Source organism: Vidua macroura, chromosome 5 (assembly GCF_024509145.1).
Source record: "Vidua macroura isolate BioBank_ID:100142 chromosome 5, ASM2450914v1, whole genome shotgun sequence".
Taxonomy (NCBI): Eukaryota; Metazoa; Chordata; class Aves; order Passeriformes; family Viduidae; genus Vidua; species Vidua macroura.
In genome coordinates, this window is record NC_071575.1 from 13,807,384 (window position 1) to 14,095,741 (window position 288,358).

A 288,358-nucleotide genomic window follows, 5' to 3' on the forward strand; every position below is an offset into this window, starting at 1 on the left:
TTGTTTTGCTCAAGTCAGTTCTCAAGGGATGCTCTTCCACCCATTTCACCCCACGTGTAGACGCTTGAGACCATGAGCCAGTGCCTGGGGACAGGGACACAACACTCACTCTGTCCAAGATTGGCTTAACTCATGTATGTGTTCATGGAGTTACAGTGCAGACCCTAAAGCTGTCCTCTTTAGCTGTACACAGGAAGTCACTTGTTTGCTGTAAGTGTATACACAATAAGAATATTATTGAAGTAGCAAGTCACAAATAAATAAACTGCCTCTCATGTTTGCTCTAGTTACTTCTACTTCGGGTGATTTCTTAATGCAATTGCCCAGTCTGACAATAGATACCTGTGAAACCTTATTGTTCAGAGTCACTTGTAATCAACATGATTCCTGTCAGCAGAGACAATCAGAAAATTCCAGCTCAGTACAGTTTTTAAAACATCCATGAATGGACACAGTTTGCATGAAGCTAGAGATGATCCACCATTCTTGCCTATTACTTAATGCTCTAATCTTTCTCTATAAGAACTGCTAAATGCAAAAGCAAGGAAAAAGTTTCCTAATATGCTGATAGAGAAGACAATTTGAGACCTCTTCAATCAATATGGCATGTCACAGTACATGAGAATTAGAAAGGGCAAAGAGAATGCATTGCTGGAAAACAACAAAATTCTTCAAGGCTGACAGAGAAGTCAATCCAAAAGCAAAGAGAAGAAAGACAGTAAAGGCATTCACTCATCTAGCCTAGGTAATGGGAATTTGAAAAATATGAGGGAGATAAGTTCCCATGATCTTATGAAAGAAACAATTCACTTGTTAGGTAAATGGGACAAACAGCACAGGCAGTGCAAGGCGGAAACTGGTCAAAACACATAGTACTGGCAAAGATCCTGCTGTCTGACCTAAGTCTGGTCCTGAGCATGAAGTCTCACACTCAGCTACTGTGACAAGCTATGCACTGTGTCCTCCAAAGGTGGCACCAGCTCCTCCCTCCATGCCTACTCCTGCCTTCCTGTCACCTGTAGCACTCATCCAGCCAGGGGCTAACTCAGAACCACTGGATGACCCACATGAAAACTCATCAATGTATTGCAGGCAGGACCATTATTTTGAGCTGCAGTGTGGTCTTAAGCTTGCTGGGAAACCATACCTGAATCTATGGCAGACGTCTGAACACTGAAAATAGCCTACAATATATATACAGAATTGCAACTTTTCCACTGCATGGAAATTATTTGGGATTATAAGAAAGGCTGACTGCTTCTTTCTATAAATATATCTAATAAGGGAAGGCTCCCCCTGTACTAAATCCTGTAGATCTGAAATGCTGGCATAATGCTGGATATCTACCAAATGACTAAGCAGTCAGAAGCCCTACTGGGTTAAATACATGGGCAACATGATGGTGATTGCAGATTTCAGAGTGCAGATACTTTGGAAATGGATGCTGGGTTGAAAAACAAAAATTGCTCAAGTTCTCTCAGGACATTCAGAATATCCTTTTAAAAATACATGATTTTCAAAAGAAAAACTCAACCCCAAAAAAAAAAAAAGCAAACAAAAAAAAAAAAACCACCAAAAAAAAAAAAAAAACACCCCAACCCTACTAACTTTGAGAATACTATTGTAACTAATTGGCTGCTAAGTCTGGGACTCCTCAGGGTTCATAAGGAGGAATAGTAGTAAACAGAGCGCCAGAGTGTAAGTCCTACAGTGTTCTGTAATTCACCTACTATCTCAGCATTTTTAACCAGAATAAAAAAATGTTAGATCACTGAATGAAGGCCAGCAGACTAAAGCAGAGACATATGCCTCTGCCTCCTGGAACATGAGGAAAAGAAAGTATCAGAGGGTAGCTCCCAACAGGAAGATTTTCCTCACCCTGCTCTTGGCAAGGGTTATCAGTCCCCCTCTGCTGCCTCATTCTTTATTTTAGGAATAAAGATGATTACTGATCAGCTGTGCAAAATTTCAGCAGTTTTGCAATCTCTCCAACAGAAAGCCATCAAATGTGTTCTAGAACAAGCTGGGAACTTGCACCTGAAGAGACAGCTTACGGGTACAGCTACAGTACCTTCCTACATTAACACACCCTCCAATTGTTCCACTAGCTCAGGGACTGACACTCTACAAATAACTTCATAGCACCACTAGAAATAATATAAACCTATGGTGACCTAGCTAGACTGTGTTCAAAAGCCAGGAAGAATGATACAAGCAAAGGCTCATCCCTCTCCCTCTTTGAAGTGACTTTCAATATATTTGAAGACTATCACATTTCCCCTCAGTCTTTTCTTCTCCAAGCTAAATAAACCTTCTCTCATCATCTTTCATCATAGGTTGTGCTTTAAAGACTTCTGATAGTTTTTGTTGCATTCAAGTTAACTGTAGTTCTAAAAATTAGTCTTACTCCAAGGAAATGTTGCAACTGATATATCACTGCTGCACCAATACAGCAACAGCCTTAAGCAACCTCTAATTTTACTGTCAAACAATCTTTGCAGAAATCAAAACTATTCTGTGAAACAGATCTTGCTGGATTTTGTAAGAGCAACCCTATGATCCTACACTGCTGTAGTATCAAATCAAGGCCTTCTGGCAAAGGATTTTCAGTGGAAGAGAAAGAGACACAAGGAACTAAATGCTCTAAAAGTACAGCAAATGAAAATGTTCAAAATATCTTTTAACTTATGAAAAGTAAAGTCACAAAGAGATAACTCTGAATCTATCAGCATAACACTGTAGAGGTGTTAAAAAAGAAAATAAATAAAAGGAAATAAGGAGGCAGAGTATTTGTGCTGAGGTAGGAACTGAAACAGCTTGTCATCATGAAGGGACTTTATTTTACAATGGACAGTTTTCCACAATGACATTTACTGCTGCCACTAAGCTAAAAAAGAGATCAACATATTCACTCAAGGAGAGAAACAGTAGATACTTCTCCTATTGCTGAGGAAAATGTGTTGACACTGACATTTCATGGCTTAATCTGTACCGCAGGTTATATTGAATTCAATTAACAGGTTTTGTATTGAAGTTAGTTATTCCTCACATAGCTACCTGACAGCAGACATACTATCTACTACTTCTACAAACTGAAAACAAACAAACAAACAAACAAACAAAAAAAAAAACCCACAAAGCAGGAAAAATAAAATTCTGTCAGCTGTTATGAACTATATCTTTATTTAAAATCTTCCAAGATGCCTCTGAAGGGAATTTATGGTTACTCTTTTCTTGTTACATCCTGTAATCCAGACACACTCATTAAAGCTCTAACTTCCTTTCAGTTTCTTAGGAATCAACCAGTATTCTTTTCTTAGAAACCTTGAAGTTCGAAGTATCTAACTGCAGGAGAGATCTGGATTTTAAAGCACCACCAGCCTTGAAGGCAGGCTAGGTCACACAGAAGAATTTTATTTACCCAATTATTCAACTGGGATCCTATTTTTTTTTCATAAAACAAAAATATATCTTTCTTTGAAGAAGCCCTTATATTTTGTTCATTCTAGCAAAACCTGCTTCTGTCAACACTTCTATTTTCAATCGATAGCCTGCCAAACTGAAAAACATGCCCATAGGAAATATTTCTTTGTTAAGATGGTTAGAAGGTAAAAGTGTCTGTGGCTGTAGGAGATACCTTGGAAGATGATGCAGTCATTGCTTTAATAAGGCTTTTTGATACTGTCTCACACAACATGTTCATAATTAAACATGTGACTATTGTCAAGGTACAGATATTGTATGCTGACCACAAAGCAAGTAGGAAAACTATTCAAAGAGTAACTTTCACTAGGTTCCTCTAAGTAATTTCATACACCAAGAGTACTTACCTAGAGTTCCTGTTAGGCGCATGGATCTTATTCTGTTTCCTTTACTCTCTTGGCTGCTAACATGGCAAAAACACCTTTCAAATGAAAACAAGATGAGCAGTGTTGCAAGCACTACACTGGCAATAAACAGACTTCAAAATGGCCTTAGAAAAACACAAGATGCAATTCAGAAATGGCAAGTTCAACGTACTATACTCAGGGAGAGCTGATTGCACAAATACACAGTGTGCAAAAATTCTGAAAAACAAAAGCTGGGATTATAGGAAACCACAAATTGAACATGAAGAAATCCATTGCCATGATATAGAGAAAGCCAGAACTGCTTCAAATTCATTCTCAACAGTGTGGATAACTTTAGGCAGCCACTATTTTTCTTAAAACTGCATGTTTACTCATGCTTCTCAATAGACCCATAATAGTTCTGGTAATTTAAAAGAATTAAAAGAAAAACTCATTCCCTAAAAAGTTAAATCACAAACATAAGGTGTCGTTTCATGGTTAGTATGAGCAAAATTGCATCTGCCAGCTTGTGCATAAAACACTTTTCTCCCTTTTCAGTTTGTCTGAAAAGCTAGTGCATTATATTGAGAAATTCAGAGCATGGGATCCTCACAGTGCAAATGCCAAACCCTTCCAAGAATATGAGACCCACATTTGTGCAATAGTAGTATGAACAGATGTAGTAGATGCAACTGCAAAGGTATCTAGTGTTAAGTACATGTCCTTGTGAAGTCACTAAAGATCAGCTGTTTAAAAATTACATATGAATGCCTCATTTAACGGACTACAAATAAGCGTACAGCCAGGTTACCTGCACAGATATTTTTTCTTAGTCAGTCACAGAAGTGTCTAAAAACATTTTTTTATGTCAAGTACAATATATGAAAAATAATGGTCCTCTGGTACCATGTAATCATTAAGGTTGAAAAAGACATCTGAGATCACCAAGTCCAACCATGACTCATATCTTACACCTGGAAGAAACTGTACTTCAAGGATGATAATTTTATTTGTCATATCTTAAGTCTACATTTTCCAGAGATTAGGCTGACATAGGAAAAGAAATTCGCACATAAAATTTGTGCAGTTGGATATATTAGTCTCAGAAATGTTCACTTAAAAAAGGAAAAATGTTACTTAAATCAACTCAAACACTCCTACCTTATCTGATGAGCAATGAATGGAATCAAATTTGAGACAGTCATCCATCTTCTTATTCCATTTATTGTAAGCAACTAAAATGCATTGCCTATTCTTTTCCCTTTCTGTAATTTCAAACTCTAACCACATCTTTAAACTCTTATTCAAATGTAATTCTGATGTTGGAAAATTCCCTTTATCTGCCTTGTTCTTCAGTTCCAATTATGATTATGGAACCAAGAGAAAGCAAGCCTACAGATTTAAATGTCCTTCAGTGTCAAAAGTCTATTAGGCCTTCAGTTCTGCCTAATGTGAAAAAAAAAGAAAAAAAGCAGGACAAGAGAAACCAATGGAGAATATGGCCATTTAGCATGATGTCACTTGCCACAAAATTCAGAAACTGCATCTGAGCAGATTCATCAATATCATCCCACAGCTCCTCTGCTGTTTCATTACGTGCAGCTGGATTCCACCGCTAAAAGCAAATGCAGGAAGCTTGAATTTCTTGGATGTCACTTCATTGTTCATTTAAGGGGACTGTGAAAAAGGCCCCAGGGTTCTTCAGGTGAACAAGTGAAACATAATTCTTAAATGCATAAACCAGGATTCTGTCACAGCATATATCACAGTTGAGACATCCATGATACACAGAGTATCACCATACAATTTCAGATGGCATCAACCCATACAGAGTCACACCACACCAGAAGGCTGCAAGTATCTACTCTTTCTTGTTCTTCAACTCAACCTTTTATACCCTCATCATACACGCATTGCACCTGTGTGCCTTCTGCTCCCTTTCATGATTGGTCAGTGCACCTTGGCACTCCAGGTCTCATTGCTTTCAATACTGCTCACCTGCTTTTCACAGCTGTAGCCCATTAGGGATGAAGCTCAGCCACAGCCCCACTCCCAATTACCACAAACTGTGTATCTACAGGATTCTTTTCCCTTTAGTCAACATCGAGCAAGACTGAATGCTCTGAGTAAAGGACAGCAAGATCTGTCTTTGGTCCATCAGGTGCAGAGTGTATAAAACAAGCAGTGCAGGGCAGAGCAGTAACATGAGTTTCCTGTCTGGCAACAGCAGTGTTTCACACAGTGTGAACTTCTCCATCTTAGATCCCTCTCTGTTCTGCCAGCCAGGATATTTGAGCAACCAAGCAATGAACTTGACCAGAGAGCTGATCTCTCTATACAGCAGCTCAGCAAAACAAATGGTCCTTTTCAGGTGGATCCATTCTGAGTCTTGTTAAGTGTGCAAGTGCCCAAACAGATCTGACAGCACAGTGGAAGAAGCCCTGAATGGACATGAATGGGAAGCCAGGAGCACTGGATTAAGTTGACAGAAAGTTGACACTTAAGAAATACAGAGAATGACACTTAAAATACCACAAGGATAAGAAACCCTGACATAACCACACAAGTACAGGTACTCCAACACTGATCCCAATCATACAACATCTCAGATCCAACATGAAGCCAACCCAGGAAGTCCCTGTTCCTTCAGCAGCTGTTTGCCTGTTCATCCAGCATGCTGATCAAACCCTTTCTATGTTGAACTGAATATTGGTTCAACAAAAACAACTGGAGTGAAAACAGTGCCTGAAAGAAAAGGAAGACAAAAAGGTATGCAAAATTCAAGGAAATCTCAATGTAAGACTGATTCCTATAAACCTTATATCAAAACAACTAAAGTAGTTTCAACTGTGTGGTGCAATCTGTGCACTGGGACATGTTCTAAATGAAAAGTTCCCAGATATGATGAGGCTCAAGTTCTTTCTTATTATTCTGCATCCACATAAGAGAAACTAAGGAGCACAGCCAAGAAAAATAAAGCAGCTACAATGTACCATTTCATCATGCCCAGGGAAAGAAAAACAAGCATTAGTACATACATCTCCCAACACCCAGACATCAAAACAAGTATTTTTCTTTTTCAATTCTATTTATTTGGACAGGCTTAGGAGGCTGCCCGTTTCATAAAACAGGAAAGCAACTTTAGAGGAATTATCCCCAGTTACCCCAGTATACTGTATATGGTTTAGAGCAGATGACATGCACCATTCCATTAACAAGTCACCACCCTTCAGGACCAGCCCATGTGAGAACAATTGTTCTGACTAAAACCAGAAAGAGATCATATGAGCAAGGGGGAAGAAAGCAAAAGTACATGAACTCCACACCCAGGTTTGTAAAAAAGCACAAAGGGAAGTTATGTTCACAACGTTTTTCTGAAAGTCAATGAGATTTCGACATCTGAATTTTCCATTATATAAAATCATTCTTTTGTAGAATCTAAATTACAACATGAGTTGATACTCACGCTGACTTTCTGAAGGACACTATGGTGGTCTCATAGCTCAGATATCACATTACCACTGTATACCTGGAGAACTGAAAACTGATTGAGTGCTCATGAGACAGCACTGAGAATTGTACATGAGAATTATGTAGTTACAATAATGAGAAAACTGAATTTTCAGAAAAAATTAATCCACAAGAAGCTTCTGCTAAATACATGATATTACCAAGCACTTGAATTCTGTCCTAACATACTAGAAAATTTTATTGTATAAACCTCTTTTGTGAGAAATGACTAACTCTTTTTTCTTACATCTAATTTCTGTGAACTAGAAGAGAGCTTCTTTAATACCTACCAGATAATATTCTCAGTGCATTAAGGAAGCTTTTCTTAGATGCTATTTCTTAGTATTCACACAGGGTGTATACATAGCACAAAATGCCTCATAAAGAAATAAACATACATTCCAAAAAACTGCGTATAACACCCTATTGACTGTGATGTCTAACCAGTATTTTAGAGTGTTTAAATATGTGCCTAAACACTGTACTGAAGCTTCAGCAAAATCAAGTACATGACACTTACATGCAGACTTACTAATTCCCAGATAATGTAATCTGAGATTGATAGATATTATCAAGATTGATATTACAATTGCAGCACTTGATTGCAAACAGTAGCACAGACACTATATGAAAGTTCCATTCCAGAAATGAAAATTTAGATTAAACTTTCTGAAATTAAGAAGAAATAGTGCACAAGAAACTTCAGCACAATGATTATATTTTTCAACATTTCAGCTGACTGAAATACATATTCTATGTAGGGATACATAGAATAGCATGTAAATGCATTTCCAGTCGGTTTGATTTACATGATAAATTATTTGAAATATTATTCTCCAAGTCTTATTTCTCCTAGATTCCAATATAATTGTTTTGGATAGTGTCTCTTTTCTGAAGAAAAGATTTCTGGTATTACACTTAGCTGCAGAAGACCTTTTTATTCAAGAGGCTCACCATATATTGAAAAAAAAGCTGTAGCCTGCAAGTGACTAAAAAGCATCCTGTAAAATCCTGTGCACAAGGACATAATTCCTATAAGATTTGCAACCACGCTAATCTTATATCAACCTTTGCAGGTTGTGTGAGTAGTCCAAGTAACTCAGTTTTGGTAAATACGACAGGTTGAGGCAATGACAGAAAACACATACACCTTAGATTTAAACAGCCCAAACCACTTCACTGGAGTTACCAGCACTGGAAAACAGCTGTACAAGCTAAAAGGCAGGCAGAAAACCTGAAATGAGAAATTAATGTTTAATTTTAGTTTTGGTACACAATTCACTGCTTAACCTTTAGAACTGAGCCTCTCTGTGCCTCAGCTTTCCTACACAGAAAAACAGGGATTTGCACAATTTTTCATGGTGTATCAAATTTGATCTGCTCCCAAGCTTCTGCTAATAATAGCTCTGTGTGAAATGGAAAGTAGCCAGTTTTAAGAGCTGAGTGCAAGTAAAGAGCATCTGTCAGCTACATAAAAAGAAATTCAAAACATTTTAGGCAAGGAAAGCATGACCTAGTACTCTGCTCAACAGTAACTGTCTTCCTGTCTGTATGTGAAGCTGCAACATCACTTCTGATCCATACTCAAATTTCAGAGGAAGATTTCATTCTTACTGGCTGAAAACTTGAAAAGGAAACAAGAAAACAGAGGCTACATCCACTGACCAAATTTTGGTTTTTTTCATCCTCTTTCATGTTAGCATGAACTTCCAGGGTTCTTCAAGAAAGTCATTAATACCCCCTATCCCTCTCACCCTGTCTGGCTACCTCAGCTTTGCAAGTCTTGCCCATCCTTGATGAGATAACTTACACTGCAGCTTAGGAGAAGAGAAAGGGGAGAATACTTAGGGATGTGACAGTGGGAGAGATGCACAGCATCACTGGTGGAGAAGCCAAAGGGGCTGGAGGAGCACCCAGAGCCACTGGCTGTAGGAGAGGGACTGCAGGACACTGACAGCAGTGGGGGAAAAGGTGGCCTGTGGCATGGGAGACTGGCAAATGGGATGGGGTGCGTGGAAAATAAGAAACACACAGAAGCCCTGACTTGGAGATGCATATCCAAGGACTTTTCCCCTGCAACTCCAACATAGCAAATACAGCCCACAAGCAGATAATGCTCCATTTGGCAACCTGCACTGATTCATGGAGCAGGAGGAACCTGGCAGCATTGGCTGAAATGGAGATACCAGATGCAACAGCAAAGGGGTGTGAGGAGGGAGGGTTCTGAAGGAGTCCCTGTCAGCACGTGAGCTTGTTGGGTTCTATACAGCCTGTCCTGTCCTGCCCAGCTTGCCCAGGGCTTGTATTCTGGTTTCTTACACATTAACATTACTCTCTGTCTAGTGTTGATTTGCCCTTGTTAGCCTCCTTCTCCACCCCTTCAGCTTCTGCCAGCACTTAATAAAGAAGATCTGATGCTCTGTATCCAACTGGCACCGCACTGCCAGGGACACAGCGCTGCCAGGGCCAACCCCATGCCCACCTGAGAGGTATCTCCAAGCACCCACCATCACTGGTGGGTTGCACAACTGCTGTGCTACATTCACCTTATGCATATTAGTGGTACAAGTGTACTGCAGATTTGGGCATGCAAATTTGTTTTGCTCAGACTTCAGGATGCTCCGCTATCACTACTCTTTGTATGTTTTTGACATGGTTTGCAGCAGGTTTGCTCTTGATTTTCTTACTGATAGTCACAGCTGAAAGGTCTTATTTGGAGTGATAAAGCTGAGGGTTTTTTCTGTTAATTTTTAAACTTCCCTCTATTCCCCCTTGCACTCCTCTCATATCAATAAACATCTGCCTTCCTTCCTGAAGGCCAGCCATACTAGTGTATTCCAGCATGATCCTGTTCCAGGTCACAGCACACAGCCCAAGCTATGCACTTGCTTCACCTCTACTCAAGGGATTTAAAGAATTAAACCTTCAGACAATCTGGAAAATCTAAGTTGAACATTTACTGCTATTAACCCACAAAAGATTACACTTGGTTGATATGCATAAGTAGTTACAGCATTTGGAAGCAAAGACTTCATCAAATGCATATGCCACCCAAGCAAGGTATTTCCTACAGTTCAAAGTCAGCACCCACCACTTAAACTGTTGTCCTTCCCCCTCATTATCGCTCTTCCCTCACACATATATTACTTGGCTTTGTCTTTCTCCCAAGAGAAATGAATGGGTTTGATTCTCACCACTATCAGTAACCCTTAGCTCACTGCATTCACAGTGCCCAGACAGTGCAAGGACAAACCTGCAGGAACTTTCTGAAACTGTTTTGAAAACCAATCAAATAATAATTTTTTTAAAAGGCTAGAAACAGAAATCAAGGCAAATCCAGTAATTACTGCAGAAGACCCAGTTCAGTAGCATCGGTGAGCAACATGCTGAGGAAGACTGGAACATCCTAAAAAGATCATCACCTTTTCATCAGTAAAAATCTAGTGCAGATCAAGGAAGATCTTAGCTGTTAAGCACTCTTCTTCATCATGCACACAAGCCCTATTAATACAGAGAAGATATGAGATTACCAGAAGTTGAAAAGAAGTCACAATATCAATACCTCATTCCCTGCTGACTGTCAGCCAGAACAACAATGACCCAGAAAAATATCTGGATATCAGGACTCACTTTGACAGCCACTGCCTTGCAAGAGCACTCATAATTTTTCTGTCCTTCATCTCTTTCTCCTCCGTGGTGGGTGGATCCTTCTACCATCAGCTTAACTGACACTTGCTGCTCCATCCTTCTTGAGATTATTTTGATGTAGAAGTCACTGCTGTTTCAGTTCATCTCCCCCCTCAACCTCTCCCTGACCCCACAGCCTCAGCAGCAGTGTCCTACACTGTTATTTGCATTCAAGAACTATGCAAAGACAGAGGATGAACAAGGGCCCAGTTGGTATACAGAATGGAAAAGAAGTTTTGACCCCCCAAAAGCAACTGAACTGCCTATTCTGAACATGACTTGGGGCATTGTGGATAATGGCACAGCTCCTCCACTGCTCTCCTGGACAACTCCAATAAAGGAAGTCATGCAGACTTCTGTATATGTAACAGTCAAGCCAAAAGAGGTAAGTGAGGTGCAGACAGTGGCCACATCTTCCTTGCCTGTTTACCTGTTCCCTGACACCTTTTTCTCCCTGACACTACCTAAGCATAGAGGCTGTTTTCACTGTCAGCAATTCCATTGCAATTAGCAGTGCCTCCTATATCAGATTGCTGTGTTCCTCTTTCTCTTTGAGCTCTCGGAGTTACAGTTCTTGTTCCACTTCCTGGGGGACATCTTTTCTAAGTCTCATCTGCATGTCCCATCCTGCTGTTATGCTCCTACTTCTCTACTTTTCTGATTTTATTGACAAACAGTAATTCTTGAGCTAATGCTTTGTAGTCATTGCAAGATCGTAGTATTTCAGAGCAGAGTTAGAGGTGGAAAGGAGTGTAAAAGGGAGCCATTTCTACTATTTGTAAAGAAGGGAAGATGGGATGACTGAAGATAAAAGCCAATGAGAGGAAAGGTGCAGGAACAGCCTAGTCTGCTCAGCGAGTACCAACCAGTTCCATCTGGTAACTGGAACAAATTACTTAATGCATTGCATTGCTTTACTCTCCTGTCAACACAATCAAGCAAACTTAGCCACCTGGCGAGGTGAAGCCAGTGTGTTTTCAAACTATCTGCTTCTACAAATGCTTGGCATTCTTGATAAAGTTGTATCCTCTTTCAGTTACTGGAGAGATGTTGTTAATGTCTATAGCATTTGGGAAAGGCTTATGTGCATCAACTGTACATAGCAGTGTAACACTGGGCGTGCAAAGAACTTGAAAAATGTTTTGATTCCTCTTCCTAAGATGCTAAAAAATGAAGGATTTCCTCCTAACATAATAGTAGATCCATCTGTTTCTAATCTCATTGTTCTGGGTATTTCTTCCTGGCCCAAAGACACAGAGTGAATGTCAGTGATATTTTCCAGAGGGTGGAAATTAATTTGTCAGTGTTACAGCCAGTTCCACTCTTTCCTCTAAATGACTCCACAGCTCAGGACTTGTCAACTCAGTCCTCATTGTAGTCATTAGCTGTAGGGTATCCCACTTCTACAGACAAAGTTGAAGAATTATCTGTGCTAGAGAAGAGGTTATTATTGATAAAGTTCAACTAGCTACCTCTTTGTCATACTTGCACACTACTTTAAATGAGCAAAAATACAAATAGATCACTTATTATCCCATCTTCTGTGAAAGTTCAGACAAATTATCAGGTTTCTCTGCCACTTAATGTCAGTGTTATCACTGATAGCCATCACACTGTAGAGTTAGGGAGAAGCATCCTTACAAGACACAGCCTTCCTGTCAGGACACACTGCAGCAGACTGCTCTATTTCTACAGAATTTCTTGTAGTTGTTTCTCAACAAGGGAGATTTGAGCACCTGCCCTGTAGGGTCAGCCCTCCACCCCCAGATTCAGCTGATACAAGGATTCCTTGCCTTTTACAATGGCAGTTTCTTGAAGCCATACCTATCAAGCCCTTAAAATGGACCTTTTAGCAAAGAAGAACATGATGTTTAATCTTTAATGCTAGTGCTTCCACTGAACAGATATCCACAAGCAATCTTCTACATCAACTCTGTGACATTATGGAACACAACTGATTTTCTGCTGTGCCAGAAATAAGCTTTTTATTTATGGCTTTTAAATAAAAGTCATTATAAAAATCAAAATCCTCCCACTAATGTTTTCAAAAGGTATTTCACCTGAAGTAATTTTCTCTGTGAGTTAAACTCAGAGGAGTGTTTAAGGTGAAGTAATTTCCAGCTCCTGGGAATATTACATCACCTTTCTTTGTCTACAAAAGTTTGGGCTCAGAACAAAGTTAACGCTCCTGTTAAAAGGTTCCTACCCTCAACTCTCTATTTCCCATCTGAGGATCCCATTCCTTCCTGCCTGCTTAGATGTACATGTTCTGTGTTCACTTTTGTCTAAATAATCCTGTTTAATTCATAGCCCCTTTTGCATCCATACAGTACTCTAAGGATTTGTGCTAACCTAGACAGTCCTCACAGAAAGAGAGGTCTAAAGGAAAAGTCACATGTCCAGTTAGGCATGTGGCTGTTTTCAGAAGAATCAATGAAAAACACCTTCTCCACATCAATATACAGATCATACTTACAGGGCAATTCCCAAGACAAGAAAAACTGAGTACATCTAACATCTTACAGCAACCAGATGAGGGGCACCTCAAATGTCTCATACAATTTTCAGTCATCTAGTCTTTTTTCTTGCCTTGTTGTGCTTTTCAATGAACTAATTTGTCTTACTGGAGAGGCAGAAAACTAATCTAAAGAATATAATAGAGAATCAGATTTTTTTCTGCTGCTTCAGTGAGCTGAATCAGCATACAGGCAGCTAAGTCACATAAGGGAAGAAGCAGAGTCATACAGCCAGGAGCAGGAGACTGAAAATCAGCATGCCAGCAGATCCCCACTCCAAGGCTTTTCATTCCAGTAACTAATAATGGACAGCCTAAGAAAACACTTGGCCTTTTGGCCTTTCCACCCAAGCAGAATTTGAAGTCCAGAGAGGCATGCTTTGCAATAAAATAAAAAGGGAATTTTGTATACAAAGTTTCTTGATATTTTTATTTCATGTTAACCCATCCAGTCATTCCTAGGGCTAATCACATTTAAGCAGGCAGTTCTATGATTTCAAGTACTTTATCCTTATTATAGTTACTGTTACAATAGACAGGGTCCCAGAGCTCAGCCATCCTCAGCCTCAGAATGGATCCCCAGTCTGGGGGAAGGGATATCAGTCTGAAGCTTTGCCAGAACTTCTAATCAATCAAGCACTCTGCTAGTTCCTAGCCAATGCCTGATTCCGGGTGTTACTCAGTTTCCCAGGTGAATCTGTCCACTGATAGGGTTTCATGCTGAAGGGTACTAAATAAGTATATCTTTTCCAGTTTCTGATACATTATTTTCCAACATGATTCAGATCAAATCAGGAGAGTCCAGCACCTACACATCAATACAAACTCTATATGCTTTTAAGGTTTGATATACTTGTAGCATTTTTGCATAAGAACAAAGTGACATTTGGGATTTAGATCAGTAAAAAGCAGGCTTCTTATGTAGCCAAGTGGAATCCAGGGTAAAAGAAGGAGATAAGGGGACTAGGAAAGTAATAGATATAGTTTGGTTTTCCTGCTCATGGTTGGTCCACCTTTCAGGAAAATCTGAACATATCCATTGCTGGCCTGCCTTCCTTCCTCAGAAGACACAAGGCAAAAACAGACAGGCATTCCCTTTCCAGTTTCTTGTTTACAAAACAAATTGAATGTGTTACTCCTTTGAAACATCTGTTTGCACTCCTAACATGAGAAAAATGTTGAGACTACATGTTTGATAACAAGTCATGACCTTTGCTTTGGCATTTGGAGTTCATTTAAACCCAGCTTGTTAAGTTTTCAAAACATAGTCACTTTTGAATCTTCAATTAAATAAAGTCCACTTATACTAAAATGAAATTATTTCTATATTTCTGGTTTAGAGATATCCACAGAGGTTATTAAAGAAGTCTCATTACGTTGCTTTATTTCTTCTTGCTTTTTAATTACACTAATGGATGAAATTCTAGCTAGTGAGTCAGAGTGGTTTTAGTGCAGGGGTGAGCTCATGAGCTGAATACAGCACACCAAGCAGTTCATCCAGGCCACGGCTGTCTTAACACCATCTCACACAGTGTCCCTGAAGCAGAGAGGCAGCAAGTTACAAATCAGGTGATCACTTGGGCAGCCTGAACAAACCATTTCTTCTAAAGGTGTCACAGACTTTCCATTGTGTGCCTTCACCTCATCTGCAGCCTAAAGAAGAACCACACCACAAGAAAAGTGCACGGTGGGACTGTGGAGGCACATCCTCCAAGACAGCTGTGCAACCTCTGGCCATAGGACACGCTGTGCAGTGGTCACAGGACGGAGCAAACCTGCGTGGCCACATAACAGGACACACACGCAGCCTTCAGCCATGACTCAGTCCACATGTGGCAGCTAGGTGACAGGGCTGGTAGATTTTGAGAATGTGACATATATACACAGTCAATTTCTGACAGGGGAAGGGACACACCTTTCTTTATCACACAGTTATCAGAAGCCATATCTGCTCAGACTGCTCAGGCTGAAAGCACAGGCACAGGTGCCTCACAGCAATTCTAGTTATGGCAAATACACTGCCGCTCCTACAAACACAAAATTTTTTCTTTCTCTTCTTTGCAGATATTGTCTATTACAGGGGAGGGTGGTCTGTAACTCCAAGATAACAAGACAGTCCATCTTATTAAATATTAATGAGTATCAATACAAGGTTTCCTTTTATTTTCAATCATTTGACTGACAGTGAATATTCTTCACATAGGCAGAATGCTCATGAGACACCCTAAGTCTCTGTTCATTCCTACAAGCTGTTTATAAAATTACAATAGAATAAAACTGCCAGTGAAGAAGAAAATACCAAAATAATAGCTAAAGAAATAAGTATCATTGTCCTTCACTGAGTACTTGTTTATTTACTTATCTGCTTTTCTGAAGTGTAATCATTATTCATGGTCTTTCTTAAGGGAAAGGTCTTTCTTAAACCATGGAAAGACACAGGAACAGAAGGATCACAGCAATGGCAGGAAGAGCAGGGAAGCAGCAACCAGACTTGTTAAGGATTTAGGTGTTTGTCTTTTAAAAATGTAAACTGACATCTGGCATAAAAATACATCAATAGGGTGAATTCCCACCCAAAAGTTCAATGATTGGGAAACAATTACAGAGTAAGCACCTTCTTGGCAAAAGATCAAATTTCTTCCAGCACAGAGACTTCACTGGAAGACAACAGAGGTAATTCTACATTTAGTATTGCGTTATTAAAGCACTTCTGGCTATAAGCTTGCTATCACATTGCTATGATGAAAAGCCTTGGGAATATGCTTTAATCTATATGCTTCATGCATGCTGTATCCAAACACGGTTCTAAAATATAGTACCTGCAATCAGGTGAGGTAAAAGTGAAGGTCAGTGTCTTTTCTTTAGGACCATATATTGATACCTGGATTAGGTTTCTCCACACAAAAGCAATGTGCTGCTATTAACATTAAACACTTATCCTCTTGATGCGAACCAGTAATTTTCAACATGAGGGTTACAAATTCTAAGAGGTTTATCAACCATTGCTGGAGAGTCTGAGGAAGGTAGCTCAGAAACACCAACCAGAAAAACCACTCAGGAAAAAAAGACAGTGTCCATAAATCCATTCTCCCCTTGTTCTCCCTGTTGAGGTTTCTATACTCCACCTTCACTCCTACTCCTCTCCTGGGACCTCTTGATCCTGTGGTTCAGTTCCCCATTTTTGATCTGCTCCTTTAAAATAATTCCCTTTTACATTTGAATCCCTCCCCTCTCCTTTAAAAATACAAAACTTTTACCAATTAACTACTGAAAATAAATTTTCTGTACGCTCCTACCCTGAGCAAAGTTGTCCATTCTAATACAACAATTCAGTACCTCTTTGCTTTAAATGTGTTCTACATTTAAAAACAATGCCTGACATTCATCTACATAACTGTAATTTCGTAATGACTTTCCTTCAGGTGTTCCTCTCCTAAAGTACAATTATAGGTACTGAAGTGACTCTATGCATGCAGTGACTCAGGCTGATTACTCTACTTGTCTGCTTCCAGAGTGTTCAGGGGTTATTTCATATCTTGATTGACATTCATAGAATGTAGCATTCAGTGGAATGGCAGAGATGAATCAGCTGGAGGGGAGAAAATTTATTTCTAGTCTTCTGTCTACACTAACAGGCCAACTGCCACCACTCTGAGCACAGGACTCACAGTTCCTGACAGCGGCCAGGCTGTACCTGACCTCCACAAGAACAGGCTAGGAAAGATGGCAAATCCTCTGACTGCCTCAATTTACAAAGCCAACAACAGCTGTCTTGCCGCAGGCAGGAGCATCGTGCCCATTGAGTGAGACTTTGGAATGTGCTAAGGAAAAGTAGGCTTTCTTCAGGTTCTGAGAGAACTGTCATCCCTATTGATGCACCAACCAGCCACATGGGCCACATCAGGCCAAAAGAGTCACAGATAACAACAGCATGTGGACAATCCAGATTCCCAGAGGAATGTGGGAGAAAATACATAAACATGCCTACTGTATCAGCACTTGTCCACTCTTATAAAAACCAGCTTGGAAATGGTCCTATAATAATATTGTTTAATTTTGTATGGTGCAGGTTGAATTTGCTGGATAGGAAGCAGAGGCAGTAGTAATTAGGCTAGGTAAATTGAATACATTTAACATAAGAATAACAGTTGGAAATATAGAAAACTCTGGTCTCAGGAAAAGACATTTCTCTGAGTATGTTTACATTTTAAAATGCACTTGCAAAATAAAAGCAGAGACTTGTGTAATTATTTTTTATTCCAATCCTTCTGTAGAAGTAGCAGCAAAGGACACGCTATAGGGCATGGCCTGGTGTTCACAAAGATCTGAAGCCAAACTTTAAGCCTGTTTTTCTAAGTATCTGCCAATCTGCAAAAGCACCGGGGTTTATGACATGATGTTGAGTTTAGGATTATCTGTACACTGAGTTAAGTTCTTAAAATACATTATTACATAACATTTTTTGGGGCCCTTGCCTTACTCAGTTTACTACATGACTTTCCTCTGGGACAAAATCCAGACGAAGTAGTGATGAAGACTATGCTTTCTGGACACTTTTTTCCCCCCATATAATTTGTTGCAAAAATTGGCAAGTGATAAAAGGCAAACTTTAAGAAAATAGAAGGTGTCACAATGAAAGTAAATGAATGTGGCTTTTTGCCGTGGAGTTCTTCTGCAGTGCCATTTAAATCACATTTTTCACTATTTTTTAGCAACTGCAGGTTCCTCATCTTCCCATATGTGGCTTGAGATTGTGGGTTGTAATTTGAAGCGGAGCTAAAGAGTCAGCTTGTAGTTGATTTATGTGGATGCTTTACTTTAAGTATCAGCAGTACCAAACACTGAGTACTTTGAAATATCATCTCCTGGGCACAACAGTCATAAATTAGTGCAGATAACAAAGAGAGGATACAAAAGCCCCATCATGCCATGAGAGTTTTATGGAATAAATTCAGTATGGAGGCACAAGAAAAGAAAGTGCATTAGGAAATCATTCTCTCTGGTTTTAGAGCAGACTTTTGCCTAAGTAACTTTGAGACATTTGATTTTACAGTCTTTGTGTATAATTTTCTAGACTCTTCTCAAATCAAAGCCTGAACAGAACAGAACTAAATCACTACAACTCCTGCCTGCCTGTCACAAGTATCTACCACCATCCACAAGCCAAGGCTCCTGGACCCAAAAGCAAAGGCCTGCGAGCCAGATCAGCTGCTTTCCTGCCAGTAAACCAGCAGAAGAGGTTACAAGACATTTGCTTTTTTGGGTGACATTTACTACCATTAGTGGCTGATAGAAAAGGTCATTCAAGGATAGCAGAAAGAAGAATGTGTTCTGACAGGTAAAACTCCCACCCACTCTTTTTGGATTTTGTTGACCATGCCCAGCACTTCCTATCTGTCCTATGCATGCATAAGGCTTTCTATAATAGCAGCTCCTTTTTCTTCAGCAAGCTTCTTATATCAGTCCCACTGTCCTTTCTAAGCCACTCTCAGCTCTCTGCCTTCCCTCCAAAGTCACTGGTCTCCCAACAACTCCCAGGTGGAATATCCTCCCAATTTCTTGCTCATATGTGTACAAGTTACTTCATTCCTGCTCTGTCTTCAATGACCCTGCCCAATCTCCCTTTCTCTCACGGTTTCTCTCAAGCAGCTTCCATCCTTGACTTCGACATGTGAACTCTCTTCTAGATCCCTGTGGCCACCTGTCCTCCTTTTTGCTTACTGAAGTCACAGCTTATAATCATCTCAGTCATTTTTCTCTCCAGAATCAGCTTCCCTCTCTCCCTCTTCTTGCACCATCTCCATGACTCCCTCCTCTCTGTCATCAAGCTGCCTCCCATTCCTTCTCTCATTTTCCCCAGTTTCTAGGCCACACTACAACACAACAGAGACAACTTTCAAGAATATTTTTTAAGGAATAAAGCAACATATTCTTCCCCTAGCTTTCCCTTCAGAAATGACTCAATCACTTGGCTGCTATTTGTCAAAGTTTTCCACCTCAAGTTTTCCATCAGCAATGGAAAAGTGCAGCCAAAATTGTTAAAGCTTCTCAAAGTTATGAGCAACTGATACACAAAGCCATACTAGGATATGCTGTGGAGACTTAATAACATACAGTGTTATCTGCCTCTGATGGAATTTACTTATATATAGGTTTAGTGCATTCATTTAGATTATTGGATGGAATAAATTAGCTCCATTAGCTTTAACTTTGCTTCAGTAAAATATACTGACTCTGCTTAAATAGGAAGGGTGGTCAGCTCCAACTTTAACAGACACTGCTAAAAATGCTTGCTAAAAATTCTATGCTTATGCACATGGTAGCTCCAAACAAGTTTAAAAAGTCCTAGTTTAAAAGTACACATTTAGTCATTTGTCTCTAGCATGTCTAAAAGTTACGTGATCTGACATTTCCAAAATGTGTCTTGTGTTTGCATTTTATCTATATGTAATTTCTTTTTATCTTATCAATGAACCTTAGAATAATTGTTAGTAGCTTTAGGCACCCTGAGCTATGCAAGAAAAGTGTGTCTACAGACATGAAATTCCCAAGCTTTCATTAAACAAAGTCCATACATGAAATGCAAAGATCTTTATAGAATGCATAATGATAATGTTTTAAGTATTTCTTTCCAAAATCTTTGCTGAAAACTAAACAAACACATACACTCCCACACAGTGTCCTTAAAATCATGAACATTCTGCTTGTATCCTATGTTCTTTCTTGAAAAAAATATACGTTACAGACAAATTAAAAGTTTTCTTATATTTCTTACTAGTTTTGGTAGGCAAAATCTTTAAATTAAAAGAAAAAAAAAGCAACATAGACAAAATCAAACAGTTGTGACTGTTTTAGTTTACTACTGAAGACTAAAAGACTAAAATAAACTTTGTGCGTAGCTCACTACATCAGCTAAGAGCAAAAAAACTCTCATCTTTCACTTAGTTTTTACTTGCTTGTCTTCATGAAAGCTTAGAAGTTACTGGTGCTGCTTTCTTTCATTTCAGATTTCCACAGACAAGACAGAAACAGTGCAAGTGAAATGTCAGGGACAGTGAACTCATTTTATAAATAAAAGTGTGAGCATGTACAATATATAAAATGCATGAGTTCAGATTTGGTCAGATAATATTCTTACACCTGTTCATTCAGGCTTTGGACCAAAGCACTTGCAGAGCCAGTGAATGATATTTGAACAGAGCTGGGTAAAAATAGATTTGTTCTTGTAACATTATCAAAAGGATCTGACCTAAGAGATGACGACATCTGATGGGGTAAATCATCTGAATTGGATGTTTCCTCATGTTTTAGGATTGGTTAGTATTATTCAGTATGCATAAAATAGCTGACCTCTACTACCGGACATACTGTATTCATGGTCCATAGCTTACTTCTTCAGTTCTATATCAAGTTCATTCCATAGTCCTATTTGTATTATACACCAAAACATCCATTGCAATAGTTTCATTTGCAAAGTAATCCATAAGTACAAAATAAGTTACTTCACAAAATTAGTGCAGAACTTTGGCAGACAACAGCCTATAAGCTGTTTCCTCTTTTCTGAATGTCTTATATATCTTATGCATGCAGCCATATGTGTAGTTAGGAATAGTACTCTTTCCATTATAGCAGCTCTTGCTTCCTTTGATAAAAAAGAATTGATACCGTATTCACTGCATTTTAGCTCTTTACATCTCCTCTGTGACCAAGGCTGCTGTCTGTGAGCCCACTTAGCTTTGCCTGCACCGCTGAGGACTGTGCCCTCTCTGCAGAAACATCCACCAGTGAGTGACTCTGCCCAGCACCTTGTTGACATGGTCGTTCAGTCCAACAGTAGATCAAACCCACTCTCTGCAGAGTCACCAAGGAAGATCAGCATTGGAAGCAATTTAAAACTGTGCCACAGAGGATAAAAGCTGTGCATGTCTGTACCAAGCAGGGAGGCAGGCGAGGAGCCTGTGTGCACTTAAGCCCAAATGACAGTGAAAGCATAGGTTGCCCTGCTGAGCCACTTTTAATTCATGTTTGAGCAACTTTTGTAGGCACTGGTGACTACAAATACTATTGTATACAAATACTATACAATACTATTATCTATCTATACAAATACTACTACAATACTATTGTATTGACACACAGTAATAAGGCATTTGTGGCAACATGCCTCCTTTGCTCAAAACCCATAACATTTTTTGTTGACTCAGAGTTTACATTTTGTTTCAGCTCACTGCATGTGAGATATGGAAACCTTGGCTGAAACCTTCAGTTTTGTCTATACACAGAGCACAGTATCAGTTTAAACTGAACAGTTTGCCAAGCCAGTAAAAGATTTGGTGGGCCATGGATGACTCAAGAATGACTTCTTTGCATTTGAATCGCTCTAGATTTCAATCTAGAAAAAAAGCACAGTCTTTGCCAATCCCAGGGCTTCAGTTCTGGGCAGTGAGATAGGGCATATTGCAGAATAAAGCTTTTGTAATTACAAATCAGTGTTTGGGGGGTTCTTCTCCAGTTTCATGACACATTTTCTAATGTCATCATTTTTGTAGTCTGTACTGTCAGTGTTTTCCATTTGTTTCTGCAGGAAAGATGGGTTTCTGCTAAATTCTAAAACTTTGGCTATTTGTAAGTTGGGCAATGAAATAAGGTATTGTTACAATGCTAAATGTTAACAGCTCTTCTAATTCATTTCCCTGCAGCTGGGACTAAAATTAAGCAGTTAATGACTGTACCCATAGCTTATAAATACCTCTACAGAAATACATGCTCCCTCCTGAACACCTATCACAACACCCTAATTAACTAGCTAGTATAGTAGCCAACACTCCAGCCTATGACATTGCAGCACAATATGGAGTTGCTAGTAGTCAAAAGAAGTAGAAAAATATTAATCTCTCTTCAGAGAAAGCATTAGAAATTCCCTTGAAAAACCCAAGGAGGAAAAAGTTATCTAAGAAGCAAAAAAATAGCAGGTTTGCCAGAGTCATGTAGTTAAAATACAGTGTCTCTTCCAACATGGTGAGGATCACTTCTGTCAACTTCTTACTAAAAATATTGATGTTAAATGAAATTTTACCTTTTTGTGTGTACTGTCAGACAGGAGTGCTGCAAATATATACCCAGGAGAACACATCTGACAGAAGTAACTCAGCTCTGTATCCAGCGCAGATACACCTCCAGGCCTTTTCAAAATCCTTGTCCATTTTCACGTCTGTAAAATGAAGATATTTCTGTCTTCTTTGTCTTAGATGGCTACAGAGATTAAGCAGATGTCAGAGTACTTCACCTTCTACCAGTGTAACACAGCAAACAGGCTCTTTTGCTGGGGGTAGAAAAACTCTTAGAAGGGCCTGGGGCAAAACAAGGTGGAGCACTTACAAAAACCTTTCACCCTGCACGTATCACTGGAAGCTTACCCAGCAAGGGAAGGAAGGTAATTACATATTCTCAGGTGCCTCTACTGTGGAGTTAAAGTGTCATGTGCTGTCCTACCCCTACAATGAAAAGTAGGGGTAAAATTAATTTTCCTTCTGTAAGATTAATAACCCCTGCCAGAGAGCAGAGAGATCCCAAAGGTTTGCTTGATATAGATTAAGCATAGATAGATAGATAGATAGATAGATAGATAGATAGATAGATATAGATATATATATGAAAAATATATTATTCAAAAAATATTAGGATAATGAAAACTCCTATCCTATGCAGTCAAGAAACAGGAGAGGAAAAATCTCTTGCATTGCTTTTGTATTTGCCAGGCTGGTGATGACAGTCATCTTTTAGCTGTTCAGCTCATAGCAAGAGAGCAAGCACTCTGTACAGAAGCAGATTCTCCTTGCAGATGCCTCACAATAGTTTGCAAAAGCAGGTAAATGCTAAATATAATAGCAACTTTGCAAATACAGCAACAGAGGAATGGAGTAGTTAAGGAACTCAATTCCTTTTTTTTTTTCTGTAAGTTACTGGCAGACAGGCACAAAACTAAGTTTCCCCAAATTCACTTCCAGCCTAAGGTTAAACCAGCCAGCTGCAGACATTTTCCATGGTATGCATGAGTATGCATGTAAGTTTGTGGAAGTTAGATGATTTGCATACAGCCACTGAGCTACCTAGTAGCAGGACTTAAAAAAGGACATATTTGCAATTCCATACCCTAACAGGCCAGGACTGTCAACAGATCAAGTGTCTACCACGTAGGAGTCTGCTTCTCTTTTCATAGAAATGTTTCAGAAAGGTTTAGCAGAAACAGTCAGGTATTTGTCCTTTGGCAAGTAAAAAATAAAGAAATGTCTTTCTTTTCCTTCATATAAACTGAGGCTTGAAGCTTTTTTTTATTTGTATTGCAATCACAATAAGTTACATACACAAACCAAATGGATGAGACTTCATGGATGGAGTCCAATCCAATGGATGGATTCCATCCAATGGATGGATTTTAGATTTCAGTCAAATGGTGTGATTCTACGTGGCAATGGGACCTTTGCTTACCTTGTAGCTCTGTGTGCACAGCAGCATTATCCTTTCCACATATTAACAGGTGCAACCTTTCACATAAAGAGCATCTCCTAAGTTCAATTTGAACTTTCACTACTCTTTTTAATGATAGAGCATTTAGGAGATGAGTGACTTGCTCTTTAGGAACTCAAGTGATCTTCTGGTTTCTGTGAATAACTTTAGAAGAAATGCCACTCTGTTAGAGGCAATCCGAACGTGTGTGACACTTACTGTACACGAAACTGTTTGTTGTACAACTGGAGGGGCACCACGCCAGCCAAACTCATCCATCAGGCTGTCAACACCTTACTCTTTTTCTGCAGTGACCTATGTGGAAAATTCTCTTACAAACAGCTGTTCAGATAATAGGCAGACAACAGGTTGTCTTAAACCCCCTTTCAATTGTGCATAAATGTTTGTGAATTTCTAGTTCCATCTGCAAGATAAACATGAACACAACGTTCTTTTGATTTACATTTATGATTTGTTTTACATTTTCTATTTGCAGAAACTCTTCTGGACCTCCTACCTCCACTGCCAAAAAAAGACTTTTAGTTCACTGACCTTTTCTATCTGATGTTTTTGTTAGGATGTGAATCCTGCAGATGGAATTCAATTGTCTTTTCTACTTGTGCTTTTTTTTTTCTAAAGGGTTCATCAGCAGATGTGAAAAGAGTTCAGAGCATGTGACAAAAGTTCAGCAATGGGTACTGTGAATGTGATGAAGACTTCTATTTCACAAAACTGAATTACTATTCTGTTATGTAAAGCAGTGTCTTTTCCAAAAGCACTGAAAATAAACATACTGGAAGTGCCAGAGTGACTTAGGACCCTACTCTTTTGGACCTTCAAGAAGACTTGGACCTTAGACTCCAGGCCAAATTAGTTATAGTTCCCTAATTCCTTGGCAGAAAAATTACTTCTGAACAAATCTAGGCCTTGGAAGCTGCCAAAGGAAATAACTGATTGACAGCTGTAGGTAGAATTTCCTGAATAAATCCCTAGATGGTCATGTGTAATCATGCTGGATTAGATGTGTGAAGAAAAGTCCTGAGCTGGTCAGCAAAGACACTATTGGCCTATTTTTGATGTCACCTTCAGGATGAAATGCATATCTAGTTCACTGTGCATACTCTAAAATGTTACCACTTCTCTTCCCTGAATTCAGAGGTAGCTCATTTCCAGATATCAACACTGGATGAGATAAATCCCCCTTTAAACTCAGTTTGGGAGTAGGATTTAAGCCTAAAACGTTTTCTCAATCTTTTTGAGAATTCATCTGGTCATTCTTTTGCAGTCTAGCATAGACTCTTAACCCCATGTATAGCTAACCTGTTATATAGGCAATTTTAATAACAGCAACACCTGTCATTCAGCAGTGTGTTCTTAGTTCTCCAAAAGCTTCACCAGAAGCACCATTTCTTCTTTATAAAGGTGAAAGCAGAGATGCAGACATATTCTTCATACTTACTACCTGGCAGAAATATTCAGCTATCTGGCTGCTAAATAATAACTCCTCTGGGAGCAATTTACAGCAGTTCTTTAAGTTAGCCATATTTAATCCCATTTCAGAAGAAGATATTGTGTGTGGAATTAATTGTGTACACAGGAAACCTTGAGAGACTACATTTGAGCTCACAGAGCTCTAGCAGTCCTCAGATTGGATTAGATTGTATCACATACTATTGTTTGATTGCTGATCTGTATTAACTTTTTCCTCCTAATGGGACATTTGCTTTTCTGCCAAGAGACATCCTCTTCATTCTTTTATTCATGCACAAAGTTTATACAACATTCAGTAATTCATACTGCTTACTCTTCCTTACCATTTCAAGTGAGTCCCATGACTGTAGTTCAGTGCACAGAACATTCCTTTACAAAACGAGGGGGCTGGTTTTATTTGTTTATCCTTTCCTTTACACATTTCCAGAATGTCAATCCTGACATTCTGTATTTTTTAGTTCTTTGTGGTCTCAAAATTATGGATTGCAAGCTTAGTCAGAGCTATTATTGAGGGTGAAGTTAATCAAATACAAATGTTTATAAACCAGAGTTTTAAATGCTACAAGCAAAAACATTTTTCCATTTTTCTTCAGACCTCATTCTGTTCCATATAAACACATTTCTATGGCTGATTCTTGTGCCATCACAAACTTTTCTGACTCTTTTTGGTGCAAAAGTGTAGCAAATGCTAGTGGGAAGAAGGTTCAGTTCTGGGTTACTTCAAAAAAGTCAAAATCTGCCTAGGTTTCAATTCTCTCAGTGACATGAGAGGTATAATAATAATCTCCACGGAGTCCCTTTCATTGTTGTCCATAATGATTGTACAGAAAACCCCTATCAAAAGGATTCATCTCAATAGACACAATTTTGTGAATTCAATTAGAAAAGGTACTGTTACAGCGTGAACTGATGTTCATATCATTAAAAAAAAAACACAGTCCCATGAAGGGGATGAAGGCAATGCAACCAGAAAGGTCAAACCAGCTACTCATCTTACATGGGAGCCATAGAAATGAAACTAGGGGAATATTGAAGAAATTAAATAGATATACCAGAATAATTGACACTGCTTGAATCAATTAATAACCATCCTCAGTTTTGTCACTGTCCTGTTCAAAAAGTCCTACAGGGTATAAATTCCCCAACGTCCTAATCAAAGGAACACAAAGAACACATATATCTCTACCATAAACACATATTGTTTAGATCACAAGTTAACTTTTCAATTCCTGTTCAAACAAAATAAGACCAATTTCTGGCTGCTTCTGCAACTGTTTTACTGCTCAAAATGGCTGTGAGTGTAATACATGAGTTGGTGTATGCATATAATACATATATATACATATATATATACACACAAAAATGAATTTAAAATTTCAGGCACCCATGAGCAGCTTCATATTTGTATACTTTGTGTTCATAGAATTGGCCAACATGTGGATATTCCTTTCTAGTTCACCCAGAACATTTTACTCATGCTAAAAAACAGTATTTTGTTTCATGTCTAGAAAATACACTTTCTGTTACAATCATAAAAAGAAGGAAATTTCCAAACCACAATGCCTTTTCAAAACCCAATTTTTAAATTTTCTAAGTTACAAAATTAAATACACTAAATGTCTATTATTTTGCTTTTTAAATGGGAACATCTTTGAGCATAGGACCTAAAAATTATTACCTTCATACCTCCTAAAACTGCCTTTTTGGGCAGTTTTGCTATTTGTAAAAATGACCACTGTCTATAAGTTAGCATCCCACACACAGGATTGCCACAGTCTACTTTAGCACCCAGAAATAGGAGAACAGTCACGAAACTTTTAAATCGGAAATAATAATATCTGATATAATAGGAAAAAAATTAGCATGTTTGCATTATTTCTTCACACCTATCCCAAAAGAAGGGCTTGTAAAGAATGAATATACTATTAGGAAATGTTGCATTATGCTTTTAATAAAACTGGTAATAAGTTAAGAGATTGTGCAGTGAAATCTTTGGCAAAGATTCTAAACAGGATTTACATAGTTTTAGTAAAATAAAAATATAATACAAGCATAGCAATCAAATTATAGCAAGGAATAGTGTAGGAGAACCCATAAACTTGAAATTATTTTTGTTTTTTGTGAGAAAGACATTTATGAGAATATCCTTCAGCTTTGTTGTCAAGGAGTTTGGATTGCTTTGCAACACAATGTGTACGATACTGGGGGTTTTGATGCACTGCTGATATCCCTTATGAAAATGCAACCCCAGTGCTCAAGTTATGGGAAAGTAGTGCCAGCATTACTTAAGACTGACTCTTGTTCCTTGCTAAAATTAACCCAATATATTATCATTTAGGAGTTATCTTCAGTGCCTAATAAACAAGGGCGAGTTTTAAAAAAAAACCCATAGCTTTCAATTTGAGGAGGAACTTTTACCTGCTTTGTGAGAAAGTATTTATCTAGGCTATTTCTTCAGCTGCACTACAGATTTGTATTTATATAATTATAAGAAATACAAGGCTGGAGTAATTATTAAACAGAAAATATGGAGGCTACACCCATCTGTACTTACCAGACAGAGGTTCTAAATCCTCTCAAAAAAATGCTGTGCTTTGTTCCTCTCACACTACAGAAGTTCAGTAATTGGCATGTTGTTGGTACCAACTGTCATGTTAACTAGAAATTTTAAAATGAGACTAGATAGGAAAATAAAACTGACATAAAGAAGATACCTTGAAATTACAAGGAGATATGGACTCCGTACCCAATGTTAATGATTGAAGAGACATAATTTTTAAAATAAGAGCACTGCAAAGGATTTGAATGTTCTAGTGCTGAAAGACATGTCACAGACACTGAATACAACCATGACTATTTTAATTCTTCTGACCTCAGTGACCCATCCAAGTATCACTGAGGAGGACATCTCTGAGGCTGTCCTCAGCTTCATCATGTGCCCAGTCTCTCACAGAACTCACTGGCATGATTTCCTTCCTACAGCAATGTCCAGTTTGTTTTTCCAAGCTGCTTCTTCTCAGATTGCAGTAACTGACAAACCTTGCCCTGGGTAATTTTGTTTGCTGGATATGCTCTCTCCAGGACAGTTTTCTCTAGGAACCTTTCCAAGGATGTGTCACCCTGAGTTTGCCTTGGATGTAGATGTTAGGTAACTATTTAAATCACACCACCACAGCTGCTTATTCCTGTATCAGATTAATGAACACTGTGCACCCTATCAGAGCCCTATCAGTTCAAAATAAAAGAGAACTTGATCAACAGGATAATTATAAAGCAGATTTTTTTTCAGTGTGATAAAAGGGCAATTAGGAGAAAAAATATCAATGCTTTGAACTAAGCAAGTAGAAAAGAATTTGAACAATCTGTATGATTAGAGCACCAGTTTCAAACCCACATAGGCAAACTGGTACAAACCTCTCCATGAATATCAGTGAGCAATTGAAACCTGCCTCACAGGCAAAGACAGAAAATGCAAGATTACCCTTACTACAAAACCATACTCTTTTAGTAAACTAAGTTAATTTTAAACTGCACCTTACACTTAAAGGGTAGCTCTATTCACATTTTTACCCACAAGCAAACAATCCAGATTCCTTATCCTTGGCCAACTGTTTTTTCTTCTTATTTGTGCAGTACAACTACCTGTATACACCTATTGTTTAATACCATATCATCTGAACAGAAAGAATTCAAATATGGAATGGGAATGGATTTTAAACCTGAATTATTTCACAGATCAATTTATGGTTAGCCTCACGTGGATTACCACAGTACAGCTGAAAGGAAAGAGTGAACAGCAGCATAAGTACAGGAACAACTGGTTCACCACTTAGATGAGAGCTGAAGGTGGATAAAGATGTTTCTAGTGCTCTGGCTGTAGGGTAATGACAAAAGACCTTCACTGAAACAACACAGTTGTTCCCTTCCGCCCCTCTTTCTGTCATGCCAATGAAAAGTATTTGTGGGGTTACACTGAGCAGCAGACCAAAGAGCTGATCTGCATCAGGAGTAGCCTCTTCACTCTGACAGGGTTTTTAGCACCACCAGGAAGGCAGAGCACTCCCATAACATCCGTATTTCCATGAACATCCCTATTTCATCAAATCATGCCCTCATTTCTGTGCATCAATAGACTTTCATGCAATGGTACATTTCACCAATTTTCTTTAATGTGCATCGTAAATAAATTGGAATTGATATTATGTAAAAATAGCTAACTGAGGAATGACATCCTATATCCACAGAACAAGTCTAATGTCTCCTGCAGAGAGATGTCCAGTCTTTATTTCCCTTGTGAAATCAACAACACAAATACCGTTCATAAAAGGGCTCTGGTAACTTCATAAGTGGTAGTGATCTTATTTAGTCTCTACACTTAAGAAGCAGTTTAAAGCTACATGTTCACTTTGAGCAGCATTGAGCAGACAAAGGCTAGGCACTGCATTTTACTTATTAATTTAACTGGTGTTAGTTAACCTCAAGTTTAATGCTTTCATTTTACTGACAATCGGCTGAGTCTCCAGGAGTGAAAAAATCCTAGTTACATCCACACACTCCTAATTCAGTTCAGCATACCATGGTTAGTTTGCTTGTAATGGGAAAGAAATTACATTTGCTGAAGTACTATGAACTTACTACAGCTGGTCCATTGGTGATGGTCCCAAGGTGATGGTCCCAAGGGGGCAAAGGGAGATCATCAAAGCTAGAAGGACAAGATCAACATGCAGAATGTGTGTAATTCACCAAGGGCTGTCTGTCCACCAGCCTGTGTTATTAACTGGACATTGGAATTGAAATAAGAAATTAACTATTTTCTACGTGATGATAAGATAGAGAATCATTCTATAAGCAAATCTAAATTTAATCTTTCCACTAATTATCTTTGGTTTTAAAGGGGAAAAATCCCCCATTTGCTTAACAATCTCCAGATGTCATTTCACACTCAACTCTACATTTCTTTCAAAGTCCTACAGCTAGTTAAAAATACAGCACTTCACGATCTCAGTACTAAGACTTCTCCAAACCTCTAAATCTCTTGATTTTTCATGCTGATACAGAAAGACAAGGACTGTCCTTCTGTCTCATGCTGACACCTCAGTTTCATTAATCAGCTTTTGGCTGTGCAGTTCCTTTCTGCCCTCTCTGTCAGTCATTTGTTTTGCTTAGCACTGGTGTTCTTTCTTACCCCACATGCAATGACACAATTATTTGCACAGGGTTTCCAGAGGTACACTGAGCTAAACTAATAGGTCCCTGAAACTATGAGCAGGAGGTCATGCTTCTGCTGTTTATCTCCTACTAGCTCTGGTACTCAGCAGACCCTCCTTAGAGATAATTTAGTGTGCTAAAATGGCAGAGTGAAAAACAAGGTTGGATAGTTTTCTGCTGCTCTATGTAGTGAGCTACATCTGCTCAGGAAGGCTTTGACAAATATAGAGACTGTTGTCCAAGTTGGGGAGAGAGGCAGTGCAAAGCACAGCTCAGCTCAGGGAAGAAGTCCAAAACCTTTCCCCTTCCACAGAATATGGTACCTTCTCCAGATACCTTTTCGTTTGCATTATTTTTAACCTCATCTGGTTGCCTCATCCAGTTCACAGTCCCCCAAACAGTTGTGTCAACAACTGAGTGAGTGACAGCCTGAGTGTAGAATTTCTTCCATCAGTTTCTCTCCAAAGGCCACATGATGTCTGAGCAGTACTTTGCTTCAGACACATTTATTAGGTTTGTTTAAATCAGACCATGCATGGAGGTGTTACCAGACATGAAAGATGAGAATCTGGTGCATTCAGCTTTTGTAAAGCTTCTTCTAGTCCACTCTGCTCTACCACAACAGGAAAATTAATATCAAGTATGGTGGGCAGCTGTGGTATACTCCACAAACATCTTTGTTCTCGTGTTCGTTTTCTTACTTACCAGGGTTAGTCTCTACAGAAACTAGAGATAAGCTTGCACCCCTCATTATCCCTAATAATGCTTCATAACTGCTCACTAAGATATAAAGGATTTGCACTGAAGCTGCTAAGAAAATTCAGAGTTCATCTCATTAATTTTTTAGAATAAGGTAAATCTGATCAGCAAGAGATAAATTACCAATAAGCTCACTCCTATACTTGCTTAAGAGCTACTTAGCTCCAGGAATGCATTTCAGAAAAGCACTTCTAGCTAACAGAAAATCATATACCATGATAGGCTGCATTTCACAGTAGCAAGGTAAGTTTGATACTGTACTTTGGTTGATCATCAAAGCTGCAGAATAACAGGGGTAAATTTACCTAACTAGGATCATCTGTGACTACAGAAGAGGATGCTTCAGAAAAAGTGCAGCTGAGTTTGGGTGGCAACTCAACTGACATTTAGGAAAATGCCTCAAAGACCAGGCATCAGGACCCCAGTTTTACATTCTGCAAAACTTTCTCTCAATTAGATTTATCAGCTTTGTGTGGTGGCTAGACAAAGAGGTTCATAACTTCACACTGACATGTAGCTAACTATTAGAGTGCTGTCACATTTGTTTATTTGTTTCCAAATACAGCAAAGGGTTTCTTTGGTGCCTTTTACCTCACTGATGCACCTTGCTCAGTGTTGGGAGAAATTTCAGGTTAGTCTGGAAAACACTAGGCATTTCCATTCCCATGAGGCGAAACCCTGGACCATGGATCATGGACTCATGTATTCAGCAGAATCAAATCTCTATTCAGCACTTCTAAACTACCTAATCTCCCATCAAACTGCAATATGCTGCCAGTGGCAGCAGGAGGGTAAGAAAATGAAATAAAAGGTGGACTTCCTTACAGATACAATTACAGTGTTTTGTTTCATCTCCAACCTGTGAAAGCAGAGCAAAACTGTAAATATACAGAAGAAGCTATCTTCTCTCAAAAATCTCAATGCACTAAAAGATCAGTAGATCTTCTTAATGTAAAGCCTGTAATTTAATTTCTTCAAGGTATTCCCACTTAAATATTTATTGCCACAAGTGTATAGATCTCTGTGAGATTAATGTGAATATAGTTTTTGAAAAGAAGAACTAATGGCCTGCACCTGAGATTGTCAAGCAGAGAGTCACAGTTTAGTCTAAGCTCTATTGCTACATTTTTCCCATTTCACTGTCTCTGACCTATAAAACCTAAGAATACCTGGATCTACAGTCAGTCAAAATCACCCAAAAATTCAGGCTGAGTACCCAAATACACTATACAAAGTGATCCTTTCTAAAGCAAGGTAGGGATTGGTAATATTGAGTAATTTGGCTACATACAAATTCTCAAGCAAGTCTCATGGCTACAAAAGTTTTAGAAAAAGGTTAGTGAAACATTTGAAAAGTAAACTGGGAAAAAAAAAAAAAAAGGTAGAGCCTTACACTGAGACTGAGTCCTCCGGATCTCTGACCGCCCAGCTGAGAGGGCACAGCAACAGCTGAGGTGCAGCTGTCACTCAACAAAGTGATCAAAATGCAGATTGATAGCAGACCCTATGTGACCCTTACACTTTATCCTTTCAGGGTTTCACAGATTTTGATGCTCATGTGTGTGGGATTTCTGAGAAGCTGAGATTATCAGATATTTATTCCAACTGGAATCTATACTATATAGATATAGCTATTGATATGGCTATTTTGCTTCCAGGTCTGCTTTATCTTTCAAGTGGAAGTGCTGATCCTCCCCTTTCCTGTCCTTAACACACCCCTGCTTTAGCTCCTTTTAAGCAATAAAGCCAGTCCAATAAGCTTCCTTACTGCTTAGTGCCTCTGTGAACATTTTAGTTAGACTTGCAAATGTTGCTAAACGTGATCCACGACTCTCACAAGACTTTTCCTCACTAAATTACTGACATTCACCCAGCTGACATGGTCATCAGCAGCATTACAACACAGCCATAGTAGCCAATGATCCTGAGGAAACAGTAGCAAATCATTCCTCTAGGCAGTGTAAAATTTGCAGTCACAGCCACCCAAACAAAAAGAAAAACCAGCATGACCATAACGGTATAGTTAACAAGCAGCCCAGCATCCACCTAATAACTGTAAGGAATGGTATCCAGAAAAAGCACAACTTAGGTCAGACACCTATATGCCTAAGAGATAAGGGAGCAAGAAAGCATTTTATATTATTTAGCCCAGACTAGAAAAGGACATTCCTAAGAGTGCACTTGCTATTTTCCACTCTTTGATCCTATGAACAGCATCCAGTGAGACGATGGAGTTTAAAAAGTATGGCTGTTGTTCTCCTCTATCTCAGCTCACAATACTCTGGCACTGGCGAGCACTATGTGCAGAAGGAGGAGCAGAGGCTGGATACCAAAAAAAACTTCCAGAGTTTACAGTTTTTCCCTTCCTGTGATTTAAAAAGCAACTCATGAAAGTGCACTTTTATTTGTTGTTGCCTATTAACAAACCCTATTTTTTCATCATACAATACAATATTTCTGTGGTAACTCCAGAGAAAATTCATAGTTGTTCTCAGTAAAAATACATTTGGGTTTTTTTGGTCTATGTAGTCACTGAAATTAACCAGGTATGTTCTGGACCTTTTCATCTAATTGCCACTGAAGAATTAGCAATCACGCATGGAGAAATTGTTAAAATATTTTAGCACAGGCTTCAGTTTTGTTTTGTCAGAGATTTGCAAAACTCTTGTCAAAATCATGTTACTCTTGCTTTGACTGGATATAATGATGTTTTCATGAGGGCAAAGTTTAGATAGACAAAGAGATAAAAATATAAGGTCACTTAAGTGAGGCAATCTGAGCTGGAATGTACATTTTGAATGAACAAATCCGTAGACTTTTTACAAGGCTTTCCCATCAGCCCTGCACAGCTCTTCAAACAGAGAGTATCGGCTGGTGACTGAAGCACAGACCAGAGTCAGCTTTTATTTTTGGCTTGGATACAGATTTGTTGTGTGACCTTGATCAAGCAGTTTAACCTCTGCATTTCCTTATTTGTAAACAAGAATAATCACCATCCCTGACCTCATAGGCTTAATTCATGAATACTTGTAAAGAGCCTTGAGATCCTTGCCTGTATGTTGCTATAGGAACAAGAAGCAAACCTACAATACAATTCTGTATAATGCTTTCATGATCCCAGTCACAGCAGTACTCAAGCACTTCAGCCTTTTCTTTTAATTTGCAGTAATACCATTATTGGGAGTGAAATAGCAGCAGCGTTCTATTTCATCCAGTTTTGGATCTGGAGAAATGAAATACAGACAATACATTGACCCCAAAATTGTGTTTCGGTTTAACTTTCTAATTCAGTCATATACATGAAGTACATATAGGGAAGACTGAGGAAAGGAGACTCTGCTGCATTTCCCTTAACATGGGCCCAAGTGTACACATGTACAGATCATATAGGCAGGATGGCCATGCTGCACTTAGCTGGACATCAAAATTTTCTGCCCTTCTTGCAAGATAGCTGCTAAGCACTTCTTAATAGACTTAAGACATACATTGCAAAAGCAATGACAGCAGTTTTAGACGGCCTAGGAGACCCACACACACTGATCAAAAGGTAACAACATGGCTTCATGGAAATTGGTGAGTGATCAGTCAGTAGTCTAGTTCACTTGGGCATAGCATAGGCACAAACATGGGAGACTTCCCACTCTGCGTCAGTCAGTGCATAATTCACACTGACAGCAGGCAGTGAAGGTTCAGTGACTAAATAACCAACTCAGAATCAAAGAAGGAAAACTGCAGCAGGTCTTATATATCATATTAATCCTCTGCCCAAGCAGTCTATTCCATGAGTGTCACTGCGAGCTGTGAATCAACACATGCATTTTTATGTTACATTTTCTTTTATATGTTGACATTTGTGATAAGATTTCTGCAATAAAGTTTGTTTACTGACAGGCTTCCTTTGTTGCTTCTTCCTGAGTCACCAACATTGCAGGCAGTTTAACAACACAACACTGCAGGTTGGGAAGTGCTGAAATATCTGTGCTCTAAGCCTGCTTTAGAATCTACTAACAGGGCATGTGGCTAAATCACCATATGATTTAATCTATTGACATAAAACCAATATGGAATTTATATGCTGAAAGAATGCTTAAATATAAAAGTATTTATACAGCAAATAATTTCAACTGATACAGATTTAGCCACTCACTCACTGTCAAGATGCACAAGACTGCAACTGCTGCTACAGGAGTCAACTCTGAAGAGATAGTCTATGTCATTACGTTGTACCACAGTCAGCAAGTGTTTCCTATGGCTGAAAAACAGTTTCTGAATCAAGATCATCATAAAGTACAAGATTCTGAAGTTAAACCTAGATATTATCTTACCACTGTAGGACATGGGATAATAGAGAGGAAGAAGTTATATATCTTAAAAATATATGTTATTGTATGCTTATAATGTTTTCTTACAATGTTTATAGAAAAGTTTTGAACTATCTTCCATTTAATTTTTTTTTTAAAGAAACTGTGGATTAAACCTCCTTCATAAAGCCTTCATAAATATTTTTTCTACAGTGCTGTAACACAAGTGTTTGACCTAATGCTCCTTTTTTCTTAGATTAGGCAAACAAAACCTTGGCAGCACTTTCTGGACACCAGTATAAACAGATGGGTTCCCTGTGAACCCAAAGATACACTTTAGAAAAAAGTCTATTGAAGACAGTTTTCTTTAAGGCTCTTATCAAAATGCTCATCCTGAATATCCCACTGGTGACACAGAACCCATGCACATTAGATGCACCTTATAAAAAGGTGTTTCTGGAAGCCAAACTAAATTTGACAAACCAGCTCTTAGTAGTATTTTGAGTGTCTGCCAACGCTAAGATTTGCACAAAATTATGATCTTCAGTACCTTTGCTAAGGAACAGTGCAAGCAACACATTTGCAGCCAAACCCTGTTTATTAGCATGAGAATTCAGTAGGTTTAGCTGGCAAACTGCTGCAAATTTAGTTAACACAGCTGTGGTACTGTATAAAATCTCTGTGCTGTAGAGCAGCATTGTATGAATCAGCAAACACAGAGAAATAATCACATTAGTATGACATGTATAGGAGTCATTGTTGGTCATTTTATATCAGGCACTATATCTTTGCTGTCTTTTGTGGCTTGAGTTAAGAGTAATCCACAAGCCCAGATTAAAACAGATAACAAAGCACTGTTCCTTTAGTTAGGTAGTGTTGACTACTTTCCTCTCATCAAGGGAAAAGCAGGGCAGAATCAGAGATCAGATCTTCTTCATTTGATCCTACATAAGAAAGGAGGAAAAGCATAAGTGAAAAGAGGCTATAAGGTCTCCTGTTGGGATTTTGCCAGGTATTTATTTCTCCCATATGAACAATTAATGGAAAGACCAATGCCTTGAAATTTCATAGCCTGGCTTCCACTACTTCCGCTCCTGCTTATAAAACCTTTCTATTACCACCACAGGTTGTCTGTGACTGACCCTATGCTTTTAGCATGGAAGGGGACTTCCTTTTTTTCATCTTTCTTTTTCAGGTTGTTTCTGGCAAACTCTGAGTATTTGGTCTCTTTGACACTGGTAATTATCCCATCAATCCTGATTACAATATGTCAGCTGGAGGCTAGAATAAAAGCAATAACTAATTATAGAAAAGCCCTATATAAAAATGTTATACGCTACTGGTCTCAGATTATCTCCACTTTTACATGTTCTGGAAGGTGGAAGTCTTCATCTCTGCCATGCCCTACTGCCCTTTTTTCACTCTTTAGGCTTTCTAAAGCCTAGACTCATGTTCACATTTTTAAAGATTTCATGCAAGTTGCTTGTGAAAGCTGCCATATTATCACCTACTTCCCTGGCAAAGCTGCAAAAGCCAGCAAAGCTGTTATTATTATCACTTCTCACATAGTTAAGATGCAATAGCAGTGCAAATAGCAAAGCAAAAGAATATTTTAAGGAAAAATATTGTCCATTAAAATTTGACTTACGGTAAGCCAGGCTTTCTATTATTAGAGAAAGAACTGCTGAGAACTGGAGTGCCTCCATGTTCACCAGCTACACACTGTGTCCATGGGGTGGGTGAGGAAGGAACAGGAAAGGATGGTGGAGATAAGGCAGCACAGAGCAGCCCTCAGGGAGTTGGGGAAGCTGAATGGCACTCTAGTCCTCACTGTGTGCAAACACCCTTTCTCCTTTGGAAATCCAGACAGAACATCAGCTATTCCTGCTTCCTGCTCCAGAACTTCTGCTCCTTAGCTGAATGGCACAGCTCTTGCTTTTCGCACTGGCAAGAGGTCAGTCATCACATAAACACTGCCAAGTGTTATAATTACTGTGTTCACGTGGTCACTGTGTCTTATTGCCCAGTTATTTCATAACTGAGTGCTAAGTGCTGCACCAGCTCCAAGCACACAGCTCTCACTGACTTCTAGGGCTCCCTTTACGCATAGGTTCTGCTGGAATCAACGTTTTTCATGACTTTATTTACTTGACCGGTCAGTATTTTGGAGAACATAATGGTGCTTTGGAACGATTGCGTATTTGCCTTGTCTACGCATTGAAGCTGTACTTACACATGTATCTCTTGCAGAATTCATTCATGAGGAAAACCATACAAGTTTACAAGTTAATAATCTCCCTGAATGTCAAAATCCAGGGTAGATCAGGATGTGCAATCTGTTGGCAGTGCTGCAAACTGGGCTGTTTTAGTATTAACAGTAAATTTCCTAGCCTCAGAAAGACTTTTAATAGGTTTTGCAGCAGGTTAACAACTAGCCATGGATATTTGCCATAGGTAATGCAAAGCACAGGAAAAAAGGCACAATTATTAACAAAACAGTAGCTTGAGTTTTCAATTCAATAGAAAGACTCCAGTGCTTTCTTTTAGATTTATGCTTCTAAGTAAAACAGATATCCCACCCTTGTTAGAAAAAACAGCGACTTCCAGAACCTACTGATCAGCACATTTTAGATCCCAAATATTCCAAACCAACACCAACTAAGATTTTGTTATAGCTGCTAGCTGTAGAATGTGACTGAGTAGTTCACACTACATGGGTTCAAGCTTCAGCTACATAATCAATGAGGCAATATTTAGATGCATAGAGCAGTGTGGCAAAGTATCTTCAGCTGCTCCACCTCACCATCTGGTACATTAAAAAAACCAGCCTTGAACCAGACTGTCTACTGGGATGACTGACACGCAGAAACACAATCTGCCATCCTGGTTTTGGGGATACCGATTTCTGGAAAGAGGAACATGAACACCTGAGAAAGAATTTTTTCTCAGAATGTGGACTATTTTCTTCATCCATTTTAGGAAGATAAAAAGCAGTGAGATCCTTATGGTGATTCTTGAGATATCCACCCCCACATCAGTCAGTGGTGATAGCCAAGAGGAAGGAACCACTCTTCTGGGCTTATGTTTCATCAGACACTAGTATTCTTTGATCATCTCCTTTCCCTCATTTTCTTCTGCTTATAAATTATGAGATATAAAGCATGTGTAAGCTATGTAACATTCTGCCTCTCTTGTCTGTCCCTCTAACTGCCCCTTCTGCCATCCCCAAATTTTCTTCTTGTGGGTGTTTACAGAGTGCAAGTAGAAAGTAGGTCAGACAAATGGAGACTGTCAGATGACTAGTTTCAATTTATGGACATGTTGTTGTCTCTGTAGAACCATAGCGTTGTTGTTACAAATCCCTAAAAGTTTGTTTTAGCCTGAAAGGCTATTAGACTTACTTCACCAGCAAAGGAGAAGGCTTTCTGCAGGAATTTCATCTGATTAAGTCAACAGAACTCTGCCTGCAGAGCACAGCTTCCAAACATTTGGCTTCATTTTTGTGTAATTTATTCTTTACCTTTTCCTGCTCATAATGGAAACACTATGAAAAGCCTAAACAATTTAACAGCTGGGGTTTATTTTGCTTTTTGCCCCTCACTTTGCCCACACACTCCAGCACCAAAATCTCAATTAGTCATGATAGTTTAGAATCATAACCAGTATTGGAAACATTTGTTTAATGTACTAATATGCTTCATACAGCCACGTAATAGTGTCCCACCGTGCAATGAGGAGTGCACACCACACTGGCTGCTGCTAATGGCAGGGAAGGGGAGTACAATTTACAGCTCTTTTAACTCCTCCAGCAAAGACACCACCAGTCAGTTACTGTGGCAAATAAAATACTCTGACAGAAGTATGATTGAAGTTGACAATAGTCCCACAAATGTCAGCAGAGTTTCCAATAGTGTTGACAGTTTTAGTGAATTCATGGCATAGCAAGCAGTAACTGCTCCATTAGTCCTATGGTCTGGTAAGGCCAGAATGACAGTTTTAATGTTTTGTTGTCAAGTCACCTGTCAGAATAACTGACTGTTGCCTCTAGACTCCTGTTCCCCGTGTGAAACATGGTACAGTAAATAACTGTAGGCTGGTACTTTCTCAGACTGTTTTAATACATATTACAGCAGCAACCTCAAGCAGTGCTTCAACTCTAGTCTCAACAAAACCCTAGCCAGATTTATTGGCTTAAACAAAAGAGTAAGCACTTCCTCTTATTCTCAAAAAAACCTGACAACACAGCAGAGCAGAAGTGCAGAGAAAAGAAAGTTCAGAGAGGCCAATAAACATACCAGTGGTAAAATCTTAATACTACTAAAATCCATGGTAGTTTTGCTATGAATTCAGAGAGACCAAAACTTAACTTCATATGTTTGCTTTTGTATTACTCAGTGAAACAAACAGAAGATATGGTGGTCATCGTTTCTCCCATTCATATGGAAGCCCTTCACTGGTGGGGCTATATGGGAGTATACCATTAGATTGGGACCAGAAGTGGGTAGAAGTCAAAGTATAATTTTTTCTAATGATCTGGCCCATTCCCTTTGGAAAGGTCCCTCTGGAAATGTTTTAACTGACAGAATACAGAGCAGCCTTTAAACTGGATGAAAATCGGAGGGAATGGAAAACTGGACCTCTCCCCATCTATATTGCCCACATTACACCTACTGTAAAGGCTTACATTTCCCACTATTTATTTTCTGTAGATATATTCCTATATTTGAATGCATTGTAGAAGCTTGCCCTAAGAAATAAGATCTCTTCTTTTTTTTTTCAAGAGGATACTGAAATGTTGACAGTGGTTACTACTTACAATTTCTTACTGCAAAAATGTACAACTTTAACTACCATGGGTAGGATTCCTCTGTCCTTGTGAATCTGTCTCACCAGGTGGAAGCTGGGTGTCCATACTCACCAGCTGCACAGGGACTCAGTAACAGGGGAAGAAGTTCTGTGATTTAAATGGGGTAATTCCTCCTACCATAAAATAAACTTCTAAAAGGAATGAGATCTCTTGAGGGAAGCTCAGCCTTTCTTTTAAAAAATATTTTTAAAGCAAATGTTGCTGTGATTAATCTCATTAACTCTTGGATTCAAGTAATTCATGGACCAAATAAGAAATGAAAATGAGTGCATTATTACCACATCTGAAAAATAAAAAAAAAAAGTTCTGAAACTGATAAGCTGCAACTACTTTCCTTTGCAACAGAAACTTATAAGGGTTTCAGCTCATAAACTCATGGTACTTGATAGCTTTTCCATCTTATGTTTTACCATGACACCTAGGTATTTCTAGTTTATTGTATCTATGTGTTTAGCATGAAAGAGCTAGGAGTCTCATCAAGGGACTTTCCAAATTCATAAGCCTTCCTAGTCAGCTAGTTAGATGTACTAAGTCATGTACTTTCTGAAGCTATTAAAATTTCAGTTGTTAGATTTTCAATACTGTCCATTAAGTGCTTCCTTCCTGAACACAAATATTTTTACTATTCCAAGGCAAAAAATCCAGATCTCTTTAGAAAGTACATTGCTAATTGCAAGAAATTCAGTGAGTGCCACGGACTTAGAGTTAATAGCTTACTTATTTTTCAGCAGCCACCAGTTTGAGACACATAACCTCAAAACTTCATTCCCGCTTGTTCTTTCTAATCATTATTTTTTTCCAACAGGTTGTTTCTCGTCACTAACGTTAGTGATATGACGTTGCTGATATATTATTTCAATCTTCATCTAGTTTTATGCCATTGGAACTTGGACATCCCTCCATAAAATTTTGGAGACAAAAAAATCGCAAAATGTGCCAGCTATATTAGGTATCTCAAGGTTATAGTAAAAGACTGTGGCCACAAGAGAAGCCCATTCTGCTTGGTGCTATCCAGACTAACAGGGCATGCTTACACCTCCAGCAAGGCATGACTATATTGTATCAAGGTATACTTTACATGGGTGGCCTGCAGGTAGTGCAGCAGTGAAGCTACAGAACTTGGCACAGACTGCAAAGCCTGCCTGGAAAGCAAATTCAGAACGTTAATCTGTGCTGAATTCTTTGCTGCTGAATCTATACTGATAAGGGTATTTGACTGCTGTTAATTAATTTAAAGCTAATTTAAGTATTTCTATGTAAGATGGAGACGTAATGTGATTGCTATATAAATATCTCTGTAGTAAGCCGTGGTACTTTCTTGCAATTCTTAATTCTTGCCAGAATTAAAGAAGGGTAATGTCATGAGAAAACAGGGACACAGTGAAGACAGGTGGCTTCCTTAATTTCCTGCTGAAAATAGTATCCATCTACAGATACAAACCGCCTGGCATGAACTACAGTGAATGGCTACAGAAACAGATAATTTCCAAATTTAGTCTCTACATATTTCAGAAGAAACATCTGTGTTTAAAAGAGCCCAACATACCTTATTTTCCTTTATCAGCACAGTGTCAGCTTCCTGTCAACTTCTTGTCAACTTCACTTCCCAAATTCACCCTCCCATTTCCTCAGTCTGAAAAACAAAAATAACAGCAACTCAAAAGTTAGCAAAAGCAACGGTATAAATAGTGCTAATGATGGATATTTATTGTCTTTTCAACTCACTTTAAAGGCTATGAAAGACACATAGAAGAGTTATTTCTCTAAAAGATTGACTTACTAATATTTTCTGTCCACTGCCAATTACAGCTCTCCTAACATACCTGCACTGCTGACTGCATAAGTCACTTGGAACATGACATCAGACCTTCAGCATCAGGAAGTGATGGCATTAAGCAGCCACTGACCAATAGGTTGAAATACACACAGGAGGTCTGCTACACTGATGCTGTTACACAGTCCTCTGAATTTCTTTGTGTTTCCAAACAATCTTCTGATACATTTAACATCAGTATACTGTGGTCAGTTTTTTAGCTAAAACTGGGAACTGAAAAAGAAAACAAAGGTGACAAAATTGTAAATACACAATCAATTTTAAAATGTAACTTCTGAGGCTCCTTTGCTTCTTGTTTTTTTTGTCACATCTTAGCTGACTTAAAAAATGATAACCAACTCTACAACTGGAATAGTAACACCTCAAACTTGAAAACCAAACCATTGAAAAGTAAAACTGAAATCAATTTTAAAGGACAGACTGAAAGGAACTTTTTCAACAGCAAGCTCACAAGCAGCTTGGAAGGAAAAGCAAGTAAAAGAGGACAGAAAAATGTCCAAAATTCACGTAATACAGTGTTCTGATTTAACAGTAGGTTGACTACTTGTGCTGGTTACTTGGTTCTCAAAGGTAGGACAAACTCTCGGACAAGTCCTATACAGTGAAAACATGGTAATTAATGTCTAAATATACAGTTCTAATGTTTAAGTCTAGGAACTAGATGCTAACTGACCATACACAGGAATTCAAATCTGGGAGCTTATACTCAGATACACACAGCAAAGTTCTTCATGGTCTGTTATGCAATCTGCTGTAGACTCCTCTGTACTGCCACAGTAATTCAGTAAGGTGTCAGGGAAGAAACTGCCTTATTCAGCCATTAAGTTTTCAAACTTGCTCCTACTGCCACAGCCCTAAATCCCACTGACTTTTGCTTGGAACTGGATTCAAAGACCCTAAAAATCAGCTGCAATAAGGCTCAGTCACAAATTAAGCTGATGTGTTTAATTCCCTCTCTGAATTGCTGAAGTTAACACCAGATGATCCAGTCACATAATTTCAAAATAAATATAGGGTGCTTTTAAGTTATTTTATCATTTGAAGACCTCATTGGTAGTAGAAAGGAATAGAAGCAGGACAGAAGGTAATGATACTCTAAGAAAAACATTCCAAAACAATTAATTTACCCCCAAATCCCAAAACTGCTCTCAATCTATGCTCCACCCATCTCAAATAGTGCTTAAGATTATCATGACCCAGGTGTAGGACCTTGCCCTTGCTGAACTCTATAAGATTCACATGGACCCACTTCTCAGGCCTGTCCAGATCCCTCTGGATGGCATCCCTTCCCTCAAGCATTTCAGCTGCACCACAAAGCTCAGTGTGATCAGCAAACTTGCACTTGATCCCACTGTCCATATCCCTGGAAAGGTGTTAAACAGCACCAGTCCAAATAATGATCCCTGAGGAACATCACTGGTCTCACTTGGACATTGAGCAGTTGACCACAACTCTTTGAATGAGACCACTGAAAGGAAATACAAAAAACCACAAAAGATGTCTTCAAGAAGTGAAATTCAGTGCTTCAGAAACTAACCAGAGCACAGTGTGGCTGTTCAAATCCTGGAAACCGAGATGATCAGCCAGTTGCATCTTCTCCAAAAATATCCACTGTATCTAACTGTGTGAAGACTACTTTCCTAAGAAGCCCAAAAAACTTAATGCAGGAAGACAGGTTGAAACACTGAAAACTTTAAGCATGGATGAGTTTGACACTTTATTCTAGAACAATCATTAGACAACAAAGAACTCTTAACCAGGAAAAAATAACAGCCAGCAGAAATCTGTGTGCATTCCTGCTCTGCTTCCAACTCCCCTGAGAACAAGGGAAAAAGCTGGGGAAGTTAAAACCATTCCCCCAAGCAATCTAAGCTCTCTTTTGACATGCTGTTATTACAATAAAAGCAAACCTATTACAACCAGCTTTAGTCAGCTATGGCATGGATTTTTAGAGCCGAAAGAGTCAGCTCAGGCTCCCTTTAAAATCTATGAAAAAACCAGGTATTTAACAAGTCATTTATCTGTTTTATTTTAGGCAGTGGCAAAGGGATGAGAAAAATTGTGCTGCAAAATGAAAACAACAAGCCCTACAAATGTCTATTTCCCTCTACACACATTCCCTCTAAATGAAGTCCAGAGGAGGAATTATCTGTGTTTAGTAAAATGAATCCCACCCACAAAGCCTGTGGCATACAGAAACTCCTCCCAGAGGCCTTTTGTTATAGCTGTTACAGTTTCCATAATTTCCAGACTATCAGACAACAACGGTGCCTTCATGAGGATCTCTAGATGTGCAATGGAATCATAGACATTCAAAGCTCTTCCAGGATTTCTAAGCCATCAGATTCTACTGTATGGATTGTATGGATCTGAGGGGTACACCTTACCATGTAAATACTCTACATGATAAACAGGAAAGAAATAGATCAGAGAAACTCTTTTTTCCTACATTGACTAAATAAACTCCCTCCCATTGCAGAGACTTAGGACAAAACCTGAAAAACTGAAAACTGCAAGAAGATATGCTAAATCTTTATTTTTTTAATTATAATAAGCTGCATTCTTGATCAGAAAAGCATAATAGTATCAACCCAGAATCTACGACACAGCATGAAAAATAATATTTTGTTGAAGACCTACATCATCTTCCTAATTCCATTTTTATAGCAGTATTGAACATTGATGGAGGAGATTTGCAATTAATCCTCCTACTTGGAAGCAGCTATAGATGCCAAGGTGAGTATGGCTCATATTGTAACCTAAGCTTGATAACAGTCTAATATCTGAAAATCCAGCTTTATTTTTTTATTTGATTTTTTTAAATCTGCACGTATTATAAAAAAGTCACTGTTTGGATAGGGCATGCCATCACAATGCTCTTTTATACTTCCTCAAACAACTGGTACCCAGAGCAGATAGAACTGGCATATCTCTGACTCCAAAAATTACTACAAACACCTTCTTTTTACACTTGAATAGAACCACAAAGGGCATAATAGTTGCAGAAATTATGTAGTATACAAATTGCTTTCACCATCAGAACCATTTCACCTGCAGAAAACCAAACCTCTTATTAGATATTGTTATAGAAAAAAGTCTTGTCCATTCTACAGTATACAAAACCACTGCAATTATCAGTACAGCTTCACTATTTTATAGAAGGCTTTTGAATACCATGTTCACTTTGCAGCTCCTCATCACAAGAAAGACACTGATGTGCTGGAGTGAATTCAAGGGAAGGCTACCAAGACAACTGGGAGATGAAGCACATGGTGCTTCATGATGGAAGATGAAATGATGAAATGATGAAATGATGAAATGATGAAATGATGAAATGATGCACACAGATGGAAGAATTGTGTTTGTCCAGTCTTTATAAGAGAAGAGTTAGAGGAGACCTAATTGAGTAGGGACCTGAGCAACCTCATCCTTTGAACCAGCTCTGTGCAAGCAATTGTACTAGGTGACCTTTCAGAGGCCCCTTCCAACATACATAATCATATGGTTCTATTAAATGAATGAGAAAGTGGTGAGAAGACTACATATAGCCTTGAGGAAGCAGTTTCTATGCACACTTCCATCAGTTCTTGAAGGGTGCTCAGTCAATATTCAATACTCAGAAGTAGTCTCACCTAGTTGCCTGCCAAATAATGACATGCTAATATAGTTGGGTCTACACACAGACACTCAGACTGCCCACAAATCTCATCCCCTTCACAGCAAGCAATGATACAGTTGTCCTAAGGACAAGGAACTATCTTATCTGCACAGACAACTGAATTAGCTGGGCACACAGCCTATCCACAAAGAAGTGAGGCTGCTCTTGAATGACCTTTAAAATTTCAGCACCAACCAATGTTTTCCCTGCAAGGGAATCAGCTGTTTTCATGTGCCCCCAGATTCAAGAATAACAACGCCCTAACAAGTGCAGAATGAATAGTTAACACATTTGGCTTCAAGATGAATGCTGCACGGCATTACAGACACAGTTACCAAGATCCTCTTACATGCTGTGTATATTTTGCCAATACAATCTGAAGCCATGAAGAAATATATTGCCAACAGAAGCAACCAAATGTAAATGCATTCTGCCAAAAGAACTTGCTAGTTGCACTATGCCAACAGACTGTTTGCCAGCTAGATCTCCTTATGCAGAAAAGGCTATGGATTGCCACTGTCTTTCAGACTCTCTGTCAGATTCCAGTATTAAATGGATGGATTAACATTTTGCAACCAACAAGGTGACACTAGTTATCTTCATGACTGTTTTTAGTCACTAGTAAATACTAGTCTACACTAGTCAACATGTCAATTTACACCATCATCTGTACTGAACCTTGCAAATACAAGGCTGCAAATATCTGGAGCTGCCTAAGTAAATACACCATAGATGTGGAATCACTTAGGAACACTGTGAGGTTTCATATGCTGCCACATATAGAACAGGCTTACTACTCCATCTTGTACACTCAGACACAGCAGACAAGATCCTGAAGTACCTTTGCATGCTGTGCACTAGTACAAATCAAAAGGACAGATGTCTCATACTAACAAAAATGGTAAGTTGTTGTTTATGGTTCACATTAGGATTTGAACTTTGTGGTCCCAACAATAAAACTACCTTGCCAGATAACAAGGTGATGATGCAGGGTATTTGAAAGTTCTCTGAAAAAGAGGTTTTTATTCCTGTTTACTAATCCAATGAATAAGGAACTTTGTGGGGACATACTTAGACTGATTCAACTTCTTACTAGGGTTTGAAACTCTATCCAAAGAAAATGAAATAGAATAATCTAAGCATAATCTGGTGATGAATCATAAAAAAGATTCAGACAAGACATCTCATTTACCATTTTCCCAAAACATTTAATGTTCAACATTTAACCTATCAGAAATATCTTGAGCTTCTTTTATCTTCAGGAGAATATAAAAACAATTGAAAGTAGTTTAAATTTTTTTGTTGATTAAGAGGGACTTCATTAATGAGAAGGTCTGGGAGAGAAGACATAAATGCTGTCAAACTGACAAGTTAGCAAAAGGAAGCTACAGTTACCCTTAGAATCCTTCCTGTAGAAATTATAGTACATTGAAGAACAACGTGTAATAATTTTGGCCACATCTTTTCTAACATTTTCATAGTGAGACATCTACTGAAAAACAAACTAACAAAGCAAACTTTCAGTCAAAGGCAACACACTAACAGATCATCTCCATTCCCTCAGCAAAGCATGAGAAAGATCCAGTACAGATGAAGGACTGATGAGTAAACAGATGACCCAAAATCATCAATAACAACATTCAAATACTGTGATGGTATATATAGACTAAAATATGGGATCTGTTGAAATAACGGAACAGCCAATGCCTAATGTAGCAATGGAACTAGTACACAGGAAAAAATAAGCAGCTACACAATTATAGATCCCATTTCTTATGCCTATACTAGAATGCAAGCAAAAATGTAAAAAAAATTATGTCCACCAGAGATATTGTAACAATGTCATAGAAAAGCTGACCTTGCAAATCCCATGAGCAAAATTAATCAGATGGTATCTGTCATGAACACTATACAGCATTTACAATTAGCATTAATACAGATTAATAAGAATTACTAGTATCCTATAAAATTAATACCAGGCAAACATATTCAATAGAAAAATTATTCCATCCAAATGAGTTACAGTGAATGACTCCCACTGCAATAAACTTCACTAAAATTTCGGTCAGGATCCTAAACCCACGAAGGTTCTCACCTTCCCAAATTTGCTGTGATTTAGATCCCAACAGTAACTAAATCAAGCTGATCAAGACCACTAAGTGGAAAAAAGATATGTGAAAACAACTGCTGACTTAGAAAAACTGCAGTCTGACACCTCTAAGACAGCAAGATGTCTCAGGAATCCATATTCATAATGTGGCAAAAGAAATTCTGCTCATTTTAGGAGAAAATCTAACTGATTATATTTCCACACTGCATAGGCTACGGCTAAAAATTAGATGGATTTCTTAGGGCAGAAATCTTGTCAAAAGCAGGCTGAACCTCATGATTGCCTTCAAGACAGTCAGTGTTTGGTGAGGAAACATGAGATGCCCATCACCAAACTGCCCAGAGAGACCATTTACACACATTAAATTTCTGAAGGTAACAATATACTCTCTATAGTCATAACTCCTGGAAAATCTATTCTCTATTTCAAAAGGATAATTCAAACTTCATAAGGAACTGTACCAAAAACCAATTGCCTTCTGCAGGTCTTAGATCTTTGAAAGGATTCAGCAGAAGAAAACAGACATTTAGTTTCTCTCCAAGTTTCAAGCTGTAACAAACTAGGATTTTAAAGTAAGTTTTATATTCCTGTGATTCAATATCTGTTTGTTCAAACTATTAGGCAAACACTTGCAAAGGTCCAAAGCAATTAGCAGCTATGTTTATGCAAATATTATACTTAAAATGTAAATTGAATCATGCTTATTATCTAAAGCCTTTCAGCAACCCTCTTTAACCACCTCATTTTACAAGTTAGAGAGAATTTTGCTTTTGAATCCCACAGTTATAGGATTGGCCAATCCTGACATGAGTTGAGACATCCATCTATTAAAGATCTGTTAGAGAAGCACACACAGTAACGCTTGCATCTCCACTGAAATAATTTTCCTTTAAAAAGCAGTTACCACATAGTCATGTGAAGCAGATAAAAATACCACCAAAGTAATTACAATGTAGACCAGCTCTGGCTCTTCAAATCTTTGAACTCTGGTGTAGTTCTGGCTGGAAAAATGTCACTATTCAAGTTCTGTCTTGTTTAGATCGCTAGAGATGGATATTCATCCACCTACGTATCCTTCTCACTTTAATACTGTGAAGTCAGGAAGTATTTCTGACATCCACCTATGCCAGAAAGAATCTGGTCTACAGCCTTTTTAAACCCCAGTACTCTGAAAGACATATTCAGATAACTGTAATAGACAGATCATTTTGTAATACCTGCTCTTTATAGTTCTACCTATGCCCCCCCAACAGGTCAGTTCTGAAAATCACCACCCTAGGCACTATTTCTAGGGCAGGTGCTCAGCTTTCAGAATAAGTGCTAAGGTCATGCATCAGCCACGTCTAGCTAGAGGCTAGCTGGGTAACACATGAATTCAGCTACAAATCCAGCTATTTTCACTTATAGAATTTTTTTTTGTTGTTGTTTATTGAGCTTATTGCTTTAAAACTGGTGGTATAGTAACCTATAACTTTTATTTTGGCTACAGGAAGCAGTTTTCCCATTATGGCCTTAATAAAGTCCAAATAGGAAATACAGGCTGGGTGGAAGAAGCATATTTTGGAGAATTCTTGGGATTAATGTTATTTTAAAGCTCCACTTCCTGTGAAATACTAGAGCCCAAATCAAGTAGGTGCAAGTTAAGATGAGATTAAATGGTATTCTTTCAGCAACTAATGTAATATTTCTTCAACACGTTTTCTGGCCTGAGGGTGAGAGCATTGTGGTCGCTTGGGAAAATCTTGGTGGCTGTTTCCTTGTTGAATTGTACATTCAGAATCTCTAAGTCCTGAGCATTGTCTTGAGTAGACAGCTTTTTCTATGGATGTTCATAATCACAACTAAGCTTATCTTTTGGGTAATTACCTCTTTTAATGCTTTTATTCTTAATTAGAAGCATTTAGAAGGATAGCATTGACATTATCACTTCGCACTTAGGCTTCTGGTGACTGAGTCAGGCTAAGGGTTAATGCTGGCTTAATTAATGTTTTGTGTGCTATTGTGTGTGTGTAGACTTCAAGCTTGCTTAGTCTCCACAGATTTACCCTCCTATTTTAAGTTTTTCAGGGAACAGAATGCCATAATATGTATCTGAACTGCTGTCAACTAAAGGCCTATTTAGGCCTCAAGACATCAAACTCAGGATGACATAATTTGACCATCTGAACAGCCTGACTGGATTTGTGAGAATTGCATTTTTTTCAGAAGGAGTGTCTGAGACTGCCTTTTCTTCCAGCATGAAGTATTTCAGCTGGAAGAACCTGTTTCTACTAAAGCATAATTTCTATGTCTGAGAACTACTACAGTTTTTTCTAGTGTTAAAATGACTGTGTAAAGTTCACTGAAATGGCATATGTTAAATAAAAAAACTATAAAGACATTTGAGAAGCTGATCTTCTCAAAATATAAGTAAGCTTGAAATATTATTCAAATCATACAGAAAGCCTTTTTTAAATTACATTCTGAACACAGCAGTGCTTCTTCATTTTGCTATGGAAAGATGAACAGTATTGTTAACACCTGTTCATGCCTTGTAGCATGGCATTTGAGACTGGCAGCACTCGGCTCTCTAAAAAGCCAAGGTCTATTTTGCTTTTTGAATAAAACACTTTGGTAAAACTTTAAAAGTTTGGATCATCTACTAACTGTGATCCACATAAGTTTTCACAGTAAAGGATGAAATATTCTTATTGTAGTATAATTACATTCTCTTTAATTAAGGTGTGACTTTGCTTGGTGTTATCTTAGATTATTATCACTATTGCTTTTTCATACAGGCATAAATATATGCTTAAACACTACAACTTTGAAATCTGATTTTACTGTCATTGGTAGATCACAATTAATGTACAGGAGGACAGGACACTCAGAACCTAAGGCTCTTTTAGAACTGCCTACAGAATCAAACATAACTCTGCAATATCAGTCCAGTTCCTTTGACTTCACTGTGATCATTCCCTCTCATCATGTGGTTCCTCTTCCTGTAATTTAAATACCCAGGAATCCTGTTTCCAAAAGTCAGCTTTATCCACTAGGCACACAGAGCATTCTTTTGTGGTGGCAGCTTTGACAGCATACAAAGAATATCTGGGAAAAGGACACTGATTTTTTTATTTTTCACTACACTGAACTGTCAGAAACAGCCTAATACCAACCAGTAACAGTGGTGTGCACTAAAAGTAATTTCTTGTAACTATAAAACATCATTTTATTCATTAATTCTATTCTGTACCTTTCTATATCAAAAACTTAAAAGGCAACAGCTGCTGGTATACAAGCTGTTGTACAAAGTATACTAGATAATTGGTAGAAGAAGTTCTTGCTCTGAAAAACATAAGCATCTTTACTTCCATCCTCAACAGAGTTTTATTCTGGTTGCCACATCTCTCCTACCCTCAACAATTTCCATATGTTATTCTACTTTGTCTCAGTGCTATTAACAGCCATTTTCTGACAACTTCTTGAAACTCCTAGCAATTTTAATTTTAAAGGCCCTTGACACTGTCTCCGTTTAATATCCTCACAAACAACCTGACAGTGGATCATGAGGTGGATTGAAAACAAGAATGGCCAAGCTGGGAGGGTGGCATGAACTCCAGCTGCAGGCAAGACACTGGTGGTGCAACCCAGAGATCAGTACTGAGGCCAGTACTTTCTAATACTCTCATTAATGACTTGTGTGAAGGGACAAGAGTGCATCCTCAGCAAGTTCACAAAAAACACAAAACTGGATAGAGTGGCTAATACACCACATAGGCACACTGCTTTCCAGAGAAACCTTGACAGGAAGGAGAAATGAGAAAAACCCCATGAGGTTCAACAAAGGGAAGTGCAAATTCCTGCACCTGGACTTTAATAATCCCAGGCTCCATCCAGGCTGACTGACTGGAAAGCAGCTCTGCAGAGGAGGACCTTGTGTGTTCAGCCCAGAGAAAAAGAGGCTCAGGTGGATCCTGTCCAAGTGTATAAATACTGCATAGGAGTAAACAAAAAAGAGGGAACCAGACTCTGCTAGTGCCCAGCATTGGGGTAAGAGGCAATGGCCACACATTAAAACACATAAAATTCCATGTGGACACAAACCCATTCTTTTTACTGTGTGAGTGAGTGTGAGTGATCAAACCATGGACCTGGTTGCCAAGAGATGGTCTGAAGACTGAATCCTTTGACATATTCAAAAATAGCTGGATGCAGCCCTAAGCAACCTGCCCTAGCTGACCCTGCTTGAGCAAGGATTGAACCAGATGATCCCCAGAAGTTCCTTCCAACCTCAACTATTCTGTGAATTCTAAAACAGAGATATTGCTAACATTTTTGCTACCATATTTTCTTATAAAAGCCACATGGAAACAGGACTGAAAAGGATCAATTAAACCTCCAGGTTGTTATCATCTCAATGTCAAAATGTTGTTTTCTTACACCCACCAGTCCTAAGGGACGACTTCCACTCTCACGGCCCATAATTGAAGGTTGAGTGACTATAAAAACCTTACCGTAAATTATTTTACCCACATGTTCTTATGCCCACATTGTTTTTCAGTCTAACTATATTTTCTCCTCCCACAGGTTTATAGAGGTGCAGGCTTATTTAGCTTTTATGGACTCTTACAAGATGCTGTGCATTCCTGTGATCAATCTCAGAGCCTTTCCTGGCACATGCTCCAGTGTTAATTCATGCTTTATGAACACAGAACAGTAGGATAATACACATTATTCCTCAAAAATTATACTAATGCCTTCCTCTCTGTTCTGTTGTAAACAATTTCCTCACTCTTTGTGCATAACTGCACATAATATATCCTTCATTTAATCTCACCAAACTAAATTGGAGAAATTAATGCAATAGAAGACTCAGTTGCTTACTTGTGCTGTGCTTACAGTCCGTTCTACAGATGGGAGGCTCCTTTCTGCATCCTCATCACAATCATAGACCTAGGTCATACTCGCTGCAGCCATTTCATTAACATCTTCCTTCCAGGCATTAGTAAATTTCAGTCTGTTTATTACAGTTGTATTTCCACCCATGCACATTGTCTGAGGCAGCAGATTGCTTTTCTCAGAAAATCTTCAGCAGCCCCTGTAAGATGACCTGAGAAGCAAAATTATGTCAGCCCTGAGAGGATCTAATTCAAGTTAGGCCAGCATATACCAAACCACCAGCCAGTTGGTAAGTTTGGCTTCTTTTAAACAAAGAGGAAACCTGCATTCTAAATCATGCCTATGAAAAAATGTTTGAAACTTGTTCTCTGTGTCTCATTCTCTCTCTCTCTAAAAAAAAAAAAATTAAACGAAAAAAAAGAAAGGTGTGGGTTAAACTTTTCAAGAGTAGCAGAATTACAGGGTCATCAGTCATTTATGAAAATGGGAATTCAGGGCTTTGAAATTTACATTCAAGTAAGTTTCTAAATTAGAGAAGACACTGAAGCAGTAGAGCTGGCCATTTGATAGTACAAAAATAGCCATTAGCAAAGCAAATATAACTCCAAAGAGATGTAATCTATTTAGAAGTACTTTGGAAGGTAGAAGGTGATGGAAAAGAGGAAAATCTAATGTAGAGACCACTTATAACTTATGATGTAAATGAAATATGATCCTATGGCATCTCAAAGCTTGGGTTATATTTGTCCATGAGATACCAGCTCCTGGTCTTCTGTACAAAGTTAGGACAGCATTGCAATACTGCTTTATTTTCCCATACTCCCTAAAATTTTGAAGGGAAGTGAGGTAAGAGTTATAACACAAAGTGTGAGAAATTACCCTTTTATACTGAGCAATCTGCTGTTTGGTGCTCTTTAGTCCTCTTTGCAATTATATTGTTTTCAAGAAGACATTGTTTCTGTCCTGACATTTATCATGTCACTATAGTCATTAATATGCAAAAGCCTTTTTTCAAATCCCGTTTCAACTACCATTCCTCCTATCTTCTATTTCTTGGAGCAAATATATGACGTGAAGAATGGTGGAAGGTGATATTTTTTCTTTGAATATAATGAAGTCTAAAGAACTAAAATAGGCTGGAAAAAAAATTTCCCATTTTCTGTCTTTTGTAAGCACAATTCTACCTTCTACTTAGAGTAATTGTGCATGTTCATAGAAAGGAACCAAATGGAAATCCAATATTAGGTAAACTTACTGTAGCTAAAATTACAGAGTAAATATCAGTTCACTGAGAATTTACCCTCAATTCATTAGCAAATGTTATCCTCAGTATCTCGATATATATACACTGCTACATGTTCTTCTAATTCTCAGCACAATGGATTTGCCTCCTTTCTCATTATGATTCTATGATTGTATTCCATCTGAATACAGTAACTCTAAAGAAAGAGATGCTTACCCTTTAGTTGAGGTTATATTTTTAGAGTGTCAGTTATAAAGATATACTAAAGCTGTAGCTCCCTTTTACTGGATAATAAACATAGCCCAACAGCTGAAAAGATATATTTACAATCTTCCCCCAGAATCCTCCCATCCCCTTACTGCTAAGAAAAACAAGTGGGCCACTGCAGCATGTCCCAGAACTATTTTGGTATTGGGGAAAGTGCAAGTTCCAAAGCAGTGTGGAAAAATGCCCTGCCAGCTGCTCCCCTCTCATTCCAATGCAGGCTTAACAGTCTTCCCTGGTCAACTGCTAGATAAAAGCACTTTCAGATAACTTGCTTCTACATCATTAGTGTCACATCCACAGAGATTTTTAGGTGTCTAAAGGCTTAAAGGTTCAAATGAATTGCTGGACGCTAATCAAGTATCATACCTCAGCTGACCTAGAGTAATTGGCTGTGTAATTCAACAATAAAAATGCAATGCAACTCCCAGCAGCTCCGCTCCCTTCACTAGGGAACACGCTCACTCCCGTTACTTTGTCTGCCACAGACTAAGAGGAGAGAGCACAGAGAACGTGCTACCTCAGCTGGCTCTGCCCTGAGCAACATTTGTATTTACAAATATAAATCTAAATCTGCTTTTAAAGCTCTGGCACTCGAAAATCATTGATGCTTTAGCTCCCAGCAGTGATGTTAGCCACGTGCCAGGCGTTCCAGCCCACTGCACGCCGAGAGCTTGGCTTAGCTGAGCCTTTCCCATCTCAGGCCCGCTGACCGCAAGCCACGGCCTGGGCCTTTGCTGTCCGGAGCACGGCACACTAAGGGAGGAAGCAAGCAGGGGATTCAAACACAGATTCTTACCTTGTTCTTGGAAACATGAGGGCATTGGCATTTTTTAAAAGGGATTTATAATGAAGCTCATGTTTCTAAAGAAAAAGTTTAAAAATGTGAACCTCCAGTGAGTCAAAACCTTTGAGAAGCAAACAAACGTCACATGCACGTGAATTTTTTCTAGATCACATGAGCTCCTGGATTCATATATATGGCATTAATGACAGTAATAAGTGCCATAATGACAATAATCTGATGTGGCAAAGCATGCTGAAACTGATTCGGTCTGGAGAAGAAAAACACAAAGTAGTTGGATGGTCTATATGAACTGCACATAAACACAGTTTCTGAGTTGAGCTGGGCCCAAAAGCCAGACAGATGTGGGCGGCTGCTAATGCTGCAACATTAGTGCTTCCCTGTCAAGAAGGCAGGTGTGAGTTCAAACAAGTAGTCGTAATATGTAGCATCACCTCTTTCATTTTGGCTGTTGTGTTTCTTCAAATTAAAGCTTTTCATTAGTGTTAGAATTCTTCTTTCTTCAGAATGAGTTTCAGGCTGCTGGTAAGTTGCAGTCAAAGGTAGAACTGAAGCCAACTTACACCAGAACTCAATAGCTAAAACCAAAGTAGCACTGCAAAGGCTTCAGCTACCACACAATACCAGCATATGGTGCAGATTTGTACAGCTGGTACCAAATCCAACACTTTTGTATTTTCAGTGTTGTTGTCTAGGTTAGCTAGATCAATATGTGAGCATTGCTATCCCACCTGTAACTGCAATGTAGATACAGGGAGTTATCATTAGAGCCCTGAACTCAAATAGACAACAAAATTGGCAATTTGACTTCAGAACTATTTGAGACACTAATTTTTTCTTAGTAGGCTAGGTTTTATTAGAAGCTATGGATCACAACTGGAAGGACATTGCAATACAGTAAGGTGCCATGAAAAAGCTGAGAAGCATCCCAGGAATTACATCTCAGTGCAAACTGTGCCAAACTTCCAAAACATCCTGTAGTCTGCTATTTCAAAATGAAGCTAGATATTCACTATACCACATTTTGATTGCCTAACTTAATGCTCTTATGAACTCAGATTATACTAAAATTTAAGGGGAGGAAGTTAAGCTGTGAGAAACTCCGACTAGTCTGCCAAGACTAATAATTTTCCCTTTATACTTTTTTCAAAAGCAATATAGTACAGTATAGCAACATGAAACTCTACTTTGCAGTATAGGTATATATTAAAGGTCAACTATTTTTCACAGGCTTGCAGACCCACTGAGAAACTGTTTTGAAAAAAATACTCTGGTGATCCAAACATCCAGGAAAGAATCAAGCTTTACAAAATGCTAAAATTTAAAAATGCCTCAGAATTTCTGGGATTTTTATTCTCTACTAATGCTTTTATAAGCAATAATCAAGAGGCCATGTTGCAGATAGAGAGGGATGAAGCTATGAAATAGCACAGCCACCTGCCTATCACTTAACCCTGAGCACCATTGGAAATGTTACTGCCTCCATATCACCTTTCATATATTCACAGCGGGTATAATACGAATTTGTTTTAAATATATTCAGATTATTCTTGAGGGCTTTGATTTATGTCTGCCAGTAAGTAAATTCTATCTTCAGTTTCCAGCTCAGGATTCAATGCTGGGAGCTTCTGCTACAACTTCCATCTGCAGAACCTCTTGTGTGGGCAGCTCCACAAGAAACTCTTCAAGGCAGACTGCAGCTCAGAAGACATTGATGGCTGCGTTTGCATAATGTAGTGACAGTAGATATAAACACTGAGCATGTTTTACATTTCATTTCAGAGGATATGCACTATAGGCATCCAGAAGATGGGACAGAAATTCCATAGAGGAAAATCCAGAGTCACTGCTGTTACTTCACCTTTATAACAATGGTAGCTATGAAACATGCCACCACACAAATTCTGGATTAAAAAAACTTTTTTTTTTTTTAAGAGAGGGGGACATTTAGATTCAATTGCACACAAACATAAAATGAACCAAGAAAGAAGCAGCTTTCTAAAATACAATTGCAAAATGCATGCTGCTGGTTGCAGAAAGGACTATCTTCTAAAGTTAAAAAGTGAGAAACAATATGTATCATGCACTAACACATCTGTGGCTGACACAGAATTAAAAAAAAAAAAGATAGATGACACACAAAAACTAAGGAGTCTTTTCTGTGGGTTACTGTCAATGGAAAGCTCTACTTGACTGTCACAAAGAAGCTGTCAGCAAACTCATCACTGCTCATGGCCAGAGGGCTGACTAGCACGGTTCAAACAATGGGTGGGACCAACATGAGAAAGGAAATGGAACCCAAAACGTGCTGTTTGATCCTATCCCATCCGTGGTTCCTCCCAGTAACATTGTTCTGCAGCCTAGCCAGAAGCCATATCCACATATGCAGTGCCTTTAATCCCCCAATTCCTATTGATTTCAATGGGAATCAGGCTCCTAAATGCCTTTGTCAGTCTCAGCTTTACTGGTGTTGCCCTCCAACAGCAGTGAGAAGCTTTTACACTACCCTGTTGCTGCTTCAATACCTTTCAGGGGAAAGGAGGAAAAATACATGCATGTCTTAGGCATGATTCATGTCTGTTTTGCAAGGAGATAACCACACAGCCAGCACAAAAAGATACATCAGGAAGCATATCATTATGTATGGCTTTTAACAGTAAGTGACAGCAGTGGCTGGCTACCACTATATTAGCATACCTCTCTCAGAAACTCTTAAGAGCATAGTCTAATATTAAGGAAATTCTTAATCACCTCTCACTCTCACACATCTCTGAAAATTAGATTTAAGACTATGCAATTCTGTTATATTTAACAGCTAATTTACATGTAAAATGTATTTGGGCATAGTTATCCTGGCTGTCAAGCAGTTTCATTGCACCAGTTTATAATATCACAAGGAAATGTGTATTTAAAGGGTGACTCTCTTTAGAGTTATGTTCTGTTAGTGCTCTATCCCCCTTATGAGAGATGATTGAAGAAAAAAAGAAAAATAACATATGGCAGCTATTGCCAAAATAAACACATCTTGTTCTGAAAACCTGCATGTTCCTCAGTTACTTTAAGAGTAAAAAGAGCTTTTAAAAAATCAATTCCATTTATTGCCTCCTGGGTTTTGATTTTTTGGTTGTTTTGTTTTGTTTGTTTGTTTGGGTTTTTTTGTGTTTTTTTCTTGTTTGTTTGTTTTTTTGGTTTGTTTTTTTTTTTTTTTTTTTTGGTTGGTTGGTTGGTTTCAGTTTTTGTTTTTTTTTTTTTATTCTGGCAATGGGACATTGTTGTTGGAATTACAAAGATCTAACATTCATTAAAAAAAAAAGCAGCTGTGCTGGAAATCATGAATGTCAAAGAAAACTGAGAATGCTAGCACATGCTGAATCTTGTTCTCCAGCATATTAACAGAAATGCATTCCAAAAACAGGTTTTATCCTAAGAACCCCTGATCAGGGTTATAAATTCTTCTTGCTATGGAAGAAGAGATAAATGGGCAAAATGATAGCCATTATTTATATTACTTTTAATGCTTAAAGTCTTAAATGGTTCATGGGCACACCACCACAGACATCACTTATTTTTGCATGCCACGTGTCATCACAGGCTGTCATCAGACAGCTGACTGACAGTTTATCTCCTTTTGCATAAATGAGACATTGCTACTGGTCAGACTATCCTACTCCCAATGGAAAAACAATGTTTCTTTCTGGAACAAGGACTTGAAAAAGTAGGACTTAAAATGTTATCTGGTCCACTGCTCTACTCCAAGGCAGGACTGCTAGGGTTTAAATGGTATTCTGACATTTTTTGGTCCCTATATCTAGAATCGCCTGTATCTGATTACAAAAAGATACAAGTGAAATCAAACCTCCCCCATCCCAGAAGAGGCTTCTACAAACTAGTTATGGAAAAAAATATGAAGACTGATAATCTAGGAGTTGCACTTTAATTACATGTTCTGATCTCTGGCAGGCTGTTATAAGCTGAGTGTTGTGCCTTGAAAGTGATGCTTTAAGTTTGAAAATTCCTGAAGGAATGCCTAGGTCAGTAGTCCTTGCCATTGGCTTACAACAATTTGGTACACTGTTAGCACATCAGAACAGTGACCAACAATTTTCTGAAAAAACAATACAGAGAAATACTAGATTCATTTCCTTCATGCATAAGAAATTTTGTAGCAACATACTGATATCATTAGACATGTAAACTGATATGACTGGCTTGCAGGTGAGCAAGTAGTCCTTTCTAACCAGTGAATAATAAGAATTAATGTTGTTTAATCTATCAGGTGATAGAAGTGTCATCTAAGTAACTGAATGTTTTGTGTTCCTCCTGAAGACAATGTGATTTTAAGCCTGTTTTCATAAGATGCCTTGAATAAACTTATTTCTCTTCGGGAGATATTTATATGTCCTAACTGCAATCTTACCAATTACTTCTATGTAAAAAAAGTCCCAGACAGTAAAAACATTAAAGCTAAGCACATTTTCAGAGTTGTTCTTCTGTTTAGTCATCACATTTTGGGAACAAAATGTTGCCTCTTGGCTAATGAGGAAATATCAGAAATACCGTATGCAATGAGATTCCCAAAATGGTAGCTGGCAGCAGCAGCAAAGTGCTGCTGTTATATTTTTATTATTATTATTTTTGCCATTCATATCTGCCTTACCCTTTTTTCATATCTGCCTTTCCCTTTCAGTTCCATTCTTTTTTTTGATGCTCATTCTTGTTGTTTTAGTTTTCAGAAATTCTTTCTATTGTTCCACTTTACTTTCAGATCAGTCCAAAACTCACTGATTATATGTTCTCAAACAACAACCATTTTGTTCTTGAAAAGAGTCGAGGAGCAAAAGCAAAAAAAAAAAAAAAAAAAAAAAACCAAAAAAAAAAAAAAAAAAAAAAAACACAAAAAAAAAAAACAAAAAAAAAAAAAAAAACAAAACAAAAAAAAAAAAAAAAAAAAAAACAAAACAAAAAAAAAAACAAACCCCACAAGCTAATTTGCAACTATTTCAGTTTCAGAAAGAGGGCAATTTGAGATGTTTACACTGCTGGAAGAGGGAGACTTATTAAAAGAAAGTTTAAAACTTTTGTATACTATATCAAAACAAAGTAAGAATTACTACCTTTACTTTATCCTTTCAAAATAATTCTCTAGTATTTACAGAGACCAGTCTGGCCTGGATTACTGTTTGAAAATATTCCTTGTTCATAAAATCAGCATCGCAGCTAATATGAGTCTAGTTAAGTGACTCTTGATGAGTCATTCAAGTTACTACTAAAATTATCTAAAGTCATTTTGATGCTCATTTCTGCACAAGATTACCATTAAAGTCATAGAAATAATGCTACTAGATAAGCCAGTGGTCCCGTTGTTTCCAGAAGCACTTGTAAAAAAGAAACTCCTTCAAAGGATGTTACAAGAAGCCTTAATGTGACAAGTTCTAGAACTGTCTGCCCATGTGGGATTTTTTTTTTAATTACAGGAAATCCATTATTTGTACATCAAATGCCCACACTTGATTTCAGTTGTCCCAAGTTTCTACTTCTATATCCATATAGTAAAACATAGCATCAGAGATAGATGTGAGAATGCTGAGAACATAAAATTTAATTTTGCTTGAACTTTTATAAGACATCCACATTTAACTTACTAACTAAAATTTTTTCAGAAATACAGATCTAGATATAATTTGAGTAGTATGGTTTTCAATTATGACAATGAAAAATACAGAAAAATACAGGACTGATTTATTTCTTAGTAGGAAGTGAGGAGGGGAAAAGAATTACCAAATATTGAAGGCTTTTATGTGTGACAAGACACAAAATAAACAGTATTTCTACCTACATCCATTTAATCTCTCTTAGGAGTCTTCTACTCCCTTAAAAAATGCGTGCTGAAAATACTACTCCACATACTAGCACAAATATAATCAGCATACACTATCAAATAAATATTTTATCCAGCACCAATAAAGAGTAAGTACAGCATTGTTACCAAATTTTAAGAAGTCACCAAGACTATACAATAGGAGATGAGGCCAGAGACTGCACACACAATCAATAATCAGCTTGGCTAAAATTCTTAGTGGGGAGAATTAACATAACCGACTTATACTAAGGTATACAGCTGACCAAAATGAGGCACAGGAGAAAGAGAATAACCATTTGATCACTTCTGCCATTTTCTGTCCAGAATTCAGCCTCCCATGCTCTGCAATATCTTTACAGCATCCACTAAACTTCTTGGAAGATCTCCTAGAGGGCAATGGAGACCATTAACTCTGACCATCCATCCCAGTAAAGGTGTTTTCATAGACAATCCTATACCATCCTGTATGTTTTTCTATAGTGGAATAACTGATACACAATATTATATTTCAAGAGAGTCCCTGAATATGTTTCAAGACTTAGAACCTGTATGAAGGAAAAAAACTTGTACATCTTTTACAAGGTCATTCAAGTTATTCAGTGAAGCTGTTTGAAACTGAAGAGCGATGGAAGCATCAAAACAAGTGAAATGTAAACAAAATCCAAATGAAATACTAGAAATATAAATCAATTAGCAGCTTCCTGGCTTTTGGTTTGGGTCCTTTGTTTTTGTGGTTTTGTTGTTGTTATTACTGCTGTCTGTTGGATTACAGTCAAATACAATAAAAGGTGAAGCAATCTTTGAGCAGACCAGCCCTTCCACATAACAGAACAGTCATAACTGCCCTTCTACTAGCAATGGTTATGGCTCACACAGCTTCCTTGCTGCCAAGGTAACCTTATGACTGTAGAAATAGGCAGGCATAAAGGGAAGAAAGGAAGAGCAGAAAGGGAACTGGGAAACACAGAATTCTTTAAAAGCAAGCATTCAGCTATGTCTCTCTCTGCCCTTAATAAAAATTCATTGCCCCTTCAGCATACCCAGGAAGAGTCACCCATTCCCTGGCACGACCCTCTATACCTACCCTCACGTTGGCTCCACACATTGCCTTACATGTTTCTGAGCACATTCTCTTCCACACTCTCACTCAATCACACCCTCTTTTTCCTCTAGTACTCTTCCACTTTTACAGCACAAATATATTACTCACAAAGCTGCAGTTTCAAGTTATGTTAGATGTGGATGTTACTAAGTAAGAATGATGAATGTCAGTGTGTTAAGAAGTTTTTCTTGTGGCTGCAGAAAGAAAATATGAAGTGGAGTGTGCATTAGTTAGCAGCCAATGAAGTAGAGCTGTCCAATGGTTCACATGAGAGGTCAAGCATGAAAGAACGTCTTGTCTGAGCTTTTATTATACCACATTGAACAGGTGCTCCAGAGTTCTTATGATGAAATAACATTATTTAAGTAGCTGGATTCATAAAGTATTACTCAAAAGGAAAATATATTAAAGTATAGTTTCTTTATATTATTTTACATTTAATATTGGGTTTAGTATTTAAAGTCTATTCACTAAGAAAGGCAATGAGGTAATACACTGTACATCAAGCTGAAGCTCATAATGTGGCAAATGCTTGATAGCTATAGACATGAAAGATCTCTTCAAATATCTCCCAAGACAGAAAAGTTATGGTTGCATCTGTAGAAGTTTACAATCCTTAACATAAGCACAAATTTTACAGTATCTTTAGAAATTAATGTACTGAAGCAGTTTCTCTGAATGAATCAAAATCATTGTAACAGGAAAAACAGTGAAAGAACCAATCTTACCTTAAATTAAACTAACATTTCTGTATAATGCACACACAGAGTATTTTAAAACCGTTGAGAATGGGTAGTGCCAGCATCAATTTTAAATTTGTATAGTAAAGTACTTGTACTACATGTTCATTCTTTGTTATTTAGACTATTATATAAGAGGCCTGTACATTGAGTTCAGCTGGGGACAAAGTGATTGGCAGACATTACTTCGTAGTTAAAAGGGACTGCTCCAGTGTTACTGAATGAGGAAAGCATGCCACTGGAGTCAACACAAAACAATTCATATGTAATTATTACTAATTTTCCAAGGTCTAGAATGAAATGGTTTTATGATCTCTAATACTAGGGCAACACCACGTCAAACTAACAACACTCTTACCCAGCATAATACCAGTTCCGTAACTGGATCTATTCAGGTCCCTTTCACATACATGAAAGGCCCAAAAGACTTTACAGATCTTTGACAAAGTCCATCTGGCAGCAGTCTAGATATAAATACTACATAAAACTGATACAGAGAGGATAACAATTCCCAAGGTAAAAGAAAAGATAAAAGGAAAAATCTTTGAGGTAATCAGAGAAAATCAGAAAAGGAAAGAGATAAAAGGTCACCATTTATATTACAGAATTTTAATTCATGTGTTCAGTTTTTATTTATTTTAGTGGACTTTGGTGCCACTTACAATGCATCTCTAGAAATTATCTGCACTTTTGGTCCTACTATCAGGGGAAAACCAGTACCCATTTGTGTTGAAGGACCCATTGGTGGAAGGATGGAATTTGTTGAGGTAGTTATTTAATGTAATAGGACAACAAATGAAGCAATTCAGCAAAGGTAGAATATTTTTAAAAAGCAGACTTCTGACAAGGCTATAACCTGAAGAGGCATTGTCTATCAATACTAGCAACAGGCAGACTAGAGAAATCCTAAAATGATAACAAAACTTTTCTCTTCTTCCTGAGAAACACTTATTACCAGAATAGAAAACATTTTTATTCTATGAAGGAATCCAAAACAGCTGGATTTCATCCCAAATCCAGGAAATAGGGAACTTTAATAAAACAATGGACAGATCAACTCTTACTGTAGTTCAGCTTTACAAGCAGTAACAATAGAAAAGGTATTAATTTACAGCATACTTACAGTAAATACCACTGCCATCAATATTTTAACATTTGTTACCTAGACAATAGTAAAATCTGAACCTCATTACACTGAAAGACGTGAAGCTGTTAACACACAGCTCAATGACAAGTTGAATTACAGAATCAAATACCCCCAGTCTTTGATTTGAAATTGTCCACATTTATTGTTTCTCAGGACAAAGTTCAGTAACCATTTACTCAGCTTCTACTGGAAACAAACAGTAGTTATAAAGTAGTAACTAAAGCCTGATATACTAACTTTGGGGAAACTGCAGGAGGGAAACTTGATTTTATTCTGTGTAACCATATTTTTTGTATAAGTGCATTTTTTTTCTTATATCTTCCTCAAATTTGGGAGATTGAAATTACTATTAAGAAAAACTATATCATTGGTGAATGCTTCTCAAGACCACCTACACACAAATAGTGGACTACTCTCATACTAGTTGTATGAGAGGAAAAATATTTACAAAAAGGAACAAGTTTCAATACAGAGTTATCAAAATACACAATGTAAATAATTTAAATACATTTAAATATTTAAATAATTCATGTGGATTGTCCAATAAAGAAAAGCACTCAGAGCACTTGTCAGAGTAACACCTAGAAGTCCTCTGCTTGGTTTTTCCTAATTTGGAGCTTACTGGGTCTCAATGCTCCAACCATCCAACCATTCTGATGATCTATCTCACAGGTCCTGGAAAGTTTTCTGGATACAATCTGTCAAGACAAATACAATTCTTCAGTAATTTTTTTTTTCAGGGGGAATTTGAAGCTGGCTAGCTCTAATAACATACTCATGTTTGAATCCATCCCCCATACCAATACCATTTTATTGTGGCCATTGACAGAAAACATGTTTCACCTGCTCAGAACTTGAGCAACAGAACCCAAAGCATATGGAAATCACTAGGCTAAAATCCAGAGCCATCATAGTGATTTCCTACTGCTACCAACACGTACATATATATGCAAATCTTCCATTTGCCCACAGACTCTCCTTGCACGATTTTCTGTGTGCAAAAACAAACCATGCACACATCTGTGCCTTTGACCTCAGCAGAGCCCTCAGGCACAGCTTAAATGCTACCTTCTGCTGGCCTCTTAACACCAGGAGGTTCAACTCTTAAATTGCAAACAGCTCTGCTGCATATATTTAGTAACAGTAGCCAAACCACAGTCTGAAACAAAAGCACTGAAATATAAGTGATAATACCAGGCCCCACTGTAATTTGGCTCCAAAGCCAGTAACGCATTCAGTCATCAAATATTCCCGTAGAAACAGAGCAATGATCAGCTTGCATGTCTGGATGCTTTCAAGTAGCCCATAATCAATCTTAAGAGTCTTGTAATGGGTCATAAAGATGATAATGACTAACTATGATTAAAATTTTGTGTGTTGCCTATTATAAATCTGCCCCACCCATACTGTTTTATATATCTAACAGTATTTTGGAGTATTTTTCAACCTAAATGATTCTATAATTTTATCATATACGCTTTTTTAAATGTAGCTTCCAACAAGAAATGTTAAGCCTGACTAAATGTATAAGGGTCAAGAACCAGCATTTTGGAATTGAGTCTTGAGATGGAAACAGTGGATAGGAGCACAAAGGGTTTTTTATTGCCTTCTCTGCCACCACACCTTTGCAGTAATCACTTTTTCCATTTACCTTTGAAATTCAACCAGATAAAAGAGCAAAATTTAGTAAGTGTTTACTGTTAATGTGGAATTACCTTTAGTAATTATCTAAAGTATTTCTTCAGCTCACAGGTACACAAAATAACTTCCACTGCTACTTAGCACATTCCCTCATAAAACATAGCTTGGTCAAGCCCTCAGTGTTTCTGCCACAAATTACGTTTTTCTACAGTCAAAAAAGATGTGCATTGTCATTCAAACTCTTCTGCTAGATTTATGTAGAGCCATAGCAGAAATAGACAGGGTCAAATAGTCAGTAATAAATAAATAACCTGTTCTATGAGACTTGAGTGCCAAGTCTAGCCAAGAAGACTTTTGTTAGATTAGGAAAGAAGATTGCATAAATTACATTCTATTCTTCCAGTTTTGATGCACCTGATAATAATACAGCTACCCTTTTATTATTAACCTGGCTTCCAACAAGTAGGTTCTGCCAGAAAGAGCTGCATGGTTTTGGTGTAAGGCCACTATAAACTCTTTCCCTCAGCCCATTGCTGGAAAACATACTGCACAGATTTAGCCAAACAGAACATGTGTCCATCTCTTGGCAACTCAGTTCATGGTCCAATTTCCTCTGTACATTAAACTAGGACACCGGAGCAGCTGGTATTTATTACAGGCTTGCTGCTGCTCTGAGAGTGATAACATCTTAACCACAGGTAGACCTCCAAAACTATTTGGGAATTTTCACAGCTTTGAATAAGTGAAGTCCTATCTTTGCAAAAAGCCAAACTCCTCAAAAGCTAAACATATTTTACCCCTTTTTATTCAGGAAATTGAATGAGGATCAACAAAGAACCCCATACTATTACAATCTTCATGGAGCCACACTTCTAATTTTCTTTGCACATAGATCAGGATTTCATAGCAATCACTGGAAGGCATAACTTTATCACTGAACAAGCCTAGTAAGCCATATAGTCTCTCCAAACTACATCTACTTGCACTATAAGTAGTCTACCACCAGAATTAAATCAAAACTTGAATTTAAAAAGTGTTATGGCAACGAATTTATAACTAAGGAGGATAAAATACTAAGGACTCAATTGTGAAATGGACCCTTCATGGGAGGAATATTTATGACTTTAAAACGAAACAACAGGAGATACAATTAACAAAGCTTTATGGCCTTAGGAGCTTAACCCCAAATTTAAAATCACATAGTCTCACAGAAAATCTGAAATACCTAACAATGATCTTAATTACTACTTACTTATTCCACGGAATTTGGACAAATCCTTCAGATTTTAGATTGTCTCTATGATAAAGATAAAAGAATTTTGTATTAGTTTAAAAATATCTTCTTCAGATACTTTGAATGAAGTTGAATATTGTCAATATAACTTTATCACAGAAGCCCAATAATATACGCTAAACAGTTATGTAAAGTAGTACCTTTTTTATTTTGATAAAAGTTCAATTTTAAGCAAATCCAAACCAACCACAATTCACTTAACACAAAAAAACCCACAAAATAGAACCCACAGTTCTCTAAATACATAAAAAATAAACATGTTCAGATGTCTACATTCAAATGAATATAAGTCCATTTAATAGATTCCCCCTTCCAATTAAATGGAGACTATTATTCATCCCCATTCACAAGCATTTGATACTAATCCCTATCTTTACTGGCAGGGTCACTTTTACCAGACATCAAAGCACTGCTAACTATACTTTTTGATAAAAATCAAGATTATAAAGCTGGACTGGCAGACAGTAATAGCGTAATTGCATACACTTCATACCTCTTTTTCAACAACAATAAACCAAAGGAAAAAGAAATTGTTGGCAGCTGTAGAAGTGGTCTAGATTCACCTGAAAATTAGGGAGCCCTGTGGATGGTGAATGCAACTCCTATTATAGCGAGCATGTATGTGTATTCTATTCAATGTGCAGCTGACAACAGTCAGGTGACAATCTGGCTCTAAGGGAAAAGATAATGCAGGACTTATTTCATAAAAGCTTCTTTATGTAGCAGCATGATTTAGAAAGATGTGTTACATTTTTCAAAGTTCTTCCTGTTCAGTGTTTACCAGAAGAGAGTGCATGTATGAATTGGCAAGCCTTTTGCATATTTTTTGGCACTTAAAATATTTTAAGACTAATGCTGGCATTTTCATAACAGCTAAATCATTAAAAAGATAATATTTTAAGTCTGCAGGGAAGCTAGCTTGGCACAGTTCTCGCTTGCTTACCTAAAGTAATTTTTTTCCTGCCAAATATATAAAATCTCAGAAGAATCACTACTCCCTCCTATTGTATCTTGGTGGAGTAAATCAACTTAAATAAGAACCCAATGAATACTTATATTTTCTGTAAACCAGATGTTCGTATATTCAAATATGCTCAAGATTTTTTTTTCTATGTTTGGGAAAGCTGCTAACCAGTCTGGCTGTCAGGCTAACCTTTCCAACCTCAACACAGTTACTGCAGCTTCTGCTGAAATTATGACTAGGCTGCAGCTACAGGCAGCCTTTCACCTGGCCACAGAGCAGCTGAATGAGGACCTACTGTTCCAAAAGCCCATGCTATGCAGCACTAGAGGGATGCATTCTTAAGACGCTGATCACTCCTGAACTTCAGGATTTTTTGTGCTGATTTAGCTGTTGAATAACAAAAAAACCAAAAAAGTTATAAATGTGGCAGAGCAAATGATCACCTAGAATAATAATTAAAGACACTGGTTTCCCTAATATAAAGTCATTAATTGGTTGTGCTATTTGAAGAGGTGACAAAAAATCTTAGGTATCCATTCCTCTCCAGAGCAAATATTAAGAAGAGGATTAAAAGTACCTCCAAAGCAAATATTTCTTTTTTATTAACCATAATAAACTAAGAGTGGCAAAGAAAGTCACATAAAACTTGCCAGAACGTAGTTATTGAACACTGCAGTTTCTAATCTCAGCAATAAATGTAGGTCAAGGGAACTGGAAAATCTAATTACTCTGTAAATTTTTAAACCTGTTTCTTTCTTCTCAAGGAAAAGAAAATTGTTCCTTTGCATTTAAGCAGACTTCCCTTCAAAGTGCAACTACAGCTAGGTTAGAAATATTTTTTGCCTGAATGTAGAGGTTTTTGAACGTCCTTCTTTGCACCCTGGGTTGTATACTCAGCTCTGGTTCACACTTGTACTCAAGGTATCACCACTTACTCCACAATTATTAGAGCTAAAACACAAAATCCAGACACTCATCAGAAAAAAAGCAGACAAAAAAACCCCATAATTGAATAAAACAGATCTTTGGTACCACACTGCAGCAGCTCCTTTCAGCAATATATCCCATTTGATACCCACTATTCATACACTGCATTAAGAAATTATAAAGCAATGCATCGTTACAAAACTATTATGAATATAAGTATCTGATAGCATTGTAAATATCGATTATTCCCTGATTATATGACTTTTTCGCATAGTTGATGTTGATTTCAGTGTATACACAGACCATATTACTTAGATTTACAAGAAAAAAGAAACAATTGAAACAAATAGAAAATCTTTGAAGATTCAAGCCTCCTGATGACTCTAAAAACCAAGGATTGTTTAAGGATCACATTTCCAAACAAAAGAAAATAGTAATTTCAGCCACTTAAGATGAATTCACAGCACAATAAATCTCAGTTTCCCTCTCTCAAAACAAAAATCAAAAACAAACAAACAAAAAGATTAGAAGCTGTAACTACAGCCAGCCACTGACTGGCCCGTCTCACAGAGCTCTGTCTTCCAGCCCGTACCTCTGCAATATGTGACAAGAATCTAGCTGAGTTTCACAACAGATAGATTTGTGTGTTGCGTTCTGATTTGACAGTCAAATGTTTTGTTTGTTTTTGGGGGGTGGGAGGGGTGAGCTGTACAGAAGTGGAAAACCTGGCCTAAGGTCATCTGATCTTTGGACAGTGCTCTCATTAAGTATAAATCCTATTTTTGAACTTCCTCCAATTCCACGAGAGGTGAAGCCTCCCAAACAAATAAAACAAAAAACAACAACAAAAAGTTAATTCAGACAGATCCATGTGGAAGACTAAAAATGGGTTTGTACTGAAAGCTAAACCCTGAAACAGTAGCTCAAGGAACCACCCAAACTAAAATGAGTTCTACCTCAGTCTGTTTTAAAAAGCAAAAGAACGACAAGATGTTTTTTGCTTTATGCATTTGATGAATGGCATCTACCCAGTTTATAGACATGTAACATGTGTCTTTTAAACTACATGAGAATTCAGCAGACTACACCACACTCCCTGCTCTGTATCATGGACGAATTTATGAATACAAGCATCAAAAGCATTCCGCAGCATTCTCAAAGCCTTCCAGTATTAACTTGGTAACCTTTGAACTACAAATTTCAACCACTAATTAGGTATTGGTCCTTCCCTCATATTTAAAAAAAAAAAAAAAAAACCCTCATAAGAATTTATTCTGACTGGAGATCCATTAAATTGCTAAAATCATATGTAGCATAAGGCCTGACTGGTAATAAGCAGCAATAAATGAGACCCGGATCTGTACTGAATGAGGAGAAAAGGAAGAAATCTTATCTGACAGTCCATTTGCTAAGCAGCAAAAGTGGCAAATTGGCAGAAGCCTTCTTAAACACATATGTTTATACAAGTAACTAATGTGGAAAAGCAAATTAAATATGGAGTTTCTTAATCTCTGGGTGTTTGACTTTACAGCTTTGGCAAAATAATATAACTCATTACAATTGTGTTTTCCTTCCTTCAGCTTTCATGGTTCTGAAGCGTGGCGTTGCACTCATTCATTGCACTTAGTTCATATTCTGAAGAAGGTACAAATTTCACTAAGGACCAGAGCAACCAGTGATGACAATCCAATCTTTCAATGCATGCCATAAAGAGCATATAAAAAGCCTGACTTGTTACAGATCAACAAAACTGTTGAAAAATAATATTAGGATGAAAAAATAGGTGTTATGGAACAGCAATAAACAAGTAGAATAGAATTTTAAACCACATTGGTCCACCCTAGAAGCGCGAGAGAGCCCACTAAACAGCAAAAAGGTTCAGATGAAGGAAAAAGTATATGGAACAGCTGAGATGGGAAATTTTTACAGTCACACCACTGCAACAAGGACACACTACCTTCTGTCTGCCAGCACGGCTAAGCAATCTTCATGCACAAGCACTGAATGCATTGAGGACTGCTTGCAGATGACAGCAATCCGGGGGCATTGAAAGGAGTAGCATTTTCTTGTTTTGCTTTTGGATGGGTTTTTGAGTTGTTTGGGGTATTTTTATGACAACAGCCCAATGATAATAAAAGTATGGAGCTAGTAGACTTCTTCCTAGCCTACTGGCAGCACTGGGGAGGCCTTTTGTCTATCCTGAGCTCGCAAATAATGTAATACAAACGAAACAAGACCAGCCTGAGCTGCCCGCACCCCAGCATGCATAGAGCATGTTTTCCAAACACAAGTTACTTCCAAAAGGGGCTAACTTACACTGCCAAAGCTACACTCTTGTTACGGCACTCGAGCCATGTGCATACCCCATGGACCGCGCAGGGAAAGCCGCCGGGCTCGGTGCCACGGCGGCTGCCGGCGCAGACCGCAGCCCCTCTGCGCCCCGCAGCCGCCCCGGGCACCGGCCCAGCGGCCCCCGAGCGGCGCCTGCGCCGGCTCCGCGGGACCCGCCCGCTGCCCCGGGCCCGCACCGCGCCCACCCGGCGGTGCCGGGACCGGCGCTTCGCCTCCCGCCCCCCGCGGCCCCGCCCCGCCCGGCGCCTGCGCGGAGCGGCGCGGCGGGCGCAGGAATGCGCGTTACGGTTAAATAGTGGGGGCGCAGGGGCGGCCGCCGCGGGCGGGCGGCGGCGGCTCGGGGCGCCGGGAGAGCCTCCATGGCGCGGCGCAGCTCCCGGGGCGGCGGCAGCGGCAGAGGCGGCGCGACGCTGTTGTGACAGCGGCTGGGACTGGCCTTCCTCCAGCCCCGCTCCTGAGCGGGGGCCCCGCGCCGGTGTCCCAGGGGCGCGGCGGCGGCGCTCACAGAGAGGAGCCGTGGCGGCGGCGGCGGCGGCCGGGGGCAGCCCGCGTGTCACCGCCTCTATGATGAAATTCAAGCCGAACCAGACGCGGACGTACGACCGGGAGGGCTACAAAAAGCGGGCGGCGTGCCTGTGCTTCCGCAGCGAGCGGGAGGACGAGGTGAGCCCGCCAAGCACGTGGGGCGGGGGGCGCCGTGCCGGCCTGGCCGAGGTTCCCGTTCCGCCGGCCCCGCCGCTGCCGCATCCCTTTGTCTGGCCGCGGGGCGCGGGCGCCTCCCGGGGGACGCCCCCAGCGCGCGCGGTCGTGCCGGGCCTCCCGCCACCCCGAGAGCCGGCGGGGGCGGCACGGCGGGGCTGCGCGGGTTCCGGCCGGCCGGAGCCGGGTGGCGGGCGGCCCCCGGGCTGTGCCGCTCCGAGCGGTGCCGGGGGCGGGGCGGGCGCGCCTCTCGCCCACCATCTTGGGGCGGCGGGGTGCGCGCCCACGTGCGCGGCGCCGCCTTTGTGCGCGGCCCCGGCGCCCCTCGGCCGGGAGAGGGAGAAGGAGGGAGGGGGGACACTGAGCTCTCCGGGCGGGGCGGGATGGGCCAGGACACCGGCTGGAGCTCCAGGGTTATCTTCTGTGCCCGTGACACGCGGAAAACCGGTTAATGTATAATGGCGCGTGGAGGGCAGGGCTGGTGTGTCATCCTGAAGGCGAACCTCCTGCCCCGCTTGGGTGCGATAAAAAAAGCCTGTGCTTGGAACACCTGGTTTTCCCACGGAGAGAGTAAAATGGAGCTTAGAAATATTTTTGCGAACGAGCTCGGTAGCGGGAGAGTTGTTGCTGCGGCTCTGGTTGTAGTGGGTAGCGCTCCCCGGAATTTTATGTTGCAGCAGAGTCGGGAGGTGGCAACAAAGTTGTCCCGGGTTCCGAGCCAAGGTCAATGGCACTGCCCGTTATCTGGAAACTCGGCTGATGGTTTCATTGCACAATGCGTTTTTAGATGGTCTCAAGCTGGAAGCATACCCTTTTGCCATTTCTGTTTTGATTTTCTTGTTTAGTAGCCGTGAAATAACTATAAAGGTTAGGGTTTGGGATTTTTTTCCTGCCTTTATCTATATGCTGGAAGATGCTGGTGCCCTTCTCAAGCTGTCATCGAATGCCTTCCTTAAACATCTACTAAGTAAATATAATGCAGTGGGAAGAGGCCTGATCTCAAAACACAGGCACTTGGGTTTAAGCAGAAAAAAAATTATTTCCTTTGTGGTATAACCTTGGGACCACGCTGATGAGTTTTTACTAGTATGAGGGAGAAAGGTACCCAGCAGGAATCTTTCCAGGTCTTGTTATGGGTTACAGCTTTTCTCTGGTCTCTGACACTCCAGCATACTTCACCATTTATGTGACTTTAATACTAATTTTTGGATGCTACTTCAGCTCAGACTTATTTGGAGTTTGAACACCTGAGCCACTGTTACAGCTTTTTGCACCAATTATGGTTGGAAATTCATGGTTAGGGTCACCTTTGTCAGTGATTTCTGCTCATTCTTCATTTCCTGATACACTTTCTTGTCATTCTCTTTCAGTCTTGCATCTAGTGAGATCACTGGCTGCTTCAGAATATTGTTTGTGTATAATAACATCCTTTGAGGCTAAGGATGATAGTAGCAGCTTTGCTGGGCTGTGTAGGAAGAGTGGGTACCGACCATTATTGCACTGCAGTTCCTTGTGCAGCTCTGGATGGGGAACTGTTCCGTATTGCTGGCATCATGCAGGTAGACACTTGAGGATGAATTGAATGGCAGAACATCAGATCAGCTTTAGGACATAGATTATGTGTGTGGAAACAGTTAAAATTGCTTTCTGACAAGTCATTTCCAGGAAAGCAGTGCTAACAGCTTGAACTTGCTTAGGAGCTGTTTTTCCCAAGTGCCAGCTTCCTCTGTATCAGTACAGAGTCTATTCCCGCGTTTGAGATTAACTTCAGTCACCAGCCATGTTCCCCAGATTGGGTGTTTGAGGCTTGCTTCTGTCATCTTGAACACTGTTGTCCAGGTAGTTTCTATGTTGGTCTAATCTGTGTAAATGTCTTCAGTGTTTCTTTTCTAAGTCTCTAGAGATTGCACCATCAATTTTTAGCAAAGTTACATCTCCAGGGTGTTTAAGTGTAGGGTAACATCTGCAGGAAAAGAATACAAGGGTGGAACCTCAGTGGCTGGAGAAGAAGGGAACAGGAGACTCCTGTAGAAGTTATTGGGAGGTGGGGTGGAGGGGAACTACAGGATAGAATAGTTCTCATAGTTGTTTTGACTTACAGGATAAGCAAAGAGTTGCTTGACATTGGAGTTGAGAAAATAGAATCAACAACTGAAAACAATTTTTAGGAATACATTTCTTATTAGGAGTCTTAAAAGCAAGAAATCCAAATCTCAACTTTTTTTTTCTGGAGATACTGCCTGCAAGACTAAATTTGTTCTATTTTTCACCTGGTTAGGTTCCATCTGGAGGAATGAGTATCTATAGCAATCTTGTGATACAAATCTTAGAATTAACCTTTCTTTCTACTTCCATTCTGACTGTCCAACAGGCTTGTCCCATGCCAATTATAGCTGAGCTTAAGCTTTTTTTTTTCTCCTTTCTTGCACTTAGTTTTCTGACTTATTTGTAGAGAGCAGTCATTCCTTTCTTAGCATTTTTTATGAACTTTAAGTCTTAAATCATCTTCTCTTAAAAACAACTTTCTCTTTTGGTCATCATGGTAGCTCTTACATCTCTTTCCGTTTGGCAAATGTATTTTTTAATGTGGGTGACACTTGCTTTAGATGGGGATCATGGTGTGCTGTGTAAAAGGTTACTAACACTTCTCTAGCTATACCAGAAAAAATGTTGTAATAGGACACATTTCTACCATGATTGTAAAGCTGTTGTGTAGTCATCTTGTGTTTTCTGGTGATATCTAAGTCTCTTACTTGCTGCCACGTCATGAGCTCTAAACTTGTACCAGAAATCCACAGCAGTGTTCTTACCTGAAGATGATCCTTCTTATGCAACTTCATGTGATGTCCACTGTTGATATCGTGACTTCTGGATGCTGCCTCTTGACTAAAGACTTAGGCATGTTCAGTAACAGCTTTCTGTGCCCATTGACAAAAATTGGGCAAGTCGCTAAAACATTTATTGTCTCTATTGTTCATCTAGCAAAATCTGCTTGTTATAGCTTCCTGGTTGATTTCTTATCCATACCACACTTCTTTCACTGCCTTTGCAGCCATGTTGATGTTACAGCTGAGTTTTATGTACAGTGAAGTAACATGTCAATGGAAAAAGACTGGTCAAACCCATCCCTCACACTTCATTGTACATCTGTTTATTTTATTATTACACAACTGTTTACACTGAGTTTCAGTTTGCTTCTTTATTTCTCAATTTGAAACATAGGTGTGCTGTAGAATACTGCTGAGGCAAAATTCAGCCTGGAGGTTCCTGTATGCAGTTTGAAATACAGACACCAAACTCCTACTTCCCAGCTCCAGCACCCTGTCCAATTAGACTTACTGCTGGACTTGCCACTCCTTGCTGCCAGGCTTAAAATTGTGGAGTCGGTTCTCTTGAGTGTTACAGGCTGCAAACTGGGCTTCCCTGCGGTCCTGCAACTGTCAAAAGCTTCTGCTTTGAGCTGATATTGCGCCTGAAAACCTGTACCCGGGATCACTGATGGTGGGTCAGCTGCACCACTGTGCAAATCCGTGGTTCTTCATCTTCAAGTGCCTCCACACAGAACAATTTAGTGCTATACAGCCCATTTTGATTTAGATCTTGTTTTCTTTGTGCTGTCATAGTGTATGATTTAAAAAGAAAAATCCTTTAAAAAGGAGGAAACCCAAATAGCCAAGTAAAGTGCCCAGTAGCTTTGGGGGTTTTGGGATGTTAAAGGAGGTGGTCTCTTAGACTACTGCCATTAAAGTGTTGTCTGTTTTGGTCTTGCTGCTGTCATTTGGGCTGAAGAGAGAGCAAGATGGCTGGTTATGAGCTGAAGTGCTGGTTCCTTTTGTTCTGTAAGGAAATAAACCAGTAATTGCAGGGACTGTCTGCCCTTTGAAAGAAAAATCATCCTGGAAATGAAGCAGGAGAAATCCCATTAAAAAAAAGGCAACAAGGCTACGTGGGCATGCAGTGCGTGGGGGGTTCAGCCTTTTTGCTTTGAACAAACAGGAAGCTGGCAGGTGTGTGCAAAAAGCTGATGGCATTCAGCAGGCAGGGATGGGCTGGCAGATTTGTCTGGGAGGAAATGCAAGTTTCTCTTGAGCAACTGGGAGTGGATGGCAGCTTTAGAACAAGCCTGCAGGAGAGCCCTCTTGACGGCTTCCACAGGCTGGAATTGTTTATGCAGTCAGTGTTCTGCAAACAGTAGTTTTACATAACAACTCTCCTGTCTTAGGGTCTGCACAGAGGGTATGCAAGATGATTCTTACTTTTCAATGCAGAGAACAAGGCACACCTTTAAAGCAGCAGGAGCAAATAGTAATAAACATAAATTTTGTAGCAATTTGAGTAACTGAAATAATTTTAAAATCTAATTTAATTTTTTTTCCATCAACTACATCTTATACAAATAAATGAGTAGTTATTTTTAAGTATCTTGAATATAAACTTTGAGTGCATTCTAATTACTTTGGTATCTGTAACAGTGCTTTATGTAATCAAATATGGTACTGAAAGCCCTACTTTAGTGTTCAGTCAGCAGTTGCTAGTGGCAGCCCTAAAATAGTTTCATATGCAAAAAGAGTCTTCAAGCTTTTCAATTTTTAATTTTGCATTTGTTGTTCAGCCTTGTACATGAGATGAAAACAGATGGGAAGGGGTTTTTTTAAATGTTGAGACAGTAGTGAGGAAAAATGTATTGTTACACACCTACAGGAAATGTAGATTCTTTTTTTTCCACCCCTCTGTAGCAGGGCACACACTTGCATGTCAACTATTTATCTTGTTCTTGAGTTAAAAATTACAAGCTCCTTGTGTTACAGCTCCTTTTTGGTCTGATTTAATAACTTTATGAATGTCAAGATAGATTAAGCATGGGTTTCTTATACCTTGGTGGTCATAGTTTAATCATTTTTTTAAATAGTGTTCCTTAGTTTTGTACAGATGTTGCTTTACATTAGCAGTGGCTTTATTAAAGAAAAAAGCAAAATGTTATTTTTATGTGCATTGGTCTAAATGGTCTGAAAGCCAGAAGGACCTTTTGTTAGGCAACTTGATCCATAAAACCAGGGTCCAGAAGTATCCCCTGGCTACCCTGGCAAAATGGAGTGTTCTAGGAATTATTGTAAATAAACTTGCAGAGTCATGAAAGATATTCCATACTTGACATGGAATTTTTCACTTGGTTTCTTTATCCCTCAGTGTAGAGCTCTCAGGTGTAAACACACAAATAACGTGTGCTTTCAAATAACTTGGGGTATGACCGTGGCACCTTATGTAAGGCTGGCATGGTGTCCATAGTGGTGTGGGTTACCTACCTTGCATTATGATGGTCTGAGAGAACACAGGTGTGTTTTAAATGCCAGAGAATACACATTTCACTATGGACTTCAAGCATACTGCGGATTTTATTTTCTCTGTTTCATGTCCCTGCCCTGCTAATGGACAGGAAGAGTAATTAACATAGGATGATTGCTGCCTTAGCTTTACCTCAGCATTTTCTTGACACTTAGACATTATCAGCCGGGTTGGATGAACAATCTGGTCTAGTGGAAGGTGTTCCTGCCTGTGTCAGGGGGCCTGGTTAAAGGTCCCTTTCACCCCAAACCATTCTATGAATCTATGATCTGCATGCTGTAGAAAAGGGTATACCTTGAAAAATCAAGACCTATAAACAGCTTCCAAAATGGCTCTTTATGATGTGTCTACAGAGGCAGTGTTTGCTTGTAGTGTGTCCCTGCAGGCTCATATGGGGTTAAAGCTTGTGTTAAGAAAAATTGAACGTTAGGTTGCTGTGGTAAGATTTATGTCAGGTAACCAACTCTGAATACAAGACACTGGTGTTTATTATGTCCACAGAAAAGCAGCTTTCTGCAGGCATGGCATATGCACCTTGTTTTCTGCTGGAATATTTTTTAACAAAATCCAACTGCTTGCCAGCAGTGGAAGCCTGCAGATTTAGTGAGACTGTGGGAATTCAACTGGCTACCATGGCAGAAATCTTCAGTCTTCATTCATAAGCCTTCAGATACTGACACTGGTCATCCATAAGATGTTTTTTTTTTTATTTTGAAACCTCAATTATATTTTCCCATACCTATGGTATTACTTGTCTATGCCATATGGATATGTTTAATGGGGTTGATAGTTGCTCAAAGAGGGCTGGCCTGAAGGGAGAAGGAAATATGTCTGTACTTGTATCTGTACTGTACTGTAACATCAGGCTAAGATGTCCTGTAATAAAGCACTTTTTGCCCTGTTTTGAAGATGCTGTCTTTTTGAGCTAGTTATATTTATGTTAAGATACTTGAAAAAAATATCCTTTTAGCTTACTTGCACCATCCTAAGTTTGCTTAGGATTTAAACTGGTGGCAAAGTTTCTATTTGAATTGCTCCAGTTAACTGAGTGGGGCTCAAAACTTCAAGTTACTGTGAAATAGCATATTGTCAGACTTTTTCAGAAATACATTAATATCATAGCTAGATATATATATATACACACGCATATATGCATTCTTATCTCTAGCTAGAGTTTGTAGACATGTTTTTTTAATATCTTTTGTAGATATGTGAGTTCACAGACGATAGGTTGATGTGTATTTTTTCCAGTCTTATTTGTAGAAGTCTTGAAAAGCTTACTTTAATTTGGTGGCTTTTTGACTTTGTGCTTAAGCACTTCGGTGAAACCAGTGCTACAAATGTAAATACTTCAAAACAAATTTTTGCCTTCAAAGATGTATCTCAAAGATAGAAAAGGCTAAAAGGTAACTGGTACTTGTCAAGAAATAACCTTGTCAAATCTTTACCTGCAGCTGAACAGTTCTCAAAGACTTGGAGTTCTTTTTTCTGACAAGTGCTTGGAAGCTGATCCCTTAGTCAAACAGATTATGTTGCTGAGTAACCAGTAAAGCCCAGTTCTCCTGTTATGTATGGTGGACTGGGGAACCGGCTCAGCGTGAGAAGTAAAACTTCTTTTATAGGCATTTGTGGGAAGTTTCTTGTTTGTCTGCAGGTTTGTTTTTTTTTTCAGGATCTCCTTTTGTTATATGTCTGGGTGTAAGATCTGCACCCTTCATCACACTGTGAGACCTGTCACATCTGTTTTTCCAAAGCATGCTAAAGCTTAGGGGGAGATTGAATGCTACAGGTGACTTCCTCACTTTATGTGAGGAAATGTGTTCTGACTGGCATGCCATAGTAGTACAGTGCTGTTCTTTTCCTAATATGAACACTTTAGCCAAAGAACAAAGTGAAGTATGTTAAATAGCCAGAGGGAGACACTAAAATTCTGTGTCACTATAACATGTTAGCCAAATATTTGAATTTAATATGAAATAAAATTTATAAAATATTACAGCTGAAAGTGCAAGTCAAAAGCAAAACTTCTGAAAAAAGCTGACATGTCTCTCCTTATTGCCATATAGCCTTAAAGTTAGAAGGTCACAAAGGAAAAACCAGATCTAATTCTGGAGTATTGTATTATATCTAATTCTGGAGTATTATATTATACCCATATTTCTTTACCATTCATCTTCAGAATGGGGATAAAGTAGCACTGACTGATATCCAGTGTTGCTGCTTTGAAAAGTGATCTTAAAGTAAAGTTGGGAGGATATTTGAGGCTTCAATATATTGTGTAGACAGAACCCAGTTTTCTGAGATGCATTCAAGATCTGTGCTCAAATTAATGAGCATTAGGATTAATGTACTGCTAGTTAGCCATTCCTCTGCTGTTGTGCTAGCTCCTGTTCAGTGAGGCTAAATCATCTTTTATAACCTCTGCTGTAGGTGGGGACTGCTTTTCAGTCTGTGATCTTTAAGGTACTTTGCTAGAGGCTCTTGGATTGGTACAGGCTCATTTGAAATCGGGGGTTTGCAGTGGTGCCTTTCTGCCCCAGTTTGTGCAGCACTGCCCCTTCAATAGCTGTGTCCTGATGGCTGGTGTGTGTGCAGGCTGGACAAAGCTTTCGTGGGGAATCTACTTTTCATCCAAATCAGCTTCCTAAACTCAACCCAGTGTTAGGGGGAAAGTAAAGGTGTTGCAGTCTTGACTTTAATTAGCTCTTAAAATGCTGTCCAGTCTGATCCTACAGTTTTGTTATTACTTTACAATAACTTTGTGCATGTTATTTCTCCATGTTTTAAAAAATTAAGTAATTTTGAAAATTATTGCAGTAACAAATGAAGACTATAAGCAGTCACTCTCCTGAGAATCTTTTCAGGAAGGCAAATGTTCCTTACTAAATGCTGCCTGTGTAACATTGCTATGGCAAGGTTTAAAGCTGTATTTTCCAAACTCATTGCCAAAAGCAAATGGCATTCTAGGACACGGATACCACATTAACCTATAGGGGAACTGCAAAACTGTTTCAGAACTACTGAAATGAGGCAGTGATTCTTAAAATAGAAAAAAAAAGTGTTAGATAAAGGAAATCTCTTAAGTACAGTAGCAGTTGACATATGCTCTCTGAGATGCGTGCTTTTGCCTAAAAATTTATACAGTTAATTCTGCAAATATAATCCAGTGTTTGTAAGAGATGCTTTTCCTTGCTTCTCAATAGTGTTCCTGTGTTGCAGCGTTCAAAGTTGTTCCCTAGTGCTTTTAAGGAAGCTCCTGAGGTGAAAACAATTGGAAGTTGAAAATGTTAGGGAATAATAAAGCACTTACTGTTTGTATTCTTCCCTGAGCATCTGCTTATGGCTGGTTTTAAACAAATCGTAGGGCTTGACTGACCCTTTTGGCTGTATTGGAATTAAACCATCTTTCTGACTATTTCAGGTGCTTGTAACTTTAGCAGACCAACTGTGTAGGCTGAGTTTCCATATTGAGTGTGTTAAATTGTATTATGTTAACCTCCATCAGAGTGGGTCCTGTCTTTTTTCTCAAAGTCAGTTTGGATGTTTTATCCTCTTAATGTTTCTGATGCCTATGAAAATATGCAGTACATCTAACAGCATTTGACACTGTTTTGTACCTGAGAGGTACCTTTTAATGCCTTAATGATCTTTTCTGTACTCTGACCAGTTTAAATCTTCTGAAATTATTTGTGTGTACTCACCTTTGTAGAGTTTGGGAGCTGAATCCTTTGTCTTCCATGCACCTGTCTTCTGAGCAGTACACCTGAGCAGTGTGATGTTCTTTGCAGCTGAGTCAATGCTCAGCAGTCTTTTGAGAGTGAGGGGTTGATTTCTTTTCTTTTGGACATTGCTCCCTTTAACTGCCAGCTTTGCTATAAAGAAGGGCAGACTTGGCTATCTCCATCAGGTAGTTCAAACATCAAGTTGCATAGCTACGGGAGTAGTGACAGCGATGAAAATGGGGTGTGCAGTGGGAAAGACAGGAATAGATGGGATTAGACTGGGAATAGAAAACTTAAAGAAATCTGACAAATAATTGTCATCAATTATTGACAAAAATTAATTACTGTGAAATTGGAATGGTGTATTTTCAAGTTAGGGATCACTTTGTTTTGAAGTCTAAAGTATCCAGCTGAGGGGATTTGCTCTAGCTAATTTATACTTTATCCTTGCTTTTTTAATGTAAATTGGTTTTTAATACTATTATTTTGCTAGGGTATAATGTCCTTAAGTTAAGAAAAATAGAAAGCAATGATACAAACTTAAGCATTTTCTACCTCTCTAGTGCTTAATATGAAAAAAAAAAATCAAGATTAATAGCTTGCAGTTATAATATGTATTACTCTGAGCTGTTGCAATTTTGGTCTTCTGGAATACAGGGCTACTAACTGTTTCATGAGTGGTTTTGACTTAAGAACACTGAAGAAGGCAAAACTTCAGCATCTTTAGAAATTTTTAGTTGTTTGTCTGCAAGCTTAGCATTTATAGTGACCAAGTCCCATGATGCCACCTGCCCTGTAATAACCTTTTTGGTTAACCATGTTATGGTTATGTGTATTGATAGGTGCTTATTACAAGCAGGCTGGCTAGCAGTTTCTCCTCCTCACTGCACTCAAAGGTCATTTCTATTCCTGGCCTTGGAAGTGAGGTGAAACTTGGCTGGTAATGCTTAATGGAAGAATTTTTCCTTTGTTTCCTCTTAGCTGAACTTCACAGCTTTACTTCTTCAATTGGCAGCATTACAGTATCTTTACCTTAGTCTTTGGAGTTAGATAAACTCAGCTGTATAACTAGACAAGCAGATTTCACTGCAATACTCTGTACCTTTTTTGAACAAGTGTTATCAACAGTAAGTCTTAGTCAGAGACATGGGAAAGGCAGTGACCACTAGTAAGTAATGCAACTCAAATCTTAGTCCTTTTTTTGCATCTGGGGATACAGAACACAGACTTCTTTGCAGAGGAAGTACTTTTGCTTTATTCTTGTGAGCCTAATTGGGTTTTGGTGTAAAATTTAGTGTGCGTAAACCAGAAAAAATGCAGGTGTGTGAGATTCTGCAGTCTTTTCTTTTTTAGTAGACTATTGTAATCTGCTTGACCATGAGCCTGCTCAGAAAAGACTGGATTGCCAGGCAACCTAGATCATATTTCTCCTAGTTTGATTATCTTCTATTAAGAGAAGGTGAATTGCTGCATTTTTGCTGCTGTCTTTTGCAGCTCTCTTGGCATGTGAGTGCAGTGTCAACCAACCACAGCTTTTTGGTGTCTTCATAGTTAAATCGCATTTATTTTTACAGCCTCGTCATTTAGTACTGGAGGATGTATCTTCTGGCCACTTTCAGATGGAAATACTTCAAAACTACATGGAATGAAGAACAACGTACAAAAAAAAAAATCAAAAACATGGAAGACTGCTTGATGCAATACTGAAAAAGTTTGTGGAATGCTTTTCAGCCTTACCACACAATCCTGCAAGTGCTAGCCATTAGGTTTTGTTGTTTGTTGAATCTGATTAACGCCAAGTACATTTTTGATAGCATTACCCCAGGATGGATGCCTCATGCCCTAGTGGCTTCATGTATTAATGGATAAAAAAAAAAAAGTGCATCTGAAGATCTCAGGGATATATCTTAGTGTGATCCCTTGGATTCAGACTGTAAAAGCAGTGAAATCGCACAAGAATAAAGCATAGAGGGAAAGATGTTTGAGAAAATGCTTCAGTTCCAGGTTTGGTGGAGGTTTGGATAGTTGCTAAAATGAATTCTCAGGCTGTAACACTTGGGAGTTTATTGTATACATAGCTTGTAATGCCTATCTACAAGAGTTGATGTCTTTTAATGTTGATTACTTGCTAGATGTATTTGTTTCTGCTTTTTAAAAGGGTAATTTAAAGCTAATATATGTACAAGCTCTGCTTAATAGTCTATTGATTAGATTAGCAGTAGTCAACTACTATATATAAAGGCATAAAAAAAAATCCTGGCTTTACACTACACTGCCAGAATGAGCAACCTGATTTATCCCATAGTAGTAATTAAGAGTTTTATGTTTAGCCTTAACTAAGCAATGAATGCTGATTTTAAATTGTTCTACCAAGCTGGGAATGATTTAATGATAATCTTCCTCTTTTGTTTATTATTTTTGCTAGCTTTCATATGACTGGATTGAGTGCTAGTTTCATCAGCAGAAAATGATGTTTAATGCTTATATCTGGAACTCAGAAGTGAATTCATAACTTGATTTTTACAATTGCTCTTTAAGCTCTGACTAAAGTGGTTCTTTGTAGTGATACAGTGCTCCACCTAAGTGTTCAAAAACATTTTCTAAAATTATTTTCAGTAGAGCTGTGTACGCTCTGTGAATCTTTTGTTTATGTCGAAGGATCCTAGGAAACCAAAACCTTTGGCTCTAAAGATCAAGTTGAGATGCATTTGTGTCTAACCTTATTGCTTTTGCTGAATATTCTTAGGTTTTTAGATAGCTGAGTAAAATACTTGAGTTGACTGAAAACATGAACATTTAGATCAGATGCTAAGAGTGCTTCTGTACTAAATGATGTCTCTGCTGTATTCCTTACTTAGCACAGGAAAAAACTTTGGGGAAATTAGTCCTACCCTAAAGGATTCTCCACTGTACTAATCTTGACTGTACATAAGACAAACATTGCAAGACAGTATCTGTCAGATAAGGCTCTTCCAGGTGCGCCTCACTATGCACACATATCACACGCAGTCACCTGAATTATACTCCTAGTTCCTGTAGGTGAACTTACAGCCTATTTCCATGAGTGCCAAAGGGACAAAGTATAAGTGGTAATCATCTCCTTGTTACTGTCATCAGAGGGTCATTTTCCTATTTAAGCCAACAGGGGGTAAGTTTGAAGTCCATGAAGGTGAGGGCTGGGACGGTCACTTCAGTTGTCTGGCACCAGTTAAAACTGTAACCTTTAGACTTGAGGTTCTTGTTCTAGTCTTTTAATTGCTTTTCAAGATTCGAGCACTGACCCTGCCTTTTTACTCCCCACAGTTGTTCTTTGACTTCAGGGTAGGGTTTATGTAAGTAATGCCTAGAATAGGAAGCCTTTTACTACGCAGATGACTGAGTATGTCTTGGTAACTTGGACGTGTCTCAAATATAAGTTAAACTGCTTATATCAAAGTGGTCCTGAATCAAGGTCTTATCTTCATAAACTTCTACTGCAAAATTACTCCAAATACAAGGTATCATAGTTTGTTGGACAGGTAGCTAACATCTTCTCTGCTCTGAATATTATGAAGAGCAGGTCCTATAGACTGGGGGTTTTAAATTGGTGTGTATCAATGACAGAACCAGGTTAGAGTCAAATTAAGTGAAATTAAAACATTCTGGGGAAAAAAATGTTAAATTTAGAAATCAAATTCAATGTGTTGTGCTTTTTCCTCTTACATAAATGTTTAAAAGAAACCAAACTGGACAAGGGCCAATGAAGTACTCTCACTGTATTTTAGTTATGCAATAGTTTAAGCATGTCATGTTAACATAACACTTCAGTAACTGAAAAGAAGCTTGTTTCTGACTAAAAATTAGAAATATTTTCAAAGGTCTGTTTTTAGCCAGAAGATGCCATTCCAGAAGAATTAGTTAACTTCTATGTTGATGAAAATGTCTTAATTTTCACACTTTGCCATCTACATTATTTGAAGACTTAGTTCTGGAAAATATTGTTATTAGATTTTTGTTGTATGCCTTCACTCCTGTGCACATTATTCTGTATTTTCCACATTGTGTCTAACATCCAAGGAAAGCATTTGTACAAAGAAATTGCAATGACGTTGTCTTGACTTAGTTTTATAAAACAGATTGGATTGTAACTGTTTTCCTCTTTTTCCAACTCCTGCTTGCCTGTTATGTTTTGTTTCTGAAGTCTGTAATCCATCTGGCTAGGTGAATAAGTGCATTGCTGAAAAAGCAGATAGTAGTGAGATTCCTGACTTGTGAGCTGTATTTAACAGTCACTTGTAATTATTTATAGGTGCTCTTGGTAAGCAGTAGCCGATATCCAGATCAGTGGATTGTACCAGGTGGAGGAATGGAACCAGAAGAAGAGCCGGGGGGAGCAGCCGTGAGAGAGGTGTATGAAGAGGTAACAAAAACAAAACAAAGCAACAAATCCAGCTGACCTTTGCTGCTGTTGTCTTCAGATGGAAACCAAGAAGCAAGAGGGAACTGCCTCCTTTATCCAGTACTTGACTGAGACCTTTGTGGTTATAAAATTCAAAGAACTGCACTTCTGTGTGTTAGAATTGGGGTATAGTGTGGTGAGGTGAACCAATCAACTTAGCTTCTTCTTTCATTTCATAGCTAAATTTCTATCTGCCTTTATAAACAAGTCCTGGAAGTAGAAGTGTGACTTTATGCCAAATGACATATTATAGTAGTGTAACATTTCTGTGTTCGTGAAGAAAATGTTTGACTTGCAGCTCTTTTAGAACAGAGTGAAGGTAAACTAACCATTAACATGTAGCTGCATAAGAACAAGAAATCAACAGACTTTTGAGTACATTTCAAACTAAATAGATTAAAAACTGATCTATCTGAGCAGTTGAGAATTCATACATTTATGGCTGCTTATCGATAAAGAAAGCACTATGGTTATAGTCTGCCTTTCTATCTCTGCCCCCATGACTGGGCAAAACAGAACTTTAAGCCATGATGAATTCATGCAATTTTCCTATACTACAACACTTAAATTTCAAATTCAGAATTCTGGGGTTTCATTTGCTGTTTATTTTTCCTAGGAAAATTGTGAAAAATATTAAGTGTTTCTTTAATGTCTAACAACTATGTCTAAACCAATAGGTTCGTTTTTACTAAACCAAGTAAAACTGCAAGAAAAATCAAAATATCAGACTTTTAAATAGAAGGTATAAGATTTTTCATAAATTGGATGCATTCTGGTAAGTGAGTGAACTACAGGATTTCTACTAGACTTAACCAGTTTTCTCATCCCATTTTCCTATTCCCAAAACACACTAATATTGTTGCTGATTGGTATTTGTAAAGATTTTTTTTCCATTAGCTATGTTATTTGGTGGTTTATCTTGCTTACCCTCAAGACTGGTTCTGTTGTGATGTTGAGGCTTAGGAACTTGATGTAGACATGACTTGCACCAAACACTGCCTGCTATTCAGTGTCAAAATGAGATCTGTGGGCTGTGATTGAGTGACCCTTCTCCCATTTTCCTTGGGGAACAGACTGGTTCACTATTTTTTGCTCTCAGCAGCCTTCCTGAAGCAAGGTTCAAGCATGAATAAACCTCGCTGAATCAAAAGTGTTTATCCCAGACTGCGCTCAGTTTTGCTGGAGGAGCTCATTTTGATCTACACAAGACATACTCAGCCACAGGGTACAGTCCATTTGAAAGGAGCAAAGAGTTTGGATTCTAGCAGTGACTCAGCAAAGATTTAGGCTTCCAAGCAGTAGTAACACCTCTAGAGAAAGTCTTGTCTTCCCACTGTCACAAGTTCATGGGTAGGATTAAAAAGCCCAGTCCTCTGCCCAGTGTTCTTAGGAATGCTTGTAATTTTAATTGCTGATCTGACTTAGGGTATAGTCCAAGGTGAAGGACCATAAAGTCTCATCTCCATGTTAAATTAGAGCTGACTAAACTGTAGTCATATGTTTGGGGTTTTTTCTTTGGTGGTGAAGAATGGATGATCTTGAAGGGACTGTTCTTTTTATGGTGTTTTGGAGTATAATATGAAGTTCCAGCCACATTAAGCTTTGAGCTGTGCTTGCAAATGCATGAAGAGTTTTCACAGACTAGGAGCTTTAATAAGCAAAAATCATTTGGTTACACTTGTTCTACTTCCTCAGAATTTCTGGGGTATTTTAGCTTGTATAACTGATCAGACTTAGAAGCTCATGCCTTAAAGTAAAGTACTCTTCAGCTACCAGCTAAGTCTTGCATGAGATTGCCAAGTGCCATTTTTAAAGAAAAAAAGAGTGGTATTTAGGGGTTTGAGCCATGGAAATTCGTACTGACCTTTCTAAAGGTGAATGTGCTTTCTATTTTTATACTAAGGTCAATGTCACCTGGCAAGCTGGTTACAGTACAGTGAACTGTTAAAGAGTTTTGTGAATGAATAAACTTCAAAGAAAGCACGGTTGTGCTGGTTTGAAATGTTTCTTCAGTATTGGGTCATGTACAAACTAAGCATGACCCAATGTTTCTATTAATTTATTAAAATTGATAAATGCATAGTGGGAGTTATAATGGCATTCCTTAATGGTAGAAGTGTTGATAGCCCACTGGCTTTATATATCCTTACTTCGACTACACCAACAGCAGTGTATTGAGAATGTTTTACAACTCAAAGGTCTCTGTAATCAAATGTACATGCATGGCAGTTGTTTCACAGTCTGCCTGTGTACATGACTCCAGGGATTTTTTAACTCTCCAATTCTGTTTGTGTTGGTGATACAGATTCTTACCTGTACTGAATACTTAGTGTTTCATTTAAGGTTCTCTGACATTTCACAGGTTACTGGAAATTTACAGTTACCTTAATTATTTAGATGCAATAAACTTTTACAAACCAGCAAGGAGAATAACAAAATTAAGTCACAGAATAAAGCAATCCCAGAAAGGTATTGAACCTCATCTAAATGAGGAGCTACTCCATTAATGAATTTGGAGCTTTGTCTTTAATTGCATAGTATGAAAGATGAAAGTCTGCACATGCACTGTTCAAAGAAAAATTATACAAATGAGTGGCAAGCCAATGATGCCCAGCCTTGTAAATGGAGCTCTTCTGTGAATTGTGAACCACTCCCTTTTCTGGCTTCATGTCACAAAAAAGAGACTCTTGCTTTGTTCGTCTTAGTAGTGTATTGAAAGGCCTATGAGAAAATATGCAATTTCCCTCAGCCCTGTGTGGATATAGTTTCTGAGAAGAAGAGGGTGATCCTTAAGATTAATTTGCTGCAACCGTAAAAATGGCAGTAATATCATCTAAGACTTCTCACAGCAAATAGAGGAATTAGCTCCAATGAGCATCTAATATTTGAAAAATGACTGGGTGCTACAGACTAGAACTAGTTAGACACTGCAGAAATAAATAAAGCACGCTATCAGCTGAAAGATTAAGGCAAGCATTTTGTTCTATAAAAGTATGCAAAAATGGGGCAGGAGTTGTCTTGCCACCATCCCTTCAGGAGTGTAGCCAAAAAAATGGCTACAATACTATCCTACAGATGCCAGAGTTAAAAATATCTCAAATCTTTCAGATCTTAAGCAACTTTCTGCCCTGGTAGACTGTTAGCTTAGAGATGGAACTGCAGCAGGACTCTGGCTCCATCTACAGGAGGCAGGCGAGTCTGATGTTCATCTGAGACTGCAGAACCTCTACAGCTGGAACAGGAATGACCTCCAGGCCAGACTGATTGTGGGATGAAGTGGATAGTTTTCTCTCTTGTGGCTGGATTTAGACTGACGCTGAAATATATGCATAAGATTCAGATCTGAGGTCCTATTTGGAGAGTTCTCAGACTTCCCTAGAGAGTTGTTCTGGGGAATATAGCACTTAATTCAACAGCTTGTCTGTCAGAAGAAAGCTGGGGTTTTTTTCAGGTTTTTATTCCAAAGTTCAGATGTCCTTACACATTTACAGAAGCCTATAGGATTCTGTTTACTTGAAGAACCATATTTTAACAGCCATGGGTACATAAAAGCCAAAGGAAGAAGTATTGTTTTTATGAGAGGCAAAATGGTTCAAAGTCTAGAATTAAACCACTGCATTGGATCAGAAGCTTACCACTGGGAAAGGGGGAACTGCTTTTGATGTTCTGGGGATAAAGCTGAAGTACTTCTTGGTCCTCTGGCACTTAAATATGACACATTTTGAAGCACATTACGAAAAGAACTTGAAGGAAATATTCTTGTTTGTAAAAGCACTTAAAAGATCACCGTCAAATTCAAGGTACCTTTTCAACTATAAGGATTATTCAGTTGAATATTATTTTCAGGAAAAATATCATGAGACTTTGAATCACTATTCAGTTCAATATTTTCAGGAAAAAAATCACAAGCCTTTGAATTACTACCTTTTTACACTTTTGAGTGTAGAGGTTTTCAAAATACATTGCTGTTTGCAGGCATGATGCTACATTTTGGAAACATATATATTTGAGTAGAAAGTAATTGGACATCAGTTATAGTAATCACATTTACATAGCAACATCTGGTTGCACCAAAGCTTCACTTCAAGCTTTGGGGAGTTTTTACACGTGATCTAATGGAGTGGTTCTAATAGTTTCATTCAGAATTACTCAGCTAAGGGTATTTGTTTAAACCATTGATTTGCTTAAAGAGAGAAAAGAGAAAGTGTTAAGTAAATTCCACTTAGAGTAACATTGATAAATTCACATTGTGACTATGGGATACCAATAAGTTGACAGAACTTCTCTATGAAAGCTATTCAGTATTAGTAAACGTAGCTGGTCATGGTAGTTTTGCTACGTGTTAAATGTTAGTTGTCAGACTCCCACTTGAAGTGATACTGTAATGCTGAGCAAATTAGGACTGATCAGTAAAAAACATTTCTTCAGCATGCTGCTTCTCACAAATAAGTGCTTTTTCATTACCCAGTATAAAGCACAAGCAATCTTTAGTGCCTGTTGTGGCATTCCTTACTCTTTCAGCCCAAAATAAGGGCCTGTCACTTTCCTAATTAATGTGCTGCTTAATCACTTATCTGTCAGGTCCAGTTGTGTATTTTTGGCTTTATGAGCTCCAACAGGTATCGGCCATCACAGCAGACAAACAGAATATTGTATGTAGTTTTGTATTAACTTTTGCTCTAGCTCTTGCTCTAGATAAGCAAAATGCCATGATAATTTTGCAGAGGCTGTGATCAGGCTTCATCAGAATGGCTTAATAAATAACACCAGTCGTCTGCTTTCTTCAAAAAGACAGTCACAGAAAACATTCACTTTAAGACTTTGATTAGACTTATTGCTAAGGCCTGCCCAGTTATTTGTCAGAGTTACTCATTAACATGTAATGAAGATCCATATGGTCCTTTATATAAAGACATAAGACATCAATTAACTGTGTTTGGCTAAGCTAGAAGCAAAGACTGAAAATTAGAAATGTCATCTTAGCACTAAGAAGCCCTATTTTAAATATTGGTTATATAACAAGACAAAAACAATCTAAATATGGCTTTGTCTGCCAGTAGGCAACATATGCCTTTATGTGTCAGTCATAGGGACTGAGTTTTGTTTAGAATTAATGGATGATCATAAGCAGTGTCCCTTGGAAGAGGCATTATATATTACTTTTGGAAAAGCAAACCTTAGAGTCTTAGTAGAAAGTAATGGCCACCTTATCTGAATTGATAAAATTCACAAACCATAGGCTGATACAGGGATTATTTTAAAATATTGGAGTAAAACTGAATTGAAAGCCTTTTGTAATTGTACTGGCTAGAAAAAGAGTTCAAAACTGCAGAGAATTGGGGATATAAATTTGGGCTTTATATTACATGACAAAAGCTACTTTGATGTGAAAACCAGCACACGTGAAGTCATTATGCTGCAAGATCCATGCAGTAACCTACAGTTTATTATTTTACAATTTATTATTGTATTTTGAAAACTTAAATTTCTGTGTAAAATAGCACTGGATTTTCAATGATTGCTTCTTTAGATTAATTCTAATTCTACTTGAAATTCCCTTGTCCTTTCTACTTTCCTGGTTTTTTTTTCATTATTGGGTATGATTTATCTATTTAATAAAATACAGTACATTAAAAATGTGGTAAGTAATAGAGTATTTTAGTCTGGATGGAAACCTTGAAAGATTTATGGATTCTTTGATCCACTCATTAGGACAAGCTTTTGTACTCTAATACTCACAAAGAGTCTAAAACCAGGGTCTCACAGTGCAGCACTATCTAATTAAAACTTAAAACTCTTACTTAAATAACCCTAATAAGGAGGAGTATGCTAATGTAGGATGATGGTACGGGTACTTTATATTTTTTTTTAATTAATACCAAATGCTAATACTTTTTCCTGTTTGTTTTGTAGGCTGGAGTAAAGGGAAAGCTAGGCAGACTACTTGGGATATTTGAGGTGAGCTATTTCCTTTATGTTCTAAAAGCAATGGTTTGTTTCTGAAAACTGATAAGCTGCAACATCAGACTTAAGTTCATAAGTATTACCTACCTATAATTTTGCAGTGTTGCTGGATCTGCTACATTAGATTTGAATAGGAAGAGTTCAAAGTACTTATACCAGAATCACAAAATATTCTCAGTTGGAAGGGACCCACAAAGAGCGAGTCCAACTTTTAAGTGAATGTCTTATACTGGGATCAAACCCATCACCATGGTGTTGTCCAGCACCAGGCACTCACCAGCTGAGCTAATCTCAGGTCATTTTAGACCTTTGCTGGAAAGATTAAATTAGTACTTGGGCAATATCTAGATGTAAAAAAAAAAAAAAAAAAAAAAACAACCAGACCATTCATAGAGTTAGGATTTCTGAATCATTACACTAGCCTTTTTTGAGGCACTCTTTTGACTTTTCCTCCCTGGTTAGATTTTGCTGAATTTGTCAATTTTCTCACATGTAAATCAATAAGTCTGGATATGAATTCTCATTATGGCTTTAATTCGCTAAAAAAAGGTCAAGACTTCGGACAACAGATAAATCCAACCTTTAGCAAACTATGTAGCTCAAAACATCTATTTGATGGTATAAAAACATCAAACTCTGACCTACCAACAGTGCAAGGACACCTGCTAGCTAGAACTCTATTTTAGTGTTGGTGTTGCCCACTTCTGCTCAGGTTCTAGGCAGGAGCAGACTGTAGTTTTAATGGTCTTCAGCTCCTAATACATCCAGTGTTACTATGTTGTGCTGTATATTAAGTGGAAGTCCCTTAGTCTCAGTTAGGTACAAATCTTCACCCAGCTTTTATAGGCATTCCTATATCCCATTTTATAGTGTATTCCTGACAGGGATTTCCTGTGTGAAGTATTACTTAGTCACGTGTCACATTGTGTGAAGTATGGAAGCCATGACACAATTAGAGAAGCTCCTGAAGGTCCTGAAGCTTAGTAGTTAGTAGTACTCATATTTTTTTGATATGTTTTGGGTTTGGGTTGAACTGGATGATCCTACACATTAAAAACTTTGCTATGTTATAACTCTGCTGGTCAGTCTACAAAAGTATCCTCCATTTCCCAGCTCAGACCAAAAAACCTTTTTTGGTTATCAGGATAACCGATCATGTTGTTGGCTTAAGACAGGGGCTGCAAAGCATGATGATTCCTTGGTAGTTCAGGTGTATGTTCTTCTGAAGGCATTTACACCAGCTAGACCAGAAGAGAGAAAAATTGGTGTTGTGTCACTTTCCTAGGTTACTTCTAACTTAAATCGAGGCCCTACTTTAATTTCTCAACAGGCCCCCACAAACTATTGTTAGTACCATTGAGGGGGCCACACCTTGTGACCTGGGAATGGAACTAAGAAGATGGAAATAAATGCTGCTGCTGAGTCCTCTTATTCTAGAACTACAGCCAGAGAGGATATGTGTTATAAATATATGTATCTCATTTAATGGTGATACTGACAAAGAACTCCTGGAGAATTTTTATTTCCTAGTAAAGCGCAACAGTTCAAAACTATATTAAGCTTGTAGTGAAACAAAGTTAAGTAGGAAAGGTTATTTACAGGGATACAGCCATTTGTTAGGGAAGCTAGGCCATAACATCTCTTGGTTCTTAATGCAGTTGTAATTGTAGATGGTCCTGGTTTTATTAGGAGCTCAGTTCTTCTCCAAGAGGAAGGATGGTCTAATTGGTTGGGTAGCACCTCAAACACTGCCACTGGTCTGCTTTGGAGTAGCAGGGAGTAATGGCTATGCCAACCTCACATGGACTGGCTGCAGCACAGTGGCCTTGCCCTGAGCAGGTAGCTCTGTCAGACTCTGTGTTTAACCCACCCTGTACAAAACACTTGCCTTCTAAACAGGTGGTGAGTGTTGCCATCATGGCAAACCTGCTGGATGAGCAGATGGCAATGATTTTTGCATTTGGCATGACTGCAAGCATAAGCTACTTAATTTGCCTCGTTCACAGAGTGAAACTTTACAGCCAGCACTGTGTAGATGACATGGCCACATGATGCAGTGGTTCCATATTGCAAAAAGTGTTTGGGTTTCTTCAAATGACCTTTCATCGAGGAAATGCATTGTGGAAACAGTTTGAGCAAATGTGGAGTACTGGGGTAATTTACAATATATGTAAAAGATAAGTACTAGTACTTATCTAGGGCAGTACTAGTGGACAACTGCTAATATTTAGCTGGATGACCAAGAACACACTGGTCAGAATTTCACAGTCTTCAAAATTGTTTGTATTGTCTTTGGTTTGGTTCAGTTTTTTTTAGTCTAGTAAAAGAGAATAGCTGTTTCAAATAAAACTTTGTTTTCCCATCATTTTGGGTCTCATCAGTACAGATGTTTGTTTAGTGAAAATAAAAGCCAGGCTTGCTGGCAGCTATCCTTTAGAGGTAAGTAATTCCTAATCTTGTAGTTGTGGTAAGTCTGTAATTATTTAGATGAGAATTTAAACTTGTACTTCTAATATTCAAGCAGAACCAGGATCGGAAGCATAGGACGTACGTTTATGTTCTTACTGTGACGGAAATACTGGAAGACTGGGAGGATTCAGTTAATATAGGTAAATTAATTCTCTGTCCTTATGTGCTACACTTAGAAATGTTGTGAGTAAACTCTTCTCATTTTTCTGAAGCAATTTGTGTAATTCAGGGGGAATACTAATTCTGTTCTAGTAAAAGTCAAGGGATGCTCTTCTTGCACACTATAATACATGCATAACTAGGGTTGCTTCCGACATAGTGTTACTGTTATTCTTAGAATACTCTAATTATTATAACATTATGACAGAATAAATATTGTAATTTTTTAAAGGCCAAATACTATATTGCCAAATTGTTTTTTCCATAAAAAGTAGAATGTTTTACTGTCTTATACTCCAGGGTGTTTTTTAAATGGTCCTTGACCTTAAATAAGTGGTTTATGTAGTTGTAATGCTTTAAACCAAATGAAAAATAGAATTCATTCAATTTTTAACAAGACCATCATTGACCTTGCCTATATGTATTTTCAGAGACTTTGCATTTTAAAGGCCTAACTTGTAAAACTGAGATGGTCTTAAGCTGATCTTAGTGAAGTCTTGAAATTTAATACATAAACATGTTTGATACAAGGTATACTATTTTTTAAAACTTACAGCTAACCTGAGTAACTCCTTATATGGATGCATATGGAGACTTTGGGCATGGAACATGGCTTTTAAATTTTGAAAGCCATTCTCCTGCATGCATGTTCAGTCTAAAGATTGGTTTTCTGCTAGACATGACAATGTAGGACTGCAGTATCAAGTCATTTAAATAACATCACACTTTCCTTTAATGACAACATGTGGCTTTTGGAGCATATAGAGAGTCATACAAGTTTCTGATGAGTATGTGCTTCAAGAGAGTTATCTGAAAGGCTTTGTTATGAATTGCATTTCAGTAAGCTTGAGTGAATCTCTTGCGTTAATCAGTTCTTTCAGGGTCTTTTCCTTCACTCTTTTGCCTGACAACTTCAACTTCGAAAGAACTGAGAAAAAGTAAATAACTAGATAGCAACCAATAGTGCTGTTAAAATTTTATAACTCTGTTCTTTCTTGTGGATTGTACTCATTCAGGAAGGAAAAGAGAATGGTTTAAAGTAGAAGATGCAATCAAGGTCCTTCAGTGTCACAAGCCTGTTCATGCAGAATACTTGGAAAAACTGAAACTGAGCTGTTCACCCACTAATGGAAACTCTGTGGTTCCCCCTCTTCCAGATAATAATTCCTTATATGTCACTTCTGCACAGACTTCTGGGTTGCCCTCTACTGTGAGATAAACATTCGGATTACCTTTTTATTCATGCCATCACAACAGGAGACATCTGTGATCACGTGTAGGCATCTGTATAACTGTCAGTTCTAAGTGAAATACGTGAATGTGTCATAATGTCAAATTTATTTGAACATGTTTTTCTTTTAACAATGTAAAGTAGTACTTCAGCAAACCAAAGCCATATAGGGATTTTTTAAGATGCCTTAATAGGCTATTAAAAAAATAAACTTGACTATATAAATTTATAAATTTACATATCTGCTAAAATAAAATATGCATCTCAGTGGTGTTCAGCTTATTTAAAACTTGTGAGTTTTAGTCAGTAGTTAAAGCTTGAGCAAATAGTCTTATACTAAACTCTTATTTGGTATCCACAGATGAAGTGCTAAGACCCTTAAGCTGGCAGTATTTGGGTAAATGGATGTGTTGAAGGCAGAGGTGAACAAGGGTGATACAATAAAGCACTAAACCACATTCAGCCTGTCAAGAGCAAAGAATACCAACACTAAGCACTGCTTGCCTCAGTTATCCAAAAGGTTGCCTTGTCCTATGCAATCTTCATGTAACATATAACTAGGGCAAGAACAAGAACTTTGTCTTGCAGCTACCAAAACTATCCACTAGACTGTAGTTTCATCACTTGGTCAGCTGGTGAGCTGTCAGAAGATTTGTGTGAAAAGCACTGTAGATCTTTCTTCCCCCTTTTCCTTTTAACCTTGATACATGTTTTGTTCATGGTGTGATTACACTGCAGGTTCAAAAACTTTCATCTTCAATTAGAAACATCTCATGTAGTGTTCCTGCAGTCTGCAATTTAAAAATGTTTGGAGGAAAGTAAGACTTAATCAGGGGCACCCTTTGGTTGCAGAGGTGTCTATTAGCAAGCATGTGTTGAGGTGCCTTGCCCTGCAGGAGCCAGTAGTGCTGCCTCCAGTGTTTGGGACAGGAGTGTTGATAGCTACTCCACCAGTAGAGAAATAATACTCCTTTGTCCTATTAGAAGGAGTGCTGAAACCCCCAATCTTAAGTTAATTCTTAAATCATTCAGTTCTTCTGTTTGAACATCAATTACTTTAGCTTCTTCAAATAAAAGCTGGCCTCTTGGTAAAAATATAGTTGGAATAAATGAGGTACAGCTGTTCTAATTATTTCTCTTGCTTTTCATACAAGAAGATGAAAACTAAATCCACTGTTGGTCTTAATGTTTTTACCATAGGATTATTCTCTCTGTATGTGTGTGTGTGCATGGTGTCTTCTGCAAGAACACAATCTAATTCACATGAACATCCTACTTCTGAATTTTTTCTAGGATTTAAACCCAACTGTACCTCCTTTATATCCAGCCAAAACAGGTCGAGGTAGACCACTACCTCACATGTGAAGTTTATTCTGGGTAAAGCTCATTCTCTTATACAACATTTGAACCTTTGTAAATAGTCCAACTAGTAAATAGTGAGTGTAAAATGGGAAATAAATGTAATTTAAACCTTTTGTTACTCAATACACAAATGGTTAACTTCTACTTTTTTAACACAAATTGTGTAAAATGCTGCTATGAATTTTTTTGTGCTGTTACACTTTTTTAGGAAAAAAATGTTGCCACAAGTTACTCCTAGAAAAACAATCTTGTGCCATATGTAAATGCAGTGAAACTAGGGAGATAGATGATCTGATCTCTTAATGCTGCTCTCTTTGAAGAGGCATAAATACTACTGACAAGAGGCATGAGCCACAAAGCTGAAGACTTCTGAAACAGTGGGTAGGACACTGCTTTCAATCCCTCTTATCTCCTAGTCCAGGTCACTTCCAGAACTGGAAAGAACACACAAGTGTTTAGGTGCACCTTAAGGTGGAAGTATTGCCAACAGCTTGTCCATCTTTTCAGCCATGAGGTGGGAGGCCAGGGAAGGAGCATTGCTATTTTCAGTAGTGCACACATGGGTACATCTATTTTACATTGAACCTGTTCCAGACTGGGATACCATTTGCTCAGCTCACTACTCTAAACTGTTCTGCCAGATGAAACAGGAGAAGGAGGGGTTGAGCATAATGAATGTTTGATCTTTATTAAAATCATACTCATGGTGTAGAGGGGTATGTCTGGCTCCAAGGCTGCCTTTAAAAGAATGAATCATTTAGCTCCCTTTTTTGATCACTTTAATGCTCACTTTTTTTGTTCAGTAGTTATTTTAACACTTTAAATTGAGCAAACTTGTATAGGTTTTCTTGTAACAAGATTATATCAAATCGATGACAGCTAAAACAGAACCCAGAGTTTGAGTTTTTATTCATTAAAAAAATGCTGTCTCCGTTTCAGATTCTTGGAATGAAATCAATCCAAGCTTGTATGAGATTTAGTGGTAATGCATGACCTTATTTTGTAACTCTTGAATTATGTATTTGATAATAATGTAAAATGTACAGTATTGCTGTTGCTAACAAACTCAGAGTTGATTGGCTATAAATATTTTTGGTCACACACATTTAAGCTGTTCAGTAGTGCCAGACAGATTTTTTTTTTTTTTTAACAGCATTTGTTGTACAAATCTCTTCAGTCTCTATGCAACCTTCAGAATGAAGCTCTATTGCTTTGACTTCTACTCCCTTTCAAAGTGAATGTTTTGTGAATCGCAGATGTCAACTGAAGACACTTCAGTTTTGCTACAGGGAACAACTGCAGTAAAGGGATGGCAGTATGGCTTCAGTACTAATGAAATCTGACACTAAACTCCAACAGAAAGAGTTGTAAAGTTGGAATAGGAAGGCTACAATTTTTCTACTACCTATCAATTTAAATGTTAGAAGCATTTTGTTTTTACACAAATCTCTAGTTTGATGGGCCAAACCTATTTCAAACAAAGCAAATTTGGGATTTTTCTCATGCCAAAAATTCTGTACAAGGTATCCAATTTGCTTCTCCAGAGAAAAAAAGGGAAGAGACAGGTTGTCATCTGCAATTGTCAGAGTCTACTTTGTACTGCTGCTTCTCCTGGCTGATAGGTTTTGAGAGTCTCATGAGTTACATTATAGTGGTATCAAAGAAAAAGAGCCTTAACGTTTAAAATCTCACGGAGCCAGATTTAAGCAAAATTGAATGTGCTTTCAAACACAAGAAATCCTGAGGTATTGCAGAGAGGCTGTTTAAGTGAAAAATCTTATTTTGGTGCTTACTGCACCCCTGGCTTAGCCTAGCATTGTTCTATTAACAATGTGCTGTGAAAAGAAACGTGAGGGGCAGACACTTGGTTTACTTACCAGCATGGTTTGTGAAGTGAAAACTGAAAGGAAGGGGGGGCGGGGTGGGAAGGGAATTAAGTTGTACACATTTTGACCTGCTTGCATGGATTTTCTTTAAAGATTGATGTAAGAATTTTGACTTTTTATATTTGAAAAATACCAGAATAAAATCTAAATTAGTCCTGTGGATGATGTAGTCATTCCATTGCAAATACTGCACCAGAAGTGCTTGTGTAAAAGGCTTCAACCCCATCTGAACTACATTTAAGTTTCATCTAATGTTTCCTACTTCTTGCCTTGTCCTTACACTCAAGCTTTTCCAAGCTCATTGTTCCAAAGAATCATTTCTTAACTTGACACGACACTCCACTCTCCCCTTAGCACACATGTCCAGTGCCTGTCCCAGCTTGAAAACTGGTGCCAGTGCTCAGCCTGCTGCTGAAGACCTACCTCCCCTTACCTTGTTTTTTGAACCTGCATTCTTCCACGCTGTGAGGCTGGTAAGCAGCTCCTGTGTTTCCCCCTCTCAGTATAACTTGTGACAAGCAGACAGTTACCACACCTCCCTCTTCAGCTTAAGGAGAGTTTTACCATGGTCCTGTCTGGCTCCTATCACTGTATCTTCAAGGCATCAAGTGTAAGACTCAAGTGAGGCAGAAGTGTGACAAACCACAACAGATGGCAAGAAAGGCAGAACGACTGATTTTCCCACAACTTGCAGAGATTGTAAGAATCTTCAAGCTTGAACTGAAAAAGTTTAGGGTTTTTTTAAATTTACCTTCTTTCAATACTCTTAGGGTCTCAGTGCTGCTGTGGCATTAGGCAAGGCACTGCCTCCTTGGCTCAAGCAATGAACAGCACCACATCAGGACAATGCTCCACATAAGGAATGGTGCCACCTCTTAACCTGCAGCCTCAGCAATCACAGGCATTTTCCTGCTTGTGACAATCTGATTGCTATGGGCTATGCACTACCACCCCAAACAATACTCTCAGACAATTTTCTTCCCTTTAATAAGCACGAAATACTGTTCAAATAGCCATTTTAAGAAGGCAAGGGGCTACTGAATGTGTATGCTGTGTGATCAGCTGCTGTTTGCCTCATGGCCCACACTGCTTTCAGTAGCTCAGTGGTAGCACTGGTTCCTGGCAGCTGTCCCTCATTTGTTGCCACCAGTTCTGATGGATGGGTACTCTGATGCACGGGCAGTATGAAGAAGCATTACAGCAATGTATGATGCTGGCCAAAGACCATCAGCTTGTGCACTTACCCTGTTGTTGGCTTACCTGTGGCCTAGTGCCCATTACATCCAGACCAATTTTGTAACAAGGCTCTTGTCCTAAGGGCCTTTTTGCTGTCATTCAACTGCTTCACTCTCCTAAATATTTCCTTTTTTTCTGTTTTCTGGCTATGACACTAATGCAACCTGTCTTTGAATAAGGTAGACAAACATCCACAGCAACTGAAGGAAGAAAAAACACCATTAGAATCACCTTATTGTGTCTTGTGAGATTAGTCTGCCCTTGATAATTGAGCATTCACAGACATCCTTCCATAAATTTACCACGACCTAGCCTAAGCCTTCAGTTTTACCTGGAAGAACACTGTATTACTTATGAGTAGCTGATGGGAAAATGACAGCAGGTATTGAGGCTGAGACAAGCATACCCACTACACCAAGCAACAGCTGAATGTCACACATGAAATGTTTCAGATTTATAAATGACCTTGCAAGCCTTAGTAGCCAACTTAGGAAAGTGCAGATTAGGCCTGAACCATATACTCCTTCACTGCAGATACTCCTTCACAAAATACTCCTTCACTGCAGCTCTGAAGACAAGAACACAGTTTACATGAGTATCTGGAGCAACCTTGCACAAGTACTCCAGTCAGAGATGATTTTATGTGAAATAATTTGATTTACCTTCCTAAAAAATGAACTAATAAAAATGCTTCTGTTACATATCACACTTGCATCCATCTCTTTACGTGGGAAGGCCCATGCAGTGTGGTAAGGACCTGTGGTTTCTACCTTCCAGTGCTCAAGAATTCTCCTTTAGGTAGAGCACTCAGTCTCAGTGATGAGCTGACCAACAGTGACAACTCTGTAGCAACTAACTGAGCTACTCAGGTGTGTCCTCTTAGGGTACAATTCCCTTTCCTAACCCAGGTCACTAGTGGGTAGTGTTCCCCTGAGCACTTCCACTGGAGCAATCTTTACCCAGAGATACTCTACTTGGTCACCTAACCCCTTATCTAAGTGTTGAGGGGAGTTCATGAAAGCAAACACCACAGATAAGGCAGTCATGCTGCTTGATGCCTCTTTTCTAATGCACTTCAGTGCAACACAACAATTAAATATTTGCTTTAAAATCATCCTGCGCACTTCCACAGAAAAAGCCGCAATAAACTGTACAAACTCCTCCCCAGCAGGTATGTGATTATTAACCTTGTGCCATGTTCATAATGCAACACAGTTTAGCAAAGCTCAATACATTTATTAATTTAATTGCACTAGAAACTGTCCAAACTGTGCATGTAAGGAGGAAAGCTTTGTACTAAACCAGACAGATTTGAGCAAGCAGTCAAACCCAAAAACCAACAAAATACTTCCCACACTCCTAAGCAAAACCAAACAAACAAAAAAGGGGGGAAGCAGGGGAGGGACTCAACACATCCTCTGAGCTACATACCGGAGCAGTCTCCTCTGAGGATTTCTAGGACAGAGGTGCTACTCTTCTCTCTACAATGTGGGGGGGAAGGCATAAGCAATTGAAAAGTTATAAGAGAAGTTAAAGGTTATCTTTCTTATTTTACCAGATGTTAAAAACTCTTAAGAAACTTGTTGCACACTGATGGCAGCCCACTGCAGTTAAATGAAGCTCAGTGCCTAAGTAATGAATAATCACTCTTCCTTTTATTTCAGTGTCATATCACATTACAGTCAAGACATGTTATTGACAAAACCTACCAGACATTTTACTTTAACCCTCAAAAAAAACCCCAAAAAAAAAAAAAAATCAAAAAAACAAACAAACAAAAAAAGAAACCCAACGCAAGAAGAAATGTATATAAATAGAGATGTCACCATTTTTGATGTCACTAGTCCATTAAGATGTTCCACAACAGTCTCAATGTGTTAGAAATACAATTACTTGAAAACTATTGAAGCAATGTTTCACTTGGTTTAGACTAAAGTCAGCTAAGATACAAAAAACCTATTCCATCAGTTCCCAATAATCATACACTTCATACCCATGACAGAACATGGCTACATGTGAAGAGACCAACACTGAATATTTATGCAAAACCAAAAGTCTTCCTCTTGATCTACAGGAAACTACTGCAAAAGTACTTTGCATGTGTGGTTATAGAGCCCATGTGATAACCCAGGCTCAACAGCTGCACAGTTACTACCCAAACACTGACACATAAAATGCAATGTCATCACTCTTGCTCAGGATTTTAGGACATTTGACACATAGCACCAGTAATGGTAGAGGAAACCCATTTATTTTAAAGTTGATCCAATAGACATGTACTAAAAATGGAGATAAAACTAACATTCCCTAAAAGACAGCTGCATTTGCTAATCAGCTGCAATGGTAGGTGTAAGAGAACTGAGTTTCACATAGCAACTGGGAATATACACCTGCTTAACTGAGGAGAAGGTTATATCTTACTGGCTTCAAAGAATTTAGCCTATCACACATTCCTTGGTACAAGCTGGAATGAAATTCCCAGTTTGACTTTACACAGGGCTCTTAAAAGAGGTTTAAAAGTAAAGTAAGTATTATTTAATATACATCATCTGGGTCTGGATTCATCCCGCCTATGAAGGTAAGTGTTTAAGTGCCAGCTCAGGTCTTGTTTTGCTACTGAAGGGAGGAAAGCCACTCTCAAACAGGTGCTTAGGTGGATTTGACTGTCCTCTGGGGGTGCCACCAGCCCTTGGACTAGAGACAGAGCTGAGGAAAGCTGCATATGTAGTGTAAGATAAAGCATTAAGAGGTAGGTGAAGTGAATCCAGAGTCTACAGCACAGCTCACTTTTTCTCAGCTGCCTGCTACAAAAGTTATCTATGCTAGTAGCAGATCCAGGACATAGGCTACCCAACCCCAAACAGATATTTGTAAGAAGAGAGGGTCAATGGTGCTTACCCACTCTGAAGAACATGTTACAAGCCCTTGCCCCAACTTTGGCTTACATTCAACACAGAAACTACTTTTAAAACAGTTTTTTTTTCAGTTTGGTGAAAAAGTTGAATTCTGAACCATTCTTCAACCACGTCGGAGAGAACTTCGAGGGACAATACCAGTTACTAACCACTGAAAGCACTGTCTGTTGGAAAACATAGTTTTAATAGATATTCTTCATCTTACATAAGAGCACAATAAATACACCACATTCTATAGAAATTTCAGATGCTAGTAGAGGAAGAAGAGGTGAAAGAGGGAGAATACCAACAGACTACATAACCATACCCCTGAATTGCATGACAAAACACTCCCTACTGCAACCACTACAAGCTGTCAATTATACATTTCATGTTGGCCTTGCCAAAAGCTTTTAAGCTTTTTGGTTGGTTGGTTGGTTTTGTGAGGGAGAGGGCTTGGGGAAAGGAAAGGAAGAGAACAGAGGTACAAGAAATGAAGGGAAGCAATTAGATGGGTTCCCAGAAAAGATACTGGACTCCTAGACAGGATGCATACACAAAAAAACAAGGGTGAGAAGGAATTTTTTCATCACTTTCCTTCCCTCCAACAAAGAAGCTTTGTTACTATTTAAGCTGACTGGTTGCTCAAGCAAGTAGCTTAATAAGGCTTGTAGAGAAAAACCAGTTATGCTATGAGTTGCTAGCTGTAAGTGGCTAAGCAGACATCAGTCAATACATAAGCTGGCTCTAACAGTGGTTCTATGCACTGGAATTTCAAGTTAACAGAGGGCAGGAATTACAGAAGTTAGAAAACCGTGCTGCTATGCAGATACTCATAATTAATGCTGTCGTTTGCTCTCAACCTCCTACTTCATTCAGGTTATGTCCATGAAAACATACATCAATGCATTACTAAATTTAAGGTTACAATTGTTCCGTCAAGAGATTTGTTTCTAAAAGTCACTCCAAATTGGCCAGGTAAGGTCACCCACATAACATAAACTAATAAAAAAGTCAGGAAACAGATGAAGGGGAAAAGAAAACCACAAAAAAAAAAAAAAAAAAAAAAAAAAAAAAAACAAAAAAAAAAAAACAAAAAAAAAAACCAACAACAAAAAAACACCAACTTGTGAATTCCCCCTTTTTACTGTTAAATCTGTCAGACTGATGAAGAAAAATTGTCAATTCTGGACTCAATTTTTTTAAATACGATTGTCACAGGGAAATGAAAACACAGCAAAATAAACTATACAAAGGCAAAGTAGAATAACAAAAAATATTTTACTAAAACATAAGATTTACAGGAGATTTTCCAGACAAGCCATACAAAATGGTCACAAGCTTTTTCTTGGAGGGATTTTTCTACACTTGACAGCAGAATCACTATAGTATTAGTGAAGGTGATGGATGTTTAATGTTCCCGTTTTTTTGTTCAAACAATGAAGCTTGTCCATCTACAGCATCTAAGTTAGACTGGGCTAGAGGGTATATTCTAAAATATAACTGGTTAGCTGCTTTTACCAATGCAATTAGCATCACCATAAAAAGGGAGGAGGAGCCCACAAAATTAAAACAAAAAGCCCCGCAGCTAACCCTGCCTACCTTCATTCACAGTGCTTATACTTAAACCATGACGGGAAAAATGATTAAAAGCAGAGATGTGTTGCTGCTTTCAAACAATTTCACAACAATCCAGATGATACTTCTAGCCTCTGCTCATGCGGTACAATAGTGAATTAGGACAAGACACAGATTTGCTAATGTGCATTTAATCACCAAAGGACTGAAGATGTCTGGGCTTTTATTCTGTAATGTTTCTAAGACTGTGTCCATTAAATGCAAACAAAAAAAGGAAGAGGTCTTGGCAGAACAGGAGAAGTGATGCACACTTGATGTTCAAAGCGCATTTAAATATTATTCATGGCATATAGCCTAGTCCATGCTCTGGCTGTAAAGAAAAAGAAACACATTTAAGAAAATATATAGTTTCCAGGCATGATTAAAGTAATTTTAAATCCATATTCTTAAAGATCTCTTTTATATCACTGCTGCAAGCACATAAAATCTATCAGTTCTGAGATTTTTGAGTGCAATTTTGAATTCCAGCAGCTGTCAACCTTTATATATTATAGAAGCAGTCTGACAGCAGTGGATCCAAAAGTGAAGAGGCATCACATAGCAACTCTTCCATTCCACTATAGCCTGCAACAGATACATATCAGAGACGTACCTTCCAGAACCTGTTAATCTGTTCCTTAAGCCATAGAGGACAAGCACTAGAATACTCCTTCATTTTACCAGAACTCCAAATTTAGACAGACAAGCAAATTAGGACCATCAAAATTCAAGATAAAACAGATCAAGAGAGTTTCTTCTTCTATCAAGCCTCACAGACTTAAAAATAGACCACTGTAGGCACATTCAGGGCACCTGGACTATGACTGTATGCAGTCATTTTTTGTTTCTTCAAGTTGCAGACATAAAACTAGAGGTCTGGCTTTATATACCCCAGCCAGTGAGTAGTAAGCCATTCCTAAAACTAGGAAAAAAAAAATTAGAAGATACATCACCTGTTTCTATGGCTTGGGCTTCATTGGTCTTCCATTGCTCAGCTACATCATTTGCTAGTGGATCATCTGGATTGGGAGCACTTAACAAAGCCTGGATTGATAGCAGAACTGTACGAATCTGCAAAGCTGGGGACCATTTATCTGAAGAAACATTTATAGCACTATGAAACACCATATTCAACACAGTCTACAGAAATAGCAAGTTTTTCCAGATTAAAGAAGAAGCAAGATATTCTTTAAACACAAGAAAACTCTTTTTAGGGTCAACTTACAAAAATCTGTACTTATTATGCTATAAAGAAAAAAACCATAGTAACACTTACCTTTCAAAATATCTAAACATATTCTTCCCAGCTTGTCTACATTAGGATGGTAAATTTTGGTCATGAAACGTACTTTAGGAGCTGCCATTGGATATTCTTCTGGAAGGAATAGTTCAAGTTTAAATGTCCCACCCTCAAAGGGGGAATCCTGTGGACCTGCAATGACCACATGAAAATAGCGTGCGTTGCTTTCATCTGGCTCTGCTTTTATCCCAGGAACTGGCTCCGCCAGCAAGCGCTGGGTTTCCTAGAAGAAAAGGAGAAGAAAACCATTCTAGTTTTTACAAAAAAGATCCCAAGGCTAAAATAAAACCCATTTAAAATAAACATGACCTGTACAAACCATTTTAAAAGCAACAAGCCTTCATTTAGCCTATATTCACAGAAACTATGTTAAATACCTTAAAGTCAAAGAACATCAGCAGAAAGGAGATGAGGCTGTGATAAACTGGTACCCATCTCCTCTCAGAGCCTCACCTGCTGTGTGTTTCTGTAACACACAGTAATAGATAACTTAGCTGGCCTCAATTTTCTTACCTTTTGATTGAACTATTGCCAAGCTGCTATATTTTTCTCAATATACTTAAAAGCACTTTAAAGAATACCACAATTAAAACACCATAAGCATTTCCCATTCTACCTTAAATAAAAACTCCCATAAGTGAAAAGCCAAAGGGATTAATCACCCACAGAAAGTGTTCAAGGTTTGCTCTTAACAAGAGTGGACTGGTTTATTAAACTGCCATTTGTACTACTGGAATCAGATCCAATTTTGAAGAATTTAAAGTGCCATTCTTCTGCAACACTAAATGTATATATTTAGATATATATATGCATAAATAGCTTTGGTGTGAGCACTTTCAGCCTGCACATAATCATGTTTAAAGTCACCCTAACAGACAGTAGAAGACAGTCAAGATGTTCTGTAAACAGCAAAATTAGGGAAGGCCAATCTCCTACAGTGACCTGGTTTCTTTGTTGCTCCATTCTTCTGCCAATCCTACCTCAGGCACCAAGCTGTGACCATAGCTAAGAGCTGCCCATCCTGCTAATGCACTGAGCAGACAGACCAAGTCCTGTACATCTTGCCTTTCCTCTGCTGCCTGTCTTCACAAGTCTTATGGGCACCATTCTAGTTTTTATAAAAAAGATCCCAAGGCCAAAATGGGCAAAAGGACACTAGGCAGGGACAAAAAAATCCTGCTAAAGCCTCGTTTCCTCACACAATTTTAGTTCCATTTCCTCTTTCCTTCTAAGAGTGCTTTTACTGTGTACAGTTAATTTTTTCACCACCTTTCTGTGTTGGCTTTCACAAAGAAAAATCATCCTGTTTCTACTGACAGAAGATGTCAACTTGTAGGTGTAACATTAATTTATTATTTCAGTTTTATAGCATATTTATTCCATGTATCTACAATAGCACTTACAGGGATGGAGCATCCACAATTTCTCTGCACAACCTGTTCCACTACCTCACCACCCCCACAGTAAAGAATTTCTTCTTAACATCATATCTAAACCCACTCTCAGTTTGGAGCCATTTCTCTTGTCCTGTCAGTACACACACCCTTGTAGTCAACCTCCCCCCAGTACAGTAAATGTCTCTTTATACAAGCACAAAACAGACAGATTACCTCTACCTGACTAAACAAATTCTTCAAACATAACTGCACTGCTACATTACTCTTGCAGAAATAAGCGTACACAGCATTTAAGTTGATATGGCTGTCTTAAGGCAGTTAAATAACACCTCATGTTACAAAAACTAATCAATACATAAAGAAGTAAAGTCATAGTAATAAATTCCAATCCAATTACTCATCTCTGAATTGTCAAGGTCCTACAAATTATAGTATAGAATTTATTACTATTTATATTTGCAAACCTAAAACTAAATATATCTGTGTGTGTTTCCTTGTTGCAACTACATATTGTCTAGTTATCTGCATAGACATTAGATGCCACTTACACACCTCACTGGAAGGCCATCCAAGCTTCTCAGAGCTGTCTACATTTACTTCTGTGAGTATATTTATATTATACACATAATTTTCTAACTTACTCACTTGTATTCTGCTGGCTATTTACTTGTACTTAATTGTGTAGAAAAGCAGTCATAACAAATTCTGATAGTTTACATTCAGTGGTATGAAAAGTCAGTAAGAAACTACAAATTACCCTTGTAAGTGCATAAACCATTCTCAGTTTCTTTCAGCAAGCTGTCAGTATGAGTGCTGCCTCATGTAAAGGGGACAGTCTGGGTTCCTGCCTGTGAAAGACCATACACTGTTTGACAGCTCTGGCAGAGGAAAGTGTCTTATGCTAAATATAAACTAATGTAAGCCAACTGAAAACTTAAAAATAAGGAACTTATGGAAAAGACCAATTTTTAAACTTCTTCACAGCTGGACTTTGCCAGAGATGTGCTTGTAAGCAAACCGTGGCTTTGGTTCTGATGGGCACGCTCAAAGACTATTTTTTAATATTAAGGATAAAACATTTATTAGCTGGGCTGATCTCAGCAGACCCCAGCTCCCCCTCAGTCACCTCAGTCCCCAGCCTGCACCCCTGGTTATGCCAGTATGCTGACTGTAACTACACTGGGGAGCCAATCCTGGCTTAAAATAACCCTGAATCAGCAGTTCTCTGGCAGCAGCATCAGCACTTCTACCTGCCAGCAGATCTGAGAGAGCAATGCCTGGCTGCAAGCTGCACATTCTGCCACTAAAAAACATTTGTCAATAAACAACAGAACCTATATATGAGAAAAACAATTCTTTCAGTGCAGGCACCCCATAATACCTAAGGGGTTGTACCACTGTGAGCATGTCACCCACTCAGAAAGCCCTTCATGCCTCCACTCCTTGCTATAAAACACCCCAGAAAAAAGGGATGCCAAAAAGAGCGTTTATGCTGCATACAGTGAAATGAGTACTGAGCCTACTCTGAGCCCACAGGGGCCCCTTGGGGAACATTAATATTAGATGAAAATTCCAAAGCAAGCACACCTTGCTTCCTGCACTGTGCACAGAGCTCCATCACTATTAGTGTAATTGAAGCTGTTTTCAAACAGAAATGAGAATGAACACCTGTGAGGGAACTGGTTGACACTCATCCTTCACACCTGCCAGGCTCTGGTGCAGCAGAGAGCAAGCATCAGGCTAAACTTCTCCAAAACACTCAAAATGAAAGGCCATGACTCCCTGAACACACATCACTGCCTTTGTACAAAAGCTTCAAAACCACAACTTTTTAGAACTGTGTAACACAGACAAGCTTGTTAGACTGCAAGGAACACAGCAAAGATGCCGTTTATTGAGAAAATGTGCAATGTTTGTACTTAAATACATCAACACCTCCTAAATTCTCACAGTAAATAAGGGTTTTGTCCTGCAATTATAAAGACATTAAAAATAATATCTTAAATGTATTTGGGGAGACACCATGGAAAAGGAACTGAAAGAGAGAAAGTAATCAAAAAGTTACATTGTAAGGTCTAAGCATATAAAATGCTTAAACATACAACTAGGCTCAATTGTAAAGTCATTATAGGGACTTGATTTCCACATTTTAGGGTGAGATGAACAGTTGCAGACAAGCTGATACTAAAATAAATTTGATTTGCCATAAAACTTGCATGAAGCTGACCTGTTTATAGATTTTAATTATTTTAAGTGTACATTACCAATTAAAAACCCAAAACAAACAAACAAACCAAAAAGAAACACAAAAAAAACCCCAAAAAACACTGCAAAAAAATAACCACCTACCACCCTCTACATCACCCACAAGAGAACGATGAGATGTGGATGAAACAAGGAAATGTTAAATTTCACATTGATTTTATGCTCTAATTCCCAGAGGATGGCTACCCAATGAAAATAAGTCTCCCAAGCACATTTAAATAAATAAATGAATGTTTAATTTCTTTTAATTAAACTTTTAACTTACCACCTTTATTAACTAATCAGGATGATTGAACACATGCAATACTTGACTTCCCACTTTTTTTTTAGGCAGACTTTCTTACACTTTTTCAATGGAGGAAGTGAGTTTTATGCACTCTGTTACTTCCCCCTTTTCCCCCAAAACTGCCTTTAAATCCTTTGTCCAATTTCAACCGTTCAGTATGTTTTGTAAGCTGTCAATGGCTAAGGATAACCAAGCCCAGTGCTACTGGAGAGGAAGACAATACTTCTACTGCTGTTTGGCCTGTTTATTCCAACCAAGCATACCCATATATAAACATGCTAAAAAGGAAAAATAATAAATTCAGAGAAAACTGGGTTTTGCAGTTCTGCTGCTCACAATAAATGTTTTCATAATAGAACAGTTATTTTGTCTTCAACAAGAATACAAACTCCCATCAAGTAAGTGTTCCAGAATCATATAATGTAGTGTTTTTCATTAGCTCTCCTCTAGCATACTGAAGTTTCACAGAAGATATTTCAGCACATATTTTGAAAGCTCTAGAGACTTCAGTGAAGTTTCCCATGCTGCCATAGGCAATTATTTCTATCTGTCATACTCTGCAATGTTTTTAGCTTGAGATTTCTTCTCATTCCTGTATTTACTCCACTTTTTCCAATTCCAAGTAATGTAACAATTTCCATTGACTAAAATAAATTAATAAACCCAAAAGGAAGATACCTGCCAGTCCATACTTGGAAAAAAAAAAAAAAAACCCAAATCTGAGAATTACAACTTGTTATGCCTCCCCTTTTTTATTTTTAATTAAGTGGTTAGAAAACACAGAATTGTTGAAGGTGTTTTGACAAGCAAAAGCAAAGCTTTCCTTATTAACACAGGTGGCCTGAAGCAGAGTGACAGATGATACTGATGGGACAGATGGTGTAGCTGACATTCTGCATAGCTGTTCTATGAAGACATTAAATTGAAAACTAAATGTACCTGAGGGGGAAAAAACCTTCAACCTGTTTTTACAGTAACATGTGAGGATAGGAAGCCTCGGGAAGAGAGAGCATTGTGACCTTTAGAAGAGACCAGCAGAGCAGGAGGCAGGGGTGAGGGCTTCCGAGGTTGCCAAGACTAAGAGAAGCCACACAATGAGGAGAGATGGATCTGCAGGAGAGTAGGTTTCGTTCATTCTTTGAGCTATTGCCTGGTTATTCTGCTTTCAGTCAAAGGGGGAAAAATGTTACTGAAAAGCAGACATAACCACCTTGTTCACAGACACAGAATGAGACAGAGCACTTCTTTAAGGAAGTAAACTGAACAGCCTAGAAGATGCTTCCATACATACATACAGGAAAAGCAACTGCTAATGAACATGGTGGTATGAGCAAGCATACAAAGGAGGAATCAATTAGAAATAAACTATTTCAATCACTTTCAGTCTTGCACAAGTGTTTACAAAAGCCTCAAGCTGCCAAGGCCTTAGTCAAAACGACTGAAAAGATTTCTGTGTGCTACCTTTTTGAAAAACAAAAAGCTACTTAACAAATCTTGCTTGCTATCAACAGACTAAGGCAGGACCAAACAAATAACTACAGATAGTGCCAAAATACAAAAGCAGCAAATACCACAATCAGAAGATTCACCTATGCAAGTACTTGCAAAAAACCCCAAATGTTATTTCATACCGAGCAGAGCCACTGCAGCTGAACTGTAAAACTTCTCTGTCTGACAGAGACCACTACAATACTGAAGGAAGAAATTTTGACATGGAATTAGACAATTTTAAAAACTTCTTCATTGCTTTTTTAGAAAGGAGAACTATTTTTTGCTTGGAAAAATAAGGCAATTCTGTTCCCTGTGCTATGGCAATAGTTAACCACCACAAATTTTACATTGCCTGCCAAGCAACGTGGCTAAAACAGTTAGGAACAAATCAATATTGAGCGCCTATAAAATATGTGCCCTTTAAAGCTACTGTGTGAATGCCACTAGAATTTAAGACAAGCTTGCCTGTGAAGTCAGCACAAACTAGCTCAGAGAAGAAATCCAAGCGCCATAGCTCTAGACAAATGTGCTTTGCTTAGTAATTCAGCTACCTACATTTCATTTTCCTGATACTCCAGTTTTCTTATTTCACATTCAATATTACTGCTATGCAGATTACTTTAATAAATAAAACATACTGCTTATTAATCCACTAATACCGTGGTCTCGGTGAGTGTTACAATTGAAGGAACACAGTATTTTACAGAATGGTCTTCTGGTCCACATTGTCCTTTAATACCAGCTGTGAAATCGCCTAGTGAGCTTTGTAAAATCCATTGGAACAAAGATAGCTTAGAGAAATCATACCACCTTACAGGGTCTGAATATTCTAAGGGGATAAATAATCAGCCATTGCGGAAAGGAAAGGAAAAACCAAATTTGTGGTGCCTTTCCAGTTCAGCCTATTATGCACTTTCATTTTTGCCTGTATAGCTGTCTCTTGACCTCATGGTCTAACATAGCAAGTACCCAATCTGGAAGAAAAGAAAGGGGAAAAGTCATTCAAGAGAGAAGTCCCTGATGCAGTGCACCAGATGTTCCATGCAAACAGCTGTGCCAACAAAAAGCAGGGGCCAAATACCTGCTCTCAGAAGGATGGGAGAAGATTCCTTTTGCTGAAAGGGATGGTTTAAAGAGCTGAGACTGCAGTGTCAATCACAGCAGGATACCTGCGTAACAGATTACTATTCTGTAATCAACCTAAAAAGGAAATGCAGAGCCTTCCTCCTTGTTCCAAAGGAAGAAGCTTAACTACCAACTAGGCTAATTTCAGTAACAGATGGTAAACTACTAAATTAAAAGTCTTTATCCATCTATAAGAGTCTTAAACACCAAAGACTCCGCATATCTGTAAGGGTTATCTAAGAACCTTTTATAGCACTAAAGCACAGAAAAGCATCCTTATGGCTAGCAACTTTATGCCAGTACCTTAAAAAGAAAGATAACATCATTCAGAGGCTGACATATCTGTGATAAAATTATTCTGAAACTTCAAAACACAAAACATTAATAATGGCCTCTTACATAAAGAGAAAACACCACAGGTCTTAAAGCTATTAAATATCTGAAATGGCACAATACCACATCTTTATACAAAGTCTCAGGGGAATGAGTCTTCCCTCATGTTTTCAGTAGCACATTTACTAGCTCAATTCTCTAAGCAGTAGTCAAGCAATTTTCCTTCTGTATCACCTACTAAGATGGAAGTTACACTCCTACAACTTTGTCAGGCCAAGGCAAGGTACAAGTACTCTCTAATCTATGTCAGACAGTGAGAAAGTTTAGGCAGTATCTACCCTTACTTGTAGGTTCAACTAAACCTACCTAGCTTTATTCTGAACAGATCAGGGAGTACAGATGATGGATGTGGACTTAATCTACAACAGGAATTACAGCTCAAGTATGACTGTTTATTGCTGCTACCTTGCCAGAAATCACCATTCTGCAAATCTACTGAGAAAGCACACCCTGTCAGCATTCTCAATGCAACTCAGGAAAAGTGAGCTAGGTCTTCTTAACTAGATCTTTAATCTGAAAAATGCTGATTGACAACATAAAAACCCTGCTGCCATCCAGCAGAGGACAGGAATTTCCAATAGAAATCATGGAATACCCGGCACTGGCTGTGGAAAAAAGCATCTTCCACCAATACAAATAAAAAAAAATCTGCATATCTCTTGACAAGTTTCTTCCACAGGTGCTACAGGAGAAGGTCTCCAAACAGCCAGTTACCAAACTTTTTGGAAACCCTGGCCATTTATAAAAGGAACAATAGGCTGCAATGCAACATTGTAGGAATAGTCCCAAAATGGCCAAAAAGAAGCATCACTTGTAAAATTAAAAAGGCGCCCCAACTGAAAGAAATCTACATCAGCTTGCCCAATTTTTTTGTACTTGGTATGATCTAATTCAACTGCATTACCAACTGAGCACGTGTACAGGGTGTATGTGTCAAGTTGCTGGCAGCAGAGGGGCTCCAGGGGTGACCTCTGTGAGGAGAGGCCAGGAGCTGTACCTCACCAGTCACAGCCAGCTCCAAAAACAGGCCACAGGACATGGGGGAACACATCAGCCAAGCTGGTGGCATACCTGGGAAAATGTATTTAAAAAAGGACAGAAAACAGCACCACACAGAGAGAACAGCAAGGGGTAAAAAAAAGTAAAAATTTGTGAGCAAAACTAATGTGAACGGCAAGGTCAGAGAAGGACAGTAAGGACAAGCTCCAGGCATGGTGCAAAGATTCCCTGTAGCCTATGAAGGATCACAGTGGAGCACATACCCACATTGTAGCCCATGGAGCAGACCACTCTGGAGCACAGGAAAAGTGTGAGGACGAAGGAACAGCAGAGAGGAGCCGCTGTAGACCATAAACTCCCATTCTCCAACCCCTTGCATCCACCAGGGCAGGTGAGTTGGGGAGCAAGGAGTGAAGGACTGAAGTTGAGTACTGGAAAAGGGTGGCAAAGGTGCTGTTTTAATTTTGTCTTTCTTTCTCATCATCCAATTCTATCTTACCTGGAAACAAATTAATTAATTAATGTGCCCCAAGTGAAGCCTGTTTTGCCATGATGATTATCAGTAAATGATCTCTCTGTCTCTGTCTTGACCCATGAGCTTTTCCTTCTTATTTTTCCCCCTGCCTGGTGGAGGTGAGGAGAGCACCTGGCCAAGGTCAGCCCACTGTTGTGGTGTGTTTTAATTTATTATTGTTTTTAACAGTTGGTTCTGTACCCCCCTCCCCAGGCATTGGTTCAGTCCCTGCTGTCGGTCGTCCCTCATTCCTACCCCTTGTTCCAGAGGATTCCCTGTCATTTAGGTATCCCTCGATGCTTCATTGGTTTAGTTAGACTGTTCCCCTCACCTCCAGTTCCCCTGGAGCTCCCTATTGGTTTAAACATTGTAATCCCTGCCTTATGTTCCTCCCTGCCACTCTGCTATTGGTTCCTAGTCCCAGATTCCACCCTAGTCCTGTCCCTAAAAACCCACTGCCCAGGGGTGTGCTTGGTCTTTGCCTCTGCTGGATATTCGAGTTGTGGATGCTTTGCATAATAAACGACTCTCGGATAAGCAAGCAAGGCCCATCTCGTCTTTTCTACGTTGATCGCTCGGCGTCTGCTTAGGAGATTCGGGGTCCCGGGGAGGCGTCGCAGCCCCCTTCAGTCGCTCACACCCAGCCCGCCGCTGCGTGCCGCTGCTGCTGCGCCGCAGCAAATGGCAGCAGAGGATGGTTAACCGCGCCATCTAGAGCACGAAGGGACCGCGACAGAGTGGACCCTGAAACCTCCAGAAGTGCCCACCGGACCCGCACTGGGGAAGGCGGTGGCTGAAGCCGATCCGAGGGGATCTTCAGCGTCACTCCCTGGGATCTTCAAGGCGAAGCCCTTGAGAAGGAGGTTTTCCTAAACTCTCACCACTCCTGAACGAAATCCAAGTTTTATTGGACTAGTAAAGGAGAAGAGCTGAGCTCCTAGGACAGCGGAGAGCAGCTCTTGATCAATGTACCCGTGACCAGGACGACTAGTCTTGATCTCCAAGACTAGAGCTGTTCCAAGGATCAGGGAGCCAGTCGGCATTCCCTGCTGGTAAGTGAATCCGGATTCCAAATCCCCAAAACTTACAGGCCAAACTTGCGGGAGCCCCCCCTTTTTGACTCGTAAGGGGAGTCACTAGGGGTTTCTTGGGTGGACTGGTCACGGGAGGGTTCTTCCAAAAAACCCTCAGGACTCTCGGGTGTGGGAGTGAGGGGAGAATTAATTGGGAAGGGCCAGCAATGGGAACAACACTCACCATTTGCCAACGAGATTTATAAAATCCTTAAATTCATTTTAATTTTTTGTGAGAGAGGAAAATCAGGAATGAAGTCGAGCCCAGGAAGAAGGGCGAGGTGGGGGGGGAAAGGTGTTTTTCAAGATTTAGGTTTCATTTCTCATTAACCTACTAGGATTTGATAATAAATAAATTGGGTAATAAATTATATTAATCTCCCCAAGTCTGTTCTGCCCATGACTGTAATGGGCAAGTGATCCCTCCCTGTGATTCTCTTGACCCAGGAGCCTTTGGTTGTACTTTCTCTCCCCTGCTTAGCTGAGGAGGAGAGGGATAGAGTGGTGTCCAGCCAGGGTCAATCCACCACACCATCTATGGCAAAATTTGCAATTTGCTTCTCACTGTTAATCCACCAGTCACAAGTAACTACAAAAATGTGATTTTGTTTTGTATTACTACACAAAACAAATTTTGATGATACTCTGAAAGCCATCTAAATGTAGCAGACATACACAGTATAAAATAACTGCATGCAAAGCAATAAAAGTCCATTGGTTTACTATAGGTTTGTGCCTCAATGTTGCTCAAGTATTATACAGGATGGTCCAAACAGGATTATTGTCTCTATCTGAGTTATTTGTTTGGGTTTTCCTGTTTTTATTCTACAAGGTTTACTGAAAGCTTCTTCAAGAAAAACTTGTGAGAATTTACCAGTGTACTCTGAAAGATCTGTTATTAAGACTCCACATTTTGTTTTTTGTTTTTAGAACTTAACCTGACTAGAACTAACTGGAAGGTTCTCTTATCCTCTGGGCCTGAGCCTTCTTCGCAGCTTCCCTCCTCTACCTGCACAAAGCATCTGTCCTGCCAAGCTTCAGGCTTCCAATACCTGCCTGTACACTCCTCCTACTATCCCAGCCAGCCCAGGCTATATTGGTCACCTGGCAAGAAGACTCAGTGAGGGTTGCAAAACAGCACTGTATTATCTTTCTACACCTGGGGAAGGGGGAGGAAGGAGCAAGGAGAAGATGGTTTTAAGAACAGTACAAAAACACCTCTGAAAATTCCCAAAATTTTCATCCTTCTATCAAATTTTAAGTTACCTACAAGATTCAAATGGCATACAAGATGCAAAAAGACATTACATTCTCTGACAAATGTCAAGGAACAGCGTTCTTCAGAAGTGATGTTTTCTGCGCCTAACCACCATCCAAAGAAATACAAAACACCACAGAATGGTATTAGATTCACTTCAAGTCTTTTTTATTTTTTTTTTTTTTTTTGTTCAGGAAATAAAAAAGTGGTCAGACATGTCACAGAAATCAAAAAGTAGCAGTGACTTAAATTTTCATGTTGAGACAGAAGTCCATGCCTCAATGAAAGACAGCTTTCAAGAAAAAGTAAGAAACTTCAAATTGGCTGCCAGTAACACTTTTAAAGAACTTCTAGAAAGTTACAGTTGCAGGCTAAATACCTGATTTATATTAGAAAAAAAACTTCAAATATATACGGCTGATTATACTGACCTCTACTACAAAATACTCTAAGTGCCTAGCATCACACACACCAAGAGAATCTCCATAAAACCTCCCAGAAATTTTACATTTTGAAGCAGCATTTTGTAGTTAGCAATCCAAGCATTCCCAGAGTTTCAAAAAACACAGCAAGCAGGAGCTCACTGCAGATAAAGGAAACAGCTTCACACAGTAAACAGCAAGGAATGTGTATCTCGGACAACACCACAGTATCATGCAGGGAGGAAATCAAAGCCTCTGTAATTTAACACTGATAAATTCATTAGGAAAAAAAAAAAACTGAAATAGCCTCAGCTACTGCTTCAGATGGTTACTTCATTATAGGAGCAGCTGCAACAATTGTAACAGAAGCACTAATAACAACTGGCTACAGTCAACTTAGAGACCTGTGCATCAAATCATGAATGATGAGATCACTGCAGCAATGAAAACAGCAGGAAAAAAAACACTTTAAAAGATTATATGGGGCAATATTGTCCATCCCGTTCACATACTCTGACTTCACTTGACACAGCAATAAGGTGGATTGAATGTCAGCCAAGAAAATAATTCAGATGCAATTCAATTCCTTACTCGACTGGAGGTATGTGACTTTGCAATATGGGAAAGAACTAATGTAATAAGTGCTTGAAAGTAAAAGTCACTGGGCTTATTTATTGTCTGTTGCAAAGGTTTACCTTTTAATACTGGAAATAGTCACTTTTTGGAAAGAAGTTTACAGCATAAAAACCACACATCTATGTAAGTGTGCCAATAACACATTTTAATTTTATCTTACATTAATAGTTTTTTTGTTAAGACAATTCTCATAGGACCCCTGGTGTTGAACTACTGAAGAAAACAAAAATACCTCTTCTCTATTCAAAAGATACAAGGTTTTCCAATTCTGATTATGTCTTCTAAGATTCAAAACTACATCAATGTCTTCTACTCACCATTTGTGATGTGCTAACAGTCATAATTCTAAAGCAAGTCATCCTTTGAACTTACAGACCATTCCCACAGACACTTCATTAAAATCCGTTTCTAAGTAATCTGAGGACAGTAAATTTGGAATAATTCTGTATCTTCTGCAACAACTGCTTTAAAACATCCATACTGTCACCTCTTTGTTGAACTTGAAGAAAGTATTGGAAACATAAACAGAGCTCTTGCCACTGCAAGGAAAGCTCCTGCTCTCCTCCTGGGCTGGATGACAGCCTGCGCATAGCAAAGACACAGGCTGAGGAGTACAGGGCTGCAAGTCAACCTGAGAGCCCGGCCATCTGCCAGCAGTCGCTCAAAACAGGGAATGCCAACTGCGTCCAAATACACTCTCCTAGCCCCAAGAAGCCATCGATGGTGTCTCCTGGACGACACCAGAAAGGGTGCAAAAAGGGAGAAGGTCTTTTCCTAGAAGTAACCTACGCCATTTATTTATCATGAAATTATTACTGTGCATAGCACAAAGATTTAATTTTCTTTACTGGAGTTATTTTACCGTTACTCAGCTCTTTCGTATCTCTTCCATTTCCTTTCCTGATCTTTCAAATTCTCACTAGCAACTGAGTTCACCCCCTGCCCTCCCTCTAAGGCATCCAGAATAGGAAATTTAACACTAAAGTCAAAATTGAAATGATAGGAAAGATCAAAACAATTCTCACTCAAGACTCCCAAAGACTTAAGCAGGCGTATTTCTGGGTCCGCACCTCTGCAGCTGTGGTATTTCAAGATATGACTCTGCACATTTTTGAGGCTCTAGTAACTAGTCAGACTTAAGTCCTAGATCATACTCACATGTGGCAACCTAAGGCATGCACAGCACAGCAGCTGAAGAGCTGATCATCTAACACAACCAAGCGAAGATTTAATAACTCTAGACTGGCTGCAGACAACTTCCAATGCACCCATGGAAATACCCAACCCACCATATGTCTAAGGGGGATCCTTCACAGAAAATCTGGAGTTTCTAAGACTCTCTTTTGCCCTCCACCTTTCTTCTCCAGGACGAAAAGAAACAGTCCCACATCACCACACATCTTTGAAGTGAGTTATGTAAATCGTGCCAGAGTTTTTTTCTAGAAAAGCATGAAGAAAACAAAAGTACCAGGAACAAAATTTATGCACCAGTATAAGTGGGTGCACTTCTCAGTTGTATTCCGGGGATCTGCCAAGAGCAATGAAAATTTAACGCAGACACCAGCCTCACGACTGAGCTCTTACTGCAACTCTGTGATAAATAGCAGTTCCACTGTATTATGAATCACTGTTCCCTATCACACCTGAAATACATTCAGATTAGCATGCTGTGCACTCAGCTGGATAGGCGTCAAAATCAGTAAGATTGGTCTTCTTTATTTTTACTACTTAAAATTCTGAGCACTAACTGTAGTTTAGCTCTGTTTCACAGAAGATAAACACTACTTCTGCTTTATTTTACCTCATCAGCTCCATCACCTACTTGATAACTTGACTTCTTGGACAAAATAATTGTACTTTTTTGTCCACTATTTAACACTTTCTAAATTCATTTATTTACAGTGGTTACCAACCGAGAGAGCTTCACAGTATTAAAAACTAACATCCATTCACTGTAACAAGCTATGAGGATGCTGTCATTTCCTGTGAGGGCTAACGAACCTTGCTGGAATCAGTAACTTCCATAAAGAGAATGATCATCCATTCGGGGGCTTCAATTCGCCCCATTACAAATCGAGTAGGAGACAGCAGCACAGCAGGAGCAACCACGTGAGCTACAGGACCGAGCTGTTTGATAGCTTGCAATACAGCTACCAGTGTCTCTAAATTACTCAAGCCTTAAGCTGGAACTGAATTCGGAGGATCTGCTGAAAATACCCCAACGTTAAGAGCCCTTGCAAAGCTTGGCAAATCAAAGTCGAGACATAATACCGAACCGCCAGCACGACACGTTAATAGAGAGTAAGGACCGACAGCTCCGAGCAAACGTAGCAGTAACCAGGCTGTCCCAGCGTGTACCATCGATGCCAATGTCCCGAGGCATACACAGCTGTGGCCCAGGTTTAACTGCTCGCTGTGGCTCGTCCCTCACCGCACAGTAGGAAGCCGAGCACGGCGCCACCGCCGCCCTCCCCCGGGCCAAGCAGGCCGAGATCTGTGCCGGGAAGCCGGGGCCTGGCGGAAGCCCCCAGTGAGGAGCCGCAGGGCCGGCAGAAGACAGAAGGGGGTGTGCCCGGTGTCTTTTGAGCTCCGGACCCCGAAAGGTGCGCAAATACCAGCGCTCGGCAGCACCGGGGGCCGTGAGGCGCCGCCGCCGCCCGAGCAATCCCCGCAAAGGGCGCGGGCCCGCGCCCGCCGGGAGGGCCCGGCCGCTCCCGCCGCCCGCGCACGCCGACACAGCGCGCGGGGGGGCCCCGCGGCGGCGGCGGGAAGCGGCGGGGGCGCGGGCGGGACGGCAGCGAGGTGCCCCCCTCGCCCGGCAGGGGCGGGAGGAGGCCGGGGAGGCGGCCCTGCCCTAGCGCGGCCCTGCTCCCGGGCACCGGAAGCGGCGCCCGGCGCGGCGCTGCCCTCGGCGCGGGACCCCGGCCCGGCGCGCTCGGCGCTCCCGGCGCGGCACGGCGGAGCGGCGGGCGGCGGGCAGGGCGCGCGGCCGTACCTTGATGATCCTGCGGGGCAGCCCGGCCATCTTGTCTCGTCGGTGCAGGCTCGGGGCGCGCCTCCGCTCGGGGCGCGCGCACGGCCGGAAAGACCCGCGCCGCGCTTCCTGTGGCACCGCCCTGCGCGCGTGACGCCGGGAAATGTAGGATGAAGGGATCGGCGCGTGGGCTCCGCACCCGGCGCGGGTACAACGAAGCCGTCGTCAGCGGGGCCGTGCGCTGTCAGCGCGAAACGTCTGTTCGTCCCTGACTTTTAGCTCCTGTGAGCGTCCCTAAACCTGTCTCAAAGGTATCTTAGAACATCAGTGCCTAAAAAACGAGGAACTACTGATAGAGTCTAGCAAAGAGCTACGAAGGTGATGAGAGGTCTGGCACATCTCTCTAATGAGGAGAGACTGAGGGAGCTGGGCCTGTTTAGTGTAGAGAATAAAAGACTGAGAAGGGATCTCATCAATATATAAAAATATTTCAAGGGTGGGTATCAAGAGAATAGTGCCAGACTTTTCAGTGGTGCCCAGCGACAGGACAAAGAGCAATGGCTATAAACTAAAATACATTAAGTTCCATCTCAACATGAGGAAGAACTTCTTGATGTTGAGAGTGGCAGAGCAGTGGAAGATGCTGCCCGGAGAGGTTGTGGAGTCTCCCTCTCTGGAGATATTCAAAACCCACCTGGACCTGTTCCTGTATCACCTGCTCCTGGTGACCCTGCCTTGGCAGGGAGTTTGGAAATAGGATCTTCCAACCCTAACAATTCTGTGATCTTTGTCTTAATAACACCTAGTTAGTGAACCTTGTTCTTTTTCAGCAGAAAGAGGAATATTGTAAACGTTGTAGTATAATTATTGCACAAGCATACCAGGATGTTACTACAGCTGCATAATAATAGTAACATCTAAGAATGTGTGTCATTATTTATAGGAAATAAAAGCACAGAAAGATGAACTAATTTCCCATACATTACTCAGCAGGCCAGCAGCACAGCCAGGAATAGAACCCTATGTACATATGATTCCCTATCAAGTGTTTTCTTCTGGTTTAAAACAGGGCATGATTTCTGTGTACTCTGGTAGAAAGTAAAGTTCTCTGGCAATTACAAATCTAGGAGAAAGATTCCATGACTCCAACACTTATTTAGATTTCAAAGCATCTTCACTGGGCCATACCCTCAAGACAAAAGTAATTGGAAAATTATGTATTTTGTTACAGTGCATGCTGAATTACTTCTCTTTCTTTGTTTCTGCCTTCGCCCCTTTTTTTTTTCTCTTTTACACTTTTCCCAGAATATTGTCCATTAAAGGACTGGCATACATGGAAGAAAACATGGGCCAGAAGTTTCTTGAAAGGCACAACATCAGAGTGAAGCTCAAATAAATGCTCATCAGTGTTGAATTCAGTGGCCCCTTTCAAGTGTCGTAGACCAGGAATCTTGCTTCAATTGGAAGTTGCAGCAAGTCAATCTGGCTTTTTATGTTTTGACAGCTTTTGTTGCACAACAAGTGGTCTGTCACATCCTGGGAGTTTTCATTATACCTCTCCTTCTGGCTTCTTTTATGAAAGGGCTTTTGAAGTCCACTTGATCAGGAGATGGCAGTGAAAAAATACATTGATTTCTGTTGTTGTATCTACAAAAATTTAGATTGTTCCCCTAAGCTATTTAACTTCTAGAAGGACTGCTGCAGAGATCCCTGAGTATCCATACTGGGCTGGAAAAGCCATCCAAACTGGCTACTCCAGAATACCAACTGTAGACTGTCACCTGTAGTCCCCATTCAAATGGGCATTCATTCCTACAGCCCAACTCCACCAAAGCCTGCCTCCACAGTGGGGGTTATTGAGTGTATAGTTTCATGTCAAGGGCACACCACTTTTTATTTGCTTTGCTGCTAAAGAGGGCTGCTGCCCTCCTCCTCTGCCACACACTGCTGTTTCCTCAGCTCACACCGTGATCTCACCTAAGATGAGCTGATCAAAAAAACAAATGGTTCCTGGGTGAGCAGTGAGCTGCTACGAACCACAGGCAGCCACACAGCTCTACAGGTGAAGCATAAACAAGAGGACTGGAACCCATGCCTAAGGGTGTGAGAAAAGGACTGTCCCCTGCATTAGGGACAGTGTGAAAGCACATACTTGAGGTTAAGTTAGACCAAACAGCTGAGTCAATCTCTTAAAAAGAGGACTTCTTTCTTCCCTTTCCCACCTCACTCCTTCTACCTTCCTTCCTTACACATGGCATTTTCCCCACTGTTCATTCTGTTCAGCTGATGCAATACTAACTTGGCAGAAAGACAGCCATTCAGTCTAGTCTTCTGCTGGACTGGTGAATTGGTTTGTCTTACAGTGGGGTTGGCAAGCACCAGACAACAAAAGGTAATAGAAGTTGGAGTGAAACTGCACCCTGTAGTATCCATGGGTAATTAATTCAGCTGTGGATGCCCCTCAGCCTTTTGGAGAAGCTGCAGGCAGCACTGAGGTCCTGCTCCCTTTCCCTGCCCTGCATTCCTGATCCACTCTTGTCTTGTCAGTAGTATGTATCTACCGGGGTATAGGGGGTTGTTGCTGGGTTGTTTTTGTTTTTTTTTTTTTTGCTAAGTTACCCTTCTGACCAGCTCACTGAGGCATCAGAGCTGGCACAAGAGAAGCAGCAGGAAACAGTGAGATGGTGCAGGTGTAGGACCATCCCCTCCCGCAGCAGTGACCTGTTCTGTTGGCTGAGCTGATCTTGTCCCACTGCACCACTGCAAAGGCCAGGATGGAGAGCACAATCCTCCTCCCACAAATCTGTGATTATCACATCATTGCCAGGATTACAGTGGTTCCAAGAACAAAGTTAGGCAACCACCTTATTCACCAACAGTGTTCTATAGTGCTACTATAGGCAGGGAAGGTAAAGAAGTAATTGCAATTAGGCAATTAATACACCCAGAACAATTCAATACAGCTGCTGACCATCTTCCTGTGACAGCTTCTGCTGTCATCGAATTACCATCGAATTACCATTGAATTACTCACTGAGAGTGCATCCAGGCCAGCTGAGCCTGTGGCTGACTAATCTTATTTCCTCCACCTAGCCCTCTTTGCAATCTTATAGAAGTTTTACTGTAATTGCAACTCTCTTTCAAACCCCAGATTCTTTATTTTTGCATAAAAGCATTTCTATAGTTTTGCCAAGCATTGTAGAAAATCTGTTCTACAGCAAATACCAGATGTATGTATGTACACATACAGAATGAATATTCACAGTAATATCAAAATTTTGTATTAAAAATATTCTGCAAATCCCAGAGTAATTTCACAAGAGTTGCTAAGATGCCTGTGTACAAAGGAGGAAACTAAGGCACAGAAGTGCAATGTTTTTCATTCAGCAGTAATTTAAAGTGTCATTGGACAATTTCAGAATTATCTAAACTGGCAGGACTGGGTGAAACTACTGAGAGAAGAAAAAAAACCCCACCACCAGTTATATGTTTTACCAACTTAGAACATCAAAACAGGATCCTATGAGTAGGAGCCTTCATTGTAGTGAATAATTTTTGATTTTTTTTCATTAAGTGGCTGCTTGAATAGAGACAATATTGTTTCCTTGAACTATGGTAATCAACAGGAACACAAATTATTTAGGTTACATATGACTGCTGAGGCACTGTAGTTTTGTCATCTGTTATTTACAGTTGCAGCTTCCTCCTTATCAGTAACAGGATGGACCAGTGATGAGATGGTGTGAGATATGCTAAAGAATAAAGAAGGCCTACTGACATAAGCCTTGATGTTTACTCTGGGTATTTACAGACTGACTTAAAACAGAAATCTGTCCGTCTACAACATAACTTGAGAAAACTTGAGAATTAAGACCATAACTAAACTACAGTGTCTCATTAGAAATTTGATTTCTACATCTATAGGCTAACTTCATAGAAATTAAGATACAGCATTTCAGGAGTGGAGACCCATCCATCCCCATTGTTAAGACACAATTTTGCAATGAAACACATCCATCCATTCACAAATTCAGGTCCACTTCTAGGTATGATTGTGTAGTATCTTGCCCAGTTTAAAAGGAAATAAAAGAAGCCAAATGCTTATTCCTAAGAATATTTTGAAACATTGGTTTCTATGAAAACAATAAATGTGTATTATATTCAGTTTGCCAATGATCTAGCCTGAATGATCTTCCTAAGAAACAATTTCCTAAATATGCCACTGCAGAAAAAGAGCTAGGACAGGTCCTAATTTTCCATTTCTCAGAAGGGCTGTGCACGTGTGTGTGCAACTGCTCACACAAAACACACACCAGTGCAGATGATATCTCTGATTTATAAATTTGTTCTTCTAAAACAGAGCCAACCAACATAGTCCTGCCCTCATCACTACATAGCGTCTGCAGCCTAACTATAGCTCAGCCATCTGATCAGATGGAGCATTTCCTGGAGAAGTTTGTAATTGACTGTTGGAGTAAGAGCAGGTTGATGGTTTATCTTCAGTAAGAGAGCAACCTAGAAACAAAACTTTCCAGGTTTCCAGAGACATGAAGTCCCAGAGGTCTGGAACTCAGCATTAGTGCCTCCACAGTATCTCCAGAGGTAACGGAAAGAACAGCCTTCCTGTTGAGCAAATACAGACTGAGCGAGTCTCCCCTTTGCTGTCTACAAGCTGCTGAGGCAAGCAAGGGCCTTGGCAGTTATTAATAACCCCATCTCCAGACATGCTGGAGAAGTGTGTAGTCACGCTTCCCTTTAGAAAGCTGTAATCTGTCAGAACATGCTGCTAAGAATACACGTGCAGAATATTACGCATCAGGGAGGGGGTAGACCTCATCTGTTACCTCCTAAAAATCTTTTTATAGAAATCACCTAAAAATAGCCTGGAAGCCTAACAGGGTATGTGGTTCAGTTTTTAAGAAATAAAAATAAAAGTTCTGTGGTACCTTCAATTGCAACTTTTCAGAAGTAGGATTTAAATTACAAGATTTGTCATTACGGGGATGTTCTAAAAGCGCACATTTCCAGAATAAAATCCTTACAGAAAAAAGTATGTCATTGAAAACAAGCAGTACAGACTGTAGCTTCAAATTAAAGCTTCACATTAAAGCTTTTGTTGATCTTTACAGTCTCTTTACAGCCACCAACCTACAATATCTCACAATATTAGGAGACTTTTGGTCACGTTCATCAGGAACTTTAGAAACTCTACTTTTTCAAACTTGTGTCTGAGGAGACCACACGTATCTGCAAGTGTGTGTCTGTATGTAGTCCTTAGGAAGTACATATGGCACTGAAGAGTAAAAAATTGTCTTTAATAAAGCAAATAAATTGATGTAGGAAACAGTAATGTAGGAGAACCACAGAAGTCTTACATTGTAATCACGACTAATATACTCAAGCATATCAAGTTTTAGTATTTTGTATTGGGAGACAATTTCTAAGGGGCTAGGGAGGTTTTAAAATTGTTTTTAAGAGTTGCAGCTCCATATAGAGAAGATTTTAAAAAGTGTCTTGCACTGGAGAAAGAAACGGTGAAATTTACAGTGGTCTTCAGTTGTGAAGAGAGTTAATTTCACCTTTTCCACTGCACAGCAAAGAATTTTTGCCTCCTGCATGGGTGAACAATGCCCTTTTGAGAAAACAGCCAAGAATCAGAGTTGTCAACCACAGTCATCATCCCTGAGTTTAGGCAATCTTTTAAATCTACAACAATTAAATCAAAAGCATCTTCAAGAAAAGTCAGAGACGCCTTCATTTTACTTAGTATTTCCTAGGAAGGAAATAAAGGCCTAATGCACTTGCAAGAGGCTCACACACATTCACAAGTAGCACACATTGCATTTGTATACAGGTGTGCCACTCTGCAGCTGAGCAGGACAAAGTCAAGAATCCTGAGCATTTCCCACATTGTCACAAACTGCTCCCAACAAGCCTGACTTTGAAATCTCTGTTTACCCCTACTATGCCTATGGATAAGACATTCCTGAAGCCCACTCTTTAAATGAAGATTAATTCCTTTCTTTTAATTTCCAGAGTGCACCTGTTTCAGACAGTTTCTTACCATTTTATTTTTTCAGCACTGTCCTTGAGTTTAAAATCCTCAAAGTGTTTTATTTGTCCATCAGCAGAACCACTGTCTTGCTTGTACCGGGTGATTGCTTCAATGTGTAGGATGCTGCTCTCATCCTAGTATAAGGATTTCCTCGTGGGAATCATGAGCTAGTACACAGCAGAAAATACATACAACTGTGTTGCTTCTGTTTAGTGCATGAGCCCAGAGCAGATGCCTCTGTATCTGCACACAGAAACTTGCTGGAATTACAAAGTGAGTTCATCTCCACAATTCTAGAGGAGCTTTTTAGTGGTGCTGTGATTTCTCACCTTGGTTGCATCTCTCTAAGTAGTGTGTAAAACATTTTGACCCATCTCTGTCCCCTTTTTCTATGGTGTAATGGATCTAATATTGCAGGGAGCCCCAAAATGGATGTCTTCCATCTTCCTTTGTATAGAAAAATACTCAAGAAGAAACCTTTGTCAGCGCTACTGGGAGTGATCAGCTCTTGACTACTGATTTCTGGCTATACTTCTGCTCTACTGCTGGAAGTTATCAGTGTAACTACAACTCTGCAACTACATACCAAAGTTAAACAGTGCTGAAATTGTGAGGCTTTCACTGATGACAGGACAAAATTGCAGTACCACAGTCAATGACCAGAAAAGATGCAATCGTTGGAAGCTTTCTGGAAGAGGTTGCAGCCTTCCAGGAGACACTAACCAAGAGTCTCCAAAAGGTAATGCTGTGACAGGAATGGAGATACAGTCTGCTGATGTGACTTAGATGCTTCGTGGATGTGTAAATGCCTAAAGTGCTGTAGCCATTTCAGATACTAGAGCAGCAGGTCAGACAATTGGTCTTTTCTTCTTGTCTTTTATCAATGTTGTGTAAATATAACCTTTTCTTTGAAACGCTTTGTGACTCAGTCTATGAAAGAAGTAGAGCAAGTAGCCCCAGAGCAGCAGTGTGCCTGGGACATTCAGGTGAGTTTTCTGTACGCCTTGAATATTGGAAACATGCAATTTCATCTACATAAAATTCACAGGCCTTCCCTGTGGGAGACTGTTACAGGTACTGTGAAGACCTGGCTGGCTGAACAGAGGAAGCTGCTGCAGCCACTGTGCAATTTAACCTGGAAAGCAAGCAGGCTATGCTTGCAAGCTTGTGAAATAACCAATAATGTTAAAGATGTCCCTTCAAATTATGAGATTAGAGGGGGTTATTTTGCAGCTAATATAAGACTGTGGCATCTTGGCACATTCCCAGGACCAGCAGGTGCACTGCTGCCTGTTGCTGGGGCATTGTGCCCTCTCCCTCAGTGAACAGCTGCTGCCAATGCTGAGGTTGCCTCAATGCCTCCTGTGTGGGTTTGAGCTCCCAAAACTCTCCCAACACGGGGCCCACCAGAGTGAGCAGTCAGAGTTTGACCAAGGGTCTCATGAGGAGCGGCTGAGGGAGCTGGGGGTGTTTAGCCTGACAGAGGCTCAGGGGGGCCTCTTTCTCTACAACTACCTGAAAAGAGGTTGTAATAAGGTGGGGGTTGGACAACCTGTGACAGTTGTCCACAGTAGCCAGTTATTGGCTTGTTGCCAATACCACAGCAGGTAACGAATCTGGGTTCTTGTGGACAACAGCACAAGAGGAAGCAGCCTCAAGCCAGGGATGTTCAGGTTGGACATCATGAGGAATTCCCCCACAAGAACGACTGTTAACCATTGGAACAGGCTCCCCAGGGAGATGGTGGAGTGACCATCACTGGAGGTGTTCAAGAAATAACCAGACATGGCACTTACTGCCATGGCCTAGGTGTCAGGGTGCAGATGATTGGACAGGATTGGACTGGATGATCTCAGAGGTCTTTTCCAACCGGATTCTGTGAATCTGTGTTTGTGTGTCCTCTTGCTCCCCCGGCCGGCCCGGCCTAGCCCTTCCTGCATCCATATTATTATGGAACGCCTCGGTGCCGGGGCAGCGCTGAGGGCAGAAGGAGAGGCGGGCGGAGGCGGTGACGGTGCCGCCTCGCCGCCCGCACTACGAGTCCCGGCGTGCCGCGGCCGAGCCGCCGCCGGAGCCGGAACGGGCGCGCGGCGCCGCTTCCGCCGGCGGGGCTGGTGCGGGGCTGGCGGTGCCCGCGGGAGCGCTGGGCAAGGCCGGAGAGACTCTGCGTAGTTTCGGAGGGGCTGAACCCTGTGCGGCACGCTCAGGACTTTTATAACGGGTACTCTTTTGCCTGCTTTGACGGATTAGTGACTTTGTTTGTTAGTAGTGCTAAATATCTTCTTTAGTTCTAAGCCTCAGGTTTGATGTTCCCGCGTGTTGCTGGCACAGGCGTTGGAGTTTCCTGGGCGCTGTCTCAGGGATGGGACTGTTCCCGTTCAAACTGGAGCGCTCCTCGCAGTGGGACCGGGAGCGGGCAGGGAACGGGCTGACCCCTGTCAGGTGCCTGACCCCTGTCCTTGGACCGAGACCCGCCGCGTTCCTCGCACTCTTTTTGAGCTTCTATGGGCAAGTTATAAGCAGCTCTGTAGGTGCTGGTGTTCCCCTAACTTCAGCAGCATTGGCACAGATAAAAAAAATGCTGAATAATTATATGTTGAAATTGGAAAATGCACATTTCTGGTGATGTTCTGAAGCCCAAAGTACGAAGTACTTTTAAAAGGTTCTTTTTTTTTTTTTTTTAATGTGTATGTCCTTAAACTGTTTCCAGTTACGTTTTTCTAGGTTTCATTATAAGTTTCTATTTAAAGCCATTTTTTTTTCAGTAGACAGTGAAAACATAAGGTGTCCTTCTGCTTCTGTGAAATTTTGGGTAACATTTAAGGTATTCTAAATGGTGTTTCTGAGTTTTCAGGTGTATTGCTGAGATGGAAGAAACTGATAACTGCATTTAGAGAGCTTTTTAACTACAGCAAGTGTAGTTTATAAGTATTTATATTTTTGTACTGGGTGATGATATTTATTAACAAGAAAATACTATTTCATTAGTAATATTATGGGGTGTGCAGAAGGAAGGATGCAAATTTTAGGTGGGTGAGTACCAGTAGGAAAGCCTGTGAGAAGGCACAGGCACGGAAGCTTTTTTTTAAAGTTGAACCTTCAAGGACTCCCTCTCAGTAAATAAAGTCTTGTGCTACTTTTGACTGTTAAGGAGACAGGTACCATTATCTTAAGTGATAAGGGCTTCTAAACAATTGACAATGAAGAATTATGTTGCACAATTTTTTTTCTTAAGATATTCAAGAAATTTAATTGTTTGAGTCTTTTGTATCCTGAGTAGTTATGAAATTGGTTTCTTTCAGAAGGTGTTCTGCAGAGAAAAAGTTCTTTGAGTTCCATCTTGTCCAGGACTGGTTTCCTCTGCTGTCACCATGGCAATATCACTTAGAACTGCATGGTCCAGCCTCCTTTGGATGCGTTCAGCAGCAACCTGTAAGCAGGTCCCACTGCAGAGTAAGTACTGATGAAATTGTCAAGTCCTATATTAAAATTTGTTCCTTGAGAACCTCCTTCTTGTACTGTTTAAAGTAATGGAAACATGGAATTGATTTTTCTATTTGAACAGAATCAAGTCTGTTAGTCTGTGCTCTATTCTAACAGTAATCTAAAGGATATTTTTATTTGTTTTTTCTTTTTTTGTGCTTTTAAAACCTTCATGGTCCAAATAGTATGCTCCCCAAATTATTGATTAGCTTGTAAATACTACCCTCTTACCACTGATTATCATTGAAGATTTAAATTTATTTTTTTCAGACTTAGAAAAGTAGTGAGAAAAGGCTATAGTAAAATCTCATTATTTAACATAAAAAGAGAAGAAGTAGAAGCAGGCAGTACTATTTCTTAGATTTTTGTCCATGTTTTAGATGTCAATAGAAAGACATAGGGAAGATAGTAAAGTTGGTAGAAAAGACAGTAATGGGGAAAATAGAATAGACATGTTACATTTTAGAGATAAGTGGGCAAGGAAGGGAAAGAAATTTTAGGAAGAACTATAAACTAGTTGCAGTTTACCATAACTCAACTCCTTAATAACTAAGAATAGTTTAATTAGAAGAACTGAAGAGTGGAAGTGCTAACAGTAATTCTGAATTTAAGAGTTTGCATCTAAAATATTTCTGAGAGGACAATAGCTACACAAAAGTTTCTTCTTGGTTTTTTCAGCCTTCGCAGTCTTTACACAATGAATGCTCTCTCCCTGTGCTAGGAGCATCCATGAAGAATAATCCTATTTGAATTAAAGGATGGTCTAAATAAAATAATGTCAGATAAAGTTGAAATCTTTTTATGATTTAACAGAAAGCTCAGAACATGTGAAGACTTGTGATCATAATTCTGTTCTAAAAGCGTAGTTGTTGAAAAAGCTTTACTGGACACAGAAACTTCCATGTGGACTTGTGTCACGTTTCAGCAATAAAGGAAGGAGGTTCTCAGTGGAAGTAAACTCCAGGCATGTCCCAGGCCTGCCTTAGGCATGCAGACCTGCATTGTTGTGGAAGGCAATGCCTACAGGATGATTCCTGTGTGAGGGGCTATTGAACACCTTATATTAGGCTTATGTTTGGACTCTGTGATCTTAAAAGTCTTTTCCAACCTAAATTATTCCATGATTCTATTAAAAAATGGGAATCAAACCATGGGGAAGAGACTTTGAGTGGTCTCTGATCCGAGCTCCTGCTCAAAGCAGGGCAGCTCTGCAGTCGTCACATTAGGTTGCTCAGGGCTTGCTGGGTCTTTGAAATCTCCAAGGACAGACAACTCACAAACCTGCCTAAGTCACCATCCCCCCAGCTGGCTGTCCTCATGAGGAAAACATTTCTTCACATATCCAGTCAGAGCCCATCCTTTTTATTTTTATAATAAAGATTGCTATGCATGAAATTATGACCTTCCCTCTAAGTTGTAAGGGTCTTTACATATATAAAGGATATTTCCTGATGGTGAATTCTATATAGGTATTCTAAATAGGTATTTTGTTAATATAGTGATTTTACTCAGGAAAACAATACAACTAGGAAGGTAAGTATAGGTCATAGCTGCCTGCATACTGTGTTTTTTTGACTGCACTGTCAGGAAGCTGTGTACTAAAATGGACTTCTATTTAGACAGTATTTGGGTTATGTTAATCTAAAACTGAATATGATTACAATCCCCGATTAAGACTTGTAACAGAATGAAAATTGAAAGTGTAAACCTTCTTAATTGTGCACAGCTCTTCTTGTTTCTACATCAGAGTTCTTTACTTGGGTTTTTATTGCAGATGGAGCTGTGTATCATGCTTGCCATAAATCTACATACTCAGTTCTCCCTGAGGACTACAATTGGTATGTAAACATGCTTTGATGTGTGGCCTTTTCATGTAATGTTTTTCTCTCTGTCCTGAAGTAATCATATAATAGTATCAAACACATCTATTGCCAATATTGGATATATATAATAATTTCAGCTAAAGTGCTGTCTGATAGTAATGGTTATGAACTTAATATTTCAATGTAATGAAAAGTTATGCAGGACTCGTTCTAAACATGTTGATGACTCCTAGTACCCCTGCAGTTTTGTTTGTGGAAGAGCAAAATTAGCTTAGAGTAGTCATTTCCATTGATGCTTGTTGTTAAGACAAGGTCCAGGTATTTCTGTGCTGCTGTGGGGGAAACCTGTGTAAAAATGGGAAAAGATGATACAAATGTAGTGAGAAATACTGAATTCATTCATCCACAGTTTTAGTAAGCTAAATAAGTCATGGGAAAGGGAAGGAAGGTGAGAAAAGTTATATTCTCGCAATGAAATTCTCTGTAGAACTTCTTGTTCAGCATTTTTTACATAATAGAAAATTTGGAACTCCAAACAGAGTTTTGTTTCCTGTTTATTTCATTACAGATGCCATACATCTTATAAAGCCATGCTGTCCTAGATATCATTATCCCCATCTGTTTAGAGTTTTATATGCCACTATTTAATTGTTAAGATTTTTTTCAACTTATATTTCCAGCTGTTTTAATAATTTATTTTAGCCCTTTTTTCCTCTCCATCGAAAAAGAAAAAGGAAGTTGACTAAGGAGATAAAAAATTGGAGGTTAGGATCAAATTTTTATGACCCTTATTTTATGGAAGATTATTAAGGATTCATAAATGCAGGGTCAAATCCAGTTTTCTTTGGGACTTGGACTGCTCAGTTGTTTAGTACTTCTGAAAGTTACGAGACTTTTTTTATTTTTATAGCAAAGTGGAACTTGCAGTGACATCCGATCTGAAGACAGTTGTCTGCTACCACCCTTCGCTTGAGATTCCATATGAGCATACAAAAGTATGTCCAAGTGTGCACATTTATATTTCTTGCTCTTGTAAGAGGAATTTAGTAGTTCATAGGTTTGAGTCTTTAGAGCATCTTTTTTAATTTAAAATACTTTTTAGTACGTGATCAGCACATCTGTGAAGTAAATGACTGATGAATATAGCTGCTGCCACAAGGAGGAATTTACTCTTAGCTGAATTGAGGGAAGGTTGCAGAGTGAGAAAAGCTCAGGTATCGAGGCATAAAGAAGCTCTAGTAGAATTAAACAAGGCACTAAAACACTTGTGCACTACAGAGAAAATAGTGTCTGTCTGTGCAGATACTACTCAGAGAGGATGATTGGAATGCAGGTTATGGCTCATGTGTCCTACTGCCCAAGAGGATACCAAAAATACTGCTGCTACTGTTCTCAACTCAAAATTTAAGTTCCATTCAGCATTGAGTTCATAAAAGCCACAAAGAACTTTAAATATTGATTTTTATCTAACAGCAGTGCTTTCAATGTGTTCTTTACATTGATGAAAATAAATCTATTGTTGTGGTTTAACACCTAGATAAATATTTCTAGTGTACACTTTTTTGTTTGAATTTCCAGTTCTCATGTAGTAGTAAAATACTGCAGCTGGCAGCTGTGTTGCTGAAGTACCCAATGTGAGAATTCTCCATTGAAACCTAAACCATTTTAGCCTGCAAATTACATAGCAGTATTTTTAAATCTGTCAGTTGCACATATCTCAAGAAAAAACAGGTAAAAGGCTAAAACAAGGGAAAATATTTGTCATAGTGGTATTAGTTACGTTTCCAATTGAAAACAAACAACTTGGTCTTACCTGTTGCATAAAAAATTAGGAAGTGACAATCTTCTCAAAGGTAAATGTCCTCTAAAAGATTTTTAGCAATGATGATAGTTGCTAATATTCTGACTGGGAATGGTGTGGATACTTCTGTGTTAGTAGAACTGAAGCTCATGATTCAGCTAGTGAATTGTAAGTTTGAGATCTGCAATAATGACTACAGGAATGCAGGTTTTAGGGGCAGGGTCATCAGCTGTAGACCCTAGGGTAAATAGATGTATCTAGACATCTGCTCCACAGTGGTATGGTTTCGTTTGGGGTGGGAAGGTAAGGACAATAAACAGCCAGTGCAATTGCAGGTGGTTTTCTGTATTTTTTTTCATTTCAGCTGTTAAATAGCATTACAGATTACTCTTACGTAGCTTGGCTTTTTTACTTTCTCTATTAAATAAAACAAGGAGAAACAGGACATACATATACATTACTGTTTTGCTAGCCCATACCACGGCCAGATCCAGTGAATAATAAAGAAGAAAACCTTGATCAAGTTTTAAAATCCAGATTGAATGAAAAAGAGCTAAAGAACAGTAGAGGTCCTACAATTGAAGAGCTCAGCAAAATGTTTTACACAACAAAACATCGCTGGTATCCTGTGGGACAGTAAGTATTTTCTTTTTGATTTGTTTGTTCCTTTTGGAAGTAAAGGGAAATACAGGAGTAATTTAATGACCAGATTCAACCTAGGATGAGTCATGTCAGACAAGATACCTCTAGCATTTGGGCTGCTACATAAAATTTTCAATGCAGTGTTGGGTGAATGGAAGACTATATTTAATGAGAGGGTTTTTTTATCACTGCTCCTTTGATAGACTTTGCCACTTTTTTCTGTAAAATATGTGACAGTGTAGAAATTTCTCATATATCCAGCTAGCTACTGCTTTGACTCATTTACTAAGTTCCATAACAGAATCTAGTATGTAAAATACCCTCAATGGACATAACCAAATACAGCTTGGAAACATGCATTGCCTATTGCTTAGCAACCTCAGTGGGATGATTCTCAGACTTACGAGTAGTAGAAGTTTTTCATTTGCAATGGTGAAAAGTGCTCTTCAGTGTGCCTGGAGTTCAGAAATGGAGGAGGAGGAGAGGTGCACATATACATGACCGAGCTTAAAGAGGAACTCTGGACATTCAAGTATACTAATGTAAACAAGCAGCATTCTGGTTTGTGTTACACCCTTCCACTCCGTATGCCATCTTTCAAGAGCTGCTAATTTTATAGCTATGGAGACATAATACAGGCATTTTTTTGTTGTTGTTGTCCACAGAAAACTTTTTAATTAACATGCTTTGGGAATAGATATAAGGAATGGAAAGATAGGACTCTTATGACTAAAGGGTAGTTGTCACTTTGATGAAGATCAGACAGGATCTACCTTGTTTAGCATGCATAATTATGAGGAAAGTATGGATCATTATTTGTTAAGAAGAATTTGGTTTTTAGTTTTGCTGCAAAATACTACACTATTTAGCATACAGTCTGGCATAGCTCCTTTGAACATCTTTGTTCTATAGCAATCATTTTAGCCAAAGGCAAGGCTGGCCATGTAATAAAATTAACTTCACACAAAGGATTAAGAATAAACAGCAGCCTTTGTGCCTATTCAGCTGTAGAACTGATTGGATTATTGCGTGCTTGTAGCAGATGTAGCAATAGAAATGAGTAGCATTATGTAACTCCACAAACAACAGAGATGACATCTAATGAGTGGTGATGGATTGTGCTCGTGTATCTTGTATTTCACTTCCTTGTGTAACCTCAGATCACTCTCTGGGGCAGAAATACCACAAAAATAAAGGCTGTCCACAGCTTGCACTCACTGCAACATTTCTTTTTTCTTTTAGGTATCATAGAAGACGCAAGAATCCTAATCCTCCTAAAGACCGATAACAAAGATAACTTCTTGTTCATCAGGACTTTGCTGTAATTTTGATTGGAAATAAAAGTTACAGAAGGTGACATGTTTGGCTGTAAGAGAACATGCTTAACTTGATTTGACTGTTATTTTCTACTAAAAGCAGCGAAACGGCACTGACAGTATAGGGAGTCAATGAAGGCAGTTGTGTATTCCTGGTCAGCAAATGGACTAGTCTTAGATCAGGATGTAACAGGGATGCAGTGCTCTGATTAAATTCAAGAGGTCAGAGGCTTATCAATGATCAAGTGAATCCATACAAGTCTTGTGTCAAAGTGGGAAGTCTAGAAATGGATGTGTTAGGGTTTGGTGGTTTTGAGTGGGATAGTAATTTTTTTCTTTTAGGAAACTAGTAAGGTGAGCTTGAATATTGAAGTATTAATGAAATAGTGTTTATGAAAAATATTGTATAAGGTATTTGTGAAAACAAATAGTTTTTCTTCTTCTGTTACACTTGTGAGATACCTGGTTCTATGTTTAATTCTACATCAGCCAACTGATTGTATTTAAGCCTGTTGTGTAATGGAAAACTGGCCAACTTGGTTAAATTTTAGCATCCAAGACACAGTAACTTACTCTTCTAAATCATCCAGCATTCTCAGATATCTGAGAACTTCAGTGTGCATTTTGTGGTTCATGGTGGGGTGGGGAGGGGGGGGTTGTTTGTTTAATCCCACTCCAACTACCACTCAGTGAGGATGCTGTGTTCATACCTAAGTTGGAATAGCTGTATCACAGTAGGAGTTTGGTCTGATCCTACTTCATTGTTTTATCATTTTGTAGTGTTTAAATGTTCCTCCTCTTGTAATAGTCTATGTCAAGTAGCATTTTTTTCCTTCAGGAAAAGGAAAAAAACCTTTGTTCCATCTACAGTTTTAGGCATCAGCCCTCTAATAGAAAGGGCTAGCTTGGAACATTATGCTGCTGCAGAGATCCCAGTGACTTCATAAAGCCTTCTTAGTAGATCCTTCTAAATAATCAGAAAATAATTATCTCATGTCCATCATATATTTTTATTGCATTTCCTTTCCAAAGCAATTTGGATAACCTAGGAAGGGGTTTGTTTCTTCTGTTAGTCTAGTGTCATTTTGCCAGCGTGCGTTTTCTACAGATTTTGCTAGAAGTTGAGTACCACTCATCTTCTCAGTTGACATGTTGAGAAACTGTTAGTTTCTAAAGATACTACTGAATAACCTTTATTCCCTTGAACATCCTTTATATGTGAAAAAAGCAATGTTGGATGTGTGTAAAAAGGCTGCCTTTAAATCCTTCTGGAAATTTTTACAGAAAACTAGTGCCAGTGCATTTTTAACTCCAATTTTTGGTAGCTGATAATGATTTATCATGGTAGAGCACGAAATAGTTTTGCTCCTTCACTCTGTTGTGCTTATATCAGAGTCCATGCTCAAGCCAACATGAGCCAAGTGATTTTGGCTCCTTATTAATGGTGTGTTGCTCACATAATAAATCTGCTGTTGTGAAGTAATGTCTGTGGGGTCTCTGTGAAGGATGGCTGCTTAACTCTGTAAGTTCAATTGCATTAACATAATAGTGGCTTTTTCTGCCTGGAATATAACTTTTTAAATAGATTGTACCAATTTGTAATACAACAAATTTTGGTATTTTCATCAATTTGTGGTGCCTGGTGAGGACTCTGGTATCTAAGTGGGCTTACATCTCATGCAGTGTTTTATGTTCCGATGCATAAAATTGAGTCCCTTTTATTTTTGGAAAGCTGAGACCTAATTTATCACAATTTGACCTCAGTGTAAGAAGAGATATCCTTGGACTACTTTAAACTTAAAATTATTTTCCCCCATTCTTTTTCCCATATTTTTGCTTACTGCTGCCTAATGCTGCTAAGAAATTTTGCTTTACAGAGAAACCTTTACAGTCATAATCTTCTGTTACGCCATTTGTCTGTTCTTGCCTGTCAAACCCTGTTTGTGATCAAACATCCACAGTCACTGTAGAAATACTGGCTTTCACAAAGTTTCCCAAACACTTTTGGATGCTTTTCAGGCATTTTGAGAGCTAAAAAATCTATGATGTGCTTGGCTGCTGTCTTTAAAGCACTTCCTCTTCTGACCAGTGGCTGGAAACTGTCTAAAATACGTGTTCAGTACATGTACCCTGTGCCCTTTTGTTACTCATTTGTAACATTGATGTTTTAAAATCTTTCCCTGCATTGGGATGCTGCTTTCAATCTTACTGTGTTTTCTTTTACTAAATATTTTTCCTGGGTTACTCAAGGCATGACACAATTAAAATACTACTCTGACAGTAATCTGAAGCTCTCTTCCTGGTTTTCTAGGTCTCAAACAACTGTCTTTGTTTCTCTTCACTTGAAAACTTGGAATTCAGAATTCATCCACTTGATTAATGTCCCACTTCTATGCAAAAAAAAAAAAAAAAAAATTCAAAGTTAGTTTGGGATTTCTGTTTTCTGTTGCCCTTGTTCTTTGTAATTGAAAACTTAAATTGCGTAAAATTCACAATGTTAAGTCTGTTCTGGCACTTTGTATCCAAGTTTGGGCACTTAGCCATTTGTTTTGTATCTAGTAGCTATTGAGCTCCAGAGCGTCTTAGGCTTGTTGCTGTAGATCGTAGGCAGTTGGGTACATCTTACTGAGGGATTTTTGGTTTTTAAATGTCTCACTAAAAGTTTCCTCAGGCCTTGCTTGCCCTGCATGCCACTAGAAAACTCTGTTTCAGTCACGTATCAAAATTTTTGCCCTTAATTCACAGAATCACAGAATTGTTAGGTTTGGAAGGGACGTCTGGAGATCATGTTGTCCAACATTAGTGCTAAGGCAAGGTCACCTGCAGCAGGTGACAGGAACACAGCCAGGGGCATTTGGAATGTCTGCAGAGGAGAAAACTCCACAACCTCCTTGGGCAGCCCGTTCCAGTGCTCCCGAACAGGAATTTGGACCATGTAAATCGCAGTTCAATTAATCTTGGTGCCTTAGTGAAAAGAATTCTTTCCTCTCCTCTAATTATCCCCAGATTAAAACAAAACGGATGCTTTAAAGACGGTTTTTTCCCTTCGGTGTGCGGCGCGGGAGCTGCTGTGCAGGCTGTGTGCGGCACCACCGGGAGGCAGCACCGCCCAGGGCCGGAGCGGGAGCGGCGCCGGGCTCTGCGGGCAGCTTTAGCCCCGAGAGGCGGCCGTGCGTGCTCCCTTAGTGACACTCGGGAGCGCTGCGGCAAAAGGAGCTCCCTAGCACCTCCCAAAGGGCTTGCATTTAAAGGGTCAAAGGTTTTTTGCCTGTTTGCTTTAACTTTTGTAGGGTCTCTCGGAGACCAAAAAAAAAAAAGCTCCACCATCCCAGTCTGGGGAAAAAATGAGCTGACAGTGGGGCAGTAATGTGACCCATGTGACAAGTGTCATGACATTGTTTCACTTCCCCATGATTGCAGTGGAGGCAACAGTTACCTATCTGCCCACCCATCCTTCCCTCCTTCCCCACCCTTCAAGCTATTAAGTTCTATAGGAAACTTCTCTCTTGCTGCTGTTATAGTAGGTCTGAACTTCATCTGTCATGTCCAAATTCTCCTCTACCACAATAAATTGTTGTGGCATGTCATTATACGTCACAGTACCAACTGCTTGTTAAAGCCAGCACTGCATTTCTCAGTTTCTCCAGTCTATGAATTTTAGCAGCTTCTCTGCTGTAATTTCTCACATGCTCATTCCATCCTCAAAACCAATACAAAGTTATAAAATGAAGAGATAAAATAGATGGAGGCTGCATTCCTCATCCCTAATAGATAATGCACATTTTATTTTAGTGCTACAATATAACAAAATTGACCTACAGCAAACCCACTAGTCACTATTATAAAGGAACAAAATGTGTACCTATGATACATAAAATTTGGGATTATCTCCAAGATTGAAACAGATACTAATCAGGCATCTAAACCTGAGTTAATCTTCACAGGCTCGCCTTATGGTCAGTTGGCACAGAAAAAGTACATGCACAAGGCAGTTGATCTTATTTTAACATTTTATTGTCTAGAATATGTCACACAGTTGTTCTCTGGAGATGCATTTTTCTTTTCTGTGAAGGGAGGATGAAGATGAGATTTTTTTTATATAGGATGGGGCTTTCTCTTTTTTATCATTATTTTTTTAAATTTAGGAGCACAACTATGCAAAATACTCTTAAAATTCAGATAAAACCATTTTTGGTGTTTCTGCTAGCCTTCAATAATAGTATGTGGTCTGTATATAGGAGCTCTTAGTTTTCTATATAAAGTAACTGACACACATTTAATTTGTAAATGTACATGGTGTATGAGATTTTAATCTCACCTTGTATTTAATCACCTTGTATTTAATCAACCCTGTAATGCTAAAAATAATAAGCTGTTTGGAGAAATAAGATAGTTACTTATTTATGTATCTTTCTGCCACCTCTTATAAAATGAGCCTATTATTTCATCTGTTATCTTTAGGTACTTCTACAAAAACAAACATGATAAATTATGATTTACTGGGCAATTTGCATGGAATTATCTGGAACTTTAAATACAATTGATAGAGAATGTTTGTTCCACTGTGTATAACTACAGCTGTTGGAACACTGCAGATCAGACAGTGGGAGGTATATGGAAGCTGCATGAACTAAATAGCAATGGTTTGGTTAGCAATTTTGCATCTCATGGCTTCTGAAGGAGTAGAAGTTTATGGTCTGATATGCCACTTTATTAAAGGTCATGATGTAGGTGTATGTATCACAAAGTTTCTTGTTGCGTAGAGACAACACAAGATGTTGGCAGAGCCAATAGAACTAAGAAGCTTTGCCAACTGGTCTTTATCAAACATAAATACAGAAAAAAAGTTGTGCTTATATTCAGCTTTACTGCTTGTCAAGATGAAAAACAGTGTCAGGTCAGAGGCAGTTTACCTTTTAAATAAGACCAGTTTTGACTGCTACCAAAGTTTAATTACTCAGCAAAAGGATCCCCCTACCAGCAAAATGTGAGATGATTAAAAAAATTGTGCAAGAACTGTTTTTTAGCATCTCTTCTGCTAAAACTAATAAAATCTTGACCATGAAAGTTACAGAGAAAAATTAAAAGAACAGTGAAATGTTATTGCACTAAGCCATTACCGTGTTGAATAAAAATTAACCTAAGTAAAAGATTAAACTATTGAAGCATGACCCTCCTGTACAAACATGTATTTCCTACTCACTAATGGTTACAAAACAGAGCTTAATAGTTTCATGCAAAGATGAGTGTTTCTTGAACAATCCTAGTCATTAGCACTAAGTTTTTTAAACACTGCTGAGGTTTCTTGTCTTAAAAATTACTAGTTTCTCATTCAAATGTGTTTGATTTGTTTAAACAAATAATATGCTAAGTACTGTTTTTCTGAAGCCAGCATCTGTAGGAGTTACACTGCATCAGAGCAGTGCTGCAGGAGTGGTCTTCACCTTTGCTTTAGTTAAGACAAACTGATGATTGTTATTGAATAATAAACAAATTATAGGAAAAAGATTTCCTTGACCCTTAATTAATTAACATTTGTTTGGTTGGTATAAGTAACATAAGGCTTCATATCCTTTTTAAAATTTATTTTGTAATTTTTAATACTGACTGGTTTCAGTATAGGTTCATTTGTTATTTTCCAAGAATAGATGTTTACAGAATCCCCTTTTCCCCATGCCATTTTTCCTACAGTTAAAGATCTGCATTAGTGATGGAGTAACAGAGTGGTAGCAAGTTCCACAAAATTTAGAACTAGATTAAGAAAAAAGGATTTCCTCTACTGAGTAGAAGCACAGAGCAAATAAAATTAATGGAAAATTCATCATAAGCAGAGATCAGAAAAATGACAGAGAAATTGTCTCTCTAGAGCATATATTTGTATTTAAATACTGAAAGAAACACACTGTAGTTTTGGCTGCATGGGGTAACAAGTCACTGGCTTTATATGGCCATATTTGTTCAAGATTTGAAGTGAACCCAGAGAGGCCACTGGTAAGGCTGAAAGGTGACACCATAGGCTGTGAAGAGAAGAGCAGCAGTGGTTAGTGCCTTCACAGTGCCTAGCCAGGCCCTGTCCGGTCCAGGGACAAAAGCTTGAATTGTTAGAACTGGGTGAGTGTTTTGTTTCAATACAACCAAGATTTTAACTTAACGATTTTGTGGAAATTATGCAGGAAAAGCCTTGTGTTTCTTTACCAGTGCTGAATTTATTCTACAGTGGAAATACCTGTGTAACTCTGGCAGGTGAAACCAGGACCCTGAGCTTCACCACACCGAGGTGGCGCCGGCAGCAGAGAGACGTTCGGGATCCCTCTGGGCATGTTGTTAACTGTGGCAGTTTGGGAGCAAAGCTCAGGCCCCTGCTGCTGCTCCCACACCTCCACAAGCCCTCCTGAAAGCAATGGCTTCCCACTGCTGCAAGGACAGCACCAAGCAGCACTCCCAAGGTCACATCTTGCTTGACTTCACAAGACGTGCTCTTCTAAACCAGCCAAGCTGGCTGCGCCCTCAAAGCTTACCATATCCCAGAGTGTGCAACACGTACCTCACTCTGATGCTAGGAAAGCACCCTTCTCACAGCCTGTGGGACAGTTTCACACCATTTCACAAACTTCAAACTGGAAGATAACACAGAAAAATCAGAATTGCATGTTGGCTCTAGATGGGCACCAGAAGGAGTCCAAGGAGCACTGTGGGATGTGAATATGGGAGTCTGCTCTATAGGGAACTAGTGTGAATATAAGCCATATATATTCCTCTTACGTTCCCAGTATAAGTCCTTCTTGACATCAGGGACATTCTTTTTAATTTAGAAATACAAAGTTGCTCTCTGAAATCAGGTAGTGTGAACCCACAGCATTTTTAGAGATTACCTGATCTTAGATTACCTTTGTCTGTTCAGAGTACCAAGTCTAAATGAGTCCGGTACAGGCTTATACATACAGCAACTCACAGATGTAGTTTTTTCTAAACAATTTCAGTCACCAGTCCAGCATCTCCCATTCAGAGATGCCCCAGTTGAGACTCCTGTAAAAATAAAAGGATTTTTCTTCTGAATAAACAAATATGCAGAGAAGAAAGTGCATTTCTGTAATACCAAACAAAATCTGCATTTAGGAGCAAGCATCTTCTTACACTTATATGTTGGAATAAACCATACCAAAGGTCACTAAATGTCATTGTTCTGTAATTTTCAATCTTCAGAGGATCAAAGAAATCTGAAGAAATGGTTCAAGTTGAGACACTTGGCAAAATAATGAGGTAAAAGGCTCCCAAAGTTTTCTGGAGGAAAAAAGCTTACAGCAATTGGACATAATTCTTAAATCTTCCTTTAGGCATTAATGAATACGAATGTGTATCCTTTTTAGGGTTCATGAAACGTCAACAAAAGAAAATAGTAGTCTAAAAACCAAAGAGCTGTTTTTCAGTTCTTCCCAGGGCATAGGGGTTTTGTTTATTCAAAGATCTGTAACACTGACAAATAAGCTGTTTCCTTTAAATACCTTGCCAAGTGTTGTTTTTGTTTGGTTTTTTTCCTGTTCAGCTGTACTTGTATGATAAATTAATTTGCTAGAAATACACTACCAGTTTAGCATAGATTATTTTAACCATTAATCTCTTTACCTGGCATATTTTGCCCCCTTAGAGCAGTTAGAGCAGCCCAAGGAACTGATCTTAAAATGTCCAAGGACATTAAAAGATACACTTCAGTCAATTGCTGAAGTGTAGCTCAGAAGCATAACTGATCAGTCATTTGAAGAATTTCATTGTTGTTGCTATGCCTTTTTGATCAGCCAGTCCAAAGGGATTTCATTAACATCTCACTTGTACCTCTGACTAAGAAGAAATTTTTAATAGCTTGTGAAAGCCTCTAGAAATAAGCTATTTTTAAGTACTAAGCATATGAATGCAAATTGAGTAGAAACAGCTGTTATTTACATTCTTTGGACACATGATTTCACTCCCTGATGGATAGGGGAAGAAAAAAAGCCACTGAAAGACTGAAATGCCCTTAAAGAAATTGGGAAATTTGGGATCTAATAAAAATACATGCAATGAACCACATTGTTGGGTGGTATGAACTGGTAAAGTTTTCCAGGTTTGCCACCATAACATTATATAGCCCATCTGCCAGAAGGACTTGAAGATCTCTATGTATTTTTTGGAGAAAGTAGTGGGAGAGGTTGAAGGAATGAATATGCTGAAACAAAGGCATATGAACAAATTCCTGTTTCAGCCTTTTATGCAATAGCTAGCTGATAACCTGGCATTTTCAAAAATAGTCTCCCAGAACAAAGCCCCCATTGACAACAAGATTTTGCTATGGATTTATGTTAGAGATTATGTTGTGAAAAAAATTATAAAAGCTCCTGAAAAATGTCAGCAGCATATTCTAGACCAGTGTGCCTGAAAGTAGAGGACTGTGCTGGAGGGAAAGGAAAGCACAGTGTGAAATTTGCACCCTTCATGAACTCAAGCTTTTTACTGGCCTGGCAGAGGCCCTGTTGCGTGTCCTCCATTTACCTGGAGCAGGTCCCTGCTGTCACATGTTCCACTGGAAAGCTCATGCTCCCTTCTGCCAGTCCTGCTTCTATTTGTAACATCACCAGCAAACACCTGAAGCAGAAAGAAATAATACTCTCCTCAGGAAAGGTAAGGCATGTTTTAAAATGTACACAAAATATGGCTGCTAATTTGGCCCAAACCCACTCATTCAAATCAGCGATAGGAACCTGGGACATGGAATTAAAGGTGGGATTGTTTTGCTGGCCTTTCCCTATAGAAGGAAAAGGAGTTGACATACCCAACACAGCTACAGCTCAAGCACCACAGAACCACTTGATTCTTAAGAGCCTGGGGAGTGATTTCCTCCAATATTAGTTCTGTTTGAGTTTAGGATTGCTTTGTGCCTGCCAGCACACAAAACCTGGCAAAGGTAGGAGAGAAATTTCATTCTTGTTCCATTTTAGGTACACTCTTACCTGCTGCTCTGTCTTACGCACAAGATACGTCCGATGGCTAAATGCATCCTTTTCTTCCTCACCAGAACAAAGGCTGATCTACAGCAGCAGGTTTTGCAGCTTCCTTCTGTCTAGCATCATGTGGCATGAAATGCTGGGGGAAAATTCTGCTGTGCCTCAGGCATCTCTCCAGATCACATTTATTCACAGAGGGATAATTTATCAGAGAAATAAGCTCTGAAGAGACTACTAAAATTAGTGTTAAAATTTGAAATGTAGGGCAATGACACTGAAAGTCAGAAAATATGTCTAGCCCAAACTCACACTTTATAAAATGCTTTGCATGTTTTGCAATAATTATGGATATTATTTCCCCTTCTCCGTTCATTTATAAGGACAAAGAGAATAACAAACTTAAGCAAATCTGAATTTGGTTACACAGAGCCATCTGTTAATTCTGGTATATGGCAGTAGAGGGCATCTAAGGACTTCAAGTCACATATGGTAAGGGATTAAAATCAGATGGCTGAAGGAGTTATTACTCTCCCCGCCAAGCCGTTCACCCCACTTCAGGACAGAATTGCCACCTCATGACCAAACAGCTGATGAGGCTGCTCCTGATCAATGGCAGTTCTGAAGCCACACTGAAACTGAGGTTGTTCTTAAAACACCAGTCTGAAAGCTGAAGTTGTTAAGGAGGAGATGCATGAGTTAATTTCTCTTCCCTGCTGCAGGCAGAGCTCTATCACAGCCACAGGATAGTTTTGGGTACAGTACAGGGGGGGATACTTCTTCAAGCAGCCTGTCCAGTTTTGTCTACTACTGTTTGAGCTTTAATTTCCACATACCTGGAAAAACTGCCTACAGGAGGAGCAAGCGATTCTGGGAATGGACAGGCTGTGCCAAGAAAAGGTGAGATGTGGACCAATGCTCTTTCCTTAACCAGAAAGAGTAGCCCTATGTCTGTTTCCTCTCCTGATCCTTAAAACTGCCAGCTTGTCTGGCCAGTATTTCAGGTTACGTCCTCCCAATATGCCAGTCAGATACAGGACGATGCATTGAGTCATCCTGACAAAAAGCAAGCACTAATCCTTACAAACAGAGAGAAGGTAGTTGGCAGCTAGCACTGTTTTCTTGTCATCTGTCCAGATTTGTATGACATTCCACATCCAGCCTCTATACTGAAGCAGGGAAAGCAGCCATGCCTATCTTGAGCCAAAAGAAGCCAACACGTCAGAGGCAGGTTAAGTTCCTTACCTGACACTGACACGTAATGCTCTAATCTGAAAAATGTATTTGAACCCAGCAGCATATCCACATACAACAGGCAACATATTTTCAATTAACTGTAAGAAGTTTAAGGTTATATAAATACATTAGTAAATGTTGATTATCCTGTTATTCAAACTCCTAAGTGCAGCAACACATCAGGCCTTATGCTGAAGTCTATTATAGCCTTAGCCTGAAATTTAAAAGTGGCTCATGCCCAAAAAAAGGTTCTACAACTCATTTAATGATTCACAGTACTCCTAAAATGATATTCATCTGTCTGCTCTCCATGGCAGCACTTTCAATCATAAACACTTAATTGTAGGAATTCATCCTCAAGGCCAAATAGCTCTGGGTGAATTAAACTATCCTTAATGTAAGAACTAGAACAGTGATATAAAATTAATCTTTTTCTGATGGGAGGCCATTTATTCAGAGACACATAACCCAGTTTCTACTTCACTCTACTTTTCACTCAAAAATCTCCCCTTTAGAGATAGGCACTGCATCACCTGTTTTAGTTTTCCCTATTAGTTTCAAAATTTACTCTCTGCCAACAAAGGAACTTTATTACTTATGGATTGGCAAAGCATAGGAGAGCTGCCTTCATGCTGCCTGTCAGGAAAACTTTTTTCACAGACATTACTTGCTCTCTTTTACTTTGAGGCACAGGACTCGCAACTGGCAGAAAAACATCTCAAGCCTCCTCAAGCATAAAAGGCTTGTTTTTTCTGGCAGCATCTAGGAAAAGAATGCAAGATTTCACAGTGCTTTCAGCTGTGCTATCTCTAGGATTTTTCAAGGAAAAAAAAAAAAAAAAGAAAAGAAACCCAAGAGTGTATGTTTCTTTAAAATCCAAAACTTCAAGGAGCATGGTTCTGAACATGTGTGTGTTTAGGTGTAATGCATATATATACCTACATGCTCTTTGTCAGCCAAAAAAACAAGTCACAGTCACAGCATTTTATGCTATAATCTGAATATTAAAATCCATATCAAATATTCTCCTAGTAGTTGTTTGAAGACTGTATCAAAAATGGTTCTTTCCAGCAGTCCTTTATTCTATCTTCCATAAGAAAGAAGCATGAATGAGAAGAAAATGCTATCAAAGCATGTATATTTACAACTTATTCTCCAGTATATTATATAGCAATATATAACAATATTTGGCTAGTTTTAGTCAGAGTGAAACTTGATAATTCACAAAATAACACAGTGATAGACCAGAATTCTGCTGTTTATAAAGAAGCTTAACATAGCATAAAGTAAAAACTGCTGTGTAAATGATCCTTGTTTTTTTATACTTAGTACCCTGTGTCACCACGTTCTACTTTTCCTTTACATGCCTATCAAAAGTATTTTTATGTTATTTCAGTTTTATCTTAAATTGTAAATAGTAAGTTGGAGAAACTAAGCAAGCACTACATTTAATTATTTTCATTGAAGATCCCAAGTGACTAGGTAATCTCTTACTCAATGCAGGTTAGGCCTTTACTTTTAGATAGTTGATAGCACAGGATGAGATGAGAAATGGACTTAAATGCCACCTTTTTATGGTCAGTTTTGTGCTTGACAGTGATTATCTGTTTACCTATCCACTGAACCAAAGGGAATGATCCTTCTTTTTATCAACTGTCTCTGAAAGAAAAGAATCTGGATGTTATTTCAAAGTACTACTCTCTTGGTGCTATCTTTTGATCTTTGCTTTTAAATCCCAGGTGCTGGTTTCCTTTTTGAGCACCCCTGATTTTAGAAATTATTCACTGAATTATGTTATTATTCTCCTTTACCAAATGTATATTAAGAAAAGCAAAGCATTCACATGTGAATAGATAAAAATGGCAGGAAATAAGGTGGCAGCTGGTAAAGAGTAAAACTATTTGGTATAAATCTTAATCTATTTCATCAAAACATTCTGTTCCTCAAGCAGCTGGAAAGAGCAGGGTGATCCCATACACTGAAATATTTGTTTTCTCTATGTTTTATTTATTAAGAACTCTTTGTGAAATAAGCAAACCTTTCTCCTAACTGCTAAGTGAGAAATCCTCAGAGTTCACATTGCAGACCTTTCTCATGCTGTGGAGTTACAATTAACTCATTCCAGTTTGCTGGAGCTAAAGGCTCAATATTCATATTTCTCTGCTCAAGAACCAGACTGCAATCCCAGGACAGGGAAACCATGGCAGCTGTACACTGTTATTTAGACTAGTTCAGGTAAACAGTTGTCAAAATACATTCAGCAAGTAGACCTATGTGATAAGCAATAGCTGTCCTTTTAACTGAAGGGTATTTTAACTGACCAAATGGTATGCCATGGATAATAGATATTCTGTGCTGCATCTTTGGAAAGTGAAGTATGAAGAGAGCAAGGAAAGGCCCCTTGTATTCTTCCAGATAGCTAGGTAAATCTATCTTAATAAATCATTAAATCTTTTCAGTGAATCAGAGCAAATTTAGCAAAATCAGCTGAGTCAAAAACACATTTCCCCCCCCCCCTCCCCCCCACTCACATCATATTATATAAATAAATCAGCGTACTAGCTCACCAGTAAACTTGGCATACTTTTCAGGAACAAAGTGAAAATAATTTCTAGTAACAGGCACTTCTCAGGACTGTAAAAACGTTGTTGCCTCCTTCCTTGGTTCTGAAAGGGATTTTTGCCTAAAGGAAAAATAAAAAATAAATTCACTTATACTTCCCTGTCTTGAGCATATGCATTTGAATGCATCAGAAACAATATATTCTGCTTGTGATTTTCAAGAGCCCTTAATGTTCATATTTTCACTACTAATACAAAACTTGATTAAAAATATCTACTATATGGATGATATACAGTCAGAACCAACATTCATGAATAGCAGAATCAGGAAAAAAATAGGTGCCTTTCATCTATTTAGGTGCCTCAAAAATAGGCAACTAAATAGGTGAAAAGTATGTGCCTTTTATCTATCAATAAGTGCCTCAAATATAGGCAGCAACTGGTGCCTTTCAACTCCAGTTGGATGATATGCCTCTAAAACTGACTCAGAAGCATTCATATTTATATATGTACAGCAATATTTCTTCTAGAACTGATACCCCAAAACACACAGATTAAAAATAAATAAAGCATTTGGTTTGCATAGTACATAAAATTTTTAAATCCTCACTTGTATATAGTTTTTGTATTAGTAACTGTTTAGAAGAATTACTGTTTGTTACATGGCAGATTAAAAAACCCTATTTTGGAAAACTAAGTTTTCTGAGTCTGCTCCTTCTTTTTTCTTTCTCCATTTCACATCTTTTTCCTACTCCATTCTGATTTTTAGAAAGTAAAACTCTTCAGGCAGACCAAACCTGTATTAAATATCCCAGTGCCAAAAAACTAAAAAGTAGCTTTAAGTAGTTTCATGCACTACATACGGCCCATAGTCCCAAAAGTAATTTCATTTAGTCACCTTTTCTTACCCTTACAACTATTTCTTTTCTCTCCTGTGACTGTATGGAAGACTCATGCAGACAGAGGAGAAAAAGAACAACTAACTTTGTTGGAAGAAACAGTAAAATGCAAATGTATTCCACCGAGCCTATTGCACTTTCAGATGTCTCAAGCCAAAGAATAAAGGTAACTGTAAACCAGAGCACTCACTATGAGATGCCAGTATTGTCATTTAAAAATAGATTTGCAGTTTTTCAGTTTGAATTTCATTACTCTTGTAAGTTTATCAGATATTTAGTGCTGTTTTTAAGAGACATTAGGTTTTCATGAAAAAAAATTAACAGAACTCTGTTTAGGAAAGATCCTGCTGATATACTGCCTATTTAATATTTATGCTACCTTTTTCATAACAATATCTGAAGTTTTAAGTAACAAACATTTATTACATTCTTCTGTTCTTGTTTCTCATTCATCACATAAATCGTGGTCTTCCTCCCTCTGCCTTTATAGCAGCCAGCTGTGGTTTTAGAAACAAATTATTATGACTTCAAGTGACAAATAAACAGCAGAAGCAAAGGAAGTCTTGAGATACTATCCACATAAAAATCTCATTAATAAAATAACATAGGAAAAGAGAACTACAGCAAAGCTGTAAAAAGCAGCTTTGCCTCTAGACAAGACGTATTCATTTTCTCCAAGATGCATTAGTGAACTTCAAAGAAATAGCCTTAATTTGAATGCTATGCTATCAGCTTTTGAGCAAAAGCTGTGTGACTACATATACAGAATTATTTTAGCAATAAAAATAAGTCTGTATTATTTTTTTATTGTTCTTTTGAACATAGTGAAGTCAGTGCCACTCTGAAAAAGAAATGGAGATTTTTTGCAAGATCTCATGTCCTAGGTAGCTGAACTGTCAACTAAATTTCTAGGGGCACAAACCCATTCTCTCCCCTGTTCACGACAATCCAACAAAAAAAATTTAGTGGGGATTCCACAACCATCAGTGGAGGCTAGATCTGAGGCTATCTGAACTTCACAGACAAAACCAGGAACAAGAATAACCTTCAAGACCTAAATTGTTTTAAACCATTTCTGAGAATGCTTAAGAAAGCCCGTGTTTGTTCCTCAGACCTCATTTTAAATCTGTGCTGCTGCCAGTGATTAAAACCACCTTTTTTTCATAAACCGAATAAACTAAATTCAAAAGCACCCTGGCATTACAAACAGATGAAATCATACTGGCCAATATTTTACTTAACAAAGTAGATTTTTTTTCTCAGATTAATTTACTTAATCACTAAACAGAACTTAATTTTTAAGATAACTCTTAATTCTCTTATCCTCTGATGCTTAAGAATTATAAGCAATAGCTGTTACAAAATCCTTCAGGACTTGTAATCCTTCCTCAGTCCTTTTATTTATTTTTTTTTTTTTCTTTTTAAGAAACGTTGCATTTCAGACGTTACTGGAGAGTGCGACCCAAGGCAGCGTCTCAGTCTGGGAGCTTTCTCTGTGCAGGGGAGCTGCTCGGCTCCCTCAGCCAGATAGTCCAGCCTAATACATATTCATTTACCCCTCTGATAACAAAGGCTCCCTCCCCCCCTCTCACCCCGATTTTTAAAGATATTATCTTTTATTATTTTAAAGGTTTGGGATTCTTTCCTGAAATCTTTAAATAGACTTAATTCTTCTCCCGTCAATTCTCCCTCCCAGATACCCCTGTGCAATTTGCAGGGAGCCCTGACCTGCAGCCAAGGGCCGGGGTGAGACTATTACGGCTACTTTTGCTTTGCTTCCCCTCTTCTCTTCTCTTTTCTTTTCTTTCCTTTCCTTTTTTTTTTTTTTTTTTTTTTTTTTTTCCCTGTGTGTGTCTCTTTCTAAAGTCGGCTTGGGGCCGCCGGGGCAGCGACGAGAGGTGGCTGGTTACCGAGCAGCGCCCACGGCGCAACCAACCATCTTTATGCTGAAAAACAGCTTCATGGTTATTAAAAAAATAATAATAATAATTAAAAAAAAGGGGGGGGAGGGGGAGGAAATCGGCGCGCGCATCGGCGGGCAATGGCTGTTTGTAGCAACGAGGTATTTAGCGCCGGAGGGTGAAGGGGGGTGGAGACCAGGGTGGGGTGTCCCAGGAGCTTGGGCCGCCGCAAGTCCCTGGCAGAGAGCTCCTGGCACCGGCCCCTGACGCGCTCCCGGCCCTGCGGGCGGGCCCTGCCGACGCGCTCAGGTGCCCGCGGCTGCTGGCGCCGGGCGCCCCTCGCCCCTCCGGCCCCGGGACGGGCGGCTGCGCTCCCGCGCTCGCCCTGTTCCCTCAGGGGTCCCGCCGTGCCCCGCGAGGCGGCCCGCACGGGCCCGCCGGCCCGGTCCCTCCGCAGCCCCGGGCACTGACCTGCGCGTCGCCCGCGGCTCCGCGGGCGGAGGAGGAGGAGGCGGGGGGGCCGCGGGGCAGCGTTCGGCGACCGCTGCCCCGGCGTGACAGGGGCGGCGGCTCGGTGCGTCGGCCCCGGCTGGCCGCGATCGCGGCGGAGGCGCCGGAGCGGGTCCTGTCACATGATGCGGTTCCTGGAAAGTTCCTGGAAAGCAGCCTTTGTATGTAACCATCCCGGGAGGGGGGAGCGGCGGGGGCAGGATGCCCTCGCCTCGCAATCAAAGGCGAGCAGACCGCCCGCGCCGGGGAGAGGCGGGGGAGAGGAGGGTGTTGTTTCCCCAGGAGCACCATCTTCCTCCGGCAGCCTCTGTCCGCCCCGGCACAGCCTCGACTCTCCTCCCCGGCGGCGGGTGCTGTGTCCCCCGGCCCCCCGACGCCGCCGGGAGCCAGAACAACCTGACCGCCCCACCTCCAGGCGGCGGCAGCGGCGGCCCCAGCCCCGTCCCGCCGAGCCCGGGTGAGTCCCCTTGTCGTCTCACCCCTCCGCCCTGCGTCGCTTCGAGAGCCGGCAGCCCGCCGCCCCGCTCCCGGTACGCCGCTGCCCTCCGCCGGGATGAGGGCTCCCCGCAGCCGGCGGCAGGCTGCTCCGGCTCTCCTCTCCTCGGCCGGGGGACGCCTGGCTGCAGCCAGCCGCCACCGCCTCGCCAGCCTTCCGTCCCCACCGAACTCCCGTGACGGCGGCGCTTCGCGGCTAGGCGCTCCCGGAGCCTCCCTTTCACAAGGGGTCGCGCCCGGACACTGCTGGCAGGGCTGCTCCCACCTGCGCTCGTCGGCCCCGCGCCCGCAGCCTCTCCCGGTGTCAGGCGCACCTGCGCCCGGTCACCGAGCTGGCGGCGGGAGCTTCTGCGCGGGGGAAGGAGGGGGTGGACTTTGTCGAGGGGTTCCCGCGCGTGTGCCTACATAAGTTGGGATAGAAACCCGTCAGAATATCCTATCAGTTGCCACTACAGTTTAATTTGGAAAAGTTTCTGAGCTCCGCCGCGGAACTCGTTAGGGGAGGAACCACCTCAGCATAAACCCCTCACCTGGCGGCTGCTGCGCACCCGCAGGCAGAGACTGCCGGGTTCGCAAACACCGGCGGGGGGCTCCCGGTCTTCCCCCTGAGCCCCGTCCCTCCACTCCAGCCATGCCGGCTAGGCTCCCCCTCTCCGGTACTACCCGGCTTTGTGTCGCTCTTGATGTGGCGGTGCACCCAGAGGAGAAGAGGCTCTTTTTGTCCCTCTCGTTAGCTTCAGCCAAGAGGAAAGAATTTTTCCCCCTCTAATATCAGCATTTAATACAGCGGGAAAAGCATATTTCCTGCGCCGCGCTAATTATAGCGCGTCCTCCACCGCGCTGCGCCTTCCGTTCCCAAGCGGCCGGCGAGCCCCCGGAGCCGGCGCTGCTGGCGCACCCGCTCCGCAGCTTCTCGGGTATTCCGCTGCCCGAGAGGAGGTCTCCCATCCCAGGAGCATGGCCCACGCCAGGCTTCCGTTCCCGTTCCTACAGGTACGACTTCGCGGATGACCTTACTGGAAGGCGTCCGTACGCACCGCAGCGTGAAACCCGGGCAGCGCCGGGGCTGGGACCTCTGCCCCGCTCTGCTGGTTACCCCTCCTCTCATACCTTTACGTGCTCGGCTCTCCCCCACGACCTCCTCCCTCCCCAAAAGTCCCAGAGCTGCCGGCCGGGGTCGCCTGGCCCAGCCGAGGGAGCGGGGCTTCAGCGGGTTCGCCTTTGCGATAAAGCGAGACCACCGTCTCGGGACGCCGCCTCCGCCGAGTCCTCGGCGGAGAGGAGCCGAGGACAGGCTGGGCGGCGGGGGGGAGGAGATGTCCCTCCCCCGCTCCGCCGGGAGGTGATCTCTCGCCTCGGGTCCCTCCTCTGGATGCTGGGAAGTTCCGAAGCGGGATCGCTAGAAACACGCTCTGCGTCGGGAGCGCCTCTCGCGGGGCTCGCCGCTAACAACGCTCTCTCTCCGCTCGCAGGCGGCGCCCGGGCTGGGGGCCGGGACCATGCACCCGGCGCGGCGCTGAACCCCGCGGCGGCGAAGCGGAGCCCTCTCCTGCCGGCAGCCCCCGACCTGCGTGCGAGCGGGGCCGCGCCCGCCGCCGCCGCCCATGACCCTGCGCTCCGCCGAGTCCCTGGAGAGCGCGGAGAGCTCCGGGGAGCGCTGGGGACACCCCGGGGCGGCGGCGCCCGTTGCCGAGGAGTGCCGTGAGGCGGAGCAGCTGGCCGCGGCCATGGAGGAGCTGCGGCGGGCAGGTAAGCCCGGGCGGCCGGGAAGGGGAAAGCGCCCGGGGCGGCGGCGCTGTCCGGGGGGAGGCAGAGCGGCGCGGCGGGGATCCCCATCGGGCCGAGAGGGGAACTGGGAGGCGGTGCGACGCCTCGCCATCGCCGCCCGGTGCTGCGAGGTCGTGTTCCCCCGGCGGAGAGGGGCGGCGACGACTCCGACCTTCCTCGCGGACTGCGGCGGCCGAAGCGAAAGCGCCGGCAGCGCCGCGCCCCGGCGGCAGCTCAGGATCTGCGGCCGGGCGAGGGCCGGGCGCTGCCGCCGGCCGGGGCGGCCGCGGCACCGCATCCCCTCGGCCGCGCGTACCTGCGCTGCCCTCGCCGGTGTGGCGGTGGCTCGCCCGGCCCCGCAGGACGCGGAGCTTGGTTGCGGGAGGAGGGAAGGGCTTTTTGTCTTCATCGCAGCCGCGCCAGGACCGGCTACCTCGCCGAAGTTGTTTTCTTATCCCTTAGCTTTGGATCGCTAGACAAAGCTCATTTCAACAGCACCCTACTCAGAGTTACCCAAAGCGGGCGTTCTGCGGGCTGCCAGCTTGCGCCTTGCGGACGCAGCGCTGGCCCCGGCGGGAGAGCAGCGGGGAGCCGCGGGACGCGTCCCTGCTACTTCAGGGGCGGCCCGCCGGGTCGGCGGCTCCGGTGTTGGCCCCGCAGGACGCTGCAGGAAAGTTTGTGCATGTGTATGCATACATAGGTAAATAAAAGGTGACCTGGAAGGCTCTGTCAAAACGAGATGCATTGTAAAACAAATGAATTAAAATAGCAAATAAAAATTTACTTTGCCTGCAGGACTTTAGCTTTCAAGCAACAAAACAAATCGGTGACTAGAAGTATATCAGCTAGGGAGCAGCTTTTAAAACAAACAGGAATAAACAAATCCCTTCTTTCTCTCATCTTTTAACAGGATGGTACTGGGGCAACATGACTGTTGCTGAAGCCAAAGAAAGGTTACAGGATGCCCCTGAAGGGACCTTTTTGGTTAGGGATAGTTCGCATTCAGAGTATCTACTGACTATATCAGTAAAAACATCAGCGGGACCGACCAATCTACGTATAGAATATCAAGATGGCAAGTTTAGACTGGACTCTATCACTTGTGTCAGATCTAGACTTAAACAGTTCAACAGTGTTGTACATTTGATTGAGTACTATGTTCTTATGTGCAAGGATAGAACTGAAACCCCTTCAAATGGAACAGTTCATCTTTATTTGAACAAGCCCCTCTATACATCCGCTCCATCTCTGCAACACCGCTGCAGAATAGCTATAAACAAGAGCACAAATCAGATCTGCGAGCTGCCATTACCAGCAAGACTAAAAGAGTACTTGAAAGAGTATCAATACCAGGTATAAATATATTTTCTAAATGCCTCTAACACAGAGTAACTTTTGAATGCAATTCTTAAAATCAGCCAAAGAACTGAGTAACCAGTTGTACAACTCGGCATGGAATTCACTATCAAAACAGTGGCAGTTCTGGGGGAAAGGTTTTTATTTCAGATGCTACAAAGGGAGACTTTATGTAAAATAATCCCAGTTTGCATCCTTGGGGGTTCAACGAGGTGGCATGCTATTCTTGCAAGGAGAGAGAAGCCAGGAATCTGTCCAGATTGTGCTGCTTTGTCAATAAAATGCTGCACTAACTGTCAAATGCTTACTGAAGCAGTGGGACTGGGAGAGACTTCATAAGTGGTCAGAGACATATGAGAGTTTACAAGTATCTCAGTTGTCTGATTCCAAGATTAATTTTGGTGCTGGTGTTCATATAATCCTAAAAGCTTAACTAGATCACACTGTGATAATCTTGCTAAAGTTATGCAACTAATCAAATCCAGTCAGAAAAATGATCATGTATTCTGTTTTTATTGAACTACTCTCCTGCTTTTCTGCAAGGAAAGGAGTACTGTAAGTAATCAGTCTAGAACATTGTTTTTCAAAGTTCTCTGAAAGCTGACCTTAAGAAGAAATGCCACATCTTTCACAGGAGCCCAGTATATTGCTGATTATACCAGATTGGTATCCCAGAATCCTTAATGTGTTAACATCTTCACAGTGGTGATGTATCCATGCTATCATTATTAAGCCTCTTTTGGTTGAGGCTTTAGAGCTATATGCTTCAGACTTGCAGTTCCAATGTCAAAACATGGGTACCAGCAGCTACATGTGTCTTCTACAGTGTAGAATGTTTTCTTCAGCCTGTTTCCCAAAATATGGGGAAATACGATGTGGATTTTTTTTTTTTTTTTTTTTTTGTAAAGGGGTTGGTTTTCCTTTTTCTTCTTTTTTCTTTATTTTATTTTATTTTATTTTATTTTATTTTATTTTATTTTATTTTATTTTATTTTATTTTATTTTATTTTATTTTTTAACATCCAATTCACCATTGTAGCTATCAGATGATTACTCAATAAAGTAAATCAAAGCGCACAACAATCTCCCAATCTTTGTATGTATGGATTTGCTACTATTCAGGAAAGAGTGCTCTTATAAGGGAACTTATATAATATCTCAGCTAATACTCAGATAAATGCACATGTATCAGTGAGGATGAATAACCCTGCTTTGCCGTTGTGGTGCTGCTCAAAAGTATAGCTGGATTACATTCAGATTAGTGGCTTAGAGGCTGCCTGCTGAATTCCTGTAGTTGGGTATTAGCACAGGACATTGCTTTTTCTGTTACAGTAGTCTTCCAAACAGGAAGAGGGGACTAACAGCCTCAGTACCCTTTCTTCAGCCCAAAGGTAAAGTATTTAATAGAAGAAATACACAGGATGAGAAAAAGAGGGAAGCAGTAAAGAGAGAAACAAGGACATAGGCTCATCCTTAGTCAACAAATTAAAAGTTTTAATTCTTTCCCTAGCTTATTTGTTGATTAAAGCAAAGACCTGTGCTTTAAGGAGGGTTGTCAAGACTTGCTGTAATCTAGCTTTGCCTAGGCTGAAATAGAACAACATAAAATAATCCTGTTTTCCTTGTGACTTAACTGCTCTGTTGTGCTTTAAAGGTGTTCTGTCCCTTCTCATAAACTCTGGTGCCCTGATCAGCTTATTTGTTGCATCTAAACTCCCAGTGTTACATGCTCAGTTTTGTCTGTAACATGCTGGCAGAAATGAGTAGCAGAGCATTGAGAAATAGAAGGTACCAGGAACATGAGGCAGAGTGGATGGTTCCTTGATATGTCATATACTGGTATGTTCTTAATCTTTCTGTGGAAAAGGTGGGTTTCTCTTCTTCCATGTCTTAAATTTTCTATCCCCGTTTTAAGCTCAAGCTTTAGTATAGAAATGGGAGGAGTTTTCTTCTTAACAAAATATTTTGTTATGTAAAATTTTCCCCATGTCTTGCTAAGATGTATTTGGAAGTTTTTCACATTATATGGTGACCACCTTTTGGTTCCCATGCCCAAAGAGCTCTTGTATTCTAGGTATGTGTCATAGTTACGCAGTTCTTGTCATCAGTCTTGCTAAGATCTGCCACCCTCAGGCTGATGAGCTTTTGCTGTGAGCAGAGCCTGTCAAAAAAACTGTGTTCCTGAGAACAGTTTTCATTCTGATGAATCTTTTCTTACAGTTCTTGTCTAGCTCTATCCTGTGCTGAGAGAACTGCTATATGGAATAACTTCCATCACAGTGACAAACACTCTAGTCTGCTGCTGTGTTAACATTCTACTACTGTGCCTTTTCAGCTAGGGTGATACACTTGGGGTCTCAATGGTAAACACATTCTACTAAGGACCTTTAAAATAAATCCATGAGGGTTTAACAATATGAATACTGGTGCTGGAGCAAGCAGACTGAGAAGAGAAGAGCTTTGGGGTGCAATGAGACTGCTATGTTGCAAATATAAGAAATGATTTGTGGCTTGCTGCTGGCAGACTATGTGAGCAGTCGCAGGCCAAGTGTACCCCACAGCAGAGCCAAGCTCTGAGGAACAACAAGGGGCAGATGCAAGGAAGCTTCCTGGTTTTTTTAGTAACACCTCTCCAAAGCACAAGGGCAAATGGCAGGCAGAGAACAAGGAGTGCTGGCAAAGTGAAAGGTGGGGATTCTTGTTCTAATCAAGTTACTGTGATGTGGAATCAAGTCACCAAACATTGAGCATATTGATCTAGACTTCGTATCATTTGTATTAGTTCCTGTGAGGAACAGTAGGCTCTGTAACTATAGTGTGCTTGAAGCTGTGAACAATATTTTAAACAGACTGGAGGGGGAACTAGTCCTCTTTGTATGAAAGCACAGTTCTTGTCCTCATTAGGATGCAAGTCCTAGGGTTGATGCATTGCACTAGTAAAACTAAACCACAGTATAGCTTGCAGAAAGCTCGGCTTCTTTCTAATGCAGCACAGAGGAATGACTTGTTCTGGTAAAAAAAAATCTGATGATAGAACATGATTAGATTTTCAGACATGAAAATTTTCAGACATGTTGTTCAGACATGCTGAAAATTTTTTAAAATTTCAGTGCCTTTTTTTTTAAATTGTGAGCCCTTCAGATTATAAAAATTCCTTCTAACTGATATATATAATCTTGAATTGCTAGTATAGAGTGTGCAGCAAAGCCAGTTTTGCAGGTTCAGTGCCCATGAGCCAACCAAAAATCATGATAAGGACTTTAATCCTAAGCCTTTTTTTCACCCCATGTGTTGGTTTGTTTTTTTTTAGTCTTGGAGTTTCAGATTTTCCAGTTTATACCTGGAATGTTAGAAAACCACTTTACTTAAAGGAAAACTGAGAATCTTACAGTCCTAAAAGGTGATGCTTAAAAAAAAACCAACCAAAATAAGCATAATTGCAAGATGAATGATGAACATTGAACTGGTGATAGTATTTAGTTTAGCACTAAACCTAGCAGAAGTGTAAACTAGGGCAGTATTTTAGTTGTATGGGTATCTTCCTGCTGGTAGTATTATCACTAGAGACAGAAAATGGTTCTACTTAGATTTTATTTTTAAAAAGGGATTGCACCTGTGTTTCATTTTGTTTTCTTTCAGAATTGGAGCCATTATTTTTCCAGGAACTGAAATACCAAAATAACACCACTCCTTTTTATGGTATTAAGGAGGAATATAATGCTGAAGCAAAAGCCATTTATATTAGCATAAAGAATGAGCTGGCATTTAGTAGGAAAAACTTCAAACAGATAATATCCAGAAAAAGTTTAGTGGTGAGTGCTGCAAAGAACAAAATACACTAAAAAAACCCAAACAAACAAAATTCAATGCTTCTGTCTTGATTTCTCTTTCACTGGAGGGCAGGGTTTATGTAAGTAAATCCTTTTGATTCCAGTCAAACTGTTCTATAACTGATGTTTCATAGCTGAGGTTTGCAACTTGGTGCACTGTTAGTTAACAAATAGTAAGTGCAGAAGTATGTTAGACATGGGGAAAGACCCGAAGCCCAGTGCAAATTCTTCTTTTGAAGTTATTTGGATCAGGCTTGATAACAGGATTTTATGAAAAATAGTTGTAAATGTGGTAGCTGAAAGTGCAAAAATCCCCTTTCAAAATGGTTTGTTACAATTTAGCTGTATCTGTTTAGGTTGCAGCCCTGAAATAGGATCTGTTCAGCTGAGTCGCTGTACCCACACTCTGCCTCAGGGGGAATCTCCAAATTTGAGAAATTGCTCTGGACACCTTTTAAAACACATTTACTTTTTTCTTACCCTGTCTGACACATATGGAGGGCAGAATAAGTTGTGGATCAACTCCTACTGTTCAAGGGATTTTGAACTGGTTGATTTTCTGTAGGAAGAGCTCTATAAGACTGAGCTGCAATTTATCCATCTGTAAAGTGGGCGGTGGACTCAACCTTCTCTAATTTCTCAGCATGGGGTGAAAAGTGGCTTATACTACAAATAACATTGATAGGAACTTAAGCTGCAATGAGGGCAATACCTTTGACTGGCTGCACTGCTAAAAAGAGAGAAGGAAGTAAGTTAGGAAAGTGAGATCCTTGTCTAATTAGATTGCAGTGGATGTGGCACAGCTCCTTCCTGAGCTGGAGTGCTTCAGACGTGCGTTTTCTGTGAGGAAAGCTGCTTGTGAGAAGCTTTCTGGAAATTCATCTATTTCTTTTAACTCCCCTGATACAGGATGCAGTGCCTACTGCAGGATGTTTCACTGGCCTGCAGGCAGGCAGGTTTCATTTTGAAAGGGAACAAAATAGATCAAGTGAATTTTTAATCGAAGGGTATTTTTTGTTTGAAAACAGGATGCATGGGAAAGGTATAAGCAGTGGCAAATATCTTGCGAGGCTATCTGTAAAAACATTCCATGAATCATTGCTAGCTCCTGAAGTCTAACCTTAAAGTAAGAACCTTTCAAAATATAGGTATTGTATATGAGTTTGTCCACTTCAAATCCAGGGAAAGCAACAGAACATTACAAAAAGCAATAGCTATTCTCCCCCTAAATAAAAACAACCTTCCAGTCTTTTATCTAAAATATTAGAAAACCATTTCATATGCTGTAATTTGCAAGTAAAGTAAGTAGGTTTTGTGAAAAGGTTTCAGACTTCTGTCGTTATTTAGTTTTAGTTATTTGCCAATGTTTGATTTTCAGGTTAATTAGTGAATTTTCTTTGTTCTCATATTAATAAAATGGTGCTTTACATTTAAAAATAATTTAATAAGTCTGGAATATATAATAAATAATAAGAGGCTTGCAGTATTTCATCTGTCTCCTCAAAGGATCTTTAAATTAAACTTAAAAATAGAGGACTACATTAATTCATATATTTAAAGGACCACAAATTCTGAGAAATACTGAGTCATATTTTGCAAGTATTAATTACACATATTTTTTTTTACAATTCACTGGATTTTTAAAATGAAATGTATACAAAAGTTTTGCAGTGGATGCCTGCTTCCTTTTTATAACTATTTATCATTCAACGTTTTGCTAGAGATTATTTGTATCATAGTGAAAAGCACTAAGAATTCATTGCAGTACTGCTAATAAACACTTATTTTTATTATGGAAACAAATGCAAATGTATAGACACTAGAGAGTCAGTTTAAACCCTTTGTTTTAAGATGTTTTAGAACTTTCTGTGTTATATTTTACCTACGTGCTGAACGTGCCTTTTAATAAAATACTACTTCAAGGAAGTTCATGACGTGTCACCTATATTTTATATTAATTCCTCTCTTTGATCTGCATTGAATTGAAATTCTTTATATTTATATTTAAATGAATGGAAGTTACAGATTATCAGAACAATTACGCAGCAGCCCAAGGGCTGATCCCTTTCAGCGATGTCCTTCAGTTCTGCCTGTCATCTTTTTTTAGGAAGGATAAGGAATCATTTTTCTAGTAGCAAAAGCCACCTGAAGAGCAACACCCCTTCCCAACTGACCACCTAGTGCCCTCAAATCCTGCCAGCATCCAGCACAGCATGCCTAAGATTTGGTCTACAGTTTGGGGAAACTTTCTGTACCAAACCCTTCCCTTCCTTGGCATCAGACAGGTTTTCAGTGACTGGCACAGGAGATTTGGATGTTGGCATTACAGAGGCCCACGTCTGCAAAGGGGAGTGCAATGGGGACCAGGGGAAGGAGGAAGAGAAGTGGGAGGAAGGGAAGGAGTTACTGCCTGGGACAGCAGTAGACAGCAATGGTTTGCAAGACCTTCAGGCCACCTAGTTTGGCTCACCCTAACTTACAGTGTAACACTGTTTTTGAGATGCATCACTTACAGAAATGTTTACTGTGCGCTTCTTTCTAAAGCTGACAGGCAAGCATACAAGATATGTTTCTCTTTTCTCTTCTTAATTTCTGAGGTTTTGTGAGAGATTTAACCAATTAGATGTGCTTTTAATAAACAAATCTAGAGGCTCCTATTTTTCTTTTGTCCCTAAAGCTGGAATGCTGTCCTGCAAACAATTGAAAACAGCACAATCCTAAAAGATTAAATCTGCTTGTGCCAGTTTTAAGAACACATTTGGCCTCTTGTTATCAGCAGAAAACAAACTACACTGTAGAAAACTACACACATGCTTGGATACAGCTTGACTCTAATTAGCATAAAGGATCCTCTCAAAAGCATTTAAAAAATTCTCATTATTCTGGTAGTTTCTAAAAAGGTTTGTGACTTTTAAGCGAGCTTTCAAAAAGTACATAATAAATGTAAAAACCTGGGTTTATGACTTGGAATAACCTACATGTAAAGTGAATAGCATTGTCAGAGAGATACTGCTTAGCTTGGTTCCCACAGATTTGGACTTGTGACCCTGAATTCAACAGTCCTTAAAAGTGTGGCCTGATGACCACTGATGGCCCCTCAATCTGCAGAACCAGACAGAACAAGCTTTCAAGACTAAAAGTCTGAGGATACTGGATTGACTATGGTCCATTGATCTGCAGTCTAGGAAATAGTTCTTTAATCTACACGGTTAGCTTTGAGATTTGAGCAGTTAGTGGGGCATTGAGCTGACACCAAACCAGCTCATATATATATAAAAAATAGGTATGCATTTGTCCCTAAAACTGAAATAGAACCAAACCATGTCTCTGAAGTTTTGTTGAACTTGGACCAGAACAGAAGTGGAAAACCTTTAGTGAAGGCTGAACCCAAAAGGGACCGAAACAAAGAATTTAAGGACTACTCTCCTTGGATTTAAAGTATTAACTCTGTGCATCTTTATCCTGTACCTGTACTATATAATCAAAACCTGGCTGTGTTGCTAAAGATGAACCCAAAACACCAGTAGCATATTTAGTTTCCACTAAATAAATTTGCAGCACTAGTTACTAACTAGTGGAAGGAAAAGGAAACACCAGATTTTCCCTTAATGAGATTTGGACCTCTGGTGCTGTTCTCTTCCTTTATTTGTTTCCTTTCACTGCTTTCCTTCTTTCTATCTCTGTTTAGACTGCAAGCAAATACATGACTAAATGCTGACTGTATAACTGCTGTAATTTCCTTGAGTGGAATCTGCAGTCACTCTATGCATATCCATATGTTTTATTAACTTTCTAAGACATTCTTGCATTGTATAAAATTAAAAAACCCAAATTGCCTCATCTGGCAAAAAGATATAGTAAATACAGTGATGCAACTGCTTGTCCTAATTTTCTATTTTAAAATGCAGCCACATTATCTGCAATTAAAAGCAGCTGTCAGGATTGCAATGATGAGATTCTCTGAAGTCTCCAAGTTTGGTCAGTCCAATTCCAGATATAATACAGTTCCTTAGATCATTACTGAAAGAAAGAAAGAAAGAAAGAAAAAAAAAAAAAAGCAGCACTGACAATCAGAAGTACAGGAAGCTGGGTCAGGAAACTCTCAGTAGCTGTGCAGTGCTGCGCTGAGGAACGATCACACAGATGGTTTGTGGTGTCTCTGCTCCCTGGAACTGCTCTATACTGTTTACAAACGTATCTCCTCACAACTAGCATTACAAACGTTGTGGCAAGAAAATTTAAAACCACCTCAGTTGTACTTTGGCTACAACAGCAGTATACTTCTTGTCTTGGAGTTACTGATGATGACTTGCTTGTGTGACTTCCAGTGTTGTCAAACATGTTAATGCATTGCTCTGAAGAAACCCAGAGGAGTATTTAGATTTTTTTTATGCCTGTGTTCCTAGAAGACTAACATGTGCCTGAGACAAAAAAAACATTTACCTTGGTTTATGAGATGTATTGTAATAAGATATTATTTATCAATTATTCACAAGCAATTTAACCCCCTGTATTCAATTTATTACTTGCAAATAATTATAGAAAAAAAGTGTTATGTCATCAAACCAAAACACTGCTTTAAAACTGCCAAATAAGTAGCATCCCTGCAGAAGCTGGCCGCATGATATATGTATCTATTTTTTCAAAACATTTCTTAAAAGCAGCATACAAACTTTGCCTTTAAGGCTGATTTACATTCTGTGTCCACATAAATTCTCAACTGTCAGCCACAGGAAAATCAAAGGAAAAGGATTTAAGATTCCTGAGTGTGACTGCCTATCTTTATGCAAAATTTTGTAGATAAATATCATATTAAGCATAGGCAGAATGTGAACTCTACTCTTGGTTACATTTTTCCATGGCAAGTACAGTACAGTACAGTTTCCTGGGTACCGTATCTAGGAAAGGCACGTAAAGGTTTCCACAACTAGCTTCCAAATACCCTTAAATTTGTACAATTAGTCTAAACAGAGTGTACAAATGGGATTCACAAGGTGACGACGTTTCTAGCAGCAGCTGCAGCAACCACCTTTCCTGCTTTTCCAGAGGGTAGGTATTAGCACGCTGTGCAGACCACAGCCAGCTTGCTGTGCCTGCCTGCAGCTTCAAAGGTAGTATGTTCCAGCACTGAAGAGCTTTTTTTTTCCCTTTTCATCGCTATTGCGGCCCCGACACGAAAGAAAAAGGGCTGACACCACTCAATCCCGTGTGACACCTGACACCTATGCAAAGATGGAAAAAAGTTATTTCATGATGTGTGAGTGAAAGTGACACCACCTCATTTTTACAGCTCTGTGAATCACACTCTCCTCTACCGTATTTCAGTCCCAGGTATCCATATAACAATAAGTGAATAATACAGTATTCAGTAGAGGAATAAAACAACAAGAATGTGCGTAGCACTGTGGTAGACACAGACCAGCTTTTACTTTAATAAATTATTTTAATCTATTAAAGTTTCTTCATTTTTAGGCTGTTCAGATGAAAGTAATGAAGCTAAATGTGTACAGTATTCAATATAATACTGCTCTGTGTTTGATACGACTATGCCAGCACCAGGATGAAGTTCAGCTTAGCGCATACTCACAGATAGCAACCAGTGTGCCTAGAGAGTAATGAGAGCAGCTGTTTCTGATACCATTAAAACTCCAATTTCGTAATTTCTGATTTAATTTTAGATACAACCCCTCCCCTCACTAAACACCCCCACCACCCTGACTCCTGATAGCGGAGCAGGTCCTCCGAATTCCTGGAAAGGCGCCTCCTTGGCGGAGACACCTCCCGTCCCCGCCCCGGCTGCGGCACGGAGCAGCGGCGGCAGCGCCGGGCCCCTTCCCGGGCGGGCTGCCCGCGGCTGGCATGGCGGCCGCGGGCCCCTCCCGCGCTGCCGGGCCGGCAGCGGCCGCCCCTCCTCGGCCGGCCCGCAGCAGGGCGGCGGCGGCGGCGGCTTCCGGCGGCGCCCTCCTGCCTTCAATAAAGATGGTGCTCCCCGCGCAAGCTCCGCGGGCGCCGGCGCGTCCTGGGTAGCTTCCCGCTCCCCTCGTGTAAGTACGGGGCGGCGGCGGCGGCGGGCGCTTCCCCGCACACTGCTCGCTCGCCCGTGCGCTGCCGACGGCTCCGCTCGGTTCGTCCCGCCCCAGGCGCCGCCGAGGGGGAAGCGGGAGAGCGGAGCCGTTCGGCGGCGCCCCCAGCGCTGCGGGGCCGGGGCAGGGGCCGGGCTTCCGCGGGGAGGCCGGGCCGGGGCGGCGGGGCCGCCTCCCCTGCCGCAGCCCTGCCCGGCGGGAGGCCGGGACGGGAGGAAGGCCGGGGGGCCGATGCTGCCTGCGGGGCCTCGGGCCGGGGTGCGGGCAGCGGCCCCCTGGATGTTACCCGAGCAACAGCTGCCAGACCTCGGCAGGGAAGACGTTAAAAGCAAAACTTGCTCTTTTTTTATTTTTGTTTTTATTTCTTTTTTTTCCCTGGCGGGGCGGGGGGGAGGAAGTGTAAGATTTTTGACCCGTAGGCTTGCTGTGAGTAGCCAGAATAATTCATGGGTTAGTCAGGTGAGTGCAGTTGGTGTTCCGGAAAACGGTGAAATGTTTCTAGCAAAAAAACCTAAGTGAATGTGCCTTTTTAGTGTCAGAATGGATTCTTATCAAAAGTTTTATCCCCATTCATTCTGTCAGATCCAGAAAAAGGCAAACTTGATTGTGCTGATGTGGTGATGAGTCAAGGACTGCTCATTCAGCAGGTCGTGCGCTATATTTCTTAAAATTTGCTTTATAATGGAAAAGATCAATTTTCAGAAGTATCTGGGGAATGTTTGAGTCATCTTTTATGTAAATGGACATCTCATATTTTTCATTTTCTGTAAAATTACTCGACTAAATTTAATTCAGAGCTTACTTTGAATCCCTAGATACAGACTGTGATTAAAATGAATTTGTTACTTCTGTGTTGCACTAAACTCTGTCCCAACACTGTTACACATCAAAATCCTGATATATTTCCATATCTAGCTGCTTAATTCCTAACTCAGACATTTGCTTATCATGGTAAACACACACAAATAAATACTTTATCTTTAAAAAGACCTCAGAAACCAGTATGCCCCATCCTGGAAGTTTACCAGGCTGATGCAAGGACTTTAACCCCTCAGTTGTACACATTCTGCAGTCAGCAAGGCAAAGGACTTTTGCAGCAGAAATTCCCCCTTCTGATTCCTGGCTGATAGGCGTTTCTCAGTGCCGAAAGGTGCAAACCTTTGGTTTGTAAGAGCTTTATTTTTGAAAAATGTTGGCTGCTTTGGTCGTGAAGAAGAGGAACTCGTCAAATTCTGTACAGTCATCCAGCACATGAGGAGGCTTCTGAATGGGGACTCTCAGGGCCCATTCAGAATGTGAAACACAACAATTTTGTAGTATGTGAAACAGTTTTCTGCCTGGGTTGAGATGACACCCTCAGAGGTCCTGCTGGATGCCTTTCTTGAACTCTGCAAGTGCTTCATGAGTTCAAGGGTGTTCTAGAAGGAAGAAGTAGTAGGATTTTCTGCCTGAATTTTGCTGTAGTCCAGAGATTGCTTTCTGTAGTGTAAAGGTACTTATGTGTCGGAGACTAGAATCTTCAGCTTCACCTGTCCAAAATTAGCATCCTAACATCAAGTGGGAAAATCCAGTTCTCTTTCTTGCCTGCTCTTTTTCCATCTCCTTGCTTGCACTACTGTCTCAGTCCATGATGGCGTTTGATGTTTGAACTGTGCTTGGCAAACTTGGCATTTCTTAGGGACATGGGCTGGCATAGCAGTGTTTGATTCCCACATGATCCCTTAGACAGAAGGTAAGCACCTTGAAATTCACTATAGTAGATGAGAAATGCACTGGGTAGCCCAGGAAAGATGGAGTCCTTCACGAAGATGCGTACCAGCAGTGCTTTTGGCACTTGGTGGAAGCATTTTTGGAAAGTAGCTTTGTCAGAGGATATCACAGACAGGGTTTTCCAGTCTCTCTCATGACACTCTGCTCTTGCATTCTGTCCAAGGTGCCATTTACATGCCAATATGTTCTCTTGGTCACCCTCCTGGATTTTAACAACCAGGCCAACCACACAATCTTTGATGGGGCCCTGGGAGTCAGCAGGCACCTCTGATGGTAAAAAGACTTCATCAGGTTTCATGCAAAAGCTTTGAAAATTCTGTCTCTCCTTGTACCCTCAAGCTGAACAAAGTAGAATTTCTGCAAGGTCTAGCGGTTCAAACAGCAGTGCGTAGTTTAATTGTGAGAAACCCTCTTGGTAATCACACTCAACACCTGCTGCCATTTTTTTACTTTATTATTTAGTAATGAGAAAGTATTTAATTGTGTTGTCCTGTCATTTTCTTTTTCAAGTGCCATTAATGGGCCCAGGGATATGTTTGTCATTAAGGACTGGACTAGATGCTTTGATTTGGTTTGAAGTCTGGCATGGACTGCTGACTTGATCTTGGATGAGCTGCTTGGTCTCTCTGGACCCTGATTATTCTTTTGTAGAGTGGCTATAAAATGCATCTTTTTCAGCTTTTGTTTAGTCAGAGTGTTAGTCAAGTGAAATGGAAGCTGGCAGAGGGCATCTGTTCCCTTCCTGTGAGCACATTGGAAGAGAGGGAGAAGAGCTATTTAAGCTAATGAACAGTTTTGGCAGAAGAAATGCCTATAAATAGAAAGGGATAAATTTGAGGTGGAAATTCAAAGAAAGTTTCTTCTCATCAGAGCAGTTGAGTTCTAGAGCAATCTTCCAGGATGATTCAAGGGTGAGAACGACCTGGTACACATAATTTCTACCCCTCCTAAACTTGAACTGCATAATGTAGGCCAAAGCTACCTGCTGATTCTGTCCCTGCTTCTGCTGTTGCTTCCGTCTGGCTGAGATGAAGCTACCAGTCCTGCTGCTGCTTTTGTAATTCTATCAGTGGTCAGGTGTAACATCTCTTTAATTTTGGGGGATTGTGTCTCTTAAGGACTGGCAAGTGCTTTTGCTGCCTTTAGTATGGATCTTAACCAGTTAATAGCAGGATTATTTGGCATGGGTTTCTCTCCAGCAAAGGACTGGTCTTTGCAATGCCAAATGTTCTATTCCTGTCTAGTATTTCCTAGGAATTGCATCATTTTACCTTGTGAGACAGTGAAATCTGAATGGAAAGAAGATAATGGGGATCATTATTAGTTGTTTTACCAGGTTGGTGATTCTGAGTGTGGAGTTTTCTCTGAAGGTTGGCAGGTGTCAGACATCACTTTTGGATGTTCAGATATCACTTCTGGATGTTAAAGGTTGAAGCTATTTTAATCCTCACACATTTCCTTACTCCTTTTCGCACACTCTAGGTTGCCAGATGGATGCCAGAGACAAGCAGCTTTTACGCTCCCTGCGCCTGGAGCTCTGCACAGAGGTGCTGGTGGATGGACTCGTTATTCAGTATCTCTTCCAAGAAGGGATTCTCACAGACAGTCATGTTCAAGAAATAAAAGCCCAAACCACTAGTCAGAGGAAAACCATGATGCTCCTTGATATTCTCCCCACCAGAGGACCCAAAGCTTTTGATGTGTTCTTGGATTCCTTACAGGAGTTCCCATGGGTTAAGGACAAGCTGATGCTGAAGCGTAAGGAAACAACAATACAAGATCCTTCAGGTAAGGCCAGGGTTGATGTTGCTGCTATTTTGAAGCTTGTTCTCAAGCCATAATTTCAAAAGTATTGAATGTACCAGTAATTTCAAGTTATGTGTCGTGTGAACTCATAATACCAAGAAAAGGGAACAGCCTGAATTTCCTGGAAGCTACTCAAACACCAGGAAATATTGCAAAGTTTGAGACAAGAGCAGGGCTGAGTTTCAGGAGACAAGGAGACATCAGGAAAGGCTACCTTGGGAGAAGCTGGGATATAGGAGGACCCATAATCCATTGCCTCAAAGGGAATGGACTATAAAAAGTAATTTTGACTAGCTGCAGAACAGTGTCTTTGCCATCCATATCAATACTGTTTCATTTATGTTTCGTTTATTTATGTTTTACAGTGGTTTGTTCCCGAATCAGTTATGTTTACAGAAATTTTATTTGTTTACTTTTATTATGATTTTAATATAATTTTGATTTAGTACTATATGCTAATTTAGATTTATTTAGTTTATTGTATTTAGTGGAGTGCAAATATCTAGGATTATTACTTGCAAAATTACTAGCCATTGCTTATTTTTAAAACAAATTTAGGAGCTAACTGATTATTTAGTATAATCTCTGGCTTTTTAGCATTTAAATGTATTTCTAAAACTGGTTTGCTAGACTTGATGTTTGTTCAGATGTAATTTCTTTACCAATCTATGCATGCAATTGCTGAGCTGTTTTGAAGTCAAGACAACTGCTTTAAATGAAATTTCTTATCCCAGATTCTCACAGCATGCACTGGCTGCTAACCTCATGTTACCAGCGAGGTAGTGAAATAGTCCTCACTTGGGAACATTTTTTTCCAAGCAGTCTGATTAATCTTTCTCCAAGCTGTTCCCTCCTGCTGTGCCCCCATTTGAGTTTGGTCATACATATTTTAATGCACATGACATGTGATTTTTGCAGTGTCAGTGTGCTTTGCGTGAGACTGAAAGCCTGTGAAGAGGGGTTGACCATCATGTTCACCTGTGTGTCAGTTAGCTGCATGTTCAAGAACATTTTGTCAAGATCTGCTGGACAAATCTGAGATTATCTTACCTTAGGACATTTTTAATGGAATATTGTGACAGCTGGTCTTTCTGTTGGTCTCTGTGTACGTTGGTCTATGTGTGCTTGGAAACAAGTAAATAATTTTCAAAATTTGGGAATAAACGTCCTATGCTGCCTACAAGTTCTCAGCATAATGCAAACCATGGCATTGAGTGCTTTGGAAAAGGCCTTGCTCACTTAACTACTGCCATGCTAGTGCTCTTTATTTGCCTTACAGATCAGCCTCTTTGTTAGATAATTGCTGTTTAAGCTGCTGAATAACCTTGTGTGTGTTCCAGACATACACAGCCTTTAAATACAGTCGGGATTGTGTAGTTTGTTACTGAAAAAATTGTTACCAATTTTTGTCCTTTTGATTGTTTTGTGGATTGCTTGTTCCTGCTCTTGATTGCTTGTGACTAGTGTGCTGGATTTCTGCATATCAGGTTCTCTGGTTTTGAGTGGGCTGACAGTACTTGATAGTCCTATTGCCAAATTTTGTGTGTTAATTAGAAAAGGCTTCCAGGTTAGATCAAAGGTTACTGTTATTTTTATGGTGGCAATACAGAGAGTAAGAACAGGATAGAAGGCAGAAAGCCAAGCTTGTTTTAATATTTAGGCATGTTCTTTAGAAACCCAAGAAACAGAGCACCCTCATAAATGCTGAGTGTGCCCTGGAATGAATTGGAAACTATAGTGACAGCATCAGCACTGATTACATGCAAGAAAATGTGGTTTGGGATAAAAAGCTTCACTTTGCATTCTAACAACAGGCTTGGAAGCTTTTGTCTTGGTGGAGTTCATGAACATGTGCTTAGCCTTAAGCATGGAAAAAGCCATTGGCTCTAATAAAACTATAAGCACATTTAAAATCAAGTGTGTTCTCTAGTGCCATGTTAGATAGCTTAACCTCTGCCTTGTTGGAAACTCTTCTTATAACTGATTATTTGTCAATGGTAATTTGTTTTAAAGAAGCCATTTGTGGTGAAAAACTTTGCCACATATACACTATCCTTCTAGACCCTAAAACTTTTAAAATGAAAGTTGGTTTTATGTCCCCAGATTTTAATTTTTTTCCCTTTGGATCATAAATACTATGGGAATGGAATGCTTTCTGTTCAGTTGCTTATGCTCAATTAAAATTCTGTTAAAGAAAATATCATGTGTTTTTACAGACCCTTTTGCAGGGCTAAGGAGTGGTAGTAAATTGATCCTTGATGGAAGATTTTATTTTTGTCTTTTGCTTCTCAGTGATTACATATAGGATTTTTAAAGTTGGTAATTAAATAGACTATTAGATTATGTCTGTCTGAACCTGAAAACTGGTATGTATGCAGTGATTTTTTTTTTTTGTGTAGGCCTTTGAATTATTTTGCATTTTGTTCAAATAGATCAGGCTTTCTATCCTTCCTTCAGCTGAGAAGTATAGTTGATTAAAGAAAATCACAACTGTAATTATTTAGAAACTTTTAGTTTATTTTCTTTTCCTAGTAAAAAACAAGCCCAAACCAACAAATCAAACAAACAGCAATTTCAGAAAGTCAGAAATAAAAATATTTTTGTTGCTATTGTATAAATATGATCTGGTGGACCAAACAACTGCAAAATGGAAGCCAAAGTCTGAGATCTAGGCAAGATGCTGCCACTGACTCATTGTGAGTCTTTGAGCAAATTCTTTCAAGGCAATGGATTTATTGATTCCCAAGTTGTGTAACTCGGTCTAATGTTGATGGAACAGCATAGAGTGGAACTGTAAATTGGCCCAGGATTCAACCCAGACTATGCTGTTTGGCTGCTTGCAAATAAATGAACTTTAAAACCTCTGATATCTTGAGTTTTATTGCTGAATGTCACTTGACTTAAAAATAATAGTTCTGTATACTGTTATCTGATGTAGTTCCATTGAACACAGAAGACGTTAATCCTGCAGAGCATGAGGAATAGTTTTTCCATGAGAATCAGGAGGGTGATGTGCAGGCAGGTAGGGCCACTTGCATCTATGTAACTGAAGCAAAGAGACCCAGGATTTCTTCCCCTTGCTTGTTTACTTCATGCAAGGGCAGCATTTTGCCTAGGGTCCCCTTTCTCCTAAGGGCACCCTCACTCTCTTTTCATAAACTAGGGAAAGCATAGTTGTAAAACCCCAAAATCTCAAGAAGGGAGTTTAAAGTCATGTGCTTTTGAAGGTAAGTATTTATGACTTGAATTGATTTAAAGGTGAATAGGGTATCTTTCTGGCTTGTATAACAACCTGTGATAAGCCAGTTGACTCTGTGCAGAGTGGCATTGCAAGACTTAATCATTATAAATATCAACCACAGCATGAGTTTCTGGTTTTGAAGATCAAAACTTCTGCCATAGTAAGAGTTAACGAAAGTAATGTGTGTCTGTTTCATTGGGAAATGACTGTTCTGGTTTTTCTGCCCTAGTTTGGATAGTTTTATGCCTTTGTCAGGAACATAAATCTTCAATATAGTCTTATAATTCCTATGAAAAACTATAGCTGTTGGCAAAAGAATTCCCTTCTTTCTAGGAACAGCAAACAGCAACAGTTACCCAATATTTTTTGCACTGAATGAAAAAATACAAGTTTTCATGGTGTTTATCAGATTGTTTTTCTAATCTCTCTCCACTTGGGAATTTCTCAGCCCAAGTATTAGATTTCTCTCCATAATACATGTGCTGTAAAATAATTTACTTCTAAAAGTGTTAGTATTGCACCTCTTTGTAGTATAGATGACTTCTTCATTCCACAGGAAATTGCAGCATACTGAAAACAAAAAAATGAGATACGGCGTTTGCCAAAGGAATCCTGGAGCAGCTGCTTCTATCTGGCAAATGTTAGTGAATGTCGGGCATCAGAATTGCCATGGGAAAGCTGTACTCTCACAACTAGGCAGGGAATATTTTCTAATGCATAATTTTGTTGTGGTACCTAGTAAACATTAGTGTCCTGCTAGACTTGGGTGTTCATTTGAACAAATTTTAGTCTGGTTGAGGTTTTTCCCTGGATGTGTGGGGAGTGTGTGTTGTCATATAGCTATAGAAAGCTTCATGTTGTGTAACCCTTTGGATGAAGCATGCAAATATAAAACAAAGCAAAACATGTACTTATGCCAAGAAAGACAGACATCCTTCCATCCCCTCCCAGCTTTCCCAAAGTCCCTTTTCCACTGCTGTGTTGTGGATTTCTAAGAATTTGGATTCATATGCAAAAGCATTAGTACATGTGTAATTTTAGTATCTCTTCTTACCTTTTGTTGGCTGCTTCCTGCCTTCTTCCTATCCTGCTTCCTCTCCCATCTAATGCAGTAAGGAAACAGCCTGATCTCTTGCCTTTTCCATTTAGATGTCAGATAGGAAAAGCAGCTGAGGAATCCCTTTTCTCTTTTTAAGATGGTGGACAGAAGACAGTAGTTTTTTTTCCTTTCTTCTCTTTCCCTCCCCTCTCTTGTATAGTCCAGTGGCAGAAGGGGGAGTTTCCTCCCATGTATGTCTGAAGGAAGGGGATGGGCTTAGCAGCCTTGGCCTCGCTTGGTTGACCTGGAGATGAAGAAATGCCCTTGTGTCACATCCTAATGCCTGGAGGCTACAGGAAATATTCTCTGGTTATCTGGAGCAGTTCAAAGGCATCCTCATAGGAGAATTTCCCAAACTCTTTTCCACATTCCCATCTCCCCTGAAAATCGGGTGTTACATTTATGGCTTTGGCTGTGTTCCTGACCGCAGCAAGATCTGTGAAGTCTGGCAGTAAAGGTTTGTGCACACACTCAATATTAACCATATGCACCACGACATGGACAAGTAATTGACATCTCTGGTACTATGGAGCATTCTGTATATGTATTTTTAGTTTAATGTGTGTATAGATTTTTTTCCTTCTTTCAATTTAAGGAGTATCTGCTTGCTTTCTTTTTTTGCCATGTGCATAAGTAGCTGGCTTTATGCTGCTTACATCTTACATTTTCACTTTGAGAAGCCTGAATCTTAGGCATCAGTGTTAGGAAGTAGAGTTTCCAGCCTCAAGCAGTTTCTTTCAGGTAAGTTAATGGAAAGATATACAACACCATACTTGGTGTTGTACTCAGTAACATAAATATGTGAGGCTAATAATAATATAGATTTAATAAAACATATAGACCTGGAAACAAGAAAGGAGGAGTGATTTCTGTCAAGAGAGGTATTTAGACCACCTGTGCCTGATCAACTACTCTTAACCAGTGCCACTAAGAGGAAACAGTGGGCAACTGGTATTGAAGACTCCCTGGTATAGGAAGTGGAGACATCCATGTGCTGACCAGACTTGATGCCTTCCAAAATTGGCTGCTTCCCAAAGGACTGGATCACAAAGGTTGCCAAGACTTTGCTCCTTTCTCATATTGTTATAATAATACTTCAGCAGATTAAGGATGGCTGTAGGGCTCGGTGATCTCATATGAAGGGATTGAGTCCCAGCAGTGTTCTCCACAAATCCATGGAGCTGGAGGGGATGTATATGAGAGATCTGGGGAAGCTGGACTATGTCTTTGAGGGGCTGATTTCTGTCATGTTTGGTAGGCTGTGGAAAGCCAAATGCACAAAATGCAGTAAAGTAACAGGGAGCAGCCACCGTGGTTATACCACAAGTATAAGCTTAACCAACTTGATTCTTGCCTTCTATAATAAAACAGCTGCCTCTGTGAAGCAGAGAGATTTCATTTAATTGACTTCAGCAAGGCTTTCAGCACAGTCTTGTAGCATTCTTGTGGCTAGCTGGGAAGGTGTGGACTCAATGGGTGACCTGCACAGTGGTTGAAAGGTCGGACCACCAGTCTAAGAGGATTGTGGTTGCAGCTTTGATGTCCATCTAACTGGTGGCTAATCAGGAATTATGTTTCTCAGGGCTGACAGTGGGGTCAGTCTTTGTCAGAGATCTGGGTGATGGGAGTGACTGTATCTTCAGGATGTTTGTAGGTTAATTAACTTTGCTTGCTCACTTGTCATTTAGTGTTCCATGACCTTCTGAATGGTGCCTGAAGCTGGAAAACAGGATGACTCCATACCTTGGAGATAGTTTGACACAGGAGAGTGGGACTGCCTCTCAGAGGGACCCCAGCAGGCTGGATGAATGGGCCAGCAAGAGCCTCATGATGTTCAGAAGGAAATGTGGAGTCCTGGACCTGGGATACAAAATTCCCACAAAATAACACAAGATGAGCACTGACTGGCCAGTTGCAAATCTAGATAAAAATAGTGGTTGTCTTGATAGACAGCAAGTGTAATGATGAAGACTAACCACACACGAACCTCCGTCAGCAAGAGCAAAGCCAGCAAGCAGTCTGAGGGAAGTGATTATTCCCCTATACTTGGTATGAGAAGGTTGTATTAAAAATACTCTGCCTAGCTTTATGCCATCAGTACAAGGGAAAGATTGATAAACTAGAGTCCTGTGAAGCACTACTGAAGTGGTTAGTTCAATGTAAGCTACAGGGAAAGGCTGAAACAACTGAGTGTGTTCTTGGAGGATAGAAGACCAAGTCGATTCAGGAAACATGGAGTCAGACACTTCCTCTGTGTGTGTTGCAAAAGGAAAAGAAGTGGCAGCCACAAGTTGTAGTGAGGGAAAGTGTGATTGAACCAAATTTTAAAAATTCACATGACAGTTAAGCAGTGGCCACGAGAGTTTGGAGGCCAAGTAGGATTGCCCAAAGAGGATTTGGAATCTCCATCCTCAGAGACATCTAACACAAGACCTTGAGCAACCTGATCAGACTTTGAAACTGGCCTTACTTTGAGGTTGGACTAGATGACCCCCAAAAGTCTCTCCCAACCTATTTTTTTCTGTGATTTGTAACTTTGGTGTCAAACTCTCTGAGCTCAGTAAATGGGATTTTATTCCAAATACAACAGCTGCTGACACAGGGTACTCTGTATGTGTATGTTTGATTTCAAGTTCAGATTAGGAATGTGTTTTTTAAGTGAATGGGAGTGTTTGAATTAGATTTCTTTCAGGTTAATCTAAACTGGAAAATGGTCTCTGGGTCCATAGGACCAGACTAGAACCAGTTGGAAGTGAAACATTCCAGCGGTGTGTAGTCTGAACACCAGATCCTCAGCATAATCTGTATCAGTGTATAACTACTCTGTTATTGCTCTGTACTGCTTGCTGATACAGATGTAGCCTTCTCTGGCCAGGGAATGAGGTGGTTTTGTCCATTAATGGAACCTACCATCTCAGAATCCTTTCTTCCCAGAATTCTGTACTCATACATTCATATAGATGTAGATGAGCATCATATCAGGGATGCAGCAGCATGCAAATAAATGTGGTGGTTTTTTTTCTCTCTGATTATTTAAGTATCTCTGTTTCCCAGAGTTTACAGTACTGTTTCTCATCTTGGAGTATGTCCATTCCAAATGGCTTACGGAGCTCACTACCTGTAGTTTCCATTAGACAAAATGTCTTAATTCTCTGTCAATATTTCCCCTCAACTTGCATCACAATATGATAAAATCATGCCCATGTTTTATATTTCCAAAAACATGCATAGATGCAATCCTCTATGATTCTTGGGATCTTTTGTTAGTTGTTGCCAACTTCCCACAGTTGGTCTTGTTTGCAGCCATTGAAGAAGCTTTGTACAGATAGTGATAATTGTTTTCTGGAGCAGACTGGAAACTTTCTTTTAAGGACTTGATCCTGCAGCTTGATAAAGCCACTTGTAAGCATAAAAAAAAGAAGATGCAGTTGTTATTTTTGCATTATGTCATCAATATAGGCATCCTGTCAATACTAATTAATGGCTCTTGTGGCCCATAGATACATGCTAATATGTGTTCCAAAGTAACTGAGAAAACTTTCTACTTAAGATTGTCTAGGCTTATTTTTATGAATTTTTTTCTTCATTAATATTCTTCTTCAGAGCTGACCAGCTCCTCTTTTAGCACCTTCACAGTTGCCTTGTAGCATCATCTGAAAATGTTTCATTTTTGTATTTTTATTGCACAGGAAAAACTATTGTCTTTCATAAATTAAGTCTGTGCATGCTATTTAAAAACCAACCAAGCAAACAACACATTCACCTTAACTTATCTGGGCTGTGGAGGCTGCATAACCTCCCAAAGTCAGTAAAAATGCTAAGGAGCATCTCTCAGTAAAAGTCTTGACTCTAGTGAAGTCAGAGGCCAGACTCCTGTTGACCAGAGCAGGACAAAGGCCTTGCCACTGATGACTAAAATGTTCTCTCTGGTGAAAGAATGGGTGCTATGCTGTCTTCCCTGCACTAACATGGCAGCATGACTTGACCTTCAAAGAAAAATAACTTCCACATCTGGAAATCTATTACTAGTTTAGACTCCACACTCTTTTTGCCTGTCAACTGAGAATATCAGCAGTGGCGTGACTTAATTCTCACCAGGAAATGTCACTTGTATGGCAAAGGTCAGGAGGTTCCTCTAGGACACGGTTAATCACACATGGTTAGTGCATTTTGAAGCCCTCCCTGCACTGCCATATGCAACTAAGTTTTCATTCTATATCTGTTTGCAGTCACATATTTGTTTATGTGAAGGAGAACTAGAGCATCCAAGTATCACTCCTTACCTCTAAGTGATACAGTTTCTCTTGTTAGAAGATGTATTGTTTCATATACAAGACTTTTAATGCCAATTTTTATCTGCTTGACAATTGTGCAAATGGAAAAGCAATCTTGTTGCTTCTTTTTCCCATTAGGTCATTGTTCCAGTATAATGTCAGAGTTTCTTTTTTTCTCCCTGCTCTTGCTTTTTCTGTGAATAAATTTGTTGATGATAATTAATGTTCCTTGTGCCCCTCAGATACACACTAACACATGCTCCAGAGTAACTGAGAAAACTTGTAACTAAGTAATTCATTCTTGCAAATAAGAAAACCTCATATATTGATGTATTGGAAAAGAGTTGTACATGTGTTTTGACAATCTCTGCTGCTGAAAACTGAAGTGAAGCTTTGGTGTTCCTTCCAATTTACATTTAGAGAAGGACCTAATTTGATTTATGCTATAAGGTTTGTATGTGCAGGAAATAAGCATTAATGCACTGAATCAAGGTAAATAAATCCATATTAGTGCACCACTTTTTCTGTCAGCCTTCTTAATGTTACTGTTTCATCACTTTGCCTGAGATTTGCAAAAGTACTCATCATTAACCCAAGCTCATTCAACCCTTCTCCTGTCAAGGGCAAGGGTAAGCTCCCCTTGGCTTTAAATAAGTCAATTTTAGCCCTGTGCATATGTTTTGAAAAGTCTTAGCTTTCATTTGTAATTAATGATATGTTGAGTTTTTTAACAAACAGCCTGTTTTGGTTTTTGATTTTTCTAATAAAATATGTGCTAGGAATGAGTAAAAGGACTTCAACAGGTAAAGGGCTGCCTAAGCCCCTTGCCAGCCCCAAGGATCTCTGGCTGGCTCTGGTGGCAGGTAGGCTCCCTCCACAGGCAGGTGGTGCTGCCTTTAAGCAGGGGCATAGGAGTCCTTGGCAAAGTAACCACTGAGAAAGAAAAGCTGGAATGAAAAGGAAGGCAGGTACTTTTTAGTATATCTATGCAAAGAATCTATTTATTTAACTATGATTTTATTCCCTGTAGGCAATGGCTTTGTTTGCTCAGCTTTTCAGAGTGACATGTTCTTTATTCATACCCCTCTTCCATTTAATTAAAAAGTAATTTATTTCCCTGTGATCCAGTTCTGCTACATCCCACATAAGTTTAGTTTAATATTCATATTCTTGACCAGCAGTTGCTGCAGTTAGGGTGGCAAAATACTCTTATATCATTCCCTTGGTTAATGTGCTCATAGTGGATCTGGTGAGTACATCTGCAAAGTGCTTGTTTTAAAAGCAACTTCAGGTTATAGCTAGAAATGCTATCCAGGTGTTTGCAGTAGAAATGAACTCAGGATTCTCAGGGCATTCCTCTTGCAGGCACCTGGATTCTAAACGGGGAGCCTTAAATCATTCCCCAGCAAGCTGCTGGTTGTGCTTTCAGCCAGGTGCCCAGGCACTGCAGCTCTTGCTGTCGTAGTGCCCCAGACACTTCAGAGGCTGCTCTGGGCAGATCCCAGGCTGCCTGTCAGCCATGCCAAGCAGTGCAGTGCCTCTCTCATCACTGCTGGTGGGATGCACGGCCAGGCCTTTTTCCAGCGATTCCACCCACGGCACTGAATCCTGCGGGCGTTTGCAGCGCACACCTGGCAGACAGGGCTGCGCCCCTGCCAGCTGCCGGCAGCGAGGTGCAGCTCTTCACATGGAATAGTGTAATGTTGATAGCACCCCACAGTGTAACAGGTAGGATACCTCCTTGTGACTTAATTCCCTAATAAGCTCATCTATGGTTAATATAAGCAGTGCCCCCTCAGCTGTGTTTGTAAGTATTTTGTGGAGGTATAGCTCCAAGAGAGAGCTCAAATGTTGAATTTTGAGTAGAATAAAGTCCCTTCCAGTAGTTGAGAGAACTATTTTTTAAGTCCTAGAAAAAGATAGGGCTTGAGTTCCTCTCCTTTTTTCACCTGGGCTAATTGAGGCGGCTTCTGAATTGGTGTGCTGGCCTTTGTTAATCCCCTCCTTAATGCCTCTAAGTTTCCTTAGAAATTGTGCATGGGTTTCAGCAAAATAATTTGGACCTGTTGTGGGATAAGGGGATTGAAGATAAACCTGTGTCTCTGCCTTGCACCTGAATGGAGTAGAATTGACCCTGTAACTGAGAGTCTTGCTTGCATTTATCATTGTTTATGTTTAGTTCATCCTAGTTCTCATACATAGCAGTGTTAAATGGATCTTTAAGTTGTTTAACTAAGTGCAACACTCTTTTTCCTATGCAGAGAGTAGATACACACGCTTCACTCGTCTCTTTAAAGTTGTTACTTGTGTTAGAGATTGTGCAGCTTCCAGTATGACAAAGGGGTGAAATATAGAAGAAGAAATGAGTAATACCTGTTTAGCACCAATGTCTATTGTTTATTAAAAAGCTGTTACCATGCTCCTGTTGAGATAAGATAAAGTTGTCCAGCTCCTGGTATGGCACTATATTGATCTAATACCTTGCACAAGACAAAATCCTGAAAAGAGCTCCTCATTCTCCAGAAGGCAATAGTCATCTTGCATGCTGAACACATTCCAATTAGTGGAAGCATGTGCATTTAATTTAATTTAATGGGAATAGTTAATTTAAGAGGTCTGAGTTAATATATTTTTATTGTCAGACTCAACTTGCAAATATTTGTTTGTGTGACTGTATACTTGTTAGCATGCTTATTGGCCCCAGTCAGACTACTTGCTTCAAGTTTAGTTTAATTATCCACAGGATTAAGCTATAGTGTGTATATCAACAGAGTCTGTAGGAGTGAAACCAACTGTGTTTCCACTGAAGGAAGCGCAGGGAGTCCAGGGGAATATTACAGGGTTGTATGTGTCATGTTTGGGTTCTGTTAGCATTTTTATTTTGTTTTGCTATTTTCCATCTACAGTAGTGTAAAGAATAAATATCAAGTCATTTAGAGAAAAAGTATGGTACCTTTCTATTCAGACTAATATAATGAAAAATTGGAGTGTAAACTCTGCTGTTCACTTGAGTGTCGTGTTCTAGTCTGCTGCATGACAAGGTGTTTTCCTGGCTAATGCTGATCAGAGACATTCCTAGTGTGATAAAATGTCCACTCCAGTGTTCATTTTGCCATTGGTATGTGCACCCTTTTACAAAATTCTTGGCATGCTAGGCTCTGGTTTAGAGAATTTCTCCCTAGTTTTTTTTTTTTTTTTTTGGTTTTTTTTTTTTTTTTCCACAAAGCCAGATATGAAGGGAACTGTGATTTACTGCTTTGAACTTATGATTTGACAGCTTTTGCTTTCACTGCTCAGTAGCTCATACACTTGGTAAAATTCCTCCTGTATCAGAGTATTTTTGTTGTCTGATTAAAAAGGCATTTTTCTGGGGTTTCCTTCTCTTCTTCTCTATGAACAAATACATTGTTTCTTCCAGTTCTAAAGTCCTTTGATAAGTGCTGAAATTACTCAGGGACTTAGAGAAAAATAATCTTGATAACTATAACAACAGTAATCTCATGACTTTCTCTGTAAGTCTTCTGTGTTTAAATTACCTGTAAGTGTTAGGAAAGGCAGAACTAGGTATTTGCTTTTGTGTGTAAGCCTTTTACATAGGTCTTAGATTGTGTGTATTTGTTAGTATCTAGCTCTCGCAGTAGTACCCCTCAAGACAAAGTACACTAACTACATCTTGGTTTTTCAACTTCAGCGTGCTTTTGTTAAATATGATCAGATATTGGGTAACTTTTGTCTGTAAATCTTCAGAGCTCTAAGTTGAAGAAATATATAGAATGTCCATGTCTTGATACTGCTTTCATGCCAACTGATTGCTCCTGGTGTTGTTTTGTGCAATCATAATTCCTAGTACTTCTTGTACTAAATAATATGCTGCCTACTTAAAATTGCAAACCCTCACATTTATGTGCATACAGACAAACACTATTTTTTATGTCTTGTCCTAAACTCATAGGTTCATTCTGGGACAGTTGTCATGTCAGCAACATCGTCTGGGATACAGATATCCAGACAAGCCTAGCGCTCTTCAGACTTCATCACTGTCTTGCATTACTGCCTGTGGGTTAATTATGAACTCTTTCCACACATGGCTGGAAAATACCAGAAGTCTTGGAATTTGGGATCTAATAACTTTAATTAATTAATTAATTAATTCTGGAGCATCAAAGTAGGCACAGAGTCCCAAAGCATGCCTGTTCTTGGTGGGAAGAGGGAGGGAGTAAGAGATTCTCTACTTCCAGGCATTAATTACCCTTCTGATTTGGCACCAGCTAACACTTGTACACCTCTTGGATATGTACCAATAAACAAAATCTTTTTCTCCTGTTCTGTGCTGTAAGTATAGCTTTTTGCTTTTATTATGGCTCATTTCCTGTTGACTCTACGAGCTGTTTCCACAACCCTTTTTCTTCCCATAGAGCTATCACTATTTAGTTACTCAGATTCCTAATTTAATCTTGTGCATTTTTATCATCATGTTAAAAAATGAAGAGCTACGCTCTGAATAGATTAGGTCCTGTGCTTTATTGAGTAAACTAATACGGGAGCATGATATAAAATCCTATAGCCTTTACCTGAATGCCCCCTTTACAGGAATGCTCCCTTTACATGAATTCTCAAGAGCCTCCTTTCCCCTTACCTGATTCCAATCATGCCTGCACCACAACTTTTGAACCTTTTCCCCATTCTAGATAGATTTTTCATTCTCAGTTTACTATTTTCCTGTTCATAACCATTTTATATATCAGTCAACATTATAACATATAGTTGATTTAATTCTGGCTTGCAAAACACATTAGTCATACATACCAGAGAAAAGCTTAATGTAATTTCTGTGAGTAAAAGGAGTGTCATTGTATTGCATCTTTAATGATCTAAAAGCAAAATTATTAATTGGATCTTTGTCTAGGATTGCATGTTCTGCCTTCATAAGGATATTTGGAGTGAGTACATTATTACTTCATGTGCTTTCTTACCACCTTCTGAGTCCAATGATGTCACAAGGTTAAAAAAAAGTCACTGGCACATAGTATATATAAAGTATGAAGAGCTGTCTGCTTTGCCTCACCATGGGGTACTGCTGTGAGTTATTTACATGGTTATTAGGAAATTACATTGAAATGGGACACTGTGTTTCAGGTTTTGGATATTATTTCTTCGTTGTTGGAAAAATTGTCAATACCAAAATGACCCTGAAGTAACCTTCTACAAAAGTGTTCATCTTTCTTTTGCAGAGGTGACATTCAAGCTTGCCGAGATGATCTTTTATCTTTTCCAGGATGTTATATATCAGATGCAAATTCTAATGTACTGCTACAGTTACTGCTTTTTCCTTACATCATTGCAGCTGTGTAGCAATACCCACTGATTCTTGACCACAGCTGATGGGCTTACTCCTCACACTATGCTTTACAGATTTCCTCATCTTGGTTTTAAAGAAAGGGTTTTCTCAAGATGGAATCCTTATCCTATCCTATCCTATCCTATCCTATCCTATCCTATCCTATCCTATCCTATCCTATCCTTCTATAAGCTACATTACAAACTTACCAGTGTTTTTTGCCTTGCCTTGGAGTTGTAGGGATGTATAAGGCTTTGATGATTTTTCCCTACCTGTAGGATCTAATATATTATTTGTAATACTCCTTCCCCTATAGTAGACTTGCAGCTGCTCAGAAAACTTTCTTACCCCATCAGGTCTTAGCTATAAAAAGAGAGATGCCTGAGGTTTTGTTCAGCATTTCTGTGGTATAACCACTGGGATGAGAGAGAGTGAAAGGACAGCCATGCTGGGTCTGTTTTGCTTAATACAACCATGGTATCAAGGAACCTATTGTTAACCTTTGCCAGGCTCTGCCAAGATGAATATGCACAGTGCCATTAGAAGGAAGCTGGACTGGGGGAATCCTAACAGCGTGATAGGACCTCTTTCTACTCCATTTTACTGTCCTGTCTCCAGACAGAGAAAAATGGCATCAGAGATGCCTTGTTTGAAACTCCCCTTTGGCCCTCTGTTCTTACATTTTTTGAATGCCTTGACCCTCAAGCCTGTCTTTTACCTTGATAGTCATATGCAGTAATTTTCTTGCTTCCCCCACATCTAGCCCTCTGGTGCCTGTCCCAGGTAGAAAAATCCAGTCAGGACAGCGGTCTAGGAAAGGATAAGTTGAGAGTGAGCATTTAATCCCAGTGTTTTCAGTGACTGCCTTTTTTGGCATAGGTTTTACTACTCGGTTTGATTTTTTTAATTTGACTGGAGGTAGCTAATAAAAATTCTGTCTTTTAACATCACAGTCATAACTATTTTGATGCAAAGTGATAATTCAACATGTATGTGAACAAAATGCATATGCCACATCTGGAACACCAAAATTAACCACCTCAGATATAGAGGCAGAGGGCAATCACTTAAAACAAGGTATGATTTAGAATTAAGATATGGGAAATGTGTTATTACAAAGTTTTCCCCAACCATTTCAGATTTATAAAATAACTTTTGGCATCTGCAGGCAATGCCAGAGAGCATGTAGTGATTTGACAGAACTGTAACCAGTTCTACACTTATTTTTGCCTACAGGTTATGAGGAAGTGACGAAAGGTGTTCTCAGCTTTGAGTGGGTCACCCTACTTTGGTAGCTTGAATTCAAAATAAATATACATACCTAAGTAGTTCATTTCCTATGGAAAAGGAATATTTTTTAGTAACTGAAATTCAAGAGAACTGATGCTTCTGGCAGACCATAGTCCTCTTACCTTGCGTGTACTAAGGCTGGCTGGTGAACCTTTGACCATGGGAAGAAAAACAGCTGAATCTGTTGCCATTCCTGGTGTTTTCTAAAGAGGAAATCTGCATTAAATGAATGATATTCAGTACTGAAGAAAGGTAAATGCCTTGTCTTTAGAATTGTTTTACATCACTTACTTTTTTCCCTCTGTACAAGTTGGGTGTTTTGCTTTAGGCAGCACCGTGGTGAACATAGTCTTGCACTTGAACAAGCAGTACATAGCAGCTGGAACGTTTTCCTGATACAGAAAGTGTGTGTCTGTTACATTTATACTGTAAAATGCACCAGAATTTAATTTCAGGGTAGTTTTCTTCATGACTAAATCCAGAGGAAAAGCTGAAGTTTGTCTGTTGTCTGCAGCTATTTTGTACAGTTTTAATTAATCTTCAAAGCTCAATAATTGGCGTAGATTCATTACAAAGTCTTGAAATGGAACTTTAAAGGATCTTTCTTGTTTGAAGATAAAGCCAGTCATAACTCTTCTGCAAGTTGAAGATTTAAGTTTTGCGTTGTTTTTATTCCTGTTTTTTATTTTTTTCTGAGCACAAATGAACCATTTCAAAGGAAGATTAAGGAAAAGGTGCTCTTGATATACAAAGTTCTTATTTTCTTTTGTACCATAAGAAATATGAACCACAGGTAGAAAATACCTGTTTATCAAAGCTTTTTGGTAAATAAACACATTTCTATGAATTAGGCAAGACTGCCTTTTTGTTGCTCCTTTGTTTTTCCACAATATGTTTTTCTGCTTTTGTTCTTACTATGGTGGAAAAGGTAAATTGTAATCTGTAAAGGAAAATAGTGAAGGACCTTTGGATGGTGTCATGAAAAATCTTTTAATTTGCAATTAATTTATTTCAATTGTTGTAAAGAATCTTGCCTATGGAGTAGAAGTCACTGCAGCACCTGCTGGCTTTTATTCTATATATCTTAAAGTGAAGGTGCTAGTTTTCAGGTCTACTCTGTGGCCTGGCCTAAGGAACATATAGGGGAAATCTGAACTTTAGACTAGTTAGTGTTAGGTAACATCTCAGAGTAGAAATATCTCACATTCCCATCAAGCACTGGGACTAGAGAAGGCGTTCTTGTTAAAGGAACACAGCTGTCAGACATCTCAAAGACTAGCAATGATACATTTTTTATCAAGTACATGAATAAATACCTTGAAAGCTTTGATCTTGTGTAAGCACTTTACTGTTAGGCTTCAAAGCTTTTACAGTAGTTAGTGTTTAAAAATCATAAATGAAAATACAGCTGACTGCTACAATACTGAAGATCCTTAGGACCCAGGGGCCCTGAAGCATGACTTTTCAGAGGATGGGCTTTCCAAAGATTTGAATTTTTCTTGCAAAGCCCCTCTTGCTGCTGGAGAGGAGTTCTAACACCAGGGTGAACCCAGGTATTCATAACTTACCACGGAATCTTTGTTAACTACAGCACAGGTTTTTAAAGCTTTCAGAAGATTATGATCAACATCTTCTATTGCATTTGGAAAAGAGGAAACTAGTGTGACATACACATTGTCATTCAGCTGAGCTCATGGTTTCAGTAGTTGCTTAAACCTCCACTTTCTTTACTCAACCTGTTGTTGATTTGTCAGTATATTGCACATAATCTAAAGCTTTTGTCTTTCCCCCTTCCTCTGGGACTGAGATAAGATTTGCAGCTGGTAACGTCTGGTGTTCTCATGTTCTGTCTTGAATTGGCTAGTAAAACTGACAGTGCATAATTGACGTTTCAGGAACAGTTGCTCTATTAAAGGGTTTCAGTTTGCTCTGTCAACAAGCATCATTGCTGCTTTATGCTATTTTTTTCAGAATTTCTGATCCAACTGATTTATGACAGTTGAATTTTCCAAACTAATCTGTAGTTTATGTAGTTTAATCTTGTCCAGGTCACAATGAATATAAAAAATAGTTTGAAAAAGGAATTTCTGCTTTTAAGTCAACAACAAAAAATGATGTTAAAAAGTTTATTGTTTGCTCTGTTCCCATGAGTGGCTGAGATGGGTTGCAGTCACACATGCCATCTTATTGTTCTCCTCCTAAAAATATTACCAAGGAAAATGGGGTTTAAATGATTGTTCACATGACAGTTGTGCCTGCGGAAGAGAGATTTAAATGGGGAACTCTGGTCTCGATCTGGACCATGACTAAATTTTGTCTGGGTGCCAAACCAGGATCCCAAAAATCTGCTCTCTGCTGAGGCTGTGCATTGGACCAGTTGCCTTTCTTGCTGGCATGTCCTGGAGGGGTATTTGGGGCATGCTGCAAGCATGGCACAGGAAGCAATGCATGGTTTTGCTTTCTAACTCTGGAGGGTTAACATTTTCAAGTCTCCTCTGCCTTTGCTCTTCGTGGAGAATGTAGGGCTTTTACTTCATGAAACCAGGGGCAGCATGTTTGGCAAAATGATGCCAGGAGCTGAGCATTTAGGCAGAGCAACCAAAAATGTTGTTCCTGTGGGGAAAGAGCTGCTGATGTTGGGTCAGTAGCAAAGGTGAGGGTGGGATGTGGACAACACTTTCTGGAGCTTGTTAGTTCCCTCTTCAGACTGCAGTCTTGCTGCCCCAGTTCATTCATCCCTTCCTTGACATGCAAATCAACATTTGTTTGTGGTAAATGAGCAGGATTTGTATTCTTTAAAGGATCTGGTAGCTCTGTGCATTCCTACTTCTTGGCTTTCTCACCCAGGCTTAACTGTGTGTTTTACATCCTGTCTTGCAGGTCACAAGCCATCTCCTGTTGTTGAGCTGTCTCTGAGCCCCCTGTGTGGTCTCATCTACATTTTGACTTATGTTTTGGCTTGATCCAGTGCATTTACCCAAATGCCATACATCTCACACTTGTAAAGACTGATTCTGTCACAGTCTGAGGGCACTACACTTCCTTCTCCTTTAAGACTGATGAATTTAGTCCCTGCCCTTATATCATGTATATGGTCTCTCCAAGGACTTCCTCCTCAAGCATCAAAAAACTATCCTAAGAGCCTTTTGCTTACACTTTCAGTAAATGGCATTTTCAAACCACTCCCAGATGTGCCATCCATCCAAATATCAAGCTGGTTAGTTTAAAGCTTCTTGAGAAAACATGAAAGAATCCCTGGATTACTGAGTTATGAATAAAACTTCACTTGTGAAAAATTCCTTCCCTGCCTTATTAGGGTTAATAGTTGCATTTTAATTGTGGCTCTTAAGAAACCTTGTTTTAGTATTTAAAACAAAAAAGAACAGAGGAAAAAGTGGAAGAAAAATCACTTTGTGTGTTGGTGCCCCCTTGGTATCAGTTTGAAGCTGTGTTGGTGCAGGACATAACCCAGCAGAGCATTAACTGGGTGGGAGGTTGTTTTCTTTAATCATTTACATTTCACTCTCACTATATATTCCCTTTTTAATGTATTTTAAAGATCATTCCGTGTAGCATGCCAAGGTGTTGAAACTGCTCCCTCGGCCTATTGCACCAGTGACTCCTTTATATTTCTAACCTGTATTTATAGCTCTGATTTTCTGTATCCTGCAGATATCTGACTGGGGCATGCATCTGAGCCTTGCTGTCTCCATTCATTTCTGTCATCCTTTCAAGTACTATGCAGCTCCTTTTCACTTCTAACCTTACTGAACCATCATGGAGAGCTGGAGAGCTGTTTTCTGTGTCTATGTGAGTGTGTGTATATATATACATATATATATGTGTGTGGGCATACAAACACATGTATATAGAGAGTATGTATACTGTAAGTAATGAAGTGGTTACTGTTGGCCACAGTGTGCCTGCATTTTTCTTGAACTAGTGTCCTCATAATGCCCAGGGCTTTTAAAGTACCCACTTTTCTTTGGGGATTATCAGGAGTCCCATTTTAGGTGAAAGCTCTGATTGAGCCTGAATGCATTTATTTGGCTGCTGTTAGCCTGGTCACAATGCTCCTGTCTTGAAATAATTTTCCCTTTACACTAAACTGTTAATTTTGTCTGTGTGCTTTTTGGTGTGTTTTTTTTTTTGGTTTTTTTTTTTTTTTTTTCTTGTAGGTTTTTTGTTTTGGTGGGGTTTTTTTCGGGTTTTTTTTTTTTTTTTTTTTTTTTTTTGTGCTGCAATTCACTGAATGGTGCCTAAACCAGGAAAGCAGAATGATTTGGGAATTTTATTCCCAGTTCTAATGCTGATTTAAAGCATCGCCTTGGGCAAGTGACTGCTGGTCTGCTTTCTCTTACATTCACTGGAGGCAATGATATTCATTTATGCATCTCCTGGAGCTGCTTAGCTGTGGTATGAATGCACAGGGTGGATGGACCCACAGGACCCATGGTAGCTAGCTAGAGTGGCTATTGTGGAGTACTTCTTAATCACTTTCCGTATATTTTTATTGTCCCCCTCCCAGACCAGATGGATTTGAAAGTTATAGTTCTGAGAAACTGGATTCCTTTGCTCATACTATATGGCTTTTTTTCTCCTTCTTTCTTTTATCTTTTTTTTTTTTTTTTAATTCAGTATCTAATTTAATAAAGGATTCAATCAGCTGGTATGTGCACTTAGGAAAGTGACATAAGGCAGAGGCTTCCAGGGATGCCAGGCAAATGAGCCAGCTTTAGGAGAGAGAAAGAATGAGACAGCTGTAAAATAAAAGATATCATAGCAGTTAACATACAACTACCATCATAGACAAATAGTCTGCTCTCTTTCTTCGTCATGCTAGAATGTGATGGTATTTCAGACCTCATTATTTCTTTACTTCAATAGAGGATTAATGCTTTTTGACAGGTGACAGGTTTGATGACATCTGTTTTCCTCAGATTAAAAAAAAAAGAAAATCCACCTGCTTCTCCTTTCATTTGGGGCCTGCAAAGGGTTAAGGACTTTGAATGCAGACATATATGGTGCTGTATTGATATTATGTACTTTGTAATAGAAAACAGAACTTTCCAGGTCAAATATCAATAACATTCTATAAGCCTTTCTAGGAAAATATAATTAAAACCATTCAAAGCTGTTTCCCATAACTGAATTTACTGTGTTTTATTGATTTCAGTCCCACATCTACAATGGGATATTATTATTGACTTTTAGAGCTCTGCCTTTTTAAAAAAAGAAAACACAAAATCAGGTGGTGGTATTCCTTTTATTAGAAATCTTGTCCTCCTTTCTCCCTGAAGCAGGGATCATATTGAATTGTTTGAACAAGAAAATGGTGGGGTAGGCCTTCAGCTGGTTTAAATTGTCATAGTCTCACTGAAAGCAGCTAAACAAGTGGGCCATCAATCTGTGAGAATCTATCCATGTTCTGCATTTAAGCCATTTATTCCTTTGCACCCAAGGCTATCAGTTACAGCACTATCTCTGGCTTTATTGTCAAGCTTTATTGACTTGTTTTCATATTCTATACTGTGAGTAGGATTTAGACTAGGAAGCCACTAAATTGCTTAAATATTTCAGACTGAATGAATTTTCCTTTCTAATTGTCACTCCCTGTTCTCAAAGCAAATATTTTGTCATATCGTCCTCATTTAAATCAGGAGTATATTCCTCCAAGCATATTATTTGCAAGGTAAATATATTTTGTATATTTGGTAAGTTCTTAAAACCTATTTGTTAGCACAGCCTCTTTATAAAAAGAAAAACATAATAGTCTAAAAATTTGAATGTTTATATAAAATAGATGATACTGTACCATATTCACTAATCATATTTATTTTGAAGACTTTTTCCAAATATGTAGTATGTCTGTGTTTTTTACATAAATCTGTCAGTGGAATATTTTTTTAGCTATAAATATTAAAAATATGGAACTGTTTCTGCAAATATTACAAAAGCCTAAGAAAAATCCTTTCTGAGAATAGTTTCATTGTTGTTGGTTGTGGGTAGCTTGGCACTTAGGTCAATCACAAAATATCTGATCAATATTTAAGATTTTTTTAAGAAGTCAGATGTATGCAGATGTCTAAAATAGATGTGTATGCACACCTACCCACATGTATATCTATATGAAGAATAAGTGGATGTAGAAACTTACAAAGAGTTTAAAATTATTTATTTCCATAAAGTTCAATATGCTTGTGTAATATTGGTCTGACTTTCCTGAAATCCGTAGTTCCCAGAAGTTTATAGGGATTGCATTCTAGAAGAGAGGGAAGAATTCAGACAGTTTCCTTTCTATTTGAATTGCGACTCAGAGTACCTAGATTTAACATAAACTTCCTTTAAAAACATTCAGACATGGATATTTATTGGTTGTGACAGCCTGGCATATTTTTAGTCCATTAATGGCTTTTTCTAATGCAGTTGGGACTTAGTTGTTATAATAAGGAGCACCCCTCATGTCCCAAGGCAGACAGTGGCAGCACTTAGAAATATGTGATGGTCAGTGGGAAATGTATTCTGAAGGACATGAAGTAAAAGAAAATAAATCAGAAAGTGTTAAGAGCTGAACAGGCATACTGTGTATTGAACAACAAAAATTAATTTTTTTTTTCTGCTTCAGCAAGTACTCAGTTACTTTATAATAAACTTAATACATACATGTGCAGTTGGGAGACAGAAAGACTTCTGTATGAACCATAATTATTCCTTCTGCTCTCAAAATTACTATAATTCTGTGCCTGAGTTTTAAAATTACATTCAAAAGATAATATGAGCTATTGTCCTTGTTGCTGTTTGATCTGAATACTCAACTAGGAATTCATTTTGGTGAATAGTATCTTAATTTATTTTTCAGGTAATTTTAAGTCACTTGCAAATTGCAGGCAAGTCTGAGCCATAATTTTTGTATTTAATTTTTTGAAAAAGATCATAGTATTTCAGTTGGAAATGCAGAAACTTTTACACTTGAAGTATTTGTTTAATATTGTAATAACTGTGTGTTTGGTTGTCTATATTTTCTGCTCATGATATTAGAAACTGTAAGAAGAACCAGAATAAATAATTTAAAAATCTGTAGAGTTCTGGCATAATCTTCATTAGTTAGTCCATGTCATTTGTATTTTCTTCCTCAAGGGCTCAGCAGTTTGATTTTAGATTGATGTATGTCCTTTTTTAAAGAAGGTAGTGGTGGTAGAGTATTTGTCAAGAGGAATGTATAGGATTTTTGTGGACTGTCCTGTTGTTCTCTTACCTTTAAACAGAACTGCTTATAAACACTCCAGAACAGAACAGTGGCTATAGATTTTCAGTTACACAGCTCCCTCTTTTTCAAATCTGATCGTGCTGTGCTGTCCTGTGCCATCTCAAGAAGGATTATTGTTTATGGGCATAATGGCATCAGTTCATGTTCTTCATTAAAAGTTCACTGTTTTAGCTTACAGGTGGCATGAGAAAGATGAAACCAAAAAGATGCATATTATTAAGAGACAACAGGAAAAACAATCTGATCCTGACCTGCATCACTTGCTTCCCTTTGCCTCCCATTTTTCAGACAGCCCATGAATACTTAGAAAAAGACATAACTAAATCACATTTTTATACACATATGTAAATTAGGCAGAGTCAATTACTTGCCTAGGCCTGCCACTTCTATATTTTTAGCTCTGATCATACTTGCCATGTGAGAAGCATCACTGCAGTATGCAGAGAAATTGTAATTGCAGTAACATATGCAATAGAATATTTTTTCCAGCTTAAATGGATGATTCTCTTTATCTTTAGAATTATTGTGAAATGCTATGATTTTATTATCAGGCCTCTTGAGGTAGTTAGAATATTGTGTAATACTTCTATGAGTTCAGAAACCAGACTTTACTGTATAAGAGTGGTTAATGCATATGGATACACCCCCAAAGTTTCCAGTAACAATTACATTCCAAGAAAGGTGCTAAATATATTGCTACCAAGAATCTCCTGGTTTTTTCCTCCCTCAATCTTTGATGTCATTTTGGAGAGCCAAGAATTTTCACTTCACCTACTTAAAACTTTTAAATGTGAAATAAAAATTCGCTTTAGATTTTTATCCTATCCAGGAAGCCTGATCCTGTAGCTATCACCTGGCAAAATCTCCCACTGTATAAAATGCGAGTCTTCCTTGTCAGGACTGCAGTCATAGGGCTGCAGTTATAGTCAGCCGTTTGTGGTGAAATTATTCCGAGTCCACACGAGGCTGCTGATGTTGTTATTCTAGCTGAAAACTTCACTACAAAGGCAAAAACCCTTAAAAATAAAACTTGCAAGATCACTTGTTCACATTTTATAATTCAGAGATGTAAACTGGTTGGTAGCATTAGAATTAATGTTTGTTTTAATTTAGAGATGTGTTAACCTTTTAAGGTTGGGGATTTTTTGGGGAAACAAGTTCTTAACATCATTTTTTTATATGGCCAAAGCAAAATACTGTAAATGGATTTAAAATCATAACATACTTCTTTAGATCAGCATTATACTTACAACACAGTTTCTACCCATGTTACTTTACAAAGTGAGAGCAGATGATAATTGGGGTAGTTTGCAGGCAATAACAACCTGCATTTTCTCACAGGAGCCTTACCAACAGTGTGACATAAGGAAGGTAAAAGCAAATTGAATTAGAAAAACAGCAAACATTGTGTTTTATAACCCAAAATAAAATTCTTCAGCAGCAACTAGTCCTGTAATGTAATCCAATCTGTTTTAATACTGAGATTTTTCCAAGAAAGCAGGAAACAGTAAAGGGTAAGGCTTTCAAACCTCTGCTGTTTCGTTTACAGATCCCTTGTGTTAATTTAATGCTTCTAGGGAACTGGGGCTCTTTCTTTTTTCTCAGAATCCCTTCTCTAGGAAATACTGAGTGGTGTGGTGCTGAGAAACAGTCATGGTTTACAACAGATAAGCCAAAGGACCTGGCTTTGAATTCCACGCTTCTCTGAGAAAACAAAACACTCCAATGCGTGCTTCTCTCTAAAACGGACAATTTCTTGCTAACAGGCTACAGAAAATTTACCTTAGAAGGACCTTAGCAGACAAGTTGCTGGGCCTTGACATTTTTCTCCCTTCTCCTATCCCTCCAGTGCATGCACCAGCATCTAGCAGTTCTGTGCAGTCAGGCTTTTTAAGCATGAAATATAAATATTTACAGCTATTACTTTTGGAGCATTAGCCTGAAAGTTTTACTGGCACAAAATTCACAGTCCTGCTGGTGGGACTCTGCCAACTGCAACCCCAGCAGATGCAACATTCCCTTCCTGCACCCTGCCACTGCATTTTCCCCATGCTTAAAACACCCCCTCTCTTTCCCCAAACCAGAGATACCCACCTGGATAACAGGATTTTGAAGCTACGACTGATTTTGACTGGAAAAAAACAGAATGAGTTGCTTGCAAAAACCGAGCCTGGCTGATGTCAGCCGTGTGCGTTAGCAGCCCAGCTGCTGCAGCTTTCGGAGATGCCTGGGCAATGCGTCTTTTGGCCTCTCGCCGTTCCTTTTCCTTATTTTGCTGGTTCAAAAGAAGGGCTCGCAGTGTGATTTCTGAAATTACAACAACCCTGGCTTCTGGGGTTTTGTTGTCAGTGAGGTTTGTGGTATAAGTTAGGAAGCTTTAGTGAGGCTGTGGGGTGCCCCATGGAAGGTGTCAGTAAGCAGCCCCCACTGCTTCCCCACGTGTGCTTGGGGAAGCAAGCAGGAGGAAACATCTGGAAAGGGACCATCACTAGGGACGTGTCTGTGGGACCACTTCTGGTCCTTGGAAGGGCAGGAAGAACAAGATGTGGGAGAAGGAATAAGAGAAGTACAGCAGAATGGAGTAGCTGCCTAACCCCAGCTGCCTGTGCTGCCTGTCCTCCAGCAGACGGAGGGTGATGGAAAACAAGGGAAATTTAGGCTAGGAAAAGGGAGAAGTTAATCTCCTCCTCCCCCCACCCCCCACCAATATCTGAATCAGTAATTAGAATTTTGTGATAATTGGCAGTGAAATGAATGATGTAAAATTCCTAGAGTTGGGACTGTTGTGCTTGCAAGAGGAAGAGAAAAGCATTATCAGCATGCTTTATAAAAAAAGATTAACAGCATGCTTTATAACCAGCAGGCTCTTCTGTTTTTTTGTCTGTAGTTTGCCTGGCATGGAATTTTGTTCTTTTGGTACAGAACACCCTGATAGACTAATACTTTTCCTATGGTCATTGATTTTTTCATTACTATGTAAAGGCAGGGAGAATATGCTAGGCTGAGCTGTATCTTCTCCCAGGCCCAGGGTAGGCCAAAAGGATCTCAGACTCACATGGTGGGAGCAGACGTTTGGCCGAAGGGAAGAACATTGCCCTTTATCATAGGTTCTTGGTCCCCGTCCCACTGCTGGTGCCATACAGTTAGGAAAGAAAGTTTAGAAAGTTTAGCAAGCACTTGTAGGTGTGCCATCAAGAATCCTATTGCAAGCCAGGGCAGGTGCAGCTCCCCTGAAGTTATGTTCATGGTTTAGGTTTATGGCTGTGAAATTAAATGGTAGTTCATGGGATTAGCACCAGAGTGGGATGTTGTGTCGCTCCAGAGATTTCCCAAGATCAAGGAAATATTTTGAGAATCTTCTTCAGGTTATTCCCATATAAGCAGAGGGAGAGAAGTCTCAATGCTGCAGTAGATAAAACGCTGCCCTGATTTTCTTCTTAAACCTTTCCTGAGTTTTGATGTAGGAGGGAGAGCTCTCCATCCTTTTCATCAGCAGGTTCAGTTTACGCTTGCAATGTTCATTATGTGACCTAATATTGAGGAATACCAGAAGAGAAAAAAAACCCAAGGAAATTCCAGTCTTAGAGGGTATAACATGCTGAATGCTGTACTGATGCAATTTGTGGCAGTTTTAGAGCTTAAATTTTCCTATGGCAAAGGAGCTTGAATCTTGCAAAGAATTCTTGATAATGTAAAAATATCACCTCTACCAATTATGGAAACAAACTTTGCAAAACAAATTAGCTAGTCAAAAATTTGTAAAATAAGCTTCCTCTTCTGCCTCTGCTATTTCCAGATTTTTATTTTGTTTAGTCATTTTTTGTGTAAACCCCTCAGGGCTGGCAGTATTTTACGAAGTTATCACTGATTTCTACTAAACCATGTGTTGACCCTTTGAAAAAGCATATTGTGTGTCTATTTTTGTGTGTGTGTATGAACAGACTTTGAGAAAATACAAACATAAAAATCACAGAATCATAGAATAACCATTGGGTTGGAAGGGACCTTATAGATAATCTCATTCCAACCCCTCTGCCATGGGAGCTTATGGGATACCTTTCACTAGACCAAGCTGTTCAGAGCACAATACAATCTGGCCCTGAACACTTCCAGGAATGGGGCATCCACAGCTTTTCTGGGCAATGGTTCCAGTGCCTCACTACCCTCTGAGTAAACAATTTCTTCCTAACAAAAAAATGTTAGGAAGGGTGTTTGCATGTAAACATCTTCTTAAATCTTAATCTGCCCTCTTTCAGTGTAAAGCCTTTCCCCCTTGTTCTGTACTATGTGCCCTAGTCAAAAGTCCCTCTCCAGCTCTCTTGTAGCCCCCTTTAGGTACTGGAAGGTGCTATAAGGTCTCCAGCAAGCTTTCTTCTCTGCAGACTGAACAGTCCCAACTCTCTCAGCCTGTCTTCATACAATTCCAGCCCTGTGATGATCTTCATGGCTCTTCTGTTGACTAATTCCAGGAGGTCTAAGGATGATCATATGAAGGCAGAGCAAGGTCCATCTGTCTCAGCAACTTGTTTCCAATTAGGATGGTAACCCAATGGCTGAGGGAAAACTGCTAGAAGACCTGTCCATAGCAGTAGGTATCTGCCATGCTTTTCCTGGAGGCTGGAACTTGGAAGCTTCATGAGCTGTAGTTCGTATCTTGGTGCTGCATGGCCTTTCATGATTTTTTTCTCTCCCTTAATTTGAGAACATGCTTATTGGAATCTGGTGCCTGGAGATTGTGATAGATTTAACTTTTGACCTGCTTTCCCACTGAGTTGCATTTGATGCACTTCAGTTCCCCAAACATGGTTGCCTTAAAAGAGAGGGATTGGTATACCCTCACCAAGGATGCAGCCTGTGGTGGCCGAATTTTCAAAGGCAAATTCCAGTTGTACAAAGAGCTGTATGAAGGAAGAGCCTTTCTCTTTAAGTTTTCGTCTCTTCTTCATTCACCAGCACTCTTCCTAGGTTCAGGAGCTGTAAGTGAACTTTTTTTTGCTTTTAGGATTGGATTTGTAAAGTCAGGAATGCTTCTGATAAAGAATAATGGCATGTGACTACCTGAAGCTGTCAGTTTGGTGTTATTTACATAAAGCCTTGCACAAAGACATGAAGCATTTCCTTTGGCCTGTGTTCAATTCATGACAAACCAACTTTATATGCAAAAAGTCAATGTCTATCTGTCTTTCTCCCTTGTATAAAATAGTCCCCACAGTGTTACTGTGAGTGGCTGCTTTCTGATTTGCACAACTATAAGCATTGTTTGTTTCTTTTCTGCATGGGTTTAATCTGCACTGTTCATGTAGCCATTGAGCAGTAACCCAAAATAATGTGTGCCCCGATGTGAATGTTGTGTAACATGGGCAGTCTTCCAGATCTATCAAGTGAGCTGCTTCATCTCTTCACTGGATTTTTTGGCAGAAGGGAGATAATAAAACTCTGCTCTCTGCATACCAGATAGGTACAATGTATCCTGCATCATGTTAAGTAGGGCTTGTTAATTCATAGCTGCTGGGCTTTTTAAAATGAAGATGAAGGTTTGTAGGTGTTCAGTTCATAGGAGGTAGAATGGATTTCCTTATAGGTTGCGAAAATAATAATAAGCAAGAGAATTATGAAAGGCCTTCCATAGCAAAATATGGGCTAAAAAAATCAGCTTTTATGCTAATGTGGTAATCCTTGTTTTTCACATAAACTTCTTCAGACATGCAGGAAGGTTTTCTGCTTACACTGAAATCCTCGGGGCTTATCCCATTTCCTTTTGTTATGTTGGTGGGAGGTATGGAAGTTGTATAAAACAAGCATTCAAAGAGACGTTTTAAAATAGAGTATATTCTATGAAAAGATATTAAAGATTAAGTTAATGTACATTTTATTTTTTACTTAAATCTTAAAAGTGTGACTAATCTGGACCTTTGAACTTGAAGACTGGCTGTTATTAATATGAGAGTTTTGTGACTGACCATGTGAGGAGTGGTTATAGTTGCACTGTCTTCCATTTACATATGATTCATTTACAAGCCAGAGCTTTGATATTTCAGGTTGATAGAGAAAGGTTGACTTCTATTGTGGTTGGATTCCAAGTTGTAGTGTGATTTTACTTGTAAAAGCACTGCTCAGTCTGTTGCTAGAAGCCAGCACAGTGGGAATAAACCAGCAGAGCCAAAGTCATCCTGCATGATCGATTTGCTGGTCACAGTAACATGAGAAATGTAATATGAGAACCAGCCCTGGTGTTCTCAACAGTCACCATCTCCAGGTGTGGAGACCTTGATATATATCGGGCAAGGGAAAAGAAGATGATTATTTTACTTTTACAGCTAGCAAATTAAGCAGCAGAATGAATGGCTTCCCTAAAGTTTATGTCAGTTCAGGAACTGAACTGTTAACTCCCAGTTCACTGTCCAAACCACAGATGGTTTTTCCTATCATCAATTTTACCAAAATACATAACGCCAGAATACATGAATTTTAGGCTGTTGCAATAATGCCTCATTTTTATAGTTATCACTGTTCCTAATGAATTTGCTGCAACTTATTTTAATGGGCTTTCAGTATGCTGGCTAGGATTCCAGAATACTTGTTGTTTGTATTTCATAAAACCACCATGTTGTCTTTCAACAGAAAGGTTTTTCTTTTAACAATCCTTTTAAGTACATTTCATGAAATAACAAAGACAGCCATTAAAACACAGCATTGAATAGCTTCTGCCAAGTTTCAGTGAACATTTTTTTTTTTAATTTAAATTAGGAATGGAAAACATTTCCTGATCCTTGCATTTGTTCTCTTACTATTCCAGGCAACCTCCTCCTGCTATGCCATTTGCAAAGTGATCAAAATCCCGTTAAGTTCTTTGTCTTCACTGCTGTCATTAAAATTATGTTCCAAAACCTCTGTGCAGTCAGGCTAGAAGCTTTCTTCTAATTTCAGGCTGAATTTAATTGTGGCCTGTTTACATCCACTTGTTCTTAAGTTAACACTGTTGTTTTGCTTAAATAGCTCTTTTACTGCCTCTGCAAAATATTTATGGAAACAAACCTTGTATCTCTCTTAGAAGTCTACCTCTTCCAAGGTTAACCAAGGGTCCTCTTCTTGTCTAGGCAAAGCTTATCTGTTATTTTGACCACCCTGGTAAACTTGCTCTGCACCAGTTTGAGACCAGCTTCCTTTAATATGAGTAATGAAAACCTTTGCTCAGTGGTCGAGATGAGCTCATGACTTGTACAGCAAGAGCACCACAGTGACCTTTGTCTAGCAGAAGCACATCTGATACACTTCAGCAGAGTCACTGTCTTTTATGATTATATCAGGGTGATATAATGATATATTATATATATATGTATATGATTTTATCTGTGTGGTTTTATGAGTTTCTCTTTGATATTTCCAGCTTATGAGTTTCCAGTTTATAGCATAAATTTGGTTTTCAGTCCTGTTCGTGGTCTTGCTTTTTCAGTTGTAGTTCTGTAGCAATGCCTCAAGACCTCAGATAGTTTTTCCTATCTGATATCTTCTCAGGCCAGGTGAATATTTAATAAACTATTTTATTTTAGTTTATCAAACTTGCTCCATTGAAGTCCTAAGCTTTTATTACAAGCATTTTGATTATCTCTCTGTTTAGTGTAAAAAAAACCCAAATAATGGTCTCACAACTCATTCATCCAAAACAATTGGATTAAGAAAAGAATGAGTTGTGAGACCATTATTTGGGTTTTTTTACATTAAAACTTTACTACTCCCAAAATTTTACTCCCAAACTTTACTACTCTTTTTTTTACAGAAAACTTTGCTACTCCCAAAATCAACCTTAAGAAAACCCACCATCCTCTTTGTTTAATTTTTTTTAAATAAAGAACATAGAATCTCACATCCAGAGATAACTGGGCCCCTGCTGCTACTAGATCCATTTGTTTTGCTATTTCTAACTCATAATTTATAATCTTGTTTTCTACTATGAATTGTGTCTTTTGAGTGTCAGGTAAAAATTTCTTTGGGGGAAAAGAGGAAGAGATCTCTTTCAAAGGAATTGAGAATCTACTGCACAGTGCCTTTCTTCTAAAAGGATTTTGTATTATTCATGTTATCCCTTCTCATCTCATTGCCATTATTCATGTTCCGTTCTTGTCTGCCATTTTTACTTCTCTCTTCACTTTTCGCAAACATAGTTGTGCTCCAATCCTGATTGCATTTTCTGTTATTCCTGCAATATATTGCTTCACATTTAGCATCAGCAATTGAAATTCCATTTTTTCTTCTCTGGTCTATGACCTAAGTATTGGTACACAATCATTTCACTTGTTTCTCACTAACCACATCCATTTCCCATACCGGATTAGGCATAATCCTATGTTTCCTCTCAATTACTGCACTCTATAGTATTGAATCTGTTTTCTTTCTCATTTTTTTTACTCACTGACATTCCTTTGCCCACTGCCATATCTTTTAAGGGCAGAATTGTTCAAAAACCTAACTCCAAATTCCATATCCATTTGATATGCCATTCTTATTTGTAGATCCAGTTAGATGACAGGTTTTCAGCTGTTAAGGACAGCCTCCCATCATGTGTACCGCAGTGTACCTCTTTCCTTGGGTACAAAACTGACTCCTTTGTCTTCCATCTTTTCTACTGTCAGTGGAGCATCCTGCTTGCTTGTGTTCCTTTTTTTCCCCCTTTACCGTTTTCCTCATATTCCCTTTCCCTTTGCTGCTCATTCTTTGCTTACATGATCACCTTTATTTACGAGATTTTTCATACAATGATGGAATCATTTAGGTTAGAAAAGACCCTTAAGATCACCAAGTTAACCCAGTACCATCATGTTCACCATTAAACCATGTCCCGAAGCACCACATCTACATGTTTTTTGAGTACCTCCTGGGATGCTGATTCCACCTTTTTCCTGGGTAGACTGTTCTAATGCTTTCCCACTTTTTCAGTGAAGAAATTTTTCCTAATATCCAATCCAAACCTTGTCTGGTGCAATGTGAAGCTGTTTCGTCTTGTTCTTGTTACTTGGGAGAAGAGACCAACCCACACCTGTCTGCAATCTCCTTCAGGCAGTTGTAGAGAGCAGTAAGTTCTCCTCTAAACCCATTTTCTCTGGTCTAAATAACCTTAGTTCACTTAGCTGTTCCTCATAAGACTTGTGACCTTTAACCTTCATTGCCTTTCTCTGGATGCTCCAGCACCTCAATGTCTGTCCTATAATGAGGGGCACAGAACTGGACACAATATTTGAGGTGTGGCCTCACAAGTGCTGAGTACAGAGGGACAATCACTGCCCTGGTCCTGCTGGCCACACTGTTGCTGACACAGGCCAGGATGCCCTTGGCTTTCTTGGTCACCTGGGCACATGCTGGCTCATATTCAGCTGCTGTTGACCAGCACCCCCAGGTCCTTTCCTTCTGAGCAGCTTCCCAGTGACTCTTCCCCCAGCCTGTAGCACTGGATGAGGTTGTTGTGACCCAAGTGCAGCCTTGGCCTATTGATCCAGCCTGTCCAGATCCTTCTGCAGAGCCTTCCTACCCTCCAGCAGATCAATACTCCTGTCTAACTTGGTGTTGTTTGCAAACTTACCAGGGGTGCACTGTCCAGGTTAAGTTCTAGGTGGGCTTTGACACTTCTAAATTTCTCCCTGCATAATTTCATGGCATCTATGTATCCTTAGTTGCTTACCCCTTCTTCCAAAGGTCATAAACTCTCTTTTTTTTCCTGAGTTCCAGCCAAAATTCTGTTCAGCCAGGCCAGTCATCTTCCCTGCCAGCCAGTTGCTGAATTGCTTAATAGAAAGATTTAACACTGGGCAGTTGCACACAGCATAGTAAAAGTTGATAAATTTAATACTGTTTGCTATTGTATTAAATGAACATCTGACTACAGTGCATACCAAAAACCCCCAGCATTGCAGCACTGCAGGAAAGCATTTTAATATTTGACTGCATGTATTAACAAGCTGCAATTTCTAAGAATATTTTCCTGAAAAATGAAATTACTTCCGTAAATTGACTTTTACTGTCTAAAGCTTGCAAAAATCTAAGTAATAGATGAGGGCAGCATATTCCTTTAATGTGATTAATTCTAATATGATAAATTCTCATTGGGCATTTGAGCCTGAAGGTGAAAGAAATGTTCAGAATTATTTCTTAACATCCATGCAAATATTTTGCAGTAACTGGGAAATTATTAAAGGCTGTTTGTTGATGGAGTCACAGTCAGAGCTTTAATTTTTTTTTTTTTTTTTTACTGTAGAATAGGAAAGTGTAAAGCTTTTGAAAAATTAGTGGATGATCCTCCCTCCCCGGCAAAACCCACATTAAAAACATATTAAAGTATTGATGAACTATTTTAGTCTGATAGTTGAGTAAGAGACCAAAATTTCTGTTACAATTGCAGGTGTTTCCTGCAGCTGAGTATGAAATTAAGTAAATTTTTATTAAGTTACAGTTGCTATTTGTTGAGCTTTTGCTGTTCCTAGTTTTTTTTCTTAGTTACTGTTTTCCAGGAATTCTGGAACTAAGAAATGTTCTACTTAGAATTTGAAAACATAAAGCCATCAATTCATTGAGTTTATTTTTAAGCATGGAAAGCAGTGAAACAGAGACTTCTAATTTTTTACTCTGTTATCTTTTAAACTATTTAATATGGTTTAATTACACTTAATGGAGCAAAATCCCCACAAACAGTAATTGCAGCTATGTTCTTACTATATTAAACAAACAAACACTTCCCTCTGAAAGAGAGTGATTTTACTAACAAAACAAAAAAAGGAAGGGATAAGTAAATAATTAAAATTTATTTTTTTAAGATACAGAAATTAGGTAATAGCTTGTTGCCATTTGCTGTTTTTCTGTTAAACATACTGGCTTTTTATTCTCACTGGTTTCCATGAAAGTAGAGGGTTCCTTCTTTCCTATCATTTTCCTAATTATTTTCTGCATTAAACAAGCCAATCTTTCTTTCATTTTATACTTTCACTTTTCCAGATGTTTCCTGATAAGTATTCTGTCTTTAGTCCTTTTCTGTAATTTTCATATTCTCTCCACTCTCATTCTTTTTTTCTCAGGGCCTAAGTCCAGTGGTGCTCAGTATTCAGAGGAAACCATGGCAGTATTTGCCTTAAGCTTGCACTTCCCTATCCTGTTCCTATTGAGGAAGTCAATCCCTCTGTCAATCACTGAAGGCTGCAAGTAGAGATTTATTATTATTGCCTACTATTTTACAAATTATTTTAAATTAAAAAAAGAGAGAGAGAGAGAGAAGAGGGAAGGAAACACTAGACTAGTAAATGTGAAACACAAGAAAATATCACATCAGCAGAATTCAAGCTTGTTTTTAGGAACTGAATTTCACTCGCTCTGTTATCTCAGAATGTGTGTCTCAGCTGCCAAACTATCTTGTTGAGTCTTAATACCCAGCGTAGCTGTCCTTCCCTTTTCGGGATCACAATAACAACTCCTAGGAAAAGCTGAAATAAGTAGCCTATGAAATTAAATGCAGTTTAAGGTAAATAGTTTAGTTCCCACATAATGTAAAATGATACAGCTCCACTAATCCTTCTTGGGATTACAATACTTTCTGCCATCTGAGAGAAGCAAATAGTGTCTTTGGTGGAAGACTCTGAGCTCAGCTTAATTGAGTGGTCAATCAAGAGTCCAGGTGCACTGCCAGTAGTCAGCCAATGCACAGCAACAAGTGCTTCATTTATTATAGTCCAGGTTTATTTTATGAGTTAGGATTATTGATGTGGGCAAAGAGGGTCTTTTCCAACAGTATCTAAGGGGAAAGCAAGTCCAAAGCAGACAACAGCTGGTAGTGAAATCGGCTCTTCCATAGCACCACAGAAGACTGATTGTTTGATTGTTTCCCTCTGCATCAGACCTGGCTCTTGGCAGCTTATCCAGCATGCACAGACCAGTGCTTTGAGCCTGTATCTTGCCTCCCTGAAACAGTCTTCAAAAAGCTAAGACTTGCTGCTTCCCAAAGCAATACCTTCCTACTCCTTTTCCTGGCATGTGTCTTGGGACACATTTCACACTTCTTCCATTCGAGGCCCAATATCATAGGACATACTAGCTGTGTGTTTTTAGCCAAGCAAATTGTAAGTAAACAGTGTGTAATGCCTGCATTTCTGCAGAATACCTTCAGAACCAGACACAGGATCTACAACCCATTTTAAGATTTAATGCTTGTTCTTTTAGACTGATGGCCCAGAAAAATGATCTTTCTGCTGCCTTGCTTTTCTGTTTCCTCACTTGGATTTTCCTAGGTAAAAGCTGTTCCTTTTCTCCAGTGGTATTTTTTCAGTGGATTCTAATGATACAGACAATATCCTTTTCAATAGCTGGTGTTTACTTTGTGTCAACCACAGTAAATTAAATTATAGTCTCAATGCTGAGAAAACTACATTGTTGACAATATGCATGCCTTTGCTTGTCATGGTGGCACTGGTAGTTGTGAGTAGAGACTGACTAGGGTCCACCCTGTAGCATTTACAGGTGACAGCAGTAACATCCATTTCTTCACTTCATTGTAACAGATAACTTGAGTGAAGCCCGGTACTTTCAAGGCATTTTTTCTTCCAAATCGGCAATTTTCTCCCTATTGAGGAACAACTGAGTTGGACTTTTACTGCAGACTTATAATAGAGATTTCAGTTGTGATTTTGCTTTTCTCTTCAGGTTCCCTTTGAGAACTAAACTTCTAATATTTGACATTAACTTTTTAAGCCTGAAGTTCTCTCACATACCATGATTCTGTTGGGCAGAAGTCTCTGGCTGGTTGAAATGTGTAAAAATAGCAAGAAGAAACCCCACCAAAACCCAAAATCCCTCTAGAAAAATTCCCTGCTTGTGCTGCTGAAGTCAGGCAGGTGTGGTAAATATCTGTGCTGTCTTGGAAAGCAATTTTTCATTTTAATGATTTATTGGTAGATAATTGAAATTATGAAAGAAGAGTATATGCCCTGATGATGAAATGTGTTTTAAATGTCACTCTGCACAACATCTTTCTTGAAAGGAGGGGCATGCTGAATCCTTGAAGCTGTACCACTCCAAAAGTGCCTCATGCAGGACTCGGCACTGGCTGCAGTTGCCACAGCCCTGCTGGACTCAAACATACATCAGGAGAAGGCAGCAAATTGCCACCCTTTGCTGGCACATACTAGATTGTCTCATGCTTGTCATCCTCTTCTCCCTCTGAAGCCTCCTTTTTCTTGGAACACACCACAGCTTTTTCTCCTATTCAGTTATGCTGACCACAAAGGTGGGTAAGATAAACCATCCAAAATCTCATAACCCAGAGATGCCTGGTGATTTTTCATGCTACCTATCCTCTGAATGGCCACCAGCACCCCAGAATGTACCAACAAGTTCATCTGCCAGCCACTTCAGCTAGTGGGCCTGTAAGGAAGAGGGACCTCTTTCCTGCACATGAGAGGCTGATTTAAAGTTGTATAATGAAGTTCATGTTGCATCCAAAAAAAAGCGATGAGAAACTGCCTTCATCCTCCTTAGTCTTTGCCTTGTATGTGGTGCAAATTCACTGATTTAGCAGAATGGTAAATCTGACTTCAGGTCTGTGGTGGTTTTGACTGGATGGTGAGACCTGTGCTAGGTCCTGATCAGCAGTGTCTTCTCCCTCTTGGTGATGAAGTGTAGCCCCAGACCCACCCAAGTACCCAGCATGGAGCATAGAGAACATATGTATGTGTTACATTGTTGGCCTAGAGAGCAAGACATTGATGTAACGTATATGCATATGTTTCAGTGCCTTCCTTAGAGAAGAACTCTCCCCATTTCCTCCCAGTCATCATATTACTTCTGATTTTTCTCATAAAAACCTCAAGCTGCTCATGCTTCCACTTTCTGATTTCCAAACCCTCAGTCCCTTCTATTAGACCTGAGTGTGGCTAAGGCCCCTCTCCTCACCTGTCTTCCTTTCTGGCCACTCCCGAAAGCGTCCATTTCACTTCCCAGCATACATGTATGCTGTCACAGTCTGGTGGATCTTTTTGCTATTCCTTTCCATTGCTTTCTGGAATGAGCTAACTGTTCAGCTCATCCATATTTTGTATATGCTTAGGGCTGTTTCCAGGCTTCAGGAGGAAACTAGCACCTGGATTATCTCAGTGCTTGAAGCAATGTGCAAAATAAAATTCTGTTTCTTGTCCTCTGAATGAGGAATAGCCACTCTTCTCAAAGGAAGCTTCCCAGAGCTTCCTTGTGCACAATAAAAAATGAGCTTTCCTATTTTTTGCTTAGCTGGAAGGCAAGCCTGGATGGTTGAGGAAAAATGTGGTCACAATCCTACATAATTCTTTCCAGCTCTTTTGAAGGAAGATCTTTGTCTACTTTTTTCTCTCTCCTGCTGTTGCTGTGCCTACCACTCAGTGTCTCACCTGGACTCAACTTTGCTTTGCAGCTTTTCCCTCTGAATCTTCCTCCTCTCACATACCAGCTGCCTCCCTCTCATCCAAGCAGCTTTTCACACCATATAATGTTTTGCTGTTCTCCTTTCCCAGTGATGCAGCTCATGGCTTGCCAAGCCAGGACACATCTCTGTCTGTTGGAGAATGTGGAATATACTGGGGTGGGGTTGGGGGAGGTTGTGCCTTGTGTGCTTCAGAGAGCAGAGCAAAGGGAACACCTGGGAGGAGGTGGCTAGGGCAGGGCTGGTGGAGTTGGGGAGTCTTCAGCTGTTTGGGGAAGATGAAGGAGGAGGGCAAACACAGCAAGAAGCATTGTGGGAATAATGGCCAGTGCGTACCGGTCTTCAGCTGTGGAGGCTGCCAGCCTACCCTCCTCTAGCTGTGGTCAGATCTGGGTGCCTGCTCCTGCTACCCGTGGCCACTCACTGCTAACTGCCCTCCCCATGGTTTTCCTTGCAAGAGCAACCTCTTCCTTGGGGCAGCCTGCAGTTCCCCATCTCTCCCTTCCTTGTTTCTCCTAGTGTCAGCAGTTCTCCATCTGGCTGGGGAAGGCAGGAAAGGACATAAGGAATGTATCCCAGGATTGCAGAGAGGAAAAGATGTTGAAGAACTGCTGCTGTAGCTCTCATTATCGAGAGTGGTGTGACGGTGAGCGGCTTGTGACTTGGTGGCATGTGTGTCTGGGACCTCTGCCAGAACATCCATTTGGAGCGAGCTCTGCATGGTGGAGTGATACAAATAGCAGAGGAGCTCACAAACCAGGCACTGCCAGCTGTATTTGCTGCTTTACTTTTTATTTTTATTATACAACATGTTAGGATTTAAAAGTGGCTTGACGTACATTTTTTCGGTAGTAAATCAGAGCTTCCTAAATCCAGTATTAGTAAAAAAATCCTTGAAACTTAGGTGCACTTTATGAGGTTTGAGAGACTAGAGCAGGCAGCTTAAATGTTCAGAGCATCTCCCCACTCCTGAGATTCATTTGCTCATTTCAATAGAATCTGTTTATCAAGGCCAAAATAGGGAATTTCTTTTTATCTGAACTGCAGTTTGCTTTTACCAAAACATAAGGGAAACTGGAGGCCTCTTGGGGCCCTTTGTTGTCTATGAAAGATGAGGAAGGCTGATCAGTCCTTTCTTTATAAAAATTACTGGTATTTGATAAGGAACCTGAGCTACATTTTTAAATTTTTGTGTTCAATGTTAAAATAATCTTGGGGATGCCTTGGGTTTTTTGTGCAAAGGAGAGAAAACAAGCAAGGGAGAAATTGTTTCCTCCCATATTTCTTTTAGTCAATATAATAGAAAAGAGTTTTAATATAATAATATAATAAAAAATAACTCTGAGTGTTGTTAAGTTGTATTTGTTCACCAGCCTTATAGGAAGTGATATTTTCTGAGCAATAAAAAAACAGACAGCTCTCAGGTGTGTTGAATTATGAGAAAAGCAACTTGCACACCCAAAACAACCCCACAAACCCTAAACTTGCACAGCCAAAACAACCAACTCTTCAAACCACAATGCAGCCGCAGTGGGAATCCCTTGCAACACTACTTTATTCTAAAATTTTCTATCCCCAAATTACAATTTTATTTTCCCTCCAAAATATCTAAATTAAATGAGGACAAGTTGCCAAGCTAATTTATTAGTGAGCAATGGTGAAAGTGATTAGATCTCTCCTGTCCTCCTTTAAGGTCCTCTTGACCTTAAAGCACAATGGAGGTTAGAGTATCTTACATTTGTGGTACCCTGGTGCCCTGTTTCTGCTAAGATGGCCCTATAATGAAGAAAACAACTTGTGCTTCCCTTATGGTATGTTGTGCATGTCATACATGTCCAGCCTGTTCTATCTGTCATATGACTGTGGTGCACATCAGTGGATATCTCAGGATGATGTGCATTGTAAATCCACATGTATGTGTGTTTGAGAGTGACCTCAGTTTCCTGGTAGCAAAGCTTTAGGCTCTATCTGAACATGTCTAGAAACCTTAGTGTCTTTTTCCAATGTCCATATTCAGGAGTCTGGAATGAAAATAATTTCCTAAGAGCTTTATGAGTGTAGACCAAACTGATAGTGAATCTGTATATGCGGCATAGACACTCTGTAAGTAAAAAAGATGTAACTTTAAGGGCTAGTGGGTATATCTTTATTAGTAGGGACAAGCAGTGAAAAGACAGCCAGGGATATGGCAGCATTTATATTAGTCCGGCTTGCTTGGCTGATTTTGTTGCTCTAAACTTTGTGTGTCTGCTGAACAGAATTCAAGGGGCTTCCTTGCATGATACTCTGACACTTGTTCAATGTTCTTAATCACAAGTCTAACTTCAAGCATATGAATAGTTCAACTTATCACAGGTGTTGACAAAGTCATTTCTGAGAGTCCATTTGCTGTCTTCTCTCAATATTGCCAGTTGTATTTTCTCCTAGCATAAGAAGTTCATCCTGTGTTATTCTCCTCTTCCTGTTTTTTCACCCTGAAAACACATTATGCTCTTGCAGACTGGAAGGATTTAATTCCTCTTAACAGAGTGAATGAGTTATGGAAAAATAAATGTTTATCAAAATGTCCAAGAGAATAATTCTACAGATCATGAAAGTTTCAAAAAACAGTTTGCAGTGAAAGGCAAGTGATTGCTTAGAGTGGCAAAATTATATCTCTAATGAAAAGAGTTTCTATTTTCACATGCATAGTCACAACATCACAGAATGGATGAGGACATAATCGATATGGATGTGGACCCTTGGACATAATCTAAACTAATGCCTCCTGCTGAGATCACAATCAGACAGAACATGTTGCTCAGTACTGTAAGCCATCAGATTCTGAGCTTCTCCAAGGATGGAGACTCCACAACCTCTCTGAGCAACCTGGTCTGGTGTTCAATCATTCTCTCAGTGAGAAGTTTTCTTGTGTTTAAACTGAGTTTCCTGTATTTGAATTTCTGCCTGTTGCTTGTCATCCTGTCACTGGACACCACTGAAAAGAGCCTGACTCCATCTTTTTTGCTTCCCCCTTGTGAGGAATGGGTAGGCTGATTAGGATGCACTTGAGCTTCTCCAGGCTGAACACTGCCAGCCCTCTCAGCCTCTCTTCATTTGTCAGATGCTCCAAGCCCTCTCAGTCTTCCTGGTCCTTTGGCTGACTCAGTCTACCACGCCTATGTCTCTCTTTTTTGGGGATCTCAGCACTGGACCCAGCCCTCCAGCTGTGTCTCACCAGGACTGAGGAGAGGGGAGGAATCACCTCCCGTGACCTCCTAGTGATGCTCTGCTTAATGCAGTGCTGGACACTGTTGGCCTGCTTTGCTGCAGGGGTGCATTGTTGGCTCACAGCTTTTTCATCAAGATGCCCAGGTCCTTCTTCAGGGAGCTGCTTCCCAGCCTGTAGTGGTGTTTGGAATTATTCCTGCCCAGGATGTGGCATTTAATTTTGCTGAACTGCACAAGGTTTCTGTTGGCCGATTTCTTCATCATGTCCAGGTCCTTCTGGATGGCAGCAAGGTGCTCTAGTGCATCAGACACTGGTCCCAGTTTTGTATCATCTGGGGACTTGCTGAGGGTGCCCACTGTCCCAGCATCCACATCATTGATGAAGAGGCTAAATTGTCTTGGCCCCAAGATGATCTGCTGGGGTACTCCAGCTGTGTCTTGCTAGACTTGGTGCTGCTAACTGCAACCTGTGAAGCTCAACAGGTTGTTTTGTAGTCAGTTCACCTCCCTGTCCACTTATCTGACCAAACCACATCGCTGGTCTGCTAGGTTGTTGTGAGATACAGTGTCAAAGGCATTTCTGAAGCTGAGATAAGCAACATCCACTGCTCTCCCCTCAGCACGCAGCAGTCATCTCCTTTAGAAGGCTTGAATTACCAGGTTGTCCGGAAACCACTGAGGCTAGAAGAACAGCTAATAAATACACTGTTGCATTAGTGTCTTAGGCAGTGAATTTGCTAACTAGCTGCTCAAATCTCAAATCTCTCAAAGCTGTGAAACTCAGTTGCAATTTTAAACCTGAATCTGGCTTTAAGATGAAGAAATGTATTTTTAGTTAATTTAACAAATAATCAGTAAAACTTCTCAAGCTGTTTTTTTAAAGTTCTAGTTGCAAAAAAAAAAAAAAAAATCAGTGCAAAAATAATTCTGGAACTTTGAATGAAGCAGGTTAGCAATAACATATGAAAACTTTAGTCATTAAAGGGAGGAAGGTCTTCCTTCCAGCTTCCAGGTAACATTGGATTATGGCTCTTCAAATGTGATTAAATTTTTTCTTATTGTAAGTTAAATCAGAGTAAAAACTGTAGTTTATGCTTTTGTATAGTTTTGCTATTAAAGTTGCGGTATTTTTTGTTTCCTTTTGTTATAAATAAACTCTTTAACTTCCATGCTAGTTAATAATTTGTAAGTGCTCAATGCTATGCTAGATTTACAGAGAATAACTTTGTCTCACTGTCTGCATAAGTAGTGCTCTTTTTCCCCCTTTTTTTAAAAGTTTGAATGTGTTGCAAATCTGTGGCCACTATTGAGTCATGCTGTGTAACTAGGCCAAGCAGGGATGTCTTGCCTATTTCTGTCTTTCTAAGGATATTTCTAACATTTGGCTCTAATTAGGAGAATGTAGAAATGAGGGACAACAAGATATTTTTTACACGACCTCCAATTACTTAAGTAGAATGCTAAATTTAACATTTGAGTTCTCTTCTTAAAATGAAACTAGAATGTTGGTTGTTTGTAACATTTAAGTTACAAACCCCCATTTCATGAGATGAAAATACATGATGCGAAAATAAGGGGCTACTAAAAGGTCACTTTTATTGGAACAGAAGGCATAAGAGGAGTCAGTGGCTAGAATCTGAGGCCAGAAAATTTCAAATTAGATGTAGGGTTCATATTTTTAATAGGAGAGGTCACTAACCTCTAGAGGAAACTGCTGGTTGACAAATTAAATATTTCCATTTAGTAAAGAGTGAAAGATTTCATGGTAGATGCACTGTAGCCAGACATAAGTCTGTCCTGTATTCCAACACAGCTGAACCTAGTGCAAGGGCAACAGTGTAATAAAAGGGCACGTGGTAATGTGTAATGTTGGAGAGAGCAGGGGGGTTCAGCATCTAACTCTAGATCACATGTGGCTCCTTGTCCCAGCCTGCCACCCTCTGTTGCTGTAGCACTCATCCAGTGTGAGATGGGGTGAAAAGCAGCATGCCTCTGGGAAGACTGTGGCTGATACTTTGGACAAGAAACAGTTGTCCAGCCTGTAGACCAGTTTATATCTACTCCTGAGGTTTGGCCAGAGAGACCCTTTGGTGCTGGTAATGTGTCCCCAGGTCCCTCTGTCTGGGGACAGTGGAGAGTATGCGGAAGCCTGGCTATACCACTGCTAAAACACCAACACTGGTGGACTGGCTTGAAGTTCAGCTAGTGTCACACTTGTCTGTAGTCTGTGATTAGATATGAGAAAATGTTGAATAGGGCAGACCTGAATACAATGATTTAGAAAGACAAAGGGATCCACCCACAGAGAAAATTTGAAGACTGGAAGATCTGTGAAGAAACTCATAGCAAGTGCCATAGCAAAGCTGCTGTCACTGGCACAGTGTAGCCATACAGGAATGGAGCTGAGGAACCCCATACTTGCCCTTAAGAGACAGAAAATGGTCCAGTGATAAGACCGAGGCAGAAAATGCAATTTTAAGGCTGGGGTTGACAGGAGAAATAGGGAGTTAAAAGGTACTGTTTAACCTGTCCTCCCACATTATGGTTCTGTATTCTGCACAGTAATTCTTCTGTGAACCTCATCACTCCTGTTAAACTCAGTCATACTTTTCTGGAAAAACAGATGCAAACCCCAAAAGCACTTAGCTCTACATATCAATTTGTAAACTACAGAAAACATTTGGCTAATTAAAGGCATGGCAGTGTGGATATGGTACTCTGATCCCCAAGCACAACAAGTACATATTGTATTTCTTGTGATCCTGGGTGTGGGTAAGGCTTGAAGGTGAGTCAGCTCTAAATTAATAATGTGTGGAGCAATTAAGAAACCCATATAATTTAGTGAAATTATCTTCTTATGATACACTTAGGCTCCTGTAGCCAGGTCATAGTTCTGTCACTGCTTATGATCCTCCCACTGAAATCACTGGAGCAGTGACAGTGTTTGACATCATACTGAAATGTGTCCATAGTCTCATGAATCAGAAATAACAGATTTGTGAACCAAGTCTGAGACTTCATAAAGCATATCTGTGCATCGGGGTTCAGCTGCCACTGAACTCCAGTAGTCTTCTCTAGAAATCTCAGGCAGATTACCTGCTGTCATCTGACCTACCCATAGAAACTCCAACTAGGAGAAAAGTTGTTTATTCAAATACCTCTCATAAAAATAAAAATGGCATTAATAATGCATTTCAGAAACCAGCCAATTATAATTCCTAGAAACATTTGTTCAGGGCACAGGAACAGCTCTAATTCTTCTGCATAGAGCTAGGAAGATGATAGGAACTAATACATTGCTGGGAAAGTGGTATTCGTTGTGAGATTTAGTTTGACTGTGACACATAGCTGTAAATTGTGTGGGTTTGTTGTCATTTTTATTATATGCATTTTATTATGGGCTTAGGGACTAACCAGGGATCATTATGCAAATGCAAAGCATTCATTTCGCAGATGGTTCCTCTTCCAAGTCATACTTGGTATAAACTGTCATATCAAAGAAGAAATAATTTGATACCTAAAAGCAAGTTATTCATTTATGTAAGCAGAAAGTTCCTTTGTTACTAAAATCAAAGAGGAGATTCTTTAAATGCATAACTCCACCAGTGTTTTGAGATCCCTTTTATACTTACTTTTTGGATCATCTTGTTCTGTTGAGGTAAAAAGATAGAGTCACCATTTTGGAGGAAGTTCCACATACATGGGCTTTTATAAGCTATGTAAATCAAACCACTGGATTTGATTTTTATTATATGAACCCTGCTTTTATGACATATACTCTGCTTTTGGGTTTTGAATATAATTAGTGTAACAATAACCCTACAAATACCTACAAATATTGTATCCAAATATTTTATCTCATCATATCATATGACACTTTCATCATTCTATATCACATCACCTTCCCCGCCTTCTCACTACATTTTAAGCTGCCCAGCTGCATATCTAACATTTCATTGCCTCATACCTAATTAGCAGGAAACAATTCTGTCTCCTGAGTTATGAAAAAAAAAAAAAATTTCTCTTTTAGGCCGTCTAACAGAAAAGCTGTGCCTCTCAGAAATCCCAACCTTTATTTACTTCACTTCAGTTATTTAGCAAACAAAGAAACCAGCCACCATGCTCCACAGTGAATGCATAAGTGGTATTTGTCTGCATGATGGTAGGCCCTGAATTCAGCACCTCTGTTCTCTGAATATTGCTGAAGTTTTGTAGGCAGCATAGCAAAGGAGAATTTTGTAGAAAGAGATGGAAAATAGTTATCTGAAACAAATAACAGTTTTTTTTTCTCCAGGTTAGCCAGCTCCTTGAGGAATGGATACTATTTCATAGAAGATGCTGACTTAGCCTCTTTAATAGAGATACTGATTTCTATAACTACAAACATTCTTTTAATTAGTCCAAGTATTCAGATCCAGACTTGGATCTCTGAATTGATTTGTTCCTTATGTCGCATTGCATGCTACTGCAACATAGCCTGGTAGGGGTATTTAACACAAGCCTGGAGTACTGTGGGAGCTGAGACAAAATGGTAGGGTCTTTCTGTGACAGCTTAAGATCATACTATGAGGCAGTTGATGGGAAGTTGTTTTTTAGTTTGTAGTTTTGTTTGGTTTCTGGGGTTTTAGTGGGAAGCCATATTTCAAACATTTCCTCTTTGTCAGAGACACTTGAGGAGTGCCTTGAAAAAAGACCCTAATACAGTGTTGCTTCTCTGAAAGAAGCTGGTAAGAGGTACTGTTGGAGACATGTAGGTCTTCAGTATGTCCAAAGGCTGCATTTGGATCACAGGTTTTTAGTCACTAGAGACTGTTTATCCTGTGAATATATCTAATCTGTTTTGAACCCAGTTTTACTTAACCTCCAGAACTTCCTGTGCCTGTGAGTTTGGCAAATTGTAGAGTGGGGAAAAAACCTAATTTTTTCCTTACTGTGTTTTCTTTATAAGCAGCCTGTTAAGGTATGTATGGTAAGCACCTGTGCTCAAGGGTGGTATGCATCTGACTTTCTTTTCCTTTGTTTGTAGTGAGTGTTGCTGACATGGTGATATGTCCTAAATATAAAAAAAGAAAATATTACCTAGAGGGGAGTATGAGGAGAAATAATAATTTAAAGAGTATATATTATCTGTACAAATGGTGGCTCTTGATGTTCACAGACTCAGTTTCAAATAAGATATGAAAATACTTTTTTTAATGACCTTTTGAAACTTACTGTAGCTCACAAAGCAGTTTGAGATATTGCTGTTGTAAACCCACTTGGTTTTGTATAAGCAATGCAATATCCAGTTCCATGGTGGTGTGAAGTTGGATTGGACTGTTTTAGTGGTTAATGGGTCATGTTCCGCCTGGAGGCCTGTGACAAGCACAGGGTCTGTGTTGGGACATGCCCTGTTTAACATCAGAGACCTGGGCAAGGAGACCAGGTGCACATTTATCTAGTGTACAGATGACATCAAACTGGGGGAACCGGTCAGTGTGCTGATGCACAGGGTTGCCATTCAGAGAGACCTGGGTAGACAGAGCCAACAGGAAAGCATTAGGGCCTGTCGTGGGTTAGGAATGGCAGCTCCCAATTCAGTGCCCCTGGCCAACCAAGACTCTCCCAAACCAGATGATGCTTGCTCTCACCTCCAACTTCCCCTCTCCCTTCCTGATGCCAGGACAGAGTTGTGAAGTGGAGGCACAAAAAGGTGAAAATTACAGGTTGAGATAAGAACAATTTACTGGAAACAGCTATGAGGTAAGATAATGAGCAATAACAGCAACAATATTAAGAACAAAAGGTGTAAGACAAAGAAACTATTTGCAGTGGGAAAAACCACGACAAAGTACCAACTTGTTCCTCCTCACCACACCACACTTTTCCCTGTCCTGAAATGAGAAAGAGTCCCTTAGTTCTGCCTATTGCAAATGGCATGAGATGGTATTGTGTAGCAGTAGGGTCTAGGCACATACCTTTCCTGGTTACTGTAAAAAAATGAACTCTGTCCTGGCTGAAACTAGGACAGGACCAAATGTGAAGTCCTGCACCTGGAAAAGAAGCAAAACAGGTGACTGACTGTGAGGAGCAACTGTGTTGAAAGGGAATGTGAATATGTTATAAATAGCAGGCAAATATGAGCCGACAGTGTTCTGGCAGCAAAGATGGCTGACAGCACCCTGGCCTCTTTTAAGATGAGTGGAGTTCGTAAATCAAGGGAAGGGATTATCTCCCTCAACACTCTTGAGGGCACATTTAGATACTGTGGCCTGTTTTGGTCTCTTGAGCATGGGAAAAACATCACTAAACTGGAATGAGTTCAGCAAAGAACTATCATGATGTTGCACCTGCCATTTGAAGAGAGGCTGAGGGACCAGACCTGGCTCATCTCAGGAAAGATTGCTTTGGAGGGACCTGACATCTGCCCCTCAGTGCTTATGTCAGAGTAATGGAGGAGATGGAACCAGTCTGTTCACAGTGATGCAGAGTCATAGGGTAGGAGTTAACAGACATATATTGAAATGGGGACTTTGGGAGAAATGTTTTCTCCACCAGGATGGTTAAGCAGTGCTGTCCAAGAGAGGCAATGCAGACTTCGTTCTTGAAGGTTTTCAAGATTCACTTGATCTGACCTAACAGCCAATTCTACTCTGAGCAGAAGGTTGTACTGGAGATTTTCGGAGGTCCCTTCCAGCCTAAATTATTCAGAGATCATAGGATCCTTCAGTTACACCAAGATTTCACCCAAGGTGCATTTGTATATGCCAGGCAATCGCAACCTTGATGTGTACTGTGGGCAGATTCAGTTCATCATGTGTGCTCCTTTAGAAGGCACAGGCCAGATTCTTTTTCCTTTACTTATGTGTTATTGTCCCATCCTGATGCACACCCATCCAAGGTGTGCATCAACTTGAGAAAAGTTTGTTTAATGGTATTGTTTGTTCATGACATTCTTGTTCTGCATATCTGCTTCCTGTGAGTGCTTCCAATGAGGATATGAAAGCATATCTTTTGAGCAATGAGCAATGAGCAATGAGCAATGAGCAATGAGCTATCTCATTGCTCATAAAGCAAACGTGGTACTACTACAACTCCCCTTTTCTTTCTGTGGCAGTGAGATAAACCGAATTATGTATCCAACCATTTATTTTTATTAGACCTCAAATTTGTCCTTTCTATATATTTTTTTGTGAATAAAGATTATATTTTTTCTCCTTTCATCTCATTTTTTGGATGTTGCAAAATACATAAATTAAAGTACTAATCAACTTCTGCTACTAATCAAATTTTGTGTATGATTCCTCCACATGGTTTGAAATGTAATATGATTAAATTTCTACTGTCTTGCAGTGTAGGAGTTGGAATTTCTGCCCAAAAGAAAGAAAAGAAACTGGAAATAGCCTAGAACATATTATCTTCTTGGGGTTGTGCTAAAAAAAATGCAGCAATGTCATCTCTCATGCAACCAATGACAACAAATTGTCTAGGAGCTATGATAAGCATGATGATTAAAAAGTGTTTTTGTTAAGGATTGTGGCCATTTGTGCTGCATGACCTGAAATGAAACCCAGTTAAGGATTATCTAGATATGCTTTGATGTGCCGTAGGATACCTCAATATTCATGAATGGGCTGCTGTTTGCTAGATGTTATCTTTGTTCCTTAGAGCTCTGACTTCAGTGCACCTGCTCCTTATTTTAACAGCAGATTTACAGAAAAGGTTTCATGTTGGTTCATGTTCTGTCAGTTGACAGATGAGTTAAACTCCCACAGAAAGTTTTCCTTCTTGGCTCACTGGCTCCTCAGTCAAGGCTTTGATCATTGATGTTTCCAGAATAATTTGGGAAGCTTAGCAGAGCATGTAGTTTCTGACATGGCATTTTGAAAACATCACATCATATGAATACTTTGGAACTCTGAACCATAAATAGGTATTGTATTCTTACTTTTATAAAAAATGCACAGTAGAGACCTTGATAGACATTGTCTATGTCATGCTTGACATGAAAATCAAGTAAATGCCTATTTGTTATCTCTCTGGAAATGTAAGAGCTTTCAAACCCCCAAACTTATGCTCTCAGTATGGACTATCTCTGTTAACTCTTCACTCTCAGAAATTAAAAAACTTGTAACCTTGCAGTGTAGAATGGAAATTTATGAGAAACTAATAGAGAGATGATAAACATTAATGGGATTCCCTGTGATGCATCTCATTGCTGCCAAAGGTGCCAACAATAGCAGCATTTTAATTCCAGGAGAATGAGTTCAGAGATATTCATCATTGTCTTGTTGCTTGTGGTCCTCTCTTTTCTCAACCAGTTCCCCCAGTCTCCAACAAGATTTCTTAAAGCTGAAGAGAAAGTCATGACTGCTTTCAGAGATGCAAATTGGCTGTGATAGAGTTGGCAATACCCTCTATCTATTGAAACTTCAGCAGCTGGTGCTTGCTTCACAGCCTAGTTATATGTCAACCAGCAAAAGTAGTTCCACATTCTTTACAGGAAACATTGGTCATCCACATGGTCATTACTACTGGTCCAGCTTAGCCAGAACCTGCACAAAGCTATAACTGAATGGATGATCCTAAGGTTCACGCAACACATAGCCCAGTGTTGGCCAGAATGCTGCTACGGACAGGGAGGTATCTGCCCTCCATCCAACCTTTTCTGTCCAAGGACACGGAGGAGATTTGTCATTTGCTATTCAAGCTGTGGTCTGGGACTGCAGATCCTGGAGCAGGACTCTTCATCTTTCCCTTCAATTCTATCAGTGTCAACGTCCATTGTGCAGCCTCGCTCTACCTCTGCTCATGATGCTGTGGTTGCTCATGGCCTTGATACAGAGTTACCCACCAGCAAGGAACATGCCTTGCCCACAAAATCTTGAAACTCCTTAAGAGTTTGTTTGTTTCTGGTTTTTTTTCAGAATGCTGAAATGCACGCATAGCTGTGACCTGTTTTCTATTTGGTGTCACTCTTTGCTGAGTTGTTACCTACACTAAGCCTGACTTTACTTACATTGCCCTGTTCTCTTTGAATGCCCTCTTTGAATGTTCTCTTTGAATGACTTCCCCTTTGCGTGTCTTGTCCTGCGTAGTTGTAACTACCAGTGTTAATAACTGAATCAGAGTGGAGCTGAAAAATCAGCTGGGCAGTCAATTGAGCTAAGAGTTAAGAAAGGACACCACAAAAAAAAAAAAAAAAAAACACCAAAAAAAAACCAACCAAACCCCACACACCACAAAAAAAACCCCAAGAAACCCCAAAAACCCCAAACCTATACCTTGTGAATGGTGAATGAATAATTCTATATGGAAGTCATTAAGACATAAAAGATGCAAAATTTTAATATAGTTTCAACAAGCCACTTTCATTTCACAAACAAATTTCATTTTAAAGCCTCGGAATGGTACACGTTTGTTAAAAGCCAGCAAGTAGAAATTAATCTTTAAAATTAACAGGAAAAATCAAACCATTTCTATAAATCCCTGCTCTGTACTGAAACAGACCTCATGAAAGTGTTTGGGTTGCTAGGAAAATTATTAAAAATTAAGAAAATGCTGAAAGCAAAATTGTCTTCACTATTTGACTCCTCATAACTGTGTACTCTTGAATTACACAGCAATATGTATGTATTTTCAGCAATAGCACTGTATCATTACAGTGAAATGAATATTGGAACAGGTGAGGAGTCTTCAGTTAGGTTTCACTAAAGACTTCCAACAAAGACAGGCAGTTCTTAACTGGTACTTAGTTTCCCTGCAGGAAGTATACTTACCTTTGTGGTGTGGGCACAGTACTTTACAATGGCTTTTCAGTGGGTTGGGTTTTTTCCCTTGTTTTATTCTACAGCTAGTCTTCACACTGAGCTGAGCAAGGGTAGCATGTAATTTAATATAATGATGGTTATTGCAGAGGTAATTATTGCGTGGCTGATATTAAAGGAACGCTTTGCAGCTGATGAGCACTTCCCATTTCAAAGCTAAAAAACCCTCAACACAAACACACAAAGAAAGAGAAACTGCATCATTTAGATCCTTTTTTCAGAAAGCATTAGAGCATTCTCCAGTATAAGGAATATTCATTAGCTGTCCTTGTATGTGATTTGCCGGCATAAGCAACAAAGGAAAATAAGACAAAGCCACAAATGCTGTGATTGAAGATCCTATGTTACTGGTATAGTAACCACTTTCTGAAGTTTGGGAATAAATGAGTAGATATTTTTAGACATTTTTTTCATAATGGAGACATTTACCATAATTAACATTTTCCTTTTTGTCATTACTGTTCATAATCCTACTTGTGTGTTGGCTGGCCTGTATGTCCCTTTGTGGGAGTATGCTCTGCTCTTGGATTAATAATTACAATTTGGCTGTATTCTGCTCTTCAGTTTGGACTAAGGTGTGTTGTGTTCATATGTGCATTGCTTGACTTGTAAGGCAGCTGTCTTAGAGGGAGATGTGAACTGAGGAGAACAGCTTCTAGCTTCTTGGCAAAGCCTTCTAGATTTCCAACAAACCTGCAAGGCTGATTTGGTTAACATGCAAACTACAGAAGGTGATCTCAAGGACACAACCATTCAAAAGCAGAGCAGAAGAGGGCAGAACTGCTGTGATCTTCATATGTGCTTTAATGGTTTTAATAAGTGGAACAATATGTTGCCTGCTTGCAGAGCTAGGTCATGAATTCCCTATCTTGTAAATCTCTTCTGAGACTGGGAAGCTTAGTAGAGCTAAGCTTCAGCCCCTTCAGCTCCTGGGGCTGACTACAAGTTCACAATATTTTCTGTAAGAAGTCTAAATTCTAAGCAATGGACAGTATAAAATTATTTAGATTTTAGAACTTCTGGGGGAGTTTAGGTTATCAGAACATATAAGATGGCAATATTTCTCTTTACTTACCACCTATATACTTTCCTGTGTAAGAATTGCCAGTTTTCAGTTGCCAATTATAACCCAGATTAGAATGAATTTTAGTAACAGATAAAATGATTCTTAAACACAGCTTGTGTACACACCCTTTTGAGACACAGCAAGGACTTGTGAAAATGTTTTCTGTAAAGGTAAAGTATTCAGGTCAAGTACGTAGTATGCTCGCGGTGTCTTAAATTTAGGAATTTTCCTACACTTCAGCACTGCCTCTCTCAGTGAGTCAGGTTTGGAAATGAGACTGATAGCCAACTGGCTTTTCTTTTAAGAAGATTCAGAATGCTTGAACAAACAAGTTGTGAAAGCTTCCAAAGGGAAATTGCCCAGACTGGAGCTTGTCTGAGGAGGGTTTGTCATCAAGGGGAATTCTCTGACATCTAAGAAATCTTTCACCAGCAGCAGACGTCCCTTAGATAGAAAAAAACACTGCCAAGCACTTATGGAAATACTTGAACTGGAGATGACTGCCTAATTGATTGAGTGTGCCTTTTCTACCATAGCCTTTTTTTTTCCTTCTTCATCTTATTTTCACTTGTTTGTTTGATTGTTTTCTTTTTAAATCAGGGAGTTAAGAAACCAAAGACAATCCTGGCCAGGATGGTTTCCTCAACTGACTGAATTTTCCCATTTCCTCCCTTTCTTCCACTGGCCCTGCTGGGACAGAAAGTTCTGCTGCACCTTGCTCAAGACTCATCTCCTTTAGCAGCTCACATTGAGAGTTTCACTATTCATTTGCAGATCCTTGATCAACCACTGGTTGTGAACAGAAGCAGGAGGCTAGAAAGCCCTACATGCCTTTGGTGACTGAGAGCAGCCAGAGGAGCTACTTCACTGGGAGGGACAGAGAGGTCAGTTCAGTCTTCTGGGAACTGAGAGCTGTGGTTTCAAACCTCCTTGTAAATGAATTGGCAGTGTAAGGATGTTGTGTGAAGAGTGTCAATGGCAGCACTGGTTCTCATATCTCATTGCAAGGGCTATGACATTGCATGTTTTTGAAATGAAGTCTTTATCCAGCTCTGGAAGAGAATTCTAGGCTGCAAACCATGAGTGGAGACATACCTCCTTGTGGCCCTGTGTTAGGCTTTCATGTTACTGAGGGACTCAGCACTTTTCATTGCTTTGTTTCTTGCTCGGTCTGCCAGCTGCTGTGGACCGTGCTCTCAGAAGTCTCATTCACCCTGTGCACAGCAAAGAGAGAGCCTCAGCCTTCAGGAAAGCATCTGAAGGTCCCGTGAAAATCTAGTCTTTGAAGTCTCCCATGTGGTACTTACCACTTTTCATTTGTTCATACCTCTGTGGAACCTTTGGCTGTTTGAAGCACTCTTCTTTTCTTCTTTTTTAGCACGCAGCACAATACCTTTCATCAGCATCTTTCCCCTGGAGTGTTGTTTGCATTTGCCTGTTTCTCTCCAGAGCTTGCTTACTTCTGAAGCCTGAAGTGCTCAGCTTGCAGCATTGGAGCAAGTCTCCCGCTCTGCGTCAATTCCAAGATACAGAACTAATCTTTTCTCCCTCTCTTTTTTTTTTTTTTTTTTTGTTTCTTTGGTACCTTGTCAGGCTACAGCATTTCCTGCAAGATGACACATCAGAGTAGATAGGTGACAGCTCCCCTGACTCCTCAGGGGGTTTCCCTTCAACTTCCTGAGCCTCAGGAGAAATTAGCTTTTCAAAGCTCCCTTCAGCATCTTCTGAGGCTTGTTAGGATTTTCCTCTACAGCTTGTATTTCTTGCTTGAGTGCTTCAAGCTGCTGGACATTTCTGTCTCTAGTAAGATCACTTCTTTCTCAGTCATGCTTGACAAGAAGTTTGGAATTGTCTTCTCTTGAAATTGTCTTATCTTGATTAAGATATTTAGCTTGCATGGGCCTCAAGTGCTCTGTCTGTCAGGCAATTTAATGCTTAATCCTCTGGTTCCCCCTTAAATGGCACACAGCTCTGTCTCAAAGAGCAGCTGAAGAAGAGAGAAAAATTTCCTTACAGGCATTTTGTGATCTTGATAAATTGACAGGCATTGAGGGAATTGCAAGGGTTGCCTGTGATAATCTACTGGGACAACATATGACTGCTTTCTATTGCCATAGTACTCAACACCATCCTTCTCTCTCTCTTCAGTATCTTCAACCTTGAGATGCAGAGAAAGAGTATAAAGGAGAAATGAACTTACATAAATATCACAATGCAGTGTCTAAGCATTATCAGACCTTGAACAGGTTCTTTTCCTTCATTTGGAAGGAACATCTTAAGTAAAGTGAGGTATTCATATGCGTGAAACAGACTGGCAAGATGAACTTTATTGCTATAAAATATTACCAAGGCACCTGCCCCATACAGGTTTTCTGATACTACTGGCAGGTGGTCTTGTGTGAGAGCTTTGTTGAGCTTCTCTGTCTGCAAGGAGGCATCTTGAAAGGGCTACAATAGAGGGTTGAGGACAGTTTGTAGTATTTTAAATTGTCAGTTCCAAACAGAAGTATTTTAGTGTAAGCTTACTTAAAAGCAGTACCAGTCAGAAAGACTTTTACAAGCTGAACATGTATTTTTCTATTCAACTTCCCATGTGTAGGTTGCAGTATTTACTGATGTTCAGTGATGGTACCAGAGCCGAAATTTGTTTTTTTATCACAGAATTTGCATTTTATGGTCACAAAAAGTAGAACTTGGAGGGAGACTTTTTACAAGGGCATGTTGTGACAGAACAAGGAGAAGTGGTTTCAAACTGAAAGACGGTAGGTTTAGATTAAATATTAGGGAGAAATTCTTAGTAAGAATGATGAGACAATGGAACAGGTTGCCCAGAGGTGTTGGGGGATTCCTCGTTCCTAGAAGTGTTCAAGGCCAGATTGGATGGGGCTTTGAGCAACCTGGTGTACTGAAAGGGGTCCCTGTCCATGGCAGAGTGTTGGAACTATACAGTCGTTATGGTCCCTTCCAACCCAAACCATTCTATGATTCTAACTAGACTGGCCACTTTCACTTTCCTTTTTAGGGGATATTTTTAAAGTGTTTCACTTTCTGGCTCCCCTCCATTTGACCTGTGGTGTAATGTTTGGACTAGAGATGCTTCTGGGGAAACATTAAATCCAAACAAACTCCTTTCCGCCCTGTTTTTCATGAAATCTTTCTTGGATGGTCACTAAAGTTCTATTTTTCCATTACATTCTCTATTAAACACAGACACGCACTAGAGATCTCATGGTTAGTAACTTTCCCAAACGAGAGCAATTTTAAATGCTTTTTTTGTTTGTTGTATTTTAGAAGGCAGTTAGAAACACTGTGGTGCTTACTTGTTTTGTTTGTTTAATTTTTCTTTGTTTTGGGAATTTGTGGGAGGGTTGTGATTTTTTGGCTTTGCTTTGCTTTTCCTGAGGATGAGATGGAAGAAGTGAGGAATTGGAAACACTGGAAATCCTTGGCAGAATAAATTTTTCCCCTTGGTAGTATGTCTGGAAATGAGAAGAGACGATTTCTTAAAGGGTTGGTCTGTTACACTCTGAGTTATGGAAACTTTCAGCAGTAACAATGTCTTCAATCGGACCTAAGGACATACGAATTACTCCTTTCACAGCAGGCTGTTGTGTTAGGTGTTCCTGGAGCCATACAGACCATGCAGATGCCACACAGGCAAGCTCTGGGACCATTTTGAAGATATATCTTTACTTTTGTAGGGAGTGCAGCAAAAGCAGAATGAAATATTTAGATCTCACTATCAGGAATTTAATAAATTGGTCCTTGATTACGGATTCTTCACTAGATCTGTTCCAGTAAAGAAAGCAATGAAGGTCAGGAACAGAAGAGGAGAGGGGACTAAATTATATGGGTAGAATTGATGTGAAGATTTGCTGTGGCTGTGATCTGCCTGAACCTTTGCTGAAGCCTGGCTTCCCAAGAAGTTGCAGTATTTCTTTATCTTGCTCTATCCATGCTTTATTATTTTTTTTTTTATGTCTCATAAAATCATCAACTCAGGATGCTATAAAATCTCTGCTTGCTTTGCCCATGTCTAACATATCTATCATATTCCTCCGCACACTCCACACCTGGGATAACATGACAAGGGGTCTCCTCATGTCTTCACAGGCTGTCTTTGTGTCAGGGTCCTTAAATCAAATTGTTTGCTTTGTATCCTATTGTTGGATAAAATATGTATTTCATATGTTGCTTTGGTAGTGCAAGCATCTTATGAGACATTCTTCCTGCTGGACTGTTTTTTCAACAATATCTGGTTTGAGTTGATGAATCTGAGAACTATAATCTGTATTTTTATTATGAGCTTCTTGGCACTGATGTGTAATAAATTTACTTCGTTACCCCATCCAAGAGAAATACTGCTAAGTTGAGGGTCATGAATGTTTCATATCAATATCCTGTCTTTAATAAATCCTAGTAACTTCTGCAAAAAATCTGTCTGCTTTCTGTTTTGGGATATTCACGAAGAAAAATATGGAAAAATGAAATATGTTAGTCTGAGACTTCCTAGCTTTTCAGTGCCTCTGCCTCCTTTGTCTTCCTAGTAGATATTTCCAGGATGTTCTAACTCATCCAGGCTGGAGCTGAGCCCAGAGACGGAATGGGGTCGGTCCATCCATACTTACTGGGACTCACTTTCCAAAATGTTTTCACTTCTATCATTTTAAAACTTCTGTCCTTTGAATCCTAAATTCTTTATATATAAGAGCTTCATACCCAGTCAAATCTTTTCTCTCCATGGCAGTGGCAAGCAAAAGACAGTATGAGTCTGGTAGGCTTGTGGAGTAGTGGCAGAAAACCTACATGGTGGGAACCATGTGGTGTTCCTGGCATGTGGCACATGACTGAAGCCTGCAGGCACCGCTGGTGGGAGTTGTATAGGCTTTCTCAGCATAACATTGCCTGGTCTTTAGACTCTGCTAGTATTCCTGTCTTTCCAGCAGGCTGACATCTGTGCTGGCAGCTTGTTCTGATTTACTTTGTTGGGGGTGGACAAACAACCCTCAGGGTGAGCTGATGACTTTGCAGTGTGTTCACCTAAAGTGAAAGAAAGTAGATGAAGTAAGAATATATTAAGATTGCATGGTTTTATTCTGGTCAGTTTCAGGAGATGATCCATGGGGGCCCTGCTGGTACAAAAACCTGGTACAGAGGAGGATTACATCTTGCTGTACATCAATAGGTGTAACACCACCTGTTATCCACACCTAAAACTCAGGCTATGTTCTCATAACAAATGAAAGCTATGGCACAGTACTTTCCAAAATGAGCTGTGATACCAAGATTTCAGTTTACTTTGGAAGATGCTACCAGGATGTAATTTCGTAGGTGGGTTTTCTGGACTGTTATAACTTGTCAAAACACACTTCAATCAGTCAGATTACTGGAATTCCCTGGGGGAAAGCAGCCTTCAGAGGAATTAAAAACATTGTGTAGCAGCACAAATAGTTTTCTTGCCTGTTGCATAATAGGGTGACTTGCTTGATTATTCCATGGTTGATCCTTTCCATGCTGAAAGAAGTATTTGGAAACAATAGTCTAGACTACACTTAATGGCCTGATCTGTTTTTTTGAAATCATGTTTCCAAGTGAAGGAAGAAACCAAATTAAGGTGAGCATAGGGAATTTCCTAATCATCTCATACCCCGAGAAAAAAGGTTTGCTGTTTATGTGGAAGACGGGAGGCATGATTTTGCAATTACAGCCTATGACAAAGACTCCAGAAATCCTGAGTTTTTAGTTCCACCACAGATCTGTCTACCATTCCTTCCTCTCCCTGCCCTCTTCTTTTTTAAAATTGGTCTAGGAGGACCTTGGAGTCTTGTGAGGAAGGAATCACACTGTCTGATGTTGCAGAATATCAGGACCCATTGGTTTTGTTCTGCAACACACCTAGATTTCCTCCCACGAAGAACAGTAGGGTTGATCTGGAATCAGACCATTGTGTGGGTGGGGGTGCAGGACACTTCACGTGCTGTGTAAATAAAGAGATTATGGGTTAGTATTGCTTCAGACAGAAAATGTCTACAGTGTACATAACTACCCTTTGCTTTGGGAAATGGGACTAACACCAGATACTAAAACCTAAAGCTCATAACTTTATCGCCTGTTGTTTGATTTGCTTTTCATCTCACAGAGCAATTCTTTTCTGCTCTAAATACAGCTTATCACACCAAAAATCAGTGGTGCTATTGCAGTTGCTGTGACAGCCCCCCTTTGAATGAGATATTCCGTATGGAAAGCAGCAATTCCACATAGCACAGCTCAAGGCTCACTGAAGCTAAGGAGGACTGCTGCCTTGGCTGATGCATGCTTCGTGATGCTTAATTTGGGCTGACACCATAACATCTGACCCAGTGGTGCTTTATTGCTGGTGTAGGGTTGCTGTGTTCCAGCTATAGTTGCTGGATCAACATTTGCTGTTGGTCTGCTGAGAAGCACATGTGTATACACGCAGTTGGGGTGTTCCTTCCGCTGTTTCCAGGAGCAAGGAAATTCAGAGGTATGGAGGAGAGAGGATGTTGGTTGTTTATCCCCAGAACTCATCATGTTTCCAAGAGCTGTGTTTGTGTTGGTTTGTCTGGAACTTACTTGCGCCAACGAGGTCACAAGGTTGGATTTCCACTTGTTTCATGTTTTGTAGATAGTTGTTGAGTTTCAGGAGCCTAACACCCTGCTGCTGGGTCAGGGTGGCATGGAGTTACATCTTGCTGTGCTAGTGAGCCCTGCTGCACTGTCAGGAGGAGGGATACCCAAAGGAAGCTGTGCTGCCCTGTGGTCGCAGCACAAACTTGGAAACTCAGCTGGAAGGGTCCCAGTCAGTTAACAACCCAGCCTTACAGGACAAAAATATATGAAGAAACCCCAGGTGATGAAGGAATAAATTAAATAAGTATGTGTTTCTGTCACTGTCTTTTCTGGAACAGTCTTGCCTTATGTACTTGTTACTGCAAATGAGATTTGGGCTTGTTTCTGTGTCAAAAGCTTTTTTTCATGGGAGATGTGGTACAGCTAGAGTGATGGGTCACCTTCTACACCTGGTAGTGCAGGCTCTGTACCGAGGGAGTTTCTACCTGGGAATTCAAATTTTCATGGTAGTCTCAAAAAGCCCCCAGCAAAACAACCCTTCAACACCACCACCACCAGTTAGAGCGGGAAGATGGTTGTAGGTAGATAATTAAAAATTGTGTCATGTTAATTATATAGTCTGGCTAGGTATATGTTCCTGTAATACCAAAAATAATACTTTGAAGGAGGAAATTAGGGAGATGGCTATTTTTGCATTGGTAAAGAGAGCAGCAGTCTGAAAACAGCTGGGGGCTGGTTTGGCAACAAAATCTTAACCCAGCAGCCGTCATACTTTGCCATCTGCTCAGACAAAGCAACGTGAAACAAGGCTGACTCCTGAGTTGACACCAAGACAGTGTGTGGTACATACACACACTCTGTTCTTGTCAGTGACTGAAGGGTCCCAAACCTGCTCAGAGCCCTGCCCATCAATGCCATTGGAAAATCAGTGGCCTCAGCGCCTTCTTCTTCTCTGGTACCAGCTGCACCCATCTGTGATGTTCTCCCCATGCATGGGAAGCCTCTGCAGCTTTTGGCTACTCCAGTCCTCTCCTTGCTCACCAGTGCTTTCCTCCCTCCTTCTTGAACATGTGGAGGCAGTGGGAATTAACACTGGGAAGTGCAGAGCCAACTGGCAGAAGGAAAGCCTGACAAGCTGTGCATCTACCCTGAGATACAGGGTTTGATTTATACAACTGGAACTCTGAGAAGAGGTTTGAAAAGATACAGCTCAAGAGAAAAATTCAAGCTGACCTTTTGCCACACAGCTGGAATCTGTGCTAAGTGAAAGAGGTACCACATCTCTGCTACCTTCCACACAAAATGACAGTATTAACTGGACCCTTATTTAGGAAATTTTAAATTTAATATATGGCTTCTGAATCTTACTGGGCAAAAAAAAAAAAAAAAAAAAGGCAACAAAAAAAAAAACAAAAAAAAAAAAACAAAAAAAAAAAACCCAAACCAAACCAGAAAAACGACCAAACAAAACAAACCAGAAAAAGCTCACTCTTGGTGGAAAATTTTTGTGGGTTTTTTCCAACAGAAGCTGAGGAAATCATTATTCTCTGTGTCACTCTCCTTCCTGCTCAAAAAGTGAGGGAAGGAGAGAAGAAGTTGGAGAAGGAAGAGAAAAAGAAGTAGGAGGGGATTTTTGTCATGGAAAAACTTGCAACATACCTTTGACAGACAAGTCCACCTATCCAGCAGGAGGGCTGCATGCCTGCCTAGCATGGGCTGGGGTACAGACCAGCTGCCTTTCTGTGGTGGGTGGACATGGTGGCAGCACATTGTCCCAGCTCCAGAATCCTCCAGCAATTGCAACATGAGGCAGGGAAGAGAAGAGAGATTCAGAAGGCAGCAGAAGGTGGGAATAGACTAAGTCAGTGCTAAGAGTAAGAGACCAAAAGGAATCTACATTGTGAACTGTCCTGGAAAAACTATCACTTTGTGTAAATGCAGACATCAGAATTTGATTCAAAGGTATGTTTTTCCATATTAAGCCCAATGCCTTAAAATTCCATGTGAAGCAGCAGGCAGAGTAGAGGTTAGATGCAGATATGTACATATTTGTCTCCATAACATTTCAGCCTTTGCAGCTCAAATAGCAACTGACCCCTTTGGTTGTCTGCTCCCTTTTGTTATCAATACCTTAGTGGATTTCCACATTCCAGTATGCTCAGCTCCTTACTCAAGATTTGGGACAATCTATTATTTACCTTTCTGGGACCTGGTCAATTAAGTCTTTGATTAAAACTGCAGAGGTGAAGCAGGGCTCCATAAGCATCTGAAGATGGGCACCTTTCAAAGCTGTGGTCATGAGTAGGAAATCCAGTATAGATGAGCTGCTGGGCTGTTGGGTCCTCTGGTACTCTTCCTTTTTCACCTGTGTAGGCCCAGCTCTTTGGAGTTATTTGAACATAATCATGGCAAACTCTGTGTACATAACCTAATAGATACAAAGCCTTTTTCACAACCCACACCTGAGACTGCAAACTCCCCTCCCTAAGTGTTTTTATTTTGCAGAACATCTTCCCTGCCAGTCACATGGGGAGCATCCAGACAGTACAGTGTGGAACCATAAAAGACAGTAGTTCACAGACAAGACAGGCTAGGAGGCTGATGGTTCAGAGTTCCTGGAAAGCCTAGGATGGTGTATAAATGAGGTCATATCTAAAACATCTTCAAGTATGTTTCTAAAGCAAATGTTGCACAATTAAATTAAGGCTGCAGAGGAATAAAAAAATAGAGATGGATTTGTTTTTCTGTTGAACAGGACAAAGATGTTATATTTCATTATTCCCATAGAAAAAATGTGGACTTCAAAATTAAAGCCACAGCTGTGTTGTCAGCCAAAGAAAGTATATTGGATTGGGACATACAGAGCTGTAGACCACTGTGTAAAACCTGAGGAGTTCTCACCTTCTCTTTCTAGCAGAGATACGTATTTTCCTGGGCTTTCTGGTTTGGTCTAATGTGCACTTTCATGCAGTAATTATATTTTTTCTCAGGGTCAGAGACTGATGAGCACTGGAGCTGTGCTGCAGATTGCTTCAGCTGCCTCCTGCTGTCCCCACATATAGCTCTGATCTTACTTGATAGATATTCTCAAGCTGTGTTCCTTAGGGTCTTTAAAAGAGTATTCTGTGGGTTTACAGAGCTACAGGTTTTTTTTCAGTTGTGTATCTGAGACCTTTTTCTATGTTGTTTGAAATTCCTTCATCAAGCTTTTGTTCAGCTGTTCCAAACAGACTTGCTCCCTGTAAAATCTGTGCTCCTGCCTTACTTACAGACACAAGCATCTTTGGTTGACTGAGTTTCTCTACTTTCATGTGGAAATACTTGCATGACACAAAGAACCGTATTAAAAATGGCTTCTACTTTCCTTGCTTAGTTTACAGAGGGGTCTGTTGAGTGTCTTTGTCAAATGCTTTAGACCTGGATTGTTTAAAAAGGAGATGTGGCTTCTTGAAGTGATCTAAGGATACTTGTCCCAAGTCTCCCAATCTGCCTGCACAGAGCTTCCTGAAAACAGTAAGGCTTTTTACAGTTTTCAGCTTGACTGTTCCCATTAACTTGGCAATTTTGGACAATGCATAAATGCCAAGATGCCTCAAGCAAGGATTTTTTCATGGGGTGCCTGAAGTTCTCAAATGTCTCAAATACAGTATAAATATCACTATGTAGTGCCTAGTAAATAGCATGTTTTAAAAAGCCTGAGTTGTAGCAGTGCCTTCACGTTCTTGTCAACATCTTTTGAGTAGATAAGAAGCTCCCATTTTCAATCAACAAGACTGAATAAAAATACTTAAATAGCTTAGTCTTGTGGCTTTAGCATACAATTCCTAGGCTCTGTAACAGACTTAGAAAGCTCAACTCTCCCAAGATGAGAACACCAAAGAATTGCAGCCAAATTTTCATCTGTCTTCTGCACTTGGTGCTTGTAAACTTGCACATGAACCCTCTGTCATTAGGATATTTCCACACGCTAAAGTGCAAGTGGAAGGCCCAGTTAGGTGGGTGGGCACTGTGTGGTTGAAAAGAAAAATCCCAGCACAGCTGGGTTTTCATATGCTGATGTGGTGCATTTCCACAAAGGGGAACCAGAGGAAGGGAAGGAAGGGAGGGAGGAAGGGAGGAAAGGAAAGGAAAGGAAAGGAAAGGGAAAGGAAAGGAAGGAAAGGAAAGGAAAGGAAAGGAGAAAGGAAAGGAAAGGAAAGGAAAGGAAAGGAAAAGGAAAGGAAAGGAAAGGAAAGGAAAGGAAAGGAAAGGAAAGGAAAGGAAAAGGAAAGGAAGAAGGAAAGGAAAGGAAAGGAAAGGAAAGGAAAAGGAAAGGAAAGGAAAGGAAAGGAAAGGAAAGGAAAGGAAAGGAAAGGAAAGGAAGGAAAGGAAAGGAAAGGAAAGGAAAGATGTTGTTTACAGTTTCTGGTGCTAAATTTTCAACATCATGAAAAAAGCCTCTTGATTTCTTTGTTTCTGAGTTTGTAGAACCAAAAAGATGTTTGCTTAAGCAAAGAAAAAATCCTTTTTTATGATTGGCTTTCCAATGTTACCTCTGAGAGGTTCCTGTGATGTCAGTTGTCAAGGCAGTAACAGCCTTGCTGTCTTGTTTGTAGCAGGATTTCAGGTTTGGTTCCCTCAGGGACACAAACATCACTTGTATTTCTGCATCTCTGGGACAGAAGAGATTTGTCTAGTTTTTAGTTTTGCCTTTTGGTTTTGTTTCAGCCTTACTTAGACTATACATAGCTGTGCAAAAATCCCAAACCAAGTAAAAGAAATATTTAAGGTCTGCCGATCTTCTAGCCTTTTCATTCCGATGTTAAAACATTTTTATTTCTGATTTGTTAGGTGTCGCAGCGTGCCGTTGCGGGGCGTGCTGGGCAGTGAGTGCAGGGGCACGACCGCCCCCCTGCGAGTTCTGCAGTCCCAGTTATGGGCAGGGTCGGCACAGGGACAGATAACGAAGACACGCTCTTGGGGTAAACCAGAGTCTATTTATCGGAATGGACAAGATGGAGCCCCAAGACAAGACTTGGGGGGAGGGGGGGGGTGTGAACAGAAATTTTTATACACTAACTCAGGAGGAGGGGTGCAGGAACATTAACCAATGAGGGTAAAGCTGGGGAGTGGTTTAAGGTGGGACTAAACTATTGTAAACCTATCAGGAGAAGTAGGGGAGTGGAATAACACAAAGTAACAAATAGGGTGCCAGATTAAACAAAATAGACAGGGAACACTCTGGAAGGAAGGGTAGGGATAGGGAGGATTGACAAGGAACATTCTGGAGAAAGGGGTAGGGAAAGGGGAGGACTGACAACTTGGAATGGAGGGGGTTAGGGAGGACCCTGGGAAGATTGGCAGCTTGGGAGAGGAGGGAATGAAGGAGGAAAACAGGGGGCAGACATGAACTTTAAACAAAACACACTACCACAGTTAGGTACAAAAGCCAAAATTATTGACATTTCAATTCTGAATCAAAGTCTGGCAGCTAGTAGACTACAGAACTATGAGGGAAAATGTTCTCTATGCATGAGACATGAAAATTAATTGTTTAAGCAAAATATTTTTTCAGATGTTTAGGTTTTGCATATGAATCATCACACTAATATTAGCATAAATCTTCTACAAATAGCCTAAGTCATGCAAATATTTGCCAATACCTTGTTTAATTTTGAATGTACTTCAGATCCTTTGGCAAAATGCTACTCATGAGTGAGTAGAAAAGTCATTGGGTCCTCAGCCCTCGAGCGCATGGTTGCAGCTGTGAGTCATCGCCTTACTTTCCATGCTGTCTTGGGTTCTCTAATGACTGCACAGGATCAGCGTGTTGTGTCACCCGGCACCAGCCATGTCACAGAGCAGCCACGAGCCCTGCCGCTGAGCACGTGGTGCAGGGTGTTATGTCACTGCTGACTCAAGAAGGGGAAAGAAGTGCTCATCCTGTCCCTGCTGGTGTAAAGTGCTCTCTGAGTTAGGACCTCAGTTTCAGAAATTACTTCACCCACGCTCCCATTTTCACCCTTTTCATACCAGGGTCAAGTGACAGATCCATAACCTGAATTTGTCGAAATGAAATTTTTAAAAGGGAATGAATTGGACTTGCATGTATCTAAGACTTTCATATATTTTAATTAAGATTTTGAAAAATTAGGGGGATTTGTGTATACATACATACATACATACATAAATGTATGTGCACACACACAAATATAATCTCACATTTGCTTTACAGAGAACTGAGTCTTGTGGCTGTGACCTTCTAAAATTACAGCTCTATTGGATAGCTAAAATTGCTGTTGGACAGTATGGATCTGTGCAACCAGCCATGAGATTCCAAATTGGTTTCTTGTGTATCTTCAACTGACTTGGCACTTGAGAGGGCTGGTTGTGATGCTGAGCCTCCCATTCATCTGAGAATGGAGAGAAGCAGGTGATGCCACCTCAAGCCCTCCTTCCTGACACTCTTGTAAAGCTCTGTCTTCTTACTCAGGCTGTTGAATTGCATTTGGCAATCCAGGCATAGCAACTGATGGTAGGTGAGCATTGTATTTTAATACCACTACCTTTTTTTTTTCCTGTGGACTTTGAAATGTCAAAAAGTCTACTAAAGTTCATAAGCATTTAGAGCACTGATACAAAAAAATGGAAGAAAAAAAGAAACCAGCAGGGGTCTATATCCATGCTGCTTATGGCATTTTGTGAAGTCTTTTACACCTATGTCTTTAAAGAGACACTAAACTAACCTGTTGCACTTTGTTTATTTGTTTTGCATGGATATAAGTGATTAAATAAAATGCCAAACAGTGGGGATTTAGCAGAATGATAGTACTGTTTTAGCTTGCTCTGTGTGGCTTGTTCTATTAATACATGTTTGTGGTCAGGAAGGAACGCAGTCTCACTTTGCTATAATATGTGCAGTATTAATTTTGGTTTGACACCTGCCAGGCAAAGATCCTCACCAGCCAAAGGCATTCTTCACAACCGAGCTCCATCTGTTGTGCAGATCTTTGATTCTGATATTTCTAATGACTTGAGCCAAAGCAAAAAGAAGAGCCAACTTGAAGGAAAAAAAAAAAAAATCTTGAGGAGGAATGAATAGTTCTATCAAGGCTAAATATAATGGCTTATTGTCACATTTGGTTTAAGTCCCGCAAGGGAAACATGTGTGATTAGTTTTGTTTTAGGAGAAAACAGTCCTTCATACTGGCAATGTCATTGTTGTTGTTGCATGAAAAAAAAATTGATAGCTAAAGTTCAAGCACATGATTTTATTGCCGAAATGCTGTAGTCTTTAGAAAGATTACTTGATAGGAGAGTTGCTAGTAAAAAATGTTTACTTACTTATTGTACTCAGCAGATTAAAAGCCTAAGGAGTCTTTGATTCTTGCATGCAAAGGAGCAGCGGGATTAACACTTGCCTCAGCTCTTTGAAAGACAGCTCAGGCTTTTCAAAATAAGCATTCAAGTAACGTCTGTCAAAAGAAGTTAGCTTCCAATCCCCTGACAAAAGTTGCATGATGGTTTTGTCACCTCGCTGACAAAACAATCATTAATTGCTCCAGTTAACTTTGTTTTTCACTTAGAGTGGGTGAATTAATCTGTCAGAGCTGCCCAACCCACAAGGATAAACATTTGCCTCCTATGATACCATGAGAAGTCTACAACAAATATGAATGTATTTTATGATCATCACAACTTCATGCAATCACCTGCTGACCATTTATTTTTATTTGTGATAGCGTGGAGAAGAAACTTGACTAAGAAATTATGGGTCTGTGGGCTTCAGATCTATAATTAATGGTTGAAAGTTCTGTATTATCAAGCACCATTCAATTCACTAGGAATTGCAGAGCATTGAAAACTGTGTACAAATGCAGTGACATACTTCAGAATTTGCTTTTTCAGCATTATTTGTAGGGTTGACTGTTGGTGTAACTGCTGGCCTGTAAAACAAAAACTCTCATCTCTACTCTTTCAGACTAGCAGGTGTCTTTGTGCTGTCCAGTAGTTCCTGAAAGCTTGAATGTTCCACAGACCCTAACAATTGAGTAGATATTTCTTTTTTCCCTTAGTGTATTGCTGCATGCTGAACCTGTTCATGCATTTATATCAAAGGTACACTGCAAAGATGCCGTCATGTGGTTTCAGTTCTCATGCATATTGCTCACTTATGTATAACAATATAGAAATTAATAGGAAATATCAAGCAAATTTTACTTCTACTTCAGTGTTTAGAGCAACATAAAATGCAAGTTATAAAGCCACAGTATTATTAAATCTAATGCTGCCTTGTAATGTAGAGTCATCCTGCCTAAAAAGAGAGTAGACATTATATTATTATAATATAATAATATTGTGTTTCTGTTTACTTTGCATATGTGCTCTTTTCCTTGCTTGCATCTGCAGCTGCCATTTATTTATGAAATTAATTACTTGATCTCATGGTATGTAGCAGCAGAGAAATACTGTGTGGGATTGTAATTAATTTATTTTCATGGGAGACAAAATAACATCCACACCATTAACTGCTGAAAATTCCTCCTTGCTCTTTCCAGTAAAATGTGAACAAAAATGTGAAAACCCAATCTTTCAGTTCCTTAAAACACAGGGATTGCTTCATATGGCTTGAAAAGGTTGGAAATTGAAAAGAGAATTGATTCATTCACAGACTTCTTTGACGATCTGTTTAATATAGATTAGTACTGAAGATTGTCAGTATAGCAGAGATCTGTAGAGGTACAAAACCTGTCGGAAAGATTAAAAAATGTTCAAGGTAACTGTGTAGCTGCTGCAGCTGAATAGTGGGAATACAACTGAAAACTTTGGTCATGAAATCTGAATGTTTATGTTTCAGATTTTAGCAGTCTATTTCCACATCTGCAGCTACTAGGCAGTCCTTAGCAAGTGATAAAGAATATATGAATTAGCTGCTGGTACTGAGCCAAAATAGAAACAATTGTGTTCTTGAACTGCCTGTAGATCTACAAAATTTTATGTTGTTTTTCTTACCCTAATACCCAAAATGTACTTAATGTCACAAAGTGTGGTGTTTTAGAGCTCACAGAGGAGAAGAGCTGCCAACAAATGAAGATATATGTACTTTTTTAATTACACCACTAATGCAGAATCCCAGCAAGCTTCTGGCAGGTAGGAGCTGAATTTGGTACCTCGGGTGGATTGTTCTTCACTTCAGGGAAGTGCCCTAGATTTGGTTACCAAAGGATCATGGTCACAATTTATTCTTCATATTGGCTGTCATATAGATTGGTAGATTGCAATTTGTTAAAAATAAGACAGAGAACTTAGTATCTTTTAATGCAAGTCATAAAAACCAGCACAATGAGGAAGAATGCAGCCAGTCTTAAAAATGTATTTCATATTTGCTTTCATTTTGATTAGTGCCTTTCGTAATTTAATTAAGATACTTCGAAATGTAAATTACCATGACAGAAATATGCTTAAGAGTTAGTGTTTTATGATCACTAATTGACCGAAGTTGGTTTTATTCATGCAAACTCCATACATAATTTTGCATTCCTCAGATCAAAAGTTACCAAGTTACAGAAACTGTGAAGCATAACTACTCAAACAAACATTAAATTCTCCTGTCTGGCACTCCAGTCATTCATGGCTGCAGGTTGGCTTATTAATTTGAATGTGATGTAGGAAGAGGACAGGCATTTTCCTGCAGTTTCACCTGTTAATATAGTGTTGGGAGAGAACAGCTGAACATAAAAGCAGCAGAGCAGCTGTACAAATGGAAATTTACTGTAACTTCCCATCTTCTTTTCTAACAAATCAAGCCAAGCCATCCCCTGCAGTTACCCAACAACTTGTCTTTCTTCCATCCTTCTCACCAGGATCTCCACCATAATATTGTATTTTACTTCAGTGATCTGTAGCACTTACTGGGATCCCTCAAAATGCTTCTTCTCTGCTGTCCCTTTCATCCAGCATCTCTGGCAGCTCAGGGCAGTTGCAGCTTCTAGAAATCTCCAGTCTGTCCATTAGTGGGAGTGTTACATAGTGTCCTTCAGTTCAGGTTCTGCAACCCCGCCTCGCTGCTCATGGCAGCGTGTCCCAGCCTGATATGCCAGGTGTTGTCTTTCTTCATTACACACTCCCACTGTTTTGCTCACTCCAAGGGGATTTTACTCTAAAGCAAATATACCTGTTTATATGCATGTTGTTTACTATTGTGGCATTCAGTCAGTAAGTAATTTCTGTAACATAGCACAGCTGCCAAAACACACAGCACACAGCCTTGGCAACCATGCCCATTCTGTACCCAGTGCTGGGTCTGTGGCTCAGGCTAGTTGAATGAGTGGGCTGGAGGGAAGCAGAACCTCACACTAGATTCATTATTATGTATGTTTTCCTTTAGCTGAAGTGCCCCACCTGCCACTGATGGCATGCTGGCCATGATGGTTCTGAGGAGCTTCAGAGTCCCTTTTAGCTTAACTTCCTCTAGTAACCAGGGCCATGCACTCCTCTGCTGTGGGGTGTTTTGTGTATGCATGTACCCCTAGTAGCTTCTGAACCTCTTGTCCAAAATCAAGAAGCCTGTCTATTTGCTGTTGAGAAGAGGAACAGTTTCATGAGTGTCTTGAGAACAGGTAAGCAGCTGGAGAAGACCTGAAGTCAGCTGTAGGATTCACATCCTGCAGGGGAAGTGAGGCTTCTTTGGTTTGCTGCTTGTATAACCTCTTAATCTAACTTTACCACTTCTCAGGGAAGAACTGTTCTCCAGATGCCAGAAAAGATGATTAAAGGGGACTCTGAAATGTTTGCTTTGAACTCTTCAGAAATCATGACTAGGATCTGATAAGAGGATAAAGTGAACAACAGTTAGCGTCTTGAGTCCAGATTACGAAGGACTCCATACACCTAGCAGGGGGAGAGGCTGAGGCCAGATGCATGCCCAAGCAGTTCCTCCTCTTTACAGTCCCATTCCAGTTACGCAGGGTCTGAAGACCAGACTCACTGACATGTTTCAGATGTGATTATATAAAAATTAGAGCATTTTCCTAGCATTATTCCTGCCAAGGGCTCTTGCATGCTTCATTTCAGCATACTGCTTGATTCCCAGGAGAGTTTTCTCTCAAGCAGGTGCTGTACTGGAGGCTAGAAAGCCTTCTTGACCCTTCCCAGGGAAATCTCGATATTTTTTCTGTAATGATTTACCAGGAGAAGGAGAAATGGAGTATGTCTGTGCACCTCAGCATTAGAATGTGCAGCTCAGACATAGCTGGATTCCCATTTCCTCTTCCAGGGCTTCTTCTGTCTTACCCAGCCAGTATGTACATGGTCCTTTAAGCAGATGAAATACAGAGGAGGTGCTGGAAGCAGAGACCAATCTGCAGAAACACCTTTCCCAACAGACAGATTTATTAGTTGTTAGATAAAAGATGGGCCATAATATATCACTGACTCTTCAATTGTCTCCTGAACTGCCTGTGGCATTGTTCTTGTAGGATTAGGCAGGAACTGACTGAGACTTTTTCAGTACTTTGGATTCAGGTGCAATTTCCATCCAAGCCCCTTTTACACAGCAAAAGCCAAAAAGTTGGGTTTGTGTTAAAATGTATTGACTTTGCAGGGGAGAAGTCTCTCTGAAACTCCAACAAATGCTTTTGGTCATGCACAAAGAAGTCACACGCACATGGAGGAGGGTCCTTTAGATGAAGCTGTAAGGCACTTTGGGCCCCAGCAGTTCTGAGGAATCAACTGGGTGCTTTGGAGGTCACCCAGAAATGCCTCAGCTCTTTTGGCTGCTGTCTCCTGTGTGGACTTTATCTTACATCCTCCCATTTGTGCCAAGTGGGACACAGCTGAGGTGAGCTTGATCTTCTTGGAGTCTCCTACTTAAAGCTATAGAGGTTCTGAAGAAAAAGAAATGCAAAATGGTGACTGTCTGCCTTTGCCCACGTGTTTTTCTTATCTGGGTGACTCTGTTTTGTCTGGTCTGTATCTGTGATACTATTTATATCCAGCTCTGTTTCCTGTCCACACTCACCAGCACCATTGTAACTCTTGGTTTGTGCAGTGGTCTGGAAGTACAGATGCACACACAGGCCAGAAGTTGTCAACATCTCCTGTTTTTTAACTGGAACAACTAGGATAAAGCTTAGTGTGGATGAGCTTCCTTCACCAGCAATGGGGAGAAGCACATTCCCTCGTGCTACAGCTTCACAAGAGCGGAGAGTGTCCTTCCCATCTCCAGCCCTATGGAAGGGGATTTTCATGGTCCCAAGAACCACGCCAGCCAGCTGGCTGGTGGTCCCAGGAAAGAAGCTCTGCTCCAGGCTGGCTCTCTCCCCAGCACAGAGCTGTTGGCTCTTCATTCCTCAGGATCTTAGTGGCTTCAGCATGAGCAGCAAGACTTCAGCCTCTAAATCTCTGCAGCGTGTGGCCATGGCACCTCACAGCCTAGACCGTGCCCACAGCTGGACACAGTGTTTCACTTGGTGCTCTCTCTGGAGGTGACAGCAGCACAAATTGCCTTCTCCAGAGCAACCCTCAACCCCCTCTGGGGGTGCCCCAAGCCCCATTTCTTCCATGTCTTCCCATTTTAACAGTGCAATCCTCGTTTTGCTAAGCAGAAGTGCATGCCTGGCAGAAGCACGTACACCTACTCATCTGAGCCACCTAGAGCAAGAAATACTTGACTTTTTTTTTTGTTTGTTTGGGTTTTTTTTGCAAAAATGAAGTCTCAGTATCCTAAAAGTACCTTTCAAATGCAACTGCAGGATCTGCATAATTGAAACTTTTACTCTAATCTCATTACTCCCCTCAGGCAGTTCCTGACAAGTGGAGATTATAAATGAGAGTTTGTAGTAAACATAGCTAAAAAAAAAAAGGTATCTTTAATATTTTTGCAATATATTCAAAGCAGTTTGGGCATGAACACAGAGAATTCATTTCTATTTCACCTGAAATGCCATTATGTTTATTAAATTAGGAGTAGCATTAATCCTAGAACATATCCAGATCTTTTTGTGATTTTGCATTTGTCATAACTTAAAGATCTCGCTAAATATTTCTCTATACCTCTAAATAACATTGCCTGTCATGTAATATTTATCTCAAATTTTCCTCAGTGTTTTTGTATCCGAGCTGAAAATGAACTATCACAGGAAATAAAATGGGACTGAAATACCAGTCCTTTGTATTAAATTTAACATTTGGCTTCTGTCCCAGAGTTTTCCACATCCATATTAGAATCAGATGGTAGCATAAGATGAAAAGATCTCCTGGATGGGTTTTATTCTGATCCTTATTAAAGGGTTGATAACAGACTGAAGGCAAGATACTTGTAGTAAAAAAAGCCTGCCTAATATCAAAGGCTGGATGGACAAAGGCTGACATGTATTATTATTAGGCCTTCCTGCTTGATCACATTTCAGTATCATAAAATCATTCTGCTAGTGCACGTGACATATGAAAACTTCAGTGTGAGAGCAAAAAGCCCAGACTGGCAGGTATTACTGCTGTGGGTACACAGTAGCTGACCATAAGCCAAAGAAAGGGTTTAATATAAAAAAGTATTGTTGATGACAGCACAGTGTAGCTATATTTATTTTATTCTCAACTATTTGCATTCATGAAAGGTACTGCCTTGTCCTGGCTTACCTGTGAAACTGGTATCACATCTGATGTGACAGCATAGGGCAGCCCCACAGGTATTGCTCAGCCTTCTTCAGAAGTTGTGCATCCTCTGCCCTATCCACAGAAACCAGCGCTTGCCCCAGATTCCTTTGGTAGTCTGGAGACAGAAAGATCAAAGAGACCTAAATATTCTTGAGAAAGCAATTTTCTCTTTACTCAAAGCAGCTTTGTATAGTTCTTGTGTATTATTTGGCTGAAATTGTACAAGCATTTGCAGGCTCTGGGTGTTCTATGCAAAAACAATTACTTTTGATAAAATGAAGGAATGGTGCTTTCTGGAGTTTCTCTTCTGCTGTAGTGGAGACTGTGAGCATGATATTGGAGCTATAAATTAGATTTTGCAAAGCAGCATTTCTGTAGGGAGTCTGCTGCTTCAGACCAACAGGCTCTAATCAGCATTTTTCAAGGGGATATCTTGCCTGTGTTTTGTTGCAGTATCTTTAGCAAGAGAAGTAGAGCAGCAATTGCAGACTGCATTGACTCCTCATTTCAGCTTTTGATCAGAAAGACTATTGGAAAACAAATATGCTTTGTAGGTATTTTATGCTGCTTTTCTAAATGCACTTTTTTAAAGGCTGGCATATGGTTTGAACTTAGAGGCAGAGAATCATTCCACTGTGACTGGCTGTTTACAGCATCAATATCAACATTTGAGCTTATACCCAATGCTCCTTGTACAATCAGTGGAGAGAAATGTGCATATTTAGAGGAGTTTAGTTAATCTAATTATTTTCTTTTTATTTTCTAATCTAATTATTATCTTCTTTCCAATGAAAGTTTGTATTTTAGAAGTGTCTGTTTCTCTTCTCAGTAATAATTAATCCTAGCATATTTAGTTCAGGAGGTGTTACCTGTAGTTAGGTGAGCTGGATCCCACACAGCATGTTTCTGAATACTACTGTATTCTCATTTGGCTGCTAACACTGTTTGTATTAATACTTTTGGGGTTTTCTTTTAATTTTCAGATTGTCCTAGGGAACACATAAACTGATCAGTTGTGTAGGCAAGAAAAGCTTGATTCAGTCCCTACACGATTTTTACTGCTGACAATTACAGCTATCTTAATGCTTCCTATGAAGGCTGTTTTAGTAGTTGTATTGATCCTGCCCTCCTCAGGTACCAGTTCAATGTGAAGCATCTTTTTGGATAAAGAGTGCATTCTCTTGGGTATGTGAACAATCCTAAGGGACTTAACATCAGGCAAAAATCTCTGAGAAAAAATGGGACCTCCTTGCATTCTCCTGAAAGCATCTTCAAGGAGGTCAGATGAATGGAGCTGTGGCACATTCATGCCCGATTTCAGGAGTGTTACAAGAACTGAGAACGAGAACTGAGGGATAAGGAAGCATATTTTGTATTTGTGAACAGTGTTGATGCCCTGTTCATTTGGGTTCACCTGAACCATGCTTATGGATTCATTCAAATAGAGGAAAAGCCCTCAAGGCTGGTCTCCTCAAGATGAGTTTGCCATATATGACAGGGCAGAAAGGGTAAGTAGCATCTTAGGACAGAATTTCCTGCAAACAACCCTCAGAAAAAGAAAAAAAATAGTGTAATACCTATTAACTAAGTTAATAAGTTAAAGTTATTTCTGAAATGTATAAATGGAATCACAGAATATGGGTAATAAGTTATTACCTGTCCCATGTTTGTTACTTGTCACTGTATCATATTGGTGCAAGCACATCAGGATCCCTGAGGATGATGGCTGCTGGAAACAGGTTCCCTGAAAATCTTTCTTGTTTATTACCCCTAAATCTAGAATTACTTTTGGAAGTCTTTGATTATGTAATTAATTTTTCTAGGTAAATATGTATTCTGTTTCTTTAATTAATTAATTCTTTCACCTCAGCTTTGCTCATGCTTATTCCCTCCTTTGTCAAAGTCTCCTGTTAACTCTTGCAGCATTGCCTAGTGACACACATGCTTTTTCTTTTTCTTTCTCTTTTTTTTTTTTTTTTTTTTCTCTTTTATAGACTTAACTGAAGTTGCACCGTGCATTTTGAAGATGTCACCAACAGATCAGCAGTTGAACAAGCTGGCGAGGAGGCTGGGACCTGAATGGGAGCATGTAGCTCTGTGCTTGGGTTTGTCCCATACTGACATCTATCGATGTAAAGTCAATCACCCACACAACCTGCAGTCACAGATCGTAGCTGCATTTGTCCTGTGGAAACAGCGTTTGGGGAAAAAAGCAACAATCCAAAGTCTGCACTCCAGTCTGATGGCAGAGGAGGTGGATCCTTCAGTGATACAGTACATGCTTGAGTGAAGCCATGCTATTTATTCAGAGCATTCACATATTTTGTTAAACTAAGTAAAGAGGATGGAAATGTATGTTGAAGATTGGATGCTTCAAGCTGTAAAAAAAGTGGGGTTGGCAACTGTGATTTTATTAAGCTTAAACATTCCAGTTTTCTGTGGCATCTTGTGACTTGTAATTCTTTTCATGCCAGATTAATTTTTAGCAGACATTAAAAAAATGGATCACTCTTTCCTGCTCCCCTTTGTGCTATTTCAGTGGGGATATAGAGTGACAAAGTTCTTGCAAGCAGTGAGTTCAGCAAGGTTTTCGATTTCACTGCGGGAATAAGACTTGGTTTAACTTATTTTCTGGACTATGTAGGAGCCTTTTTACTGCTGTTTCATGCTAGTTCCCTGATATTACAGCAAGAAATGAGACTAATCACCATTACTAATTTAACAATTTTACAACAGTTATTGCAGGTGGCTAATTTCACATTTATAAAAGTTTCAGCACATACAGTTTCTTGCTAGGATAGATGGTTGCCACTTTGGTCTGCCTTTGAAAAAGGCCCTAAGTGGAAGTAGCAGGAATGTAGTGTGCTTGTGAGGGTTTCTGCTGTTATAATTTAGGTGTAGGTTTCTGCAGGCAGGCCCTATGTGTATATGCCTTGTCACAGGTGGGGAGTTCTCAGGGAAGACACACAGTGAAAAGTGACCAGAAGTAGGCAAGGACCAAGTAAACTGAGCAAGAAGCAGCCTAAAAAAGGAGACAGCTTCTGAGTTGTCCATGTTTGTCTCTGCTAATAAACTGGGAGACCTTGGGTGCCTGCAGAGTCTTTGAACTGTGCTCGATATCCAGGCAACCTTGTTTCACGGTGAGGTCAAGCATCCTTAGGCACATTGCTCTGACTACTGCACACCCAACAGGGTAGTGAATTCTGCAGGTCCTTTCTGGTCAAGATGAACTTCCCACTCCCTCCAGCTTCCCTCCAGCCATCCACCAGGCTCATTGGCTTTCTACCAGCTTTTCTGCACCTAGTGGGGGCAGCTTTGACACTGCTATCCTCAGTTCTTTGCCAGTGTAATTGTACCACCAATGAAGATAAGATTTTATGCAGAAAAACAGTGAAGCTTGTACTCTTCTTCTTCTTGCCTTCTGTCATGGAGATTTTATTCCTGCTGGGAAAAAATACTGAGATCTTTGCTGACCAGGCAAAGGGGGATCAGTCTGCAGGATACCCAAAGGCAATGGGAGTGACCAGATGCTCTCGGAGGCCTAATGATAAGAGGCAGAATACATTTGAATTCTCCCTGACCAGTTTGCTGTACAGTAAATGAAGAACAGAATTTTGGTGCTGAGTTTCTAGGTCTATTTATGAGCAAGTTACTTTAGGCAGTTTCATCTACAGAGTCATTGCCAAACTTCCCATCCTGCAAAATTTGCTCTAATTTCACAGCTTAACAGCCTTGTCTGAAGTTTTTACTGGGGCAAGAATGAACTTCACTGCTTTTCATTTTTTAAAAATTTGTTCTTCTTATATGCAAACTTTGAAATACATGGGAAATTAGACAAAGAGATTTAAAAGAAATCCTATATGCCTTGGTTTTTAGAAGCGTGGAAACAGAAAATATATTCTGGCAGGATCTGGCTCCTGCAGGTTCTGAAACAATCTGGTAATATTTTGGTTTTAATATTCTGTATAGAGTTCTGACCTTCAGTAAATTGTGATACTGTTATACCTCACTCAGATCTTAACTAGGCATATCCTACTTCCAGAGATTAACTATATCAAAAAATTCCAGTTAAACAAGGTAAATCAATTTAGGGTTTGGGTTTTATTTTTTTCTTTTTCATGCTGCTTTAATGCCAACATGTTCTTTTTTTAGGTGGAAAACCATCCCAGAGCAGGTGTACAGACATTTGGCAAATTCGTATGAGCACAGCCCAGCACAGGGAGTGAGATGAGGACTTTGAAGCAATTCTGACAGTGAGATTGACAGGAGCATGGTTTGCATATTAGGGAAGAGAGGCAAAGCAGTCTTCCTGGCAGCAGTTTGGAGGAAAAAAAGCTAGAGATCATTGACAGGAGGAACTACTGAAAATGTGATGTAGAGGAAGACGTTGACTCCTGGTGTCATAAATGTAAGTACCTTATCTTGCTCTGAACCAACAAGGACCAAGTCTGAACACAGATTGGCCTTCAAGGCAGTTCATCCCCAGTGAACTCAGAATGAGCACAGTGCTCCCTGGAGGCAACCAGTCTGGGCAGTAAAGCAATGTAATGGGCACACTCATATGACCCTGGTACCTTCTTCTCTAGGTGAACTTTGCATTTCATGGTCTTCATTTCATGAAATCATAGGATGGTTTGGGTTGAAAAGGACCTCCAAGATCATCTAGCTCCAACACATCTGCCATGGGCACCTTTCAGTACACCAGTTTGCTCAAAGCCCAGTACAGCCTGGCCTTGAACGCTTTCAGGAATGAGGCATCCAAACATATCTGGGCAATCTGTTCCAGTGCCTCATCTCCCTCACAATTAAGAATTTCTCCCTAATGTTTAATCTAAACCTACCCTCTTCCAGTTTGAAGCCACTCTTCCTTGTCCTATCACTATATGTCCTTGTAAAAAGTCCCTCTCCAGCTTTCTTGTAGGCCCCTTTTAGGTAGTGGATGGTGCTATAAGGTCTCCCCATAGCTTTCTCCTCTCCAGGCTGAGCAGTCACAGCTATCATAGCCTTTCGTCATAGGAGAGGTGCTCCAGCCCTCTGGTCCTCTTGATGGCACTTCTCTGGACTCACTCCAGTACTTTCTGTGTCCTTCCTGTATGTGGACTCCAGAGCTGTTAGCAGCACTCCAGGTGGGGTCTTATGAGAGTGGAGAAGAGGTAGAGAATCACCTCCCTCAACCTGCTGGCCATGCTTCTTTTGATGCAGCCCAGGATAGGGTTGGCCAATGTCAGCTTATCCATAACTTATATACTTAGAGTCTTTTTAATGGTTATGAAAACGACCTTCAGTAGATATGAAATTTCATGCCAAATAAGGCTTCCTTTCAAGCCAGATATCTGTCTGAGTATCTACTATGGGCCACTGGAAACCTGATGGGTGAGTATCCTATCAGGTAATTTCTCAATCTTCATTAGGTGGGCTAAATGATACAACCCTTGCACCTGGTACTAAAATTATAGGAGCCACAGCTGGACAAGGATTATAAAACCTGGCCTCTCATATTGTAGAGCAAAGCATATAGTTAATAATTTATAGTTGCTTTCATGTTCCCAGGGCCTAAATGAATGCTGTAATACTTGAGTTGCAAATACTGAAGGAAGAGGTTTACTTGTTTTATGAGATTGTTTCCATTACTGATATTTTTAAATTCATGTAAATGTTCCTGTTAGACTCTTCATTTTTATTAAAGCTTGTTTTTGCACTACACAAATGCAGGGATACATTTAACTGACAGTAGTATTCCTTTAACCCAGTGGATTTTTCCATTCACTTAAAAATATTTTTCTTCTGTATGTAATGCTTTATTTTGCACAAGGATGCAATTAAGACAATTTAATTCTTCAGATGTATAGTAAGGCCTCTTATTCTCTCATAGTATACTCAGAAGATCTTAAAATGTTTATTCTTTTCTGCTAATTTAAGACCAAATGTTAGTTATTTAAATCTCGTGGACAAGCCTGTGACTTGAGTGTTGTTCAGGACTGAGGCAACTCAGTGAGGTTCCCCATCTCTCCCTTTGCCTGAAACTCCCTTGTGCCAAAGTCTGGGTGATGACAGGAGACTTGCACAGGAGCTCCTGTCCTCCCTGCCCGGTGTGCTTCCAGGACTGGTGTAGGGGGCAGGCTGACTTCCAGGGGAGCCCCAGTTCCATCACTTGTGGTGAGGTGTGCAGCCACTTCGGGCTTTGGGATGGAGCGTGAGTTTGGCAAAGGTGAGCCAGCAGAAACTTCTCTCTGATGTGTTCAGGTTTCTTAACCAATGTTGAAAAATCCTCACTAGTGAAACTGGTATTATTGGTATCTACTTAGTTGTGGCAGAGTTTAGGAGCTCCAAGATAGGAAAGCATAAATGTAGCCACTGCTGGAGCTTCCAGTGAAACAGATGGCATAACTTCCTTTGAAGAAGTTGTCATTGATTTTCTTCCTTGATCTCCAGAGGAGATTCTGACATCCCATTTAACTCTTCTAAGTGGTAAAGAAGCTCTATTAAAAAAACTAAAACTAAAAAAAAACCCTGTTTAGTATTCTGCAAGTACAGGTGAAGACTTAGTGTGGCAAGACTTAAGAGCACTAATTCTTACCTGCATAAGCTGTATGAATGATCACAAAGGAAGGATCTTAGGGTATAAGCATGTCAGACTGCCAGCATTTAAGAGTGGTTGGAGTGTAAAATGAAAATGCAGTCAACTGTGAGCCACTTCTCCCAGATATAGTGGGGGAAATTTCCATCTGGAGTCATATTTTATGACAGTCATTGATCTGTGGAATAAAACATTTTGCAAAAGTCCGGAAAAATGAACAATGTCATATTATATTCACAGAAAATAAAAGGCATGCTCATCTCATGCTAAATGTGGTCATGCCACCAATTTTATTTCTTACTGGAAAGGAAAACAGTCTCTGAGAGCTAATCTGTTTATAAGCTTCCATATTATCCATAGACATAGACCAATGTCAAGACATAGCAGAAGTAGAGCTAAAAGGGCAGTTGATAAAACCTTTGTCTGTTTACAGTGAATATTCAAAATCTTTGTCCAGATTTCCCTAAATGAAAATAATTTTAACTTTCAAGGTATCTTACTGTCATCTAATATCTAAAAGTAAATCCAGTGACTGGGCTTTTTTCCCCTTGAATGCAGTGTCTTTTTTAACTGATGACCTAAGAAAAAAGAGCATTTGCCAGAAACAAAAATAAGCAGATTAAAAAAATTAGTATGTGTTTTAGCAGAATTCACTTCTGAACCGAGCATTTTAGTTGTGAAAAAAGATTAATTGCAATTTCCCTGTGAAATTGGTGGGTAGAGCTGATGATAGCACAGGAAGATTCCTGTCTCTTCTGCAGGAAGAGACTGCATTAAAATATCTGTAGGTAATACAGGTACCATTTCTGAAGCCAATGTCTGCTCCAAGCCCCAACAGCAAAGAGAAAAAATGTCTCTTACTAACTTCAGTGTGCTTTGGATTAGGCCTTCTTTAATTGGAACCTGCTGAAGCATGGTACTTTTACTATCTCCTTTTGAAAAAGCAGTCTTTTTGGATTTGAGGCAATCAAAAGGAAAGGGAGTTTTGTGCTTGTAGTAAGCATTCTAGGCTATGGGGTCCTCTTTTCATTGCCACAAGTACTGCTTTTCACTATGCACTTCAAAGTACCATCAAAAAGGAAAGAAAAATAGAAAAGTGGAGCCATTCAGCAAAGGATATTGGTACATCTCCAAAACCAAGATAAAATACTGAGTTTTGGAATGAGAATAATCTCATAAAACCTGGGATTTGATGGCTCAGGAGACTGTTAATACATTCATGGCGTTTTCCACCTTGAGACCAAGGTTGCAAAGCCACTGTTGACCCAAAAGAAGCACAATGTATTAGCAATCTATGGGTTTTCTTTGTTCTTTTTTTACAGCTTTCACATCTGACCCACACAGAACCAGCCCTTGCCATCAGACTTGGGAAAGGGCAGGCAGGATCAAATGAGGCCAAGTACTTGAACTGGCCTCAGGCCATGAGAGGGACAAACCCATTAGACCCTGGGGCAGAGGCAGAATAGGTTCTGTGCTTTGCTGTGGCTGCTGAGATTTGTGCAGAGAGGTCACTGGCTTCTCAGGATGACAGCCAGACCTTCACTACACCAGCAACAAGTTCATTCAAGTGGAGAAGATGCACAGAGACCTTAACAGCTCCTTGCAGCATATGCTCAAAGGCCATTTCACTGACTGGTGAGTTACTTCTCTCTCTTGTGAGGGCTGTCCTGAGGAACTAGTGCCTAGGCATAATATTTAACTGCCCAAGGTCCTGTTCCTGCATGACAGAGTCACCTCCATGAACAGGCTCAGGACAGGTTAGGACAACACCTTAGCTAGGAGCACTGCTCAAGCTTAGTGCCCATCAGCAGTGTTCCTAGTTGAAGATCTAATTCTGGAGTCAGGATTAATTTTTGGTTAACAATATCTCTTTTTTTCTTAAATTCAGAATTGGTCCCACACTTCCTCTCTGGTTTGGGTTCTGTGCTGGTAGAGGAAATTTTTCCCTGCTATTGGGATGCTTGCACTTGGTCATTTGGCAGCTCTTAAGTTAGCCTGCCCAGTGGCATGCAGCTCAGGTGTGGGCCTCAAATATTAGCCCTTCTGACTTTGAAAATGTGCAATCATTCTACTACCTGCGACTTCTGCATGTCACTGTTCACTGTGTTTTCAATCATTAGCTATTTTATTGTTATTTATTATACTTGTCTATCTTTGCACCACTAACTTTGGGTTGTCCTGAAGAGAATCATTCAGTTCTCCTTGGTAACTAGAGTGGGGTGTTTCTGCGGTTTTTTACATGTACACTGAACACCATTCTCTAGGAAGCAGGCATACAGAGATTCTTACACTGCTTCAATGTTTATTTTGATTTTTTAGTGATACTTTCTCCATCAGGAGGGTGAAGCTTCCCAGCTTCACCTTGTGAACTCCTGGAAAGGGCTGGGAATGTTTCCACTTGGTTGAGACCAGTCAGGATGAGCTAACAACCACATCTGCCACCATGGCACCTTAACAGGAGTAGTGCTGGGGACTCACGGCACAGTCATTGCCCTTGAACGCCCAACAGGCACACAGCACCCTGGAAAAAAAAGGATATAAAGATATACTAGCAGGAGAAGATAGCATTCAATTTAATAATCTAGAGTAGGCACACCTCAGTGAAACTGCCTCTTATGAGGTACTTTTATTTTTATGGACATATTTGATAGGCTTTGTTTAAATAAGAATGCAATTAAGTAACTAGAGCATGTGGAGACTTCTGATAAGGATCCGTCTTTCAGGTTATTAAACAAACGGCATAGCAAGTGCTCAATTATTCTTCGAAATGCTTAAGCAACACCTTTGGTTCAGATTCCCATCTAGAATTACCTCCCAGTAAGTTGCCTCCCAGTAGTTTCCAAGAAGCAGCATGCAAACAGCACACACCCCTGTTCTGGATAATAAAGACTTCTGAGAAAAATCTCAGGATTAATAAACAAGCCACAAAGGCACCTGGGAAACCAAACCTTCTGAAGGAATTTTACTTGCCTCTCACTGGACTCTCTGTGGCATTGGGTCTGATGTCTGCATGTGAAATGAGCCTCAATAATTACATATTCTTGCTCTCCATTTCTGGCCCTGACTTTGCAACATTTGAGAAACCACTTCAGACTGCAGCTGTATAGTGATGCAGACTTTTGGTGAGCAAAGTTCGATGAAGGCATAATGAGCCTGAGATTGTGCGCAGTTAGGGTTGTTGTCAAAGCAAGTAGCCATTGTACAGCAAACAGGTGGAGCCCCAAAAACCTCTGCAGAGCAAAGAGGAGCTCTGAGGAGCATGGTTGTGCTTCTCAGTCATGGTACAAAGCATGTCAACATGGGCTTGAAGAGCAACTAGAGGTTTACGTCCTTGTGATACACTTAGGTTTTCTCACCCACTTCTGAGTATGTGGGTCCCACAGAACTCTGAAAAAAGGAAATCCACTAAACCCCTGAAACTAATTGTCTAAAGCAAGAGCCACATAATGTCAGCAGGCAAGACTAATAACAAAGGTCTGGAGAAAATCACAGTGGAAATGAAGTCCTGAGTCAGGCTGATCAGTTAGCTGTGAGTTTGAGGTCTGTGATTTCTCTGTTTCAGCTGCAGACTGGGCTCCTTGTGAGGAGTTGTTGGTTTCCCTGCTTCCATGTCAGCATGGGCCTCTGGTGAGTCAGCTGTTGTGCATCTGGTAAAGCCAGGGAATAGCAAGCAGGTCAGAGAGGGATGTGTGTGCATAAGCATGTAGAGGACAAGAATAAGAGAGGAGGGAATATGCTTCAGAGCTCCCAGAGAGCTCTCTCCCAGTGCTGCCCCAGGTCCCTGCCTGCTGGTCCCCTGTCCTTAGATGCCAGCACATGCCACAGAAAGTAGGATTTTTCTTTCTCTTTTCTTCTCTTCCAAGGCAGACGCTACCAACACATCAGATTTAATTCTGAAATCCAGCTGACAGGATGGCCCAGGGTTTAACATGCTTTCCTGTTAGAAGGGACATTGCTCACAGGGCACCCAGCTGCGATTTCCAAAAGCTAATCCCACAAGGCGTGCATCCTGGCAAGGTGACAGGCCATGAGTGATGAAGCACAGCCATCCCCCAAGAGAAGCACCAGTAGGCACTTGGCCAAGCACAGCCAACAGCAGCAAACACTTCTGAGCACAGCTGCCACTCACCCAGCAGGAGCCGAGGGGTGCAGAGTCCCCAGTGTGCTACCACACAGGGGACAGGAGTGCTCTGCCAGCATCAGCACATGCACCATGCAGGGCTGGACAATGAGGCTTGGCCATCCCATCCAGGTCCTCCTGATGGTTTCACACCATGGGTTGGGGACAGGTCTAAATGCCCAAGCTATTGGGTGCAGTTCTGGTGGAGCTGGAGGGTGTCATAGGAAGGTCAGGCTCCATTGGCTGGAGAAACCTGCTTGGTCTGAGGCTGTGAGGGGCTTGCCCAGCTCTAGTAGGGACCTGTGAGTCAAAGCACAGCCTTGCTTCAATATACTGGCGACCAAAGTAGCTGCTTCCTTGGGAACCAAATTAGCTTAACAGAAGTATCAGCTGCTTCAAAATCTCTCTCAACTGCCCCATTTAAAAAATGCAGGTTGTTCTCTGAAGTTTTATAAAATGATAGAATCATGGAATAGTTTAGGTTGGAAGAGACCTTTAAAGGCCATCTAGTCCAGCCCATTACAATCGTCTGGGAAACAACTAGACCATTTTGCTCAAAGACCTGTACAACCTGACCCTTGAATGGACTGGGGCATCTACCACCTCCCTGGGCAACCTGTTCCAAACTTGGAAGAGAGTAAGGGGTGAGTGCTAGGCCCAGTACAGAGGATGTGTTCCTGCTCACTCCTTACGGCGCATCTTTGCTCTATGCCCAAGCTGGGCCTGATGCATGGCCAGTACCACTGTGCCTCCCCCACCATGGGCAGTGTGGGTTTGTGTAGACCCTCAGGGTGAACCACAATGACTCATACTTCTGACGAGCCCTGCAGAAATCCAGCAACAGTTGGGTTTAAGCCATCCCTGCAGTGGTGAATGCCACTTCCCTGGCATTCATTTCTCAGATAATGCCATTGTGTTCTCCTACATGAGCATGTTGATGAACACTTACGTTTTTAAGAGCTATTACTACAACAAAGTGAGAGTGCTGCACAATAGCAAGCCAGAAGTGCAGCTGATCAGAAGAGGCAAATGTGGGGTTGCCACATTCATTGCTGTGACCTCTCCTGGTATCATAAACTTGGTAGGAGAAAGAGGAAAAGAAGAGTGACACCGTTTGACAGTGGCTATAGCTAACATGGTAGGAAAAATCCAGACCTAATGTATAAGAGATGATCATATGGCATAACAGAATTGCTCATCTGTTAAGAATTACTAAATGCTTACTATACTAAGCATTGCTGATCTCCAGGAAATGTACCTAGGTGAAGCTGAAGATTTTTAAATCTAAAACTGATGGCATAAATCAAACTCTCTTTAGGCTCCTGCAATAAGAGGAGAAAAGGAAATTGCTTTTCAGCCCAGAAAGCATGCTCCTGGTAACTGATAAACTGGCTGTGACTCTCTGCAGAAGGCATAATGAATAGTGAGAAAGCAAATATCAGAACCATAACAAGCCTCCAAAATGACACAGGGAATGACAGCAGCTCTTGCTGGAGAAATTTGGGGGCACAGGAGATCCCCGTGGGAGGGAGGGCAGTGGATGGGAAGGGGAACTGCATCATATATGTAAGGGACTGGAGAATATCTAGTTTGGAACTGCTTATCATCCAGGGGCTTTCCTGTGTCATTGTAGCTGCTTAACCCTGGAGCCAGAAAAGATACATGAGGAAACGTGAAGGTACCAACACATTTGCACTGTGCCAGCCAAAAGATGAGCTGTGCCCTTACTGAGGTCGAGAATGAGGAGGATGTGAGCTTGAAGAAAAGAAACCCTACAAGATGGAGACCTGACATCAACCCTTCACCAGATTCACTGACATTCAGCTAACGATTAGGCAGGCATGTCTCCTGCATTTCTCCTGTGGACAGCAGAATGAAGATGGGCCCTATTGGCAGGCAGTTCAGCCCACCTGTCAGGTAGAAGTGCGTGATATCTTCTAGAAGGATCTCTTTTCCACTGACTGTTGAAGGAGTATAGATGACTAGCTTTGGCCAAACATTTAGTGTTATAAAGCCAAAGGATTCATCTAACTTTAGACATCTTCCATAGTGACACCTACGTCAGAGCTGATCCCTGTCACATCCTTTCACAGTCAAGGGAGAGAAGGCAGTGCCTTTTGGGTGCAATTCATCTATCTTTTCTTATGCTTTTTTCCTAGGATGAGATGTATTCTCTCCCCAGTGACTATAATTGATCCATAGGTGTGTACATTAATTGAGATCCCATCCCTTGTGTCAATTTAATCAATGCCCCCACCTCCCACCAAAGTACAGATTTTTGAGACAGGATGTTGTCAGCTCCCGATGCTTCTGGCTGCCAGTGCTGATGGCTGCTGCATTAATTATGCCATCTCACCAGCTGTGGACGTCCTGATAAGGTGAATTTCAGGGAAGCCTTTCTGGGGGTAATAAAGAGTTCATGTATCCAATAAAAGGAAATTGAAACTTGGTAGACAAGCTTCCTTGGAAAAATACCTACTCTGTTTGTCTAAACAGTTCATGCACAGCAAGAGGGATTCTGGAACAAAATGCAGCCTTGTAATCGAGTTCTAGTCCCAGCTGTGTAAAAACACAGAGTGGATCCCTGCTACAAAAATAGATCTTTGAGAGGAAAGATTCAGAGCAAAGAAAAAGGTGCCCAACAAAGGTGATAAAATCCCCAGCAATAGATTGTATATGTCACCTTGACCAGGATAGTTGACTGTCTGCTTTGCAGCACTCCTGAGCAAATACGTTCCATTTTGTGCCTTGTGAGATGTTCAGTGGCTTGGCTTCACCCCACCACCCCTGCCACCCCCTATACCCTTTGTTGCTAGAATTTTAAAAGCTTGAATTTGGAATAGGCTTGCTGTAACTATGGCTCCACAGCTTGCTTTTCCTCATGTCTGTGTGTCTCACCTCAGTGCCATTAAAAGTCATGACACATAACAGAGAAACAGCTGTACAGGAAACTTCAGGCATCTGTTTAATATTAATTGCATGTATTCCTAAAAAGTCATAGCATGTTTTTAAAATTTCACTGCACATCTGGTGCGTCACTGCTAAGGGGTTTTTTTTAATAGGTTTTATCTGTGAGTCACTGAGAACTATCAGCCACAAGCTGTCCAGATACTGAGGAGATGCACAGGCAAGTAAAATGGAAGAGATGTTTCTAAACAGCTTCCAAAATCCCAGAGCTCTGAACAAAATGACAAAGCAACACTGACTGTTAGCTGCCCATCAGCAGACACCAAGCTACAGGAAATGTAGGTTTAGGAAAGGATATTCTATTAATAAATACTGTATGGTTTGGTAGATAGATCTTCCATGTGAATCCTGTCCCAGACTGTAGGCTAGAATTTCTTTTTCAGCTAGAGGACAATCAGTTGTCCTGCAGTTACCCAAAACCCCACAACTTGTCCCCTTCTGCTATACCCGTTCCCCACTCTTACCCTGACCTACTTGCATTTAGCCATAAATGGCTTTTCCTGCTGACTCAACAAGTCTTGCATAAAGAAAAATGGTCTCTAGAGGATCAGGTGAAACATGTGCTCTTCAACTGGACACAGCTCTGCAAAGCCTCCTCTTGCAGGAGGCCCTCCTGCTGCTCAGCACTGCACTAGAATGGAGGACCATGGAACTGCAGCCTCCACTGCCAGGATAGGAACCCCAGACCTCGGGGTAGGCATGGCAGCTAGTCCCGCTGGCACCCACGAGCTCCTGAAAATTACACAGTCTTTGAGCAGCTTTTTAAGAATAAATGATTGAATTAATGAATGCTTGATAAAATACTTTTGCACATTTTTCTGTATGTCCACCTCCTAAGAGGCAAAGACACCAAGAAGTGTTGCTTTGAATGACTCCTCCTTTATTTTAGAGATTTTTTTTTCAAGAGTTCCTCTTGCCTACTGCTCATGACAGGGTGTTTCTCACTGTCAGCTGTTTGAAATACTGAGTGGTGACAACCAGTAATTAAGTCAGTAACAAATGATGATTTGAAATGTTTATTAATGCCTCTAAAAAAGCACTAGAAGGCATAGATTTGGAAAAACACAGCTTTGCCGATGTGGCAGAGCAGGTGCACCCCACAGTGAGCTCAGTGTCAACCCCTTGCACTGCTCACCAGTAAACAAAGTCTTGATATTTTTACATATATAGATGAAATTTAACTCCTGTCAGAGTGCAAGTACATTATTTGTGGATAACCATGAAGTGGGACAACACAGAACCTGCAAAGCATTGTTTAAAAATAATTTTAGTTAACATTCACAGACTGCAAAAGAAAAAGAAAAATAATATTTAACCTGCAGAATTGCCACAGCCCAAATGCAGAGGCAAGGGCAGCTCTTTGTGCCGCATCCTAGTTAAAAACCCAGGCTGTACTTCCAGGGCTTTATCCATCTCCAGGTATTGAGGATGGACATGAAGACAAGCCCTGCTTTTGCTCCTCTCACTGAACAGAGGCAGGGAGCATTACATGGCTGCTGTTGGTGGTAACAGCACATACCTTCTGGGTTGTGCTGTTACAGAAGCAAAGATCCTTCAGCAAGATAAGGAGCTATCTAGGCCAGAATTAAAAGCATCCAGCCATTCTAAAACTCTCTGAACATGGATATAAAATACCTATTGTGGGCAGAAGGGCAAGCTTGACCCTGAAGCTCAGATGAAGTGGGGTCCTGAGGTCTCCCTCGTCTGCAGCCAGGCTGGTTGGAACACTGGCAGAGCCAGGCTGTGGAACTCTGCGTGGAGCAAACTTAAGTGCTTTTCTAATATGAAGTAACTTTCCTCCCTGACTGGTGCCCTGAGGGCACAATCCTTGGCAGTTTCTACATGCCAAAACTGGTAAACAGAGGCTAGGAAGGTTGAATGACTGTCCCTGCTCCCAGACCCTACCCATTGGTGCTGGTGGAGGTGTCCTGGCACATGGCAGCACTTCTTCACCCTGGGTGAGAGTGCCAACAAGACGTCCTGACCTGCCCCGGCTCAGGTTGGGCTGTGATCATTGTCCAAGACCTTTCCCTCAGTTAGCAAGAGATGCCAGGATCCGCCCCACGAACAGTGAAGGGAATAGATCTACCTTGGCAATTATCACCAGAAACAGGTTAAACACAGGAGAAGCTCAGAAGAAATCACCCAACATGGATCTTGGGTTTTTGCCTCACCAGAGTGCCTCACCTTAAAAAACTTTCTCCTAGCATGACTTCACCCTGAGCTTCCTCGCTGCTGGCAAATGACAACAGGATGCAAAAGCTAAAAGCCCATCTCTAGCGTATGCTTGTATCAGGGACAAGCAGGGACAGCACAGTCGGACAGCCGATGTCCCCATGCTCCCGAGTGCCACGCACACGCCTGTCTCTGTATGTGCACAGGATTTCCATGGCACTGGTGCGTGTGTGCAAAGGGGGCAGCTCTGTGATTTACAGTCTGGGGACATTTGCCTTCACGCAGCAATTGTTCTGGAAGCACAAGACAACCCACGGCGCTGCTGCCAGAAGGGAAATACAGTTCCCAGCACATTGAATCCTGTGGCCACTTTGGTGCAGAGCAGGTCGGACACAGGCTGGTGTGCCTCTGAAGCCAGTGGGTGGGGAGGCTGAGGCAGTGGGGGGCCTGGGCACAGAGCAAAGGCAAGTGCCAAAGCATCGCAAGAGAGGGAGCGAGCGGTGCACGGCACGCAGAACAGATCTGTTCAATTCCATCAGTCAGCACTCTCTTCCAGAAGATGACCTATTGAACATTTCCAGGAATAGCTGTGCCAAGCCTGTCAACTGTTTCTTGGAAATACACTCAAGAAAAATGGCTTCCTTCCAGTAGGGATCTGCAGAAAGCCTGGACTGGATCAAGGCTGCAGTCAGTTGCTGAGGTGGTGATGCTGTTGCATCAGGAGCAGAGGAGGCAGGGGGCCTGGAGGAAAGGCTGCCTTTTCTCCCCCTTCTCCTCCTCCTATCACATCAAATGGTAACAATGGGGAGGGAAGCTGTGATTTCTTTTTTTCAGATTGCCTCAGCTCACTTGTATGCTTATCCTTAGTTGCAGTCTCCAGCAGTAAGCAGATAGGAAAACCTGCAGTGCTGCACATGACTGGGCTGCCAGCCCAACACACAACCTACCTGGGCTATTTCATAGGCAATCACTAATATCAAGCTGCCAAGACCGGCACATGGCCCCAGAGTCATAACTTGCTCCCAGCACAGTATTCTTGGTATTCCCTTATCACTTTATTGCTTGAATTAACACAAGGACATAAAGTTATCACTGTGATACCAAAGTTTCACTCCCTGCACCAACAGTTGTGTGGGTAGTAGGGTGGGGAGCTGGGTTGAAACATGCCATGGGACAGTCCTGTTGTGGTGGCCCTGTGCCAGCTGAAGGGTCCTGCTGGCTCAAATCAACCAGCAGGGAGAGGGGTTGCGTGTCACAGGCGATGGGGTGTACCCACTTGGACCTGTCCCCATAGTGCACACCAGGGCCTGCACACATTGCCTCTTTTGCCAGCTGCAATCAGCAAAGTACAGAACAAGGCTGTGCACTGACCAGAGCTGAAATTGAAGGTAATTGTCTTGCATTTACACCTTGCAGCTCTGATGCAGCAGATGGCTTTTGCAAAGTGGGGGCCCAAGTCCCTCTTCATGTCTCCCCAGTCACTTTCCCCCATCACCCTCCAACATGCATCTGAGTGAACAAAACACCATGGAAATGAGTGTTTCCCCACTGTAGTTGCTGCTTTGCCCTGTGAGAGAGACTGTAGGGATGCCTTTTCGAGTTTCTCTGGATTGACTCCAGATCTGGATTTGCATTGGGTCCTTCCTGATGGGTTACAAATAAACCAAAGTAATGGGCTTTGGCATTACTTGGCAGACTGTTAATAGGATATAGAGCCTTTTATTTCTGGATCATTAATTCAAACCAGCCCAGATCAGTAGTGGTCACATTTTGTTGCAGTGTAATAGCTGTATAATAACCTCTCTGAACAGAGTTAGGGAGTCCATCACCACAATTTATATTAATGATAATAACTTTTGTTGGCTTTGCCCCGAAGTTGGGGCTTCCTGGAGGAGCAGGGGTAGGTGGTAGCTGTTTCTGCATCAATCCAGAACAGTCCCTGGGACTGCTCCTCTGTTCCGTTTACAAGGTGAACCTCCCCAGCATGCAGAGAATGACCACCTGAGCAGTAAGCATCTCTGTGGCTATTAAAAATCAAGCTCCAGATGTAAGCCTCCAGCTTGAGAAGTCCCCACAGTGCCTGCTTGAGTGTGGAAGTGTAGGATTGCTCTGCATTTGCTTTCTTTCCTTCTATTCTGTCCAAAGCATCTGTTAGGTGAGTCTCTGAGTCAGGACACAGGGCTGCCCAAGTCTCTGCCAGGCCTGTGTTTGACCTAAGAGGGATGTTTTTTCTTTCATTTTTTGACCTTCTGATATTCTAAAACCCTCAAAGGGGATGTTAATGATATGCAATGTGCTTGTCTAGAATCTATTCTCACTTTTAGCCCTAAATTCGCACATGGAATTGTATATATTGCACATATCCATCATTTGTCTGCGTGTTTGTAGTGGCCCAATAGTTTAAAAACTCTTTGAATTATTTATAATTTGTTTCTGAGGAAGGAGGGCTAGACTGCTTTCTTTTTCTGTGTCAAATCCAGTTAGCTGGATAATGTAATTTCAAAAATTAACTAAAATAAGCTTTCTGTTTTCCTGGGAGGAATATTTTCATATTTCTTTCTGGGTGTGGTCAGAATTTTTGGCAGGACTTTGCTGAACTAAAGCAAAGTGTCTGACTAATGCAGCAAACAGGCTAGTACATCATGCCATTTGCAGAGATTATTAATTTCATAACATCAGTTCACATAATTTGTAATTTGTTGTAGTGACTACAGAGAGCTCCAGAGCTTGATGATCAGTCCAGTTTACATGTAGATGTTTTCAACACAAGACAGAGGGCACTGGGAGGGAAAAGAAGAATACTATGGAAACATGTATAAAATGGGAAGGGGGGGGAGGATTCCTCTACATGAGTGTCAGGAGTCGATAAAGGAATTTATCTACAGGAGAGCTGGTCATTAATGGGCTGTCTGCAGCAGAGTAATCTGTCACAGCTGATGGTTTTCCCTTCTTTGCATCACTAGCTGCACCACTCCAAATCTCATTTTTGAAAAAAATATCATTATCAAATTTACTGTTCCTTTAAAAAAGGACCTATTTATGAAATGTATGAATGGGACCATGGGCATCTGCTAGTTGACTTGCCAATGTCCTTCTAGGTGATCATAACTTACCACCATGTAAATGCATGCCAGTAAGGGCTGCATTTATCCCTTGTTCTTCAAGTTTTCCTAGTATGGAGGTGTTGTTTTGGGTATCAATTTGCACCATTATATCTGAGTGTTCCTCAAGTCTTGCCCTGACCTCTTTCTCCTGCTTTCTACAGTTGCTGACTACCCATTGTGGACCCAGCCTTGAGCTTTAGCACCTGCAAGTGAGAATCAGAGAGCTGAAATATGATGAAGGAACAGGATTTGAGCCATGGGGACCCTCTTTTGAATACAGGAAGATTTTGAGACCACTTTTTTCCCACAGAGCTCCATTCTCAGTGCATTACCTTTGCAAAGGTGTTAATGAACAGCCTGGCAGCACAGGGGACTATAGTTTTGAAGGTCAGATTTCCCAGACAGAGACAGTAGGAAGCTCTTTTAGTTGTTATGTGCAAGCAGTTTAAAACTGGACACACAATCAGTAAGATCACTTGCAAACACTTCAAACACTGAGTGAAACACTTCAGACACTGAGTGTTTGAGGAGCCATTGGAGTAGAAACCACAGATGTTATTATTTGGGTAATACAGAAGCTTATGTGTGGCACTATCAATTGGGATAAATTTTGGAAAAGCATATGCAGGAGCTTAGGATTTTGGAAACCAGAGATAGTAAATAAAGTAAACAACTGGAAACCCAAGTAAAGCATGAATTCTGTAAGGTGTATAGATAGATCTCAGCTCTATTTAGGCAATCATACACATGTGGTGACAAAGGAAATAAGCCTTTTGATGGACAAAAGCAGGGTTGCAAAGTTATCATGGTCTACTGTGGAGGTTGCCACTTGTGTGCCACAGTCAGGAGTACAAAACTGAGCCGATAGGATGCTTTCCTGGGCAGTAACAGCAAAATCCTTTTGCAAAAGCATGGACAAAGTTAGATGAGTAGCTTAACCCATGAGTATATTAAAATTCCTGTGCGTGCTTATTTTTGGGAAGACCATGCTGATTCCAACTGCCCAGAAACCCTTTCACTGCCACTGGAAGTGGCTGTTGGGTGCATGTGGGGTACTGGGTCATGAAGGGCTGGAGTGCTGGTAGCTAAAGGGGTGGGGATTGTGCCGGAGCATGAGCCTTGCCTTGGAGCAGCCCTGCTCCATGTCTGCAGTTCTGCAGGGCAGGTGTGACAGAGGAGGCTGTGCCTGACCCCAGCACGGGCCCCAGCCAGGCAGAACGGCAGCCCTGCACTAGGCATGTACAAAGGACCTCGGCTGGGCCAGCGTGAGGCAGAAGGTATCTGTGAGTGTCACACACAGAGTCCATGAGATGTGACTGCTCAGATATGGCTGGAGCAAGGCTGAGGTTGGATGTTGAAAATCAGCATTGGTGGCTGCCTGTCACTGCACTTCCAAATTCTTTCAGCAGCCATTTCTTAAGGGTCCAGGAACAACACCCTCCATAACTCTCCAAGTTTTGGTCTGGCTTACTTTTAAACCATGAGATTTTAAGTGGGAAAAGGTTCAACACAACCCTTGGGTTAATTTCTGAAGCAACTGGCAAGAAAGCTAATTGTACTGACCTTGGTGACAGTGTTGGTAATTTGATCACTTATTCTCTGAGAAGTGCACTGAAATCAGCAACTTGTGTCCCATGGGTGATGAAACAGCCATCCTGGGAGATAAACTTTTGGTCACCACCAACAAATCCTAGCTTTCAGTCCTCAATGCTGCCATCTGGTTACATGACATTGCCAAATCCTCATGGGCGCCATGGGATTGCTCTGTACACAGTCTAAATGATGTGTAGGCATATCTAGCTAGGTCAAAAGAGGTAACCCACAAAGGGTAACACCCATGTCCCTTTCACCCAAGCCTTTCTGTTGACTGTACAAAACACCACCTTTGGCATATTGATCAATCCCCATTTAGGAAAGATGCAATATGGATGTCTTCCACATTTCCAACAGATCTTGTGCAAAGCAGCTGTTGCGTATCTCTCCAAAGATGGTGCGTTTTAAGCAGAGGTAGGAGTGCTCAATGAGCTCCAAGGCACTTTGAGATCCTCAGCTGACACATGCTATAAGAATGAACTGTATCATTGTTATTTGAGTACAGATATAAAAATTGTTTCCTTGTACAAGTTTGCTGGGCTAATCAGTTTGATGTTTCCCATCGTTTAAAGGAGGAGATTAATTATTTTACTCTGCTGACACCCCTGCTTGGAATTCAGACCTTTATCAGTCTCCCCTGCAGAAAACCACAAAAGCCAGATTGCAAATTCTTTGCAAATGAAACCAGTTTCTTCATTTTATGTCTAGCTCTTTTGTAGATGGATTTCATACGGTAATTTCATTTATGGAACTGTGGAATCCCTATGTGTGTATCCCCTTCTTCATAAATTTGTTCAGGTTGATTGAATTCCACCAAATTTGACAGTGAGGTAGAAATCTCAAAGATGCTACAAGTCTTGGAATAACAAGCAGCTGCAGAGAGGAAAGAGGCCCAAATTAGTTCCCTTTTTGAGAGGAAAGCTTCTATTATCACAGTAAAGCAATAATTTTATTTAAATTATTTTAAATAGCTCTAAACAGCATAGAATCTTCTGCCTTCTGTCCAGGTCACAGTGGAGGGACACTGAAAGCAGTAAGTACAGGAGAGGATAAGGGTGTGAGAGGAGCAAGATATCAAGGAGCTGTCAGAGGAATTGAAAGTCTTGTAGCAAGGTGTTGTCACTGGCACCTGAAGATGGGTGCTGGGCTTGCTGTGATATAAGGAACAAAGATGGAGAAGGAAGAGACAGAGAATGCAAATCCCCAAGGAAGTGGCATGTCCTTCCTTTTGCTGCACCTGGAACAACATGTACCTCTGACACCCTTTACACTAATTTTCCACTGCTCATCTTCTCCCTACCAAGCAGCAACTGCCCATAGGCCCTGATGATGATTCAGAGGATTATCTATGCATCTCCTGTTAGAACAGTTTGCTCTTTTCCAGACACCCCTGCCTAGCTACCATTGACAACAAATCACCTGTACACTGTTCTGTAGAGCACAGACATAATTTTTTTACCCTTCTTCTTGCGAACTGTGACATTCATGAAGTCCCCTAGGTCCACATGCCTGAAAGGGGCCCTGTTTGTGCAAGCCAGCAGTTTTCCTTCCTCCTGTTAAAGAGGACTCCTCTCTCTGCGCTGCTGCTCCTTTCTGAGCCATCATGATTATGTCTGCATCGATGGGGTGAGCTGCTGCAGGGCTTCTCTCAGGACCAGACTTGCCTGTGCTGCATGTGAGACAGCAAGTACAGCAGCCTGTGTGGCCAGGACTCCTCCAAAACTCTCCTGCCTGCCTGGCAGACCAGGGGACCTCCAGCTGACAATGCTTCAGAGATCTGACTCCTCTCAGGAGCTAATCTACTAAACATACCATGTTCCCAGTGCCCTTTACTGTTCCTCATAAGGAAGTGCCTTAATTAAAATCTCTTAGTTTAGTCTGATTGACTACTTTTTAAGGAGCAGCCACTTAATTCAAGCTTCCTAATCAAATAACACTTGTATTGACAGTGCTGATGGAACATACTGGACTGACATAAAAAACCATGAACTGCAGCATAAACGGCAACTTCATGCCTGTTTATGTGAAAAGGACTCATTTTTTTTCTTCTCTTTCTGCTTTTTTTCTGTGGTTGGCTTGAAGGGTAATTTTGAAAATCAGCTGTCTTCTGCCACACTCACATAAGATATTTCTGTTTGAAATCTCTCAGAATTGCAGAGATGTATTTGTAAAAAAAAGGATTAAAAAAAACACAAGAAAACAACTATAAAAACATGGCCTAAAACCAGAGAGATTTGAATGCTGTCAACAAGAAAAAGATGAGCTTCAGATCTGAGACTCATTTCAATGTTTGCCATCTCACATGTGACTAGGTCTGGGTCTGGAATAAGAGCTTGGTTTCCCGGGAGGCTTTAGGGAAAAAACCCTGGGACATGGCTTCAAGCTTTCTGTGCGCTTTGTAGCCCGTGGTGTTTTGAAGCAGTGTAAGGACATGAGCAGATGCTTTGTTGTGATGTCACACCCTGGGCACCCACTCACCCTTTGCACAAGTGCTGGAGGTGGGTGGCATGGGAAGCACATCCTGCCTGGGGCCCATCCAGGCACCTTGTTGGGGCTCGAGCACTTCTGCCTGCGTCTGTCATCTCCTGCTTGATGCAGAAGCTGCTGTGCTGAAATGGCTGCTGGAGGCAGTCCCGAGCCTTCTGCAGGTCTCGCTGCCTGGTTTTAGAAAAACATTATTATCAGAGCGGTTTTCTTGTGCAATTTTATTATTGAGGGTGGTGTGCATATGCACACACATTACCACAAATGGCCACAGAAAATCACAGACATCTTATCTGAAGAATATATGGGGTTTTTTTGAGTTTCCCATTCCTTGAGATTTTCATGTTTTGTGGCCCAATGCAGATGGCATCTTCCCATTTCAAGCTACTGACAGCCACAACACCTGTTTCTCCCCTTCTCTTAAGCCCAGGTCCCCACCAACAGGTTTCTTGTGTCTCTCTCTTCCACTGCTCACACTGAGTAGCTGCTTGCTTATCCCAAAATTATAAACTCTGTGCCTTTACTCACTGAACGGGGTACCTAAAACAGTAAACACAGCACAATGAAGTCTTTCTTTGCTATGTTATGGAAAAAGAGAAATTAAAACAAGATTGACAGAGACAACACACAAGGACAAGGCAGTAACTACTCCCTTAGCAAACATAACACACAGAGAATGTGGGAAGTTTTCATAAACTCTCTCTCAGATGGGTCTTTCTATCTCGCTTGCTCACAGCCTTTTCTCCTGTCAAGCATGGGGTGCACCTTCTCTCCCCACAGCCCTACATATGGATGGACCCACAGAACCACACAACCATGCAGGGGATCATAGTGGACTCCTGGTGCTTACCCAGATAACCTGAAGTCTGCAGCAACTTCATGGAGTCAAAGCACGTGTCCAGAGGTCTTTGCAACTCTAGGGGTCCTGCATCACCTTTGCAGGCACCTGTAGAGATAAAACTTTAGAACAGCATTTGTACCTGCTGGTGAAGATGTGAAGCTGTCATGCACAAAGGCTTTTTCTGGCACACATTGCTTGTTCCCCCATGCACTTGGCAAGGAGCCTTATGCTCTTTTTCACCAGGAAGGGAACACAGCAGTTTTGACAGCCTTATCAAACAAGAAGCCAAAAATTCACACTCATGTTTAGCTTTTACAAAGATACAAGGAAGAAAGGTAGCTCATGGAAAAAATAGCAATCAGGTGAGCCGGTCTGACAAGCTGGCTGCACCTGCCCAAGTGGCAGGCAACAAAGAGAAATCCACAGTGATTCTGTGAAAACCACTGAGACACAATGACAAGAGAAAATGAATCCTTAGAAAAGCGAAGTTCACCCCACAGAGTGCATCTCTGCCTCCACCAAGCATGTCTTCACAGTCAGGAACAAACATGCAAGAAAGTCCTTGCCCCAAAACCCATACCAACACAGACCATATACTATATTCTGCAGTCCCAAGCACATTCCACCACTGCCATAATGGTCTGACACTGTGCTCCCACCAGCTTAATATGTTGTGGTCAGCACAGTGCTTACACAGCTGTCTCACACCCATGGCACATTGACAGATGAGTGGGAGTCTCCTGCTTATCTGACAGACCTGGTCTGAAGCAGGTGTGGAACCTAGCACACACTGGGACCACTAGTGCATAGGCTGCCTTTTATTTCCCTTCTGTCCTGACATGGCTTTCACCCAGGCAAGGCTGGTTTTGGAATGGGCATGGTGGTAGCAAAGTGCCACTCCATAGTTGTGCCTATGGAGGTAGCAAGAGTTGAGAGGAAGCTCAAAGGGACACCTGAGTGTTTGGATAAAAGCCCATGTTGACTGTTTTGTAGCTTACACGTAGGGTGGTCTCCAGATTTTCTATACAGTGGTCCTCACTACAATAATTAAATAATCCGTATTAGTTTAAAAAAAAAAAAAAAAAAAAAAAAAAAAAAAAAAAAAAAAAAAACACCACACAAAAGAGAGCCAGGATCACAACTGCTGCTTTGTGGGCTTGCTGACCTTTGCAAGAGTCTTGAAACGTGGGCTGCATTTGAGAGATACAGGTGTCCCAAGATGGTACAGTGTCTCAAGGGAGAAGCTGCAACCCATCAGGGATAACTGCTCAAACAAGAATTCCCTATTCTTGGCTGGCCAGAGAACAGGAATGTTTGCTATCACACCCAACAATTATCTTCTCAGATTACACCGTCAGTTATGCAAAATCACAATAAACATTTTTTCTTTTAATAAGTCTGTAAATGCTGATGCTTTCTTCAGACAAGCTCCTCTATTTCAAGCTAGTGCTAGTGAAGCAAAGCAGGCAGAAGCATCAAGTAGCAGTCTGCCCCAAAACAGTCCTGCTACCTCTTTCCCATCAAAGACAAGGTGTGGTTTTCCAATGTGAGCTTTTTTCAAGCCTTGAGTGTCATCCTGCCTTTGTCCTACACAGTCCCCAGCCAGGCAGCTGACTGTGGTGGGCAGCAGGAGCATCCCCATCCCTCCCATCCCTGCTTAGGGCTGATTCCCATCCCCGCTTAGGGCTCCAACAGTTCCAAACCCATCAGAATCCACAGGGATGCTCAGGCATCCACCACCCATTTCTCAGTAGCTAAAGCTCCTTCCAGTACCATGCACACCATGAATTATAATCTCTGCCCATTAGTCAGTGAAGCTGTGCACTTCTCATGGTTGCATGTATGGTTTCCATTGAGCAGCTCTCACTACCCTCCTCAGGTCTGCACAACAGCAGCTCTAAGATGGATTTGATGCTATAAACATGTCATGTGTAATCATTCAGAGCCATGTTTACAGTCTATCCCCATCTTGCACAATATGATGAGAAGTGTTTAACTACCTCCCAGTCCAGCTGCAGCCTTAAATTGGGGTTGCTATGTGAGGAAGAGCAGCAAGGAGCAGTCTTCTCTAAGTGCAGTGTTTTGCCTGCACAGGATCTGTTTGGAGAAGTACAGGAGCTGCTATTAACACACTTTCCAAAAAGCCATCCTTTTCCTATGGGTTGAAGAGGAGGCAGCAGCCCAAGCCATGTAGCAAAGGGGTCTCTTTAAAAAGAAACAATCTGATGGCTTTGAATTATCCCTTTTGGAGAGAAGGGAGTGAATGGCATGTCTCTCAGGAAATTCCAGATCTGATTTTAGCCCAGGCACTCTTATACAGCCACTGTCACAGGGTATGTCAGTTGGTACTGGAACATTAAATGTTAGGATGCTTTGATGATAAGCACCCTCACAGGCTCTGGGGCTGCTGGCAGGGGAGCCAGAGCAGGCCCCTTTCCCTGGCAAGGTGGGTTTTTGCCCATGTGTGAGAAAAGGCTTATGAGCTTTGCCAGACGCAAAGAAGGTGTCAGGTTTATAGCTGTGAAATCTTCCCAGTGAACCAAGGAAGTTTCCTAAACACTAAAATAATCCTTTATTTCTTTTTGAGCACTTGGGAACTGATATTTCTCTCTTTTCCTTTGAGTGGAAATGCCATCTGTTAGACAAATAAGACTACCACAAGCCCTCTTCCCCTCCATTAGATGCCAGCATTTGTGTACCTCTTGTCGCATGTCAGACATGCACATCAGGAAACTGGAGCTGCAAAGCAAAAGTGGGGAACAAGTTTATCTGTACTGGTTGCTCTAGATTTTGTGTGGTTCCTGAAGGCAAATATGGTCTTGAAGCTGCATGCACAGCTCCCTTCCCTGGACCCACATCAGCCTGAACAAACCATGTTATCCCTGGTCTGTTGGACAAGTATTTGAATAAATTGAATAATTATTTGTCTCATGTGTTTAAATTATTAATAATAAACATCCATTTGTCTCAAACTCATGCCCAAGTATAAGTAAAGAAGCTTTTCTTACCTTAAAAGCTTCTGGTTTTCCTGTAATGGCTTCACATTAGTTTTTTAACCCACTAGATTGAAGACTTCCTCCATGCTGCCTGGAAGAGAAGAAACTGTCATATGTCATGGCCTATGTAAAATCAAAGAGAAAACAGGATACATAACTCCAAACTTAATTCCAGCTTCTGTTAAATCAGAATGGCTCCATTGTGTGATTACTTGATGCTATTTGAATACAGTGCTTTAACATAACTTCCCAATGTCATCTGTTACAGTTCTAACGCTCAGGCAATTTTTGAACAATAGTGATGGGGTGTGATTCAGCAGTAAGAACCTCAGGAAGTCATATATTTCCCCTTGACACAGTATTATCTAATATACTAGCTATCTCAGGTTGCAGCAGCTCTGAAACCTAGCAGAGGGGTTATGACTTAACAGAAATAATAAAATTCATTTATTGCTTATTACACATGAAGCAATAACATTTTTAGCATTCCACCTCCCTGCTCCTACTACAGTCTATCCTGAAGAAGGGGGAACATGCCACTTGAGTTTAAGGCTCTTTGCTGGTGCTTTAGAAGCTCACTTTATGCTGGTAGCCATGCTCAGAGAAACACTGTGTGTTTCTCCCCACACAGTGGGGCTTGGCAAAGAGTCTTCTGCCCAAATGCAGGCTCCAATACTCCTCTGTCTGCTGTAGCAAAGGAAGGTGCTACACAATGCTCCCCAAACTCAGCCATGCAGGAGGCAGTGGGGAGGGCCCGTGGGGCTGAGCAGAGTCTGAATAGGGGTGCAACCCATGCTGGGGATCTGTGGGGTGGGAGAGATGTGTGGCTCACTGGCTGGCTTGCCTGCAAGAGAACATCCTCTGGGATGTGATGTTTGGGGCACAATGTAGCTGTTAGGACTGGCGTAGACAGCAACTACAGTGTGGTCTGGAAGGTGCCACCACTTCTGGTTTTAGGGGCAGACACAACCTGTGGTGTTGATGTACTTTCTGTTCTTGGTAACTTAATTATAGTTGTTAATTACTGTAGAAAACCTTCAGGCATGTCCTATGACAGCTTTTAGAAATTAATTCAGGACTTTAAAATCCTGTCTTTGAAGTTATTTCTTTCTCATTGCCCATTTTCCTTCCTCTGTTTCTGAAAAAGTCTTTCCATTTAATTTCCTCTCATTTCATCACCTCTTCCTTAATGGATATTATGTACCTGTTACACAAAGCCAGATGATTGTGACAAATTTGGCATTTGACTGTTTCTAATGTTGAGAAAGAGCCCAAGCTTGAGACAGCAAACCAGCTACCACACTCTGTCATGTGGGTGCTGCTGCAGGACAGATTCTGCTTTCATTTATACTGACATAAATTAAGTTGGTTTATGACATGTAGTCATGGTATTCTGTATTTACATCAGATGTGAAGTCTGTTATCCTCTGAATTCCATCATAATGTCAAAGAAATATGCTTTTGAAGAAAGCATCAGTGTTTTCAAATTAAAAAATATTTTGAAAATCATATCAGAATTAAAAAATATTTTATGTACTTAACAGCACTGTGAATTTTTTATTCTGCTATTTATATAGCAGTTAATTCAATATTCACACTTGCCCTTATATTATCTGGCAGCACTGCCTCTTGCCTGTTACCACAATCTTCACCCAGCACAGAAACTATTCACAATGGGATTTTCCTTTTACTTTAACCCCTCAGATTTCCATTCACATTGCCACACACAGTGCACATTTAAAATGCTATAAAAGATATTAATAATGCCTGAATCTACAAAGCAGAACACAGAAAGAGAAAGGATAGAAAAGCAAAACATAATTCTCCCTGTTGAAATTTAAGCAGCACAAAGAGATTAATTCTCCAGCTCTTTCCAGAAGCGTCATGGGATCTTTAAAGACCACAGACAAACCGGGCCAAGGTCTTTAAGTCCCTTCAAGAGTAATGCTCTCTTCACACCATATAAACCATATAAAAGAACCACCGAGGGAAAGCCTCCCAACAATTCAAACAGCTGTGTAACCCATAAGCTGACAGGGGAGGGTTATGTGTCCATGCCCCAGCACATCCTCCTCAGTAGTGCCGAGCGGTGTGCGACGTGTTCCTGCTGAGGACGGATGGACGCGTGTCCCTGGCAGCGCCCGACGGACGGTGCGCGGTGGCGCGGCCACGCCGGGGGAAGCTGAGCAGGGAAAAGGCTTTGCCTCATTATGGCAGCTTCTTGAGCAGGCATTTGTGACTACCCAGGCTGCTGCAGATGGGTTTAATGAGATTAACTCTCAAAATGAGAACTCTTCAAAAGAGATGTATTAACAATTGCCTGTATTCTCCTCTTAATGAGACATATCATCTGCTTGGGATGGAAATAGAGGCACACCAGCCCTGCCAGCCCCAGCACCACCGACACAGTAAACTGTTTCTCTGAAGAACTCTTTGTTTTCCAAGTTAAACACTGTGAGTTGAGCTGTTGTCCTTCCTCAGTCCCGTGCCAGAGCAGGACATTGCCATAAAGGTCCTTCTGGAGCTCAGGGTCTCCTCACCTCTGCAAGGCTGAGGTGGGAAGTGAAAGCTTTTCCAGAGCTTACAGGGGAAGCAGGGGTTTCATCCTGGCCAGCAGCATACCATGGCCAGAGTGCCCTTGCTGCCCAAGGTCTATGGGCCCCCTCAGCCAGGAGGGGAATTAGTGCTCGTGGGTGATGCAGACACAACTCAATACTGTTGCTGACAAAATGCCAACCTGAGCAAAACCCAGATATGCACAGCCTTTGGAGAGAAAGAGAACGCTTATGAATGCCAAGAAAAGTGACATTGCCAGATTGATGGCAAGCTCGCAGCAAAAATACGCATCTGCAGATGAAAAGGAAGGAAAGCGAGTACAGAGAGAAAAGTGCCCAGCAGCAGGAGAGAGGCAGTGGCAGGGGAGTTCAGCAGCCTACCCACAGGCTGGACAGCTTACATCAGCCCCAGAGAGACAGGTTCTTGGATGCAATTTTGGATCTCAGAGTAAGTAGGCCAAGAGCTTGCACATCAGAGGGAAAGCTAATCTCTATTCAATCTTAATTAACACACAGCAGTTAATTCAAAGAAAATGACAGTAGCTGAGTATTGAATAATTTGGGACAACCATACAATTGGACTCACAGAGGAAAAAAAAAAACAGAAAATGACAGTGTTCTCGTAAACATGAAAAGATATGATGAACAGTTTAGTTTAAGAAGTTTTAAAATTAAAATAAAATCACTAAAAAGTTACCTATTCAAAACAGTTATACTGTTCAAAACAGTGAGAAGATATGCATGGGATTGAGTAAGAGGGAACCAGGCACAGCACAGGAATGCCAAGTCCCAAGATTTAAGAGGTAATTTGAGCCAGTCCTTCAGCATTTAGAAATCTGATCCTACTGAGGGCAATAAACAGGATTATAAATTATGGTAGGTGATAAATTACCAGGAAATCAGAAGGATCAACAAAGGCTTCAATGGGATATAACTAAAAAAAAAAAAAACCTCACTACAGATAAAAAGAAGTTTTCTTAAGTCTGTCAAATGTGATAGCCATTAGAAAGAATCCACAGGACTGTGGGAGCAGCAGGGTCCAAAGGAAGCAACTGAAGGAGCACAAGGCAAGTTATATTTCAGTGTAAGTCTTCACCTGTGTTAATTTTGGACCTGTTCCCAAAGACAAGATGAAGCTGTTGGGAAAATATCACAACTGAGGTGTTGGAGCAAACTCAAAAAGGTGGGAGCTGCTACTTTGAGATAGTCTATACAAGTGGGAAGGTGCTCCACTCCTCAAGCAGGCTGATGGGCTGAAAGAAAGTAAACTTACTGTGTGCCTGAGGACTTCAAATGGAAAAGTTACCCAGTATTAACACACATGGGGGTTAAGATATGGCAGTGATCAGTAATTGCTGCATCCATGTCTCAGAACTGGTTGAAACTATCATTGAAACTAGAGCAATGTAACATCTGAAGGCAAAGTACGTTGTTTGAATTCCTACACAGATCTAGTCAGGTATCACCCCTGCAGATAAATAGCAAGAAAGTAAGAGTCAGAGTAGTACCATGACAGGAGGCAGAAAGCAGTGGGTAGGACTACAGGCTTATTTTCATTACAAATATATGGTGAGACGCAGAAGATCCTGATTACTCACAATGTTTATGAATAATTTGGGAATCAGTGTGAGTTGTAAGATAGCAAAATTATGGGTGATTCAAAGAAGGAAGTAGACAGAGATTAGTCAAATACAGTAAATTCTTGGCAACTGCTTACCTGATCCATTTTTAAAAGCCCTGATAGTGGAGATTTCACTGTTCCCCTTTTCCAGTCTGCTTCAGTGCTGCAGTCCTTGCTTTGCAGAAATTTTCTTGGTAAGCAGTAACCTCTTTTCCTTGCTGTGATGTCTGACATTACTTTTCATCCAACCCTTTGCAGCCATTGAGAAGTTTATTCCTTTCCTATGACTTAACTTTTGTATATTTAAAGAATTATTTTTATGTTTAGTAACTTGAGTGTGTAATTTTGAGATATTTAAGGACTCATCATCTTTCACAGGAGCCTCCTCCAAACTATCCCAAATTCCTCCAACCCTTCTCCCTACCAACCCCTAGAGGAAAAATCCATCTTGAATCACTGTGACCTAAGTGGAACACAACCTAACCAACACCACATATAGCAAAATAATTACATCATATTTCATGGACTGGTCATTTGTATCCATCATAACACAGCTGTTGCTTATTTTGTGTCTGAATTCTCCACTAGTAGTGAATTTTCAGACTATTATACCCCAAGCTGCTTTATCCTGCATTAATTGGGCATTCTCTTCCTATGTTTCTGGAGTTTGCTATACCTATTTAATTATTAAAACCTTTAATTTAGCCTTTTCCAGTTGCACCCTATTTCTTCCAAATAATTTCTTCAATTTGTCAAGATCATTCTACCTTCCCATCTTGTCTTCTGTCATCACTGCAGTTTCTCCCAGTTTAGTCATTCATATAATTAAAAACCATATGCCTGCTCTCCATGGAAGTGTTGAAAATCTGGAATAGTGCTGGATGCAGTACAGATATTGCTGAACCTCAGCAGATACTTTTTGTGAATTTGAGGATGAAGTGTTGAGCACTAATCTCTGATTACATGCCAGTAATGGTTCTTCCTAACATTTATCTACTCCTTTTTTTTCTGGGCTTGTTTGTGGGAATGTTATGCAAGGCGTGTTGAAAACCTTAATAAAATAAAGGTATGTGCCATTAACTTCCTCCTTCTAAGTCACGAGACCTGTTGCATTGACACAGAAAGTAAATTATATTTGTTTGACATGACAGATCCTTGTTAAGTGTCATTTATCTGTTTTTTATCTTCCATGTGCCCAAAATTCTGTGATTTCTTGTTCCAGCCTTTTTCTATGAACTGAAGAAAAGTTAATTGCCTTGCAATTCCCCTGTTCCCTTATAATGATGGAAAACATGCTGACCTTTTTTTAGCTTTGTGATTTGTCCATATTTTCCTCTGACACTCAATGCTAGACGTGCTCCTCACTAGGATAGATCGGACTTTTACTGTAACATTCAGGGACTCTCTACCTTCCCGTAATCCTTCCTCTCTTACATTTGTTTTCTTTATTGATCCTGCCTGCTAGATCTCTGAGTAATTTGAAGACTGCTTTCTTAAACCCATTCTCTTTATTTTGGTCTTTTCTCATTCCATTTTTTCTAAGAGTTATAAGATATGTCATATTATGGTCACACTTGTACAGGTCATCTTTCCTTCCATGTTCTTATGTACAAGCAAATGAAGAAGATCCTCTCTTCTAGTTGCTGTCTTCATCCTCTGCATTAACAATGCAATGCTATTTGTGGAACAGCCCAAAATCTTGAGGACTGTCTCTATCCTGCTATTTTTCTCTTCTATCAAATTTCTGTGTGGGAGTTAATCTCATTAATACCACCTTTTGTGTTTCGGGTGGTTCTATTAGTTGATAAGAAGAAATTGCATTCATCTGATGTTCCTGCTATTGCAAAATCCTGCTGTGCTCATGCTTCTGTAAATCTCCTTTTCTATTTACTCTGCAACTTGATGTCTGTGAAAGTAAAACTGAGATCTGGATTATTTACATTAGGTAGAAGATGTGAGTAGTTCTTTCTCCCTTCTATTAATAGGTCACTGACTCGTAAAAAGCAAGAAATCTGAGATGAATAAAAGGAAACCTTTTGTTCCACAGACTTATTATTAGACCATTCATTGCCATGGGAACTCTTTTTAGCTGAGATATAAGAGTCAAACAGCCACATGGGGTATGGATGTGGATAGAGCACATTTCCAGAGAGTATGTGTACTGAAAACAGTGTTGAATTGAGCAGTTGTACCTTATTCTCCAAAACTCCTGTCAGTCTCTAACAATACAGTGCCAGGGTGACTCATGTGTGCTGAAGTGGCTTAGTCTCCCAAGGTGAGCATTTCTTATACAGGAGCTAAGGAACCTTTCTGAGCTCCCTAAATCAACTCTGCCAGATGTGGGGCAATGCAGTGGGCTGTTCCTCCCAACCTGAGCACAGCTGCAATTGCCACTGCACCCATTTACAGCTCTTACGCCTTCCCCTGAAGCATTTGCTGCCAGAATTTATGGAGGACATGACAAGATTTTTAGACTAAAACAGAGCAGGAGCTGCTCTCCTGTTGCTAAACTTCAATAATGTTTTGGCAGCAGTTTCCAAACCATTTTACTTACAATCCCACTTCCTCTGTCACGCATCTACTTTTGTTTGCCCTTCCGGACTCAAGAACCTTCCTGCCGAAATTGCTGTTTTATGGCATCATGTGCTCTCCACATTCCCTTCCTCCACATCCACATCTTCCCTGCACTCCTGTCTCTCCCTGCCGCTCCTGTCTCTCCTTCTCCAGTGCTCTCCATCTGCTCCTTTCATCTGTTCCTCTCCTGTGCCTCCGCCCTGCAGATGCTGCCATACTTTCTTAATTTCTGTTTGCATCAGGTACCCCATTTCCCCACCAAAACTCTGTGAAAGTTTTGCTGCATTTTCAGAGTCCTTCTAGATTTCTGTTTGCCTCGGTCCCATATCCCTCAGTGTGTAATCCCAAACTGTCCAACTCTGCTTTGGCATTGCACTGCATCATCTATGATAAAACTTGCTTGTCACAGTCCTCAGATTTCAAGAGGTGAAGAAGTTCCTGTCAAAGGAAGCTGGGATTTTCCTGGATTGTTCATTGGAGAAAATGGCAGGGAATAAAGAAGTTATGGGGATGGAGAGCTACATTTGATATTTTTTTGGGAATTTTGCTGTAATGACTCATATCTGTAGGACTGGCTCTAAACTTAAGTGGTTTCTTCCGGAGTGGGACAATGGTTGCCATGGGGGCAGGGATGGTGCCTATAAAGCTCCTTGCTCCTACCCCCTCACTAGGTCCACCTCTGCAAAGAGTAAAAATTTGGTTTCAGGGAAAGGAAGGAATGGGATTATTTAGAAAATACCATAGAGAAAGAAAGCTTAGAATTCATTAAAATTGCTTTTGCTGGCTCTGTTCATGAAGAAGAGAAATTTTATGGCCTAGAAACACCTACAATGGCAATGAAGACAAATCTAGAAAACTACTGGAAAAAATATGTAAAGAAGACACTGATAAACTTCCAAAGTCATTTTCTGGGAGATTTGTCTTCGTTGTCATTAAAGGTGTTTTTAATAAAGAGCCTGATTAATTTCCAAAGTTAAGACTGCCCTTGTTTAGACAGAAAATCATGTTTGCCATGTTTCCACTCTGGTGATTTACATTTTTCACTTTGGGCATAGGCCAGAAGGATTTACAGCTTGAGAAAGGATCTTCCATCTTCCTAGGAAGTTAAATCATTGGCACTGCTTCAGCTTTTCTGTTATAAAGGAGATTAACATCATATTGACGTATAAGGTTGAATGAACCACAAAACAGATGTTTGGATAGTCAACTGAACCCAATGGAAAAATTCCATTTTGATCAGTTTGAGGTAGGCCTAGTCGTCTTGTGGCTGTGCAGGATACTAAAATCTGGACTTTATAAATGAAACACTCATTAAAAATGAATAAAATTCCTGGAGAAACACAACTGCCTCAGATTTCTTGTTTTATGTTTTTAAACTGCAATAATCTCTGACATGGCTTGTCTAGCCCAAGTGGAATACATAAACATTAGTTATTCTAACAATCACAGATTTTCAGGTGATAGCCATCTCCTAATCACAACATGTCCCCATTTAAAATACTCCTGATGCCACAACGTTACCCTTTTTGTGAATTTTCACAGAGGTTGCTCTGGGAAGAAGGGTGGACAGCCACTGTGAAGAGGTGTTTCACTGCTGGATGTATATTTCATTTCCAAAGAGCACTGTGAGTGACCTCAGTTAGAGCAGGGGATAAGTACTGGGATTAGCCATGGCCAGTCTTTACCAATCACACACACAACAAGCCATAACACAGGCCTGGGCTGCTCAATCCCTCAGCACAGTGATGCTTTCAGGTCTTTACAGCCAAGCATCCTTAATTAGCTGCTGCTGCTGCTGCACATGTGATTACCCTTTCTTGTATTTGCTGTGCTTTACTGGCATTTCCAGCCAGGTATTTGAATACTTTCCATCTTTACAGTACACAGCAAATTTCCTTCCTTTCCAGGCTAGTCTGTTTACCAAGGCACCCTCACTGGCTTTTTCTTACCTGAAAGGGCATTACAGCACTGACATTTTTTAATTTCACCTGTGGAGTGAAGGGGAAAGTATGGCCCCTCTAGCACGTTATTAAAGCTTTTGTTTTAATCACACTTATTATTGTTCACTTTCTCTAACATAAGGAGTTCATTTGTCAGAGCAGCAAGAGGAGTAGGAAGGCAAACAGACCTGTAGTGTGCCTTGATCCTCCTGTGTTGTGTCCAGCCCTTGCTCACAGCCTGCGCAGGGATGCTGCTACATCTGCCACTCTTTTGGGCAGATTTGGTCAGCTAAGTGGTGAGAAACAGGGAACCAGCAAGCATTAGCTTTTTTTACCAAGAAAATTTTTAATATGCAGTACTGCATATACCAGTGTGTCTCTGATTACATCACAGAGAGATTGTGTTTGTTAAAGGAAACCTGGAGGTGAATCTGACCTTTAACCATTACTAAACTGGATAGGGGAAAAACCCAAATTAAGATTCTTAAATGGAGCAATTGAAGTGGTTTTTTTTTTTTAGTAATTTGATCTGGCAATATCTGTATCAGCAGAGGAAACACATTGTGATTTTTTATTAAACCTCAGAGTTGTAGCACCATCATAAAAAGAAATGGTGACTTTGAAGTATCTCAATAGACTGAGATACTTATTTACACAAGGAATGTGGTCTGCAGGATGGGGAGATAGTCAAAAGCAGGTCTGCCTCTTCCAACAGTACTACCTCTGAATTCTGCTTCAATTGAGGACATTAATTTGAGGCCTTTAATTATCTACAAAATTTACAGTTATGTTGACCCTCACTGATGACTGAGTTACTCCTAGGCTTACACCAGAGATGAAGATGGATCTGGTGTGCGCAGAATCCTCTGTGAACTGTTCACTGTTCTTCCTTCTGTTACTCCCTTTAAGATGAGATTCATCTCCCCTGACTTCACATGATTTAGACCAAAAGAAGGAAAGAGACACCAACCATAGGGCGTAATTCATGTCACTTATGTTAAATTTCCTTTCTCACTGCCCTAAATGCAGCTTCTTGGAGTGACTTGCCCTCGTCACTGACTTCAGACAGTGGCTCTGATTAGGTGGCTTAAGGTAAATTTGATCAATGATCATGCTAATGTTCATGATCACTTTACACTTTCTTTTCCCAAAAAGTCAGAGAGCAGAAAAGACAAACACTGCCAATGGCATCCAAGATACCCAAAGCATAGCTCAGTCTGTAAGCCCCATAAAGGGAATTAATTTTTACTTTTTCTTCTCCTTCTGCACTCTTATTCCTTGAACTCTGCCAAATTTTACTCGTTAAATTTTATGTTTAAAAATAAATACTTGACCCTGGGCTGGAGACCTGCCATGGTTTCCTGATAAATGGGTCCTGCTTAAACAACCTGTTTCATCATCATCTAATTTTGGTTTCTACTCTCCTTTTTGTCTTTCTCCACTTCAAACACTTTATCAAGTATGCTTGTTAGCCTGGCAAATATTTATTTTAGGTCCTAACTGGAAAAGTTCCTTTCTATTCCAGGGATATTTTGAAAGTCTGGAGGTGAGTTTGGGCATGCCTACATGGATGAGCCCAGACAAGTACACACATCTGCCATGATCTGATTTGATCAAATGGGAGCCGGTTCTGATCTAGAAGTCATTGAGCCATTTTCCTGCAGCTCTGTGCCCAAGCTAACATACCCTGCAGAGGAGCCCACATCTGTCTGCACTGATTTGTGTAGACATGCCTTATGCATATAAAGCACTTAATTCTGGTTCTCTCTCTCCTGTTGGTTGTTACTTCTGATGCACGTAAATGTGTGTGCAGAGTCCCATTTTGTATACCTATTACAATCTGCAGGAACTCGAGTGGCACAAAGATATCACATGAATTATTTTTTGCATATAAAAAGTGCTACCTTCTAATTGGGGAAGCAAATGAAAAGCAGCCTATATCCTCTCTTTCTGGAATGGTATGCTGGCAGATAAAATAGATGACCTGGCCACATATTCCATCTCTAAGTCGTGAATTGTGATGTAAGTGAAATTAATTGAAAATCTGGCACTTGTAAATGCTGTAATCCAGGCAATATACTCCAGAAGGAATCAACAAAAGAGAAGTTTTAGTTCAAAAGGCAATCTTTTCCAGCTACATCTGAATTTAATGTTCGCTCTCTGAACTCACAGACTGTATTGAAATGAGCAAAGGGAATACAGAATCTGAATTTATCCATGTGCAAACAGCAGCTTGCTATGCAGATGCAGACCATGGCCTGAAACCAAGTAATGTGTTTTTTTACAGCCCTTGCTGCCCCTGAATCCTTGGGGAACCTCTGGCTGGTGCAGACTTCCTGCTGGAGTATTAGCAAAAGGCAGGCTGGAGCAGCAGTCTCACGCCATCCTCAAAGAGTGCTCCCCTGGTGCTGTGCTCGGAGCCGCTCCTGCTGCCACTGGTGCTGGCACGCCTCTCCACCCTGAGCAGATGGCATTAGTGCCCCAGGTGTTCTGCAGGCCTGACACTTATGACTGGGCACAGCTGCTTTGTGGGGCACAAGTGGGATGCAAAAAATCTTGTATCCTTTTCCCTTTTTTCTCACATTAGTGGAAAAAGAGCCTTCAGTAAGTACTTGAGAAAGTACTTCTCCACACAGTGCTCTCACAGGCTATGCAGAGCACACACTGATACATGAAGTGGATGCTTATGGATTTATTTTTGCATTTTTGGCTAAACAATCCAAATGTAATGGATGACTTAATTACTAAATTAAGTAATCTACTCCAGTAGTCAGTGGTGTATTTACCCCCATTTGTTTACAGTGACCATGAATTGCTTCCTGATTTTGCAGCATTTAAATAAGCAGCTCTGTGTTCATACTAGAGGAGGCACCTCTGCTTCTAAGGGCTTGTCTGCAAAGGAGAGGCTAATGTGCATTAAGTTAAGGTATGAATTTATAGTGCTCTTGGGGTATCCACACGTGATTAAAAAGCTATACGGATGGAAAATGTCAAATTTTGCCTAGTGGAATGGTTAGTTTAGCTAAACCTGGTCTCACTGGGGATAATGCGTTATTCAGATGGCAATTTTGGTCACCTGGCAGATGTACATATAAGTTCACATAGCTTTTGAATAATTCCATGTCTTCTCGTCCCATTTTTGAGGCATGATTTCCATTCTCCCCAGTCAGTGTTTTTCTTGGCCTTTTTCCAGATATGAGTGATTTGATAACATCCTTGTTCAAATGTAGAGTTTCTGCAGTTGTAATCACTTTTGGCAACCTGCCCAATAAGATAAGCTGATCTCCAAATATTAAAGAGATCGGACTGATATGAAGCTTTACTCTATAATCCTTGAAAAACTAACAATACTCACCACTCCATGAAGGGCTGTTCTTGGAAAAATAAGACCTGATTTTTGATACAGAATCTGAGGGCAGTAATAGAAACCTTTCATTTCTCTTTATAACATGATGATAACAGTGATGCCATGATTCTGGATTTTTAAACCAAAATATCCCTTTAACCTATTGATAGGTCTTATAACTACTTCTGTACAAAGACAGAGAATTAGTAGATGTACATCAGCATTTGTACATCACTCCAGCATTCTTTGGCAGTGTTATTGGTATCTGCAACATCCAGACTTTCCAAAGCTGCTGCTTTCCTGAATGTGCACATAAAAAGGCTAAAAAGAGAGCCTTAGACTCACACTTACTCAGCGTGTTATGATGGAAATTCTCTTGGCTTCAATGATCATAATGACATAGATGATAAAGAACCAGGTAGTCTTACCAAGTTAACTCTTTCATATAATGACAGTACCATGCAGGCTGCCAAAGACCTCAGAAGGCCTCCAGTCTAACCCTCTGTTCAAAGCAAGGTTCAGTCTAAGATTGAATCAGCTTGCTCAGGAATTCAGCCACTTGGGACCTTTAAACTTTCATGGATGGAGACTGCACAGCCTCTCTGGGCAGCCACTTCTTGACTGTCCTGATGAAGAAATTTCTTCCAACATCCAGTCTTGCATTGTAGCTCAGTCATAAGTTTTCTGATTAGTCAAGTTAGTTTCCTGTTATACCTGTTTTTCCACACACTAGGGACTAGTTTGTGCTTAGAAGAGTTTGTCAGTAAAGACTTGCCAGTTTGCCTAAGCTTTTTTATCTTCAGAGCTGGTTTCTACATGATACAGAGCTCAGTGAATTGAAGAACCTGAAGTCTGTGCTCTCCTGAAATCCATGGTCTTTAATCTGCTACTTGTCTTCTTCATTCCTTCAGTATCTTTAGGTCCACTGTTTCAGTGTCTCCATGACCAAACCTGCTTTGTTAATACAGGTCTAGGGTGTGTATGATCCCAGTTTGGCTTATCTAGTACCTGTGTGAAGCAGTTGGCACTGACATCTTCTGGAAACCTCCTGGCTTGCCTGTATCCCTCTGTAGTGCTCTTCCAGCATACATCAGGGAAGTTAAAATCTCCCAAAAGCAGCAGAGCATGTGATCCAGAAATATCTTCAAGTTCTTCAAGGAAGGCTTTGCCTTCTTCCTCAAGCCAGTTAAGTGGTCATAAACAAACTGCCACCAAACTGAACCAAATACTGATTACTTGTCCCAAACCACAAGTTCTCCCCTGGCCTGCTGTCTGCCCATTGAAGAGCTCCTTATATCAGAGCTGCTCTGTCACATATCCACATCCCCTTGTCTCATTGCCAGTCTTCACTGAAGACCTGCACCATCACAGCACTCCAGTTGTGTGAGTTGTCCCAACAAGTCACAGTTACTCAATAGTGCAGTTCCTCTTCACCAGCCAGACTGAGGAGACACAACCGGGGCCTCCATGCCATTAGCCAGCACCCCAAAGTCCATGTAATCTCTCCAGATATGCTTGAAGTCCCTGTCAGTAATATTTGTGCCCATGTGGAAGAGCAGCTAGGTAACAATCTGGTGCCAGACAACCCTTGGTCATCTCTGCCAAGTCCCAGATGCAAGAATACATCAGGTTGGCAGGCAGAGACTTCTGTATCCTGCAGCAGGATGTCTCCAGCTGTGACTGATCTCCTGTTCCTCTCCATGCAGATTCTTGGATGAGAGCTAACCAGGCAGTGACACTCTCCTGAAGGGAAGTCATCTCAGGGGAATACACTGGGTCTGTACCTGCAGAACCACGGGACAAGGAGGACCCTTCCATAGGATTCCTGAAAGGATGCAGCCTCCCGAGTCATGCAAACTTCCAGCTCTCCTTTCCAAATCCAGGGTTTCTCCAAATGCTCTTTTCCTCTTTTCCTGCTCACCCTCACCAGTGGTGTTTATCCATTCACCTCCTCCTGGCACTTTTCCTCAGAGGCCCATGAGGCACATGACCCATTCCCTCATCCAATACTGACTTTTTATTAAGAGTTTCTAAGAAATATCCTTTTCTTGTGCATGAAAATCTTGTCCAGATGGGAAAAGATAAATCTGGCCAAATATAAAGCAGCTCAGTCAGAGCAGAAACATTATTCCGTGCACGTGCAGTAACCTGGATGTATCCAAGAAAGGTAAAAAAATCCCAAAAGTCTTTTCTATCCCTCAATATGAAGCATGGAGAAGCCTTGGGGTCCCCAGCACTGCAAACACTGTGGGAGGTAAACTTGGCCCAGATCAATCTGACCAGTGGACCCTGGGCTGGAAGAGGGACTTTGGCCACTCAGTGCTGCAGAAGTGAGGCACAGCCCCTCTGCAGGGAGAGGGGAGGTTATGGGCATCTTGCTATCAGTATGCCAGCCCAGACAGGGTCAGCTCAGAGATGTTGGAATGGGAATGCAATGGTGTGCTGTAGCAGGAGCATGATGGACCGGCCCACAAGCTATGACATTCTTCATGGTGATGAGAAAACAGCAACAGCACTGCTGAACACCAGCACTCTGACAGCTAAAAGGATCCATGATTTCCCCGTCACAGCAGGCTTCCTCTTTCTGGAGTCTTTTAGTGCTTTAAATGCTCTTGTCTTCATGCCAGCAGCACCGGAGTGAGGTTTTCCACATGTGTGAATTTGTCTGCCTACAAATATGGAGGGCTGGTGTAGCAGGTGTGACAGGCAGGAAAATGGTGGCATTCACCCTCATGGGAGCAGGGACCTGGAATCTCCACAGTGCAAACCTGGAGAGCCCAAAAGCAGGGGTAGCTCATTCTTGTCAGACCAAAAAGCACTGGTAGGAGCCCAGACTGAGTGTGCCTAGGGGGACATAAGGTTTCCTCCAGACCCTAGGACATGCACAGAGCCCATCTGGTCAGGTAATGTCTTCAAAAGCTGTAGGGAAGGTATCAGCAAGGCTAAAGCTAGTGAAGAGATACAGTCAAAAGCTCAGACTTCCTTTGAAGTGGAGCAATACAAGTTACTCACAACCAAAAGATGCATTTGCAAATCTGAGGGGATTTCTACCTAACAAAGTAAACACATGAGAACAATTCAAAACAGGGGGATAGAAAGGGAGAAAATTATTATATATAACACCACTCATGTGTGATTTATTTATTTTACACACTTCTCCATCAGTAATGGAAATGCCATCTATGCCTTCAAGCAATGTGGAATTTCCTCCTCATGAACCTCCTCCCTGACCTCTGTCTCCAGAGAGACAAAATGTCATGGCCTGAAATCAAGCAAGCAATTCTAATAATTATCTGCCACTTACAGTGCCTCTTGTGTGCACAGCCTAGCGGCACCCCATCAGCTTCATGTGACAGCTGGGGAAACCAGAGGAAAGCAAGTTAAGCGATTGCTCTGGGTCTCACCAGAATTGGAGGGTAAATGTCCCGCCCTTCTGTCCAGCCCTTGTCCCTTGGGCCATGCTGCTTCCATCAATGATTTGGTAGTGAAATCACAGCACTGGTATGCCTAAATCCTCTATGGTTTTCACTTTTTTTAGCAATTGTAAACACCAAATCCCTATCCTGGTTATCTTAGCTGAGATGGTGGACAAAGACAAGCGCTCAGAAGGAAAGAAAATAACAGGGGTGCGCAGTGTGGCTTCAAGAAATCACTTAATGACAGGATGTGGAGAAACTCAAAGACAAAAATATCAGAAGGAATGACGAGAATGGTGCCACAGTAAAGGGCTTCTGAAATGCAGGGAGCAGAGTGAAGACCTAAAAAGGCAGGCTTGGAGTCAGCTCATATAGCATCACAGAAGACATTGTTGCATGCCACACACCAGAGAGATTAAACAAATGTGGTGTTACCCTCACGTCAGGAGAAAAGCGGGATGGAGCACAGGCAGGAATGTCAGGGAGTGAGAAAACAAGAGCAAGTGTACCTCACCTTTATTCCTCGCTGCAAGTGCTTTCTCACAGTTTGTGGCAATCTGCTACCAGAGATATCAACACAAACTGCACAATGGAATGTGTTACAGACACACACATGATGAATGCCAAAGGATTAGGAGCTGCCCTTTGCATTCACCCATAGTATGCACGTTCTACCTTCTTCAAGTAAACAAGCTCTGAATCAGAGGAAGCAGATTGCATGGGGAATCTCAGCCCCTGTTATCAGCACATCCCTGGTCCAAAACTCAGAAGAATCCTGGGGCCTGCAGTGGGGACTAAAATTAGACACTCATTACAAAAATAGAACAGTGTTTCTTTTTAATAGCCTAGTTTTATTTTGAGATACTCTTTAGGGAACGCCCCACTGAAATGTGATCCAATGCCAAATCTTTGACTACATAAAAGTTGTCTTATTTGTGCAGATGATTTGGTGACTTTTATTTTTATGTAATAGATGATCATTAAAAAATGTATAAAAATAAGCTGCCATGTTCTGAAGAGGCTGTCAAAGCGGGGTGCCTGGGCTGTTAGCAGTGAAGGAGAAGGCAATTTCCCCCCTGCCCAGCACACACAGCGGTAGCAGGCCCCACCACATCTTCGCAGTGCTGAACTAAGATTACATGCCATGTGTGAAAATGTCCACATAGATGTTTCAAGGAAACCTCAGGATGGGATAATGCTACACTGAAACCCTGATAGCTTATTGACTGCTGGGGATTTATTTCCCGTGTTCTTACAAGTGTAAGGGCTAGATAACAATGCTCTTTGTTTAAGTGATACAATTTTGTGGAATTTTTTCAGCCCTTTTGTTATTGAAGTCACAGCATATTACCAAGCCTTCAAGTCCCAAATTTACACAGATGCATTTCTGGCCATTAGCCAAGTCATAAGATGGCAAAACATAAGCCTCAAGAGCAGCAGGCTTATGAAAATACACCATTTACAACCCCTGCCATGAAGTACTCTCAAAAGCCTTATTTTAGATGTGCACACTGGAATCAAATAGCAAAGGGATTGGTGGGGTGATGAATGGTGGATTTTTTATTCAAATGTAAATTATAATTAACCTAGAGTACAGTATTCCTCTTTCCCATGGCAATCATGGTGATATATAACACCATTCTTGGAAGCTGGCAGGACATCCTGAGGAAGACGTTCCTTGCCTCAAGAAAGAAAACCACCAAAAATTTCTGCCAGTGCTTGTACATGAGGCTTGCTTTGGTGTCTGTGCATCAAGGGCTGGCCTTGGGCACCAGCAGACCAAACAGCTTCCCTTGGCTTTTCACTTCCCACTGCCCTCTTCATTGCTCCAAGGCCACCTCAGGGGCATGTTCCTGCAACCACCACCCATGTCATCATCTGCCTATTTCATATTGCACAATTGCAAATTGTCTCTGCTCAGGGAGGAGCAATAGCTCTCAGAATGGGAAGGAAGCAGAAGCTCCTGGTGCTTGGGCTCCAGGAGGCTCTGAGAAAGCAGGAGGCAATGTCTGTCCTCTCCCATGAGAATGGCCTCATCACCCACATCCCTGGGTCCTCCCAGGGACTGGCTGTGCGATGCCAGGTACTAATGCTGTGGTCGTACCTGGGACTGTTGCATTCATCCTCGCTCTCATATTTTCTTTTTCTCCTCTCTTTCCCTTACTTTGGACAGGGGGTGGCAGCCATTTGTGAGACAAGGTGGAACCCCTTCAGCAGCAAGAGGAGCTGTCAGGAACACTGCTTGGTTGGGGTTTTTTTGTCTACTTGTGCTATAATCTCTTCCCAGAACCAAATTATTTTGCTGTGTTTTGCCAGTATACCACCTAGTAAGACAGCATCAAACCTACAGCTGTGTTGCAGCAACTCCTACATAAAACCTAAGGCCAAGAGCTTCAGAATCTGAAACCCACACTTTGGCTTGCGGCTTAACTATATACGTAAAAATGGGAGGATCCCAATTCCCCACTCCACTCCAGTGGTTTTGTGCTAGTTTAATTCTCAATTTCCGTGTAATGAGGCTGTAATAAAAGAAGCATAACAGAGTAGAATGGTGTGCAACAGGCTGAGATCTCATTTACAGAGAGCTCTAGAAAACTGTCAGGTCACTGTAGAGAGTGATAAGGTCACCCCTGAGCCTCCTTTTCTCCAGACTAAACAACCCAGCTCTTTCCACTGCTCCTCATCAGACTTGTGCTTCACGCCCTTCCCCAGTTCTGTTGCCCTTCTCTGGACAAGCTCCAGCACTTCAGAGTATTTCTTGCAGTGAGGGGCCCAGAACTGGACACAGAACTTTGGTGTGGCCTCACCAGTGCCAAGTACACAGGGCTGATCTCTTCCCAAGTCCTGCTGGCCACACTGTTGCTGATACGGGCAAGGACGCCTTTGGCCTTCTTGGCCATCTGGGCACATGCTGGCTCATGTTCAGCTGTTGTTGCCCAGCACCTCCAAGTCCTTTTCTTCTGAACACCTTTCTAGCAACTCTGTCCCCAGCCTGTAGCACTTCAGGGGGTTGTTGTGACCCAAGCATAGGAGCCAGCACTTGGCCTTGTTGAACCTCGTGCAGTTTGCCTCTGGCCACCAACTGGATGTAGCTCCATTCAGTGCCACTCTCTGGGCAGGCCAGCCAACCAGTTTTTAATCCAGCAAAGAGTGCAGCTGTCCAAGCCATGGGTGTGAAGGTTTTACAATAACTTCTGGTCTGTACTCATCTCATAGTAAAGCTATGTCTCAAGGAGCTAGTTCAGGTGGCTTTGTTGAGAGATTTATACTCAGGGGAACAGAGCAATCAAACCACCACAAACTAAACCAGCGTGCAGACTGGAGAGACAAGGGCTGCCTGGATTATTCCCTGTGATATGCAGGGCAATGGCTGAGATCCCATAGGAGCCTTTCAAACTAAGAAAATACTCTTCAATCACAGCGGAGCTGCAAAAGGTCAGAGTGTTTGACTGACAAACCAGCAGAGGTTTGCTATGAAATACCTCTTTGTTTAAAGACCTTAAAAGGGGGAAGTTTAGTAAAGTACAATAAATAAACTCTGGCAATCCACTTTGAACAAGTTGCTTATCTATGTTTTCAGAAAAGAGAGGGAAAGCAGCAAGTCTGGGGCTGAGGCAGTAACAACATGCATCCAGGAAGCTGTACCTTCCCTGGTAGTGCCTAGGCTCCTCTCATTGATTCATACTTCTATTTGAGTATAGAAAGAAACAATAAAAAGTTGTGCTCTTTAATACACTGAAGACTTGTTCTTTTATCAAGAACAGCAGTCTGGCATCTCATCTACATATGTGAGCATAGGGTTTGCATTGCCATCCAAGGTTAGAATATACTGATGTCTGTCCTGGCTGCTGTAACAGAGGTCTTACTATCAAAAAACAATTAGGGAGGAAAGCATGTGTAAATAATTTACTGTAGCATATAAACGCTTTCAGGAGATGGAAATACTAGCTACAAAAGTGCTCTATGCTTAAGTGGGAAAAGGCACAAATTCAATGGCTGGAAGCCAAAACCATGCAAACTTATATGAGATATAAAATTTAGATTTTGACCAATGAGGTTGTTTAACAGCGGACCACAGGCATTGGTGAAGCTCTCATCTCTTGATGTCTTCATATCAGAAGTGCAAAGCTTTGCAGAAGGCATGTTTTAATCAAGTGCTAACTGAAGAAACTCCCAAAAATGATAGGCAGACCAGAATGAAAGGGTGGGAGATGGACTGAGGGACAGAGTTAGGCAGCTACTTTCAAGTCACTCTGTGACCCTGCCAATATAGCTGTCTGTAATAAAACTCACCAACTCACTCTTTTGAAATCAGTGTATAATCCAATAACCCCATAAAATACAATTTGTTTCTTTGTATTTGTAATAAAATTAAGTCCCAAAGCAATTTTTCTAATACCTAATGGTCTTTGAAAGCTACAGAATCTTTAACTTGGCGGAGTTCTTGGCTGGACCATGTATCTTCTGGTTATTTCAGGACCAGCAGACATTATACAGAAAAAGTCAGAAGCTTTGCTGGCCACCATGTCAAGCAGGGAAACCCCACTCCTAGGCAGGCTCTCCAGTGCTCAGCCCATTACTGGGAGCACCAGTTTCTCTCTGAACCTGTCCTGGGGATGACTTCTTGGCCAACAAGAGACCTCTTGTGCCAGGACAACACAAGATGATTTGAAATAACTTAATTTTAGCCATAAATAAAATACTCCTCTTTGATTAAGACTTTCTACTCATATTTGGATTTTAGATTTATTTTCCTACACATAGACTGATTCTCACTGGATGGTAGCTATTAAATTGTGTTGGTTTGTTACTAAAAGTAGCTCATAATTGTAACTGACGTTTCCTTTTTGGTGACCAAGATGATATACTATATACACACTAGATATATAGCATAAAAATGCAATTCTTGTGCTAAATCAACAAGAAAAGTTTTAATTGGAACAGGTTGCACATTTATAAAAAATGATACCTTAGACAAAAAAGTATTATTCATAAACATTTAATCAGACTAATGGTTTCTGATCAGTATGCTTTTCAGCATTTTTAATAGATGTCATCTTCTCACACCTCATTTTTATAAATTGGAAGAGGAAACTTGGAACTTGGCTTTTTTCAAATCTCAACTGGTTTCTCAAGTTCTATTACATTATTGAAGTAGCTATTGGATTGAACACATCTGATAGGAAAAAAATATCCTTCAAGCAGAAGAGACAACAGATGGCCAAAAAGAAATTTCATACTTTAGCAAATTCCATTTCCAGAGTTTAGATAATGATTTCATGAGTAAATTGACTTTGACATAGATTTCATTTAAGCAGATATATACTGGCTAAATAATGTTATTTATGTAACCTAAAGTTTTTTAATAGTGTAATATCAGGGGTTATCACAAGTCATTATGATTGTTTATTTGCATTTTTAGAACTATTTTTAATAAGGAAAATAGCAACTTTTTTTTTTTTACTTATTTTAGCTAATTGCCTGTTGTTATATTCAAAATCCCTTAGGATCTTGAGAAGATTTTTGCCTGTCTGCTGTTGACAATTATCCTATGCAAACGACGCAGCCTTGTCACAAATTTGTGACTCACTTCTGCATTTGGATCATGTAAGGACAACCAAACAAATGCAAGTTTAGCAAGACAAAATCTCTTTTTGACTTTGAAGAACCTAAGAGTTTAATTTCACAGTTTCAGGGAGCTATACTTCCCCTTTTCAGTCCTATGCTGGTTTTTTTAAACTCCTTTTTCCCCTCCCTACCATGCTAGATCTTTCATGGAATTTTGAGCATTTTTTTTCCTTCCTCACATATGCAACAATTAGTCTCACACTTTACAAGCTTCAATACTTGAGTGTAAG

At 40.3% G+C, this 288,358-nt stretch overlaps 4 protein-coding genes and 2 long non-coding RNA genes across 11 annotated transcripts; 3 read left to right on the plus strand and 3 right to left on the minus strand.

Annotated features, from left to right (window-relative positions):
- Positions 1 to 64,975: 64,975 nt before the first annotated feature.
- Positions 64,976 to 71,585, minus strand: LOC128807598 (uncharacterized). Its single transcript, XR_008437208.1, has 3 exons — positions 71,099 to 71,585; positions 67,209 to 67,253; positions 64,976 to 65,013 (listed from the first exon to the last, which is right to left on the minus strand). It is a non-coding gene; the product is annotated as an uncharacterized LOC128807598 (long non-coding RNA).
- A 223-nt stretch (positions 71,586 to 71,808) lies between these two features.
- On the plus strand, positions 71,809 to 98,926 carry NUDT4 (nudix hydrolase 4). Of its 2 annotated transcripts, none has more exons than XM_053978171.1 (5): positions 71,809 to 72,156; positions 85,546 to 85,656; positions 91,609 to 91,653; positions 94,181 to 94,268; positions 95,304 to 98,926. In XM_053978171.1, the coding sequence occupies exons 1-5, from the start codon at positions 72,058 to 72,060 to the stop codon at positions 95,504 to 95,506; spliced, it is 546 nt and encodes a 181-aa protein (XP_053834146.1). In that variant the 5' UTR covers positions 71,809 to 72,057; the 3' UTR covers positions 95,507 to 98,926. The 2 variants fall into 2 exon arrangements, with proteins under 2 accessions (XP_053834146.1, XP_053834147.1); XM_053978172.1 differs by having other exon boundaries at positions 94,184 to 94,268.
- Positions 98,927 to 104,158: 5,232 nt separating this feature from the next.
- Positions 104,159 to 120,773, minus strand: UBE2N (ubiquitin conjugating enzyme E2 N). The gene is made up of 4 exons (XM_053978021.1): positions 120,668 to 120,773; positions 105,790 to 106,036; positions 105,467 to 105,607; positions 104,159 to 104,844 (listed from the first exon to the last, which is right to left on the minus strand). The coding sequence occupies exons 1-4, from the start codon at positions 120,695 to 120,697 to the stop codon at positions 104,804 to 104,806; spliced, it is 459 nt and encodes a 152-aa protein (XP_053833996.1). The 5' UTR covers positions 120,698 to 120,773; the 3' UTR covers positions 104,159 to 104,803.
- An 8,039-nt stretch (positions 120,774 to 128,812) lies between these two features.
- On the plus strand, positions 128,813 to 135,807 carry MRPL42 (mitochondrial ribosomal protein L42). 2 transcript variants are annotated; one of them, XM_053978022.1, is made up of 6 exons: positions 128,813 to 128,922; positions 130,004 to 130,154; positions 131,959 to 132,022; positions 132,918 to 133,002; positions 134,281 to 134,444; positions 135,693 to 135,807. In XM_053978022.1, the coding sequence occupies exons 2-6, from the start codon at positions 130,073 to 130,075 to the stop codon at positions 135,736 to 135,738; spliced, it is 441 nt and encodes a 146-aa protein (XP_053833997.1). In that variant the 5' UTR covers positions 128,813 to 128,922; positions 130,004 to 130,072; the 3' UTR covers positions 135,739 to 135,807. The 2 variants fall into 2 exon arrangements, with proteins under 2 accessions (XP_053833997.1, XP_053833999.1); XM_053978024.1 differs by having other exon boundaries at positions 130,007 to 130,154.
- A 3,830-nt stretch (positions 135,808 to 139,637) lies between these two features.
- LOC128807552 (uncharacterized) lies at positions 139,638 to 151,934 on the minus strand. Of its 4 annotated transcripts, none has more exons than XR_008437189.1 (6): positions 151,807 to 151,934; positions 148,542 to 148,657; positions 144,290 to 144,382; positions 142,654 to 142,792; positions 141,993 to 142,383; positions 139,638 to 139,830 (listed from the first exon to the last, which is right to left on the minus strand). It is a non-coding gene; the product is annotated as an uncharacterized LOC128807552 (long non-coding RNA). The 4 variants fall into 4 exon arrangements; XR_008437190.1 differs by having other exon boundaries at positions 139,639 to 139,830; positions 141,993 to 142,094; positions 142,311 to 142,792; XR_008437188.1 differs by having other exon boundaries at positions 141,993 to 142,792.
- Positions 151,935 to 153,625: 1,691 nt separating this feature from the next.
- Positions 153,626 to 242,704, plus strand: CRADD (CASP2 and RIPK1 domain containing adaptor with death domain). Its single transcript, XM_053978020.1, has 3 exons — positions 153,626 to 154,089; positions 168,629 to 168,934; positions 242,186 to 242,704. Exons 1-3 carry the CDS (start codon positions 153,945 to 153,947, stop codon positions 242,479 to 242,481), a joined length of 747 nt encoding a protein of 248 aa, XP_053833995.1. The 5' UTR covers positions 153,626 to 153,944; the 3' UTR covers positions 242,482 to 242,704.
- The last annotated feature ends 45,654 nt before the right edge of the window (positions 242,705 to 288,358 follow it).

Excerpts from the sequence above, each read along its gene's own strand:
- UBE2N (XM_053978021.1), bottom strand. The coding sequence starts at position 120,697 with ATGGCCGGGCTGCCCCGCAGGATCATCAAG. Across the intron at positions 105,608-105,789 it reads ATGTTTAGATATTTTGAAAG|ATAAATGGTCCCCAGCTTTG; the intron begins GTAAGTGTTACT and ends ATGTTTCTTCAG. Across the intron at positions 104,845-105,466 it reads AGCCCAAGCCATAGAAACAG|CCAGAGCATGGACTAGGCTA; the intron begins GTGATGTATCTT and ends TTTTCTTTACAG.
- CRADD (XM_053978020.1), top strand. The coding sequence starts at position 153,945 with ATGACCCTGCGCTCCGCCGAGTCCCTGGAGAGCGCGGAGAGCTCCGGG. Across the intron at positions 154,090-168,628 it reads GGAGGAGCTGCGGCGGGCAG|GTTGCCAGATGGATGCCAGA; the intron begins GTAAGCCCGGGC and ends CGCACACTCTAG. Across the intron at positions 168,935-242,185 it reads AACAATACAAGATCCTTCAG|ACTTAACTGAAGTTGCACCG; the intron begins GTAAGGCCAGGG and ends TCTCTTTTATAG.
- MRPL42 (XM_053978022.1), top strand. The coding sequence starts at position 130,073 with ATGGCAATATCACTTAGAACTGCATGGTCCAGCCTCCTTTGGATGCGT. Across the intron at positions 130,155-131,958 it reads TAAGCAGGTCCCACTGCAGA|ATGGAGCTGTGTATCATGCT; the intron begins GTAAGTACTGAT and ends TTTTTATTGCAG. Across the intron at positions 133,003-134,280 it reads TTCCATATGAGCATACAAAA|CCCATACCACGGCCAGATCC; the intron begins GTATGTCCAAGT and ends CTGTTTTGCTAG.
- NUDT4 (XM_053978171.1), top strand. The coding sequence starts at position 72,058 with ATGATGAAATTCAAGCCGAACCAGACGCGGACGTACGACCGGGAGGGC. Across the intron at positions 91,654-94,180 it reads GACTACTTGGGATATTTGAG|CAGAACCAGGATCGGAAGCA; the intron begins GTGAGCTATTTC and ends CTAATATTCAAG. Across the intron at positions 94,269-95,303 it reads GGAGGATTCAGTTAATATAG|GAAGGAAAAGAGAATGGTTT; the intron begins GTAAATTAATTC and ends GTACTCATTCAG.